General features: G+C 40.0%; 12 protein-coding genes across 22 annotated transcripts in view; 6 read left to right on the top strand and 6 right to left on the bottom strand.

Moving 5' to 3' along the window:
* Positions 1–9,918: 9,918 nt before the first annotated feature.
* fam83b (family with sequence similarity 83 member B) lies at positions 9,919–17,412 on the top strand. The gene is made up of 5 exons (XM_075478054.1): positions 9,919–10,072; positions 10,987–11,457; positions 12,467–12,631; positions 13,145–13,269; positions 13,546–17,412. Exons 1-5 carry the CDS (start codon positions 10,013–10,015, stop codon positions 15,536–15,538), a joined length of 2,814 nt encoding a protein of 937 aa, XP_075334169.1. The 5' UTR covers positions 9,919–10,012; the 3' UTR covers positions 15,539–17,412.
* A 32,774-nt stretch (positions 17,413–50,186) lies between these two features.
* hcrtr2 (hypocretin (orexin) receptor 2) lies at positions 50,187–65,389 on the top strand. The gene is made up of 6 exons (XM_075484122.1): positions 50,187–50,344; positions 59,440–59,683; positions 61,404–61,519; positions 62,354–62,574; positions 62,783–62,904; positions 63,301–65,389. Exons 1-6 carry the CDS (start codon positions 50,195–50,197, stop codon positions 63,468–63,470), a joined length of 1,023 nt encoding a protein of 340 aa, XP_075340237.1. The 5' UTR covers positions 50,187–50,194; the 3' UTR covers positions 63,471–65,389.
* Positions 65,390–68,112: 2,723 nt separating this feature from the next.
* gfral (GDNF family receptor alpha like) lies at positions 68,113–72,397 on the top strand. Of its 2 annotated transcripts, none has more exons than XM_075484109.1 (9): positions 68,113–68,221; positions 68,436–68,547; positions 68,879–69,034; positions 69,214–69,270; positions 69,356–69,671; positions 70,877–71,136; positions 71,229–71,309; positions 71,401–71,482; positions 71,602–72,397. In XM_075484109.1, exons 2-9 carry the CDS (start codon positions 68,496–68,498, stop codon positions 71,669–71,671), a joined length of 1,074 nt encoding a protein of 357 aa, XP_075340224.1. In that variant the 5' UTR covers positions 68,113–68,221; positions 68,436–68,495; the 3' UTR covers positions 71,672–72,397. The 2 variants fall into 2 exon arrangements, with proteins under 2 accessions (XP_075340224.1, XP_075340214.1); XM_075484099.1 differs by having other exon boundaries at positions 68,419–68,547.
* A 1,304-nt stretch (positions 72,398–73,701) lies between these two features.
* On the bottom strand, positions 73,702–89,767 carry hmgcll1 (3-hydroxymethyl-3-methylglutaryl-CoA lyase like 1). Of its 2 annotated transcripts, XM_075478084.1 has the most exons (9): positions 89,490–89,767; positions 85,720–85,797; positions 85,126–85,233; positions 84,646–84,741; positions 84,332–84,480; positions 83,568–83,631; positions 82,893–83,081; positions 76,218–76,343; positions 73,702–75,826 (listed from the first exon to the last, which is right to left on the bottom strand). In XM_075478084.1, the coding sequence occupies exons 1-9, from the start codon at positions 89,583–89,585 to the stop codon at positions 75,722–75,724; spliced, it is 1,011 nt and encodes a 336-aa protein (XP_075334199.1). In that variant the 5' UTR covers positions 89,586–89,767; the 3' UTR covers positions 73,702–75,721. The 2 variants fall into 2 exon arrangements, with proteins under 2 accessions (XP_075334199.1, XP_075334207.1); XM_075478092.1 differs by lacking the exon at positions 85,720–85,797.
* A 7,071-nt stretch (positions 89,768–96,838) lies between these two features.
* On the bottom strand, positions 96,839–105,755 carry bmp5 (bone morphogenetic protein 5). Its single transcript, XM_075484088.1, has 7 exons — positions 104,846–105,755; positions 102,315–102,507; positions 99,121–99,269; positions 98,556–98,753; positions 98,171–98,247; positions 97,961–98,071; positions 96,839–97,813 (listed from the first exon to the last, which is right to left on the bottom strand). The coding sequence occupies exons 1-7, from the start codon at positions 105,342–105,344 to the stop codon at positions 97,664–97,666; spliced, it is 1,377 nt and encodes a 458-aa protein (XP_075340203.1). The 5' UTR covers positions 105,345–105,755; the 3' UTR covers positions 96,839–97,663.
* Positions 105,756–106,988: 1,233 nt separating this feature from the next.
* col21a1 (collagen, type XXI, alpha 1) lies at positions 106,989–131,499 on the bottom strand. 3 transcript variants are annotated; one of them, XM_075478028.1, is made up of 29 exons: positions 131,367–131,499; positions 127,461–127,588; positions 126,716–127,276; positions 126,471–126,636; positions 126,168–126,396; positions 124,079–124,252; positions 122,654–122,731; positions 121,850–121,933; positions 120,656–120,718; positions 119,660–119,713; positions 119,495–119,548; positions 119,335–119,388; positions 117,293–117,346; positions 117,138–117,191; positions 117,003–117,056; positions 116,576–116,629; positions 112,628–112,672; positions 112,478–112,531; positions 112,318–112,371; positions 111,247–111,300; positions 111,014–111,085; positions 110,797–110,832; positions 109,600–109,644; positions 109,032–109,064; positions 108,798–108,944; positions 108,648–108,702; positions 108,367–108,558; positions 108,209–108,286; positions 106,989–108,055 (listed from the first exon to the last, which is right to left on the bottom strand). In XM_075478028.1, exons 2-29 carry the CDS (start codon positions 127,555–127,557, stop codon positions 107,868–107,870), a joined length of 2,883 nt encoding a protein of 960 aa, XP_075334143.1. In that variant the 5' UTR covers positions 127,558–127,588; positions 131,367–131,499; the 3' UTR covers positions 106,989–107,867. The 3 variants fall into 3 exon arrangements, 2 of the variants coding, with proteins under 2 accessions (XP_075334143.1, XP_075334152.1); XM_075478037.1 differs by having other exon boundaries at positions 124,079–124,249; XR_012770612.1 differs by lacking the exons at positions 106,989–108,055; positions 108,209–108,286 and having other exon boundaries at positions 108,527–108,558; positions 108,798–108,940.
* A 5,208-nt stretch (positions 131,500–136,707) lies between these two features.
* On the bottom strand, positions 136,708–151,231 carry LOC142399423 (uncharacterized). Its single transcript, XM_075484074.1, has 26 exons — positions 151,153–151,231; positions 150,131–150,254; positions 148,968–149,361; positions 148,795–148,872; positions 148,605–148,700; positions 148,470–148,523; positions 145,255–145,308; positions 145,103–145,156; positions 144,970–145,023; positions 144,776–144,829; positions 144,636–144,689; positions 144,501–144,554; positions 144,065–144,118; positions 143,921–143,965; positions 143,785–143,838; positions 143,637–143,690; positions 143,497–143,550; positions 143,281–143,352; positions 143,160–143,195; positions 141,508–141,552; positions 141,377–141,409; positions 140,486–140,632; positions 139,918–140,094; positions 139,130–139,220; positions 137,655–137,732; positions 136,708–137,361 (listed from the first exon to the last, which is right to left on the bottom strand). The coding sequence occupies exons 1-26, from the start codon at positions 151,229–151,231 to the stop codon at positions 137,159–137,161; spliced, it is 2,292 nt and encodes a 763-aa protein (XP_075340189.1). The 3' UTR covers positions 136,708–137,158.
* Positions 151,232–152,361: 1,130 nt separating this feature from the next.
* Positions 152,362–252,241, bottom strand: dst (dystonin). Of its 3 annotated transcripts, XM_075477996.1 has the most exons (104): positions 251,811–252,241; positions 251,462–251,493; positions 249,997–250,185; positions 246,442–246,655; positions 231,364–231,425; positions 228,466–228,555; positions 225,957–226,055; positions 224,768–224,845; positions 223,593–223,685; positions 217,645–217,811; positions 217,310–217,422; positions 217,014–217,120; positions 216,816–216,935; positions 216,316–216,411; positions 216,088–216,215; positions 214,676–214,769; positions 214,399–214,553; positions 213,846–214,314; positions 213,620–213,748; positions 213,392–213,469; positions 213,146–213,307; positions 212,810–212,914; positions 212,532–212,627; positions 212,322–212,447; positions 212,072–212,224; positions 211,806–211,960; positions 211,567–211,693; positions 211,231–211,414; positions 210,545–210,702; positions 210,272–210,450; positions 210,040–210,178; positions 209,759–209,952; positions 209,478–209,640; positions 209,312–209,395; positions 208,997–209,104; positions 208,790–208,888; positions 202,572–202,718; positions 201,338–201,426; positions 201,143–201,251; positions 196,440–200,537; positions 196,161–196,307; positions 195,803–196,018; positions 195,571–195,714; positions 195,241–195,477; positions 193,880–194,032; positions 193,538–193,771; positions 193,145–193,429; positions 192,189–192,737; positions 191,799–191,975; positions 190,953–191,076; positions 190,243–190,451; positions 189,819–190,136; positions 189,564–189,730; positions 189,325–189,481; positions 188,722–188,848; positions 188,489–188,539; positions 186,642–186,877; positions 186,366–186,495; positions 185,799–185,998; positions 185,201–185,699; positions 183,453–184,921; positions 176,716–176,877; positions 176,378–176,548; positions 175,976–176,142; positions 175,220–175,379; positions 174,698–175,024; positions 174,473–174,557; positions 173,201–173,442; positions 172,901–173,107; positions 172,689–172,808; positions 172,447–172,554; positions 172,144–172,362; positions 171,855–172,058; positions 170,992–171,223; positions 170,306–170,532; positions 170,094–170,216; positions 169,857–169,958; positions 169,177–169,278; positions 168,612–168,785; positions 168,159–168,314; positions 167,818–168,015; positions 167,006–167,134; positions 166,280–166,450; positions 165,180–165,335; positions 164,560–164,766; positions 164,148–164,267; positions 163,379–163,548; positions 163,083–163,242; positions 161,514–161,708; positions 161,306–161,434; positions 160,820–160,963; positions 160,376–160,564; positions 160,160–160,289; positions 159,805–159,968; positions 159,560–159,722; positions 159,318–159,472; positions 159,168–159,242; positions 158,947–158,964; positions 156,655–156,772; positions 155,966–156,031; positions 154,575–154,765; positions 154,225–154,335; positions 153,591–153,717; positions 152,362–153,490 (listed from the first exon to the last, which is right to left on the bottom strand). In XM_075477996.1, exons 1-104 carry the CDS (start codon positions 251,995–251,997, stop codon positions 153,234–153,236), a joined length of 22,035 nt encoding a protein of 7,344 aa, XP_075334111.1. In that variant the 5' UTR covers positions 251,998–252,241; the 3' UTR covers positions 152,362–153,233. The 3 variants fall into 3 exon arrangements, with proteins under 3 accessions (XP_075334111.1, XP_075334121.1, XP_075334129.1); XM_075478006.1 differs by lacking the exons at positions 195,241–195,477; positions 195,571–195,714; positions 195,803–196,018; positions 196,161–196,307; positions 196,440–200,537 and adding an exon at positions 158,034–158,150 and having other exon boundaries at positions 155,918–156,031; positions 251,811–252,232; XM_075478014.1 differs by lacking the exons at positions 155,966–156,031; positions 225,957–226,055; positions 246,442–246,655; ... (1 more) ...; positions 251,462–251,493; positions 251,811–252,241 and adding an exon at positions 245,270–245,453.
* Positions 252,242–253,681: 1,440 nt separating this feature from the next.
* Positions 253,682–261,011, top strand: znf451 (zinc finger protein 451). Of its 5 annotated transcripts, none has more exons than XM_075477915.1 (14): positions 253,682–253,769; positions 254,727–254,788; positions 255,048–255,074; positions 255,741–255,824; positions 255,922–256,035; positions 256,641–256,752; positions 256,884–257,034; positions 257,145–257,271; positions 257,392–257,551; positions 257,806–257,947; positions 258,041–259,536; positions 259,616–259,675; positions 259,819–259,884; positions 260,872–261,011. In XM_075477915.1, the coding sequence occupies exons 2-14, from the start codon at positions 254,729–254,731 to the stop codon at positions 260,910–260,912; spliced, it is 2,640 nt and encodes an 879-aa protein (XP_075334030.1). In that variant the 5' UTR covers positions 253,682–253,769; positions 254,727–254,728; the 3' UTR covers positions 260,913–261,011. The 5 variants fall into 5 exon arrangements, with proteins under 5 accessions (XP_075334030.1, XP_075334050.1, XP_075334070.1 ...); XM_075477926.1 differs by lacking the exon at positions 253,682–253,769 and adding an exon at positions 254,269–254,359; XM_075477935.1 differs by lacking the exon at positions 255,048–255,074.
* A 2,830-nt stretch (positions 261,012–263,841) lies between these two features.
* Positions 263,842–266,949, top strand: bag2 (BCL2 associated athanogene 2). Its single transcript, XM_075477983.1, has 3 exons — positions 263,842–264,123; positions 264,458–264,567; positions 265,407–266,949. Exons 1-3 carry the CDS (start codon positions 264,002–264,004, stop codon positions 265,799–265,801), a joined length of 627 nt encoding a protein of 208 aa, XP_075334098.1. The 5' UTR covers positions 263,842–264,001; the 3' UTR covers positions 265,802–266,949.
* A 397-nt stretch (positions 266,950–267,346) lies between these two features.
* Positions 267,347–273,110, bottom strand: rab23 (RAB23, member RAS oncogene family). Its single transcript, XM_075477969.1, has 7 exons — positions 272,735–273,110; positions 270,754–270,972; positions 270,458–270,543; positions 270,191–270,347; positions 269,989–270,071; positions 269,807–269,899; positions 267,347–269,720 (listed from the first exon to the last, which is right to left on the bottom strand). Exons 2-7 carry the CDS (start codon positions 270,906–270,908, stop codon positions 269,587–269,589), a joined length of 708 nt encoding a protein of 235 aa, XP_075334084.1. The 5' UTR covers positions 270,909–270,972; positions 272,735–273,110; the 3' UTR covers positions 267,347–269,586.
* Positions 273,111–275,399: 2,289 nt separating this feature from the next.
* Positions 275,400–288,358, top strand: part of prim2 (DNA primase subunit 2) — a 19,622-nt gene continuing 6,663 nt past the window's right edge. Inside the window, exons 1-10 of the mRNA XM_075484060.1 lie at positions 275,400–275,483; positions 276,145–276,294; positions 276,423–276,535; positions 277,220–277,287; positions 277,383–277,503; positions 278,189–278,284; positions 279,344–279,481; positions 282,055–282,122; positions 282,656–282,728; positions 282,914–283,099. Coding sequence (XP_075340175.1) covers positions 276,150–276,294; positions 276,423–276,535; positions 277,220–277,287; positions 277,383–277,503; positions 278,189–278,284; positions 279,344–279,481; positions 282,055–282,122; positions 282,656–282,728; positions 282,914–283,099 — 1,008 coding nt within the window. The 5' untranslated portion in view covers positions 275,400–275,483; positions 276,145–276,149. The remainder of the gene's footprint in view (positions 275,484–276,144; positions 276,295–276,422; positions 276,536–277,219; positions 277,288–277,382; positions 277,504–278,188; positions 278,285–279,343; positions 279,482–282,054; positions 282,123–282,655; positions 282,729–282,913; positions 283,100–288,358) is intronic.

The following is a 288,358-nucleotide window of genomic DNA, read 5'->3' as shown; positions in this document are numbered from 1 at the left end:
AAGTCATATTTTCCAAAACTTCAATAAACACTTGACTTGGATTTATATGTTGTCATTTTAATTACATTCTTTAGAATGAAAATTGAATGAATCTTATCAATAAGAGCTTATGTGTTTACTTATTTCATAGAATCCTGGAACAATATGAGGAAAATAAATAAATAATGGTTAAGGTGTAATATTAACTGATTGGCAAATTATGCAAAAAATAACAAAAAATTATTAAAAATTATTACAATAAATTATGCTACCGAGACAAATATACCTCAGTCCTATGGACTTTTATGGTACTTATGGACATAACGGGGGGAAATTGCAGAGTCACTTTGGTTATTTGGCAGACCAAATAACCAAAGTGACTCTGCGTTGTGTTTATTTAAGGAAGACAAGGAGTTTCTGGACGATTGGACATTTTATTTCCTGCGTGGGAACATAGCAGGTTTGCATCAGTGCAATCGGTTCAGCTTCGCACAGCACACTCTGATGCAGCTTTCACAGACTGGAAATTGCACTACCTAAAAAAAATGTCAGGAGCCGCCACCTGATGTAATTAAGACAAAAAAAAAATAGATGTAAAAAAGACACAACCTAATAAAGAAGGACCTGCTCCCTGCTGACTGAGTGTTAATGTGTGCTTTGATGTGCTGCTATCTAACAAGTGTCCCCAGCTGGAGATTTTGGTGTAATTTGTCAGAAAAGGTTAATCTTTTTTTTTTTTAAAGCATTGCTCTGACTGAGAAATAAACATAAGATGTTTTCCACCATCCCATTTTCAACCTAGAGAATACCATTACTCTGTTGCTACTAATGCAGCAGGAGGTGTGACTACCTGATTCCGAGTCACAATGCAAAACGAAATGAACAGATGTTCTACTAAATGCTTTGAATGACTGCGGTCGCCGACAGTGTTTTTTCTTTCTCTTTTTTAACTCTGTAATGTAATTTTTTTTTTTAAAGAAATGTCTCATGATGTTATTATAAACAGATCGACTATGCAAGAAGAAATGCTGGGGGGGGCATAGTTGTTGGCATTAGGGTTATCATTATCTAAGTTTAAGGTTTTACCCATACCACTCACTCCCTAAACTCAAACTAAGACGAGCCCATAAACAGAAATACCAAACTTAACATTTTTCATAGTTCTTAATGCGAAAGGGATTCATATTTCATGACACTGGTTAAAGATCAACATTTTTGCTTTCTTTTTCTCTGCCTTTTTGCAACATTTTATGTCTTTTTGAGCCCATGTCTGCTTTCTGTGTTGTTCTAACTTGCACCACTACAAAGAAAATTTGATAAGCACGTCACACCTTTCTTAAGAAGATCTTATCAAACTGCTTCTGATTTTAGTGGGGAGGACATTGTACTTACTGTAGAACTGAAACTGGCCGGATGTCTTCTCTTTTCTCTACAATAATGAAGTGCACAAATGCAGATTGTAATGACATTATGATCATGTCTTTCTTATTAAATTGTGTTTAAATAATTTCCAAATATAGAGATAAAATTGTATGGCAACCCATTAACATGCAGCAGGGTAAAAAAAAAAAAAGAAGAAAACGCTTTAAAAAATAGATTTTAGAAGACATGTGCTGCACCCGGTTCTCTCCGGGTACTCCGGCTTCCTCCCACTGTCCAAAAAACATGCATGTTAGGTTAATTGGTTTCTCTGAAATTGTCCTTAGGAGTGAGTGTGAGCATGTGTGTGGTTGTTTGTCTCGTTTGTCTCTGTGTGGCCCTGTGATGGATTGGCAACCTGTCCAGGGTGTCCAGGTTCCAGAGCCCCCGTGACCCGACCTACGGATTCAGCGGGAATAGAAAATGGATGGATGGATGGATATGCTGAACCCACTTTGTTGACGTACAAGAATCAACAGATTAAATTCTCATGATCGCTACAAATCTCTTAAAATCTCTTTAAAAAAAAAAAAAAAAAAAAGGGCCTAGGTTACAATTCTAAACATGTGTTACTCAAAGTAAAGAAAAAAGACTCAAAAGCCAGCTTTTGCATAATTTTATGCATAATTAGAAAGAGTTCTTCAAACCCATTTTATTGGATAATGTAAAAAAAACAATTCTATTTTGATGTACTGAGCAGTGTTGGGAGTAACAGCGTTTAAGTATAACGGCGTTTTTCCAGTATTAGGAGTAATCTAATTAATTACTTTTCCCATCGTTACAACGCCGTTATCGTTACTGAGAATATAAAGTGGCGCTTTACTACATTTTGGTTGTAGGCTTTCAGCTACACATCAGCTGCATGCTACCTGGAGAGAGCAGGGGTGGGGATGATGACACTGATGATGACGACTACTACTAAACACACACGAGACAGCGACAATGGCGACGAGCCAGGGAAGTTCAAAGGTAGCATTCTCTAACTGGAAGCACCGGCACTACTTCTCACTCGTGGAGATAAAAGGCAAGAACGTGTATGTAACATGCACGGTATGCCCAGGCAAAAAAACTTTATCCACGTCTGCCTCAAGTAACTCAAATCTAATGAAGCACCTCACATCAACCCATGCGAATATGAAGCACTTGTTGCTTCAGCAGCTGCTAACCCAAGCCCAAGCCCAAATGCAGTTAGCGTGAGCCCCAGCGAAGGAGACGGAGCCACTCGAAAACAAACAACACTCCATTTTTCGGGTCAGAAACAGGTGACCACCATTACCATTTTATATTCAATATTTATGTTTTCATTTCTATGCATCATATGGCAGGCTGCAATCTATTGAGTTCAAATAAATACCGAATGTTCTAAATGACTGTATATAGTGTTTTTATTCTTCAATCAGTTAATATAAACACATTTGATGTTAAAGATGTTATAGAACGTAACAGCGTTATAGAACATAAAAAATAACGCCACAGTTACTTTGCTGAGTAACTAATTACTTTTACAATGTGGTAACTGAGTTACTAACTCAATTACTTTTTGGGAGCATTAACTAGTAACTGTAACTAATTACTTTTTAAAAGTAACTTGACCAACACTGGTACAACTAGGAGACAACTCGTACGTGCCATGATTGGTTCTGTTTCTCTCAGGTCTAAAAGCACCACCTAAAGTTTTTGTAACATTGCAAATCCAGCATACATGTCACCAAATCGACCTTGAGAATGGGGAAAAAAAACTGGAATATGTATATATATGGTTTATATATTTTAATAAAGGAAGCTCTAATGATGTAACCGAAAATGACAAAAAAATATTATTTGGACAATTCAGCCTTGTTAAACATTGCTGAATCTAAGAATTTCTAATCACAGTACAAACGAGGCCTTTTTCTAAGGCTATGTACACACATAGCCGGGTATTTTTAAAACCGAATGTTTCCCCCCCTCCGTTTATAAAATAATTTGTATCCACATTACCTCGTTTTCGAAAAAAACACCTTCCACACATAACCGAACATCTGCGTTTTCACCTGTCTTGACAACCCAAATGCATTTGCTGTTTTGCGCAATCTGCCCTCGTCAGCTAAATAATAAAGTGTGCACGCAACTTTTTTGAGCACACTGACAGGTGATCGCATGACAGTGGACTGCCCCTCGATATGAGGACATAATAATTCCGACAGCGATAGGAGTAAGGACCGGGACATGCGAAATTGTCACGCCATTCCTCTGGGAGTACGACTTGGGCGTGTAAAATCAAGGCAGTAAACAGCGCCTGCACAATAATAACCACCACAGTTCTCAAGGCATCCATGCTTCTTCAGTAAACAAAGGTCGCACTTTAGACTTTAAAGCAGATTTGTTGTTGTTTTGCCGCATATTGTGACGTTCGAAAACGCAAAACTCCGGTTATTTCTGTCTACACGCAACTGCATAAACGGAGTTTTCAAAAATCTTCACTTTGCCCGGAGTTTTTAAAAACATTCGTTTACGATGCGTTTTTATGCGTTTTCATGTGGATGACAGGTCCAAAAAAATATATTCGTTTTAGCAGATACCCAGCTACGTGTGGATGGGGCCTAAGTGTAGCAGTTGCACCAAAGAAGTTTTTCTTTGCAGCATCATTCAGTTATGAATTTCTTTTTTTTATACCAAGTGACAAAATAGATGTGCTGTGAAAGTTTGTGAAAAGTGTCAACTGTGTGAGTCTCAGCTTAACATGCAAGGGTTGTTAGCCCTGATACGCACTCTGCTACAACTACACAGCAGGTCTAAAGTTCAGTTTGCAATCCGTCTGCTCACAGTTAAAGGAGATTACGGTCTAAAATTGAGTCATTACAAAATAATCCCTTTCGGTAATGGAGGAGTGATGAGAAAAATTGAGTTGAAGCTTTCTAGTGGTCAGCTCAGCACATAAGCTTGTCATCATGGGTAGCATCTTCGGTGATATATGTTAACACTATTCTCAGGTTTGACGGCATGCAATGTCACAATTTTCACTGTTGCCCCTCCTGCCTATTTCTGTAAGTGAATGTGTTCAAGTACTGTATCCTCAGGAGTCACAGTCACTCAGGACATAAGACAGAGGTGTAAACAAAATAAGACCCTGTTACTGATTGATTCACAGCGGTTACATTCCATAGCACATTGGAGAGCCATCCGCTCTTCCTTTCCTCTGTATAGCCAGCACTTCGGTGACCTTCGTAAGTTGTCATTCAGTCGTGCATGAGCAGCCCAGTCTCAACAGAAATTGTGAAATGGGAACATTTGTCCACACATCAAATATGTGAGCAGTATATATACTTTTAACTCCTAACTGTAATGGTTATGGAGCAAAGCAAAATTTGCAGAATTGCAGACGTTTAGTGGAAGAACAAAAGTGAAAGAGATTTAAAAGGTTGGCATTTGATCCAGTAATCTCATGCTTAAAGGCTCAAGGGCGTAACACCACCCACCAGGCATCATTCCATCGTAAGCATAAATGCCATCAATAGAGCAATGGGAGCTGTATCGCAGTAGAAGTTCTGATGCTGGTCTATAAAGCTCTGAATGGTCTGAATGGTCGAGGGCCATTCATGACCATTCATGACTTCCTGACCCAGTATGAACCTTCCAGAACCCTCAGGTCATCTGGATCCGTTTTTTTTATCAGTTCCCAGAGTCAGAACCAGACATGGAGAAGCTGAATTCAGCTTCTATGCCCCAAATGTCTGGAACAAACTCCCAGAAAGCCTCAGATCAGCTGAAACACTATATTTAAGTCCAGGTTGAAGACACACCTATTTTCAGCTGCATTTGAATAAAGCTCCAAATCTGAAGCTTGAGTTTCAAAACTTAATCTGATTGTATCTGTTGTTCTTTTTTCTTTCTTTTTTGTTTAAATTTTAAATAATGCTTTTTATTTCTACTGTTTTAATGTCTCTGTTAAGCACTTTGAATCACCTTGTTGTTGAATTGTGCTATACAAATATAAAGTTTTGTAACAAAATTCAAATGGCTGACATCCGTACAAACAATGTTTAGAAGTTTGAAGTAAGCTAAAGATCAACATAAACTGTAAAGTAAGCTAGCTTTAATCTCTCAGCATTCTCGGGTCAAAGTTCTCTTCTCTCATTTCAACATACAGCACATTTATCAAATGCCTTTTTTTTATTCCTTAAGGTTCAGAGCTACAAGTAGAAACGAGTAAAGCATAAGTCTAAAAGCACACGTAGGATGTTTGTCAATGCAGATTGTGTTTTTAGTAAATAGTTTATCTCTCAGGAAGTTTTTAAAGACTATGAAGTATTTACAATTTTATTGGACTGAAGAAAGCTATGGAAATTTAAAAAGTGTTTGCACTAGTTGTAGTTTGCAATATTGTAAGACATAGATCTAAAAAGGGCCACGTTGAGTCATCACAGTTACATGGACAATTGAGTCAACATACGATTACAGCTAAACTTGACCACCTTCCTCGTCCCAGGATACATGCATGGGAGGGGAATCCAGCTGTCAACCTCCCTTTCGAGCGAGTATTGATTTCTGTTACCTTTTGTTCTAGATGAATATGTAAATTCACATATATTATGGAAATGTATTTATTTTGTAATCTGCCTGAAAATAAGCTTGAAATAAACACTCAATCAAAACCTAAGTATACACAGCGGTGCTGTGCACTCCATCACTTCCAATTTTCCCTGTGGGAGATTATCGCACATTGAAGAACAGCTGAATTCACTTCTAAGATATTTTTAAGTTATTTGACAGGTGAGTTGGTCTGATGATGCTGCGGTTAGGATTTATGATGGTCAGGATTTTATTGGAGCAGACTGATAGTTTTCAAATACTTCAAGCAACCTCAAGTTGACACATATTCTTAATGGGCTGATTTAAAGGCACAATTTCTGATGCATGTAGCCTTCTCACAAAAGTAGCTCAATTGAAAATTAGATTTGCTAATATACTCTTACAGTTTACACTTTCTATTTAAAAAAAAAATAGAGAGAAAAATAGAACTTTGGAGCATTTACAGAGCTTTTTTTTTTTTTTTAATCTAATTTTACATTTTTTTTTTTTACACCTAGCTTTGTTAAGAGGTGTGTCACTGATAAGCCTGCGTGCAGACTCCGTGGCTAATGTTATGCTAGTTCTTGCTGGTCAGTAATTACCTTCAAAACAGGCTTTCTGCTTATTGAACCATATAGAGAATAGGAGTGGCAAGCAGGCAATGCAACCAGCGACTGTACCTTACCTGACCTCAATTCATATATTTCTAATAAGAATGAGTTTTTGGAGATGACAAGTACAGTTGGGCTTTGAAGTTATATTTGAAAGCTGTGGTTTTGCCACATTAACGCACCATGGTGCCCATTACCAGATTAAAAGTTCAAACAGATCACAGTGTGATCAAGCATATGTAATGAACTGGTTAAACAACTCTTCCTGTTTTTTTCATAGGTGTCTTAGCTGAAGGATATATTTGGCAGCTTGATCTCAATTACAGGTTTAGCTGTAAATGTTGCTCAAAGTACACCAGCTGATGTTGCCGTTTCTATAAGCATACAATTAAACATTGCTTAAGTTCTGACCATTATTATCATTGCAGCAGGATCTGTAATAAATGACACTAACACAATAAATGTAAGTTACTTATCTTCAGTACTTAGTTTGTTGCTGAGTCTCTGGAAGACATTTTGCAACACAGAAAACTCTGCAAAAATTTTACACTAACTGTAAACACAAAAAGAACAAAATGAGAATAAAGCTTCTGTCATGACTAATTATTGCATTAGAGATGGATCCATCCCCTTTTTGTTTTGACATGATCAGATTCACGCTGGTCTTTACCCAAATGTCAGTGCTGCAGGTTGACAGATACGAGGCATTTCATTCCACACCACTTGTTCGGACTTGTAAGTGGGAGCAATGCACAGCCTAAGGAGCTGTTGACGACAGGGATTGGGTGTCACTAAAGGTGACTCACAGGGAAAAGAAACTCTCAGTGATTTAATCTTCACACACCCAGATTCAAGACGCAAACTGAACAGTGGCGCAGATATCTAGGGATTAATGTTTTTCTCAGGAAAGCACAGTGGAACTACCAGAGGTGTTTCAATCAAGTAATAAAGGAACATTCTACAGAACAGATCTATGTCCCAATCACTCCACTGAATGATAGTTAATGAAACATTTCTCTGTCAACAAATAGTTCATCTGGAAGATGACGGGATAAAAGTGATTAGATCACAGCTTTTACTAACACAGACTCATTAGAAAAATAACCATCATTTCATGACAATGGTGATTTAATTTCCTGACTTTATCTCAGTGATACACACACACACACACACACATACGATACAACTGAAAAGACAGAACTTTCATTCAGTATACTGCTCAATTGATTTAGTTAACTTGTAAAGGCTAGGTTTAATAATTGATTAAAAAAAGAAAAAATCCAATCACAGAACAAAACGATTCAAATGAACATGAGATTTATTTATAGTCTTTTAACAAATATGATTGACAGTTTAGTTACGGAGTTCCTTGAACTTCTTAGAGCAATGTTTGCATGGATTAAAACAAATAACAGTTATATGTTGTTGGAAAATATTACCATAAATATTTTATACTCATGTCTACAGTGAGTGCTAACTCACAGCCTGCTTCTTATCCGAGAATAGATATGCAAGCATTATCATTTTGCTGTGACTGTCAGTGAGAAAGCTATCACTTTCCCCTTGAATGTCAAATAGTTCTTTTTAGATATTTGTAATCATTATACTGAACCTGAAGCTATAGACTGAAGTAGTGTCTGATTTAATCACGTGCTTTGTGTATTCAGGCATTTAATGGTGAGGTAAGAGTCTGTGTCTGTATGCTGCTGCACTATTAAGCCAGATGTTATTTAGAGTTGCTATGGAAACCTTCACCTTCTCTGGAAAAGGCTTTGGGGCTGATGACATCTAGACTGTAAAGACGGATGTCTTGCAGAGCAGCCTGGTCTATCGAGAAAAAAAAAAAAGTAACATACCGAGTCATGCTGTGTCCCTATGCATTTTTTGTATTATTTTATATGGTATACGCTTAAGGAATGACACTGGAAAGATACCATAACTCTAACCAGTTCACATTAATGAGCGACATTACATGTTCACGTGTTACATGCATTAAACAGCTATGTGCAATGCTGTGACATCACATTACAGAGAGTCTTTGTCGGTTGCCATTTAAATTTTTTATATGAAAAAAGAAACGAAGAACCTAAGCTTATAATCGACTGGTATTTAAAATTGTTGCTCTTTTTCTAATCTTTAATCAGAGCATAATTTAAGAATAAATCTATATTCAGAGATGGAAATATGAAATAGCTTTAGAGTCTCAATGCCACATTTGAATGAATATAGAGACTTCTGAACAATGTTCAAGAAACTTCTTGAAATGTGTAGATGTGCAGGGTTTTGTATTTACATTAAGCTAATTTATCAGTGGCGTAAAAAAAACAAGTTGCATGTACATTTAAAGAAATACTTTCTCAAATAAATCACACAGAAGTGGACAGAAGATAAAAAAAAGTAGGTGTTGACTCAGTAGGGATAATATGTGGAAAAAATACATCTGAAAACAGTTCAAAAGGCACTGGAAAACATTAAGTACCTTTAAACTTAGATAGGTTTGTAATTGTAATCTGATGCTTGAACTTCTTTTTTTTAAATTCACAAAAGAAAGCTGCAAAAACCATAATGCTGGAAGTGAGGCGTTTGACCTTCAAAATTTCCTGGTAAAAAACCAGACTCATATCTTGATGCATCCCCTCCAATATTTGAACAAAGCCCACCCTCATACTTCAGGGTAATTTAATCAGTAATCTTTTCTTCTTTGGTCTGAAGGAACTACAACATGGGAACAATAATTGGAATTCAAGGTAGGTATAAAAAGGCCGGCCGGCCACAGTCCAGTCAGTCAGAATTGATTATGTTGGAAGGTAATTTTCTTGAGGAGCAGCATCTACAAAGATGACCTATGATTGCGTTCAAACTGTGTCAAAGAGGCATGCCTCAGTGCCAGCAGCATAAATGAGAGAGAAATGATCCTTTGTTTTTATTTTTGAATTTTACCTTGTTGTTATGGGAATTGTCTAAGAAACCTCTACTTGCAATGCAAATATTTTAGTTGTAAAATAATCCTGCAACTACCATAGTTAAAATGTTAATAATAATAATAATAATAAAGTAAATCAATAAATACAAGATATAGCAGGAAAACACTGCACAATCATGCATTATTGATTCAGTTTGTGTGCAGTTTCTCAACACTGTAGAAAACACAGACAAGTCCAGGTCCAGTAATGCTGAAGTATTCATCAAAGCCTCTTTATGTCGTCATTATCTTGATTCTCTTCAGTGTGAACTTTGTTCCCAGGGAGGACGGGGGAGTGGCTAAAAGTCTCAAACAGGTTTATGTCTGCCTGTGAGCCAGTTTCAGGCAGGACCATTTGCATGTAAAAACTGGAATCCACACCCTCTATCTGCACACTGCTTATCATGTTGAGACACCTCCTTGTCTTTGTCTCTTCCAGCAGGCTCTCAGAGGCTATTCCAAATACTGAACATAAGCTAAGAGTACATAAATGGAAGAGGGATATTTTAGGAGTTGTCAAGAGGATTTCCACAAAGGTCACTATCTAAATGTAAGTTACTGTTGTTGAGTAGGAGATAATGGTGTTGTGACTAGCATGCTGTGCTTTTAAGTCTGGAAGAGGTATTTAACACAAAGCGGAAGCTATGTAGGGACAGCAAATGCCTCATTTACAAATTATTTCTAAGATCATTTGAGGTTTGAGACAACATGTATGAATAAATGGACTCTTTGTACATGATTATGATGAAGTGTGATGGTTATGACTAAGTATGCTACAAGAACTGCTGCAGTGTTTCTATATAGCTTGAAATATCTGTTTAGAGATGCACAGTCATATGAAAATCTCAAGAAAAACTAATTAAGTAATCAACTAACTGCTGATCTACAGGCAGTAGTACTTCAAGTATTTTACAGTGCTAGGTAATTCAGACACAATGACCACTGAAACGTTGTAAACATGTTTCACATACTGATACTGTTAATTTGTAGATTAGTTATAACCCTGTTCTCAGGTAACTTATCACATCTTATGAGTCGCTGCTGTTCAGAACATGCTGGTTAGCTATTCAATAATCATAATAATCAGCACGTAGTTAATTTATTGTCTCACAAGGGTGAGCACGTCTCATTGTCGGCTGATAACCTGATGCTGTTTGGAAACACCAGAGACCTTTATTGTGTATTCAGATACCCTCCTGTGAGTCGTAGTAGATTGTTTGACATGTCTATATTAGTGTTGCTCCTGAGATGAGCTGTTTTTGAGACAACTTTAAAGAGTTGAAATGAAAACGCTGAAGACCTAACAACTTTATAGATGATTCAAACCATGAAAACTATTGTTGTGCTTTAAAGTTTGCTTTGCTTCATCACAGTGAGTTTACCAAGAGCTGACATTTTCCATTCTGTTATGTTTGTTCTTTGATCCTCTTACACCATGTCATTGATCTCCATTATCCCTGATAGGTCCTAAAGAAGCAGTCCATAGAGATGGACTCTTCAGACTTTTCCCTGTTGTCGCTGAGAGGGGAATTTAAATCAGAGAATTACATCCAGCCCCATTATAAGGAGTCATATCGCCTGGCGGTCGATCGCCTGGTACGGGACGGCAGAGATGGTTACCATGAGTTTCTCAAGGAAGAACGAATCGGGAGCTTCCTCTCAGAGGATGAGCTTCTCTTCATCACGGGAAATGCAGAACAGCTGACACCTGAAAACCACACAGAGGAAGTCGGTGATCCACCAGACAGCCAGTCGTCCTCTGGGACGTACTGGCCCATGCACTCAGATGTGGAAACACCAAATTTGGACTTGGGATGGCCGGAGATCCTGCATGAAAACCCCCAGACAAATATAGATGTGCTCTTCCATCCACCGAGACTAAATAACCCAACCATAAAAGAGGTGATCCGGAAGCATATTCAGGATGCAAGACAGGTAATAAAAAGACCTGTCACTACGTTCTATGACAACACTACACAGACAGTAATTCTCGTGTGAGCTCACACTGTCTCAGAGCTCTTCTCCCCTAGGGTCTGTGTCATAGACACATATTGCAGTCAAGGAGTGTTTTCTGAGGTAGATTACATCAAAATCTGGTTCTGCAACTCCTCTTCCTGAGAACAACTTTTCAGAAAAATTGCAACATCTTAGAGATAAATCCCTTTACAAACTTCCAGCCTCCACTTTTCATTGTTCTTTATTTTTTAATGCAAAATGTGGTAAGTAAATGCTAATTACTCTGTCACTCTGTTATTGCTGCTATGGCTATTAATCAGACCAACTACCACAACAAAAGTCTGAAAAGGAAGAAAACCACCTTCTCCTCCTGGGAAAAATACAACCGTCCTCTCTGTCACTTGTCTGTCAAAACAGAAACATTAAAAGATTGAATAATATCCATATTAATGCTCCTAGACATTTTTAGGTATAATTAAGAGTGACTAACAATCATCATGGGTCATCTGAGGGAAAGACACTAACCTCCTGCAACACAAAGGCAGAATGACATCGCTGCTCACAACATCCATTATTACTCATCGTACGTTATTATTAAAGACATATTATGAAGAAGTGTTAGTGACTCAGCACTGAGCCTGAGGTGAAATTAAAAAGCTGAGAGAGAGGACTTTAACTTGGTCTGCCAATACACTAAAGATGATTTGAAATGGATGTGGGATCAATAAATGTTCTCATTAGAGACACATAGATGTTTGTCCCACTTTTGTTCTCCAGTTCCCAGTATCGATTCCTGTGAAAATATTGTCAGTTTTACTCACCGCTTGAGCTCATCTGCTCTTGTTTGTGAGAACACTTTTTCATGGCTAATTTGCTTAAATCTAGCTGTCAGAATAGTATTTATTAATAGATGTTTGTGTCATCCTCAAACTTCACAGGCGTAAACTGGTGTTCGTAACTATACTAACTCTGGTCTTTGTCCTCACAGGTCATTGCCATTGTGATGGATGAGTTCACAGATGTGGATATATTCAAAGAAACTGTGAATGCTGCAATGCGAGGAGTACCAGTCTATGTCCTTTTGGATGATTTCCATTTGAAAAGTTTCCTTAAAATGGCTGAAAATCAAGATGTCAAACTTCATCAACTTAGGGTAGGTTTATGGCATAAAACATACATTTGATTTTCTGCACTTATTTCTATTAATTTCAATGCAAATTTTCATCTTGATTATGCTTTGGTCAATGGAATTTTTTGATGGTGACAGAGCAAATGAGAGCATTTAAATGTGCTTTTGACCATTGTAATGATTCACATTTCATGATAAACTTCAAGCAAACGTTTATGTGCTCAGTCTTTTGTGACATAATAGAGGCTGACTGAGGGCATCAATCATTTGTAGACATGGTTCTTAATGACCATTTGGTGGAGTCACAACTTTTTTCTAAAGGAGCTAACTAGTTAAACACACCCTTGAAAAAAATGCCCTGAAATGCATTTTTCACACCAACAACAACAACAGCAACGCAGTGATTCAACAAGTCATTAGCATGATTTTGTTGCACAGCGGGTTTGCTCTTTATAAAAGTTTATCTGATGACTGACATGCTTATTACTGGCGCTTAAATTTAACAGTGACATGTCCCTTTCACTACTCTGGCAACAGAACATGAGGGTGCGCACTGTGAAAGGTCAGGATTACCTCTGTCGATCAGGAGCTAAATTTCACGGAGCAATGGAGCAGAAGTTTCTTTTAATCGACTGCTACACAGCAATTTATGGATCATACAGGTAAATATTGCTGCAGTACAATAGTGAATATGTTTGAGAACACTGAGGTATACACTAAATGCTTTGAGAAAAACATTGTATTTACTGACACTTTAAAAAAATTGCTAAAATGATTTCTTATTGACATTTTGTGATTTGCTGTTTGTGACTAAAGCTTTCAAGTATAATGGTTATTTACAAAAAAAATAAAAAATCCCAAACAATGTGAATACCAATTATAACAATTTGTTTTTCCAAATAAATTGAATACATATTTGTGTTGTCATGCGTTTACAGCTTCACTTGGTCTTTCGAGAAGATTAATCTGAGCATGGTTCAGGTCATCACTGGACATCTTGTGAAGACGTACGATGAAGAGTTTCGAACACTCTACGCCCGGTCGACCGTGCCTTGTGACCTCAGTCCTCCAGAGGGTTTATTTCAAAGCAATGGGTTTCATGGGCTACAGTTTTTGCCAAATTCTCATTCTGCTCCAAAAATTGGGAGGGGGGACCAGCTGCGGCATTCCTTAGATGTGGTCTATCAGAAAACCTGTGAGAGGAAACTTGGCACAAGAGGTCTAGAAGATAGGCTCGTTGAAGAAGGAAAAAACATGTTTAGGCCCTTAATTGGGAATGACATTGGTCTTCAGGGTCAGATAGCCCGACTTAACCAGTTTGAGTCTGCAGAGGCCATGAACTTCATGAAAAGGCACAGCTATGCTGGGGAAAGACAGGGCGAACACATCCCACATAACATCAGGCCCAGAGGGAGTAACTGGAATGTCTCTAGAGAAACAAGAAACGGACTGATGAACGACATGATGGATGATCATTTGCAAGTGCCGCAGATATACCGAGGCGAAAACATGCGTCGGTCTTACAGTGGTATTGACAAAAAAGTCCTTTCCATGCAGCAGAACATACCAACTTTAGAGAATACTTCTAAGTCATTCATGCGCACATGGAGGATAGAATCTTACCTTAAAAACCCGGATGCTCCACTCGGAGACTCATGTGACTACTTAGACCAGTTTGAACCCATGGACAAAGCTAGTTCCTTCATGCAGGGAAGAATGAGGACATCTCTTGCTTTTAGGTCCGCCATACCAGAACAAATGGAGCCGCAAAGATACGCAAACACCCCCACTGCTGCTGGACTCTCAGCAGCACCCAACCCTCTTCTGCAGTGTTCATCGATCCAGTGGAATCCTGCAGTGGCTGAAACCAGAGTAAATAACGATGAGTTTATGTTACAGAGGCAGAATATGCATATTTTGGATGGTATTCACAATAACACAGGTTATGGTCCTGGTAGTAACTCTTATCAAGCTTCGTATGCCAGCTTAGGCAGGAGTAAACGTGGACAGATAATCACAAACCCAGACATTCTGAGAGACGGTTTGCTCAAAAGGCATAGTGTGGCAGATCCACGATCAAACACTGAGCTAGGTGAATCCCTAGATCACAAGTACGGAGGTTTTGGAAGGACACAAATTAATAGAGCCACAGTGGAGATCAATGCAAAGATTGGAGGATATGGATCAAATCTGAGTGAAGATCAGCGATCTGTCTCCCATTATGATGTGAAAAAAATCTCAGACACTAACAGTGCTCACACTTGGCGGGAGCGCCCATTCAGGACTGTGTCTGCAGCAGTCCTGGATTCAAATAGCAAGGACTTGGCGAGCAAAACTAACAGCACAGGCTCTCCACGATTTCTAAAGAAGAGTTCCAAGGCAATAAAATCTTTGTTGAACATACCAGAGAAAAAAGAAAATTCCATCAGAACAACAGTGACCCCAAGTCTCACTTCAGGTGAAAGCACGGACACATTAACAGCTGAAGATGAAGAGAAAACTACATCTGGAGGGCGAAAACTTCACCAGAGCACAACCACTTCTGTCAGGTTATCATCAGAGCACCAGAAGGACAGGATTAATGATGACCATCTAAAATATTCTAAGCCACGTTTCAGAACTGAGGAACTCCAACTTTCACCTGAGAGCTTTGTTTCCAAAACCACCACACAAAAGAAGCCTTCTCTCTTTGACAGAAGCTCCAGGCCTGGTTCTGAAAATCGGCTTTACAGCAGATTTGAGCCTTTCTGCTCATTTGAAAAGAAAGCCACTGGCTCTGGACAAACACACTCTCAGGAGAAAACCAAAAGCTCTCCTAAAAGTGAGGCAGCTGTTGAACACAACTTCACCCGGGGTGCAAGAGGGCACAGTGAAAACAAGCTGGAGAGATTCATTCAAAGAGTGGGAAATCTCATACACAAGAACAAGTAGTGATCGCTGTTTCAGCAGGACGCATTCTCTACACAGGTCACTTATTACTAAAGCACATCTAACTGGTAAAGTATTTATGTACAGAGTTGATTTTTTTTGTGAACTGTACAGAGTTTACATGTTAACCTTTTAACTTTTGGTCAATCCAAAGAATGCCAGTGAAAGAGGGGTATACTTTGTGTGAATGCAGATTAGATGAGATGAGATTTAAAGATACTACTTTTAAACTGTTTTTGTGTCTGTCATTCACTGTTGTCTACCCCTACCATGTAATCGAATGCTGTCAAATAGTTTTGCAATAGCAGATGGTTGTTTCAAAACGTCATGGATGTATGCAGTTTATTGTTACATCTGTTGCTGTGTAGGTTACACATACCAAAGAGCTTTTACTATAGGATTAGTCTGCTGGAGTGTAGAGAGTGACTCAAGGTAAAGACATTGCAAATAGCGTTGGTATGCAAGCTTACCATTACAGATGATAACAAAGACATCCACTACATGCACCACTTCCTTGTCATTTATCTTTTAGACAGGTTTTTATGAAGATGCAAGTTGCAATAATTCTGCTTTCATAAGACATTTTTCACCCCTCTAAAATCCCAGTCTTCTAAGGCTTTTCTGTGCACTTTAAGCCAAATAGTAGTACATCGATGTGAAAAATGAAAATAAATAGATACAGCACATGCCCTCTGCAGCCACTCTGGGACAATTAATTGATTGCTTCTTAAAAAAAAGGATCTAAGCAGTGGACTGTTTTAAATGATCTGGGCACTTGACAATGCATTCAATATAATGGCCAGCACAGGGTGACTTCTTTGGATGCAAAAGTCCATGAGAAAAGGACTCTACTTACATGAATATTTATTACATCAGTAAATGTTTTCCTAGTGAGTCTATTGTCTCATTCACTAGTATTTTTTTTTTCCAATTGTTGGTGAAATACAGTCTAGTTATTATTCTTGTTTTTACCTCAGCTCTGCTGTATGTCTCATGCTAGAAAGCTGTCGCAATATCATAAATCTTTAACGATATATCAGGCAGTATATGCTTTGATTTCCTTTGACCCCTTCTGTTGTGGCTAAATTGTAGAAAGCTGTAGAATAATTCTTCAGTATTCATATCTTAATCTTATGTGTTGTGGTTTTTTTTTTTTTGTTTGTTCTACCTGTATTTGAATCCAGCGATTCACCGTGACATCTTACAGAATAAATGTTGTGGCAAAGGTTTTTTTAAATGCTACCGCTGACTTTAATTGATGCTCCACAGACGTCTGCCTAATTTTCCTTCTCTCATATTAAAGTCGAAACATTTCTAAACTTCTTGTCAGATATGCTGTATTTGTTTCCACCTGGCAAGCATTGAGTTTAAATAGTGTGCAGAATCTACTCTTACACTCGGCTCTCATGTTGACACAGAAATCTTGCAATGAGTCTGAGCAGGATCTACCTTTAGGCTCAGACCGTTGGCCAGTTTATGGTACACATCAATCAACCCAATTCATGTACCTATGTGATTACATCTTTGTAGTTAAAATCAGGATCCAACTCGTATCGATTAATCTTTACACCCCTAGCATCCACAGTTTCTGTTGATGATTTTAGTACAATAATAGATGTGATCCATGATGACGAATTGTGTTTAATGAGTTTTGCTCTGCCTTCAATTTAGAATAGAAAACAAAAAATTTGATAAATATTTATAATATAAAGTGGTAACACAGAAATGAACAAGATCAGGACCATGTGTTTCCCTTACAGGTTTTGATTGTGAAAGAAAGAAACTCTTGACTGAGCCAACTCACAGTTTTATTGTACCTTCCTGGACTGTGACAGGATGGAGGTGGCAGTGAGCGTTAGTCTATGCAGAAAGTCTGTTGATTTCCTCAGCCAAGATTAAACAAATATGTCTGAAGGTTTTTTGTTTTGATTGATAAACAATGTGCTGTTTTTGTACTTGTCACAAAAAAATGTACATTCACTACTTCTTGTCAGGTAGATGAGTGCAAGCTTTAGGTATTATACTTTCTTTGAATCTCAATAAGATGTAGTCAATAAGATAGTAATGAAATGTTCCAAACCTCTAATTTGTCAAGGGTTGTTCGAATCACAGTCGGAATGGAAGTCTCTTCAGGTAGAAAATTACATTGCCAAAGATGTAGAAAATTGCAGCCAGTGGAAACAATTTATAGTCTGACATAGTGGTTTGTCTTAAAAAATGGAAAAGGAAATGTCATCACACCAGAAATTAGTGAAAGAACAGCTTTGTTCAAATGAAGCTTTTAAAATCAATTTTATTTTCTTCCTGTGTCCCACAGGTTCCTGCCAATTCTGACCTCGCCCCATACCAAGTTTGGCCAATATTTGTGTCTATTTTACATTTGAGAATTTATGACATTCATTGAGGCTGAGAGATTTTTTTTTATTATTATTCAATTTAAATGGTTAATGTTTCTGTCCACCTGCATAAAACAAAAATAGATCTCCCACTTTGTTTGTGATTCATGGAAGATATATTGATAAGCAGAGGCATTCGTGTGCTTGTACTGCACATCAGCTGAAGGTGATAAACCAAAAACTGACTCACCAGTTATGCTTATATAAAGGCTATGTGTATAGTGTCGTCATATAAAATGTTCTCGGCTTCTGGTGGTCTTCAGGCAGCGAAAATGCAACTTTGCAATGGAAAAAATGGTAATCTCAAGGTTTAAGAAATAAGAACACAAAATGATGGGTGTCAGGCTGGCTATGTGTATAGTGTCATTTTAACCCCCTATCTTTTCTCATAATAATGCAGGAATTTGCAAGTTTGTCAAAAAACAGGATTTTAAGGTGAATGATCTTTTCCAAACCTTAACCAAGACCTTTTGATGATTATTCTATCCAAACAGCAAGTGAACAAAAGCGCAAAATCAAAAAACAAAACAAAACAGGTGATGTAGACATGTTTTCTGGTGGATAAAGCATTTGTTTAAAAATGAAAAAGCTGACTATGTATCCATGGGTAGATCCAATCTGGATGATAGATCACCCAAAAACATTTTACTTTTAAACTTGCCAAAAAGGAAAGTCCCCACATTTACAAATGCCTGATGTTCATACATACACACACACACACACACACACACACATAAACATATACTGTATGTATATATAGCTATATATATAAATGTACTATGCATTTTTATTTCTCATTTGTATGTATGCATCCGCTTAGAACAGTTAAAAGCTAATTCATGCTCATCCTTTCCTATCTATGATATCTGTTCTGTGTGTGAAAAATCAATTTGCTTTTCGCTAGCGAACTGACTCCTTATGAAATCCACAGATAAACATCAGTTATTCAACAGACACAATGTTTTGCTGTAGATATAATAACTGAGTTCTCTCAAGGCAAATGACCAATTTGAAATTTTCTTCTTGTGTGAATGTGTTTTAACAGTCCTCCTAGATAGAGGAAATAACAAATCCTCACTGAAATGTACAAGCTGAAAGTGCAAATTTTGGCAATGGCTTGGGAAACCCTGCATGTCCTAATGGCACTTTGAGGGGACCCTGTGTATTAAAAACTGATGCAGTAGGCTCCTCATCAAGCATCAATATGTGATGATTTGGAAGTGAGATTGGGTTGGCCTAATTGTGTTAACGTGCACTTAATAGGCATGGAAAATGTGCAGAACACATGTAATATTTCATTTATTTGGTGTAGTGCACCAGGCGCCTACATTGCTAACCTAGAAATCATTGTATAAAAAGAAATCTTGTGTTTTCACTATCATTGCTATTGAAGTTAGCTTTCTTGGCAATTGGTTATGCAGGTTATGCATTGTGGGCAGGCTCTGGGAATAAGATTAAACTACAGAGGGATTCTGGAAGTGATTGAAATAGAACAGAAAAATAAGTACAAAGCATGCAGAAAATAAGTTTTTTAATGAATGTGACAAAGGCTTAGGAATGATAAACTGAACCAAAACCAAACAACACAACAAGGCCATACCTGCACGGGAATTTTATTTTTTTTCTCTTTGTCACACAATGTGATGTGTAGTCAGCTTGAGAATTTGCAGGGGAAGAGATTTAGATAAGATAAAACTTCACATCTCAAAGAGACTCTTGAGAGGTGTGCCACATGAGATTACCAGTTGTATGACTCATAGATACTTATATCTACATCCATAGAGAAAATTCATTATATAAAGTCCTCTCTTCCCTAATCTTGTCTCAATCCAAACTGATATTGGTCAGATGTCGAGGCACGCTCATGCATGCAGTGTAAGTACTTCATTTAGAGATTTAATTAGAACCGATCAATCATGCAAGTCATACACAAGAAAAGTAAGTAAACATTATTAGAACGGAAAATGAATGAGATTTTATACTCGATGTATGAGCTCAGCTCTAATTTACATGATAAATGGAAGAAATTTATTTCAGATTATTCTATCTTTTATCATCTTGATTTTTTTCCCCCTTTTTTATCTATCTAAAGAAATATGAAATCTAAGACCAATATATTGATGTAGAACAAAAGAAGAAATCAGGTCTTTTTGTTCTAAAAAAGATTTAAAGAAGATAAGTGACTGTGGCGCCAGCCTTTTTGGCAATCCATTCATTTTACATGACAAATCTATAATGAAGAAGAAGAATCACATTTTCACAGTTGAGGCCAATCATGATTGCAAGTAATTTTCTTTCTTACATTTGATTGCTCAGGAGTTGCAATCATTTTGTCCTCAGTCTTCATGTGAGCACTCTGAGGGGATGCTTATCTGCATTGGGACTGACGTTGCTCTTTTGCTAAGGGCCTGCTAAAATAATGATTTTTGTGCCTTTTTGGTGACAATGAATTGACAATAAAGATGCCACATAAGTTATCATAATACAAAACAGACAATTCAATGGAGATTGCCCAGTGTGATAGTATTTTGTTTAGTCTTTTTTCTAATTTTGTCTCTCACTGTTACTTCTGACAATATATTTTTATATATAGTGATTGTAGAATAGAATAGAACGGAAAAATACTTTATTCATTGTGGGTGACATTTAGAAATTGCTCAAAAAAGTAATTTTTTCTGACTCAAGATTGTTTCATAGGCTTCCAGAATGCAGTTTGAGTATGAAAACACTTGCCATACCCACCTGTTTCTCCCAGCTCATCATCTCCACACAGACTATATTCTGTGCAGGTCATATGCTCATCTGTTGTAGATAAACAGGAGTTGTCATCCTCCACTGTAGTCCTGATGTGATGTGTGAGCTAATGTGCATATAGCCCGCTGGTTTGTCAAGTAAAACTGTGTAAAGCTTAGTCTTTACTGTTGCTTTTATATCACACCCATATAGTTATTATAAAAACTATGTCTTGATATACAAATGACAAAATAGGATAGTGTCTACTTCCATTCATGGCTAACAATGCTATTCTGTATATCTAATTGTATCCACATATTTGCATTTAGGTGGGAAAAAAAAAATCACAGAAATGTGATTGCAAAAAGGTGTGAAACTCATCTTTGTTTATTTAAGTAGCTGAAACGAGAGCAGTGACAGCACGCCTCTGCCAGGGTGAAATGGAAAAAAAATTATGAGACTGTCTCCATCCCCAAAATGTGCCCATGAGTTGTCTGTTCATGAATGCAGAAGCAGTTGCTTAGTTTTAAGAATATGTGACCTCTAGTGGTCATGAAAGCAACTGCATGTGACGTCTAAAAATGGCATCCATGAAGGTGACATAGTAAGAAGAAGGTATCACAGCCTTTACCACGTTAGTTTTCTAACCCTAACCTAGTGATGCTATTTCCTAATACCAATCAGGAACCGTCAACGTTTAGTCATAACATAAAGAGACGCAATCTGTGCAGCTGAAAATAATGAATAATTAGGGCCTATTCTTTTGGATAAGTTTGAAATATAATAGGGTTCTTACAAATTCTTTCAATAGACTTTTTTTTTTGCAACTAAGGCAACCAGCACAACGGTATAAAATAAATCTACTTTGTCCGCAGCTGTTTAGTCTAAATTTGGGTAAAATTTGGTTGAAAAGGGAAAGTTTTGACATGTGAAAGTAAACGTTCAATTGACAGCTAAGTTAAGCCAAAGATGTTGATCCATTGTTCGCATTTTGGAAAGATTTTTCCCCATGGCTGTCAGTATAGATATTCCTCTCTCATGTCAGACTTGAAGTCACAACCCTCAGCTCACAAGTAGTTCTTTTTACCCACTGAGGAACTGAAGCAATAAAATATAATTGATTTCAGCAGACAGCCTGTCCGTGAAATAGTTGAAATTGTTATTCCTAAATCATGTCAACCCCACTCTTTACCATTATTTATTCTGGCAAAAAGTCCAGCAGTGGAATTACTGAAGTTTCAATTCCTAAATTGTACCTGCTGACTGCCATTTCTATTTCCTTTTTTCAAATTTCTTTACAGTTTTGTATTTAACAGTTTGCTTTATAATCTCCCAGATGCATCTTGCCGCCAGCTCACAGCTACTACAGTTCCATATAATATTTCATGTGACACATTAAATACACTGAAGAAAGAGCTCTTAGATGTAACGACCGCAAATCAAACAATTTTCAATCGAAAGTCAGCGTTTAAATCCAGGTTGGTGTTCCCATATATATTAGCATGATCTACAGACTTGCATTGTGCATCTTACAAACTACTGGAGCTTGAAGCGGTCGAAGTTTAGACAGATATGTTCAGTACGAACATTGAAATCAGGTCTAGTGCTCATGTGTGCTAAAATGAATTATCATGGGAGGATGTTTTCAAAGACATTTAGAATGTACTGGACTCCAACATCCCAGCAAAACCTCTTGTACAAAATGCGGTTTGATGTTCAACTATACTTTATTCACAACGAAGTGATGGCAATATGCAGCTCAAATCCAGGTCATTCATCATCAAAAGAGACTAAATCAGGCCTTAAGTATACATACAGATACAGACCAGATATATATTATATCACTCTCAGATGTTTTGTCACACAAAAGAAAAGCAATCTGTGCAGCTGAAAATAATGAATAATTGGGCCTATCGTGCCTATTCTTTTGGATAAGTTTGAAATACAATAGAGTTGTTACAAATTCTTTTCATAGACTTTTCTGTCGTTTATACTGGATTGTTAATCATGTAAGCTTCAGCCTTCAAAGTGAAAAGGTACTCTGGGGGACAATGTGCGTCCGTCTTTTTTTTTGGTGATAATGTTACATTGTACAAGTAAGCTGAAAGAAAGGAAGACATATCCTGAGTACTGCCTTCACAGCGCCACGATGCAGAAACTACATTTGATATGGACCTCGACATGATAGAGATTTGAGGCCATGAGGGTGAAACTTCTCTCAATATAAAGCATTATCCATATAATCACATCAGCCACCCTTTTATTGATAATCTACAATTGCTGTACTTGCCAGATAATATAAGGTAAAAGCTTTATTAGTTTCTTTCTTTCTTTCTTTCTTTCTTTCTTTCTTTCTTTCTTTCTTTCTTTCTTTTTTAAAAAAATCTTTAGAAAGTCTTTATTAAAAATGGTAATACCCAGCACTGGGGTTTTAATTTTATTAAAAAATATGGAGCCAAAGGGTTTTGATCCCAGTCAGCAGTGTGTCTCTTCACCTACTCTCTAGTGATTTGTGCACACAAGTTAGCTGGTGAGCTATAGAGTCCTAGGGCCTAATGCATTAAACTTTGTGTTTCATTCTTAAAATCATGTTTAGGCACAAAGGTGAAAATGTGCGCATACACCCTTTACAAGGTTCATCAATGAGTCTCTGTTAATAAATCTCAGATAAGATGAGACTATATACATACAGCATGATCCTGATTTCCACTCCCATTTTTATCCATGACTGGATAAGTGGACCTAAATAGTTATTTGCATATAAAACCATTGTCTGCAGTGCAGCTAGATAGGGCTCCCTCAAGTTGACCTAGTACATCACAGACCAAAACAACTGATCCACAATTTATCTGGTGGCATAATCAGTGTACATAATCAGTGTTGTATATTTTTGCTGTTTTTATCAAAATATGCATTTTATCCTGTGTGGTTATTTTTTTCTGCCATTAGTTTCTTCTCCTTTAGTGTACCAGCTGCTTCAATTATTTCCGGTGAAAGCCGGAAAGAATGCAAGAACATTTTCGTATTTTTATTCTAAATTTCTCTCACTTTTTTCGTACGAAGGTCTCGTACGAACACGCCACGTCAGATTCAACAAACGCTCTTAACTCCGGAAAAAGTGTGTAAACGACCTGCGTAAATGATGAATCCCACTCGTGCGTATTTAAGGGGCACGTGCACAAGGATAGGAAATTTGCATACTCCACGCCCAAAATTATACCTTAAAAGGCTGTGCTTCCTCGTTCCTGTGCCAGGAAATGTTGAGTGTTGAGTCATGAAAACGGCATCAAGGCGCAAAAAGAACAACTTTACAGGCTCTGAGATTTAACTTCTGCTTTCAGAGATCCAAAAAGGAAAATCTGTCATTTTTAGCAGTGTCAGCAGTGGAATTACGGAACCTGCTAAACCGAAGAAATGGGAAGCAATTACGAGTGCTGTCAATACCATGTCACCTGTTCGTAATGTCAGAAAGAAAGAAATGGTTTAATATGAAAATAGCTTAAAAACAAAAAAACGTCTCGCCATGGGCAGGCGCTCGATGACTGCGACTAAAGCCGTGCAATCAGTTGTTGCCTCATCATGATGGCACTTTGATGGGGTGGTCCATGAGGCGGGTCTTCTGGCACCACACCTTCTGGTCTACCTGGGCTGGTTCAGGTAGTAACCTCAGTGCGCTCCACGACAGCACGGGAGTTTGGATGCGTATATGTCTCGTGCTCCAATTATGATTGGCAGTCCAGCCACGGCATGAAAGTCCCTCTTAATTTGCACTTGTTGGGAAACGGTGTATGGGAATTTGATGTACCATGGGTGATAAACTGATGAGAGCTTTGATGACCAAGGGGAGCGCACGACTCACAGAGGACTGGGACACCCCCGATCTGTCTCCAGTCTCGCTCTGAAAGGTTCCAGTGGCCAAAAATCTAAGGGTGGTGAGGACCTGGACGTGTGGTGGAATTGGGTTTGATCGGCGTGTTTCTCTCTGGAGTTGTGGCTCTAGCAAGCTGCATATTTGCAGCAGCACAATCCTTGGCAGTCTTAATCGCGATGTCAGCCATTCGTCTGTCTCCACGTGGGTATCTACACGGTCTCTTCCAAGAGCCTGACGCGCTAAGGCATCCAAAAGTAGCAAGTCAGCCGCTGGTTACGCTTCCCATTGACCTTGTTATATACAGAGTCAAATTAACCTTCAATTAGTGCATAATTTAAGTCAAACAGAATAATGTCAGCATCATTATGGGCTATAATGTATATATTTATTCATGTTTGCTTCAAAGTAATTAAATATACAATCCATTAGTAGAGCAAACTTGATTGGAATAACAGCGGACTATTTTACGAAACTCCTACGACAGGTCTGGATCACTCGTAAATTATGTTCGTACCTGAAAGAAAACGTAAAATACGAAAAGATTGGTGAATGCGCAAATTCTTTTAAATCACTCGTACGCACGACTTAAGAAGAAATCTGTGCGTAAGAACGGTTCTTGCATGAGGCCCATTGTCTGTAAGTGTTAGTCCAGCTTTGAGAGCATCGATTTTTTTTTTTTTTAATGATTTGAGTCAGACTAACATGTTTACATGAATTCAAAAAGTCCAGAGTTGATCTGACTAAAAAAGTAATTACTGTTTTCTGGGCGAGTGCCATGTAAATAAGCCTAATGAAAGCAACAGTAATGAAGACACAAAAAAGAAAATAAATAAAAAGTGTAAAACACTGATCAATAAAGTTGAGAAAAATAGACGCATTTTATTGGTTGGACAACAACCAGAACAAAAACTGTTGAATTGAATAAAGAAATGGCAATCAGCTCTTTTTATTTAGAGCAATGCAGAGGTTATAAAAAGGTTGAAAAAAAAAGAAGTAGTCAGATTCCAAATGAGAGGCAAAGATTAACATCTGCTTTCAAAAGGACAGCCTCATAACGGATGGAAGACCAGCAAATTTTAATTGATCTAAAACAGCAGCATGGCCCGTACAGTACTCAATGTTGCAAAGCGGTGATCAAGTGGATGACACACATGCAGAAAATGAGCATGGCATGCTGAATGTTAGCTACGGGAAATCTACTTTGTTTTCTGTTAAAATCATGTTGTCTCTTTCCATTTTAACCTCACCAAGCTTAAATTGCTCTAAGAATGTGCTCACTCAGGGTCTGAAGAATGTGCACATTTGATATGCTACTTTGTGTGTGGGAAAAGGTGCATTGATGGTTTATGTGTTTACGTGCCATTTATGTATTTGGCCCCAGGGGGTTATAATCGGATTGGCTTACATGATCATGCACATGAAAAGGTGCCACATACTCTAAAGAGGTTATTTCCCCAAACAAAATATATACCTATACATACTCATAATATGTATAATGTGTGTTCACTCATCAGCAACAACATTAAATAGGAAATGTTAAAAGGAACAGAAATTGATAATAATTTCATGCTTTATGTTCAGTCATATACAGCGTTTTTCTCAGTTTGAGTTGCTATTTGATGATATTTCCACTATAAACTGATCAGAAAAAGGGACACATTTGTGTATCAAAATTCACCAGAATGCAATAAATTAAGTTGTTTGACTTAGTTGCAGTAGTGAAGTCCCACCAGCTGCTACCAAGTAAAACCTCTACATGTACTTTGCCCTACCACTTCCACACCGCCAGGTCATGCAATCTCTCAGTAATACTGAGTTCTAGGCAATCTTTTTCCTCATCATTTCTCTTGTTTGAAAAAAATGAAAGGTATGTTTTTTTCCTTTATGAAGCAGACCTATTTGTAAGTCCTGTCATAACATTCAACCATTATCTTCCCTCATTATACTGGTCCTGATGGAAAAGTTGAACAAATTTATTCTGATGAAGTGTACCCATAGGCCAGTGACTCAGGCATTTTGATCATACAGGTTAATTGGCTGTATGGCAATATTCTCAAATGGTCTTTGTCTTGTAATGGAGCTCTGCATTGAATTTGCATCACATGAATATGCGTTAGTTCGGTCGAATATGAAATCAAAAATGAACGTTTTCTAAACTTTTTTGTACCTTTCATTTAGTATTACAAATTGGACAAATCTCTGTCCATATCAGAAACGAGCAAAAAGTTAAGTAAAATAGACTAAAACATATCCAGTGCTGGGATATGCATTTTTTTTCTTTATTTCTTTCTTCTTGCAACACTCATCTGTGTTGTGTCGACCCCATTGTGACCGTGCAGACGGAGGGGAAATTATCGTCACACTGACGAGTTTTGTGGAGCGCGTTATTATTGCTCCACGGTGCCGCGCTCTGGTCGGCAGTCAGCTCAATAGCCTGTGGTCATTGCAAAACGCTCGGTTAACGGCAGCAGTTCAGCAACCACTGTTACCTCAAAAGATGTCTGGGATCGCTGGGAATTTGGATTGCGATGACTGTTTATCACCTGCACATGTTGCCAATAGCACAGATTTGCACCCGCACTCCACCATAGATGCGGACGATGAACTTCTTAGGTACATCTGGAGAGAGTACTTACATCCCAAGCAGTATGAATGGGTTCTAATTGTGGCTTACATCATTGTATTCTTCGTCTCTCTCATTGGAAATTCGCTTGGTAAGTTGATTTTTTTTTTTTTTTTTTTTTAAACCTTTCATTTATTATATTTCCCCTGTTCTTGCGTGACGACAATTGGAAAAATCCTGAATTACACTTTCAACAACTTTTTGAGAGTGTGAGTGAATGTATAGAAAAAATAAACTCGGACCACGACTCTTAAAAATATCAAGGAATGCAATTTATTGGATGTTAGAATCGCGGCGGCGCATCTGGTGATGGAGAGGCATCCAAGAGGACTCCGCAGAACGCAACACTCAGAGCAAATCAAAAGGATGAGAACAGATGTGTTTAAAGGTTCCCTGTAAGGTACCACTGTGAGCATACACGAGCGTACTGTCACCAAGGTTTTTGCATAGTTCTTTTATTTCTGACCATGGATTCTCTCCAATGTGCTCTCCCTCTCCCTCCATATTTGTCCAGTTTCGTTGCCGTTTATAGCGTGTTTCTCAGAGATTGTGGGAAAGCCTCTGACTTTAGCCTCTGAGAATTTTACCATTCACGTGCAAGGAGAGTCAAAGTGGCCATATCATCTCTCATCTGAATAGTCAATTTTCTTGTCGGCCAGCTGATAAATATTTGAGATGCCCCCTTTTTTGTTCCTCTGAGGGAGTCCTCAGGTGTGCTCTGTTAAAGCTCTATATTGTCACAGCTACTAAGCTCTGGAGCTTGATCTATTTGAACTTTGACTTCAAAGGAGTCTTTATGCGGATTTGCATCGTTCATCTAATTTAAGATTCCTCCTAACTTTATCATCCAAGGTGTTTTTATCTTTTGTATTATTTAATAAAGAACAGGACCCTGGCATGAAGCAATGCATGGTCTTTCATGATGATCTCCGACTCTGCAGGAATGCACTGCAGAATTATTCATCTTGTACAGCTGAATGTGCAACTAATAAATCCTGAAAAAAAGATCTGATAATGCTTCTAAGAATTACATTGGTTGAAATTCACTGTTAGATTAATATCTCATCAATGTATAGTCTCTGTCAATGCCACATTTCCTGTCATGTAATCGATAACTGGCAAAGATTTTTCAATGGAGAAAACATCAATGGTTTGAATTGGTCATTATTCATAATTATTTTTTCCTAATTTTGAATGCCAAACTACTAAAGAGGAGTTTCATAATGAATCTTTTAAGAGATTTCTCCTTGTGAATGAAGGGCTACAGCTGTGAACTAAAGTCAAGGAAGAGGACTCATCCCTTTTCCATGCTCTCTATCACTTAAAAGCCTACGTATTTCAGAGAGCAATTTTTCTATCACACTGTGCAGAACCTACCTCTTTATGCTACTTTATGTCCAGCAGATTTTACAGCAAAAAACAAGTTGTGATCATAGCAATCAGACACCATCAGCCAATGAAAATCTAACCATGAATAGTTAAATATTTCTGTCAAGTTAAATAATCTGGTAAATGCCCACAGAGCATGTGGAAATGTGTTTAAGCACAGCTATTTTTTTCCATGCAAAAATTGTTTAGTATTTTTTACTTTTATACTACAATCTTTAATAATTTGGTTTTATTTTGAGCCTGTAATGGATGATTAAAAATCAGCTTCAGTAACTATGACTATGCAGATGTTATCCAGCGGACTTACTCTTTTTTCTATGAGCTGGCTGTATTTGTTTGTCGTACACATCTAGAGGACACTGGGTTTGGCAGGATATTTCATGAGGATGGCTATTATTTTCAGAGTGGACAGTTTGGCATTATAATTGTCTCCTTTCAGTGTGGAAGTAGCGGAAACAACTGAAAATGGCAAGCCAAAAGGGCTTTTAAGATAATTTTAGCTTTTCTTTATTTGTCCTTTTGTGTCCTAAATGTTGTTATATTTGCATCAGCTTTTTCCTGTTGTTAATAGCAGTATATGTATTCATACAAATCGATCACAGAAACTTCACCGCGTCTCGCATACAATCTCTTTAAGCTTTTATTAAAGGTTTTTGATACCTTGATGAAGGTGATACAAAAAAGGAAAGCTTTGCAAGTAATTCCAACCCAGTATTTCATTGAAATTCATACAAGGACGACACATCAAAGATTGAAACTAAAAAAACGTAGATATTTTTGTATATCTATATGTACACTTGTTTTTTTTTAATACCAGAAAAAACATTATTGGGAAAAGCCAAGTTTACCAATGTGCAGCATAAACATAAAACTCATCGTTCAACAACATTCTGGAAGCGTTGGGAAAGTATGGAGATCAGCTGCTGTAGTTTCAAAAGCAACACGATTTCCAGTTCTTTCTTGGTATAAGATATTAGCCGCTCCTCAGTTCTGATAATTTTTTGTCCTGAATGAAATGCATATGATTCTAAAACCTGTTTGTTGTTCAGTGGAGCACTCAAAGATGTGAAAATGAACTGCAGTATGCAAAAATGCACCTCCATAACATTATGAACGCTAGTAATGCTAGTTGTCTACTTCACCTATCATTGGAATATTAGTATTAGCAGCTCAGCAGAAGACTGTCAAGATGACATGGGTCCCTTGTCGTGATTTAAGGTTTTCATAACCCATTTGTGCCTTAGTAAGGGAACATCTGCAGAATACAGACATTAGTCCTGCTGTATCGTATTAGGGTACACGCTCCTAATCTCGAAAAACTGATTTATTTTTATATCTTGGAAAAGAACAATTGTGTAACCATTTATGTTGGTATAAAATTGTAGCCTTTAGGTGGAAAAAGCATACCCTTTAATTTACAGACCGACGACTGTTCCCTTTTCATCCATGTCTATACCCGCTTAATCCTTTTCAGGGTTGTAGGGGGAATTTGAGCCTCGCCGCAACAGATGGAGACACTGTGAAAATTAAGAAAACATTCTTGCTGTGAGGCCTCAGTGCAAACCACTTCAATCACTGTGAAGCCCACAACGATAAATAAAAAAGAGAGGAAAATAGAGAAAGAAACCCAATAATAACAATGAAACAACACCAGAATAGTGAAACACTGGCAAATAAAAAAGATAAGTGAATAAGAAATGTTGATAAATAACATATCATATGATTAAAGATCAAATTAAGGGGCGGTCGGTGGTGCAGTGGGATAAGCAGCCGCCCCATGTACAGAGGCTACAGTCCTCGCTGCAGCAGGCCCCGGTTCAACTCCCGCACCGAGCGGCCCTGTGCTGCGTGTCTTTCCCCTCTCTCTGCCCCCTGCTTCCTGGCTCTCTCCAACTGTCCTCTCATTAAAGGCATAAAAAGCCCCCCCCGCCCCCCCCCCCCCCCCCAAAAAAAAGATCAAATTAAAATTAATCAGATAACGTTACATTGAAATGAAAATTGATTAATTCATACTGCAGTGAAATGTAATATGTCATTCATTTTGATTAAATTATGGAAATACGCTCATAATGATAATTGTAAATATCTTAAGATTATCAAAAGTACAAACTAACAATGTTATGGACCTTTTCTGTATCTTACAGGGTACATTTCTGACAAACGTACCATTGCCTAAAGAAATTGAACCCGTATTTCTCTGTCATGTGTGTCAGATATCAGGATGCAGGTGAGTTTATCTCCCAAGTTTGTCGCAGTAACTAATAAACTTTCCTACTCATACATTTACAGTAGATCTTGCTGTCAGTGCCCCCATTATTAAGACTTCCTGACATGTAAACAAAGCCATCATGAACACAACCTCCAGGAACTCCTACACAAACAGCCATGAACTCTCTCTCCATCATCATTACATTCACTACAGGTGGCTTTTTCAGAATAAATGTAAAAAACTGGTGAATGTAGAAACAAAATGTAATATTTTCCCCCTCCATTTAAAAATGAATGATTAACATTGATTAATTACCCTGTTTATTTGTTTGTCATTTTGATGTTGTTAGTATATATTTTACTATGTCTCTCTGTGCAAAGCAGGACATCCTATTTGGGAAGCTTTGTGAAGTATGAATTGTGTTATACAAATGACTTTGCTATGCCTTGCTCAAGTGATTGAAATTCAGCCACTGCAGGTTTAATTATAACAAGCCAATAAGCTTTATGCTGCGAGTACTGTATTGTAAGAAACACATTGCTTAGAAGTCCTTAGACCTCCCCCACTTCATCAGCATCTTGACTGGCAGGCACAGGCAGGATTCCATAAGCGCCTACTATTATCTGCAGCCAACTCTGATACATCACCTTCCAAATGTTTAGCATGACATCGGTAATGTATAATTCTATGCCGAAATTATGTCAGAGAATTTACATTTCACTTCAAGCTCAAGACCAGGGGCCTGACGTCATGATCTGTGTCTTGGTATTTTTTTGGTGTTTATTATTCCAGTCTGTTTCTTGTCAGGGTTCTGTCACTTCTTCACTTGTTTCCTCAGTCTCCCTTCAGTCCAGTCATCAGCTCCAATCCCTTCACCTGTGCTTTCTCACAGCTGTCTTCACTCACCAATCACCCTCCTCTGTATTTAAACTCTCGGTTTCATTCACTCTTTGCCAGATCCTCACCGTTATCATCCCTTGTGCTGTTCCTAGTGTCTTGTTATTATTCAGTGTCTGCACCTGGGTCCTCCTTCCTCGCCACCACCCATACTTGACACCTGATGCTTAAAACTCTGTGTATATACGTGTGTAAAACTATACGTACATAGACGGATATGTGGATAAGCATTCATTTCACCAGATTTATATGTATGGTTCCCTTAAATAAATCTCAGTCATTGTGAAAATGTACACATATAAGAGCTTGATTTCCAGTTTCCAGCATTTTTAACCATGAATGGATATGGTCCCTAATTACTCATTTGCATAGCTTTGCACTGCAACTAAATCTTTACGACAATGAAAGCAACAGCAGTGACAAAACTCAAAATTGATTGAATGTGAAACTGAGACACTCATCAGAGAAGAGGAGGGAATTAAATCAGTTTTGTTTGTTGGGCTCAGTTGTGAACAAAACTAAACCTGCCTAAATTTCAAGAAACATAAAAACAATAACAGAAGCAAAGGATCTTGTAGAGGTAAAAGGTCAGATTACAAACCAAAGGCAAAAATGCTACACAAGTTGACTAAAGGACAACATATCAGGGCCACAGGAGGAGGACCTATGACCCTTGACTTCTCTGCAACAAATGAAAGTGCAGAGATGATCTGCAGGGAGGCACATATAGATACAGATGGATTATGGTGCTTGTTTCAGAAAAATCATAACGATGTCTGTTTTAAAAAACCTCGTTAGGAAGTTCTTCCACTGTCGTCATGACCATGGCACACAGCTTCAGTTATTTACAGCGCTCACAATTAAAGAACAGTGTGTTGTATGAATCTTTTAAAAAAGAATCACTGAAATCCGTGAAAGCTTCTCCTTTGTTTTATGTTGAATTATAATTTCTATTTCTCTTTTTCTGTCTCTACCTCATATCAGTGCATAATTGCTTTAATTGCTTTAAACGCATGTACATGTGTCTGAGGAATGCTTTAAGAGCTCATATTCTCAAAACACATATGTCCTTTGTCAATACCAGTTTGTGAGCAGGGCTGCCTTTCAGCAGCATCCTTCATTAAATTTCCCCCTCCCCCCTAATTTGTGACTATTAAAGCTGCGGTCGGCAACTTTTTTTTAGTCATATTAGCTTGAACTGTCATGGGATTCTGGAAGTAGAATATTAAATAGTCTGTTTAGGAAAAATAACGAAATCTGTAGCTCCCTCTGAAGCCTGTAATCATGCTTGCAAAAACCGAGCGCTCCCGGCTGTTTTTAACCAATCAAGTTAGGGTGGAGGAATCCTACCTGTCAATCACAGCTTGTGCACACGCTGCTGAGCGTGAGTCTGCCCCAGCTTGTGTGCGCTCACACTGGTGTGAACTCACGTGCACAACCTCGTCCACAGAGGGGGAGGGGTTTGGGGGGCGATTCGGAGCTTGTTAGAGGTTGGGGGAGGGACCTGAAAGTTGTATCAGTTCGAATTTTCCGACTTTAGACGCGGAATTTTGAAAACCTGCCGACTGCAGCTTTAAAGATGGTGAACAACTAGTAGATGAAAAAGGCAGTAAAATATTAACAATGTGCTTGGCAAATGCCCACCTTGAAAAAAGCACAAGTGACAAGTCTCACCAGAGTTAATCAGTGTAAAACGTCAGGAAAAAAATAGCATCCTGCAGGAATAAACTCTCAAGTAAAAGGGGGTAACAGTCCTCCCCCCCTTACTTGCCCCAAATAAATTCTCATTTGTTGCTTGATAAAGCTGATGTGAGGTTTATTTCCAAAAAGTAGCATGACCTAGAGGCATGTGTCAAAGAAAAAAAAAAATGTAAAAAATTGTGCAAGAGTCATGTAAATGGAAAAAAAAGACTCACTTTGCCTCCAATAAGTTACCTGAAATGTGTATTTTAGGGGGAAAAAAGCATTGCAAAGCTTCTAAGACTGTATAGACTAAGAAGTGCTATATGTGTCTATAAGTGCAAGTGGCAAACCAGACAAGAAAAGCGCTATATAGATACCATCCATTTACCATTTTCATGATCTCTCTCTTAAATGTAGAGGGGAAGATTTTCTTCAGTTTAGTGGCACAGAGATTAGCTAGTTATTTAGAAAGGAATAGCTTAATAGATACTACTGTGCAGAAGGCAGGAATACCAGGTTTCGCAGGGTGTTTAGAGCACACTAGCATGATTTGGCATCAGATTCAGACAGCCAACATTGAGAAAAAAAAGACTTGCATGTTATATTTCTGGATCTAGCAAATGCATTTGGTTTAGTGCCACATTTGGAAAGCATTTGAGTATTTTAGAGTGCCTGTAATAGTTGTTAACTTAGTAAGAGCATATTTTCAGGATATTAGACTGTGCTTAAAGGGATATGCCACCCCCAGGCCAAATTAAGTGTATCCCCGCATTCCCGAGACATAAATAAGTGTGTGGGAGCATTTTCCTGGCGACCCAGGCATTGTCCGAATCTCACAGCACTGAACACTGCTTGGTTGCGCGTAATACATACATGCTAGCGTCGCCAGCGTCGCCAATCGAAATATTTCGCCCAACGTGAATTAATTTACTTGATTTACCTTCTAATTACTGTGTGAGTGGTGTACTTTCACATCGAGTGCAAATGACTGTGTAAACAACACGCAAGGCTTGGTTTGCTCATGTCGGTTTGGGAACTAGTTTCCAGTGCGGAAAACACAGCCGAAGCACACTCCCCGCTACGTCTTTGGGAATCCCCCCCCCCGCTTTCCTCAAACAAACCAGCGTGAAGCAGCCAGGGGGGGGGGTTCCCAATGACGTAGCGGGGAGTGTGCTTCGGCTGTGTTTTCCGCACTGGAAACTAGTTCCCAAACCGACATGAGCAAACCAAGCCTTGCGTGTTGTTTACACAGTCCTTTGCACTCGATGTTAAAGTACACCACTCACACAGTAATTAGAAGGTAAATCAAGTAAATTAATTCACGTTGGGCGAAATATTTCGATTGGCGACGCTGGCGACGCTAGCATGTATGTATTACGCGCAACCAAGCAGTGGTCAGTGCTGTGAGATTCGGACAATGCCTGGGTCGCCAGGAAAACGCTCCCACACACTTATTTATGTCTCGGGAATGCGGGGATACACTTAATTTGGCCTGGGGGTGGCATATCCCTTTAAGTACAGCAGGTTTCACAACAGCTTGGCAGAAGCTAGAAATAGGCATTATGGCATGGTGTACGATTTCTCCATTAGCATTTACAATGGCCATGGAGATAATTATTAGAGCTTCCAAGAGGGTTGTAGGTGGAGAGAGACGGCAGGATGGCATGCGCCTTACACCAATTAGAGCATACATGGATGATATGACGTTAGTGACTACAACAGTGCCATGTATGAAGAGAATACTTGAGAGACTTAATAAAAATCTAAAGTGGGCTGGTATGAAAATCAAACCTACTAAGTCTAGAAGTATCTCAATAAGTAGAGGGAAATTAAGTGATAGAAAGTTTGTAATAGATGAAGAAAGCATTCCAATAAGTAGGGAAAAGGCAGTAAAGAGTTTAGGCAGGTGGTACCAGGCAGACATGAATGATGGAGAGCGGGCAGTGCTGTTTCGGAAAGATGTTGCTGAGGGACTGGATGGAATAGATAAATCGGAGCTTCCAGGAAAGTTGAAGCTGTGGTGTCTGCAGTTTGGATTATTTCCTAGGTTGATGTGGCCATTGTCTGTGTATGAGATTCCATTATCTGTTGTAGAAAAAACGGAAAGATTAGTTAGTTTTTATATTAGGAAGTGGCTAGGTGTTCCTAGATGCTTAAGTACGGTGGCACTGTATGGGAAAGGCATACTCCAGCTCCCAGTATCTAGTCTAGTAGAGGAGTTTAAAAGTACTAAAGTTAGGACAGAGCTCCTGTTAGCTGGGAGAAAAGATGTGGTAGTTAGTAAGGTGGTTCCAAACCCAACCAAGGGGAGGAAGTGGAAACCAAGAAAGGCAGCTCAGGATGCAGAAGCAACTCTTAGACATGCAGAGATTGTGGGTAATGTGCAAATAGGCCGGGGAGGCTTGGGGCTTGGCCCAGGCAAACCGGTGTGGAGTAGAGCAGGTCCCAAGGAGAAGAGAAAGCTAGTTGTTGAGCAGGTTCGTAGACAGGAGGAAATGTTAAGGGGTGCAAAGGCAGTGGCTCAGGCCAAGCAGGGACGGTGGTTGAATTGGGAAGGTGTAGAGAAGAAAAAGCTTAGTTGGAAACAACTGTGGAGTATGGAGGAAAGGAGTATTAGATTTTTGATAGGGGCAACATATGATGTATTGCCAACTCCCCAGAACCTAAAACTCTGGGTAAATGGAGACCCGTTATGTTCGTTATGTTCAGGTACTGCAACTCTAAGGCATATTTTGTCAGGTTGTAAGGTTAGTCTGTCACAAGGCCATGGCGACATGACCAAGTATTAAGAAGCTTAGCTGCAGGTATTGAAGATAAACGAAGGCAGGTAAACTTAGGAGGGTCTAAGGTGAAGAGAGTTGCAATTCAGTTTGTTCAAGAGGGGGAGAAAGTTAATAAGACGATAAGGAGGCACGGCAGCTTGGAGGATGCTTGTGATTGGGAGATGCAGGTAGATTTAGGAAATAAGCTTGTTGTTCCCCAGGAGATAGCCTCTACACATCTAAGGCCTGATATAGTCTTGTGGTCTAGGAGTAGAATGAGAGTCTATTTCATAGAGCTGACTGTTCCTTGGGAGGAATTTGTAGCAGAAGCATATGAAAGGAAAAAGCTTAGATATGTAGAGTTGGGGGCAGAAGCAGAGCAGCGAGGATGGAAGGTTGGAATCTGTCCAGTGGAAGTAGGATGTAGAGGATTTGTTACAAAGTCTGTTGTCTCATTGTTGAGAGAGCTGGGTGTAAGTGGACAGAGTGTGAGGAAAATAATGCAGAAAGTGTCAGATGAGGCAGTAAAATCCAGCCAGTGGATTTGGATTAGAAGATGCAATAGCAGCTGGGGGCCCAGCAGGGGCAGCACTTAGGGTAAACATACATTTGAAAAAGCATAGAAGAAGTTCAAGATATTTAAGTGGAGGGTTTGGCCCATGTGATCCTTTTGAAATCAGGCGTTTTTAGTGATTATAGGACTGTTTAGGTGAGTTTGTCTGCTGAATCTGCTAGTGTGTCTTGTCCTGCCTCCACCTCTGGCACCCTCTATATTTTCATTACCCCCTACCCGAACCAGGGTTTGCATCCCCACCCCACTGTGACTGGTGTGCATTTGGTGAGAGGCTGATCTTGTGGCTGTAAAAGATGGTTGTTGTGGTGTGAGGAGCAGTGTTGGCTGGCATTAGGGGGGTGACTCTGGGACGCCAGTGGTCATTGTCCAGCCTCCTGGAGGAGTCGTGGGCCCAACTAGACGAAACACTGATGAAAGGAGGTTCCCACCTGATGACCCCAATGACATGTTGGTCAGCACTGCTCACTGATCTATATTATAGGGAGTATAGGAAATTATTCACTGAGTCTGGTCCTTTTATTTTATTTATTTTTTTCTTCTTTTCTTTAGCACAAGTTTCTTGTGTTTACCTTGCATTCCTAATTACGCTTTCTTAACATTTCAAGGTTTTTTACCTTTTTTGGTAATGGGGCTAAAAAAAATCTTGTGAGAATATTACAATTGCTTATTTGCCAGTATGCCCCAAGTCCATCACACAATCAAGAGTATATCAGTGTGCGTAAACCTGCCTTTTAACTTTTATTACAAAAATGGCCTGATTATTGACCAAATTCTAATCGCTTCATCTTTAAGCTCAAATGAACCTTTCGTGGCAAATGAAGGAATTTCCCAAGGTGTTTCTAAATGACCACATCGACAAGAACAGAATAGACTCAAGACATAATGCTCCTGATCAGAAGTATCCAGGGTCAGACAATATTTCCTTGAGTGTGATGTGTTCACTGCTTAGAATATTAATCTTTTTTTTTTATTATTTTTTTGGGCTTTTTATGCCTTTATTATATAGGACAGTGAAGAGAGACAGGAAGCAGGGGGCAGAGAGAGGGGGAATAACACACAGCAAGGGAGCCGTCTGATGCGGGATTTGAACCGGGGCCAGCTGCACGAGGACTATAGCCTCTGTACATGGAGCGTCTGCTGTACCCACTACGCCACAGACCTCCCCAAGAATATTAATCTTAATTCAGTCTTCTTTGCCAGATCTGGCCCATGTAACATGGATTTAGTCTTGGGTTAGAATTAAACAGAATTCTAACCCAAGGATAACCACCCTGCACAACATATGAATGTGTACTTTTGAATGTGACTCATTTATAATAATAAGTGTTCTGCTGCTGGCAGCGGCATATTCCTACACTGGCAGGACAGCATGTCCACACTTAGATTTGTAACAATCAGTTGCTCCCTGATTGATGTCACATTTGACTGACGGGCATTGTAATGGTCTCCACTGAGGTCTATATATTACCAAGTAACACCACTTCCTCAGAAAGCTTTTAGTAGTCTGAACATATCTTTTTTTTTTCTTGTTCGTGTGAGAGTGTTTATTTATTTGTAGCCCTCCCACACAAATCTGTTTTTCTTTACCTTTCACATGAAACTCTATAGCATGGGATTTGGTTAGAGGTCTACTTAACATTAGCATGAACTAAAATTAACAGACATAAGATTCAGCCTTGGATTACGAAAGGTCTGATTCATTCATAGAATGTTGTTCTTAATTTGTTGTATGCTTAGTGTGAGCAAAACTCCCATACACATATGTCGTGACGATTTTGTCGGGAGTGATTCTATTGGTTCAGAAAGTACTCACTTGAAACACCGAGTTCTCTGGCTCCCTTCGGTTCAGAACTTTGTGGTACGGATGTTTGGGGTCATAAACCATTGGGTGCTGTTCCACGGTAAAGATCAGCTTCTCCTCCTCCATTATTCCCTGAGTGATGCTGAGCTGTTGCTAACTAGCTTGTCAACAGGAAGCAGTGTGTTCATTTCAACCAATGAGAAGTGTTTAGGGGCGGGACGCCGCCGCGAAATGTTGTCCAAATAGAGACAGAGCGGGCGATTTTATAAGGGGTCTGCGTCATCGCTGGACGAAGCGACAAATCCCTTTCCGAACACTCTACTTTCCCGTTTTAGTTAGGAAACATAACCAAACTAGCTCTTCGATTGAGCGAGAAAAGTCTTTGTTTGTTCTCAGAGTAACCGAAACGACATAACACGTAACTTCAGCGTATCTCTCCATTACCAGTCGCTCACCTCTTCCCGCTCCTCACTCACTCATCAACCCTATTCCCCATCTCAATGGTTGAAACACATCAGTGCATGATTTAGAAACCTGTCTAAACCAGACAAACTCTTATAACAGTGCATGGCAAGTTCATAGACAGCTCAAAAGTTACGGTCATTACACTTACTTCTAATTACTTTCTTATACATTAAATTATTGCAAACCATGAAAATAAAACTTAGCATAAGATACCAAATTCCCAATTCTAAGCACCCAAATACAAATACCAGATTAACAAGTTATGATAGAGGAAGATTATATGGATTATATTATATATATAGTAACATTTGCTCCCTAGTAATATTTGAGCAGCTTAAGCTCATGATAAGATAACCAAGGGACGTTTCAGGGTCACCTGCTGTATTCCTCATTATAAACTACATCAAAAAGGAAGGAGACGGTGTCTGCTTGCTGTACCCATAATGGCAGCTGGTTCCACAAGCTAAAAGCCTGATAGCTAAAGACTCTGCTTTCCATCCTTCTTTTTTTTTTTTTTTTTTAGAAATAGTAACCACAAGTAAGCTTGTAGTTTGAGAACCATGAACTGGGAAAATATCGAACTATTAGCTGTCTAGGTTACTATGTCTATCTGAAGAAATCTCAGTTTTGTTTGGTTTTAGAAGCAGATATTTCAGATATCTCAGATATTTAATTTCAGAGTTATCCAGTACTTATGTCTTGAAACCATGCAAGCTTTGAGCTTTATGGGTCTGAACAGCCTCATACACAACAATGGAGCATCAAGGGCATGTACACAGCACTCAGCACGCCGCATGGAACTACACATCAGGAGTGATTAGCCTTAAACTCAAGCTGAAGTGAAGGTGTGCCGGTGCGTGGCATATTGTGTATTGTAGTAGTCTGATATAACTGTGCGCAGCACCCAACTTGATACACACACTAGGAGCGTTGTAGAGGGAGATGGCTCAGATGCAGTTTGTATTAGTTTGTGTTAACATGTTGGCACGATTTACTGAGGCATTGCAGCTTGCATGCTTGCCAGATAAGCAAACTAATGCACGTTTTTAAGTAAACATAGTCACAGTGTATCTTATTCTGATAGAGTTGGGCTTTACTGAATTGCCAATTTGATGCACAAAATAAACCGAAGGTAGAAGTCTTGGATCGCGCTCTGGCTCTTTGTAATTTTTTTTAGTTATACTAAAAACAAACTACCAAGTTTACATGAAATTGTTTGGTAAAAGTGACGTTGCCTGACTGCATTTACCACAAGGTGATATTCGGTTAGATCAATGTTAGAAACGGTTATGAATTAAGAGGACCCAGGTGTACAGGAAGGCTGTTTTACCCACATTCACTGTATTGGAACAAAGCAGCCTTTTGACAGAATACTGCAAATTGTATGAATTGATAGAGGCCATTTAAGATTCAGTATGGTGGAAGAGATGAGACTAGAACAAAGGATCATAAATATGAGAGTAGGGAGCAGGATGAAGTGTGAGAGTAAAGGAAGAGACCAAGTTAAACAGGTGAAAGAGTTCAAATCATCCATTTTTATACAGTTCAAGTTCAGAAATGACAAAGTTCTTCATCCTGTCAGCCCCTTCATGTATGGCTGCAGATGTGCACAACAATGAATGCAACCACCTTTATAGATGTTTCTAGTTCTATTTGGGGAGGACTGTGTTCCATGATCTAAACATCAATAATGGTGCAGATGACAAGTCTAAGAGGACACAACTAATTGCTGGGTACATATTTGTCTGGAGAATCTCGCACAGCTGCAGATGCATAACGCCCCTGTCAGTTCACATGTTTTTCTCCGCTGCACTTAGAGCACTGGCTTGAAATTGCAATTTTTTGGAAAACCTCCTTGCTTATCAATGTTACTTTTCTCCTATAACAAATCAGAAGTATCAACGGTGTCAACAACTGTGGAGGACAAACTATTTCAGGAAGTCACGGGAAATGTTTTTTTTAATCATCTTAGCAACAATGAGACCTTTCCAGAAGTGCTCTGTAAATGAGTATGGCCTGTGACAAAGATCCTTTTAGACCAAATTCCTTCTTCCTTTTTAGATCAAATGGCAGATTGCCATATGCAGTGAACCCAGACATGAGCTGAGACCTCATACATTGTAATTTGTAAATCCTGTTAATAATGGATCATTATGTGATATTATGTGATGTTACCTACAAACCCTTTTAGTGTCGGTGTGTGTAATGATAATTTTTTTTAAATCAGCTGATTCAGGAAAGACTATTTGCAGTATTCAGAGCTATCAAGCTAGAACTTGTGTGGGGGAAGTTACTCAAAAAAAATAATACAGGATGCCTGTATTTGTTGAAAATCTGTCTCTTGCTCCTTTCCATCTAATTTTTGGGTCCAGTTTGAAAGAAAATGTTCCTGTTCCTTGCTACTTCCCTCACTTGAACTCCAGGAGGTAAGACAAACCTTGCCCATGATACTAAACCTTGAAGCTGTATCTAATTTGTGAGTAAATGAGTATAAATGTCATGGTAATGTCCTTTAATTCAGCGAAGAGCTGAAATAACCAATTAAGATCTGTATCCATTTTTTTGTCTGGACATGTTAAAATCAGTGCATGATGCACAAGAAGTAAGTGTAGTTCTCTCTTGTGTTGTCGACAGTAAACATGTCATACTTAAGTGTGCCCTCATGCACCACACCATGTGCACTCTGATGGAAACCACAGACCTTGCAATGATTTCAGCATCAGTCTCAGGCATCAATACCGCATATGAAACTAATGCAACTGCATTATTACACTTGCAGACTGAATCTAGTTTAGAATTCTGTGCCAGAAGACTGTCACAGCAGGGAGCACGGTAGGAACTGAGAAAAAATGGTGTGCTAAAACATAAAGAGGTTTCAGAAGAGAACTATAAAGGAGTGAAGAAAAGAGTGAAGCATACCACCTAAATGTAAGGGATTTAATCGTAGGTCTTTGCACCGCAGAGAGTAACACCTGTTATGCAAGTTTAGCTGATACAAGGGTCACTAAAATCATTTTCTCTGCCTCTGTGCTCCCACACTGGGTTTTGTCACAAAGGTACTGGTCTGTTTTCTTAGTTCCTGTTCGACTTCAGATGGTTGATATCACATATATATACATATATATCAGACATCAACATAGAGTCAATATAGTTGAAAACATTTCAGTGTTGTTTCAGTTTGGTATAACTATTTGGGAAGGTATGTGAGAATATATTTGATCTGTAGAAAGATGGAGTGATTTTTTTTTTTCCATTATATAATACTTTGGGGATTTCATATAAAAGGCAACCCAGTTCTATGTTTCCTTGTTTTCTTTGTTTTGATCTGAAAAGACAAGAAGGGTAGGTCCGCAGCATCAGTAAACAAAGGAAAATAAACTTTTTTTTTTTTTTATAAGAGCAATATGTCTCAATCTGGCCCACTTAAAGGTGCTCTGTGAAAAACCCTCTTGTTTTTTATGGCTTATTGTTTAGCAAATAATTGCCCAAATACACATGCAACAGAAACAAGTCAACATGTGCATCCAGCGGATTGTGTTTCTAGCTGCTTGCCATCAGTCTCTTCCTTTTTACATGGTTTTGCTTGCTAATTCCAAAGCACTCTGTTTGGTTAGCTAAATGGTGCATGGTTTCTTAACCACTTATGGATTTACTTGATCCTCACCATCATATAAACGGAGCACATATCAGTTACTTTATGCTTGCAAGCTGGATATGTCTGCCTGTGTTTGCAAGCCTCAACAAGGCTGATATTTTTAGTGTGACTGTCTATCTAAATATGTGTTTCGAGGAAGATACTGGTACTGTGCATTATTTTTGAAGACTTTGAGAATGTTTGTCAGTGGGCAGAATTTCTGTATATGATGTGTTGATATGATATGTTCATATGATATGAACACAGGGCTGTGGTCTAATAACTCAATACTCAAAGAGAATTGATACTGGTGTTATCCTATTGTTCTATCCAGGGTCGGACTGGGAAAAAAAATCGGCCCTGGCAATTTTCCACGTGACCAACTGGATCTGCGATGGTTAGATCCAGTTTAGATCAATCTATTTAGAGATGACTAAATAACATCACTACAATAAAATATGTATAACTGATATGGGTGATCCACGTTGGGAAATGATCTAAGGAAGCTAAATGACCATTAATTAACAGAAGAAGCCAGAGTGCAAGGAAAAGAGTTCAAAGTGGTTAACTGAAGGGCAGGCTATAGTTATGTGCAGAATCTGAGAGCAACGACACAAGTTACTGTATGTGGTAGGAAAAAAAAAAAGCCAACAATGTCTGAAATAATTATTTAAACATTTACTTTTAGTATTCAGGTATTCAGTTCACCTAAGTGAAAGTGAAAGATTCCATGTTTTCAATCCATTCATCAACCGTAACCTCATCCCTGTGTAGACTTTGTTCATCTCTATTTTGAGAATTATTTTGTCAGAACTTTTCCAACAACACAGCGACAGTGCTGCCTAGTTTTGTTTTAAAATGGCCTAAATTGTCACAAGCCATGAATCAAAACTAAGTAAGGACAAACCAGTTGCGTCCCACCCTCCAAAGACATCCAAATTAGGCAACATGTAACTATTCACCACAGCCTTAATTTCTCAGAATATTTTGCTTATAGATATAGACATTATATAGAAATCATCTGAGAGCCTTAACCCCTGCCTCTTATTATACATGGATTATAACAGTAGTCTAGTGTCAAAGCAACACATTGAGAAATGTTTTCCTTACATAACACATTATTGTACATTACTGCTCTTCACTTCATTCAGACACTCACTACAGCAACAAAGACAACCATATATTATATAATTTAATTTCAGTCAACCACACCATTATATAATTTCCCTTTGTGATGAATAAAGTATTTTTTCATTTAATTTCATACCATGGTGTGAAAATCTTTTTCCACATTTGTAAGCTTAGTTAGTGATGGAAGAACAAGAACAGTGGTTATCGGTTCAAGGATAACATGATCTTTCACACAACTAAAAACTTAGAAGAGTTTCTGTTTCCTTGTGAAAATTTATATCAGCCTCACAGGCTTGTTAAACAGCAGTGGATTTTTACATTTTCAAGCAAAGAGCGGAAGCAACAGCTCACTCTCCTCAAACCTTTACATTTTTTCTTCTTCATTTGGCTCAGAAAAATACCCATTATTGCAGCTTCCGGGAGATGGAAAGATTGGTTGGCACTGTTATTGATTTCAAGTCTTTCAGATAGCTCTGAAATACTGATTCTTACTGCTCTTTAGGTCTGCCTGCCAATATGCAGCAGTTTATACTTCGGACAGGTCAGACTGCTATCTTGAGAGTGATATGTACATGTCACTACAACCCACTGGCGGCTGCTGACTTTTAAAACAGGGGAAGCCCATATTACGCGTTCAGGGTTGTAGTGGCTCGTGCCATCCCAAAGCAGAAGATAGCAAAGTTAAAAAGAATTAGTTATAACATAGCTGTGTATCACAAGTATGCCCAGCAAATACACAGAAAGAAGGTATAGACTTTGAAAATTCACACAGCAAGGCCAAAATCAAGTATGATTGAATCTAAGGCCTGTAAATGGCTGGATCTGTGGCTGGATCAGAATCTGTGGAGCATTTTTTCTCTCTCATGATGGACAAACACTAACTCCAATCATCACGACACAGCCCCTCATATTGACACGCCCACGTCTAATCTACCCGCTGCCTAGACGCCGGGCAGCCTCGGAAGGGATGAGTTTTTGTCGATTTAGCCAATGATGACCTAGAATTGTAGAAAAAAAAACTTGACTCTCCCGCCCCCTCCTGAAGCCGGGCAGCCCTCGGCTTGGAAGCCTGGCTGTTAGTGGCGGCTTCATAACATGATTTCCTCAGTGAACGGCGGCGATTTCAGAACAAATCACTTCATTAAGCTACAGGACAACATATTGTAGTTACGAAAGTAAATGCAGTATTGGGCATATCTTGTGTTTTGTGAATAACTGTTTTATCATCAATTTAACATTGAAGATGTAGCAATTTCGCCAGATAATGGGAGAGGCTGCCCGGCTTCCCGTGTTGTCTCTGAATAGCCGCGGCTGATACAACCAACCCGGTAAGATTGGCATGGCATAACGTGTGGGGGAGAAAAGCACCACTGTGCACATTCAAACATGACATCAAGCCTTTCAGTTGAATAATGGAAAACAGTGCATGTATGAGAGAGTCTGAAAAAATTACCATCAAACACATTTACACATTGTCTGCCTCCTGACTTGTTTGGCACAACCCACTCTAATAATTTGCTGCCTCTTCACACTCTGCGAGTTTCAACCAATGATGTGACAAATCATTTTGAAACCTTAAAGAGGCAGAAGTTAGAAATGAGCATTACGAGAAAGTGACAAAAAGCTAAAGCAACTAATGTGCAATCTGAGGGAAAAAAAAATCAAAACATGTACACCTCCTCCAGTAGTAGTAGTAGTAATTTATGAAACTCTAAATGAGCATAGTGTGCTCTTTTATTTGAACTCCCAAAACACTTCCAAAGGTTTTATAGCAACGAAAAAGTGTTGAGAACATCTGTAATCCTTGCGAGTTGCCTCACGCCAACTCGAGAACAGATGATTTTTATTCTTGATGAATTAAACTTTAAAAAATAGGGAAAAGGTTGAACTTCAGCATGGATGCTCATTTAGGCAATACTGGAGGGACAACATTTGTCAGAATATGGAGCTTTTGCGGTCTGGCACAGCAGTGTAGTTGTTAACACTGGCTCCTCACAGCGAGAGGCTCTGCGTTTGAACCTGCTGATGAGTTGGTGCCTCTCTGTGTGTGGTTACCTGCGCCTGCATTGGTTTTCTCTGGATGCACTAGTTTTCTCCCACATTAGATTAAATGTTGACTCTAAATTGGCTCTCTTTGTGTTAGTCTAGTGATGAATTGCTCAGACTGCACCTAAGGTCAGCTGTGGTGTGCGCTAACCCACTGTGACCTCCTACAGGAAAACCTGAGTGTGGCTGGATACTGGATAATGGATGGATGGAGCCTTTGATCAGCTCCATGAAGAAATTGCCGTTGGCCCTTTCATGGTGCATTCTTGCAGAAAAGTTAGCAGTTTCTGAAGTCCATTTTTTTACTAAATAGAATGAAGGCATCTGCCCTGCATTATAATAGTCACATGCACAGAATCAACAGCTTTAGATACATCAAAGAGAAAATTTTTGATCACACAGAAAGTTGTATGTCAGACGTTGTCCAATCAATACACCTCTATTTGACACAGATTGAAATTTACTTTCTTAGTTTTTCATGAAGCTTGAGTTTACCTGTTTACTTTTGTAATGTATGAGCTTTCCACTTTCCCTGTCCTGGTTCTGAAGTCTGAGATTGTTTTTCCACATTTTCCACATGATTAAACATGATCTAAAAAAGGACACCAAGATAAGACTCAGCGTTTGGGGGAAATTGACTGAATGATGGCAGAGCAAAGACTAGTCATTTAAGATCACTTAACCCCTCCATCACCAGATGATATGGCAGAGGCGGAGTTGTGTGTTGTTTTCCAGACCTATGACACTTAGATACTGCCCCCACCTCTGCAACACGTTACCGTCTTTAGTTTTGTAGAGCTGCAGGTTGACCAGGGAATTACCAAATTCGACTAATATTTTGTAGGTTTTTGGCCAAAACACGATCAAGATATCATAATGGGAACAAGAAATTGAAGTAAGTGAATATGACAACCACAATAGCAATGATTACTGAAGAAACATTTCATGTAGACATGACAGGGAAAACAGAGATGGTTGGCATTACATAAGAAGTGATCAGTCAGTGAGTGCTCAACAAACACTGACTAATTGATTGGTTTGTTGTACACCAGTTGACGGGTTATGTCCAGGCATATCAACGCAAGTGCACCAATTAGTGAGGGAAATATAATGAGATAGTTTTCACTCTATTTGTATATGTGTTAATTAATGACATATATAGGATGTAACTGTACTACTAAATGCTTCAGTTGGTGAAGTCCCTTGCCCAGTTGTGTTGCTGAAATGCAAATACTTCACTGCATCTTTTGTTCACACGTTTCTAAGTGTGGAAGCTTGTTACATTTGATTACATTTCAAGGGTACTTAATGAATAGCAGAAGCTAATTAGTTAGTACTAGTTAGATGGGAAGTAAAATATTTTTTTTCATGTGATTGCTAATCATTTGTTTGAATCTGCAAAGGGCTGTTTACCAATGGTTTTAATCTTAAAAACTGCTTTGTTAAAACACGTTTAGTTATTCAAAAAATATCCATCCATTCTCTACACCCACTGAATCCAATTCAGGGCTGGAGCCAATGCCAGCTGCCATTTGGGAGAAGGCAGGACACACTCCGGACAGGTTATTCAATTAATTATTTTAATAATAATCAAAATATTCTTATAAACTGTGGCTCAGAGGTTAAAGAAGTGGCATCTTTCTCTGACTGATAGGAAAAAAAATGCAGGCTGTGGTTTGTGTTGTCCTGCACCACTACCATTGCTGAAGTGTCCTTCAGTAAGGTAGCCAAGCCCCATTTGCTCCCCCAGTGGTGCACCTGCAGCTTCCTACTGCTCTGGTGAGAGTTTATACATTATGGATGGATTGAATCCAAAGGCCTAATTCCTGCTTGGGCAAATAAAAGGTTCCCCTTCTTTCTCTTCTTCCACCGCTATTACAATAGTTCCAGACCTAAATGGAATGTCACATCATTTACAACACACATTTAAACAAAAAAAGTTTATTTCTAAACAGTATGAGGAAGAATTGTTCCAATTTGAAAGGCAGGCAACATGAACACAAGTAAATTGAGCAACTATTGAAAGCAACACCATGTATTGTTCTGGCTTTTATTTTTTTAATTGTAAGTTGCTGGGGAATTTAGAAGCTGGTACTGCTGTCGCTTGGATCAGTTCATATCCGTTCATCATTTAATATTTAATGGAATGCTTCAATACTTCCTGAGTGGTTTCGAGAGATTGTACATGTTTTATGACAGTGCCTGTAATGACTTTGATCAAGTGGTAGCATAAGGTGCTTCCATAAAAAAATAAGAAGTGTATCCATGTTTGCTTCTTTTTTTTTTAACCTTAGCTTTTAATGCAAATTGGAACTTCTCATATTCAAAACTTGATCAGATATGTGCAAAAAGATAATTCAATTTTACACCATCTTCTCTTTGATGTTGCATGCATTTTGAATAGTCTTTTTATCCTCCTTATACAATCCACTGCATCTGTCCAGTATTGCTTGGGCATTCTGACTTCATGTTACCGACCTTATACACAGGGCTTTAGGGCTTGAGAAAAAGTGAACATATCTTCACACTTCTACAATCCACAGAACACTATACTGCACAGAATACACTAGGGAGCCAATTAAAGTGCCACAACAGCCTTTCGTGAGTCAGTAAGAACAGTCACAAACTTGATCATCCAAGGTGAAGTGAGACCATCTTTTGCTTCTCTTTTTTTTCAGTGTGTAGCAAAGCCAAATAATGTTTTTCCCGTTCTTCAGGTGATACATTTAGTTGTAACCAGCACGGTTAATTTTACTAGAGTGGTTTTATTGATTGTTGTAATAGCTATGGTGGTCCATCCTCAGTGCAATCATATTACATTATGTTTTCAAACAAAATGAACTGAAACTTGGCTTAGAAGTCCTTTTAGTCCTTCTAGTGGAAGTGACAATTATTTTAATAATCCTTAGCAATGGTAAGTGGACTGCATTTATTTGGTACTTTTCTAATACTTTTGACCACTGAAATTCTTAATGGTAGAAGCCACATTTACCCATTTGCAGCATATTTTTGATTTATTCTTTATTCTATACACTGAAAACATGCACTTACTGTACATAAACCCACACACCACTGGGGGCAATGCCAAGAGGCAATTTCTCACTTTCAAGATTCTATATTTTTTCTATGTTGCATTGTGGAAAAAATAGGTCATGAGATTTGCATGTTATTACATTTTTTCTTTTCTTTTTAATATTTCACATAGCACCCAAATTTCTTTGAATTGGGGTTGTTGAAAATGTGATCAATCCCTTTTGTCAACGTTTTCTTGAACAAAATAGTAAACTACACATTTTACCCCGATACGGACGTCAGTGTGATTATGTGTATGATGGGATAAGTGCTAAATGTACGGAACGAAAGTGGTCTGATGAATAACTGGGAATGATTGAGTGTGGCTTGGTCTGTGCAGAACTTTGAGTGGTCAGAAAGACAGGCACTGTGTTAATGCAGTCTATTTACCTCTTAGGGTATAGCTAAGCTTAATGGGAATAATTGTAAGTTTAGTTGGGTTGGGCTCACTTATTAAAAAGGTAACTAAGTTCTGAATAACTTAGAGAGACACTGTGCGTAATAGGTCATGATTTGTGTCCATCTCCCACTTTCTGTCCCATATTCTTTGTCACACACTCTGTTTACACGGTACACACACACTTGGTGCTCTTTTGCACTGACTGTCAATAATCTGCAATATTGAGGAAACCATAGTCTATATCTGCCAGACATTTCTCTCATCTCTTGAGCTGTAATTCGCTCACCTGCTAGAGCTATACATAATTCAAGGTCATGCGGTCTTACTTCAAGTGACTGCTTGTGATGTGTTGTGAGAAACATGAGCAAACCCTGCCTGGATAAAGTCAGCCTTCTGAATGAAAATTCAAGTGCATCCTGTTTACCAAAAGACATCTCCCGTTGAAAGAAAATGAATACAGGGTAACTGGAAGAAACCTGAAGTGTAGAATTAGAAATCCTATAGTTATGGTAAAAATATACTACTACCAGGATTGTGGTTTAGGTTCCAGGTTTTTGACCACCAGTTTTTACCCTGTTCCTCTGTAAAATCTTTAATATTTCTGTTTTAGAAACATATTGAGAGTAGGCACGAGATTTTTCTGTGTCAACATATTTTTCAACATGGCGTGTGCCATTTTACTCAAAGACATTGTAAAGCAGAAAAGTAAACAGGGCAAAAAATGCTTTTACAAGCATCACTTTTTCTTCATCTATCGAACAACCGTATGCTGTATCTGATTAAAAGTCTTTGTAGCAAGAAACTACAACATGGATGTAAAAAGGAATGTAATCAAATTTAATCCAAACTTTATGATTGACAGAATGCCTTTAAGACACTGACGGATAGAAAATAAATCCATTCCACTGACAAATAAACTTCCCCTTTTTGTGTATCACTCTCAGTTTGTTTTGCAGTGTGGAAAAATCGTCACATGCGCACAGTGACCAACTACTTCATTGTGAATCTTTCCCTTGCTGATGTGTTGGTCACCATCATCTGCCTGCCTGCGAGTCTTGTGGTCGACATCACAGAAACATGGTTCTTCGGAAACACTCTTTGCAAAATTGTCCCTTATCTCCAGGTAAGAGACTAAAGATGATCTCTTTTCAAACAAGGCATGAGAAACCCTCTTGTAAAGAGTTTGTGAAAGAAAGGAGCCACATATATCTTTATCATCCTTACACAAAAACTCCTTTCTATCTTGATGAACACAGAAAGACCTTTTTGTATCACACAGGTTGGGCCTTGTCCTAGATCTTTGATGGTAGTCTAAGTTTAATTCAATTATGTATGGCAAAAGAAAATCCCCCATTTTATTTGATGGTGTTGCTCACATTGATGTCCATTGAGAGAACAAGATGTTATCGATACTACTATAAAAAATCTTTCAGATCAGGGGTTTATCAATGTGAATTTTATCTCAGTTGTGATATGACCAAGTAAGTTGCGATGTAAACTACAAGGATTATGGTGATAAAGGCTTTTACACACACTTGATAGTACACTTTAGGGCACCCGATTGAAGGCCTCATTGAAGGTCTACATAGTCATATTCTCCCTGTTTACTGTTGTATGCTTTGTATTATCATTGCTGCTGCTTTCATATTTGCCTCCTGCTGCTTTTAAGAACACCAGAGGGTTTAAATCCCACTTGGCAAACAGAAAGGTGACATTTGAGTAGGTTTTTCATGCTGTGCTTCTAATATATTTTGAAGGTCAGAAATACCTTGAATGGGTTAATGGCAGGGGGCAGAAAAAGCCAAACACAAAATATGTAATTTTTTTTCCGAAAGGTTACCTATACTCTATACAGTGCTGATAACAGGATGTTTCTCATTCATGATTTCTCAACATTGTACAGGCAGATGGAGACCAATTAGGAAATTCTGCATTTATGTTTGTTACACTGGCTGCAAACACGAGCTGTAATAAAATCTTTGACCACTCAGTGACTTAAAGTGTAGAAAGACATAGGAAGAACTAAGTTTTTGTACAAACATAACCCATATGCACTGTAAAAAAACATTGGTCTTTTTTACTCTGGCCAAAAAAAAAACAATAACACCAGCAACTTCTAAATTCACCATGGACGAGAGGGAGATTGTGTATGGAAACATGTCTTTTCACTATGCTGATGGATGACGACCTGTCCAGCATCTGCTTCTCGCCCAATAGCAGCTGGGATAGGCACCAGCCCACCCCTTAATTGGATTAAAACAAGTATAGAAAATGGATGGATGGATGAATATAGGCTGAGTGTTGTTCTTAAAGGGACACTCCACCCATTTGCATTAGGCTTTGCATTGTTAGAAACCCAGTCATACTTTTGAATGGTCATGCAACACTCTCTCATTTCCCCCTGAGACGGGAGAAATCCGTATTCACCTCTTTACACTTCCTCCTACAATGACGCAAAAATCGTCATTTTGCGTCATTGTAGGAGGAAGTGTAAGAGGGGTGGATTTCTGTTGAGACTACAAGCACAGCCCTTTTACAGACAGCCGTTCCACTTCCTATTCGCCCCATTATAAAAAATTTGGCTGCAGTTCAGTTGATTTTGTCTGGGGGCGCTGGCGAGCGAGTGCAGAATGATCATTGGCCATAGGGCTGGCGCTAATAACTCAAAAAATGTCCCCGCTAGCGGCTGAAACCTGAAAATATTACTCTGATTTCTGACAGAGGGATGTGGATTTATATCGAAAGTACAATAACCTGGGAGTTATAGCTTTCTGTTTTCTTACAGGTCTGGCATTTGCGAGTCAGTCTCCGCTAGCATCTAGCTAACGGAATCTGAAGAATGCACGGCTGATTACGACCGGCTGCTTTACGGCACTCGTCCACTGTGCCAGAGTGCTAACCTGGTGCTGCTAACAACAACCAAAGCTAAACCAGAGGCTAGTCAGAGAGTATGTAAAAGGGCTGTGCTGAAATCTGTAACTATTTGAGCTAACCCCTCTCTGCTAGCTCAGCGCTAGGACTGACCATGCCGTAAAGTGATGCCACATAGGTGACGTCACTCGGGATGCAATACTGACAATAAATGTGTATTTTAAACAAATCTAGTGAGTCTAAAAAATCAAACCAAGTGCCGTTTGAAAGGATAATTTATCCTGCCTTTAGGAAAATTAAAATGAAAAAATATAAAAAATTCTATCCAAAGCAATGGCTGCATCTAAGGTGGATCTCATATTATCACCAGAGAGTTCTGCCTGCTCTGCACTGCTTCGTTGGCGCCCCTAGAGTGCAGTACCACCCGGAAAAAGCCGCCAGCTTTCCCTCTCCTTTCTCTCCTTTCAGCGTTCTCAATACCAAGAATGCAAAGAACAGATTTGTGTTCTTGAGGAGAATGTTCTTGCTAGTCAACCTCGGAAGAATGAACTCGGGAGATCACAAGTACACATGCTCCGTTTTCAGTTTTGAGACGATGCGTTCTTCGTGCCCGAGGCAGCCTGCTCTGATTAAACAGCTGGGCTTTTTCATCCAAGTTTGAGGCACAGAATTCTTCCGAACAAAATTGTAAATAGCTGGTATTAAGACAAATTAACGATAAAATCGGGATCTAAAGGGCTACTTTCTCGCCTCAAAATGTTTTAAACGTGGATAAAGTGATATATTTAAAGAGTTTAGAGCTAAAATGAAATCAGCTTCAGCCTGTTGATTTCGGCTCGGGTAGGAGCGCAGTGCATTGTGGGATATTTGCGCTGACAAGTTAGCACAAGTTAGCTACCGATGCATCCTCGGTAAAATGGGCGTGTCGAGAACACATCCGGGAACTTTCCCCGTTCTCGGCGAAATGCGAACTTGTGTATTGGGACAGTACTTGGGCTGCGACTGATGACGTTTCACAAGAACACAAGTACGGACAAGAACGTATATTGAGAAACGGCCTGACTCTCTGCTACAAGCCTAGTTCCCACCCTTCAACACCGCCCATAGGGGGGTTGGACCTAATGCGCTAACAGACCTATCACAGATCAGTGCCAGTGCTTTAGACTGGCAGAGAGCTGCAGCTAACTCTATATATATATATATATATAGGTGTATATATAATTGTCATGAGATCCACACTCCTTACCAGTTGGTGGCGGTAATGCTGCTTTAAGTTGTTTGCCAACCGCCAATAAAAAAAACGAAATAGAGAGAGAGAGAGAGCTGCAGCTAACACGGAGGACTGGACTGGGATTTTGAAGAAGATATCGAGCTGGGGCGAATTGGGCCCAATCCCAATTCACCCCTTGGCCCTACCCCTTACCCCTTCCCTTCCGTTTTGCGCGTTCACGTGTAGGGGTAGGGGTGTCCCAATACCCTTCCCCTTAGCCCTACCCCTCCGTTGTAGCCCTTGAAACGGAGGGCTTCGGCCAGGCAGACTCCGTTTGAAGGGGTATGATATATTTCCCAGAGTACAACGCGACTACCGGGAGATCGCGAGTCTTTTTAAAAGTGGCAGAAGCAAGAACACCACACAAATGTAAGTTCCTCTATTGTTTTGCCATAATTTAACTGTTTTAACCGTTTTAGGTTGTGATAACTGGTGTATTGTGTGAGTTTAACATGGTGGCAATGTGTAGTTATTTTCTGTTATAAACGCACATGGGAAAAGTCACTATTAGCCTACTATGGAGTAATCGGTCAATGCATGTGCTGCGACAGTCGCAAAACAACAAAGTTGTCGTTTTTGAAATTGTAACTCGAGTATTTACAAGCAATGTAGTTGGTTAACCATAGAGAAGTTCCTTTTGAGTGACGTGAGCGTCATTTCGCTACCTATTATCACAAGTATTCATATACCTGTGATTCACAGGGACTCAAGCACAAACAATGAGCCTGATCAGGTTTAGCGCCGAAAACGAAGATCTGTTTCTAAAGTCATCCCCATCCCCAAAAGAAGTAGGAAGTCCAATCCCATAATGGATTACCTGATACAGGAGAGCCTGAAGGAGCAGAAGCGCCACGAGCAGAACACGGAGCACTTTTTAGCTCTGTTTGAGCCCATGATAGACAACTTTACTTTTTTTAATTTTTTACAATGGATGAAAGTGCATGCTATAATGTCATGTCGTGTCTTGTTCCCCCAGAACATCACTGAGCCCAGCACCTCCGATGTGCCATGCACCTCCGATGTGCCATGCACCTCCGCTGTTCCTACTCCGGTCATCTCGTTCTCGATGATTGCGCTGTTGCCCGTTTATGTTCATATTGTTTATATTCATACTGTTTATTGTCCATATTTGCACCACACACTTTACAGCAGACACTTTAAGCTGTTATTTCTGAAAATAAGCTGCCTTACCAGTCTGTAATGTGAGCCTAATAAAAGAAATTAAGGACAAAAGGTTTGTGAGCATGATTATCACATCAACATCATATGAACGACTGGAACGGATATTGGTATGAAGAGATTTATTATACAAGGGATAACAACAAAATTGGGGTACATGTTGTGGTCCAATCGGCAATAATTTGTAGGATGACCCGTCTGCTGGAAAGAAAAACATGGAAAGATCAGGCTTTCATCCTCCCAAACCAACACATTGATAGCACACACAATGCAGTGCATTTATTTATGTCATCAAATCTGAACCTGGTACAAAGAAAACCGCTTCAAAAACGCATGAGCTGCATGTTTATTCCAAACGGAACGAGGCGAGTAACAAAGGCTAAACGTTAGCTTTTGCTTTCAGCTAGGTTAGCCAGGTTAGGATACTACTCCAATCAATAAATCAGCAAATCCAACGAGACAAGCAAATTGTTTCTATATTACACGATATCACAAATGTACAGTTAGAAGCACTTTCAAACACACACACACACACAAACACATTATCATATTCACAGGCCAGCTCTGGAAGCTACCAGCTGCTCACTCACACGCGTTATTTGCATTAATTTCTCATTCTACATACCGTAACAAGATCCAGCAATGCTCCCAGATGTCGAAGACGCCTTCGCCTGATGGCACTCCGTCGATTCGACGCAGATATTTCTAAAAATATCCGAATAGCCCAGGACAGCGCGAACACCACAGCAGCAGGCATGTTTGTTTACTTCTGGCTAAAGCTGTCGCTTTTGGTTACGTAACAACTGACTTATTACGTTCGTGAGTGTGAAGTGCTGTCCCAATTCGAAGGGGTGACATCTTAGCCCTACCCTTAGGGCTAAGGGGTAGGGCTAAGGGGTAGAAAATAGAATTGGGATTGGGCCTTGGTGGCGTCCTGGAGACCTACTTTAGAATACCTAAAGTCAACTGGAAACGACAGCCAAAGCCTACAGGGCCAAATGGACGTCTTTCTGTAAAGTAAGTTTGTTTTCTTTGTTACTATGTCAAGGAGTACTCTTGCTAACACGCTAACGTGGCATGTTCATTGCACAAATAGCTTGCAGTTATGCAAGCTACTGTGGCACGCTAGGCTCAAATGCCGTCACTCACTTTGTGATCAATGTTTTGTCTAGACAATTTCGTCAAACAGCCTACCGGCACTTTCTTGAGTGGGTCCTGCAAGGAGAGAGATTGGGCAGAGGGCGTCGTGTCGTGCAGGCTATCCGCCAGAACTACCCAGCTCCAGACGGCCAGTACTGCGGGTGCTCAGGAGGACGCTCAGGAGGACGCTCAGGAGAAGCTATAGTTTCCTTGTTTTATATTCATTCAACAGTTGTATTGTTTGTATAGTTATTTAATTAAATGGTTAAAATGTACGTTGTTGTGGTTCTTTCTTAGTAATGTTGCTCCAAGTGTATTCGAGTTATTGAACGACCAACATTTCAGAACTGGAACTACCTAGCTACTGTTACCTCAGATGACAAAACGACAGAATTGTGATCATAGCCTACCCATAATTACTATAAATTATGAAGCATTACAAGTATACATTGCATTATAAGTTTGTTGCAAATCAGTTACCTCCTTCCAAGTTTATGATGCTATTCTAAACTTTGTTGAAGGCAGACAGGAGAGAAGGAGTGACATTTTGTTTTTTAATTCACAAAATAAGAATTGTCATGAACATAAAGACACACAAACAACATTATCCACACTATAAAAAAAGAGGTATTGACCCTGTGATTGAGTATACAGTAAGGTGCTCGATGGAAGTGCAAACAGGTAAGGCAGTGACATGATTTCCAGGTAGCGTAGAGTCGGGTGGAGGAGCTCGTACACTCTCGGGGGAGTGGCCTGCGGATCTTGAGCATTGCAATGCACTATGGGGATTGTTGTCTTTAATCCACAAGCACAAAAAAGTCATTTTCTGCCTTTTCTCGGTCAAGAAGGCACCAAATTAAAAATTTATGCTACTATTCTACTACATATATGGCCCACTTTCAATACATATTCATGTCTCCACTGGTGGAATGTTCCTTTAACTGAACCCATTGAAAAAAGAATTTAGCTCACTGGCTTTGTCCAGACTTGTATCAATCTGACCCCTCTTCTCCTTTAAGCCTGTGATCTTTTTCATCCCTGAATACACTTTCTTCACATTGCTCTGCTGGAGCTGGTTTTCCAGGCTTTTCCGTACACCTTCTTGCCCTCTCTTATCTTCTTTTTCAACTGTTTCTGTGCATTCCTAAAACTCCCTGCCTCCTTCGCCGAAGGCTTTCCTGTTCATGTTGACTCCAGAAGCATCTCACTGTCCTTGTAGGGATTATAGTGTCCACACAGAAGTTATAGCCTGTTACACATTAAGTCATTGCATTAATTACTTTGTCTCTGTTCCAGTCTATGGCACTAAAAGACCCCATCAGCTTCCAGACACAACCTCCTTTCTGCTGAATCATCTGATTTTTCCTTCTTCTTTGAGAAGATACATTTATTCCATCACAAAAACCAGAAGGTGTGGACTCCTGTAAGCAGCAGCCCAAACATGGAAAATCAAATTAAGTGATGCCCACAAGTTATGCTACTAATAAGCAAAATGTTTTCAGAGTGCCATTTCCTCATTTTATGATACGAAAGCATTAAGAACTGTAAGAGACAGCAGTAGACTGGAGATGATAAGATGACATAAATCTACACAGAAGGACTTCTGAAAGTTTTGGCACAGCCCTCAATCCAATTACAGATAAGCCACGCAAGCCTGCTCCAGCGGAATATCATGAAAAATGACAGGCTTTAAGGTGAAGTGGAGCCAGAACGATGTACAGAGCCAGTTCACATGTTTTTCAGTAGGTTCAGTTCAGAACAATGCTCAACATGCTCTTTCCCTAACTCAAGCTACACAGATCCTACCTAGGATGTGAGGTCTGCACGGTTTCCTTACCACCTCCATCATGCCCTCCCACACCTCAGTAAGGGACCTCAACAAGCCTTACTCACATTTCTCCACAAATCAGGACATACTAAGACCTCCTGATGTGCCTCTATCTTCAGCCTGTCTGTCTCTAGCAGTTCTGGGTCTGCCCCGATACCTGAAGCTGAGCAGCTATGTGGGATTCTACAGCACGTCTTCAACCTTAGCCTAACTGGTCCAAGTTCAACATCATGCCTTGCTCTAGTATCCAAAAAAATCTCTGTGCTCATTGTTTACAAACCAGTTGCCCTAACATCCCACATCAAGAATGTCCCGGAAAGGCTGCTATTAGCTTGCCTAAGTAAGTGTGCACTTGTGTAAGTGCAAGTTAGCACTTTTTAGGACCCACTACTAAAACTACAGTTTGTTTATCAATCTGAGGGTGATGATGAAGATGACATAATCCACCTGCTTCAGCGAGCCCCCTCTCATCTAGACAAAGCAGGCAGCACAGTAAGGATAGTATTCTTTGATTTCTCCAGTGCTTTTGACATACACTATATTGCCAAAAGTATTTGCTCATCTGCCTTTACACGCATATGAATTTAAGTGACATCCCATTCTTAATCCATAGGGATTAATATGATGTTGACCCACCCTTTGCAGCTATAACAGCTTCAACTCTTCTGAGCAAGCTTCTCCACAAGGTTTAGGAGTGTGTTTATTGGAATTTTTGACCATTCTTCCAGAAGTGCATTTGTGAGGTCAGACATTGATGTTGGTCGAGAAGGCCTGGCTCACTGTCTCCACTCTAATTAATCCCAAAGCTGTTCTATCGGGTTGAGGTCAGGACTCTGTGCAGGCCAGTCAAGTTCTTCCACACCAAACTCGTTCATCAATGTCTTTATGGACCTTGCTTTGTGCACTGGTGCACTCATGTTGGAACAGGAAGGGACCATCCCAAAACTGTTTCCACAAAGTTGGGAGCATGAAATTGTCCAAAATCTCTTGGTTCTCTTGGAGTTCCTTTTACTGGAACTAAGGGGCCGAGCCCAGCTCCTGAAAAACAACCCCACGCCATCATTTTTTTACGGGGTCTACCACTTCGTAGCTGAGTTGCTGTCATTCCCAATCACTTCCTCTTTGTTATAATACTATTGACAGTTGACTGTGGAATATTTTGTAGTGAGGATATTTCACGACTTGACTTGTTGCACAGGGGGCATCCCATCATGGTACCACGCTGGAATTCACTGAGCTCCTGAGAGCGACGCATTCTTTCACAAATGTTTGTAGAAGCAGTCTGCATGCCTAGGTGCTTGAATTTATACACCTGTGGCCATGGAAGTGATTGGAACACCTGAATTTAATTATTTGGATGGGTGAGTGAATACTTTTCGCAATATAGTGTAATTTAGCCATCACTGTCACATGAGAAGTGCCAGAAAATACAGGTGGATGAATCCACAACCGCCCGGACTACTTCACAAACACACAAACAGTTTGTGAGACTGAGGCATTGTGGCGTTATATTCCCCACCACATTGTCTGCAGCAATGCCAGTATTTATGCCAAGATTTTTTCTTTTTAATGCAGAAATATTTACTCTTCCTAGGCCTTCTAATAAATGAATAACTTCTCTTATTATATTTCTAATCTCTTTTATTTCTTGTCTTTTATCTATCTCTATCTGTCACATCAATGAAGCAACAGAGTAGTGTGCTTTTGGAACTTTATCAAAACTAACTTATAGCTAAATCTCATTACTTTCTTTTCGAGCAATGTGAAGTCTCCACCAGTATTGTTTATCATTCTCTGTAATATCTATAAATTTCGTATAATCAAATTCAAGAAAATGTTTTCTGTCCACTGTTGAAACCAAGTATGAGATTATGAAATCTACTCAATGAGAAGTACTGATTGTCTCTGTCTGCTTTGTTGTTTTACACAGACCATCTCAGTTTCTGTATCAGTCCTAACACTGAGTTGCATTGCCCAAGACCGTTGGTATGCTATCTGTCACCCGCTTATGTTCAAGAGCACTGCCAAGAGGGCCCGCAAGAGCATTGTTGCCATCTGGGTTGTGTCGTGCATAATCATGATTCCTCAAGCCATTGTAATGGAGTCCAGCAGCCTGCTGCCTGAACTCACGAACAAGACCAGCCTATTCACAGTGTGCGATGAACATTGGGGAGGTTAGTATTAAGAAGTCTCATCTAAACATGTGAAACCATTATTATATTCAGAACTATCTCTGCCAAAAGCACAGCTTAAAGTAAGACCAAACAATTCAGAAAATGACTTAAAGGGCAATTAGTTACATTTTACATGTTTTTTTTTTTTTGTCGTTTCCCAATCCTCAAGACAATGTGAATCCCTCTATTCAGTAAAATGTAAATACACACTTCATGATAGACGTTTGATGGATGATGTAGTTCATAAACAGTAATGAAGAAGGTGTTTTTGTGTTTTTCAGGTTAGCCACTCAGAATGCTACTGTAATAGAAATACCACAGTCCCATAAGAAAACTTGTAACTAAAACATTTATCCACACATCCCAAATTTTGTTGTGTCACACAAAATTAAAACAAAATATGAGTTTGCAGTGTTCTATTTTGCCTGTTGTTTTATGTAGAAAATTGTTCATGCTACGTGTGCCAAGTGGAAAGCATAAATTTACTATTTAAGCCAAAACATGTTTTTTATCCCTAAAGCTTATCATCTGTTTATCTATTTATACATTTTTAAAATCTTACTTAGTATACCTGAATTTGGGCAACAGTCATTCTGTCTACAGACTATCAACAGGCAGTTCATGGTGTGATGTCATGTGCATGTTATAGTGCAATCTCATTTTCGTAACTGTATACATGTTATAATTTCAGAAGTGCAACAGCATTTAGAGCCCACAAAATGTAGTGATTTAAAACATTTTTGAGCCTTAATTGGACACTGCTTTGTTTTGATCTGTGGAGCAGTGTGGCTATTACACATGCTGGCGTGAGACTGTGTTGTACATGCAGAAAAAGCTTTTCAAGCCAGAACCTGTCACAGTGACTGTAGGCAAACTGTTGTATTGATAGTTTTGTACCACATTGCCTCTTTATATAGAGGAGAGGAGAAATTGACAGGGCCAGCAACAGTTACCAAGGAAAGGTGTGTGCGTGTGATCTTATTTTTCCCTCTACCATTCTTTCACAGCACGCCAACATGCCAGCGGAGCCTGAGGAACATGTGGGGAACAAATCAGAAACGTGATAGTGATTGATCATTTACGAATTCAAGAAATCATGAAAGTGTTTCTAAAATACATGTTGTGGTGCTAATTTAATGATAAATGACTGTTGAAGACAGTGGTCATTTTATCATTTCACTGATATCCTATCCCAGCGCCTATCCCAGCTGTCATTGGGTGAGAGGCAGGCACCTTGGACAGATCGGCAGTCATCACAGGGTCACACAGAGACAAACGAGACAAACAACCATCCACACTCACACTCACTGGGTCAATTCGGAGACACCAATTAATCTAAATAGATGTTTTTGGGCGGTGGGAGGAAGCTGGAGTACCCTGAGAGAACCCACAGGGAGAACATGCAACCTCCGCTCAGAAAGGCCCCAGCCAGGGTTCAAACCAGGAACACAAATACTCTGAGATGACAGTGCTAAGCCCATCTGCTTTGGAAACTGTAATACTGTCTCCAAACATTATGTACTCTGTAATTCTCGGTTCAGAGTGGTGAAGGACTTAGTGATTATACTTCAGGTGGATAGATAAATACTATACTAAATAATATTGGTCCCGAAGGAAATTTGTGAGTTCGTAATCGTTAGATGGTTTCTGATTGGTTTCTCACTTGTTCCTCAGTATAAACACAATGTTTTTATAATGTAAATTCTTTTTCTTTTCACAGCTGAGATTTATCCAAAGGTGTATCACACGTGCTTCTTCATTGTCACATACTTTGCACCATTATGCCTCATGGTCCTGGCGTATATTCAGATATGCCACAAGCTGTGGTGTCAACAGGTGTGTATTTATGTTTTTTACAAGTGACTCCTCAGGGGCCTGTATGATATGAAGCAGGGCTAACATAACCAGGATGTGTTTCATTATTTAGCTTCATCGCAATCATTCACCGTGATTTCTAATTTGGTGAAAACAAACAAAGGAGTTGCACATGTGTCACACAAACAAATTTATAGCCCAAAATAAATACAGAGCATTTTAAGTTAGAATTCAGACTAAATGTAACACAGTCAGTGTGTAAAGCAACCAACATGGCTGTACAACTAATAAAGAACATGAAAATGCATGTTGCAGTTGTATTCTTATCCCATGTAATAGAATATCAGCCTGATTCTTCAGCTTTTTTTCCTAGGAGTATTAATTTGCTTTAGGAGCAGACAAGAAGAAATAAAACCAGAAAATAGGCACACTTTGAGTGACTTTCCTAGACATCCAGTCTATAAGATGTTACGCTGTCATATAAACTTTTTAACTTAACTCACAATCTTTGCAGTCGCAATAATGCTTGTCAGGGAAGGCCAAATGTTTTAGATGAAGTCTAACTCTTGACAGAGACAGAAGAAAGAAGAGACCTTTTTAGCGTCCTACACCAATGTTCTTTTTAATCTTTTAGATTAAGCGATTTTATGCCCCCGCAGTCGATACCATGGCACTCTACACCTGTAGGAATTTAAGCACCATCATGACTGTGTGAAATTGCCTCACTAAGCCTTATATCCTGCCTCATTGTACAGGTCCCTAGTCTCATAAAGCTATGTTTAAACATTAATCTCACTGTGAATTGAGGGTCATTTGGCTTATAGTGCCTAATGTATGCACACATTTAATCAACAGATTCCTGGAAATACTTCAGGGATTCAGAGGAAGTGGAGGTCTATCCAGTGCTCAGCTACAAGTACAGGACTGGGAGAGTCTGTGAGGGTTAGAACCAGCACAGTATGTGCTGAGATCAAACAAGTCAAAGCCAGACGCAAAACAGCTCGCATGCTAATGGTGGTGCTCTTTGTGTTTGCTCTGTGCTACTTACCGATCAGCGTGCTCAATGTCATGAAAAGGTAACAATTTCTCGTGATCTTCTTTTCAATGGATCAAAAGCCAATGAATGCACAATAAGCTCCGCCATAGAGGTTATTTCAGATCAGAGACCATAATATGCATGATTTTTTCACTGATGCAGTATGTTTAGATCACTGAATTGTGGCTTGTTTTTTTGACACAATGCATGCCAAAGTAATCTCTTTCCTTGTCCTATTTTATCTCCAGAGTCTTTGGCATCTTCAAGAACACAAACGACAGAGAGACAGTGTATGCATGGTTTACTTTCTCTCATTGGCTTATATATGCAAACAGTGCAGCAAATCCCATCATTTATAACTTCCTGAGCGGTGAGTTTTTAAACCTGTCGTACCTCTTAAGAGTTTATTTACAGTATAAAAAGTAAGTTCATTACTGTCCTCTTGTGGACAGTTTGACATCAACAACGTAACGCTCCGCTTTAGATTCTCCTCAACTCATTGTATGTTGATATTCTTTGATGATGTCTGATTTGTCAAAGGTCCATGGATATAATAAGAGCTGTGTGGCCCTCATACTGACATTTTCATTTCAGCTGTTCCCCTCCTTACTGTAAAAACTACAAAACACATACTTCCACGTCAAATGAGTAGATAAATTAATTTAAACCTCAAAAGCTCATAAACTAGCAGACCTTGATGTCTCTGGTCCAAGACATACATACAGTTAAAAAATAGATTATATGTATTCTTTTTGTTTTTTTCCAGGCAAGTTCCGTGAGGAGTTCAAATCAGCCTTCTCCTGCAGGTTTTGCGGCCAACAGCAAAATCAAAACGAAAGGATGAGGATCAGAGCGAGCTCAGACAGCCGAAAGTCCTTGTCAACTCAAGTTAACATTGTGGACAATCTGTCACGTATATCAGATCAGATGGTGTAGTCTTTTAACCAAAGTTGGAAGTTCTCAGAGGATACAGTGATCATTAATGGAAATGTGTGGACCTGAATTAAAAAATGAATACCTGTCATTGAAAAAGAACCACGGTGATTGTTTAGTCAGTTTTACAGGGACACTAAGAAAAATTGGAGCCCTAGAAAACTAGCCTCCAGTTTCTCTTATTAGGAACTTGGAAATTATTGAGTTTTCAATATAGTGTCTATGTATCATTATAATGACAAAGTGAAAGGTTCCTGTTTAATGTCTCATACCATCTGCATTTTATGACCTGAAGTCGAACCTCTACTGTATCACAAACTGTTTAGACTGCACGATCATCTTTTATTTCAGCATTGCCAATTTTGATTGATTGTATTTATTGGGTCTTTTTAAAATCATTTTTGTTTCCCTTTGTATTTTTACAACAGAGGAGCAGGTGCTAAAGATGATAAGGCTTAATGCAGCTGAGGCGTCCATCTTAATTTTTTTGTGTAAATGTCCATTAATGTGTGATTAGCTGCACTTTAAATATGTAAATGATGACAGGTTACACATTAAACAGCCATGGAAAAACATTAATTGCTATGACAGGTTTTCCACTCAACACGCTCCAAGTTTGTACAGCATATCACAAAGTGAACACACTGTGGCTGCATTATGCACAGCACTAAAGAAATATTCACCTTACAGGATTATAACATTAAGAAGTATTGTTCTATGAAATAGCTACATTTTTCCAACTTTGGATAAGCAGAAACAATTACCAATAGCCTTTACGCCCAGAAGATTGTGACCTGCAGTAACATTAATATTTTTTGATGCAAAACTACACAGAACTACAAAAACTAAAGTAGGCAGGAAGAAATAGACTTGATGAAAAAGGGAGGCCCAAACCAGGAGAGATGAACAGCAGGACATGTGACAGAGGGAGACTATATTTATATATTGTGCCACATTCAAATGCACTAAACCTATTCCTGCAAACACTGTATTACTGTACCTGCAATATTTGTATTCTGTCAACAGATTTAAATTGATTTTGAATCCCTGGTTTAAACATTAAACCAGGGATTCTTCCTGCAGTGGAGCTTGAATGTTGTCCGTCACTTCTAAGTCCCCTTGGAAAAACCGCATAGTAAAAGACATTGCAATTTGATATAGATGCAGTGTTAATTCATTTAATAATATGTTTGGCACATATTTGTTATCATGCAAACTTATATGATTACTTTTAATCTAATTCACCCCACAGGAAATTAATAATTCCTGTCGTTTTATACATCAGAGGGACTGAAAAGACCTCCAGCAAGCCTCATTTCTTCTCACTCTAGATACATGGGGAAAAGCTCACTGACAACATCAAGGAGGGAGAAGGAAATAACTACCGTATGCCATCAAAACTGTTTTTTAAGCTGATTGTGAGAATAATTTTCCCAAAACCACACAATCATCAGGGTAATCAGTGCCTCTGTTAACAGTCCTAAAAAACAAAGAGAAAAAAGGGATTTGGAAATCCCTCGTCAAATAAATACAATTACATTTGAAAAGAAATCAAGAGAAGAAGAATCATATAATGTAATGTCACAATGAAAGAAAACAAATGTTGTACAGGAAAATGAATCTCAATCGGCCAGCTTGATTTCTGTTCAGTGACTTGTGGCCTGACTCGTGTCTGCTTGTTAAGCTCTGCCAGTTTTTTGTTTTTTTGGGGTGGCTTTTGTGAAAGAGATTTAATTTGTTCACTGTTGGCAGCTTTAATGTCCATGTTGATGAATATGTTATACACTTAAAGCTATGATTAATCATGAATTTTAAACGTTAAACAGCACATTAGCATTTTTCTGGTCATAACTTTGGACTTGGCTGTTGGTCAGAGTGGTAAAATGTATTATTTCGTATTTGATATTTCTATGTATATTGTGACTCCATGCACTTTATGTATTTTTATCTGTTATTTATTTGAGTTTACTTGGCTAAATTGTGCTGCACTCTAGTGAATATTTGTTAATTTTTTTATGTGCTTGATGAATAAATTGGTGATGCATATTCCTTCTACACTCATTCAGTCTTGAGTTATGGAAAGGAGTCATGGAGTTCCGCAGGGTTCTCTGCTTGGACTGCTTCTTTTCACTTCATGCATGATTCTTTTGGGTAATATTATTAGACACCATGGCATAATTTTCCAGCCTTGGTGAAGTTTTTTTGACCAGGATCTGTCCTTTGACGAACAAAAACAGGTTTCTAGGACTGCCTTCTTTCTCCTTCGCAATAATGCAAAAATTAGAAACATCCTGTCTTAGAGTGATGCAGAAAAACTAGGTCATGCATTAGTTACATCAAGATTAGATTACTGTAAGTCTTTATTACTGGGCTGTCCCAAAAATTCTCTGAAAAGCCTCCTGTTGATCCAAAATACTGCGGTCAAAGTTCTGATGAGAACTAACAAGAGAGATCATATTTCTCCAGTTTTAGCTTCTCTTCATTGGCTCCCTGTTACATTCAGAAAATAATTTAAAATTATACTCCTTATGGTCTTAATGACCAAGCACCATCATATCTCAAAGATGTCATAGATCGAAATTTTACCCAAAGCACCTTGCTGTCAGACTGCAGGTTTAGTTGATGTTCCCAGAGTTTCTAAAAGCAGAAGGGGAGATGCTGCTATAGGCCTAAACTGCTGGGGAATATCCCATGTTGCACCTTTCCTCACTCTTACTCTCCATGTAGAAGTGGCATTACTTTTGTCATTAACTTATATCTCTCTTTCTCAGCAGGTAACCCTGGCTTGGTGACATAGTACTTGTTGCTCCCTCTTTTCTGTTCTTCCAACCCCCGACCAGTCGAGGTACCTTCCTGAGTCTGGTTCTGTTTTCTACCTGTTAAAAGGGAGTTTTTTTTCTCTCTCCACCGTTGCCTCGTGCATGCTCAGGATGAAGGTTTGAATCAAAGAGAAGCTTCGCTGCAATCTGTTGATTTCCGTAGCGAGGCAATTTTTTTTTCTCTTTAAATCGGCTTCAAATATCTTAAACAGAGAACACTGCCACAATCTACACTGAGGGTAAAATCAGCAACACTATTAATGCAGCTCATGAGATATGCTAAAATTTTGTTGCCGGAATGGAATAGTAACCATTTCCAATTAACATATAAACATAGCCACAGTGGTCAAAACAAGACAATGGAGCAAACCAGTAAAAATGAGTCATTTAAGAACATGGTTAGAAAGATTGGGTGTTGTTAACAAAGTGCTTGTGTGTAGTTAAAAATCAGCCACACATCATAATGCTATGTACTGCAACATATTGCTACTGTCTAATCAAGATAATTTACAGGTACAGGTTCCTCTACATCAGGGGTGGCCAACCCGCGGCTCCTGAGCCGCATGCGGCTCTTTGTCTGGTTTCATGCGGCTCTTACGTTCATATCAAAATTTGTGTTTGTGGTGTTTTTTAATGTGCGTGTTCGCATCGTTTGAGTTCAATACGGCAGCGGTCTCCAACCTTTTTTGCTCCATATGGGCCGGTTTTATGTCGGACAATGTTTTCACGGACCGGCCTTTCGGGTGTGGCGGATAAATACTACAAAATAAAACGATACGACCAACACAGACTCTGTGGTATTTAGTAAATATAATAATAAACTTGAATCCACTGTGTACTTGTATGTAACTTTATTAGCAGCGTCCTCCTGACATGACATCCTTTCTGGTCGCTATGGTAACGCTTAAACATGCCTTCAAAATGCAGCTTTCTTTTTCTTAGTGGTCACCACCTCTTCTTCCGTCTCCTCACTGGAAAGAAGCTTTCCAAACACGTCTGTTTTTGACTCATTTTGCTCGGTTCATGGGTTTAATATCAACGTTGATGCTGAGCGAGTCAAGAACAGACGGATGGAACGGAGAGAATTCGGTCATTTTTCAAAATAATGTGCTCTTTGTGGAAACACAGTAAAAAATGCGGCTCTTAGTCTCTGACCGGTTGGCCACCCCTGTGCGAGGCGAACATGTAGCGCCTATAATTGTGCTTCAGTTGGGCCCAAAATCAATCAAAGAAAGAAATATGCTTTGATTTATTCTTCTAAATGATGAATGATAAGCAGAATCTTCAGCACAGTACTTTTCAATCAGTACGAGTGTTATAAAGAGAAATTTCAGTGATTCTTCTTTGAGTAAACAACAAAACTCCAGGAAAATAAACCTCCATAGAATCGGGGCAAAGTGTCAGCAATCTGGCTCGACACGGGGAACAAGCAAACAACAAACAATATAACAATAAACAGCAGGCAGGATGGTTGGACCATTAAAGCGGATCAGACGCTTCGATCTGTGAAGACTCACAATGTTTGGAGAAAGAAAGACAGGAGAGAAGGAGAGAGGAGCTCAGTGCATCAGTAATGCAAACATTCTTATTTAAAAACTCACTGGCACAAATTCAGTTAAACTATTATTAGTAGATAGTAATACGCATTCAACTGGCTTTTATCTGACGTCTCACAGTCACTCTATGACTTCACCAGAATAAAAGATTTGTCTATATTGTTCCTTTGTGTCTGTTTTATTGGAGGGTGTAATTTTATTACAGAGTGCAGGGTACAGCCTCCAAGATATGTGTTACATCCTGTTGACTGCAGGTGGTGTATCACAGCTGAAGTTGTGACACAACAGAGAGGGACAGATCAGGTGCATAAGAGCTTCAGTTGTCAACTGACAGCAGGTAACATGCCACAGATACATCTGGTAGCTGCAGTCATTCTGGGTAAGTAAGCTTTCACCAACTGTGTATAGAAATATTCATTATGTGCTGTGTATTCAACTTCAACTGAATGTAGTCTGTAATGCAGCCAACCAAATCGGCACCAATGAGTTCACACGTCTTCTAAATAAGCTTAAGAGAATTACAACAAATATACAAATGAAATATGAATAGATAAATGATTGCAATGTGTACTTCAGGGATTCTTATTCCTCAGATATCCAGTGTCAGCTTTTCATCTCCAGCATCTGATCATTTGGCTGAGGTAGACACCTGTATGTCAGATTTATGCAAGTGTGAACGCGCGTTCTACTCTGGCAACTGTGAAGGTAAGCGCAAACTGAAACGTATTGTCATTCTTTAGAAATTTGAAGTGGCAGTGAATGAGTGATTGCCTTTTCCTGGGTGGCTCAGCACTTGAGAAAATTAAATTGAACTACACTTGGTGGAGCAATAGCTGAGGCAATAGCCTGTGGTAGATTGCATGTAACGAAATGACTAGAAAACTATTGGTGCTTTGAAATTAGAATCTTGCACCCTCACAGGTGAAAACCATCAGATCTCATAACACTTGGAGGCACCTGTTGTACAAACAAAACTGTGCCAGCTTATGGAAAATCCTGTTTTTCTGCCTCCCTATGTGTGTTTGTGATATTCAAGATGAAGGGTGCCAAATAAAGGGCTCAGTGGTGTGTAACATAACCATCCAGACCGCACTCGACCAATTTCCTTCACTGCGAGGGTGTGTGTGTGCCTGGGAGGAGGAGCTATGTGACTCTATACAAGTGTTGGCCTCACAATGCCCCCGAAAGCCAGGTGCAGATCCTCACTTGTGTCTGTGTTATGCATTTATCCGTGAAATTACATGTTTGTTTACCAAAGGTGATCTTATGAACAAAGACTGGCGTGCTACTGAATGAGTGTCATGAACAACAAACAGTTTTACTGAACAATTGTCGCTAAAGACCTAATCCTGTTTCCTATTATTTGAACAGCAATTCAACAGCAGAGAAGCACAGTTATGGACTGGAAGTCGAGCAGTTTAAACATTGGTAGTAATTACTTCACTATAACAGTTTCATCTGAGAGATGATGAGTCTCTTATTAGAAATTAAATGAATACCTTTCTTCTTGCAGCGTATCGGGGTTCTGGATCCTGCGTGCATCGAATAGGTATCTGTGTCAGTGATTCAGTTTGCAACAGACACCTTGCACCTGTTCTTCAAGCATGTATGGCAGAGCAGTGCGAGAGTGACCTCTGTGAGAAAGAAACTCAACAGTTCTACGGCAACATGCCACAAAATGCTGCAGAGATGCTGGTGATGTGTGAGTGTGAGGCGTCGGATCAGAGTTGTCTGCTAATGAAAACTGGTCTGCAGACTGGCAGATGTGGTGACGAGACCAGGATCTGCCAGGAGAGACTGGACCAGTGTGTAGAGGACAGTAACTGCAGGTATGTTGTTCTCCAGTGGTATACTATGACCCAAAAAAATACTTTTCTAAAAAGACAAGTTACGACAAACAGCAGGGACGATACCCCCCAATGACTACAAATGAATTGGTTCATGCGCATCATCTGGTGGATACAACCAGAGGGAACTAAAGAAGCAGGCAGCAACATTGCCTTTGGTAATCAGGCGAAAAGAGGAAATGGTGTCTTCAGCACTGATTATGAAGCAGAAATGGAAAATAAATAAAGATGCAAAGAAGGATGTTAGCAGCTCATTTAGAGTGACCCGGTGGAATTATTGTCAGCCCTGAATTTCGAGTGAATTATTCATACAATTATTCTACATATTATGCGTGTGTGACAATGATTTGGAAAGACTGAATGTATTTTTGACACATTTAACTGAGAATAATGTAGTATGGTGCAGGGACAAAACACTCCTGTGAGCTCTATATCCTGGATCCAGTTAAAGATACTGTTGACGGGGAGATTGTTGAAATGGTGAGAACCGTCGGTTCATTCACCTTTATGAATTGAAATTGAAATTTTAGCTGAATGGGTTTTGAAGATACCATCTTAAAATGTTAGCCATTACAGAACTGTTATATGCCTGCTAGGATGAGACCGAAGGGGTTTGTGAAGAAGCTTTTAAAGTGGGGAACAGGTAAGTCAGAGGATGATCAGTGAGGTTGGTTAGAAGGGTCTATTTGGAAAGTGTTTGTCATAAATGGAAGTTGAAGGATATTTTTTTTATCTGCAAGTGAGTAGTGAATGAGAGCTGGTGTTAAGACAATCTAGTAAAAAAATATTGCTGCATTTGTGTAACACCTTTATCCAAAGCTTTTTCAATTTGCTGTCTTTTCCCCCTTTTACACATAGATGGCAGCGAACTTCCATGCAAAATGCAAGGTGCTGTCCCAACTTTCATTAGCAATTTGGTTTGAAATGTCTAGACACCACACTGAAATGCCCCAAATGTCAAGGATCCTGACAGCAATAATATTCCCTTCTAGATATGTTGCATCGGTGCACATTAGTGTCAGATGCATTTTAGTACAGTCAGCTAAGAAAAGGCGATGCCAAGCATTTCAGTTTGCACTTACCCCAAGTCATTTTTATTTATAATCAAGATTTAAAAACAAATTGGAAGTGGATTTGTCATTGGATATGGCTGCATATAACACACTTTTTTTTCTATGATTTATTAGAGACCTGTTAAAAACTCTCCAAGCCAAATGCTGGAGCCGTGAAGAGGCACAATGCAGTGACAAAAACCTTCAAAGAGACGGATGTTTCACCCTGAGGGATCCGGCTCTCATCCTCGGCACATGTTCTGAATGTAGAAGGGCCTTCTTGGCCACTTTAGGCACAGTGCTTCACCATCCTTGTACTTGCAAAGGAGTGCACAGTGATCATCTACTGACATGCCGTATGATTCAGGATGTATTTCATAATAGATCACACTTCAGTAAGAAGGATTTAGATTTCTAAAACAAACACTTTGATTATAGAATTAGTTATTGTTGGAAGAACTAAACCAAACTGTTATGCTTATTTCAGTAACATTTAGGGAACGCAGTGATGGTGCTTCTAAACCCCATGAAATCAATGGATCTGAGCATGGTTACACATGGTCACATGGTAATTTTCCACTGATTTGATTATATTCATATTGATACAGATCATCAGTTTTTTTTTTACCATTTTGATGCACTGTGTTTTATCTTTTCAGATCACCTGTTGTATGCTTTTGCAGCTTTGATATTTGCAGGAGTTATTATAATTATATCTCTGGCCGCTGTCTGTAAATTTTGGTGAGTACATCAACCCCAATTCCCCAATTTAATGGAAAATGTCCGAAAATATTTAGATAAATGATATCTAATCTTATTTAAACATTTTTTTTTTTTAAATTCTATTTTTCGGCGTGTAGGTTGTTGAGAAGCAGAGATCAAACCAATCTTTGCCATCCCCGGAGGAGGAATTGTGTTGTTGTTCTCTAGAATTGATTCATTTTGACATTTGCCATTGATATTTTTTTCTTTTTTTAATTGTCAAATGTATGCAAAGGTTGTTTTGTTTGTCGTATATAACACCTTTTTTGCAATGTTGAATAGAACACAACGTTTGTAGAAAAAAAGAAGATAAAGGCGAGAATGCCTTTAAAAAGTGCCACGAGTAAAAACAAAGTGCATCAGACAAGAATAAACTACATCAAATCAATATTCTTTGCCTATCGAATCCCACCGGTGGTGTGTTTTTTAGGATTTTTGACAGGTTTCAGGGCTTTGTAGAGGCTGTATTTTCTTAAAGATCAATGTCTCTGGCTTCTTATTTGATGTTGTTACACTACAGAATTAATTTCAGACTAAAAAGATTCCCCCTGGTAGAAACAGCCATTGCCAAAAGTTTTTCACAGTAATGTGTAGCAGCAATTCTCCTCTACAGCGCCATTTTGAGATATGATACAATTATACTGGACTTCAAACTAGATGACAATGCCACAGAGAGTAAAGACTGATTGTGTGACGGTTGTTAAAACTTTTAAATGTACAGTTGATAACAGTGATGTACATCTGAGACTTTAAAAACAGATGCTTGTGTGTGAGCTCACAAGATTTAAATTGGGATCCTCAAATAAAATGTTTTTCTCTGTGATAATAATAAAAGTGAGGAATAATAACATTTTGACCATTAGTCATTAAAAAAAACTACACATCTGCAACAAGTCAGATATCTGTTGTCTTTTTGTGATGATTTCTCTGTTCACACTTTTTTTTCATCACCTGTTACTGATAAGATACTTCACTCTAGACAACTTGAAGCCCTGTACTTTGATCAAAATGCCGTATGTTTCAGTGATGACATGTTGCATTTCTATTCCACTTAGAAAAAGATTGGATTTTAAAGGAAAGCCTCAAACAGTAGTTTATCAGAAACTAAGCCAACATCAGACTTAAATCTTCTGCACTTTATTAAAGATTTGAGGAAACCAACTCTAAATACTCAAAAACGCTCTCTCTGTTTATCAGAATAAGCATCTTCTATTACATTGGCAGCTTAGCCAGTTGTGACAGGAACAATATTTATTTATTTTTAAATCTTTTTAATAATGATTTCTGGATAATAGTTTTTATTCCTTTTTATTTCCCCTGAAAATTGACATTTCTGGCTGAGTGCATCTCCAGCACAAAAAGAAACTGCATCTAACATGTTGTAAAACACCCATCTATCTTTGCAAAAATATTAAGCTTTATAGCTTAGAATAAGGTTTGGTTTTATCATCTAATTTTTTTTTTTCCAACTCAAATAAGGTTGTTTTCATATCTTTGACATTGTGAAAAAGTTCAATTGAACATAATGTAGGGCAAAATCAATCAGTGGGTACGAGGCAAAATAGCAATATGTTACCCTGTTAAATCTCTTTTGACCTTGTTAAGACACATGTTTTAGCAATGTGAATTAATCTGAAATGAGGTGATGACGTCTGAGTGATTATTAAGAGTTGTAGTAATCAGAATGAGAGGATATGAAGACCAGAATGACTTTCTCAAAGTCAAATACAAAGCACTGTTGTTAAGTTTGGAGCTGATTTATACCTAACACAGCTGTCTGTTATTTCCTTGTCAAGATATAGTTGGAATCAAAATTTTTCTTCATATCGTGCCAAAGAAAGAGTTCCTCCTTCCTGGCTCATGGAGCCAGTTATATGCCCGCTAGTTTAGATGTAAAAAAATATATATATATATATACATGCATTCTTTTATTTTTTATTTATAGCCTTAAATTATAGTTATTTCTTTCATGGTGTTGGCACAGCAAGCTTTACTATGGTATGTGATGGTGCACTGTGTCACGGGTCAAACTAATGAAGAAAAAAAGGACAGAATCAGTGAGAACAATTCAAAAGAACGATTCAGAGGCAAATAATCAGCATCAGATGGTATCAGCTGCTGTGACTGCAGACTCAAAGGAGCTGGTAGCATCTGTTTCAGATAAATGATGATCTGACAATTTTCAGTTAAAGGTTGGATTTACATTTTTTATTTCCTCTTAATGCAAGCTCATATGAGGGATGAGAATTCAAGCTGAACAGGTTTAACAGTGATGGGATGTCTGAATTAATTGTTCCATGCCCTCAACATGTTTGGACATGTGGAAGTGCTGTGTTTCAGCATGAAAAATCAGTAAATATTGTGCCTATGTGCACAAATCAATAGATAGATGACTATATCACGTTTTGCCTTGAGACATCGGAGAGAATGAAAGTAAACACACAACCACAGGCAAATTCAAGCCAGAGTGTAGGCACTGTAGACAGTTCATTAGCTGCCATTGCTTGAACCCCTGTTGGTAATCACTAACCTCAATGTACCAGAAAAACCCTGCAAAGGTTCTTTTCTGGGAAGCTCTGATCCAGTGTCTCACACATCCTGACACTTCCATCTTTTCCAGCCTCCAACATCAAGAATGTAAAAGTCAATTACTGCCACATATATCCCACCTCTTGACAGGTGTTATTTCCTTCACTTGTCAGTGATTTTACTGTTGTGGCTGATTGGTCATCTATTTCTTATTTCCACCCAAGTCTTAATCAGATCCCACTGTTAGGGGGAAAAAAATCAATGCTTACTACCTAGTTGTACATCAATTAAAAGAAAGAAAAACAACAATATATGTGATCAAATGAAGAGACTGAACACCACTGAGTGATTGTGACAACTCTTTACTGTTTTGCCCTCCATCCATCTATTCCCTCCTGTCACTTCAAATCAGATTATTTATGTGAGTCAGCCTTTTGGATGTTTATGTCATCTTTCAAAATTGAATACATAACTTTACACAACACAACAAAACAATTTACTAATGTACCTGTAGAGGGAAAGGAATGAGTTAACAATCTTATTCCTTTCCCTCTACAGGTATATTAGAAAAGAAAGTAATTAAAACCTTCCTCAATATCTCTGAATGTGACACATAAATGCCTAATTTGATTTTCAGTGGATAGCTATTTGAATGTGGGATGAGAATGTACCACCCTGTGTAGACAATTACCATATGTTAATACATTTATTCAAATATTGTTGCGCTCCCCCTTGCCTATTCATTAGAGTTGAGTGTTTTTTTATATCCAGTTCATTGTTATCTTCAACTTGGGTGAAGCGCTTGCCTGATTGTTGTTTTCACATTAACCAAACATGATATATACTTACCTTTCCTAATTTACTTTGAATAACATCTGATTAATATTATCAGTCTGGTGCAGACAGTGCAGGCTTTAAAAATTAAATTGCATTTACCTTTAAATTCTCAGGCAACCGTCCCTGATCGTAATAAGTTAGGGTTTTTTTAAGAAAAAAAGAGATTAAAAAGAAAAGACAAAAAAATAAAAGTTCTCGTCTTCAGTGATCTTTGGCAAATCCTCCCAGGCTTTTTGCAAATGGCAAAAACTCCCCAGAGTCTGAATTGTTTGAATTGTTTTCACAGTGCCTCCCTGCCAGCTTCTGTTCACACAGGATTAGGTATAAATAGTTGTCTGGGATTTAATGAGCACAAGGAAGCACTCAAATTTAATTAAGTTCACTAAGCAGCTGAAGTAGACTAGTTTACTAGTGGACTAGTCTACCTTTATAGGGTATTTTTGTGAAAGCCAAATAAATATGAAATGGTTGTAAATTGGATCGCACATGATTTCCAGAAGTCAGTACTGTATATGCTAATGCCTAATTGAGACACCAACCTAAACTTCTAACAACTAAAATCTATAGCAATCCAGCGTGACCTGTCTTGTTTTTTTTGTTTAATATCAAGCTGTCCAAAGCCTAAACTAAGTACATTACAATGAAAATATAACTTCGTATGCTGTTTGATTAAATTATAAACTGTAGACATGAATAGAAATGTAAGAAAACAGAAAATGAGACTATGAGATAAGACAATAGGAAGATGGTACTTCCAATACAGAAGCACAATCAACAAATCTGAAGGCAGCAAAAGAACTTTAAAAAGAACAGAATAAAAAATGAGTCAAGATTTTCCTCGACAGAGGCACATTACGGCATCCTGCTTCTTGCCTTGGCCACCTTGGAGTTTGTCTTGCGACATAAGGCATTGCAGATGAAATCACCCACCTCTACGACTTTGGCAAGGTTTACACCCTGGGGAGGAAAACAAAATGCAGCATCAGTTACATATAAGGAATGCCAGGTGAGTTTGTCTTTACAGCAATCAGAACCAGACAAATAATGATTGTTGCTCATGAATGTAAATGCATATTAGCAACAGGTGTGTAAAAACTAAACTGCAGTAAAATTATTCCACCAGCAGGGGTAGGAATTGTTAAATTGTTCATGAGACCAGGCATGTGTGAAGCGCCAAGTTGTGTAAGCCACTGATATTATAAAATATACATATACAGAGTGGTTTGTTTGCACAGTGATCTGTTTATGTAAATTAGGCCTGAAAGATTGTATAAATTTGGTTTTCTTGGGATTACAGACACATAAAACACAGAAGGTCTGTCAAAGTGAACTGTGAAGACATACTTACTGTTTCAATGCCCATGCCATGGAGCATGTAAAGAACATCCTCTGTTGAAACATTGCCAGATGAACCCTGTGCATAGGGGCAACCTCCCAGGCCTGCTACTGCAGAATCCACCACAGAGACCCCCATCTGCAGAGGACAGACAACAGAGACATTCAGCACCTCCATGCAGGCTTCACCTCAGGTAAAATCCAGTAACAAGGATCCTTGTTCTGTTTAATTGTTCTGTCTGGTGCAGTGCACCTTGCCAGGCCTGCGGTCATGTTTTACAGCTGTTCCAGAGAACTGTGGGCTGTAGTCCTGAAGATGAGTGGGCATTGAATGTCCTACAGTACGCCTTAGTCATCCTCTCTGTCAGCTTAAACCACCAGCACCGCATAATTAAGGACTTGTTCCTATGAGAGGAGTGTTATGAATGCTGAACGGAACGTTTCATATGTTTCTGATTCTCCTGGTTGCTTGTGTTTTCACAGCCCTACTCTTTCCCTTAACCATGAGGATTCACTTTTTTCGCTACTCTGAGAGGACTTTTCTTCTACTTAGACCATCGCAACAAACTTGTAACATTACTTTAAAAATGATCGTTTGCAACAAAAAATTGGATTGATTTCATGTTTGTTCACTTTGCTGTGCGTTTAGCTCACCGGCTTCTTATAATCAATGTCAAGGTTTTCATGATTGTGAAAATTTTTTTTTTTTGCACAGCCCATAAAAGCAAGTATTTGGCCTTCATATGAAAACTGATTTCAGTTGTTCTTATAAGTTGATTGCTTTTCTTTTTTTAGAGGGAGGGGGGGGATGCTTTTCAAACATCTTAAAACTCTGCTCAGGAAATATTATTTAACTGCTTTTGCTTGATGTTTCAGACACCAAAATATATACAGATACATTATACATTCCCTGAATGTACATATTCTAAACAAATGCACACATCTGAAGTGTTTGCCCCATAAATATTTGAGCAAACCAAAAGTATGTCTGAGGATGTTTTCCACATGTCCCTGGGATTGTCATGAGAATGTTAAAGTTGTTTTCCAGCTTCCGTGGCAGGGCCAGATGTCAGAGGATCCTACAGTGAGACAAAATTAACACTCCTCTCAGTGGCATCGGGTCATAAGGGACTTCCATCCCATAGAGCAGGACCTGAAAGGCTAAATTAAAAGAACTTTTTCGGAACAATGCTGCTAATTGGTGGCTTTTCCTCCAGACAAGAACCTACTTCTTGCAGGGGCTGTCTGAGCCAGCTGTAATTGCTGTTTGTGTTGGCAGAGGAAGAGGTGGAGGTGTATGCTGCTCTGGTGTGCGCAGTGCACGAGATTTCCAGACCTTGGCCAAAGCCAGAGCAGGATATTGTACTGGGCAGAATTTTTCGTAATACAAACATAGAGTTGTAATCTACCATGCCAATCCTCTCGCTTCCAGCTGCTTCCACTGTAAGTCTTAAGCATACACACACTCGTCAGCAGTGTGCCCTGTACCTCTGGACACTAATCATGCAGGAATCGGTGGTCAGCAGCTTAAGCTTGCCAACGCTCAGTTAGGTTCACACTGCCCAGAAACCAGATGTGCGCTTGACGTTAAAAAACATATTCAGTGAGCTGTGGCCATATGAAAACAATGCATTCCTGGCTAAAGACACGGTGCATTTTAAAACTCGCATGATTTGGAATAAGCTTGTTGACATTCTACACTCTGAGTGGATGAGGATGAAGATGGACATGTTCCCATTTTGGTTTTACAACTGCGTCAAAGAAGAGAGTGTGTATTCAGAGCGGGATACGAACCAGTGATGCTTTACCCCCTACTCCATAAACTGAGAGGCTGAAAGAAACTGTCAGAGATCCATTGCTGACACATATATCACCTCCTTCCAGGAACGCATAAATATACTTGCAATGAGAAAGCAAACCCCCAACGTTGGACGGCAACAAGGAAATACGCCAAACAAACCTACTGTATAGAGGATAAATAAATAAAAATTTTACTTTGTGATTTCTTTATGCGTAAAAATCCCGAACTGTATAATAAAGTCAGTCCCTTTCCACCTAAACTTTTTTCTTGGATCACTGACTTTCATGAATGTCCAACAACGAACAATGATAGGAATACAAATAATCTGAGGCTGATATAAAATCCTTGTGCTCTAAAGCATATTTGATTTTCTTTTTTTATATTCTGGTAAAATACTCTAGTTATTAAAGAGCAGAGAATACTGTCATGGCAAAGTATTTTTTAATTCAACTAAAAAAGAGAACATTTATTTGGTTGAAGCTGGAAAAACTACAGGTAAAGATAAATCTACAGAAGCAATTCATTTAAGAAAATAGTTCAAAAACTACCAATCGGCAGGATCAGACAATTCCTAATGCATCTGTCTAATTGTATTAATTTCTTTACAAAGTCAGAGTAAAAATAGTAGAAACATTTCAAAAGGATTATCAAGCTGAAATGAAAAGTTTGGGTAACACCTACAAAAATGACTTTCATCAGCTGTTCTTGTTGTTTTTCAAAACATGATTCTTTCCAATTTTAAGTTATTTTATGTACAATATTGACTTGAAGAAAGAACTGCAAATGAAAAGTAGCCTATGTATGATTCTGAAGCATGAAGTATGTCATTTCTGTGTTAATTAAATTATTATGTCTTTGATGAATAAGTCAATGAAGGAAAGTAAAATGGAGAGTAACCATGAAATGTAGAGGAACTCCACAGATGTGCATACTGTCAATCAAAGTCATATAAAATAAAGTCTTCTTTATCTAAAAAACATAAATAAATACATTTTTGAACATTTGTCAGTGTTTCGTGGTTTAGTAAACCTTGATTCTATAATTTTTTACCTAAGTCACCAAGTGTATGATTATTATACCCCATGGTTTTCTACTCTGAAAAATGGTACTTCACAACTTCACTGTCAAGAGGCAATGATGAACATTGTGAAAGCCATAATAAAAAAAAATGTTACAAGCCATAACCATAAAAACCATGAACCATAAAAAACTAGTCAACACAAATACAAAGCATCACTGACTATGTGTAAAACAAAGTTATTGACCCTGCACAGTCCATCCTGGTTGAACAGTGTCTCATGAATGGAGAGAAAATAAATAGTTCAGATGAATGTTACTGTTACCAGAGTCCAAACAGGTTATACTGTATGCCCCCGCTACAGTGGTACACAACACACTGAAATTGTGACCAAGAATAAATAATTTTCCTTGCCAAGCCTGTGAAATCCAAGTACATTGATTGTCATTGTGTGACCTGCCAGTATAGCTTTCTAACGAAGCCCCCCCAGACCTCCTGCAAAAAAAAAAGTTACAAAGACTGAGGAATGTCTTTATCAGGAACAAAAGAGGTGACTCAGGGCTGACAGCACGGGGGGAATTCATTTCTCTCCCAGTTGGTGGTGTGGAGTTCTGGCACAGAGTAATGAAAAACTATGATAAAATCTTTCATTTCCTTCTTGTTTATGGATGAGCAAATGGTAAGCTAAATATCCCCAGCTCCCATTATTTTTTGTGGTTATAGGGCAGCTGTGATGAATCATTCTTTACTGTCTATCTGTGTTTTTATACACCGCTGTCCAAAATCAAAGCAAACTTTGAAAATATCTGCTACTTTTACCTTGTTCGGCTTTTCTTCAGCGCAGTGTTGCTGGGTTGTTTGTGCTAGAGAGTAATTGAGTCCATTAAGTTTTGTCAAATTCAGTGAAATGTCAAAACAGATATGATTGATGAAGGTGCTTTGTCTTTGGTGGGTGGAACTCATGTTAATTACTCATAAATTCTGTCTCTATCTTGGGTCATTCCTGGCATTGAATTAAAGCACGACATTATGACATTATGCAGCCAGCATTAGGGTTATCGTCTGCACACTATTCAGGTTGAGTCCTATAAAAAAAAGAAGATTGTTCCAAAGTTTCTGGGGTTGGGTCTGCGGCTGCAGCGCTATTCATCACATGCACTGCATCGAGCAAATGAAAGGATCATTTTCCACTGGCTTTTAAGCGCAGCATTGTCAGAGAGTTCAACAGCCAAGCGTCAGACGAGTTGGGAGCCCCCTCGGGCCCTGCTATCCACCTTGCTCTCAGTTGCTTTGTCCAACAGACACTGAATAGGTGAGCCTTTGTGCTGACCCCCTCACATCTGTTGACCCACCCAGCCCCCAATGGGCTTCCTCCTTTGCAGTGACAATGTGCTCCAGAGAACTGATACAGCCGTATCTGCGTTACCTCTGTTTTATGTCTGGATATCTGTCAGGTTTACACTCGCTGCAGGCAAAGTGGTGAAAAACACCTCAAACGCCGCTCTTCCACATAGTTCTACAACTCAGTTACACTTTTGTGAGTTGTCTAGAAGCCAAGCATATCACTGTCATTGTTCTTTTATGTAATTCTTTGTTTTTTAAGAATCTGTTTTTTTTTATTTCTTATTTTGTGGAGTTTCTAAATCGTCTGGCTTTGTGGGGGAGCTTAGATCATGTTTCTTAATTCACTTCATCATTGTTGACTGATTGTTTCTGGTTTTCAGTGTGCCCCATTGTTGCCTACACACACATAACAAAGGACACATTCATAATATCATAAAATGACACAATGTCCTTAAAGCTTAGGGAAATTCAGGTTTGAAGTGAATTCCATAAGCACCTGAACAGCAATGCTCCTCCTTACTTACAATTACATTTTTAAAAAGAAAAATATTGACATTTCTGATATAAGCCAAACACTTATTTTATGTTTTTGTATGTTGAATAATACTCAGATTTTACATGATTTCAAATGGCCTTAAATGACTAAAGTGAATGCCCTACAGTTCATGTGAATTGCTGTCTGATTCCAGAGACTTTGTAAAAATCAAGAAAAGATGATGCTTTTAAATGAAAAAGATGGATTGGGTGAAGCTCAACATATGATTATCCCGCGCATGAAAATGATTTAAAATCTTAAAAAAAAAAAAAAGCAGTTGTGATCTTTATAATCTTGGCAGTTACTTGAGAAAGTTAAAAGGTATCCTGCTTCGACATCTGGTTGCTCCTCTTCATGTCATCGTGAGTAACTGCACTGATTTACACAGGGCTGGGTATTTATCCATAATTGGCCTGCGGTTCTCCACTAGAATATTCATATTCATCATTGGTAAAAGGATGTGTGTTTGAAGGCAAATATACCACAAAATCCTTGCCAAGTCACTGGGAAAGCAGAGAGTAAAGCTGTCAAACATTTTAAGATGACGATCAAGATGAAGATGTATTGTTGTCTTCTGGTCGCCCAAAGGAGCTTCCTCTTCTAATCACACCAGCATGTGTAACCATCTACAAACCTCTGTAAGAGAAAGTGCTGGCCCCTATCACATTCCTCAAACAAGGATTAGACTGCCTTCTGTCCTCCTAGAGTTATTAGACCTCATGCCCTCCTTTTCCCCTACCAGACTTCAACCAGACCTTTTTTTTTCAGTCTTGCTTCCTTTTTCAGAAACCCCCACCCATGACTCCAACAAAGTCACAGAGAGGTCAGGTCTCTATTTTCAAAGATGGATGTTTGATGCCTGCTAGGTTTTGAGAATTTTCAATCTTTCTCCTTCTTGTTTCCCAAAATTTAAAAGTCCCCTTACCAGGCCAACTTGCAGCAGCAAAGACCCTTAAACTAGAATTCCTCAAAGTTATGAAAGAGTTCAACAAGATGTGGTCTGTAATTCTAAACGTGCTGTGTGAATAGACTATTGATACAAGCACAGAAATGGCAATGTGTGGTGATGCAGTCTACTGTGACAAGCAAACTTTTTCGGACTTTTCCAAACAGATTGTCGGTGTCATCTACTAAACAACACTGACTATTTTTTGGGCATCTTTCCATAAGTTGGTCACTAGCAGCAATAGCAAGTTGTCTTATCTGACACAGAAAAGGATTCATTCTATTAAACTTAAAAATATTGTTTACTCTGAACCCATCATTAAGAAGTTCTTCTGTTAATTAGATTTATGATCAACATCTTTGAATGTGTTTGTTTTACTTTTAACATTTACTGTGAAATCTCTGGCAAATAAAATAGACTAGCTCAGAGTCCTGATAAGGATGCAAAAGTAATATCAGGAAGGAAATAATACCTTTTTTATTGAGACATGGCTGTAGGAACAGTTATCACACCTCTGTACACAGCTTTATGACCATATAAGCAGACAGAGACTGCAGACAGAGAGGTAACAGTAAAGAAGAAGAGAGTACAGTGCTTTATATAAACAGATAGCATAATCCTGGACATGTTACTGAGAAGCAGCATCTCTGCACCCCAGACGTTGAATTGCTGTGTGTGAGTTTCGCTCACACACAGCAATTATCTACTGAGAGAGTTTGCCTGTGTTACCTGCTGATGCTGTGTGTGACATCATCAGCTAAGATGTTGCAAAGCTGCAAAATCTCTGAAGATTTCTACCACACCTCTCTGATCCACCTCAACTTTCCAAATGTTTGTCGGCTGATTTTTATTTTTATTCCATTTTGTTATCTACCTATAACAACAGTACATCTAAATCACCATTTTAACTGCAGTAATATAATTTCCATTCTGGGATTAATAAAGTATTTTTTAATTGAATTATACCAATGTAAATCTAATGATTACGGTAATCAAAAGAAGTCCTGGGGATTACTTGTTAGGCCACATATCAAATTATCTTACCTGAAGTGCAGTAAGAATGTTGGGAAGTGCTTGTCCATAAGTGTCATGACAGTGAACTGCAAGAGCATCGATGGGCACGTCCTTCACCACCCTCTGCAGCATCTCAAACATGGAACCTGGAGTCCCAATACCAATGGTATCCCCCAAGGAAATCTCATAACAGCCCATATCATATAATCTCTTTGCCACCTAAAGAATTGTGAAGCAATGACAAAATGTGCTCATTAGTGAAAAAATTCAACTGTAAAACAAGTGCTCACAGAAATTAAAAGCATGATATCATGTTTGGTTAAGTTAATGTAGAGAAAGGAAATTTAGATAACCTTTAAACTTGATAATTTTTCATTCTTTAATTCAATCTTTGGTCACATAAAGAATATGAAGAAATCAGCCAATGGTAATACCAAAGAAGCACTTCATATTTGGAAATTCAAAATTGACATAGGACCAACAATAAACAACAAAACACACAAATAAATATGAAAAAAATAACTCACACAAACACAAGATCACATACAGTATTGTATCTGAGGACAGTTGTAAACACTGGTGAGATTTTATTCAATAAGCATTATCACAGAAACTAATATCAGGTGTAAAAGATTCCACTGTGGCAGAGCATGAGGAGGAGGCATGTTAGAAAAAAAAAAAGAAGTAAAAGGAAAAAGGTTTTACCTCAGCAACCTTTGAAGGTTCGATGTGTCCCTCGTGGGGGCACCCGAGGGCGCAAGAAACATACCTGATAGAAGACAAAGTTTACCGAATGTTTATTTACTTCAACTGTCATCATTCAGCTTATGAAACCTCTGTAAGGTAAACAGCAATATAATGTAACCACAGAGAACCTCAGAAGCTGTTGCTGTGTCTGCTATCATGGGCTCTGTGGTAATTCCAATGAATTTCCTATAATATATAGGGCAAATTTACTGAAATAAACATCTAAATTGCTGCTGATTCTGATGAGTCAAGTGATATTTCAAAGAAATGCAAAAACATTTTTCAGCGAATTTGATCAACAGGTGTGTGATTTCTTCTGCTTGTGATCCATATCTCAACCCTATGCTGTTGAGATTCGTATAATGTGCTGATATACTGTTGTTCTGCAACAACAGATTAATGAAATTCATAGAAGCCATTGAAATGGCTTGCTTATGGTAAAAGACCAGCTATATTCAGTAATTTGCTTTGTTCAAGTTTCTTAAGTGTCTATCTGGGCTTGTGGCTTCCTGATTCTTACATATAATTTTGTAAACATCTGGAACTTTGCGATAAATGTATCAGTACTGACGTGTCTTTTCTCCTTCATTGAAACTGTAGCATGTTCAATTGCTTGGTTTACCTTCATAGAAAAACTGATATTTAGCATGAAATCTGAGAGTTTATGAAATGTTTGATTTGTCCTCATTGCAAGTTTTTTACCCAGCCTCCAAAATACTAACCCGCGGACTGGAATTTGTCGCTCTTTGGCATTTTTAATGACTTCCTCAAACCTCAGCATACTTTCATCAATGGAGCAGTTGATATTTTTTCTGCAAAAGGTTTCAGATGCTGACCCAAACACCGCCACTTCAGTAGCACCAGCTGCAACCTTGAAGCAGCAAAGAAAATTAATTTATATCACCGTGCTTGGAGTCACACTTAAAAACAATGTGGTGCCAGCAAATAAAATGAAAGGATTAACTACATTTAGTAAATCCTAAGAATAATCATGTGAAGCACGAGTCAGTACATTAAAGGGATAAATTAAGCTTACGGCATCCTGAAAACCTTGCATGTTTGGTGTCAAAACAGGATACTGAACATGCGGTGCTCTCTGGATTCCTCGGAGTACATCACTGTGGTCTGCCATCTAAATCAAAGCAGTAAAACATTCGATGTAGTAAAATAAACCATTAAGATAATCTAAGCCAGTTCCTCATGAAGAAGTTCCAGGAAATTCTCAAGCATTGATGTTTTCATGTACTATAAGATCCAGACAATCTATAAAGGATGGAATTATTTTCGTGTCAGATTTCTTATAATATATTTAAAAAAAATTATATAATATATTTTTTAAGGGAATTGAATAGGTTACTATCAATGGCAGGGAGTAGATGAGAAGCTCTACAAAGAACTGAATAATATACTTACCAAAATCTTCTGTGGGCCAACAGGCATGCAAAGGAAAATGTATCCCTCCCTAATAAATCACTCAGCACTCTGTTGCTGTGCACAACAAAGAGTTATTTATTACCTGCGGAACCCACTTTGATGAGACAAAGCTGGTGGCCTCAATCACAGAAAGGCCTGTTCCTGAGAGCATGTCAATCAGCTGGATTTTCACCCTAGTCGGAACAAGTTCCTGGGGAACAATGAAACCAAAATAGTTCTTAGTATAATAAGAAGATTTAAGGCCTTTCTTGTTGTTTTTGTTTGTTTTGTTATGATGTATGCTACTCGTAATAAAATTTATATTTGACACGCAGAACCTTACAAAGGCTGAATATTTTGAAACCTTTCAAAATATACCACATTTATTGTAATCACAGGTTGTGGAACAAAAATTACATCCACATCATGCTCAGTCTTTACAGCTAGAGTGCAAAACAGCGAAGGTTAACCTGCAACACGCTAAATGAAGCAAACTCAGTCAGGAGCTGTGCCATCCTTTTCAGTCTCTAAAGAAAATGAGAAACATATGCTTCCCACAATTCTGACAACCCCAATGTTCGGCATTGTTACTTAAATGTATGAAAGGGGAAAAAATGGGAGTTTCCAGGGATGATCGTGTATAGTAACAGAAAACAAATGTGCACATAAATATAAACAAGATTCATGACTGAGATACCTTCTCGTTTTGAAGTCCATCTCTTGGCCCAACTTCAACAATTTTAACAAACGCTGGATATTTATGTTCGGTAATGATCTGGTGAAATATCAAAGAGGAACAGAAAAGAGAATGAAGAAATAAATGCCACTCAACAGGATGCTGAACATTGTAAAGTCAGCAACCCTTTTAGGGTGGGATGCCCCGGGACATGTTATTTCGAACATGAATAACTTTATATCTCAAAGCCACATGAAACCTGAGAGCCTAAACATAAGCCTGTCATGTCATTATGATGCAAACTTAGGAGATGTGTCATACAGAAAAGGCTGGGAAAGAGCGATAGGGTAACTCCACTCAAACCACAAAGGATATTCTAAGTATCAGGGTATTTTTCTGGTTTGAACCTCATTATTTTGAATAGAGAGCCTATGTTGAATATGAATGTAAAACCTTGACGGAGATTAAAGATTACAGTATTTGAACAGCTAACATTTCTAACTGTGACAAAGAGATTTTAGACCACCTAGCTCAAGAGCTAATCTATTAAGACTGGTTTTATTTTAAGCAGGTGACGTCAAAGGTTGAGTGTAATCATGATTTGGTACAAAATCAGCTTTCATGAATGGCCTTTGAGATCCAACAATTGACGAAGGATCTCCTGTTTGTCAACCAGCATGTGAGAAATCATTTAACTGTTTTAAAAGCATTTCTTGAGGAAAAATTGGACGGAATTTTCATATTTCTCCTTCTGCAGTGCAGAATACAATTAAACCATTCAAGTTATAAGGAGAAATATTCAGTGGTCAACAGAAATGTTAACCTTATGTTAACCTTGTACCGAGGGTAGAGGCAGTGTCACCTTCTCCGGGCTTGAAGGCATTTGGGATGGACCATCACACAATGGAAAGTTCTGTTGTGGTTAGAAAATCACTATTTCACTTTTTGGTTGTTGTTGTTTGTTTAAGTAATGGACACCATGTCCTCTTGGCCAAAGCTCTTTGTGATGCTCATTTGCAGTCCTATGATGGAAGCTTTTAATGCAGAAAAGTTCATTGAGATTTTAGAGTAACATATTCTGACCTCAGGATGACATTTTTTCTAGGGAAGTCCAACCATTGCAAGATCACATTCTGAACACATGACAAAGACATGGCTGACGGACATGGTGGGGTACTGGACTGGCCTGCCTGCCTGCAGACATGAGAATGTGTGGACAATTTACAGGAAATAAATGCAATGTCAACCCCTCACTGTTGCAAACCTTAAGATGGGTTTGCTTGAAAGGATTGACAAAATAAGATCTTAAGTGTTTCATCACTCAGAGCCAGAACATCTTCTAAATGTTGTGAGAAGAATTGACAACATTACAAAGGTAAAAGCTGTACAATAAGCTTGGAAAAATTAAATGAAATATTTGAGACAAAACGTGAAATATTATTTGTTCATTTTGTCTGCAATAAAATAGAAGTCAAAGTTAATGTATGAATCACTGCATCAAGTTATTAGCATTTTCCATGTCGTCCAACTGTTTTCTGAGTTAGGGTTGTACTTATATTTAGGTAATCAGCAACTACTCCACATAATAAATGTCTTGGGATACGCATGCTTCAACTGAAAAGTCCAATTTTATGCTTATTTGTACATATTATTAAATATGCTAAAAACAACCCGCGGCTCTTACGTTCATATCAACATTTGTGTTTGTGGGTTTTTTTTAATGTGCGTGTTCGCTTCGTTTGAGTTCAATACGGCAGCGGTCTCCAACCTTTTTTGCCTCATGGACCGGTTTAAATGTCGGACAATATTTTCACGGTGTGGCGGATAAATACTACAAAATAAAACGATACGACCAACACAGATACTGTGGTACTTAGTAAATATAATAATAAACTTGAATCCACTGTGTACTTGTATGTAACTTTATTAGCAGCGTCCTCCTGACGTAACATCCTCTCTGCCACCTAACGCTCTCTAATCGCTATGGTAACACTTAAACATGCCTTCAAAATGCAGCTTTCTTTTTCTTGGTGGTCACAGCCTCTTCTTCTGTCTCCTCACTGGGAAGAAGCTTTCCAAACACGCCTGTTTTTGACTCATTTTGCTCGGTTCGTGGGTTTAATATCAGCGTTGATGGGTCACGTGACCGAGACGAGAGTTAAGAGTCAAGAACAGACGGATGGAACGGAGAGAATTCGGTCATTTTTCAAAAATAATGTGGCTCTTTGTGGTCACACAGTAAAAAATGCGGCTCTTAGTCTCTGACTGGTTGGCCACCGCTGGACTAAAAGATTTAGTTTTTTTTTCCAAACATTCTATTTTAGTGGGTGCAATGGGGTCGTGAGGAGGTTTTCAGACAATATGATAAAAAATGCTCCAGAAAACATCACAGACCCCACCTTTTCTGAGATGTTTTCTAGAGCATTTTTTATCATATTGTCTGAAAACCTCCTCACGACCCCATTGCACCCACTAAAATAGAATGTTTGGAAAAAGACGAAATCTTTTAGTCCATTGTAGAGGGTGTAGTAAGAGGAAATGTCTGACCAATAGAAGTAATGATGAGAGTTACTTCTATTGGATTCTGACACGCCAATCAACCGTCAGCCCCCCCCCCCCTGCGCATTCACAGACTCGTGATTCGTTCATGTGTTTTGAAGGCGTGGTTTCTAGGGGTGGGCTGAAGGGAGAGGCAAGGTTGTGTATTTTCAAAAATATAGCTTGCAGGAACCGTTTTTCCAAGATCTCATACCCCACCTTTAAAGACATGCTATGCAACTTTTTCATGGTCATAAAATTGCTTGGCAATCATCAGTTTGCTTGGCTGACCCGTTCCGATGAAAACGGTGACATTTCCATCTCCATCTGGTGGCCCTAGCCCGAAACAGCGCTTGCAACTTTGCCTGTGGCGCCGCGTGCTTTGTTTACCTCTGGAAGTCTCGCGACACACGAGAGCCGAGAACTACTGCTTCACGGCAGGTCGTAAAGGGCTCTGAGCCGAGCCAGGTAGCCTGATAGACACACCCCCTCTCCATTAGCTGTCGACGGTGCTTTTATACTGCTTTGATAATCACTTTTACTACATACCTTTGAAGACATCGCGAACCTCCGTCGTCTTCTCCAACTCTCTACCAGTGTCTTGAAAAATAAACCGTAAATTGCCTCTGGTGGGTTTACGACAGTCTGGCTAGACTGTCGCCTATTTTCTACGGAGCTCCCCCTACAGCTTTGGGGTGTGTATTGCATGGTAAACAAACCCCGTATTACTGAGCCCTGCTTTAAGATTTTAAACGTATACTTTTAATGCATTTTCACTTCTTGCTATTTTGAAAAGGAAGCCTCAAACCGCTAAAATTCAACCATTCAAGAGCTGTGCTACATATCATAGATGCCTTTTGTGTGGCTTTACTAAGACTAATCTTCTGCTAATGCAAACTCAATATGTGAACAGTTAATTTGAATATAAAATTATGTGGTCGCTATAATAAACTAATGCTATTTTTATTTTTTATTATAATCCACTCAAAAACTGAAAAAAACAGGGCCATCTACACTGAATCGCTTGCCATATACAGTCATGATAAAAATCCAGAATTCTTATTTGGACAAAGTGCTCTAATATTTTAAAATTGCAACAAGCTACAATAGATTTGCATTTCATTTGAAGATGGACATTGTGTAAGCAGCATCAGCAATGTCATCCATGGCTGGCTGCTGCAGCATCTCTGTCATGAGATAGTCATGTGGTAGAGCATGTGCTGCAGATTAAAAACAAGGAAAACAACGCCCACCTTCTCTTGCACCAGCCAGCGTCTCAGCCAGGGGTAGTCCTCGATAAGTTGCTCATAGCTCAGGCAGTGCTTCACTGTCGTGGGTACGTTACCCATCTGAATGGCTGTGGCTCAGCCCGCTGTACCGCGTCCTCTGAGAATAACCAGCCCAGAATGCTGTAACTAACTGAGCAAATCTAAGTGACAGATCATTACGCAGGCCTGAATGATAGAGATCCTTGCTGTATGAGGAGATTTTATTAGAAGACGACTGCAGACTATGGACGATGATTCAGCAGTTGCTATGGTTACCATATCTCTGGAAGGGAGGGGTGGGGAATCAACACAGAGGAATGGTGTGGGGGTGGGTGGAGACTGGGAGTGAGGATATTGTGTCAAGCAAAGTGGCAAAATGGAGCAATTTGGGAAATTCTTGCTACGTGTTCAAGGAAAACGTTTAGGTTGAAGAAAATATATGCAGCCAACAGAAGGAAATATAAGGAACAGAAAAAAAAACCTCAAAAGTAAATCTGTTGATTATTATGAGCTAACTATGTTCTTCATTTTTAAAGCATTCAAAACCATGTGATCTACAGCTGATACATGTTGATCTTGATTCAACAAGATTAAATGCACGTTCTTCTCTCTGTTCTGCTGAAAACTGAAGACTTCAGGGAAACAGCCTGCTTAGATTGATCTCCTGTGACCTAAGCCGTTGAGGGGTTTCCATTGCCAGACGTGCCACTGCTGCCAATGTCAACTGCATGGTGTAATAAAATCCCTTGTTAAGGCAGAGCAACATTTACCAGAGAAAGAGACATTCTGAACCCAGATGTTAACAATAGAGGGGGCCTAATGAAGTCCTCGCATTCAACCAGCTCGCCACACTAAACTACACTGTGATGAGAGACCTCTACCTCTCTCTCAGGGGAGGAGGGCAACTCATATGATCAGCCTTGAAAAAGCCTTTTTTTTTGTCGGTGACTTCAAGGTTGATGTCTATCAGTTGCCACCCCTAAATTTTAGAATCCCTTTTGTCGTATTGCCTCTGGTCACTTATTCGTGCTCCTCAGGTGCGGAAAAATAATGTGCTACATCACCGAATGACTTCAGTCCAGAGTATGTCCATAAAATAAAAGCGCATTTAGTTTTCTCTTGACATTACACAGGCTTCCAAAGGTTTATTGAATCTCATGACATAGTTTAAGGTTTGTAACCCTTTAAATTATTTTCACATAAGTGCAGACTTGTTGTTCACATAAACTGGAGGTTTAAAATAACAAAAACAGGACTTACTTAGTGGAAATTATTTTCATCATAGGTTTTCTACCAAAGCACATAGAATGTAAACTGTAGAATATCTATAAATAAATAACTTTTCTTCAAAAGATCTCTAATTAATGTAGATAAGTCTGTTGTTATTACTAAGTCCATCATTTGTTTATGTTATAACTCTTAGGGGAAAGAGTAGTTGGACTCATCAAGAAAAAGTCACTCTCTCGGTGTCTCTTTGCAGTCTGTGGTAACTATATTTGTCACTGAAACCTAACTGACATTTTACGTTTTCTTCTTTCAAGGAAACTCAGAAACTGTGGTTTATCTTGACAGAAAACATCTGCAGAGGGTCATGTAAAAGAACTGCCCTTTAGGGCTTTTCTTCCTTTAAGGAATCAATGTGATGCAGGTGTGTAGAGTCTTTAAAGTTTAAGATGGTATGTAAGTATGGGAAGACATTGACATTTTACAAAGCCTACTATTAGAACAGTTCACCTGACATCTGCAAGAAACAGGGGGGGGACGCTAAATAACATAAGATTACACTTCAGCTAATTCCCTCTTGCTTTTTTCAAGGGTTCAAGGGAAACTTTGGGAATCTCTGAGCCAGAGCTAAGCATTTGACAACCAATTAAAATTTTGTATCAGTATTAATCAGCATGAATCAGTTTGCCTCATTCCAAACCTTGAATTTCATTGCCCAGAAATCCAGTTTCTTCAGTTATCCAAAGAGAAGTTGAATAAAAGACAATGGAAATTCAGTCTAATCCCTGGGTCACTAACATAAAGAAGCAAATATACGACCTGATGATTAAACTCTAAAGGAACATGTAGATTAAACAACCAGGCATGGCCTGACAGGAAAAGGGATGTGTTGGTTCAGAAGCACCTCCTCAGAACAGTATATTTTAAACAAATGTTGTCGACCAAGCAAGAGATGATTGTCTCAAAATACAAAAACTCCAGCATTGCAAATATCTCATATGTTTCTAAACTTGAAAAAGGTTGCACATGACATGAGTGGCTGTTTTCCTTTTTGTACTAAGAAAGAAACAGATGTGAAAAACAGTACTTTATAAATTACAGGTTTCGGCATGGCTTGAAAGAGGATGTAAGCGCTCAGATATATAAAGAAAACGAAGGGGAAAAAATGAAAACAGGAACCAGATTAAATCAGTTTTCATCCTTCATCCGTCTTCAATTTCAACATCATGGATTTAACTGGGCTGTAGCAACACAAGACTCCCGGTGCTGAGAGAATTGCACATTATTATCACCTTGAAAGTAATAATCATGACATTGTCCTCAGGGAAGACAGGGCATACTGTTAAAATTATCTCGGTCCTACAATAACAGACCATGTAACAATATATAACTGAAACAAGATTATTTATGTGTCGCTGCTCTGTTTCATCATGATCATTCTAGATATGAACCACAAAAAAAAAGACTTAAAAAAAAATGTATAGTCGTTATCAAAATGGAAACCTATCCTACAGTATCTCCAGGAAGGCCAGCAACTGAGCCAGCTTTCCACAGCTCCCCTTAGAGACAGCATGTGTGTTAAAGATTATCTCTACAGTCATCACAGCACTGAGCTCCCCATGGCTCAAAACCTTCTGATCGATGTGTTAAGTTAGAGTCCAAACATGATCATATTGAGGACTGTTGATCATCATTCTGTTTCATAAAACACGCTTTCTTCTCCTCTGCAAATGCACCCTAAAGTAAAAGGGTTCCCCTGGGCATAACAGTGAACAATAGTCCTTGTTAAATAGGGTGTGTGGTCAAATGCACGGTAATCTCAACCAGTTGATTATCGATTTGCTCTTAAATAATCACATCATCCATACTTCAGAAAGGAACCAGTTAACAACACTTTGTCACAGATGTATTCGAGCAGATGTTTTCAGGCAGCCAGATATTTGCCGTGCAGATTTCAACATTGTACCACGGAGGACTTCATGGCTGGATTATGGCTCCACCTGGATCATAAAGTACAGAGATTTCCTTCAGTGTATTATTATCCGTGGTGGAAGAAATTGAATTTCACCGTGAAATTTACAGCTGCCAGAATACACATGAACCAGGTTAAGTCGTAGCTGTTGACATCTTTGTGTGCCTTCAACGATAAATCGATACCAGTAGCAAGATCAGCACAGAAAAACAGTAACCTGGTAAAGTCAAACTTATTTTTCCTCCAAAAATGGAATAACTGGGGTTTATGAAAGACAGAATTTCTTTACATCCTTCTTTAGGAAATAGATTGTGTATTTAATCTAATGAGAAATATAACGGTGAAAAGGTTTAACCCAAAAACATGACAGATGTACTACTTGAGAACATATTTGAGTGGCATCTAAATAATAAAAGTAAAGAGTAATTGCTCTCAATGTTTAAATAGTTGGACACACATTAAGTTTTCAAATACTAAGAAAAATTTATTGAATCAAGAGGTTCCTTCAAGAAAACGTATACCTGTGCTACTGTCTTATGTTTGATTGTTTAACTTTGAGCATCCAGCATCTTAATTAAGGTCTTAAATGTGTTTTAAATGTGTCTTTGCTGCCTTATTAAATTTTTTTTTTGCAATCTTGCTATCTTTTGTTCATAATTGTGCCCAGATTTGTCCTTTACCATTGATAAACTGTGGTACCACGTTTTCAGAAGCATATAAAACACTGGTTTTAAAGCTTGGTGATACAGTAATTGAGCATGACTACAGTATAGATGCATCTTTGGCTTCAGAAACATTAATATCCTGGGTATCCTCTCTGGTTTGTATTTTACCTTTGAACCTCTTTCTTAATTTTTTGTGTTCTTTGATGTAAATTGCTCTGTAGATGTGCAACAAAAGATCAGGCATTGTCAGCATTTCATGTAAGAAACTTTTATTGCGTAGACAAAAAAGACTATAAAAGAATCATAAAAGGCTCATGCTTTATGGATTGTCATGGAAAATATGTTTCACAAAAGCTGGATGTATGAGAAAATAAGACGGCGGATAAACAACAACTGTGTGTACATTCATTTGGTAGAGTTAAACAAAGTAAGCTGATGAAATTAAATTATTTTTATAAGATTGACTGAGGAATGCATGTCTGACTTAATATATTTTAAAGCAACATTAGTGACAAATTAAAAGAACACTGTTGAAGACACAGGTACCAACTCTAATGTTAATGTGAAGTGACAGTTGAGTTCACAAACAGTCTGTTGTAACTCTGAGAACCCCAAACTCTCTCTTCTCTTGCTCGGGAAGCTAATGTGCATATGTGAATAACAAGCAAACATAACAGCGTTTCTGTGTCGCCCCTCTGTGAGGACACATTCCTCACTAGTCTTGCTGCAGCCTTGTCATACCAAACAACATGTAAAAATGTGACCCATATGGTCTCCTTTTCAAGAGGGACTGATTGAGCTGTATGGAAGTCATAGCCCACCCACAGAATCGGAATAAGGAGAACCATATGTGGGGAGATGAATTAGGTAAACTGCACAACATTTTTATTAGATACAATTTCACTTGCCTTGTGGATGGACTGCAAGGTGACACTTTGAAAATAAACTCCAAGCCACGGAAAGAAAAGGACTCCTGGTTAACACAGGAAAAATCGATGAAACATGGACCGACTAAACTAAATGAACAATAACTGATATTTAGAGAAACCATATTTGTCTGTGCAAAATATTATCAGAAATGGCATCTCGTCAATAATCTAAGCTGCCTGTATCACGGCTGACAGTACATGTTGGTTGACCAAATTTGTTGATATTCAGTTAGAATTATCATTAGTCATCGAACCAAGAAAAATTACTCTGCTAAGACTGTGGGCAAATGTTGAGTTTCACAGCTAATGGATATATTCATGTAAAATACGACATTTCTTTTATAGACTGCCAACTATATTTAATTTTCATTACAAATGTTTTGATTCGGAACACTTGTTTGCAAAATGAACATCTTAAAATAATTCAAAACACGCTACAAATAAGTGTTAGAAATCAAAGGAAGTGTTTAAGAAGTCTTAAAGAGATTTAATGGTGAAGCAAAATATATATCTGTGTAGTCTTGAAATAAATTCCTCTTCAATCCTCCTACACCCTTATAATCTTTCTTCTTTATAAATCATGAAAATTCTGCTTATAGTCTTGCGTCCAGAGCTGGATTTTGATATGGATGACTAAGGCATTTTTTCTGATAGTGATTTTTATTTTTATTTTTTTTAAGCCAGAACTAAATACAAATAAACGTATCTTGTTGGATTTAATCTGTGATTCTCATATTGTTCAGGACATCTCTGAGTGGCCCCAGGCACAGACACCATCTCCATCGGTGTTCTGATGAGATCAGTGGCGTGTTATATCTGTGTTTTGTTTTTCCTTTGCAGTATTTCTCAATGTGCTACCTGTTAGCCGTGTTTAGATGACAATAAAATTACCGGAATTGTCAACGTTTATGACTTTTGACACACAGCCAGATCCAGTCTGGTAAGAGCTTCAGGACAATCTATCCTTAATGAATATATCGCATTTGCTGAATAAAAGCACATGTTCTTAGCAGATGCTGACAGGGACATGTCTGGTTTTCCAATCAAGGAAAGAGAACAACGCGTTTGTTGAAAAAAAAGGAGGGGGAAACTTGATATAAGCACCTGGAAACACATCCTGACATTACACAACTGTATTTACGTGAAGTCAACAGTGTGTTGTGACATATAGTATACACCAAAGGGCACGGTGCATGAATAATTCACAAGAAACCCTTTAAAAAAAAGTAAACAATCGGGGGTTGTGACCTTTTTCCAGCATATTTCAGAAGTGGCGACTAGATGTGCTCTTCAGATGAATGTCAAGGCACCTCTGACTCATTGCAGGCTTTTTTTTTACCACAGGGGTCTCAGAGGAGTAGGGGCCACTATATTAATCTCCCTGAGTATGGCATTTGTGACTCTTTCTCTCTCTTTTTCATGTGGTCAGGAGGTTGCTGTCGAGAGGGTTGTGTCGTTTTGGTGAACTTAAATAGAAGCTCATTCATTGCGGCTCCTGCGTTTTTGACGAGGTAGAAATGTAGCTGAATTGGAAAGAATCCATAATATTAAACAGTAGATGGGATTGTTAAGTGTGAGGAGTAATCATGCCAGGCAACAGGCCACAGGAATGCAAATCACCCCTCAAGCCAAGAGTTAAGTTAGCAGGTGGCCTCTTCTATTCACCGAATGTCAACACTCCTTTCGATGGAGCCCACATAACATCTGGGCTGGCCAGCCACTGCTTTTAATTAAGTGAAATACAGTCACTCAATGTTCTGCCATGTCAGAAAAAAAAAGTTAAAAAATTGGGAAGGAGGGGGTAGAAAAAGGTGTAACAGTACATATCCTGTGTTCACTGAAGGTCAACACAGTTGTGTAAATAAAAATGTATCCTTAACCTAATCCCTACATTTCCAAGACCATTGAAATCCCTCTGTAATCAGAGTACTCTTCTGGATATAGGACATCTTTTGCACTCCTTTGGGGGTTGTGCTTATGCTGAATGAGATGGAAGCAACAACTCTCCCTCTGTTTTGTTCAGGGCCACTGTTTCATTCTCAAGGGTGATTTTTTTAGCTTAAACAGATGGCAAAATAAAAAATTTGATCTTACAGAATGCAAGTAAGCAGAACTGAACCGTGATCATCAAACTCTGGGGTTTGGTATGGAGGTCACAGCATTGCTTTACTGTTTGCACTGTACCACTAGTATTACCACTCCCTGGGAGCACGTCAACAGTTTATATCACGCTTGCTAAACATTTATAAATCTGAGACCGTAGTCCGGCAACAGAATGCAAAACATCCGCAGAGCTCCAAACAGAAATACAAAAGGACAAGATGTATTTGAAAAGGCTGGAGGACTTACATGGTGGAGGGGGGTTCAAACATACGTATAGTTTAGGTTTAAAAATGGAACAAGAAAAACTCTGAAATCATATTATATCAAAGCAACGGGTAAGAGCTGTCAAAAGGTACATTTATTGAAATACACAACACTCTACATTAAGATATGCTTCCCAAACATCAGCTAGATTTACTGTGGAGCAAAGATGTCTGTAGCTATGATAAGGAGAAATGATGAACAGTGCTAATGGAAGAGACTTACACAAACATTGTTAGACAGTTCATAATTTATAGAGCTTTCATAAACGAACACTCAACATTATACATATTTTACTGCAAAATTACACACACTCAAATATGAGAAATATTAAAAAAAAAAAAAAAAACTTGTGAAGACGCTGATGGATTGAAAATAGTTCCAGGCAGTTTGGTCTAAAATAGAGAACACACACATCCTTTTTTTCTCCGCAGTGATTCAGTTCAACTTCCAATGCTTCTAAAACTTCAACTTGCGATGTTCATTCTAACAGCATCACACTGAGGACTCCCTTGTTGATAAAGTTAACGTGTGGTCCTGTATTTCATGACATTATTCTGCATGTGTTAATCATCTATGAATGATCCAATATGGGTATGAACTAATACAAAACTCAGCAAAGAAGTAAAGCACATTACATACTCACCAACAAGTATAATTCCTTAAGTATATACAACACAGTTTAACAATGGAGAGAAAGATAAACAAGCAAAAGGGGAAGCAGTCATTATATCTCCAGTGAACAGTTTACTCATAAAAGTCATCATACAAACCAGAGTATATGCCAAAGGACACAGAAATAAAATGATAACTAATATAAAGTAAAATCAAAATTTCGTCCTAAACATTTAAATATCAAAATATTCAGTGCTATTTTAAAAAAGGAGAATAAATTAAGTAATAAAACGATATATATACATAATACTGTACATCACATCACACCTGCAGCAGATGTGTTTTCCAGCGATTCCCATATCAGATTGCATAAATTAACCTGCCTCCCAACTAATGGCACCCACAAGATCTGACTACCATATTTCTGTATTTTTTCAGGATGACGTTTGAGCTGTCATCAAAGTAAAGTACTGATATTGCATTGAGCTTGGTTGGGGCGCAGCAGGGCTTTGGCACATTGTCAGGAAACATTAAATGGACCTATAAATGAGAGCATACGCATAGTAGGTTTAAGAGAGGTGCAACAGCATTAAGTTTCAAATGAATTTGAAATGGTAAGGACATTATTAGCCAATAATATGATTTCACTGCCACGTGCATGCGCAATACAATCTAAAGAGCACTCACCAGGGTTTGCACAATTGCATGGTTTGTTGCATTCATGTGTGCATTGAGTGGAAACGAGCATTCACCATCACAGTAAAACGCTGCATAGCCCTCTGGTGCAATGATCCAATCCTTAAGAAAAAGGACAACAGTTAGCTAACGCCAGCCTGACCACCAAGTGTTAGTTCTATAAACTTTTTTCGTAAGAAATGTCAAATAATTGTGTGTTACCTGCCAGCCTAAGTCTCGGAAGCTGACATAAAGCTCATGCTTCTTGCAGGCTTGCTTCTGTTCACTGGTGTTATATTCTGAAAAATAAGCTAATTCATTAAAACAGAAATGACACATTACACAATTACATTGTACAATAATTCACCAATGAATGGGCTCGAGTGTCAATTGTTTTTTTAAATAACCATGTGATGTGGTCTCTCAGTCATTTTGAGTATTGAAATACACTACTCACACAAATGTTATTTCAATTCAATACACTTAATGTATGGATTGGAATGAATACATACAAAACTGTGAACGATGTGGGCTCATATACGTGGTAAAAGAAATATTAATAATCTAAATATGATTAACATCTGAACTGCATCATAAGTGCACAAACCTCCAGTTTTCGGTGGCCTTGATGATTCTTGTTGATTGTTAGATTTATTGCGGTTGTGGTTCTTCTTTTTCCCACCAGCAGCTCTGACAGAGCGAAGCAACACCCCACTAGCCTTAAAGAAAGCAACCAGGAACGGCTGTTTGGACTGGGGCCCGTTCCTCCCGATTATTCCAGCAGATTTCATGTTGATACTTCGTCCTTTAAGAAAACACAAAGTAAATAAAGCCTTCACAACAACGAGAAAACGGCTGATTCGGTAATATTTATGGCCAGTTTCATTGTGAGTCTCACCTCAAAATACAAAAACTACATAAAACCATTAACCTTACTTTGTGAATTTAAATCTATTCATTGGTGGGATCATTTGTCTGAAAAAATTAATTTAAGCAATTTTCTAAAAACGTTTATTTTGATCTCAAATGCAGTCACTGTGGATTGTCTTGAAATATGAACTTTTTAAAAACTTTTTTACTAACTTATTGTTTACACAGTGAAAGAGTCTGAAATAAACCTGGGGACAGTTCAAATGAAGAACACAGTTCATCGAAAGGAAAACTTCACTTGCCATCAATAGTTTCCACACAGAGCTGCAGGCCCAGGTTCTGCTGTGGGTTCATCACCCAGTGGTTACTGGTGGCTGTTATGTCAAATACTAGCCAGCCCCCATCGGATGCCTGGACCTTTTTGGAGTCAAGTAAGAATGTTTCTGCATCTCTGAAAGTAAGAGAAAAGAGAAAAACTAAATCTGTGTTAAATACACAAAGAAAACTTAATCAGTTAGACTGAATAAATAAGGATGATTATGGTAGTTTCATCACCTCACCATCGTTATCGATTTGAAACGAAATATATCCTGAAGTATGTCAAGTAAGACTTATCAAACTATTTTTGTTTGCTGGACCTGAAAAGACAGCATTTCAGCTATTATAAGTCTGTGACTTATGACAAACTGCATAGTTTCGTGGTAAAAAATAGGAGCCAAGACTTCAGCTTTTTGATGGACAAAATTTGACAAGACTTATGAATCATGTACATCAGATTTTGTGTATTTTTAGCGTAAGCTTGACACAAGGCATCAATCAACCCTAGCTTGAAAAAGCTCTGCTTTGCAATTTGCGTTGGATTCCTTTCAAGTGGTAGATCGGATATAAGGCAGCAGCTGTTAGGTTTTTGTGGTTACATGGTGCTGGTTGTAGACAACTGAGGTTTTCCATGTGGCCCCAATAGTTCAGGAACTGTTCGTGTGTTTATTATGGGTAAAATAAATCTCCAGATTAATAATTATGAGGGATACACAGCTGAGCTTAATTTTGGAGAGACAGTTTATAACTTAGTTTGTGTTGTAATTTGATTTGTTTCAATGAAAGATCACTAATTCTATGGCCATATTTAGGAGGAAAAATGTTTATCCCACACCTTAATCTGCGGTTCAGAGGTACGTTTCCAAAGAGTGAGAGTGAGAGCTAGTTCTTATGAAAAGATAGAGATGACAATACACTTCTTTGGCAAATATGTTGTAAATTGGGTTTATATATCACTTATCTGTACAAGCAATTTTCTTCCTTTTTCAGTTGCAAAGTTCAGTACCTGTTTAGGATTAAGAGTGAGTCTAATGTTGTTAAGTGAGATCAGGTTAACATCAGACAGAATTTAAAAGTTTAAAACAATATAATTTCACATTTTTGCCTACACGTGTGCACAAGAATGACAGTTTGCAATGTGCCAGTAAAGTCAGTAAAAAACACAACCGTTGGCAAACAATGCAGGTTTCTAAAAAATAAAACAAAATAAATGAAATCATTATGTTTTTTTACAAGAGAAAATAATATTCAAAAGGGCTTAGTATTTAAGCTAAAGCTAAAGTACTCTAGCTCTTGCAGGATTATATGGCGCACAAAGAACAAATGGGAAAGAATCCTATGTTTTGAAATCCTATGTAGTGCACAATAGGACGCTGAAAGAGCTGAACTGTTTTCCCTGGGGTTATAAGTGATAAATGTGTGCTCATAGAGGACTGAGGTGGCGTAGATAGGACCCTGGTAAGATGGATCCAAATTTGTTTAAATAAACTCTCCAATTTCACAGTCATATAACTGTGCAGTAAGTTTCTTCTTTAACAATGACTGCAACCTCGACTTAACCCTGACAAAGTCAGGGTTAAGTCTTTTAAAGTCATGACGTGGGGGGAGAGAGGTGCAGCCAGAGTTTTTTGCTTGGCTTGACTTAGCAAGATTGCTATTAAAAACTTTGTCAGAATCTTAAACCCCATCTGATATCCCTACAAAATGGCAACAATTTTCTTATCCATGAGTGAGTTTACATATGGATTTTGTAGAGTAAGCCAGCTGAAAATCATTGGCAGTGGTGAATTTGCATTTGCAGTTTTTGTATAGGCAGCATTCAGTCTGATAAGGTCGAAGGAAGCACAGAAGCGTACGGCTTGGCAAAGGAATAGCACTCAGTTAAGATGACGTTAAGATGACTTGTTCCTTTTTGTGAACACTAATTCAAATGCCTTGTTCTTGGTGAAAACATGTGTGAAAACATGAACTGAGCACACTCCCCCTTTAAGATGGCAGAGTCCATTGACTTAGACCTTTTCAAAGCCCAAGAGGGCCATATCTTTCCTTCAATCACCCACACACATTTTTGGCAAGCTAATGTGGGCCCACTTTTAAGTACACCCCTGTGTATTCAGCTATGTCATGCTTTAAACTTCCGGAATATTGTTAAGGCAGGCAGGTGGTCAGTGATCATGGGAGCACCCAAGGGAGCCCCTTTGCCCCTAATATGGGCCCTCGTAGTTTCAGCTGGGACACAGCCAGCTTGGCAGGCAACACAAGACGAGTGATAACTGATGGACCTTCCAGGCAACATAAGTGGCCAACTTGCTAATGGAGTTCTCTTTATCCGAGAACTATATTTGTAAGGCAGACATGGTGACAATGAAGGAGAGCAGAGTTTCAGATAGAAGGACGTTTGTTAGAAGTGGAGAGTCTTAACAATGAAAGGACAATGACTGATGGGAGTACTTGCCATTCTTTAATACTTAATAAGACTGAACACACCAAGGCAGTCTTGCTATTATCACAGTGAGGTACTGACTACTTTTTATGAATATACGCCAGTTTGCACTTTCAAACAGAAAAAAAGACTTGTCATCACTGTGTTTCTCACACTATCAAATAGTGGAGAGCTGACTTGATGGAGATCCTTTGCTACATTTCTTTTATTTAAAATGTCTATAAGAGTCATTATTCAATGCCGAATTCATTTTCTCTCAAATGTCAAGGATCAGCCGGGTCAACTTTAAATTACAAGTTCTTTTTGAAAATGTATAACCTCTAAAGTCTGTGAAATATCCTTTAATCAGTGGTAGTGGCACTATCAAGCATCAATATATATATTCAAATCATCAAGTATAAGTGTCTTATTTGGCCCCTGCCAAAAGGTTATGTTAAGTCGCTGAACTATAATTACTGATTTGTTGCAGAGACATAAGCGGCATTTGTAGGTTTAGGTCGGTTGATAAAATGCTGGGAAATGTTTATTTTTTTTCTATACGTCGCCTCGAGTTTAAAATGTCAAAAAATTACAATATTCTTAGCTGAAATTATTTAGTGTGAAAGCACAAAGCAGCAGAAAACTTAAAAAATCTTTTGTAAATAGAACAGTACTTGTAAAAAAAAAAAAAAAAAAGCAGCTATTTACAATCCACCACTGTCTAAAATGTGGGATTTTGGTTGATTTGCCACTTACTTGTTTTGATATTCCCTGATGACTTGATATATCGTAACCTTCAGAGTGATATTATTGTAGCGCACATGACTGCGGTCCTTATAGATCCGAAACTCTGCGGCAGTCACCGCCTCTCCATCTGGGATCTGAGTCAGATCAAAACGGAACTCCTTGTAGTGTCTTCTTTGGTGAGAAAAATCTTTATCTTTCTCCACTGGGAAAAGAAAATATTTTACGATTAACTTAATTTTCTACCGGCAACAAATCTATACATATGAAATATGAGTTCAAAAGAGAAAGCCAGCACAGAAAAGGAATCATCTATCACATCTTCTTTTACATTCAGGTTCCAATCCAAACATTTTGACTACCAACAAAAGCACTTTCCAGTTCATTAAATCAGTCAGCTGAATACAGGTAGCAGTTCCCAGACAGGCCCTCTACTGTGTGCAGTACTGCATTCTCTGGCCATGATGAATGGGCTGTCAGTTAAGAAAAACAGGCTGATTTCAATTAAAGACACTTTCGTCTGCTCCTCAAGTGAGAGAAAAGACCAGACAGGATTCTCCAACACCATGTGAGCGTCTACCATGACCTCATTTCTGACCTCCTACTGACCTCTGGTAAAGTCCCTACAGAGTATTTAAATTATGTTAGATATTTGCATGTAATTTTCCCTAATAAAATAGATAAAGCATCTTTTTTTCAGGGGGGGTTGAATTTATTTATTTATTTTTCATCAAAGATGATGAGCACGCAAAAATGAGTGATGTGAACCGTCTCACACCCTACCTTGGTAGCAGAAAAGAAGCATGCGGCTGAGGTCAACGGATGCTCTGCGATTGGTGGTGATATCACGCAGTGCATTTCCCTGATATTTTATCGAGAGAGAACGCCTGTGGTTACTTAGCACAAACAGGTCAGAGGTCAGGGCTGTCTTCTACCCACTGAGTGTGTTCCATTAAGTTAGCCACAGGCTGTAATCTGAAGCAGAAGTGCCACTGAGAGCAAAGAGCTTTTAACTTTCAAATTGCTAAAGATTCAATAATACTGACTTTTACTCCCCACCAAGAGTCGCATGCATTCTTGTTCTGTTGCGCATTAATTAAATTCAGCCTGTTTTACCAGGACTGTGTTATAATTGTCAAATAACTGGTGCTTTAATGCCATGTCTTCAGTCCTATTTGTGAAAGTTACTGGCGTTTTAAGCGACTGACTTCTTATCAATATTTTGAAAGTTCAAATGGTTACAGTAAACACATCAAACTGCATAATGAAAGGTCACATAGACGTTTCTAAAACAGTTGAGGCCAGTCGCTATATTTGAGTGTACTGTAATAAAGACAGAGCCCCATTGAGCCCTTCGCTGACAGTCCCCAGAAGTGGAACAGAGCTTTCAAGGCTGACAGTGTACATGCTCTGGTATAGTTGTAATTGGAAACAGATGGGCTCAGACCAAGGTGAGGGTTTATCGTTTCGACCAACGTTACACAAATTTACTTTCACATGCTTTAGTCAATATTTTAGAGAATAACATCCTCAAAAACACACAATACACACAACACTGTGTTAGAGTATGTTGGTTATGAAGTATGTTTTGAATATTTTCAATCATCCATTTTCCACGTTTTGGTATCTTGCCATGTGACTAATATTTTGCTCTCCTCATAGAACATTAAATGCTTGAAATAACAGAAGTTGACAAACGAGGCGGCTGCTTTCTTTAAGCGACAGAGACTCACATATAGGCATCCATCAATATCACTCCCCTTTTAACAACAGGAAATAATTGAGACCAATTTTCTCAAGGTCAGACAGTCATCTGATAAGCTGCTCTGAACTGCTGGGTTAAGGGGTCGCAGCTACCGAACAAATGCAATCATTATACAGATCGGCAGCTATTTTAATGGAAAGCAGCACAAATTGTTCAGATCACAATGTTGGGCTTGATTCGGGAGAATACAAAAGCATTTCACACACAAGGCTAGAGTTACCCCTTAGTGCGCTGATAGTGATGGATGTGTGAAAATATCCCATTATTTACATTTTATGTATACTTTTCTGAGACATTAGTCAAGGAGGGAGTTAATGCAAAACTAAAGCATGATTCTTTTTTCTTTTTTTATGGGACCCGTTTTAGTTCTAGTTGTTTAATAATAATCTACATGTGTAAAATCCTACTGTTAGCCTATCATGGCTGTGTAATTTCAGCAATACAACAAGCAGACCAAGTAATGTATTTATACATCTATAGCTGGCTATGGAGCTGGAATGTCTTCTTGAATGTAATCTAACTTAATAGATCAAATCTTTTTTCTTTCTTTTTTTTTCTCCAAGCAAAATAATAAAGTCAATCCATTTGAAACCCATGACTTCAATGTCCATGGATGTAATAGAAATTAAGAGAAAACTAGTTCATTAATTTGAGATGTAGATGTCAAAACAACCCTGCTTGGCCTAACTATTGATGGGAATCACCAGCATCTCATTTCCGTTGATTCGTTCATTTATTCATTTTGATTGGCAAATCTGCCCACATTAATAACACTCACCTAAATTGACAAAACTCATGACCATATCTGCATCATTGAGAAAGTTGGTGTCGTGCGCCGTGGTGAGAGCTGGACTGTGGCCCAACAGTGGGGCCGCTCTGTAGGGCTGCGCTACGCGGGAGTAGCCGGCATGTTGGGGGTTGTAGTAACTTCTCCTGGAGTGCCCCTGAGTCTTGGCACTGAGGCTCTTCCCTGCACCCCGGTGCAACCCCTCCTCCTCCTCCTCTTCCACGGCCATGGCGTTGTAAAGGTCGAGCATGAACAGCGGCGCGGAGAACGCCTGCTTCCCGGGAGAGAAGGGCCTCGGACGGTGAGGCAAACCCAGGATGGAGAGGATCTCTCTCTGGATCTCCTTGCGTTCGTGATTGCGCAACCTCCTGTAAATAAAACTGGAGTGCACATGGTTGTCACTCAAACCGCATTGAGCGCAGGAGAGAAAACTCAAACAGCTCCACGCAAGTCCAAGAAGTGCACGGTTCATAGGTGTAAGCGCTGTCATCGTGACAAATAGCTCACTTCAAGATGCGAAGGTGAACTACATTGCAAACTGTGAGGATAATTATTTAAAAGTCTGCAAATAAGGAGTCATAGACTTTCCATATTAACAGGTTAAACGGTGGTAACTTGGCTTTTGAGCGCTCTGTCTGTCTGTAAAGGGGGTACCAGCTTGTAGGACAATCGCCGCTCCTCTTCTATGTGCGAGGTTTCTTCGGCCGTTTTTACTCCTCCAAGAGTCCATCCAGAGTCCCCGCCACACCAAGTATTTATGGAGCTGTGACCCCTTCCCTCACCTTACTCCTCTGTCATGAAAAAATACGTAGGTACGCCCAGGACGTTGAGGGATTACTCGGAGTTTCCAAGTGGATGAAATGTGGTGAACTGTCAAAAGTGAGGAGAGAGAAGGACTCGACTCATGCCCCGGCTCGTTTTCTTTTTCTTTTTTTTTCTTCTTTTTTGTCTCAGAGAATGTGTATTGGGACTAGTTGCCCTTTGGGTCCATCCCACACTCAACTTTTATTTTTGCATCCTCCTCTAGCGGTCGCAATAAAACTTCAGCCCGGTCCCATGATGAATGCGGCTGCCCAGGAGTGTAAAAGGAGACACTTGAAATCCGAGAGCCGGTCTTAACGAGTGAAAGAATAATGACAGAGCCTTTTAATCACCTCAAGTTATTGAAGTCCGCGTGTTTACAGGAGAGGGCTCCAGCTGCATTTGCAGACAACAACGAGGATCCTGCTTTCATCTTTGTGTAATTTTACTTATATATGGATGGCGTTACAGAGACAAACGCAAAAGCTAGAAATGTGCAACACATGAAAGGAGACTATATCAGTCTGTGTTCATAATTCCAATACAGTTACAGACACGAGGACATTAAAATGGCATAAAGATAATCAAACATTACAAACTGTAGGCTACTCGCATTGCAGATCTGTATACTAATTTAATCTAATTTAATAAATTAGGAAAAAGAGAAAGAAATCAGTTTTATTTTAGAACATTCAATTTGAAGCAAATAACCCTAAATCAGAAAAATCCCCTCTCAGAGGAGCGTCATATAATTAATATGTTTGAAAGCCCCCCCCCCCCAAAAAAAAAAGAAAAAGAAAAAGAAAAGAAAAAGGAGGAAGAACAGTTCCTTAAAAACTGAGTTTTTCATGCGATTGGGATGGATGGCTACTATCCCAAATGGGGAAACAGTATTGGTCTGTCTGAGAGATCCTTCAGCCGAGACGTTACCGCCATCTAGCGTACAGTCTACACACTTGCATTGTTATTTAAGTCCCTCCTCCTGATAATTACACGCACCGCCTACAGAGGAGGGTCTTTAACTGGAGCTGCACTTAAAAAAAAAAAAAAAAAAAAAAAAACTGGAGCTGCACTCATCCAAGTTTCCTAAAGGGGCGTCCTCGTCGAAAGAGCCAGGTGATGAGCGTTTGCTTTTCTTTTCTTTTCTTCCACAGCAGTCACACTTAAGGGCCGCGTATACCCCCGCCGTGTATCCTTTCAAACGCACAAGTATAAATAGAAACTATGACAGTGCAGCTCAGACGCAGTTTCCTCGGACACAGTTGAGTAATGGGAGTTAAGCCTCCAACTTCCAAGCGCAACTCCGGGAAAGTAAGTGAAAAACAAACTAAGGTCACAAATCAATAAGATATTTTAATTCTAGTTTTAAAAAAAAAAACGGGAAAACAAATCATACAAAAGTCACAAAATAATAACATTACAAAAGCTGTTTAAGACCTGTCACTGCTGAAATACACAGTTTTGACTCTTTTATAAATAACAATAAAATACCTGCTACAGTAATAAAAAAGTAAGCCTGTGGAACGTAAATGACATAAAATGTCAGCAGATTCATACACGATGAAAATTCAAACATTTTACATCCTAAATATATATACATACATATAAAAAGAAAAAGACGTTTGATTGAATGTAGTTCGACGATAAGCATTAATTTATCTCAGGCAATAGACAATAAAAATATTTCATGCTCAGCGGTGAAAACTAAGAGCTTTAGGAACACAGGCTTACAGGAGCTCATATTCAGCACGAGGAAATCCAACTCACAGGTTTATGATGAAACATACCATTTTCAAAGATCATTTTTGGTTAAAAAAAAAAAAAAAGAGCTAACTTGTCATTTATGTACGTTTTTTTTTTTTTTTTTGCTTTGTTTTGTTTTTCAAATAAAAGATACTGTGGTAGCACCCACTGACTGATCAGTGAAAATGAAGAGCGCAACGTGCAGTAAAGAAACACCAGGGGGCAATGTGGGAAAGTGTACCAGCCACACTCACAACAACAGTTCAAGGTGCTCAGATGAGCATGAATAATCTTACAAAACACCATAAGAGAAACTAAAATGCTGACTGAAATCACATAAAAAAAAGTGTCAGAAGAGGTATGCTGAGTTTCCGTGACAGAGAAAAACTGTAAAGATGAGATCTTCCTGAGAATGGCTGTTTGTTCCGCATCAGCTTTGGACTGGTGCCTGCAGTGATGCTGTACTACGTCAATAGTTTGGGCCTTTGCTGTAGGGATCCCTCCTCATCATACTACCATAGCAGAGGGATGGGTCACATACACCAGGCTGGCCAGGAACACCAGGATGACCACTTTTACCCTCTGCTCCATTTAGGCCAGGTGGTCCAGGCTTACCTGGAGGGCCTGGTTTGCTGTACCCCTGGGGACCCATAGGACCTGTGGACGTAACAGTAGTAAGAATGATCGGCTCAGAACAATGGCACACAGGACTCAAATGTTCAAAATTTAAGTGTTGCAGAGAAATAGCTTCGATGTGATTCTGCAAATAAAAATAATTTGGGATATTGATTAATTAGTCATGTTGTTCACCTGGGGGTCCGGGTGGCCCTTGAGCTCCAATCGTGACTCGACCAGGGCTCCCCTTCTCACCTGTGCTACCTGGTTCTCCTGCAAACACACGTTTCCTTGTTAGAGCAATCCTGAAAAGCAGTTGGAATGAAACACTGCTGATCTGATGCTGCTTTCACCTTTGAGTCCATTAACGCCAGGATGCCCTGGCCGACCAGGGTGGCCTGGCTGACCCCAGGAACCACTAAGTCCGGGAAGACCTCGGATTCCCTGGGGCCCGGTTGGACCCGGTGGACCAGGAGATCCAGGCCGGCTTTGGCATCTGGTACAGCTACTCTGCTGGTTGCTCAGCAACAACAAAGGCAGCTCAGCTAGGAGCATTAACAGTGAAAAGATTTCAGAGTGCAATTGTGCAAAAAAAAAAAAAACAGCTCATCAGTCAGTTTGAAATGCTACTCACTCTGTAGTATGTCTCTGCAGATTTGCCGAATGTGACTCTCGGACATTTCGTTCACCTTTAAGACAAAACGATACAGCGTGATTGGTCGTCACTCTGTAGCACAACATCTTGATAAAAAGCTTTCGTTGGCAAAAAGTGTGTCACACATACAGATCTTCCTTCCGGTCCAGGTGGGCCAGGAGGGCCAGAGTCTCCCTGTAGCCCTTGGGGGCCAGGTGGGCCTGACCGACCTGACTGTCCAGGCCGCCCCACTTGACCTTCCAGCCCTCTCTGCCCCGGATCCCCTGCTGTCCCTTTCTGGCAAGAACACCCTCGTGTTAGAAATACAAACACTCATACAGATTGCATGAATGTGAACCAATCACTTAATGGGGTTTTACATACCTCTCCTTTCAATCCATTTGGACCAGACGACCCCTATCAATCAAAATAAGGATAAATAATCAAAGACAACATTAGAGAATGCTCAGAAAGGTTGATAATCTTCAAAATATCTTATTATCTGACAGAAATCTAAACTTAATCAAATTTTGTGAGAAGTAAGTTAAGTTTATGCAGAAGTAATTTTTAAAAATCCAAAAGAATTTAAATAACTGATATATTATTGATGTACCAAGAAATGCAGGGAAACAACCTTGACTCAATACCTCACTGCTTGAAAGTTTTATTTGAAAGACTAATTTCTCTCCTTTCAACAGAGTACCTCATGAATATGTTACCCAGGCTTTATTGGTCCACTCTGATGAAGCTGAAATATATTATGTTTTATAGTAATTATACTGCCCAAGCCGACTTAAATGTTGGTAGAACACGGCTTTCATTTCAAACAGACAATTAACAATTTTTATTTCAAGATTTATTCATTTCAGTTTTGTGGATGTATAGAAGTTTTGTCCATAAGTGCGTGTGTTGATCCATCATCATATTAGAGAGTCGATCAAAAGAAACTCACCTGAACCCCTGGCCGACCATGCTCTCCTTGTTCACCTTTAATACCCTGTTGAGGAAATCATTAGGTTACCGCTATAAAAGCAGGTGAAATAAGGGTTTCAGACTCCAGTCAACGCTGCATATGGATTGCATAGTGGTACTTTAAATGATAGCACCTTTAAAAGCATGACATGTAATGTGTAGTTTAGTGGAATGAGTTTTAAAGTGGTTATTATACAAACCCCATTTGTAAGCTTTCAAAAATGCAACAAAAGTTTAATTCTGTGATTTCGTCACTGACCACCTATACTCTCCTTAGAAAATATAAATGCATTTCAGCCGGCAACAATTGGAAGAGGGGCAAGAGAGACAGGAAAAGGAAAATACTAGTGAAGTTTGTTAAGTAGCTCCAAGATGAAGGTCAGGGGAAGCTAAGAGGTTTTGTAGGCAGCTTGAGGATTCGACGGAGTAATGAGATTAAATCAAACGCTTCTTGTCATACGTTTCATTGGGTTGTCATTTATGGAACCACAGGCAGATGCAAAGTGTGGCCAGTTTTATTGGTTTATGAAAAAAAAAAGATGATATATGGAGTAGCTAGGTTTAAGCCTGAGAGCAACGAAGTAAATGAAGTGTTGAAAATCTTAAATTTGAAGCTCATGTCACTGATGAACTGAAGTTCCACCAATGACAGTTCTGTCAGACCCACTCTCGTCAAAACGAGACGAGAACAGAGATGAATTTCAGAAGCTTATTCTGAATGCATACAATTTATGTTTGGCGGTATGGCTCTGTTCGGAGGAAGTTCCCGACTTTCCCATGAGCTCCATGGAAGCCAAGACAGGGAACAGCAGCATCCTCAGGTGGAGTGCCTTCCATTTGCTGTAAAGGCAACAAACCCCCTAGAACAGAGCAAGCAACAATGAACAACAGTATGACATTGTTTGGCAATGAGAGTCGGTGGAGCAGGGGAGGTGGTGGGTGCAAGCAGAGAGCAAAAAAAAGCAGTGACAGCAAACCAAGTTTAAATGAAGTGCCCCAAATGCTAGCATCCAATTGCGAGCATCAGTTGATTACCCATTGAGCGCAGCTGGCCATAAGGGTTGGGTCGGCGTCAGCCAGTAGGCAAAGGGCGCGTTGACTACGTGGTCTGCCAGAACTAACGCGATGCTCCATTTATGTTGTGCTCTCAACCCTATCATTTAATTGGGAATCTTACCATCTCTCCTCTTTCACCTGGATTTCCTCTTTGTCCCTGAAGACAGTAAAGACACAGATCATCATTTTATTAGTTATTTGTATGATATATTTTGTGGCATTTCAATACTTGATCAGGTGGGTTAATCCTTAAAGTAAGCAAATACAAATTTGAATATTATAACGGACAAAAGTTCAAGAGATGCCATTGTGACAACAGTAAAAATAGTTAGAAATACCTTGCTTCCTTTCAGGCCTGGCATGCCCGGGTGCCCTGGCTGACCTGCTCTTCCTGGTTCCCCTGAACTCCCCTTTAAATGTGTTCAGTAAAACCACCACAAACAAGGAAAAAAATCTGTTTACACACTGTGGAATGCGACACTTCTGATTAATAATAAGCAAATGTATTACTTTTTTAATCATCGATTCAGAGACAAAGCCACATACATAAGATATATAAATAGAAACATACCGGAAGTCCTGGTGTTCCTTTTATCCCTGGACTTCCACTTTCACCCTTATTCCCCTTGGTTAAGAAATCAAACATTTTATCTTGCAGATAATATTCAATGAATTCAATAAGATACATGTCATATCCTTCTATAAACTAGAATACAACTGGCATTTTCACCTTATCATTATTCTTTTTCACTGATGCATGTGATGCTTTCATGAGACTCAGGGATTTCGAAGCTTGAAGTTTATCGTGTCTTGTCGAATGCTTTCTTTTCCAGTTGAACAAGCCTCAGTAACTGCACTCAACTCAACAATAAAATCTAAGAATTATCTCCTTGTTAAAAAACTAGGTTAGATATGTGTGCCATTTACGATACACGACAGCTTTTTAAAAGCAGACCGGCTAATGAAAAAGGATTAGGACACAGTGTCCAGAGCAAAAAAACTCAAGACTACTTACATTTCCACTAAAATTCCGCTGGCGAAAGCAGTAAAGCGGGATCATTGTTTAATTTAGCTCCACTTTTGTTGCCAAGACATCTTTACTTGCTCGTCTATTTTAGCAAAACAGTGACCAAACGAAACATATAATACTGCTGAACCAAGCAAATTTACCCCTTTTTTCTTTTTTTCAAGTCTGTTCCGTGCCTAGAAAGCTTCAAATATACCCAAACTTTGGGCATTTTGCACTTTTTGTATAGACTTGGCAACATTAGGAGCTTGGGAATGCAAAGCCACACAGAACTTTGTTGCTCTGTACTTGTAGGCAGATGTGCTACACTTTATTTGAAGTCAGTTCAAATTAAAACACGGCGCTGTCTTGCAGCTCACTTGTTGCTAATGCTAGCCCGTGAAGATTTATCTGTAGTTGCTGACTCTTCTGGGGTGCATTATCACAATTAAAGTCTTTACATCCTCAAAGGTGTAAAGGTAGATAACCTCTCATTACATTTAGTTTATCCTTTTTTAAAAATCTGTTCAATCTTCTCACTGTCTGTTGGTCAAAGTCAGTCTCTATTGCTGTTAGGTTTTTGTAGCTAGACTAATATTTTGAAGAAGCTCGACTATTACTTTCATAATTGATTACCTTGGGTCCAGTTGTTCCTTTTAAACCAGGTCCACCAGTCAAACCCATTTCACCCTGCAAAAGAGTGAGAAAATTGTTTAGGCACTCTTTTTTGATGGAATTAAATGTCTTTGATGAGCACTGGATCTAGTTACAAATAGTCCAACTGCTATGAGCTCACAGGTGGTCCAGTTGATCCTTTGAAGCCCCGTGATCCCGGCTCCCCAGCTTCCCCCTTGAATAGGAATCATATTAGTCAAACAGAATCAAAATGAATGTTGCTAAACTATTGTTAAGTTTATTTTAGACTGACACATCAGGAACTTATTACCTTTTGTCCACTCAGGCCTGCAATTCCTGTTAATCCAGGCATACCCTGGGAGTAATGAAACAGATTTTACCATATTTCGCAAGAACATCGTACATTTAATTGTTTGTTTCAATAAAATATGTTTTGACCTGCCAAAATAAGATCAGATAAGATACTTTATCACCATTGCATGTTTCTGTCTAGTGAAATTCAGTTTAAACAGGCCATATCTTTGTGTTTTTCCCTTCGTCACTCGATATGTTTACATGTGTAAAAAAGTGGAATAACTCTGCGGGTCTGACTAAACTAGACTTTCAAAATACAAATTTTTTAATGCTGAACTAAAGCCCACGGATAATATTGTTTATCTGTCTTATATATAAATTCAATTGGACCACAACCAGTCCAGGCCCTGTGGTTCACAGTTCCAGTCCCGGGCTTTGACTGAAGAAGCTGGTGCACAGAAGTTGATTCTCCCCCCTACGTTCTCATACTGGGCAAGTTATAGCTCTAAATTGATTCAACTGTATATGGAAACATACCGAGTGTGTTCTTTAGCTTTTTTGTGGGAAGTTTAGTCAGTAGTCTTGCCATGATGAAAGGATGATATTTTCGTCATTGAGAACACAAATTTAGCTTTTTATGGACGTCTAAAGAAGGACAAGATTAAGAACCAACTGTCCCTCTGCAGTACAGGTCTAGCCTCTTGAAGGTTGCAATCCGAGCCAGGCGAGGTCAAGACTTTTGCGCAGCAGACAATTTGACTAGACTGTAAACCATTTTGCACAAAAGCTGTACTTCTCTTATTGCCATTGTTAATACATGTCACTGCTCAAAATGAATAGCGCATGAGCAAGTGCTTTGATGATGGCGTGAAAAGGGGTAAGGAGGAGGACTGCGTCTCCTTCCGACGTGTGTTTGTTTCACTTGTCATGGATAATGCGTGTGAAATGACCACAACAAAATGAGGCTAATAATACAAAAGAAAAGCAAGTTAGGTCAGTCTTCTTGATACGAAGTCACTTTTGTGAAGGACTTTAAATGAACCACTTTGCATGCTCTCATACACTGCTACCCATTGTGTCAATGCCAATGTTTGCTAAATATGACTCTGAAGTCTTCTACTTGACAGTTTGTCCAAATCATAGACAACAGTATTACTGTCAAGCTATTAGTTTGTTTGCCTGTTTGCTCATTTTTTTATCCAACATTCTGGCATACAGCAGGGTTGCTCTGAAATCCACCAAAAGATCTTAACGCTCTTGGAGCAAACTTTGAAGTAGAATTGAAAAAAAGATTTGCACACCTCTCAGAGATTATAAGAATTCCAATCGAAATGAATGCATTGCTGGTTGTCTACAAGCACGTCTTTGTTAAAATTAGGCATCATTTTGTTATGGTGTGTATGAGACTTGACATCTGAGGCTACGTGCCCACGACAACACTCTGAAGCATAAACGCAGATGTCCGTTTTTTTCCTCCACAATTTATCTGCGTTCTCACGAGCGTCTTGGGGGTGGATAGCTGTCTATCCATGGGAACAGGGAAAACGTTTAAAACTCATAAAACTCGCAGTTTGCCGTTGTAGTATGCACGCCCCGGACGTAGGTGGCAGTAGCAACAATACCAAATGCCTGTTTTGTGGCTACTTCCTCCGCGTCAAATTTGGTTGGCGGTAGAACGTCAGTAGGCTACTTCCAGATACGTGTGCAAAAAACGCACTTCTGCGTTTTGAACTGTTCCTACGGCGACGAGAGGTTGGAAAGTTTTCAAGATCTCCACTCTGGGGGGCGTTTGTGTTTTCTCCGTTTTGAACTCCTAAAAACGCCGTCGCCGTGTGCAAGATAGGCACATCTGTCGAAATGTTCTATGTTTATCTGTCGTTACCATTGTCGTGAGCACGCAGCCTAAGTATTTAATGCAGAAGTCACATCTGGCTGCAACTCACACTGGGTAGTGACATCTTTGCTTCATCTGATATAGGACATCCTGTGAAAAAAGATATTTGCTTTGATACTCACAAGCTACTAATTTTGTATTTTTTGTCCTTTAAAGAATGATTGATCATAGAATAAAAGAAATACAAAATGACTGTTGTCAGTACTGTTGTGTAACGTTTGTACCAAAACAGCCTCATGTCACATGACACAGCTGGTCCTAACCCTAATCCTAACCCTCTTCTAACCTTAAGAGGTAGTTTTTATTTTCAACTCTAACCGAGTGATGTAATTGTCTAAAGACAACCATAAAATTGAATTGTAACTTGCTATGATTACATGTAACCAAGGTAAGTTGCATGATGGCGTGAGGGTGACAGCTGGGTTGAAATGGAATGTATTCTAGACCAAACCATCATAGGTTTCTAAGCCTTATCAAGTATCGTTTTTTGCAAAAACCCAACATGTAAGCAACAAAAGTGTTTTAGTGAAGCGCTGTCATGTTATTAATGGAACGTATGGTTGAAAGCACTGAGCTGCTCCGTCCACTCCCCCCTTCTTTCTCCTTATGAGGGCTTTGTGGCTTCTTAAATGAAAGTCATAAGAATGACATCTGCTCTGATGTGGAAACGCACATATGAGCTGCATTTCCCTTCTGGCACTTGTAAGGGTGGTACTTAACTGGATGCAGTTATGAAGGGTATCAACAAACGACCTACACGACTGTTTCAGTTGGACGATTTGTTCTGCTCAAACATAATGCACTGTTTCATAATTTGCTATTCAGATAGGATTGTGCTATTATAAAACCTTTTTTTCATTTTGTTTTAGAAATAGGCCAATATGTGTCTTTTTTTTTTTTTTTTTAAATCGTCTTCATTTTGAAAAAGAAAACAACCTCACACCCCATAAAAAAGGTTTCATATGAAAGCATGTAAGCCTTTTCAAGTAGACAACCTCTTCTAAATGTACAAACCGGTAGCTTAATATGGACAGTTTGATGGTTCTGAGCTTCACTAACATTGTACAGTCGTGAACTGTGATTACATATTCATGGTCCATCAAAACAAGGATACTGAAATACCAACATGTATGAACTGATTATATAGAGGTAATTTAATGCCCTAAATGTTGATTCAGTTTCAAGACCTCACTGGAAAGTCTCTTTAGTTTTCTCTTTCAGCTACTTTTTTCGTGAGATAAACACTTGTGGGTGCTTCGTTGTTGCACAGATTTGAGTAGTGTGTGAATAGAAAACGAGCAAGGTAGACAGACAGTATTTAAATTCCAGTCACATATGGGGTCACGATGTGTGCAAAACGTCCTCAAACAGGGGACCTACAGTGAAGCACTGCATCTCATTTTAACTTGAGGAAGTACAGCACTACTCCTGTCTCCTTGGATACATGGCTAACTCTTGCTCTGGTGGGGGGAAAATGGCCTCCAGCCTTCTGGAATGACTGACTCATCTTTTGTAGACCCATCACAAACAAAATTATGATCAGTGGGATGGCTGCCCAGTTGAAACATTTTCCTCCTAAAACAGATTTGCCAGAGCACCACAGCATTCCCTCGACGCGTTACTTTCTCTGCCTTAGATTATAGCCTGAGCTTGCTTATTACATAACAGGGTTATCCTAAGATGAACTACAAGGGAAATACCCCTAATTTACTATCTGTCAGGGGTAGTCTCTGCACTGCTGACAGTTAACACAGTACAGCCTTAATACAATAAAATTTTTATGCATGCAACTCTTTATGATCCATAAAGTCCATAACTATGTTTGCCCATTTTACTACTCTCTTACTGAGACTATTGCTTCATGTCCACTATTTTGTAAAAGTTAGTATAGCGATCAGTTTAGTTGATGTTTAAACCATATGACCGTGTAATTCATATTTTTCATTATGCACAATTTGAAAATAAAATCTTCAATGTCTATGAGTTCAAAGAAAAGTTGTAAGACAATAGTATAAGTTAAAGCAATCTACAAAATGACAAACATGTATAATGTGCATGTTAAAAACTTACAGGGTGGCCTTGCCTTCCATCAGTACCAGGAATACCTCTGACTCCAGCTTCACCCTTAATGTATTGAAAAAGCATGGACATATCTATTTTAAATTCAAGTCATACACTCTGTAAATTGACTCCTACACCCCTCTGCCACTGATTCTACCTGTCATGTTGAATTAATCAAATAGACAACTTTTAAAATGTTAAGGAACAACTCTGATGTTCACAGTAGTTGTCATGCGGGGGCTGGAAAAAGACAAGGGAAACACCAAAGAGAGACACTTTGTGATTCAATTTCCATGGCTGCTAAACATCAACAGCGCACTTTTGGGAACAGTTAATTCTTCTAAGAATGTGAGCACTTATCCAACTTCATGCCTCTTTTATTCCCCTAATGCCTGACTGAGCTATGTAACATGTAACACACTCAAAATAAGCAGACCTTTTGACCAGTTATCCCTGGAATTCCATCCTTTCCATCTCTCCCAAGTGCACCCTGAAATTACAAGAAATAATTTCATATACAATATTAAAGACACACAAGCTCCGGATTAATTCTGACTTGTTGTGAACGTACAGGCTCTCCTGGAAAGCCAGGTGGTCCAGGAGGTCCCATGCTTCCTTTTTCTCCCTAGAAGATTCACACCATCCAGTTACAGTTGTTGTATTGTATGTCATGTTGAACAATTGAGCTGTTTTTTTTAGCCGTTAGGATGTTGTGTGCATGCTTACCACTTCACCGACTTTCCCCAGTAACCCTGTTATTCCAGGTGGTCCCATCGAACCCTGAAAAAAGCCCAAAGATTCCACATAATCACTGAATGCATTCCAAAGATAGGTCCTGCTTTCCATCCTCTAAGCTTGCTTGGCTCATTTCAACATTCAAGCAGTGATTAATCGAGGTCAGTTTGACAGCTCTTTGTCAGTCTGATCAGGAGGGACTCATTGTAAGTCTGCACACAGTCACAAATTTTCAGCCAGTGTTTGACATTAGGGATGTAAACAGTGAGTCAAATAATCTTGTTGAACTGAAACTTCAGGTTGCAACGTGTTTTATGGCAGCACTCTGGTATTTTGGTTGATCTAAAACAAGTTGGGGGACACAATGGCCTATTTGATTGATGAACGACCACATTGAACATAAAAAAAAAAGATTTACAGAATCGCAGGTAGGACAAGCAACAATTTATAGAATAACACAACTCTAACATACAGAACAACCTGCTTTCAGAAAGAAAAGGTTATGAGGAGCTTTTAGTTACAGGACTCTTTATCAGATGGACTGCGTTTTTTATTGATTTCTGTCTAGATGAATGCTACCATTGTAGCTACTGTGTTAATGAACAATGGGGATCAACATTTTAGGCTGGATGCCGACAAATTGTTTATTCAAAGGTGATAAATTGATTTGGTCATGAGAAAGTATCACATTCTGTAATTACACCAACATAATATGCTTGATTTAGCTTAATTTGGCAAACATCTCATATTTTCATCCTCTAAATTCTATCCCAAGAAAGTGAGACTACACCCCTGGGGGATCTAAAAATATGGACAATATGGGAACAACATAGACGGTGACAAACTCAAGAGTATGGTTGGGTATTTTTTGTATCTTTGCAATTCAGATTCCAATGTTGATTCTCCTTCCTAATCAATTTGTCAGATATTCCCTATTGGCAAATTATTAAAAAAAAAAAAAAAAGATAAATCCATCTAATCTTACATAGCACAGGCCCACATTGTGCTAATTTTTAGTGGGAGTAAGCCAGAGTACTCAGAAGTGCTCTGGGAAGACCGCATGTAAGCTCTTTTGGATTGTTTGACTACCAAAATTAACTATGTGTGAGATGTAGATGATACAGACTTATACTTATGTTCTACTGTGAATTAAACCCTTAGATACTACTATTCCAAGCCTTCCTTAAATCAATCAATCAATCAATCAAACAGGTTTACTCCAATAACACTTGGAGCAGTTGAGGCAGCATCAGCGTCACATTTCTTTTCACATAAGAATTCGCCTTTGCAGTTTATATATTTTTGCCTACCTATTCTACTCTACTGTTATATGGTGTAGACCAGCTTGCAGTGCAGCCATGACTGAACAAAAATCTAATAGGTCGCTTTGAGTCACGATATTAATTGACCCAAACATTTATCTACTCTGCATGTCTTCAAATCTGTAACTTGCCTCCCTGTATGACAAAATTCCTATGAATGGGGTGCTGTGAGGAACAAAAGAGACAAAACTAAATAAGAAAGGGTGTTCCTTTATGGTTGTCTAAAAATAGTGGGGGAAAAAAAGTGCAACTCTTGTAGGTCTCTACGGAAGAGGAAGCGTAGAAGTCAGGAAATATGAACACACTGAAATGGTCTCTGATGACCCTTGTGGTCTTGCAGCAAAGAGCTCCTGTCCCCCAGTGAAGAGGCTGTAATTTTTGCTCTCCCAAGAGATCTGGCTTTATATTCATAACATATGCTTTCTAGTGTGATTGATGTAACCATGTTCAAATCTGAAGATGATGTGTCTAGCAGGGACTTCCTGGCCATCCTACTTTTGATCTCATAAAAAAAATCTTGACAGTTAAATGTGTTTTTGTACTTTTGAACTATCACTTGTGTTTTTTCTACAGATATCAGTGTCTTACAGCTTTTGCCGGCTAGGGCCTTCAGAAATGCACAAGTTGAATTCTAGATGAATGTTGCTGAGCCGCAAAGAGACTACATATAAATGAGTAGAAATTAAGTTGTTAAGCAATCAACATCAGCACCTTCTCTCCTGGTTTCCCGGTCAGTCCTGGTAATCCAGGTATACCCCTCTCTCCCTGAAAGAGCATACTTGTATTAGAAAATACTTACATATTTTAGAAAGTGTTGCCATAGTGCTGTGAAATCAATTATGCCACAAACTGTGGTTGTTGACCTTCCTACCGAAATGCCAGGCCTCCCTTGCTCGCCTTTGTACCCGTCTGGTCCTCGTGGCCCCTGACAAAAGGAAAAAAAAAGAAAAACGGCTTGAAATTTTCTGCTCTTGATGATCACTAATGACGATCATAGAATTAGACATTGAGGCAGATCGGTTGATAATTGCTATACCTCTATTCCTGGTGGACCTGACAGCCCTGGATTTCCTCTAATCCCAGGGATACCCTTCAGATTGATAAAAAACAAAAGAAAAACAAAAATAACTAGTTAAACTTTTAAATCCCCTAAACTGTATGCACATTCATAGGGCGATTACAGCCTGTGAGTGGTTTCTTTCTCTGAGGTTTTAGTTTTATACTTTGTAATGCTTTTCATCAGAGTGGATCTCTACATTGCTGCCAATATTAATAAAATATGGGACATTTTTTTAAATTACCCTCTGAAACAGTCCTGACCACATGAAGTCAAAAAATTGAATCTGGCGTGACCAAATGGATACATTCAAGAAAACATAATATGAAAAGTCCCCTTTTTTCTGTACTCGAGACCATATATTTGGGTGTGTGAAGTCACATCAAGTTGAAAATTCTAAAAAGGAAAAGAAAAACATAAACCTGTCACTTTTTTTTGTCCCCCTAGTTCTTAAAATGTGCTCCTCAGAGATCTGTTTAGATTTGCTGCAAAAGGGTAAGTTAAAACCCACAGCCCAGAGGATTGGCAACCAGCTTCCTTCAAGTTCAAATTATGCTGAATTTGCTATATCTCAGAAAAGGAAATGCTCTTGCTTTTTGTGTAGCTACTAACAACAAACGTTCATCAGCAGCAAGTTGTTATGTTACATTAAAAAATAAATTAGTGGGTAGAAGTGTAAGTTTGGTTTTCTCTTTGTGCTTTATTAGCTCTCTGGCTAAGTATTATATGCTTGAGTTGCTCATCCCATGCCCTAAGACGAGTTGCAAGGCAAATATCTGCAAAAAGAGCAGCTGTAATGCCACTTGGTCCTGTTTTGACCAAAGTATGTCAAAGACATGTCATTAAGACCTCAGGAAAGTGTTAGCTTTAGAAAAATGGGCATAATGTGTCTTCTTACATGCAAATGGTGGCTGTGGATGCCACTGCTGCCAGTTATGTGCTGTATATTTGTATATTGAACTATATAGTACTCACAGGCTTACCATCAGCACCTGCAGGTCCAGGCTGACCAAGCAACCCAGTGCTTCCTTGTTCTCCCTAAAGAAAGAGCAAAGACATGAATCAGTTTGTGACGAAAATCTTTTTTGGCACGAAGTCTCAAGGCTGTGAAAGGAATCCATCTAAAAGATCCATGGTAACAACAGACTTTCCCCAAGATGGAATTAATTAATCTCTAAACTATGCTGAGGGAGCTAGTTGATCTAATATAAGATTAACTGTGTGTGACCATATGGAACATCTGCATACCAGGAATGCTCCCAGCATTTTGGATCTAATAGTAATTGTTGTAAAGACATGCTGGTGACCTTATAAACACAAACATGCTTGAAACCATGTAGGTTTCATAAACAGGTTTTAATTCTTTTTTTTTTTTTTTGCCAAGCCAATATCTCTCTGAAGTTTCACAAGGTTTTTATATGAGAAGGGCTGCTGTCACGTGTGCTGGGATCAACAAAGACAAACATGTAGGTTCTATTTCCTAGTTTCGAAATTTTCCATACCAACCTGTGTTTATCTTCGGAAGTGGTCTGGTTTGCCTCAGTCTACTGGTACACGTCAACAGTATCTCACAATAATAACTCTAAGTAGATCAAGTAAGTACACTAGCAAGTCTCAGTTTGTCTAACTGGTGAAACAAGGTCACATAATGCTTTTCAGTTTTTCCCTGGTGTATTGTGGGGTGGTTCTGAAGAGACTGAAGCACCATGACAGAAATGCTTCTAAAACAAAGAAATCTGTGTTTACAGGCTTCAATGACGGTAGTTGGATTGGAACTATTTTTAAGCCTCATGAGCTCATCACATGATTATCTGCAGCATTTAGACAGCTCTTGGCAATTCAGCACACATTTCACAAAGGCTTTGGTATAAGAAACAGGAAGGCATTTATCGTCTTCATTCCAGAGTTCACACATAACCTTACAGTGTTAAAGATTAAATCCTTTTTCTCTTATTTAGCCCCACAAGACCAGCACGGTTTGAAGTAAATAATTAACCAGCTGTCTGAGCACTGACGAGCCAGACAAGGCGTTGCTCTGTTTCCCAAGCAGGAAAAATCATGATTGTCTAATATGCAAGTTAGGTAAGTACATTTTTGTGCTGTCGTCATCTGTTAATCAATTACTTAAAATATACATTACAAAAAAAACGGGAGAAGGGAGAAACTGACCTTCATTCCGGGAAGTCCAGGAGGTCCGGCAGGACAAACACACGGTTCTTGAGTTGGTTCAGTGTAATCAGGGCTGTTGGAGCACTGTAATGAACAAGCATTACTTCACCGCATGTCTACATAGTGTGAATACACTGTAGTGAACTTTACTGTGCAGCTATCAAATTTATCTTTGTGTTATATGTAGCGGGTCATATATACTGTACATGAATTCTATATTCCTTTCGGCTCCTAAATCAAATGATGTGGGATTTAAGCATCTGAATCTCCATTTAAAAGCAAACTGAAACTACATTTTGAGATTATACCTAGAAAGCACAGAGAGAGGAGAGAAGCAATAATAATCAGAAGCATTTGTAATTCCAGGCCTCTCATCTCATCACTTTTGATATTTCTATTCAGCAGCTTCATATCAAAAGCAGTAATTTGGCACCGACTTTGCAGTTACAGCAATATTCAAGCCAACATCATGACAAGCCACAGATTCACAAGCACAGTTAGAAACAGATGGCAAAAAAACACACATTTACTTTCTGAAAACAATTTCATGCGTAAACAGATGTGACTTAAAATTAATCAGCTGCATTTACAACTTCACTCAAAGATGCTTTAGTTCCCTGCATACATGAATATAAATCAAGAAGGCATAATTTTGTTTGATGCATAAGAGGGTGTGGCGTTAACGGAAGGCTGAAATGTGGGGGAGAATCTGATGTAGTTGGACATGGTGAGAAGTAGGCGAAAAAGTGGTTACTTTAAGATGAAGAGAAACAGATGCAGAGCCAAGTAGACTCGTATACTTACAACTCCAGGTATTTCGCACGCAGTCTCTCGGTTGTTCTGCTCAGGGTCACAGTAAATGCGGAGTTTCTGAATTTCAAACTAAAGGGGAAAATCAAATGAAGAATTCCTATCAAAACACATCTGTTTGAGAGTCTGACTCCGACACATGCATGCAAAATAAAAATAAAGGGATTGATTGTGCAACCTTAAGCTGTTTATCCGTGCTTTGCCCCTAATAAATTGAAATTGGCATTGTATATAACTGCTAAAAGAAAAGATAAGTGCCCTCCCTGGGCATTGAGCAGCTATATCTTGCCAGATCTCCCTCAATGTTTAGAAGCAACAACATTACACTATTCTTCCATGATTTGGTGCTTTATCGATGCTGGTGGTCAAATAGCTCCAGAGCATCTCATGGATTGTTTCACTTTAGTCCTCATCTGAGCAGAAAACGTGATTCTCACACATGATTTAGATTATTTCTTGCCTCATGAGAACATCAGAAGGACTGCACAACTGGCGGCATAGATCAACCTTCAGTAAAAACAATATAGCTGTGTAACAGATGACATGAACTGATTAGGTTTAAATGCAAGCAAAGTTCTAAACATGATAAGGATATGTGCATTTGAAGGTTTTTGGGGGTTTTTTTGGTAACGTTATTCAGCATGAGAAGGTTTGTCATGAAATGCTTTTAGTGGCTCAGTTACAAAAATCTGTTCCCAGTTAGAGGAATGATCCTTACATAAGAACATTCATAATGTGAAATGGCTAGAAACTCTGCGATCCAATAGAACCGCACAAAGTCACTTTAATTGTCAATAAATTTACAGCTGAAAAGATGTGGTTGTGCAAGTCACGAATGTTGTTGTGTTGTTCTATTGAACAATTGACATGTACTTGTTGTGAAGGTTTTAGTATAAGAACGATACATTTGATTTTCTCAGACCAACATTCATGGCACTGCAACATGCCAAGCCAACATAACAGCTTCCATATGGGCCTGAGTGAACTAGCCAATTTGCACCATTGGTTTATAATAAAGTATTGCATCATGTTGACTATATAACATATTAGGCATAAAGCAGCTTTTCTTTCCATACAATTATCTTTGTGTTAAATTTTTTTTACTGTGATTGCAAGGATGTATTTGCCTCAGTGTTAAATGATCTGCTTACCTGGTAATCATAATTTACAACACAGCACAATTATGATTTAGTACAAATGCAAAAACTGTGCCAGTTGAGACAAATAAAACCGCCGTTAACAAGGTCTTTTGGATGAAGGCGCTAATTTTTGCCAGGGACTTAATATCCACAAGTTAAACATGTCTCTCAGGAGGCAGCAATAAACTGCACGCTACTGTGGGATTCAGTTTAAAACATGTATCTGGGAATGAATCAACATGAATTTAATGAAATTTGGGTTGCTGAGGCTGAGACTTACTGGCACTGTTGTGTCCTTTTGGACATATTTTCCAACTTGGGTTTTTCCATTGATGAAAATGCCAACAGAGGGCTCCAGTGATAATGATTCAATTTCCAGGTCATCGACATAAAGAGTAACGTCGTCTTCGGTGACCAGCAGCCGCAGCTGGTGCCATTTCTCATCGAACAGCTTCTTTTTTTTTATAGAAAAAGAATGAGAAGTAGTTATTAACATATTGGCACCTTCTGGTGACCTGATAGTGCATGAATAATTCCTCCCTACACACTGTTGTAAATGTCATGCAGAGGAGGAAACAAGAGGAATTCAGTAGCTGGAATATTTGACCCTCCTCCAAACGAGAAACAAACAGATGGACATCATGATTTAGATGTTGAACTTATCTTATGTTTATACTTACCCCTGGATCGCTTAAATAAGGTAACAGAAAGCAGTTACCACCCAATGTTTTCAGCCCATGATATCTGGTAAACTCGTGCTGAAGAGACCCTCTGATTCAGATATCAGAAACTTTTGATACAGCATAATTGAGGAGATCAGAGATTACCGTACTCTGAACTGGACATATAGTATATATACGTATTTTAACAATCTTCTCAGTTAGGGTGTTTAAAGGAATGCTGGTCATACATTCAAAGACAAAATACATTTTCCCTCAGATCAGAATAAGAGAACCTTTTTGGTCTTTGGTCCACTGGTTAGATGCTGAGTCACTTATTTCTGCCAAGTGTCACCAATACGATGACCCCTGAGATCTTTGTCATCAAAAGGAAGAGCTGGCTGAGGACCGCAAAAACAAAAATGACCCCACGCCTATTTAGTAATATTTTGTATGCCCACATTAATTCTTACGGGGCCCTGCTTGTGACAGTGGTGAGTCTATAAGGTTTGAGAACACGATAACTAAACTGTAGCTTTAATAACATGTGACCACGATATAGATTAATACACAAATACTATGACTGACACATATATTCTATTTCTATTTTATTCTAAGCTGTGTGGTTAACCATAGTTAACCAATGGCTGCTTGAAATGCGAGACTTGAAATGCAAACAATTTATGGACAAAAGGCAAAAAAGACAAAACTGGAGCTGGAAAGGCATGAGAGATGACATGAGTACCAGTAGATCAATAACAAATGACTCAAGAATGGAGCCATTGTGACAAAGTATACTTTTTATACTTGGAGGCCTCCCAAGTCTGTCCAGCTCCAACCTGATGAAGTCAGTGATTTACCTGTGTCTGTATACTATTTGTATAAAAAAAAAACTTGGAAATATCAATGTCCAACAATGAAATGGACAACCGGCTCGCTGTTTTTTCAAGCGGGTTGTGGCTATATAAAAAGACCATCTTTCCACTACATACCTCTAAAAGGAAACACACAATATTACAGGTCAGTAAGGAAGCCTGTGACTTAGTCCAACATGTCATTTTGTGGCCACGAATTTGAGATATAGTTACTAAGGCTATACATAATGCATGGACATGAAATATTTCTGTGTCCAATGTCTCTAAAGAGGCTTTGAAAAGTCTATGGAGCTGTATTGTACATAAATAACTGGTGTGTTCTCATGACCTGTATGAGATGTCATGAGTCTTAAGAGTCTTTTGCGCCCCTGATAAAGAACACTTCCTGTGCATTCTGCATGTTAGCTTAGATGAACTAGAAAATGTTTCAGAGAGATCTGCTTGACAATCCTATAAGCGGCTGAAAGGAAGTGTCTAATGAATACTCAAAGAAAAATAACTTACAAGAAACAAATTTAATATGAATGTCCCAAATCAGAGGTGCACGTATCTGATGTTTTAGTCTCTCGTGCTTAAAGAATGATGGATCCTACATTTCCCACAATGCAATGCAGTAGTGTCTCTCTTTGCTAAAAGTCCGACATTTCTAAAACCGAAGCAAAGATAACCCTGATTTGATCACAAAGATTTTCGTCTCAGACTTGACAAAGCTCCTAAAGAACCTCAGAACATACAACATCCATCTGTTTTCAAAGGCTCTGATGTAGTGGTGTTGAAAAGTAAATTGCATAGCCCTTTTAGCACTTTATAGCAAAGAAATGTGGTTTTTACTCACCCTAGCGGTCTGTTGTGAAAATTTAACAGTTTGAATTTCAGTTGGTGAGTTGCTGGTTGTGGTGAACATGACGGTACGCTCCAGGCCATTAAGAGTCACCGCCATCTGTGGTTTCCCATCACGGGTCTGTATCCTCCACAGGTCCCACTCCTCTATAGCCACTGATCCTTTATACCTCAGTGTGGCCACAAAAACATACGATGGAGGCAGACCATCAGGAAAAAGGGTCCTGAATGACCAAACAGAAAAGGCAGTCAACTTATGACCAAAAGATGAGGAAAAATGAAAAGTATATGTGGTTACCTTGTCGCTTCACTCAAGTCGACACGAGACGTCACTTCATATGCCTTAGTGCCGTAAAAAGCCCCTTGTGTCCTCTTGGCTTTTTTAGCCAAATTTAAATGTAACAGAATGTCAAAGCCCTTCTCATCGCGAGAATCTACAGGAATTCTGACTGGACAAACAGTCTCTGCAAGAAACAAAAACAGTGAAAAACCAGAGAATAATGGAGACAAAAGACAAGAGGCTGGGAATCAGTGGTTGCTTACCTTCACACAGTTTCTGTCGTATGATCTGTATAATCCTGGAAATACCTTTGTAGTCCTCAACAGAGAAGACATAGGTTGAGGATGGCTTGTTTGCAATGTCCCTCAACTCTGCCTCCTCTGTCTCTGACCCAACACCAATTGCGAACATAATTACTCCCTTTTTCCTCGCTGCCTCGGCCGCTTTCAGGACCTCATCTTGAGACTTGCCATCTGTGAGGACAACAGCAATTCTAGAAATGCCTGCTGGGCCTCGCTCAGAGAGCCCAAATAGTTTGTCTGTGGCAAACTTAATGGCTGTCCCTGTCCTTGTGTTTCCTCCCATATACTCAATAGACTCCATTACTTTGATGAGGTCTTTGTTTGAGTAGAACTTCCCCAGAGGTATTTCTAAAACAGGGTCATCACTGTACTGGACCACTCCAACCTGGGTAAACTTCTGTCCAATGTTGAAGCTTGTTGTTATGTTGACAAGCCACCGCTTTACTATTTCAAAATTCACATCTTCAACACTCCATGAGCCATCTAGAATAAAGACTAAATCACATGGTGCAGTCCTGCAACCTGAAGCAGACAGGAAATAGACAATTACTAGTAGAACATAACAATTCATTTTGTCATACAGTTGTTTAAAATCCATTCACGGGGACTAAAATCAGGAACATTTAACTGTTCCTGATGTACCTCATGTACAAAAAACAAACAAGTGTGAGAAAACAAAGACCCAGGCACTCCATTTTGAACTTACTTCTTAAGTCTTCATCTTGAGCTGCACTAAAGAAATAGAGGAGCATGAAGCAAAGCCATCTTAAGACACAAGACATGGATGTTGCTTTGTAACCCATTATGCAGCAGTGCAGATTTCCAACTGTGCACCTGGAGGGAAAGGGAAAACATGCTTGGTTTTGCATAAAAAAGAAAAGCGCACTACACACATTTGCAACATATAGTTTCTTTGTGATTCTTGCCTCCACATAATTTATTATTAGTCATAACTTTGAGGTCAAAACCACATGTACAGTAATTAGAACGCTCTCTAAGATTGGCATTAGTACAGAGGAATTTAGACATGCAGTACAAGCCGTCTTGAAGTCTCAAAGCACACCTGACAATTTATTCAGGCTGGAGCCAATCCCAGCTTGGTTCAAATTTTGTCCTGCACAATCCTCTCTACAGTCCTTTTACTTTTCTATTTCCACCCTCTCCCCCCTGTTTATGGTTGCAGTTGGAATATAAACGTTGGTTAGAGTTAGAATTACTTTATATGACTACTTTTAGACGTTCAAACATACATGGTTAGATCTTAACTTATCTTAACCATCAGAAATGTTTCATCCTATGATAAAAGTAACCATTCAGAGCAACGTTGTATTGATCTGCGCTAGATGGCATGTCGACTCAATCCATGCCAGCAAAATTCCCCCCACAGTATCAAAGAACACACTGTAAGGGTCGAGGGTTCAAGTTTTTCCTTTAATTTGTTAAATTTGTTTCCGTCTATATATAATTCCCATTTTAAGACATGCCTGAATCTCACTGGGGCTATCAAGTGCAAATCCCATCAGCCCTTGTTTGCTCATATTAACTTTCTTCCTCTCTGCTGCCACAAATCCTACGCGACTCTCCAGAAATCCCTAATTCAATTACTTAAAGCACCTATACTTTCCCAGCACTCAGCCATCCATCCTTGAGGAGGTGCACTCCATCTTCCCAGTCCCTTTTTTTCAGCCTCAACCTCCTCAGCACTCTTCAGCATTTTCCTCTCAAGTTTCATCCACCACATCCTGACATGGCACTTTCAGCTTTACTAAATAAACAGCTCACTAAACCCGCGAACACAACTGCTCTAAAACCAGCGCTCACTCTTTCCTGTGGGATTATCAGCTGTTTCTGTTTCCTCAAATTTCTGCCCACCCTTGGCTGGAATACAATACGCCCAGAAAAGGCTTCACTCCCACACTTTTCCTCCCTTGTGGATAAGTACAATTGTAATACTTTCCTTCCCCTCAGAACATGAAGTAATTTACCTGCTGTGTGCTGCTGAAGCACTTAAATAGTTATGCCATCGGCTCTACCATTTTACCAAAGCTGTACGAAAGCGGTGGGTTGTCAAGGCTGACATTTTTTAAACATGTCAACTAAACAATTTGTACATAAGATGAAGAGCTTTTAATTTACTTTCATACTCTTAAACTCCCTCCAGCTCTGCTGCTTATTTACATCATTCATCAAATCTTGTGCATTGGTTGTTTGCCCTTCAACTATTTTTTATACCTGACTGCCCAGCACTCCCAACTCTACACCTGCACAAGAAAACATCACTACTAAGTGCTGCCTGTCAAATTGTGAAAATGAGAATTTTATTAGGCAGGGTCCTTAAACAAGGCCTCTCACACACATTAAGGCATGTGTTATATGTAATTCTTTCAGTATTTCAATTGCAAGTGAGAGCTGATATTGCCTGCCTGTTCTGCAAATAGCACAGCACTTCTTTTTTTTTGTGGAGCACATTATTTCTTAGAGTTATTTGTTAGCAGAAAGCTATTCTCTAAAATATGTTGTTTTTGTGGCTCTATCATTTTTCAGTAATTTCCATCAGTTGAAACCGCTGACATCGCTGAGAGGAAGCGGTTGTAAATGAGGAACAGATATGCTGCACAGTATAAAACGCACAGCTTGTGGAAGGAATTCGATAGGGGAGAGTTGACCATACACCTTTCAGCTGCTTAAGGTTGTGACACGTGTAGGTCACCGAAACAGTGGCCAGGATATAACCCTTGGCCTCCCAGATGCTTTTATTCCAGTGCAGCCAAAGAGAGGTCAGACACTTCAACATGACTGCATTTTTCCACCATGTAAACTCAGCGTGGAAGTAACACTGTCGGAGGGGGTGTTAAAGTGCCATAGTTGTGTAAATCGTTTTCTTCAGAATTTTTCCCCACTGGAGAGCTGGAGGAGTTTGTTGGAAAACCCCCTCATTGGCAACGTCCAGCTGTGAGGATGACTTTCCCCTCGACTGACTTTCCCCAAACTGCGTATTTATGCCCCTCTGCTCACGCCACATGGAACTGATTTGTGCCGTCAGACGGTGAAATTCCTGCTGTGGACAGTGACCAAACACATGTAGCGATGATGGGGGGAATGAGACCTCATCCAAGAATAAAAATGCAACATTGCAGGTGCGCTGCTTTAATACACAGGGATAGAACGCATACAAAATATAGCAGAATTAACAGGTGCATTTGTGTGTCAGGTTAAAACTCAGCTCCAGCCGTCTCTGATTTTATGGAGGCAGCACAGACACTTTCTCGCTCCAGCTTTTGGTTCTGGTGACTGTATTGCAGAATTGTAATGCTGGCATGTTTAAACAAAACTAAGATGGGGGATGCTCTGAAAATAACTTCCACATGACATTCTTTCTGTACTACGCCTGTCGTAAGTTGCTGAATTTAATCAGATTTATGTGAGAATTAGTTTAGTAGCAGTTCAGTTCCAGCTGGAGATGCTGTTCAGGAAGCTGCTGAACAAAGGATTTCTCACATTTCCCCATATAACATTTCACTTGTTCATGGTGTGCAACAGAGTCCGAAAATTTTTTTAATGGAACTATTAGACACAAATATAGACTTCACTTGAAATTTGACTTGTGTCATCTTGAACAAAAACAGAATCGCAGCTTGTTAATTATGGCACTCAAAAACAAAAGAAAATAAAAATTTCCCTTTGTAATTTCCCTTTTATGCAACTGCAGACTTTAACTCCTCTTGAACTGTTGGAGTTAAACATATCTGCTGTAAATTTGGCAGGGGGAAATTGTTCCATTCCAGAAACAACAACTGCTGTTCAGCATGTGCAGCAGTTGCCAAGACCAAGGCGATTTATTGCTGCCAAATTCTTCAAGCAACAAGGGAGAGCCAAGCCCTATCAGTTGTTCTTCATAGAAATCTGTACAACTCATCCAAACAGTTAAATAACGTCTTGTAAGACATCAGCTCGCTGAGGTCAAGTTTTTCAGCCAACATGTTCATTGTCGGATGAGTGCTTATATTTTCTTCTCTAGTCACAAACATCATTGGCCTTGCTGCACATGCAGTTCTTACATCTGGAAAAAACGTATCAATGCAACACATGAAATGCTGTGGTGCAATATCATGCAAGCACACATTCAGCTTTTAAGAGATAAAAAAAAAATCCTCTTTTGGGAAATGAAATAGAGCGGAAAAGTCTTCAGATGATTCCAATCATTTTTGTGAAAATAACTGCATAAACGGGGGACTGATAACTTAGGATATGTTAATGTCTTCAATCTGTATCTGCTGCATATTGCAATTGATTTACGGATTCTAAGAAGCTAAACCAGGCACTGACATAAGTCATGTACCGTTTTGGATCTTAGCAATGTTTCCACGTTCTAATGCACAGCACACTTAAAAAATGAATCAAATATGCTAAAATCAGCCCAAAATGTCCACTTCAATTGTCAAAACCTGCCCTCTCAGAGTGCAACATTTTGAAGTTTGCTGTCGAATATTGAAATGTAATACATATTTTATCATACTTGCATCATTCAATATGGAAAAAGAAACTGACAAATACCAAACAAACTCTCAAAGTCAGTAATGACAAAAATGACAGAAGTTTAGTTCAAAGTTACCGGAAAGCGTCCAAGCCTTTGTGCGAATTCCCATTAATCCTCTCATTGAGAGCCAGGGATCAATACTGCTCACAGCCCTTGGTTTACAGAAACTGGGCTTGGGGAGAAGCGCACATGTTTCTCAGCTGAATGAAAGCCTGCCCTTTCTTGCTGCTCTCTCTTTCTCCTCTGTCTCTGTCCTTCTTCCTCTCCACCCTCCTATCCCCCTCACTCCGGACTTTTACTGGCCCACAGCCACCCTCAATTACCATGGGTGGAAAGAGAAGCAGATAAGGGGAGCATGAAATAGTGAAGACCAAAAGGAAAATAGTAGTAATGAACATAACCTCCTTCCAAGTGTTGGGGGTTTGGATCATGAGTGGGTTGATTGAGGCACAACCAGAGAACATGGAGTTTTCTGGATGCAGGACAAACACGGGATCAGCAGGCAACCTTCTCTATACCACGACAGACTGCTACACTGTATTATTTCATGGTGCTTTCAGTAGGAATTTGAATGATCAGCAATGCAGTGGATCAATCCGATTTGAATTCCACTTCACCATTCAAAGGGATTGCATTTTGTGTTCTACACCTTAGCAAATGAACAAGGTGTGAAGAGCTACTGTGCTGCTATTTCTGCACATACAGCTGGAAGTCATTAGAAATGCAGCCCTGCAGCTGCTATCTGTGGAGCAGGCATACTTTAGTTCGATCCTTTCTAACAAATTTTATTGTGTTTGTATTCAGAGGCAGCCCGCTCTGCATCATCTGAAAACAGCCTCAGTGTTTGCAGGCTCTCTTTTAGACTCTGAAAAAGCCCCACAGTGTTTTGAACGCGGTAGTGTGCGACATAACTTATTAACTTTACAATGGAAACAGAATAACACAGAACAATATGACTTAAGCAAGCTGTGTGGATTGTATACAGAGAAGCTCCTCCTAAAACCTGTGTACGTGCACGGACGAAGCAAATCCTCCCCCTGAAAACCCCTACTAGTGTCACACTGCCTGTATACATAGGATAGTATGCATTCTGCTTTGCCCACACTCTTTACAATGACAGGAACTATCCATACATACAGTGATTTAACATTCTTTGAGAACCAAATGATCAACTGGCAGACATGCTCTCGTGCTTAGCTTCACTGGCATGAAAGTTAAGAGGTTGCCAGTTTGAGGCCAGGGCCTGGCAACTGCACTTTCATTTCTAAGAGTATGACATGCCGAGGGGAAACAGCAAAAGAGATTCTGAGATCAGAAAGCAAACACAATTGGAGGTTAACAAAGCAAAAGTGAAATAGCAAATGCAGTTGACAAATGAAAGAAAAAACATTGGATGGCAAAATCAACTGAGGAAAAACAAAAAAAGACAAGACAATGCTCCACAGAATAAAGAAAGATGAAAGGATACTGATAGATTAATTAAATCATGATAAAAAAAAATATATATATATATTTCCACATTTATCTACTCATGTATTCACTTCTCTTCGATTTAACTCTTTTTCCCCTGTGGCACCCCGATCATTACATTCTGATCATTACATTGCATTTTCATTGCGCTTATGCAACAACTAGTTATGATATTTTTTTAAACACTCCATCGTTTCAAAAGATTAGCCATTGTCAGCTGATGGAATCTGCATTCTTTTTACAGAACAGTGTGAAAAGGGAAAGACAAACAATATTTTGTTGCCATCAATTCTGTGTACAGGGTTGAACAAAATCAGCCTGTGGTGAATTTCAGTCATGGATCAATAGGGTTAGAAAGGTCCCTTTATTCTGAGAGCAGCAGCTTTTTCCTGGTGATGGCCTTGATGACCCTGAGCCCGAGCACACTCTGGTGGTCACACACAGGCAAATACTGGGCTGGTTTTCCTAATCCTGGGAGTGGCCGGCCTGCTGCTGACACTAGACTTTCCAGGGCTGTCTCTGTTATCCAGTTTGTAAGCAACAGGAGGTGCACAAGAAGGAAATCAAAGAGCAGAAAATCTTTGTTTATTTCTGCAAGAACCCAAGACTTTGATCGCTCCAATTATGTGGTTGTGTCTGGAAATTTGACTGATATTGTGCAATTCAAATAAATGACCACAGCTATAATCAAGCTGAACCATTTTATAATTGGTTGACATCTGTTTGCAACTTATCTGTCAAAACTACTTAATTTAGTTGTGGGAATGAATCATGATCCATTGACATGAATTATGTATTAATTTATGTATATATTAAAGTAATATTAAAGTGAAACCACAACAAAAGAGCTGTAATCATCTTGTGCATGGCGAACATGAGCTATGCTGAATTTGCACAAAACATTATCTCAAGCTTCAAAATATGTTTCCTATCTCCCCAACAAAGTAATAGAGGCAGTACTTCCCAATCTTTTCATCCATGACCACTTATGACAAAGCAATGTGATATAAACAATCGTCAGTGCAGCAGAAGTTAGTTTTTTTCTTACCTGGATATCATTACACTACTCCTCAGGTTCACCTATTGACTCCCTTTGTGCATTTCATAGCTTTTTAAAAGATGCCCTCCTATGGCATACAAATCATCAAATGAACACCAATCACCCTATTATAGTTTAGACCCCCCTTTTTTATGAGATGTTGTGGCAACACATCAGGATGTTCTCACCAGATCCTGTAGGTTCCACGTTGGGGTCACTGTGGATCAGGATTGTTCGAGCACTTCTTGCACAGAAGAGACAGTAAATGTTAATAAATTCGCTACAACAGTAAGTGGTTTCAGTGACATGGCAGGACAGTGTGTGTACATGTCAGCAAATGCTAACTGAGACCTGTTCAAATGTATGTTGTGATATAATGTTAAGAGGCTTTGAGTGCGTGCTGAAATACACATATGTGATGGGTTCTGTTTGGAACTGAGCACCTTCATTATATTAGCAACTTTGCCTTTAGACAACCATGTGGTCACACAGAAATTAAAGCTTATCCTGTGATCTAGTCTCACAGCTTAAAAGATTTTTGCTGTTTTTCTGCTTATGATCGTCAGAGGACTGATTATGTGCAAAAGCAAACTCCATAATCTGAACCAACTTTAAACCATTGAGAATTCAGAAAAAAAATGTAGTGTGTGGTTTCTCTGGAAAAGAAATGAATCAGCTTGAGGTCTGTAATAAATTTAGAGAAATCAAATTGTGGAAAAAAAATCAAATTGGTTTGCACAAGAGAAAATTTGTTCTTATAAATAAAATAAGAAAGTTTGCCAACATGGGAACCTAGCAGTGACTCATTCTGCCATTGCATTTACCTGTGAATGTTGTATAAATTGTGTGAGAATGATTAATTAAATATACAGTTGTGCCTAACAACCTTAGCACTCTTCTCACGTTCTACTTCATTTAAACCTAATGACAAATTTGGCTTAATGCTTATATTAGCTTCCATCTACAGCGTTGGCAGTTGCATTTTAAACTTTAAAATAACCGCCTGGATAGGGGACAACTTAAAAACCTCTAATAACTTCTGATTTACTGCCATCACTTTGAAGCTCAACTGCACTGGGACATTTTAATCAGCACATCTGCATTAAGCCGTATTTATCATGATGACTTCTCTGGTTTACCACAGAGATAAATTGTGAGCATGTCTTAAGCAAGCTATTGAACCTAAAAAGCAAATTCAGGATATTCACAGATGAGTAATAGTTTCCATGACAGAGGTGGCCACTTTGGTGGAACAAAACAGAGCGGGATGGTACATGTGATGCTGCAGTCACACAGAGAGAATGACGAACTACTGACGATGGGCTTCTCTAGAAACCAACGTGAGCCAGGAGTTTCCTAAATGTTTCTTCTTGTAGAGGTGTTCCTCCATCAGATTATGGAATAAAAAAGTATTTTTCTCAACATGACTGTACAAACTGTCTGAGCTGCAGACAGAGGCCTTTTTCAGCATACACTGATCACAAAGCAGGCAAGTGTCCCAGACAGCTCAATACAGACAGACAGGTGTGGGACTTCAAATTCTCAAGCAATGTAGACTTTCCTTTCCACTTGACCAACAAGTTTTTCAGCTGGAAAGTTCACACAGGCCAGGAACTAAACCTGCTGCTGTGATGCAGCAGCAGAGGCACCATGTGGGAACCATCACTCCTGGTCTCACTATTTCTCCTTGCTAAAACAATATTTTGAGAGAAATTAAACAACGGTTGTTGCTAAATTGATTCAGAATCATCGTGGTCCCAATTGAGATTTTTAAGAGCTTGAATTATATCAATTTCAAACCTTTCACTTTTTGAAATGGAGGGTAGGGGGGGCTTATAGGTATCATAAATCCTAAGACTATTATAGCACACCACTACTGCATCCACAATAAAAAGTCACAAAGTCATCATAGTCAGTAATGAACTCCTTCAGTTGAAAGCTGCTCACTGGGTGCATACATCAACAACGTTTACATCATTGGCAATACCAGCATTACCAAACCAGCTGGCATATTTCAGCTCACTGCACACAAGAATAGTGAGAAAAATATATAAACACTATTTTTCTTAACTGTAAATGTTTTAATTGAATTCAGATAATGCAAGAAAAACTGAAAGGTAAAGCTGAATTTGAACCCTAATCGAACAGCTTCTTCCTTCCTCTTGTTCTCCACCTCTCTTTTAAGTTCTCTTGAAATTCGGCTTAATTTCTTTCTGTAGTATTCAGCCGACAAAGTATCAAACCAACTGACAGCTGGCACCTGTCCCATACCTTGCCGCAACTGCACCTCTGCATCACCTCGAAGGGAGAGGAAATTAAGGAGCAGGTCGGGCATCTTTTTTTGCACAGAAAAACGTATTGTTTGACAGGCTTTTCAGTGCTAACGAATGGAATCGTGTTATTTGGCCACTTCACTGAAATCACCTCATAGTCCAGATGTGGTCTTGGGGGTTTGGGGAAAATCAGTATGCATTGCTGTCTGACACAATGCCTTCTTAAGTTTCAACTAGGGGGCTCTGAGGCTGGAAGTTTGCTGCATTTAGTGGCTTACACAATAATATTCACAGACAATATCCACACTGTGTAACACACCTTGTTTACTCATGACTCATTTACTCATTTTTGTGTCTTCTCCTTCTTCTTCACAGAAGTGCTACAGGCAGTTTACCTTGTCAGACAGTTTTATTCCGTTTGCAGTTGTGGTAGAATCCACCTTGCCATGTTTCAAGCTCTGCATTCATGGTTAACACAGTAGTTTAGGTGCGATGAGAGTTAATAACATCAACTTATTAACAAAACCAAAGAGTATTTCCTTTGTCAGACAGGAGCAAAGAACAACACTCAAGGTTTCTCTTGAAGGAAAACACATTTTCAGCCTGACCGACTTGTGCACTGGCTTCACTGGTATTAGTTTGCTGATGTGATTGGTTAAAGTTTAGTGGTGCAACGTGTCTGCTGTGTTTCTAACTGTTTCCTGTGACTTTGTTCTGAGATGCACTTCTCGATAGTTTCTATTTGTTCAAGATTCATAAAAGGAATGTTAAATAAATCACATTCATAGTCTTATATTATTTTTGTATTTTATTATAAAGCACTGATATTTAAAGACACGTTAGACTTGGGTGAATCAGTTTAAATATAAACTACCAACAATGAAGATGATCTTTTTATACAAATACTTTTTTTTTTTTAAACTATCCTCCAAACCATGTCAGTGTTGTTTTTTGGTCATTTTTGTCCTCAAGTCTAATTTTGCATATTTACATGAAAATTTCTATTTGTTAGAACAAACGCATATAAACAAAAACAGTTTTTTTACTCCTTTAAGCCCAGTATTCAGTTCATTGTCCACATTCTTCTAAGAACGATTCCTCAGCCTCCTTGGTGCTGGCTGAGGTGTCCCGCTGGTGACATTCTGCTGAGCGCACCCAGAGGTGACACAGACACCTGGGGGTCCTCTGAGACCTGCATGGCCCCTGAGTCCAGGTCGGCCAACGTGTCCCCTCTCACCCTGCTTCCCGGGCTGGCCGTTAAAGGCTCTGCCAGGACGTCCACGCTGACCTGTGATTGAGCAAGAAAATGTTGTTTAGTCTTCGGGCGTCACAGTCTGCTCAGTTAGCTGAGTAAGGCTGTTGTCACAGATTCCAAGGAGAGAATACTTCCAGGGAAAAACGATTTCGTTTTTGGCAAATTACACAGTCATCTGGCTGTAACAATTCCCTGATATCACACCCCACCCCGTTTTCTGATATCTAAATCAGAGAGTGTAATACAGTTTGCAAAGTAGAACAAAGCGCAAGCACAGATGTGCACATCCAAATGATGCCATATTTTATTCAGAAAGATTAAATTACCTTGTGGTCCTTGATCTCCGGTGTAGCCAGGAAGGCCATGACCCTTGGCTCCTTTATCACCTCGCTCTCCACCGTCACCTACAATACACACACAAACACACACATATACAAGCACACGTCTTTCAGCAGGAACGGCAGCAACCACAATGAAAGCTGTTCTTAGGAAGGTCAGCTTGATTCAAACTGTTCATTTTGATTAACGATCACAAAGTGTTTCTGCGATCAGTCTTAAATGAACAGTTGGAAAATCTTGGAATTACTCTAATTTATTTTTCCTGGCATTGCAATTTAATACGTCTGCAACATCATTATAGGGGTTTAATTAGAGCAGTGAACATAGTCGTTAGCCTACAAGATGTCCAACACTGCACAGTCTGGGATTCAGCACTTTCATTTAGCGCAGCCCTTCTTCAAAGGCAGTCGACATGGTTTTTTTTAAGTCTTATGAAAGTTTCTTAAGTACATGTTTATGCTTTTTTGTTACCCTGCAACCCTTGATTACTTTTTATTCGCAATAGTGATTCCTTTTACTCAGTGGCTTTGTCAAAAATGCAGATAAATAGAAAAACAATGAACATCAAATGATCACTTTGGATTTGACATCCCTGGGATTCGAGTGAGACAGAAAATACTTTGAAATCCATTTTGAGCATTCACACCAACATGCATCTGTACAAAACACCTCCAAATGTTTTTAGCAATCTGATTTTATCGGTTTCCTCTGTGTAAACGTTCTAAAATAAAATAACTAAAAGTTTGCATTAACATGACATTAAATAAGTGAATTTTCTCAGATGTCGCACAGAGTTACAGAGGGCCTCAGCACATGAAAGCACGTAAGCTGATTGTGATGTGCAAAGTCAGTACTGTGTCCCTTTGATTAGAATTTTGAATCCTGGAGGTCAAGCTCACCCCACAAAATTTTAAGCCTGACTTTCACATCACAGACAAATGTTTAAGTCCCAAAACTGAGGTAAATCGGTGTCTTAACTGCCAATCAATTGCTGTGTGTAGAAGTTACAGAAACACGATTGGTGATATGCTAAAGCAGTTGGTGAATCAATAGCTACATGTCTCTGATAGTTAAAGCATGAAATGTCATGACAGACACAAGAGACAGAAGGTAGAGAGAGAAATCGCCACTTTCGCTTCATCATCCAAGTGGGAAAAACAGATTGATTCACCGGGAGCTATTGAGCTCATATGGTAGTGTTGTTGACAAGAAAGATTGCCGACAAGACAGCCGAAGCTCGTTGACAAAGATCCTATTGCAGATCAACCATGAAGCATGCTGTGTACTGTGAACAATACATTTTGGATTGACATTAAATCAACAAAAGCGTCTATTAGATGTGGAATATAAAATAAAATCACGGATCTTATTGATTTTTTTCCAGTTTCTGCCTAGAACAAGCTTTACAGACTTATAGTTAAGATATTTATCATACTGTGTTTAAATTCTTTGATTTTCACACCTCTTTCTCCTTGTCGCCCTGGGTCTCCAGCTTCTCCGTAGAATCCCACCAGGCCCATTTCTCCAATAGCGCCATCATTACCAGGGTCCCCCTGACAACATTATCAACAGGAGAATATATGATGAATTATTTGTGTTTTCACTATTATTCTTAAAGGAATTTATTTCCTGTCAGGTACTCTTTTAGGTAATGCAGTGGATTACGTTAAACCCGGACCAGTTCTTTACATAAAAAAAGAAGAAAAAATTTTAAAGGAAAACATTGTTTGGTACTGCTGCATTACTAGTTTTGGCACGAAACGCCACAATATCAGGCTTACTGACCATAATCTAATATAGTGGAATATTTTTTATATAGCCATGGCTTCAAGAACATTTATCAGCCCGAGAGTCCCTGTGATTAGGAGTTGTGGAACATGAATTGATTCGACATTGTATAATAATGTGGAAAAGGCTTTCCAATCCAAGGACAGCCAAGAATCATTCAGCACAGACCAAGTGTCTAGTCTGTGACTCCCTATTTGTCCTCATAGAGACGTGGAAAATCGTAATGTTTTCATTCCAAGCTTTTCTGCCAAATACTTCAGCTCTCTTTGGCCTGTCCAGACCCTCGCAATGTGTTTGCATTTTGCTCCGCCAGAGAGTTCAAAATGAACAATGTATGTATGTACTGCACTCTGACATTGATTTGATGCCAAAGCTATACAGGAGGTGAAGTGAAAGGAAAAGGTCCCTCGAATATAGCCTTGTACATTAATATCAAATTAATATCAAGACTGTAAAACTCACAGGAAGTCCCGGTGGTCCTTTCTGTCCAGGGGGACCGGGGGCACCCATGGGAACGTCCCCATAGAGAGGACAAACAGCAGCACATGTCCTCTTTACTGAGTTGGCAAAGGTTGACATCTGTTCCAGGACCACTTTTTTACAGACCTCAATCACATGTTCGGCAGGGAGCGTAGGGCCCTGTGTAAGAAATCAGTACCACATCCATCACTGGTGGTGACCCAGCTGTGGGACAGAGCATGTAGAAGCGATGGCCTCATCTCTGAGGAGGTATCGTGAAGAAAGCTAGTTGTATTTCCTGACTCATTGTGGGATCGCAGCCACACTTAATCAAATGCTTGCTGTGAGTCAGTACTACATGTAGTAACTGATTAAATGTGTTCTTGACACCAAAAGTGTTACTGAATAATGTATGTGCGCCTTAGTGTTACAAGTGTTAGAGTAAATGGTGACTCTGCTGTTTCTGTGTCTTTATTCAGAGACAAATGAAAGGCCATTCACATTGGGGACTAAGGACACTACACATAAGCATGTGTGTCAGACATAGTCAATGACTTTTTTGTTAACTTACTGGTGGGCCTGGGAGCCCCTGAAAGCCATCTGGTCCTCCCTCGCCTCGAACCCCCTTGACTCCCAATGGGCCTGAACGACCGGGTGGGCCGCCAGGGCCACGCTTCCCCCGTCCTCCCTGTGGGCCTTGCTCACCTCTGTCTCCAACCTACAGAGCCCACCAACAGCATCAGCAGGGCAGGGTCCAGGACAAAGCATCAGAACAGTCAAAAAGAACACAAAATTTGTTGCTGGGCTTAAGATGCAAATCGGTTAAAAGAACATTACACAATATCTTACAGAGTTGCACAAAAAGTGAGTTACATAGAATTAGCTAATAGAAAAAATGTGTCTCTTCTCTGGAAGTAAGGCAAATGTAAAACAAACTGGAATTTTTCATGTCAGTTTCAATACAAAAACCAAATCTGGCAGAGAGCATCGGAGAAATGTGCAGGATTCATTTTGGTGCAGTTGTGGGCGTTACTGTTCTTATCTCATCTGCAGATGCTTTGAATATGTGAGGAATGTTATTTGATGGATTCATATTGGATTTTTCCAACTATTAACTTTGCAAACACAATGGGATGAATGGAGGATATTCCAACCAATATGAGGGCAGAAATCTAACATTTGGAAACACTACACCTGCACCACTGCTGTCCTCAGTGACAGACTTCACCACAAACCAACATGTTTTGTTTCAGTGTCGCTAACTTCAAGAGTTGAAAATCAACACTGGTCTATTTGTCTACGCTCATTACTTGACTGACACTTAATCATTTATCCATACCTGCCCTTGTAGTGAAGTTAATAGAATTTACCAAGTCTTCTGAGTGGTGGCCGGTGTTTTACTTTCATGATAAAATCGTAGTTTTATAACATCACCGAATCAATCAGCTACATCCCAACTCACCTTTCCTTTTGGGCCTTTAATTCCCTTTTCCGCCTGTAAAAACATGAAAATCGATGTGAGGAAAAGCAGATGAAGAGGACAAGCAGAAAGATGATATATTGTTGGTATTTGACATTGCAGATATGCAGTACCTGTGCGCCTTTTACTCCTTTGATCCCCTGGATTCCCGTGTCACCCTGTACGAGGCAAATGAAATGTAAGTAGTGTATAGAAGTTTCCGATTAGCTGATAGATCAGACGTTAGCAGATGTGCTGCTCATTCTCTGGTGAGCATCAGTCCAACGAACCATGTGACTTCTAACAAAATTAGCTTAGTCAAAGGGTGTATTTTAACCCAAACCATCAAAGTCTTTTCACCTCACCAAAACATTCTGATGTCTAAACATAACTAAACATAGATGAAAATGATAAATGTAAACAGAAAGTGTTACTATCACAGTAACGCTTTTCCTTTTCTTCTTTCCTTTATTTAAAAATTTTTTTTTTAGCTTCATTGAGACATTTAAGTAGGCTATATTTATATTCCTATGGTACATCATCATCATTTCTTTAATAACATCATCATCATATCATATTTACGTATCATATAGGAATCAAACCCTCTGCTATCAATAGTTTGACACTTTTTAGCTGTGAGTATGGGTCGAATTTTTCGTAATAACCTCAACACTTATGTGGCTGCATTCCTTTTCAGAACCACTATTTAAGCCCACAGCAGGTAGATTGTAATACTTTAATAACACTTGACAGATGTTTTTCTTCACTGGGGCTGGCCTGTGTGGGACCCGTAAGGTAAACCTGTTGAAGTGGGAGATGTCAAAGCAGTGGGCCTGTTGTCACACTATCTTTGCTGTGTTTAAAGTCAAGGGACAGGGTGCTATTTGACAATTTGACTTTGACCCTAATATTCATTCCATATTCACATCCATAATTCAGTGAGTAAACATTAAACATGATCTTTTATTTGTGCATTTTTTCGGTTATGTTCACGATCTCCCTTTTTCTGTCTGATCATTGTAGCAGGTTTGCGTTTAAACTGTCAGCTAGAGGAGAATGCACGAGTAAATCTATCATTCTTGACTAGGTATGACTTTCCATCCTGGAAAGATAGAAACCCGGCATATTCTGATAAATTACATGTTTAATTGCTTAGACTCTCTCTGTAATGTTTTCATTCCCTTCTGAACATATCACCTTCATTTTAAATGACTTGTAATGGATCTATCTAGTGCAAGCTTACTGCTCCAAATGGTGGTTCTTTCTTATCAGCTTTGTTTGCTCTTATGCACGCCACAGAAACACAAACAGCTGAAAAGTGGTTTCTGCAGGATTATCTTCATTTTTCATTGACTTGGCTCGTTCTGCAAACATCAAGAACAGATCCTGAAGGGATGTTTAGCACTCGTTGTGGGGAATATGACACACTGAGTCAACATGCCTGTTTAATGCACATCCTCATTATGTACTTGCTGCATGACAACATGGGTATAGAGCCTCGCCAACTTCTATGCTCCATTTGTGTGTAGAACATTAAAGAAAATGTATTAAGAAGTCTGTGTAGTACTTCAGGGGACTTTTCGTTAAATTCCTACAAATGTAAGGCTTCCTTCCAAACCGGGAAAAAGTCTTGGTTTGGAAAGAGAATACATCTGCAAATCTTAAACTCTGTGTGGCTCAATGACCCAGTAAATATGTTCTGAATAGTCAGAGAAATTGTGCCATTAAACAATCCTTTTGCCCTCATTTTATATCTCTAATGGGTAATGGATGGAGGATGTATTACCTTGGGCCCTGGTTTTCCAGGCACACCCACGTGACCCTGTAAAGAGATGACATGCTTTAATGGCTTGAGGAAAATGAACTAGTGTTTGGAAGAGTTAAGAAAATTCATCTGGACCACTTACAGTAGGTCCAGGTGGGCCAATAAATCCGGGTCTTCCTGGCTTCCCTGCAGAACCCTTGTAACCTCTTGGGCCCTTGAGAATAAAACATTTATTAACCAACTCGAAGGGGCTGCTTTGTTCTTTGTTGTTTCCCTTTAAGATGGCAAACTACTTTATGAACAAAATGTATTATGTGCTTGTCTTCAGTAAATGAAAAGCCTGAAAAACTTGACTTACAGTTTGGCCTTGGGGACCCATTTCTCCTGCAGGCCCCAGGGTGCCTTTCTCCCCCTTGTAAAAGACACAAATGGCAATGAATAAATCTGCCAAAAACAGCTCCATTTCACATGTATTTACAGAACCAAACAAGAGCAGACCTTTGCTCCACTACGTCCAAGTTTTCCGCTGGGGCCTTGTGGTCCTTGATACGCCTGTCAGAAAAAGATTACATTTACAGAATATTAAAAGAAGGGCACCACTTCCAAAACTCAACATAAAGTTGTCACTATGAGCAGAATACATTACCTCTATTCCAGGATCGCCATCTCTACCAGATAAACCCGGATCTCCAATAATACCCTATGGAGTTTCAGTCATTATTATGAGAGAATACGTGAGAGTACAACTACATGTGAGGCTATGAGTGTCAGCAGTAAATTACTTTTGGTCCAAGTGTGCCAGCTCTGCCCACAGGTCCTGGGATACCCTAGTTTTCACGTTTTGATGACAAAAAAAAGAAATCTTAATTAGACCTTGTTAAGAACTAACATTTTGTATACCCTTGTAAATAAAATGAAACACTTACAGGCCTCCCCTTCTCTCCAGGGGCTCCCATTTCTCCAGGATCCCCAACAATAGCCTGCCAATTAATCGTTTAAAACAATATGGATTAGGAATGAACTCCATGTGCAGTGTCCAACAAGCAGCAGGGAACCAGGAGGCCGTCCCCCCATTTAAAATGTAAAAGTAGGTTATCGCCGCGGCTCAGGCTCTTGTTTTAGTGACTCACCAGCTTATGTTCAACCCCTCAGATCTCAGCCAAAAATCCAGCCACATTGAACTAATGTTGTTTATGGAGACGGCACATAAGCCAAAAACATACTTCAATTCCAGTGTTTTACCACGTCAAAAATGATTTACTTGCTCTTTACGGTCAAATGAAGGTATTTGGAAAGTAGTGGACAAAGTATAAAAAGTCTCCTGGTATGGAATATGGCGTGGGGAATCCCAAAAGAACCCACCTGCTTTCCTCTGGGTCCCAACTTCCCTGTGGTACCAGTATTCCCTTTTTGGCCCTAAAAAATAGCAGCATGATGTGTTCAGATGATTTAAAAACAGATAAAAAGATTATACCATTTGGAAGGAAACACAAATACCTTAACTCCTTGAAATCCAGGAATCCCCACATATCCCTTGAGGCCTTTAGCGCCCTTTAAGGAGGCCAAACTGTTAGCAATACAGTAATTACAAAATGGCTTGCAAAAGGGCTTACCACTGTGTCTGAAAGGCTACTTACAAGTTCTCCTGGTTTCCCAGTCTCACCAATGCCTCCAGGAGCTCCTCGAACTCCCTTTAATTACAGACAAAAGGTCAAAATTAAAGTTATTTATTTGGCTATACAACCGTAGCAACAAGCCTGTAATTTCATTTCTAGCTGCCATATAAAGGAATCCAATCTAAGTCTGAATTAAAGCCAGCGGAGGAGTTTACCTTGAAACCTGCTGCCCCTTTTAATCCTTTTAGCCCTTTAGACCCTCTGTCGCCCTGTGAATACAACATCTCATTCATACACATTTATAACTTTTCATCGCAAAGAAAATGTTCAATCTGAGCTATAGATTACCACTTGGCCCCAGGGTCCTCTCATTCCCTTTTCGCCTTTGATTCCCTCTTCACCCTGAGGATATGTGCGTCAGGTTTCATTCATGCAGTTTACGAATGAGCCAAACAGAATCTTATAAAACACTGATGAGAGTACATAAAGGCAGAGCTCACCTTGGGGCCTGTCTCGCCAATGTTGCCATAGTCTCCAGTGTTTCCGCGAATTCCCTACAAGACAGGTTTAACTTGATAACAAGCATACTGTTTTGAACTGTAGCAATTTGTTTGTGAATGACCAACATGAGGCAGTGTAAAATCTGAATGTTAGTGACTGTTTCCACTGAGAGAAATGTAAGAGTATCTGGGTTTGAAAATGGCAGACAGACAGACAGCCTGTCCAACCTGTGTTTTTTAAATTAAACACCATGAAAATATGTACACTGTACAGTGTGTACGGAGAAAAAAACATTTGAGAATTTATTAACCTTTTCAGGCTATAAGCTTAGTCACACTCTTGGCTAGAGTTACATGCAATTCCATTTCTCAGACCAATGACAGGTACACTTAGCATTAAAACTCAAGGCAAAGAGAATTTCTTTTTGCAGATTATCTTAGTTACTTGAACAAAATGAACAAATAGAATATTTTTAGAGCCTTGGAGAAGCTGAGAAGCTTTACGTTTCGTCATGTACATTATGACTATAACGGTTGGCACAACACAGGGAGAAAAAAAACACCCTGTACTGTGCCAGCTCCATACAATGTGTTGTAGACATACAACACATTAAACAAGAATCCCCTATACCCCCTCGCACACAAAGAAAAGCTATATTGAGTTACCTTTAGGGAGAAGATGGTTAAAATACAATTTTTTCTTTTCCAATCGTTGTGAAAAGCTTATCTAACCCGCAACTGACTCTAGATTAAAAGATCTGACTGATATAAATCTTTTTAATCTAACTTGCTGTAAAAAAAAAAGAAGAAATTTAAAACTGCAGACAGCAAGCCTCTAAAAATCTAACTTTAAAAGAAATAGCCCAAGCCAGGAGACTGGAAACTTCTCAAATTATCAGAAAGGGAGAGAGAGAAAGCAGCTAGTTTACCAGTAGTCTATTAGCCCCTCTAAAACTACCTAATTAATATATAAATTGTGTTTGTTTAATAGATACAAAAAAAACGCTACTAATTTGGGATTTACACATCCTGTAATTCTTTTTCTAATATCACTACTTTTATCTTTGTTTTGACTATGCCCGCCAATCCTAAGCTAACAATGTCATAATTGTAACTTTTTCCAATTTGACTGTGGTGCCACCAAGGCATTTCAAACACCTGTCGTGGTTTTCCCATTCCTGTGTGACGTGTTTCTGCGGCTCAACAGTTCAAGGCCTCCTTTTTTTTCAGTTTTTGTCTATCAAAGTGGTAAATGTTTGAGGTGGTTTGGCTGGTCTGGACAGCAAACAGGACAGTTTACCACTCTTTTACTCTGGACATGCGCTGTAGTAAAATGCGCCGAATTTGTTTAAGCATTTTCCTTCCAAGATAAGGAAAATTCCCTGAGAAAATTAAATCAACCTCGTAACAAATAATTAAAAAAGACTCTAATGACCAGCTTGTTGTTCTTGCACTAAAATTTGTGCAACATGCTTCTGGCATCACGTTAAAAATGAACCTAAGAAACTATAAAATTCCTCACTTCCTAAATCTGTCACGTTGTCTTTGAACTATTCTCAGGAAAACAAGTTTTAAATTAGCAGATCATTCACAACATTTTATATAGCATCCCAACTTCTTGAGAAAAAGGGTTGTATTAGTCACAATACTGGAAAATATACACAAGTAGGTCTAAGGAAACATTAGTCATAAATACAACAGCTTGGATCAGTATTGTTTGCACAGATGCCGACTTCCTTAGTAGTAGATGGAAAAGTGTTTTCCATTTGGCTGCATTGGATTGAGTCAACAAACACGTTAAACACAGCCAGGGAGGGCGCCTTTGTGTTGTGAGTTTATTTGTCCATCACACCTAACAGTGTGTGTTAAGCAGAGTCAGCTGGACAGAAGTTAACCTCAGAGATGGCCGACAGTATGGCGAGAGGCACGACCGTGAACTTTACGACATTTCCGAGGCAGGACGGCTTAAGGACCACCCACCACCTGAGATGGGCAGTCCATATATCGGTGCCAGGAAATGCCCTCCTTGGATGCCAGCAGGGAAGGAGATAAACAAGTTGGGGCTCCGTGATTCACAAGCTGGCAGGAGGTCAAAACTCTAACCAGTTACTCAAGACAGATGTTTGCTCCCAGATGAGCTGCAGCTGCAATTCAAGACAAGAACATGTAGCATGTACAGCTCTGGAAATGTACTCTGGGTGTACGCTGGTCTTTAGGCCTACATGTGTTTCCTCAGGCAGCATGGGGGATTTCTTTGAGTGCAAAGGGCAAGTTAAACGCCAAACCATCACATATGAATTTTAAGAAAAAAAATCTCCCTTTAAACACATGTTTTCCTGAACGTTTTTAGGACTCCCAGATCTGTGCCAACAACAGTGACTGCTTAGCATCAAAGAGATTAACAAGTCATAAATTCAAAGTGGAAATAATCACGTCTGCTCCTCTCTGAAGGATATAAGGATGTGTAACTGGCTCCTATAGCTGAGTCCTTTGGGTTTTTTTTAAATTTCACAAATTTTCCTAACTTCTCTCTGAGGTAGATTTAGGTGGCTTATTCACACAAATATAGAGAATATTAACAAGGTTAAACATCTGACAAATTTCACACAACATCAAGAATTCTAAAGCCACTAACACTTGAAGGGTATGGTTATTGCTCAACTGCCTGGTTTTCCTGTGTGTGGGATTCATTACATCTGGCTCTGTTCCCTCCAAATGGAAAAGCAAAACCTTAAGAAATCTTGTGATCTTGGGCCAGTTTGAGTTAAAACCTATATTCTAAACCATCAGAGCCTGTGTTTTAAGATACAAATTGCTATTTCAGGACTACAAAAACAAATTTATTGTCACATCCGTGTTGGTTTAAATTTGTCCTGGATTCTTCCAAAATCTTCAGCAAAGCGGACATGAGCTTTCAAAGTATGAAAAAAGCCAGTGTTTACTATTGCTAAGCTGTTCTGCTTCCAGATTTGTTTCCATCCTGTCCTGCCTCAGTTGTGCCTCTGTTGCCATTTTCCATAGCTTTGCCGCTGTCTCACAAATGCAAGTTTTACAATGTCACTCACCCAGTCAGCTTAACTCCTTAGGGTGAAGCAAAAGGAAGTGGATGTTACTCGTGCTTAGAAGGCATCGCTTAAACATTAGAACATGAATTCAACTCGCGAGATACTAGGTTTGATGCTTGCATGAATGAGAGGCAGAATGCATTTATTTACCCAGTTGCCTCGTCTTCCTGAGTCTGCGGGTTTTCCTGGAAGACCCCTGTGACCCTGTCAAAGAAAAAGCATATATGTGTCAACAGTTGTAACTTGAATACTCCCTCAGCCAGTTCTCTGCACAGGTGCACTCACTTTTGGTCCTGGAGGGCCCTGAATGCCAGGTTGTCCGTGCATACATTTGCAAGACGCTCTTCCAGCTGTGAGGCCAATCTCTGCGTACCCTCCACACTGTGATGACGAGATTGGTGACAGAATGGTTTTAAAATTCCACACCTATCTTTAAGAGGAGGAATGCTATGATGCTGGAGTACAGCTGACTCACCACATTGGAAAGCTCACAGCAGCCCTCTGAATAAGCCTTCTCTGGGTCACATGACACTTCCATCTGCTGGAGGTCCACCTAGATGGAAGCAAGAGATAGTATGATGAATAAAAGTTGAATCAAAACTATGAAAAACTTAAGATATTACCCATAAAATCAAGTTTTCCACATACCGGCACTGAGCGGTCTCCCACAGCTCGTTTGACGATGGAGGTGTATCCTTGGCGAATGACTGGCCTTGGCTCATCAATAGCCTCCACTCTGACCTCTTCACAGTCTATCAGCAGCTTCACCTGGCTGCCCTTCACACTCAGTGCCAACTTGTGCCATTCTCCATCAAATAACTTTTGCACACCGTGGAAGGTCCTCAGCATCTGGCTCCCATGGGGGCTGGTGTAGAAAAAGTCTAGCGAGCGTGCATCAGCATGGAAGCGCAGACCAACCTGCTCTCGTCCCTCGGGGTCACTGACCTGCCACAGGTTCCAGGACGTCTGGGCAGCGCCCTTGGTCAACTTAAACGTTGCAATGATGGAGTATTCGGAGGGAAGTCCATCTGGATACACATCACTGAGGCACGAGACTGAAGTTCAGGAAGCTGGATAACTAAACAAAGTCTCCTTTTCATCACAAAACAGTTGTGAGCTTTTGTGGAAACAGAAAGGTTCATTCATCAGAAATTAAATAAAAGCCTCTTGAATTTCTATACTCAACTCATAGTTCAACATATGCATTGGCCAGACAGCTTGTTTTTGTGAGATTGTTTATGATTTCAGTACTTGAGTAACTACAATGATACAACAGCTAAAAAACAAGACCTAAAGAAAACCTTTCAGCACAGCGAGTGGTGATGACACTGCGGGAATTTGAACTAAATACTTATATCAGCATGTTAACAAAATCTATCTAATGTCTGTTGAGATGGTGAGAACCAAATTGGACAGACAGCTATTGCAATTTTAGGGCCAGGCAGCAAGCATGGGTAAAATGAGGCTGGTTACTTAAGAGAGAACTAATATAAAGAGGCATTTTCCCATCTAAATCGGAACCATATAAATGTATCATTATCTAAACACATTCAAAATATCAGTCACACTATTTTGATGATTGTAGGTACATGCATACCATCCATTCCCTGTACACAATAGATGGTCTGCAAAAAATAAAATTCAAATTTATTTGAATATTGAAGCATTTAAGCACATAGCAGACTATATGGACCTGTAAATGAGTATTATATAGGCTCAGTACATTCAAGTATGAAATTGTGTGTCATGTTAAGTGTCTGATAAATTCTCTGCTTCACTAAGACAGGCTTGGCACCACTCTGGAACTGTACCTGATGGCCCTCCGTAGATGGATGGCGGGGTTGACACGGTACGCCACTGTCTCAGGCTGAGATCCATCCACTCTCTTCACACCTCTGGACTCAGGCACACGAAACTCCTCCAGAAGATCAAAACCTCACAGGACAAACACTTAGCTAAGTTTGACGTCACACAGATTTAACATCAAAGGGGTTAGACTACTTCTGAATCTTATGTCAGCGCTGATGTCCCTGATTTTTGTTTAAAAGCTGTGTGGCTCACTGTTGTTAATAATGCCATTTCTTCACAGGTACAATGAGGTAATCTATTAAATCCATTAGCATGACGAGGCTGTTTATTTTCTCTCACCGGTGGATTAAGCTCCTGAATTCTAAACACTGGGTGCTTTGTGCTGCATTTTGGATAAGATCGGTATGGCTGCAGTGTTTCCTGTGAGGTTAGAAATTGAGGATGAAAGCTGGATAAGGATTCAAATTACAGACATCATAACTCCAGCAGAGGTAAAGTCTTTTTTTCTTTCATTTCATAGTACATTCAGTAAGCTTTACTGCCATGCAGCACAGTCAATGGACTATTGTGTTATCTGGTTAATTTATGGTGACAGGGAGCCACAGTTGCAGGACCTCAACGGTGCGTGTGCTCAGGTTCACCCCGGGATGACTTCAGAACAGCCACACCGGCACTGGGTGCAGAAAATACGATGCTGTCAACAGCACAGCAATGAAAAATTAACTGACAAACACTGACATCTGCTGGTCATAACTTTAACACTACAGTATTATCACTGGAAAACGAAACTTGTCTAATGGCACACCATTAATCCCCACAAATATGGCTTTATATGATCGTCCCTTCAAACAGAAAATGCCTCTCTGAGTTGATAAATCCTCTTTAGAGGAGTGTTCCGGCAAAGATGGCTGCATGTCAGTCCTACCTCGTGCAACCACACAACACCAGTCTATTTTAATTTTAAATTTTTATGCACTGAAAATATGTTGTAGACTTCAATCAGTATTTTGAAATTTAAACTTACTTGTCAACGTCTGACACTGGGCCAGTCCTAAGATGGAAAAGAATGCTGCAAAGACCAGCATATCATTGAAGGCTGGCATTTTTGATGTTTTGAAGTCAGGGGCTATAAGTGCCTGTGGTACAGCGGGTTAACACACAAGTCATTTAGATAGATCCACAATGATATCAGATCAGTGATTCATGAAATATATCATAGACTGTCAAAAAAGAAACCAGTACGTTAGTATAAAGGATCCCTCAAAAGTAGTGGGAAGAGGGAAAAGAGCATACTTATAGGGCTAAGTCTCTTATCCTAAACTAGTGACATTTTCTCAGAAATTTTGAATATCAAATATTTAAATTTTTCAAATACAAAATGGACAATGTTTTGCACAATACATAGATACATTGTCTTCAGTATTAAAAGCAACATCCACTGGTTAATCTTACAGCTCTTATTACATCATTCAATAATCACCATACACTGAACAAATTTCATTATCTGCTGTGTAACAAGCTGGCATTACACTGAATTTGAATTCATATGATTTCCTTCCTACCTTCACAAAATGTATTCCGGAATGAATGCAACAATTACTCACATATTCCTGAAAAAGCCCCAGAGCTCCTGCTGATGGATCTATTGCAGTTCCTGGTGTGAGAATAGATCCCACTTTAAAGTGCCATCCCAGGGCCAGTGTTTGAGCTGAACAGGAGGACCATTCACACTAGAAGCTCTGGGTCTCAGAGGACCCTCACCCCTGAGCTCCACTCCACCTGTGGTACCCAGGGGATCTGTCTCTTCTCATAGGCCAATCGAGCTGACAGCCACAACAGTGTAGCTCAGTGTGGCACACTGAGTCAACACATCGAAGACAGGCAGTTGAACTTAATGCAGGCTGAAGCTTCTTGGAGGTGAAAACAACAGCAAGGCTTAAGAATAGGATGAATGTGCAGTGTTTCGGTAAATCTTTTTTTTTTTTTTTTTTTTAAATAATAATGTTCCACTGAAACTTTACTTTATAAAAACAGTGTATGTTTTCAGTGTATGTTAATTGAAGATAGTGTTGTACCACTCTCTCACTGGGAGGATGATGTAGTATTTCACAGCCAAACACAAGAAGCTCTGCAAACATTCCACCCAGACTAGATCACTGCACTGTTACTTAAAAAATTGGCTGCGGGGGGAAAAAAAGACTTTTGAGCAACATGGTACATAGAAGATAACAGCTGCCACACATGTATGCGTTTAATAAATCCAAATGCATTTGCAGTGAGAAAAGCCGAGACGGTTCTGTGGTGCCCACCAGTCTCTGGTGGCTTTCTGCAAGCAGGTTTATTACAAAGTAATGTTACAGTAACAATTTCAGCTCTACCGAAATTAACCATACATCGACATGAATGCACAGAAAATGGCGACACAGAGTGGCACCTCTTCAAGGCCAATGCAAAGACTGCTGTGGAACAACAAAAAGAGGGGCTGCAGCGGCTGACAAACAAACAGGAATTGAAAGCTTCATGATTACAAGTTTTCTGCGACTTCTCGTAAATAGGGATTTTGAAGGTTTCTGCAGTGCTTAGTGGGGTTTATTGTCGTATATTGCATTGCCCTCTGAATGCAAGTTGGCAGTATAACATAGCACTTAAATAGATAATTGCAGTGTCTCAAACGGCACCATCTAATCCAAACATCAGCATACATAAATTACAGTACATTCAGTAACTCTCAGAGCGCTATCCTGCATTTGCCCTTCATTAGTGTGAAGAAATGTTAATTAACAGTTCAACAGGGTTATTCCCAGATTTTTCTAGTGTCCATCAAACCTCGCCAGGATTTGCATAAATAAAATAAAGTACAATAAAAAAAAAACAATTTGACATTTTCACAAAAATAAAATACATTAATAACGAATACACAAGGCCATTAACATTCCGTCCACACATAATATTAAACCATATTGCCTCTTAACAGAATATTTTACATCTTGCAACGATTTAAATAACACTCAACACATTTGCAGTCTCTTAAGTTAGACATCTCCAGTGTCCATGATGTGTTTAGGGGTGCAACGAGCTTCTGGGTTGTTTGTTGTCAGCCACTGACTATCGCTTGGATCCCTTGGCCAGTTTGCTTGTTGGAGTGGCTCTTCTTTGAGGAGTGGGGATCTTGGATGGTTTTCCTCCGTGCTGGCGGGACGCAGAGCGCGGCGTCGCTCGAGTGGACTCACCAACCGTCTCAGAGACATCTGAGCAGACAGATTGGATGTCTGAGATATCAAAGTCAGACGCATCGCTTCCTCTGCGACTGCTTCCTCTGCTCCCGGCTTTACTTCCCGGTCGGCTGGAATTTTTCCTCGACTCTGGAAACGTGAAATTCAAAGAACCATCATTAATCGGTTGGTTTCAGCTTAACTCACCGTGAGACAGATACCGACAAACATTCACAAAAGTTGTACTCACCACCTATCATTTGTGTTCGAGCTTTTAGTACAGCAGCGTTGATCAAGGTTCCCTCCTCACCCGACTGAAATCCTTTGCCGGATAAGTAGCCGGGAAGGCGCAGTTTACTGCCTTGCACTGCTGTGCCCTGTAAAAGACAGTACTTTATTTGTTTTCATTTGCATTCCTTTTTTTTTAATGAAAAGCTGAAGTACACAACAAGCCGTACCAGAAAAACACTACAAATGTTAATGAGTTAGTTTTATAATTTCATGAAAAATCCTTTCAAAATCATTGCTTTTGCCAGAACTGTGACGTTTAGGTGAGCAACAGTTAGTATGAGAACTCTATTAGTTGTCAAACAAGCGCACACAAATAAAAACATACGTAACATCTCAAAATTAAGCAGACAGTTTTCAGGCAAGCATAAAATATTAAGCCCAAAAAAGTTCACAGACCCAGCTGAAATTGGCCTCTGCTGAACATTTGCGTTCACTGTTGTCATTTCAAATTCAAAATAAAATGAGAGATAAGCTAAATCTCACACATGCAGTTTTTTTTTCCTCTGCTAATATTGATTCAGCATCTATATTTTGCAGTAGATTTCAGTTGGGTCACATGACTGTTCTGCATCTTGTTCTAAATATGACTATACCTCTGAGGATGAACCTTGGCTCTCAAAGGAGTCTGATGATTTAAGAGGAGTGGAGGGTTTGCTGTTTGCAAGCCATGGCTTATCATAATTGCGGGTTATGTGTTGGGGAGTCTAGGGAACAACGGCAAATAAAAAAACAAAACAAAAACAAAACATGGATTCACAAATCAAAAAAAACTACAAAGTACACTAGATGGAAGAGGCTGAGAAAACAATCCACAAAATGATCAAATAAAGAAAAGCAGGTAAATGACAGGAATATCAAGGTGTGGAGTGATTGTTGCCATCAAGGAGGGAGGGGGCAGAGAACTACGGAGGAACGGGCTCTCATAGCAGGTGGATTCTCTCACCTTTGGTGTGCTGGTTGCTGTCGGGTTTGATGGAACAGGGCAGCTCTGACTGGAGGTGGATCTGTTGGGAGAGGCTCCTCTTGATGACGGGCGAGACCTCCGACCTCTGTATCGGAAGCTGGCCATCACCTGCGTGGTTCCCTCTGGGAGGATGAACTTCTCCCGCAGCTCCATATTGGTTCTGCCTTTAGCTAAGAAATCACACTCCAAATAAGCCATGATCCACAAACAGGTCTGTGATTATAATTCTTCATTCATATCTCTGCGTTGATGATTATGATGATGAATTTACACTTTATTTTCCCCTTTAGAGCCTGAATTTCCACATAATTTCTCAAACTTTTGAGAGAAAATTTCCTAGACACAGGGACAATTTGGTACAAATAAAAGAAAAATGGATTTTCCCTCATAGGATATATGAATTGATTATAAATTTATTTCTAGAACCTTTATTTTTCAGAACCGCAAATGTTTTAATTTAGCAGTTTCTCTTTTTTCTAAGTAGTTAGCACCAAATGTCAGGAAGCTTCAAACTAAACACCTGAGAAATTATTGGGAAACTGCAGACTTGTAAAATAAAGTGTTAGCGTGATATGGCTGTCTTCTTTCAGATGAAACTGAGTATTTCAAAAGCAAGACTCGTGCATATTCAGACCTCATCCATACTGTCAAACAGAAGTCAAAATACTGTTAGAACAGTAGTGGAATAATCAGTTTTGTATCTCAACCAGCATTATCTGACAGTGGGTCAATCATTAAAGTGAGTCTAAACAGTTTTACAACAAAATCCGCCAAAATTAGAATTACAAAAACTAAAATACTAACTGCATAGTGGATATGTTGAAAACAAAGTTTCATGCAGATTAAAGTACAAAGCCATACTGTTAAAGTAAAGTGTGCAATGAAAACACTTTCACTTTTGTGTGGTGTGCGTAAAGAAAACGCATTGTTCCCCAGCAATGATACTGGAGTATTTTCTATGTAAATAGTCAGATTAATACCTCTTTTTTTTTTACCTTTAATTTGGTTTTCAAATACTTTTTACCTGTAAACAGCAAAAGACGTTTAGCCCCTCATTACATGCTGAGAGAAAAAAAAGAGCTGATTTCGCTACGCAAAGTCCCAAAAATAATCTGATGCCTCAGAGAAAGTGACAGCTGGTGATGTGAACAACTGCATGCATGAAAACCAGCCACAGCTGAGCGACGGCTGACAGTGGGTGCAGCTGGTTTCTGAGAGTGCCATTCATTCACAATGAGCGCTCACACGAAGCTACACTACAGAAGTGGTACACACCGGGACCAACACAAGCAGCACACACTCGGATGTGCAGACACACATACCACTGGTGGGTTCATGGAGCAAGGTGAGAAAGTGTGAGATTTGCCAACCTATAGGAGACTGAGTAATTGAAGAGTTTGATTCCGAGCGCAACATTTTGCTCCCGTGGTGATGAACTAGAAGAAATGATATCATGTTCAGCAGGAGGAAGGTTTGGCAGGAAACACAGAGATCGATCATTAATACAGATGACAGCAGAGACAGGCAGAGAAGGGAAGTTTTCACAGCAGATGTGGGCACAGAAAGGACATTTTCACACATAGGTCCGGCGGCCAGTTGGTAATGAGTAACGGTCTATCTGCTTGTAAAGACACATTTTCAGGGGATCATTCAAATCTTGCTTTCTGTCTCTCGGGTTTTGGGGATTTGGGTTTTTTAGGAAAGCGAGATCATTAAGTCACCATAGAAACAAATCCAAAACACAGTATACATCATCATACCACATTCAGGAGTCACCATACAGTGTTTTCATTGTGTTTCTGTAAGAGTCTGTAAGAGTTTTCAGAACGTACGCAGTAAATTCTAAGAATGCTTGCAAAAAAATTAAATATCCACACCGAGTTGGAAATGTTTCTGGATCGTCTAAAAAAATCAGATAAACAACCCAAACTGCAATCTACTACACAACTGAGACTTTCTCGAGTGCCAAAGAGTTTACCACGAACTAACAAATATGAATAAATACACAAACAGACCTTTGAGAACACTGGTTGAGCTGTGCTTTGTGACATAAACTCACCTCGACAGGGGTCGTTCTTCACCAGGAACTCATCCAAAGCCATCCAGCCTCCTCCCACCCGCACCATCACCGTGCTGCGTAAAATTCGCACAAGACGCAGCTGCTGAGAGTCTCCGAACTACGGCGGAGGAAGGAAGAAAGAGATGGGACATGTGAGAAACACTGAGCTTCCCATGAGCGCACTCTCACTCCAGACAAGAGGCTGTGCAACACTGGAAACTAGACTGCTTTGGAGAACCACATTTATTCCAGTTACTTTAATTAGCATCATATTGTATAGAACAATATTTCTTTAATGACAAATGTTCAGCTTTATGGTCTAGTTTCCTTTCCATGTTGCACAGGTTTACAAATAAACACAGAGTTTGAGACAAGAACATCAATTTTCACTTTTCATTCTTAAAAAGACACAACGTACACAACAATCAATCCAACTGGTTTTCTTCTTCTAGTGAGAGCTGGTGAGTTTGATTAAGATTCATCTTTCCTTTAATCACACTCTGAGCTCATGTCACAGTGAAGTGACTCTGTCTGGATATTGAGCCTGACAGAAATATTGTAAGGACAGAACAATGTCTTCATCATAATTTTTGTGAAGTTCCATGGTTGATTTCCACACTTTGATTAATTTTACGAATACTCAACACAATCAACCCCAAAATTACATCATAAGTCAGGCTGTAATGTATTCACTATGTTTGTGTTGTAGTAATCTGGCTTCAGGTGGCCTCAGCCAGTGCACATACAAAAGAAACATGGTTGAAGACCAATGATTATGCCACCAGGGGGCACTAGTGCATAATAATTTGCCTTCACCTTTCCAATCACACATACCAAACACAAAAACACTGAGCATGTTATGGATACAAATGATTCAAGCTTTTTTGACAGGGACGAGACAGATGTCAGTCAGTTGGATGTGACCATGAGTTTTGGCACGGAATCATCATTTGTACACAACAATCACAGGTGCATGCTTTCGGTCAGAAACAGGCTCACATCATGATCAAGCGGACAAACAGCAATCTCCTGCAAAATTTGTTGCACTTTCTACAGCTACGACTCAAATACTCGGGATGCGTTGACACTGATGCAGATCAAATGCAGCTAGCTCCAACGACACACTGAAAACAACATGAGGAATGGTCCTAGTCATTTCTGTCTAAACCACCACAGTGCGATACGCAGACATGACCAAACACTGATGACCCTCAGCTAAATTCTTATTGTCTTATCTCAAACTGCTCTAACTCTTGCATTTTTATGATTATCTGAATGATTTAATGCAACTGGTGATTCTAGTGATCAGATACATTTAAGGTGATGATGATCTGGAGGAAAAAAAAGGCACAAGAAACAGCTTAAGAGTAGCCATTTACCAGAATACAGCTTTCCAAAACTGCAACGTGTAGGTGGGGCGTAAGATTTTGATTTTCCCTGTTTGCTATTGTCTCATCGCCGATTAAGGAGTCATGTAAGCAGTGAACCAGACCAAACTGTCAAAAGAGTTATTTTAAATTCATTGTTGTGTGATACATCAATACAAACTAGTACACAAACCACCACTGATACCCCTATCCCCCTCTCACTAAGCCTTATCAGAAATGAACAATTAGCAACATGCAACATGTTTAGGGAACGTTAATTCACTCAATGAAAAGCAACATATTAATATAGATCATAAAGGCTGCACAACTTTAAAAATTAATTAACAATGTGATTCGGGCGACAGTGTGTGAGCCACTGTCGAGGTAAATCATTCCCATGATGCTGAAGCACCAAAAGCCAAGCACACAAAAAGCATTATTAAATGCCCAGCAGATGAATTTATGCCCGTGAACCAATAAAAAATGGGCTGAAATGGTGCTGGCAAGCCATTATTGGATTTTCTGAAACTCAAAAGTAGATTTATATAAACAATTACGAGAGATTTTTTGACTGATTTCCAACAAAATAAAGATGTGCCAACAGAATAATCGTAGAGCAGTGATGTAAAATTTGAACACATTGGGCTTTTTAATGGATGATTCATTTAATCATTTTCAGCCAAATTTCCGATCATTTTCAGCAAGCATAAAGAACTGTTGGCTTGAAAAAAAAACATCTTGCACCTAGTAGATTAAATCAGATTGCCATAGAGTTTCTTTTTTTCTACTTCTGAGTTCCAGCCTGAAATCATCAGCCAGGAATCTGGGCAGAAAGTGTTAATTTGACATCAAACATGGTAAATGCAGAAGACTCAAAAGGCACAGCACAAAAAGATAAAAACACGAGGGTGACATTCACATGTACCTGATTTCCAAGGTAGAACTGGTGATGCATTGAACAATAAGAAAAATATAGAAAAGTTAGCGCACAATTACACTTTTCTCAACACAATTAACACCTACCTTCACTAATATTTTCCATAAGAAAAGGCACATTAGTATATAAAGCATCTCATTATCATGACATAAGTCTTTTTTTTTTTTTTAAAGTACTTGAATAAGCCAAGCATGTAAAAATCTGCTTACCCTATATTTGTTTGCTCCAATTTGCTCCACTTGGAACCGTTTTGGACATTTGCATTTTGCCACTTGACGTGTAACCTGCAAACAGACAACTTTATTAAACCTTGTTACATAGTGACAATTTACAACTCAGGGCATTAGAGTTTGAATGACCTCATCTTCAATCTTGTCAGCATCTGTAAGAGGTTTGTAGGCATCTTTGTTGGGATGGAGAGCTGCCACAAACTCATAGTAGTCAATGTAGCCGTCACCATCTCTGTCGAATATGTCTGCTACTGCGCTCATTTCCAGGCGGCTGGTAGGAAACTCTGAGGAGGACCCATCATGTGGTAGAATTAGCATTTTGCAGGTTGATTACATGCTGTTCAGATGTCACTTGTGTGCTGGACACTCACTGGAGGAGAGAATTCCCTCAATGAACTCCTGTCGGGTCACCTTGCCATCTTGATCTTTATCAATACGGCGGAAGAAGTCCATGACGCGAGACTTTTTGTGGTTCATCCAGCGCATGTAGCGCTTCCGCCACACGTCAAAGTCAAAGTGGGCAAACTCCTTCAACTAAATTGGAAAAAAAAGAGAATGGGTGATGTAATCTTTGCAGAAAAGGTGTGCTTGTGATAATATTATGGGCTGGATTTACCTCCTCTAGTCTGTCCAAAGCATCATTGAGTTTCCTCCTTCTGTCCAAAGCCAACAGCCACACATGCTGCCACTTGGTAACCAGTAGGTTAACACGGGGGTTCTTAGTTTCAATAGGAGCTTGTGTTGATGAGCCATACATCGTTTGTGTGGGAGAACGTTTTCCTGTAAGTGAAAGACAAAATCTTTCCCAGTGACTGTGTTTTCACCGTGTTATTGGGGGATTTCACAATGACATCATTACAGGTGTTAAACAGGGCTATATATATGAGGATGTCGCGTCACCCTGCAGTGACTCAACACTTGGCCAGATGGCTCAGGTCACGCTCTGTGATTGATATTTGTTGGATACATACTTCCAGCTCTTCCTTTGCCCAGAACAGGGATCTGAGACTGGATTTGGGGCTCCACAGCAGGCTTCCTTTTGTGTGTTTTTGTGATTGTGTCAACATCAGGTTGCTTCCTGGTCATTTCTTCCATGAACGCCTGCAGGAAAAAGAACTGCTGTCATCTGAACAGCCGCAAGACCAGTGCAGTCTAGATGAAAATAATCGTCCTCAGTTTGAATGTACCTGATGTTCTGCTATGAGGCTTTTGATGTCCTCGATCTCTTGAGGCAGTGGCTCTCTGTCCTTTTCGTTGAGGTTGCTCTCCGCCCACTGTAGCCAGGTCAGAAGATTCTCCAGCAAATCCCGAGTGGCTAACAGCTCGATGAGGGCCGTGGCCAGTCGCTGTTGGTGCTGCTTGGCCCAAGCCTGCACCTGTAACGTCATACACACCGACTCGTTTATTTTTGAAAACATAAAATCATGTTATTGTCTGTTTGTGGAGCACAGCATCACCATAATAATAAAAAAAAGAAAAAGAAAACAAACAAAAAAAACTTTGATTCCATTTATGCAGGAATCTACAGTAACCTGAAGTAGATCTTTTTTGTAGCTCTGGGCAGGCATAGTGCATTAATGTGCAATAGTGTGTTCTGAGGCATGTATGCCAGCATGCAGCTATGTACTGACCTCATCGAACCGGGCTTTAATGATGGTGTTCCAGTGCTTGATGGTTGTGATGGAGTCCGGATGGCAGATGCTGAGAATGGCCTCCCCCTTGCTGGTGGCTTTATTCAGAGCCACTCGTTTCTCCTCCAGCTTTTTCATGAACTCCTTAAAAATAGCAAACGGAAAAGAGTTTAGCTTTGGGATTGGGTAATCTTCAGCAATGAAACATTGCTCATGCTTGTTTTAAAATTGGAGCAACGCTGAGCTCTTTCAATCAGATGAAATCATAGTTCAGAAAAATATCTACAGCATTGCATTTTTGGCATGAAAGATGACAGGGCAGACAGGTTCCAATTACAGAGCCACGATTGTTTATCCAAGCAAAAGACTTCATCAAAAAAGAACGCTGGCATGCTTTATTTCATTGTTAAACAACTAAAGACTGCCAAGATATGCAATTTACGTGAAAAGTTTTAGATTTGAAAAAAATATTAAAACATTGCTTGCCGTGTGTTGTTCGATAAGTGCCCGCAGAGCCTCCTCATCATCTGGCAGGCTGCCATGAAAACGCAAACTCTGCTCAGCCTCAGCTAGCCACTCCAGCAGGATGTGAACGGTCGAGTGGAACTCCTCAGCCTGCAGCAAGATGACACAGATCAGTCAGACTCAGAGTGAGTTTATCTTCCATCTGAAGACTGTAGGTGCTCTGCAGTACCTGACACAGGGCCTGCTCCAGCCGGGCCTGCTTTGATACCGAAAGGTTGCACACCGTCTCCCAGCGAGTGCCTAGCTCCTGCATCTGGACTTTGACCCATGAGGAGTCATCGTGACTACTCTCGATCAGCTCCTTTGCCGAACGTTTGAGAGCCTGAACACTCACGGTCTTCTTTCCCAGCTCCTTCTGGAAAACCTGCAGAAACAAGTCAGCGGAGGACACAATAAGACCATGTCAAGACTCACCTATTTAATTTGGCTTTTAACTAATGTCGTAAATATACATTAATTTAATTATTTTAGCCAATTTATATTTTTAGCCCTTTTATTATTTTATTCTTTTATTCTTTTTACTTTTAACCATAGAGTTCATTTTAGCTATTTCCTATTATTATTTAATTTAATTAATTTATTTATTTTATGGTCTTAGCCTTTGTAGTTTTATGTTCTTATTCCATATTCCCAGTGTTTCCTCGGTGGGGGCTGTGATCGACTCTGGCTGGGATGTCTCTGACTCGTGGTGAACATCGGCTTGGCCAGTTGGGGGGTCTGCGGCAGTGCTCCACTGCTGTGAGCCCCTCGCTGGCCTGTAGCTTGGTGTTCACTCGGGTGGAGGCGTCCCGGTCGTGGGTTGTGAGCAGCACCCAGTGCAGATGGCCTCTTGTGATGGCGTTTCCTGACCGGGCTCCTCTGTATTCAGCCACACGTTTCTAAGTTTATCTTCTTTAGTTTTTTATTTATTTATTTATATATATATAAAATAATAAAAATAAAATAATATGTATACATATACATATACATATTATTATTATTATTTATTTATTTTATTGTGCATGCGTCTCTGCGTGTGTGTAAATATGTCTGTTTGTGTGTGTATGTGCTGGGGTGGGGCGGGGTGTGGATGGGGACTGCTTTTAAACATGTATAGCACTTAGTGCTACATTTTATGTATGAAAAGTGCTTTATAAATAAAGTTTGATGTGTCCCAGCAAACAACACTACAAACTCCCTCCACTGATTAAAACCAAAGTGTTTTAAGTTGCTTGGAAAACTGAAGCAAAAATCAGCTTTTTGCCAATTTTCTCTAATTGTACTGATGACAAGGATAGAAAAAAATGTTACTTTCAAAATTTCATTGTGATTTAGTTATATATTTGGTCACTAAAATGTATATATTTTGAGCAAATCAGCACTCTATGTAATGTAATGACAAATATTATATGTGAACTGTTTTTAATCATCTTTCATCTTTGGAAATGAGCGAACACAACAGCATTGGTTTTACAGACATCTTTACAGGACAAAAAAATATCAAAGAGCCAACAGTCAATGAACATCAATGCCATCCCTTTTGTTGCTTGAATTTAAAGCCCAACCCTGGTGTGGTTTAAGCACCTTTGTGACTAGAACAGACCAATAAAAGGATCAAAGGAAAAGGCCATGGTGCAGAAGCGAAAACCTTTGCCTGTTTTTTTAGGTAAATTCAGATGTTGCTACGAATGTCTGTGATCAACTGTCTGATCAACAAAACTGTGACATACTGTGTCTTTGGTGTGGTGGTGCTTTATACCTTGTGGTTATCTATCAGGTTGAGAACCAGGTCTATGTCTCCGTGGACAGGCTGGTCCTCAGCCAGCTGAGGTTCCACTCTGTACAGCCAGTCAATGAGAGCCTGGAGGGCGTCTGTAAACTGTCCGGAGAACAGCAGGGCCTCTTCCAGCTTGTTTTGTCTGCAGGAGAGAACGAATGACTCACAGTAAAAGTCCCAGTCCCAGTCACTGTTTTCTATCCCGCCATCCTGTCGTCAGATGGTTTGGAGACAGGAGGATAAAACACACAAGCAAATGGAGGTAGAGGTTTTCTAACCTTTCTATCGACTTGCCACAAATGGTGTCCCATTTGTCCCTCAGTTCGCTCAGCATGTCATCCAGCTTCTGATTATCATCCCGCAGCGAGGTTTTATCTTTCAGGGCCCTCCCTGTTCGAGAAGTGGTGTCATAAACGGAGTGCTTGCTGCCCAGGGCTTTCTGAAACTCCTGCATGCGAAAGCGAATGTCATCAGTCATAAACATGTTCACAATAGTCAGGATTGGTGGACTTCTGCAACTCTGTATCTTAAGATGGATATGTAAACATAGATGTTCTTCTTTCTTCTGCTGGCATGTCAAGTAGTACTCTAATCTTTGCGTGTGTATATGTGTGTGTGTGTGTGTTTTGGGATTAAGAAGACAGTCTTCTTTGAGGGAGACAAAAAAAAGGGGGTCAAAACTCAACAGCCACAGCTCCGTAGAGATTAAAAGTATCCAATCCTGAATATATTTGGTTCTTCCCAGGATTATGATAGGATTAGCCCGATCTCCCTACATAAAACTGCAAACAGAGTAAGAGGGAACTGTAACAAAAGCGACTGCATGATTAATGCATTCTGTGGATACTGTTATTTCCATAAATACCTTTGACCGTTGGGTTTCCAACTCTCATACATAACACTTGTAACATGAACAAGCTGTCTGATTATTTGGACTTGTAAACAGTCGGTTCAGATGCAGACGTCTCTGCTGTTAAAAGGTTCCTAATTTCTTTTTTTTTTAATTGAATAAACCTTTACAAAAAAAAACCAGAAACAATCCATCACCTTGTGCTGCACCAGCTGCGACTTGATTTTGTCTGGATCATTGGCAATTTCCACTTCAGAGTCCAGACTCTTCTCAGATTCATCCAACCACTCCATCAGTTTATTGAACGTTTCATGGAACTAATGAAAAAAAATAAGGCAAAAAAAACCAGCTTAACATATTTAGAAAAATGTATGATTTCACTTCACTTATCACAGAGTCCTGCTTTATGTTCACATGATTAAGCTTTCTGGCCCAAATAATAGAACAGAAGAGGCCCACGACTAATGAAAATACTGTAATAGCCTGCGGACAAAATATCAAACAGGTTTAATATACCATTTGCACAACTTTCCAATGATAATAAAAAGCTCTGATTGCAGAGAAACTATGGCTGTGCCAGACTCAGCATAAATATGCAGAGAGCAGTACCTGCTTGGCCCTCTTTCTGGCGTCATCCAGCAGACGGCCTCGCTCCACAGACCTCTGCACGAGCTTCTCCCAGCGGCCCTGAACGCTGAGCAGCAGGTTCTTGATCAGCACCACATCCTGTTTCTGGCTGAAATACTTCAGATGTGTCCCGGTCTTGTCCAGTTCGATAATGTGCTCCCTGTGGGAGTTCACCTCTGTCACAAACATCTGCACAAATATAGAACATCACAGAGAGGAGAGACATCTAGGTCATGTGTTATAATATCAAAAGGGAATAAAGGGTTTTGGCTCAAGAGTAGAGGTAATGTAATCCTTGGTATTAAAGTGCTAATGAGCTGCAATCTGAATTACAAAACAGATGCCATTAAGTCATTCGTGGCTTGATGTCAGAATGGTGATGCAGTTAACATGACCTACTACTAATAATTGCCTTTCACGGACAGGACAAAATTAGACACTACCTTAGCATTCGGGAAAAAAAGTTGGATTTGAGTCACAAAAATAGTTTAATTCCAAAAGTACGTGAACAAATCATGCAGAATTCTAAAATACATTTCTTTTCATCAGCACCTAATATCATTACAGAGTCTGTGCAGCCGTCCGCTTTGTACAAACATTACCTTATGTTCATCAATCTGAAACATGATGGTCTCCAGTATGAGGGAAGCAGGGGAGACCATGTTCAGCGTCTGCTCTGCTTGGGTTAGCCAGACGATGAAGTCCTGCAGAGAGTTGTGGAAATCTGTGGCCAGTGTTAAAGCTTCTTCTAGTTTCGCCTGTGGACAAAAAAGCACGAGAAAGTGTTGATTTTTTTTGTCCGAGACACATATCAAAGATCAGTAGCCTGTATAGCCTGCACAAAGGTTGTCTGGTAACTTCAGTTATGTCTGTTTCAACAGCGGAAAAATTGACATCTTTGATCGGGCTGATGGTGAAAGGGAATGATGAGTTTTTAATTGAGGAAGAGAAACATCCACGGTGGCTTCATCACTGATTGGGATCTGTTCAACACAGCGGAAGCAAGGGGCTCATCACATGACAGTAAACTCTGTGTTAATAATATTACAAGCCTGATGAGCTTTTTTTGCCAGATACATTGAGCCATGCATGTCTTGCTAAATAAGGAACTGTTCAATCGTTAGGTGATACTACAGAAAATCTTTTCAATCTGTAAATTGTGTTCAGCATTCTGGACAATAGAAGTGTTGCTGCACAGTTTGGCTGACAACTCTAGTCAGCTCGACATTTCAGGGAACAAAAATTAGATAAAAATATCTTAGTAAAGAGTGATATGACCACTACAATGGGCTCCATATCTGGAGTGAGAGATGATTAAGACAGAGAGAGTTCATTTCTTTGTCATGTTAAATGATTATGTGCATTTACTATGGCAAGAAATTGAGAAAATGTTCATTGAAAAGACTTTATTTTGGCTCAAATATCTATTTAGCTCCTCTATTTATTTTATCAGCTCTTCCCTAAGTGAACATTTAAGAACATTGTTGCCCCACTCAGACAGCAGCTCCATGGCTGTGATCTACAGAGAAACCACATCCTGTATGTACGTGCCAGCACTTACACCATTCATTATCGGCACTGGGATTAAAGGCTTTCCAGCTGCAGAGTCATGGCTCAAGTGTATGTCAGTGATCCCTCACTGGGATCTGAAGTGGTGAATCATCGAGCTGCGAGCAGTGAAAGCCTTGCACTGACTCCCTACCTTTCTTTCAGTGACCTTCGCCTGCACCGCTTCCCATTTCTCCTTCAGGTTGGCCAGGTCCTGCTCCGTGTTGCTGTCCGGGCCCTCCGGCGTCATCGCGAGCAGCTGGCGACCCTTGTTCAGCAGTTCCTCATATAGCTCCTCCTTGGCCTCAAACGCAGAACACAGCTCCTATAAGAGAAAAAAAAAAAAAAAACAGACGCACACAATGGCATGAGGAAAGTGAATCTTTCATCAACAAAACAAGATTACAGTTCAAGACAGTTCGTCTGTCAGTGGTTAGTCCAAGTTTAGCCCAAAAATGGAGAAAGAATGAGCGCACCAAGGCACGCTGCGGCCCTAAGGAGCATGTTTCCCACAAACATTTAAACAGTATTATGTTACTAATTTGATAAAAGTTAGTGCTTCAAAATAATTCTTCTGTTTTTAGTTCCATTAAATGTCAACGCTGATGCTCCTTGAGGGAACCTTCGCTGTTAAAGTGTCTCCATTACAGAGGGCTAGAACAAACAAACTAAAACGTTCCTAAATTCAGTTTGGTCAGACATGGCTGAATCAATTTGAAACACTTAAAAGGCTTTTTGTCATCTTCTGCAGGGCGATGCAAGTAGTGTATTTTGCAGTGTCATTTAATTTTCACACTTCAGATAAAACACAGAAAAGACACAGTCACCTCCTTGCCAGCCTGCCATCTGTATGCGGCCTTTCATATTGTTAAACACATACCAGATGGGCGTTAAGCTGCTCCCGGGCCGTGTCTGGTAAGCCTCCCACAGCCTTTGATGCCAACAGCTGACGTTCTGTGTCTTTCAACCATTGCTGCATATCTTCTATCTCACCATGGAAACCTTGGGCCTACAACACAATACAACCTGAGTCAGGACAAAAGGTGGGTCTCACACATGCTCATTGTTAGAAACCTGAGGCTCAGAGAAGAGGACGTCTGAGTTATTAATTCCTTGGATTAATTCACTACCAAAACTGGATGCAGCATAAAAAGCCGCATACCTAATGAATTGAAGCCTTTGAGTAAAAACAATAGAGTGATTTGTGTTTTTTATCTATCTTTTTTTAACCTATCTTTTAAAAATTTGAACTTCTTAAATTTACTTGATACAAAGAAAAACCTTTGATGGATGTATCCTTTCGCACTTAAATTATTATTTTCAAAAGGACTCCTAACAAAAACCAAAAAATCCCTCTAAACCTGGAAGAAACCTTTTAGACATTTCATTGATAACATTTAATTCAGGAGATATTTCAGTTTTCGTTCCCTTCCTCTTATCAAAGCACCCCTCCCCCAAAATGTCCAAGTCATGAATAAGACTCTACAGGATGCAAAACAAATGAGGGTGTGGGGGGGGGGAGGTGGGGTGGAGTGGGTGGTTGTCTGGGGGTTGTAATCAGTTCTCCCAAAAGAACTTCATGACTTCAACATGACATACTTGCTCCCAGGGGAGAAAAGAATGACTCACACTTTATTAAACAAGAACTAACAACACAAGGTCATCGACTCGCTGTGAGAGTAATTCTGACACCTGAAGCAGTGAAGCCTCCAGCTGTTGCTTCCTCTGTCCTGTCTTCTCCAGGATGCCTTTCCACCTCTGATTTAGATTCTCCAATTTGCTCTGCAGGCTAGAAGCCTCCTCTCCAGCACTTGACTCCACCAGTTCATTACCAGCTTTGTTTACGGTCTCCATTGTCGACTTGTGGGCCAACACATCTATCTGGAGGACCTGTAAAAACAAAGCAGCCAAAGACAGGAAGAAGGTGTGTGAATCGAATTTAAGCAAGAAGGATACCACTAAATCCACGTGGATGAGTTTAAAAAAAAAAAAACAGCACAAAGAAACAGAAGGCGAGAGTTGATTTTTCGTACGTGGTGTTTGGCGAGTTCTATCTCGATGGCTTTGGGGTCTCCTGCAGCTTTTCTCTGCTCATCAAGCAGCTCCTCAGTGTGGCTCATCCAGGCCAGCAGCTCATCCAAAGCATGCTGGAATTGGCCCAGAGCCAGAAGGCCTCCCTCCAGTTTGTGCTGGATTAATGAGAGATTGTAACATTAGATACTGTAAGTGTGAAAGCACTTTACATACATACAGCACACCAGCCTGTTGAAGATATAGCTGGGTCTGGTTTCTAGTCCTCCAAAAAACAACCAAAGAGATCCTTCGTTTCAGGGTTTTTTTAATGAAAAAAAATCCTATGAATTTATTACATTAATATCTATTAAATATACAACATTTTGTACTTTAATTTAAGCAATTAAGGCCAACAATTGATGGTTTTTTTTTTTCAAAATATGCTTTCCCCTTTCTCGTTTCCCTGCTCTGACCTGTCGGCCGATGATCTTCTCGTCCAGATTGCCCCAGAGCATCTTGAGCTCAGACATCGGCTCTTGGATGGTGCAGCGATCGCTGTCCTCCGTCACTTTCTTCAGCAGGAGGCTGGCCTGGTGGTTCAGCCGTTCCATCTCAATCTGCAGCTGGTACGATTCTCCTTTGAACTCCTGACAAAGCAGCACGTGTAGTGGCGCGCCCAAACAGTAAACACAGGTACAACGTTATACAGACAATGCCAGCTTTGTCCTCTCAGGACAGAAATGGTCTTATTGTACATTAAAGTACAAGTGGCTACTCGGTGAAGCTATTCTTGTAGAGCTTTTGAACCTGTGCAAAAAAGACCAACTAGCACAGGTTATGATTCAAACGGTCAATATGAACACAGCTGACATAAACACAGCTGGTGTTTGATATATCTGATCTGTCAGAAAACTGTCAGTGAAGGTAAAGAAAAGAATGAATAAGCCAGAGCAGAAGAGAATAACTATGCTTCCAGCATGACAAATAGCAGCAGTAATTTGCTGTTATGTACTTAAAGACAAATACGATAGACTGTACCTTGAGCTCCACAATCTGCTGCTTGACAGTCTCCAGGTCTGTGCCTACAGGGGACATTGAATCCAGTTTGCTCTCCAGAATATCCACCCAGTCGAACATGCCCTGCGTGCAAAATGGGAAACTATTGTTACTGAAAGAAAGGAAAGGTTAGTACACAGGGAGTCGTATTTCACATTTCATCTCATGTTATGGACAGCTGGTCTAGTATAGTTTACAAATTATGAAGACATATAGAATGAAAAAAAAAAGCCCCAAACATAAGTACTGTTCTTGACTGAACGAAAATTAAAGCAGCTGTTTAGAAGATTCCTTTCCCACCATAAAAAGATCTTACGTTGAAGTTAAAACTTGAGCCAAATATAGCACAAGACTGTGGTAAGTGTTTATTGTTTCTAAATGAACAGGGCTCTCGTAAAATGTTCAACGACTGCACTGTAATCTGCTGTTTTATCTCGAGGCCTTAAAATGTTCTGGCTTACTGTCATATATAGACATACTGATGCCTTCAGAGACATAAAAATGTCTTATTGAAAAAGTAAGTGCTTATTCTATTACTGGATATGCTATAAAAAGCAGCAAAAATGCAGTTAACTAAAGTTTTATAGATCAGTTTACGTTTGAGTTTTGGAGGAACTTAGCCAATTAACTCCTTCACATGTCTCAGTGTGTGAACCAAGTACCTGCAGGCCATCTTGAAACTGCACAGCAGCCTGCATAGCTTCTTCCAGCCTCTCTACTCTCTCCTTCCAAGTCTTATCGAGATTCTCCCATGCTGAATTCACCTGGAAACACAACATCATCCACAAACTGAACTGCATGAAGACTCCAAAGCTTCCGCAAAGTGGAAATCGTTGAGTGAATATTACATGAAGATAAATAACATTGCCTTATAAAGATGTTTCAATGTAATCTGTTACCTCATCGAGACTCTTCTTTATCACAGGTTTATCAGGCTCCCCACAGGCAGTCATAAGCTCTGCACCCTGGTTTCGAACCACATCGAGCTCCTCCTGCAGCCCCTCAATCTCCTCCTTGAATCCCTGTAAAAATCAAAAGCATCATTTAAAATCAAAGATACGCTCCATCACTTTTAATCACCCATTTGTTGATTCAGTAAATTCATTTCCACCTCCGCAAATTCCTGCTGCTGCTTGACGACAGAGGGATCTACTCCGGGCTCCTCCAGCTCCTTCAGCAGGTCCTGGCTGTCTTTGATGGTGACAATGAGAGCGCAGTGGTCACACCAGAACTTGTCTGCCAAGTCCATCACATCCAGCAGCTTTGCCTCCCGCTCCTCCAGCAAGGCCTGGATGTCGTTCCACAGGAACACCATGTGGTCCAGCTTGTCTTGTACAGCTGGAAACGAGAACAGAAGGTAAACAATAGGGTACATTGGATACATAAGAACAGCATAAAATTGTTTTTTTTAAAAACCCCAACAAATGAATAAGAGCTTGTACAATCCAGCGCGTGTAAACTAAACTTCAAATCCAAACTAAAATTAAGATCTCGGGCCATGTGTTTGCGTAATGCTGCTTGCTTTGATAAATGGATAAAATTCTTGTTTCTATTACACGCCTTTGTTTGATTTGATACTGTTGTCCTTTTTTGGGGGGTTTTTTCTTTGAATTCAGACTAACTTATTTCCATTTTTGGAGAAATCACTACAACTGCCAAACGCCTTTGAATGTTTTGATGGACTTCCAAAACAACAAGAATAAAAAACGACTGCTTTGTTACAGACAAACAGAAAACAAAAGGAAATCCAAAATAAACTAAGATAAAACAATTATGAGGATACGATGGGATCCCTACCTTTGGCAGATATGTCCTTGTCTGCTCCTTCTGATCGCGCGATCATCTCATCACCTCGTTGCTTCAGCATCTCGTAGGAGGGCTGCAGCTTCTCCAAATCCACAGAGACGATCTTGTTTTCAGTGATCTGCTCCTTGATCTTTTCCACCTCTACCGAGATGGACGGAGGCTGACGAAGGCGTTCAGCGATCCGTTCCAGGGACTCCAGCATGGGGTCAATTTTATCATGGAACTGAGAGGAGGAGGAAGAGGCAACACCTGAGTTACACATATCAGATAGTTGTATCTATAAAAACAGTGTGAACGGCTCCTGTGCTACACAAAGACACTGTATCAAGAAACAAGAAACCATTCTATATATTGCAATGCTGCAATTCATTTCAGCATGACCCTCAAATACATGTGTTTATAAGCAAAGTAGAGCCTGAACAATTAGTCCATTGAATAAAACACATTTGATTCATTGTAATTATTAATGTTCAAGAAATTTATCTTATTTAGTTTATTTTGTTAGTGCTTTTCACAAATATGCAGCTTTTTTTCTGTTTCTTGAAAAGCTTCTGATATTTCAAAGATAACGCATTAAAAAAGAGAGAATCATTTGTAACAACTGGACGAGATAAGTCAATACGATAAATGATTTGTTTAATTTTGATACAGAATTATCATGTGAATGTCATGACATAGTTTCAGAGTCAAACAAAGTCATCATGGAAAAGCACCTGTCCGTTTGAACCATAAAATATAGTTTTATATTTTATAATGCAAAACTGTGCCATTATATCAGAGAAGTTTGTCTTCATAACAGATGTTTTTATTAGAAAGATTTCCTTGGACAGGTTTTATAACCAACTGCTCCTCACCTGTGTGGATTTGGAGATGGCTTCATCCAAAGTGGCGGCTCTCTGTGTGACATCAGCCTTGAGTTTGGTGTACAGCTGGTCAGAAACTGTGTATTTCTCTCTGATGGGCACTCCCTCCACTGAGCTGAGTTCAAGAAGCTGAGGCCCTGTCTTATTCATCTTGTCAATGTGGGGCTTGTGCTCGGCAATAAGTTCTCGCATTTGCTGTAGGGGACATCACACATTCAGTTTGATGAATCATTATTTGAATAAGAGTCTCATTGATCATCGTTCCATGCTGGCTTCTTACCCTGAGCTCCTCTTGCTGCTGCCTGAGCGTGTCGTACTCGATGGCAGGAGGGGGCAGCTGGCTGAAGGTGCTTAAGGTTTCCTGAAGCCATGGCCACATCTCCTCATAGGTCTCCCAGAACTGCATGGCCAGAGATTGAGCTCGCTCCAGCTGGAGACAGCGCTCTGAATTCAGCTGACTGACGGTGCCATACTTTTCCAAGAGAGCATGGGTCTTGGCCTGATTTAAAAACAAAAAGATCTTTTAGCTCTTGCCCATTTTCAAATGAATAATAGTCTAAAATTTGACACAAATTAATTTCACCTTCAAGACTTCTTTCTCCTCTGTGGTTTTGCTGCTCATGATGGCCTTTCCTGTTTTCACAATGTCATCCACAGCGTCTTTGTGCCTCATGATGTCCATGGAGAAACTCTGTAAAACCAGTGGAGTGAGTTTGGCTGGATGTCACAAAACAAACCACCATGTTTACTGTACTTTGTTAAAATGATGACATCTGTCTATCCCCACACATACAGACAGACAAACACAGGGCATTATGGGCTAACCTTCTGTGCTTGGAGCTGGGCTATGGTTTGGTCCTGCTCCAGCCTGATCTCACCCATCGACAGCAACTTCCTCTCAGCCTCAGTCAGCCAGGAGAGCTCAATGTCTGCGGCCTCCTCGAACTGGGAAAAGAAAATAAAGAGGAGGAATTATATGACAAGAAAGAGACAGTCAAATGAGGGAAAAAGCGGGTTTAGTAAATTCAGTGGTTTACCTGCTGGGACTTGAGGATGTTAGCGTTGATCTGGTCGACCTGCTGGGTGATGGTGTCACAGACGGCTCTGTACCGCTCATTATCCTCAGTCACCAGCTTTTCCAAACCCTCTCGAGTGTGCCAAGGGATCAGGTCCAGTAGTGAACTGCTAAGCTCATTCAGCTTGTCCAACACAGGCTTTTGCTCTTTGGTCTCTTTTAGCAAGGCCTGAACGAGATTAAAAACAGAAAATTCTAACAAACACAAACAAGTGCTATTTCTTTCCATTTATTTCTTTATTGGAAAAAAAGAAAAACTTACCTTCTGCCTGTTTTGTGAATGAGCCTGCTGCTCACCCACCGGCACCTGATCAGCAAATATATTCATCTCAGCCTCTGAATTCTCCAACCAGGCACTCAGGTCCTCATGGGTATGCTGGAGCTTTGTGGACAGACTCAAAACCCGTTCCAAGGTCTTGAGAACACTGTCACTCATAGAATTGATCTCAGCATACTTTGTTTTTATTCCGTCCAGTTTGCCCTGGATAACGACCACCTCGTCACCTATAAATAGGAAGTAAATGATGGAATAAGAGTTTGTGTTGAGTGTAGGATAGGGAGGTTGAGCCTGTTGCTAGCTGGGTTGAACTTGGCTGAACCTAACATCATCAGTAAAATAGAAACACTGCATTTTTCAACACACAAAGCTCAGTACTATACAGCTCATAGTTTATCTTGGCGAGTTGCCGCAGCCAAACAGTGATGATGAGCTGGTGCTAGACGAGATCAGGTGGAAGGATATATTCTTTTGTGATTGGTTGCTTTGTCCAACTTTTGACACTTCATCCTTAAACTCCACCACATTCCTGAGGATCTAAAGTCTTTGATACCAATTACTTTTTCATTTTGACATACGAAATGTATGAAGAGTTTTTGAAATGCTGTGTTATATTCCGTCAAAGTAAAACTGTCCATGGAATTACAGTTGCAAAAAAAAAAGAGGAAAAATGTTCCAACTTTTTTTTTTTTAATTGTCATTAGGTATTTAAAACTGATCTAGGCTTCCAGTCAGTATCAAAGTAAATATCATATTACAAACAAGCCTACAACTACAGCCAATAAAGCTGGTTTGCTACATTTTTTAGTGTCTAGTTTGCCTGGGATAACACCCACCAAATCACCTAGAAATAGTAAGTAAATTATGAAATACAGTTTATCATCAGTTATCTGATTGCAAAGTAACCAGTCACAAAGGAGTTTATTGAGATTCACAGGTGCTAGTAATGCGGCAGTGACAATCCCTACAGAGTCACAACAACATTTTTCTGTTTATGAGGTAAGCTATACCAAACTCACTTGCTACTGGTGGTAAATGAATACAGTATTTTATCACACAGACTTAATAGTGCAGGTCTTAAAATGTAACTTTAAGCAAGTAAGCAAAAAAGCATGAGACAAACAATTTCTTTGAATAAATTGGTAGGAGGGGAACAACCAGATTTTGTACAAGTACAAGATTTTTTCCCCTGTTGAGTTGTTCCTAAAGAAAGTGAAATTTCCCATTGCTGTCAGACAGTAATGAATCAAAACATGCCTGTTGTTTGCTTCAGAAGCTCCATCCCATTAGAGATGGCTTGGTCAACATTCTTCTTCTGCAACTCAATATCACTTTGAAGTTTCTGAAGAGAAAAACTTGAGAGTCACTGAGAGGGACAAGATATTCTCCAGTGCACAAGACACAAATAATTACATAAACTGAAAGATGATCGATGCAACTTAAAAGAAAAGCATAATGGCTGGCCTGAGGAGGAGTGTATACCCGTTGTTCTGCCCGCTGTTTTTCAAGAACATCTACTTTGTAGTCCTCCACGGACACTTCGCTCAGCCTGGGGTGCATCTCGTTGAGCCAGTTCATGAGGGCCACTTCATCCTCTCCAAACAGCTGAGCGTTTGCCAGAGCTTGCTGCAGCATGTCAGCTTTCCTCCTGCATCGCTCCTGGAGCTCTATGTAATTGGCCTGTGTGGTGTCCAGTTTGGACTGGACAAACTCCTTCTCGTCCACCGAGCTCACAGATTTGAGCGTTTGACCCAGATTGACGGCCTGAAACAGGTCTTTACTGTGATTCATAACTCCCTCCTCTAAGGCCTGACCACGGATGATGGGAAACGGACCAAGAACATACGACACAAACGGGAAAACATACACAAAAAACACAAAAAATGAAACTGAAATTGAACAAAAAAGTGAAATGGGAGATGATGAAAAGCTCAAACTTAAAGTGGCAAGCAAAATGAATAAAACTGAAATCAGCAGACCAGAAGTGATTGTGATGGATATTACCTTATGCTGAGAGATTTGATCCTCGAGCTTAGACGTCTCAGTGCCAATTGGCTCAGAGTTGGCTAGGTGTTTCTCTGTGGCTGCAAGCCATTCGCTCAGTGGCTCCAGAGTCTCATGGAACTGTTGTGTGACCACTAAGATGCTCTCTAGTTGCTTGTGCCTGCGATAAGATATCGACATGAGAGGATCAGGAACACGGTACACACATCCTTATTAAACAGACAGAACGAGGGAAAAAGCTCTGGCAATCGTGTTTAATTACCATGTATAAGTAACATTCATTGGATTTAGGTCAAAAACAAAAACTGATAACGTAAAATAATGTGAAAAAATTTGTGTCTATTATTTTTGCAGGAATGCACGAGTATTTGATCAAAAGACTGGCCACTGTACATTTTAGTCAGTACATGTTGGCTCACTTAACCTACTTGGTTAAAGGCGTTTTCTTAAAAATCCTCAGGGGTAAACTCATGGGTACGTCAATTGGAGCTGTAAGGTGCCAGCGAGCTAAACAGTCAACAATTCAGCTAAAAAGTTTGCTTACAAATATATAATGTTAACCATCTTTTTTTTTTTTTTTTTTGGTTAGTTCAAAGACAAGCCTTTTTTTACAAGAAAGCACATACCAATAATCCTATTTCAATCTCTTTAAGCTTTAAGAAGAGGAAGGTAACTTCAGGAGTATAGCATTCTTTAGAAATTTGAAACTTTCTCAAATGATGCATGCTTTACATTACGGCCAACGTATATACGGACCTGTTTTCAGCTTTCTTAAGCAGAGCGTCCCACCTCTGCCCCAGGCATTCAATCTCTTTTGCAACCTTCTCCTTATCCACAGACTCTGCCAGTTCTGCAACCTTCCCTCCCTCCTTTTTTATCAGCTCCACAGTCGGCTTTCGGTCATCCAGCAGCCTCTGTAAGAGCTGTCAAAGGCAAACAAAGCAGAAGATTTATTGAGCACCATTACATTTGTTCATTAAGAGAAACAGTAAATCTAACAGGCACAAATTGGGTGACCATCAAACAAAAGGTTTTTTATACCACACTTATCTTCAACAATGGATGTCAATTAAGTAAGATTAATGTTAACGTAATTTTGAGGTGTGAGGAGTAAAAGAAGACAACTGACGTATATTGTGCCACATGATAAAGGCTTACTTTTTGCTCTTGTATCTGTGCTTTCACCACTTTGAATTCTGCAGAAGGAGGCTTTTGACTGGCCACAAGCTCCTCTGTGTCAGTCAACCAGCTGAGCAGGGACTCCAGCGCATCGTGGAACCTCCCACAGTGCAACAAGGCTTCATGCAGCTGCGCTGAACGTTCGGCAATCTGCAGACCACATGGTAAAAATAGATGCCACCAAGTTAAACTGCTCCTATCACACTGCAGCAACTGGTAAGAAAGAGTGACTCATTATGCTGTAAATATCTCTTTTTATATCCAAATAAATTAACACAATACATAAGTAAACATAAACCAGTCAGACTGGTAATTACCTTCTTATTGAGGGTATTCCACTTTGAGTTGACGCCCTCCAGGTCATCCTCAAGCTTCTTGGTGTTGGTGCCTTTAGCAGCATTCTGGATAAGGCCCTGCCCGACCAAGTTGATGTCTTGAAGCTGTGTCTGCAGTGGATCAATGTCCTCTTTCTGGAAAGCCTGAGGACAAAGGAAACAAATCAGAGCAAATGCTTTATACATTCTTTCACAAAGTAATCAGTCTTATTAGGGGAAACGTGTTTTTTGATCTGAAAATATTTGTCTGGTCTAATTAACATAATCCTACAACATGCTGTTGTAGGATTGTTTACATACGTAAAGAATAGAATCCAAGAATTGTTTTTGAAACAAAAATTGAAAGCTTTTGATTCATCCAGTACATTTGCAACAAATAAAAGCCTGAACTAATGCCATGAGGCTACTCTGTTCCATCCCATGTCCAGAGATATGTTGCCACCTCATCACCTCACGCTAAGTGTTAAAAATCCAGCTGACACAAAGAACCACTGAGCTGCTGACTCAACCAGTCAGCAGCTCCTTGAGGAGCAGATTTCACAGTTAAAAGTACCGTTGTGACAGGCTGAACTGGTGAGCAAAATCTAAATCACCCATCATGTAATCAGATATGTAAGACTCCAACAGCTGGGAAACAACTAATTGATTATACACGTATATCATAAAAAAGAAAAGAAAAATGTGTGAAAAGCAGAAATTGACGGAGAGGCTATTTTTGGGCACCTGTGGGGAGAAATAACTCATGGGGTCCATTTCAGGGCATGCGGCAATGGCATTCAGTAAGGCCTCGATCTCGTGCTCCCCTGCATGCTGGAATGTCTGTAAACTTTTGGGCAGACAGGCCTCCAGTGATTGCAGGAACTCTTCCAACTCCTCCATGTTGTATTTGGACGCTCCGGGCGGCATCGTACTAGGATTTGTTTGCTGGCAGCTCTCCGTGGGTAGAGTTTCAGAGTTTCCGTATGTCTCAGGCTGTGTCACCACCACACTAACCAACTCGCAATCATCTTGAGATGAAACATCCTCCAACAGCTCAGCGGTGGACAGCTCATCGTAGTCTGTTACAGTCCGGGAACGCCAGCCCGAGCTGTCGTTTTGCGTTCTGGAAGCTGACCCCAAGGATGACCTCCCAGTGGAGTATTTATATTCTCCGTTGTTCAGCGTACCCTTTTCATTAAGTCTCGCCACGCCAGATTCTCTCTGTCGTGGCTCTTGAACCAAGCTGCTACTGTGGTGAAGAGACGGCCTGTTCCTTACAGGAGAGAATGGAAAATCCTCCTGTCCTGAGCTGAGCGATCGTCCCGTTTTCAGGTCCCCGGACATATGCATAGCCTCGGAGGATGAGAGGCTCCTTGTGCCAGGCTCTGTTCTTTTGTGGGATCTGTGTGCATGTCGCTCCCTCTCCACAGTGGGGCTGTAAAGGCCTGAGTCTTCTTCAGATGTCAGTGAGCTAGTCATACTCTGTCCTCTCCTGCCATTGATCAAGCCATGCCTCTCTACGCTCCCCGAGCATAGAGTCCCACTGCGGCTGGCATACTCGCCCAAGTTCGTGGGGGCAAAAGTCCGCCACGACCGCCGATGGTGAGGATGGTCCTTCTTCTCTCCTCCCTGCAGACGTGACTTAGGCAGCACTGTATCGCTGACCCTCATTATGTTGCCATTGAGTTTAAGCCCATCAAACACCGCACGCTCATCCAGCACTGCAGGCTTTCTTGTTCGGAGCTCAAACGAACTAGAAGCAGAGAGACCTCCATTCCCGCACAGGCTGCTGAGGTCTAACGTACGGTGTGTGTAGGGTAAAGTGCCCGTGAAGTGTCGGGAAGAAAGGCTGCCCTTAGAGCCCGAGTCTATCTGCTCATTGAGCCGGACGGTGTCATAAATGGATCTCTGGGGCACGTAGCAATCATCAATGTTCAGGTCCTCCTCCTCCCCCTTCCCCACACAGGAAGGGTTTTGTCTGAGGCAATCTGGTCTGCTCAGCGGTTTGCCCATGCTAAAACAATTGTCACTTCTGACCACAAAGAAAAGATTAAGGATTTAGTGAAATCCTTTGAGTTACAGTATGAGTTGCTTTAGTGCATCCTGAGCAATTTGAAAAGGAGCACGTGGTCAACGTACATAAGCAGCAACTGTGAGTAAAATAAGGTTTCCCCTCCCTTAAATAAGTTAATAAATGAGTTCTGAACATTGCTTTCAGTTTTTTAAGGTTAAATCAACAAATGCTCATGAAGAGGTTCTTTAGAAAAAATGCAGCCACCATTGAGTTGATGAGAATGATAAAAAAAGACTTTAAAAACAACAAAGTATCAAACACACACAAAAAATTCAAATAAATGCTCGAACATTATAGCAGCTTTATACTCCAAATATGGAATAAAAGTCCTGTCTTTCAAGAGAGTCACCAATTCCAAAAATATTCCTCAAGGCTTTTGTAAAAACTTAATGCCTATTCCTCTGGTACAAAGTGCCTCTGTGTCCCTATAAGTCCCTCAGCATCCATGTGAGCTAAAGGAAAGTCCTCAGTGCAAAATGAAAATATCCGCAGACAAATCCAGCAGGCTCTACTGAAAACTGCGGGCAGTTCTCAGAAGAGCTGGTACTCCTACATAAACAAAAAAGCCTGCCCTTCCTCTCTCATCGCTCCCCTTGCACTGACAGACAGCCTCCTGGCAGAAGGTTTCATGCCCCGCCCCCGCTCATTATTCAGACAACATCTGCCACAACTCCATTTGTGTTCGGAGCCGCTACGGCACATGTTGATTGGTGGACATATGACCCTTTTTTCCCTTCTAATTCCCCCTTACTTCTTCTCAGCCTATATGACTTCACTTCTAAGCCATCCTCTGCATCCTGACACAGTCACTCACTTTCCTTTTCTTTCACCGACTGACGGAATGGGGAGGGTAAACACTAGCACACGAGCTTCTCTAATTCACAGACAAAAAAAAACGACCAGCAGGCAGCAGCAGCTCTCACTGATGACATCACAGTATGCTGAAACAGATACACATTTTTCCATTTTTTTCTCTCATTGCCCTCTGCTTTCGTCTCGCGAACAGTTGCTGTGGAACCCGCAGATATTCTTAATTACTGTGGAATGCTGAGGGAGGCACAGGTCTCAGGTAATTTAACACCGATGGCTTTGCTAAGTGCACGATATGCTTTTTACGTCCAAAGACCGGAGTAGTAGAAGAATAAAGGAGGACAGAAAAGATAATGAATTGAATTTATTATTGCTTCCTGAATGTCTGCACTACCGTGGCTTGGTAGCTGAGCTATCCCAACTTCTTTGTTCGGCAGTGCACGCATGAGAGATGATGCAAAGAGGATGCTGGCAGTGACAAATGAGCAATTGGACCTGATTTGAAAAAAAGGATGCCAAACCACTGAAATCTGCATTAATATTCTATACATTCTTTTAAATAGATGAATACAAAGTACTTCCCTCGACTTTCTGACCGCTGCAAGTCCCGTTGTCCCCACCGCAACACTTTACACTTTACTTCAACTCTTTGCAAACTGTTTAGAAACTGGGAATGCTGCATTTCATTTAAGCACAAAGCCAAAAGCTGATGAGTCCAAAGGTGAAAGAGTCAGAGGACATTTATTTAGTCAAATGAAAGAATAAAGATCTTTCAGCAGCAGCACTTATCAGCCTCTCAAAACAATCAGATTTAGAGACAGTGAGAGCCAAATTTCAGTGAGAAAGGAGGGAAAAGTGCGCTTTCAATGAGCATTAACAAATCTCACCAGTGAGGAGTAATCTTTTGTTTAAATCCTCTTGTTTTATCAGCTTGTAAATTTCAGATTATTTACTGTCTTGATATCATAGTAACAAAAACACAGCCCTGATTGTTGCCATATGCAATGTGGAATGTTCTTATTATCAGTTAATCTGAGAAAAGTGCAAAATGCCGCCACCATTTCTCAAAGCTAAAGCTGACAGGTGGATCCAAACCAAAAATCATTTTACACATCATACGTGGCAATTTTCTTAAAGCTAATGCCACAGAACATTTGGCTTTTTAATATGACCTCACGTTTAAATAAATCAAAAATCTGCGGCGAATTCATTTTCTATTATTTGATTTAATTTCTCTCTCAAAAAAAAAAAACTGACACTTTTTAGAAGATGGCTGAATACTCAAAGTGTTTTTATGTTACCCGTCACAAATTTGTACATAGTTGTGTTTTAAACTAGTCATCTGTCATGCAGGGATTCAGGTCTGCACTGGAAACAAGACTAAAAACCTTTGATGAGTGGAAAACTCAACACAAACGCCTTACAGCAAGATGATGTATCGACTTGTACAGCAACTGGCCAGTAGAAGTTTCACGTTTCACTTAAACAAGAATGCGTCATGAAGCACAGGGTGAGCAACAATACATAGTTTTGGTGACATTTATCATCACCATCAATGAGCTGGATTAGTTGTAGTATGAATCAGAGGGTAGAAATTCTTTTAGAATTGCATGAGACACTGATGTAACGTCTGAGCAGTGAGAGAAGACGCCCACGCTGACCCCCAATAGTGTTGAGTCACTAAAACTAACCTTTATGGTATACATCAAGACATACATACGCTAGTACTTCTCCAGCAAAACTCATGTGAGAAACAGGATAAACACAAGAAGTCTCTTTCAAAACTTCACCTAAAATGGTAACAGAGCACATGAAAGGGACGAATCCAGGCACTGTCTTTCTCTGTTTATTTCTTTCTCACTGGCTGCCATTGAAGCCCACTTATCTACCGCACAAATAGTCTGATACTCGGAACATAAAGCTGAGGATGTCCAAGTCGTGTAATGTTTTCACACTGCAGCTGAAAAAAGGAAAGAAATAAACCAGCAATACTGACATGCTGCTTGTCGCAGTTGTCGCCCTGGTCAAGCATTGTCACAAAGAGGACTTTCCACTAGCAGCTGAGGCTGAATATGCCCTCTCAACCCAGAGTGGTGACAAGACAAAGACTTGGTCTGCACCATGACAACACTGCTGCCTAGCAACAATTTGAATCAATCACTTCCTTAATAGTTACCCTACAACCAAAACTAACAACACTCCGGCACCTCCAACCCCCCTCTACACCAATGATATTTTAATCCATGCATGTGACATGGAGGTCAGGATGCAGCCCTCCTACATGATCACAGAACCCCCATTGATTGACAAAAAAAAAAATCCCTTGACCCATATTTTAAGATAGTCATCTGCCTATACACAGATGTTTACATTGTTTCATTGTAATACGATCTAATTCTACAAATGAAGAAGCATTCCATAATTTCACCTCCCAATATATAGGCTAATCCTCTTGTTGAGAACTCCACAGGAATTTATGAGCTTTTAAAACATTTGGCATCTGTTAACCTTGCTAATGGCAAACCGCTGTTTTATCCCAAACTGATATCAACAAAAGCATCCCTGACTTGATAAACAATATGGGGAGGAACGGTAATTACACAGTTGGGAGGATGTGAGGCATTATATGGAAAAAAAGACTTTTCACATTTAACACAAATGTTCCTAAATGCCTAACATAAAAGTCTAAAGGAATAATGCACAACTTTTTAGATTATGTTTATTGGCATTTATATTGGCGTCTATAAATTCTATTAGTCATATCTACTGAAGTCCTTTTCATAAACGTATTTCTGTCATATTCAAAACCCTATACTGAAGCACATGCAGTATGAAAAATAGGAGAGTGGTTACATAAAAACTATTTTCTGTGAATAATCGGATTTAACTCTTTTACCATTAAATCAACTATAATCAAACAGTTTATTCACTAGTGTCCAAGTAAAAAAAAAAGAAAGAAAGAAAAATCAGACAGACAAAATAACGTAGTTAAAGAACAACTACGTGGGTGTTAAGAGATCAGGATGCAGCCTCAGCTTCATTACTGAATCAAGTGACGCCCTGCTGGGAACCACCTGGCTTTGCCTCTCTGTCCCAGTTGCCCCATCACTGCACATGGACCCCGGTTCTTTTGTTAACACCAGATGCCCTAAATGAATCCACAGTCCCCAGAGGATTGCAATGTATGTAATAAGAGTGCTCAGTAAAGAGCCTGATAGCAGCCAGCCACTGTCCGGTATCTAAAATGTTATTTGGAGGTTTGCAAAGGTATGGAAAAATGTTTACAGATGACAGATTTTAGGCTGGGATGATTTACGTGAAAACAAAAAGAGCTTTTTACAGTAACTGTCCATTTGAAAAGCAAAGGTGGGACTTGATCCACGAGTGGGATTTTAAGGCTGGGAATATTTAAATTTAAAATCTGAAACAGAATGGTACGTGTGCATTGGCCTTTTTTAGTTTTTAATTCAACAAAAAAGAAAAACCTCCCCGGAATCAGTTTTAAAGTTGCTAATAACTGAGATGATCAATTATTTCAATACTGTGTAAAATATGTGCATAGAGAGCCAAAACTGGCAAATACAAAAGGAAGCACAGCCAACACTGGTACAGATTACTATAAAACACGGTTATATGAAATATTCACATTAATTCCACAATAAAAGGTCATTTGTGTTGACGCTTCAAACAGTGATTTAAAGAGTTAATACAGTAAGCACTATTTTCATTGCCGATGTCTGAAGTGCTCAATGGAACTCGTACTGAGACCTTGAAAAGCACAATCCAGGTGTCACAACAGGCATAAATCCATTTTAGCCACAAAATTAAAATAATTTTCAGACTGTAATCAGCATACCTTAAAGGCCTCAAGCTGTTGGTTGATCACATCTGTCTCCATGCCGACTGCCTCCTGGGATGCTTCCTTGTCCACAGCGCTGCAGAGTTTATCTTCCGCTTGATGCAGTTTGCCATAAAGCTCCTCCAGCTTGGTGAGAGTACTCTGCACCTGAACCTCTCTTCCTTTGGCTCGGTCTAAGAGTTTGCCACACTGCTTACTCAGAGCATCCAGATCTCTCTTCAGGCCCATGAGGTCAGGTGACGATTCAGACTCCATCATCTTCTTACAGCTGTCTCCAGCATTGGCCGTGTTAGCCATCAGTTCTCGCAGCTTAGCGACAAAACACTGAATGCTGTCCTGTTGGTCTTTAAGCGTGGCCAAGTCCAGATCCACAGGAGACATGCTGTCCAGTTCATCATCCAGCTCCGTGAAATGGGCAAACATCTCACGGATACTGTTTTGGAACTGTCCAATCCCCTGCAGTTTACTCTCCAATACTTGGCATGTTTCCTCTAGTTTCTTGTTAAGGTTGCTGTAGTCTTTTTCTATGCAGTCCGACTGCAGCAAGAGGTCTGTCACTCCCTCGGCATCTGGAACATCTACAACAAGGTCCTTAGCCAAGGCCTTCATGTGCTCCACTTGGTTCTGCACACCTTCTAAACTCTTATGCTGGGCTTTGATGTTGGTTAAGTTCTTGTTGCTATGTGCCTGCACTCCCTGTGATTCATAGGAATCCACCTGCTTCTTAGCTCCTTCAAGCTGACTCTTCGCCTCTTTGTAGGAATCGTTAAATTCTTTAACAGTGTGTGAGATCTTTTCGAGGGATTCCCTTTTGCTTTGCAGACCGTCCGCTAACTTTTCCACTCTTTTACCAATGGCATCTTTCTCTTCTTTTATGGCTTCAGTGTCTGTGTTGGCCACCTCGACAAGGTTTTCTGCAGCTGTGTTGAGCTGCTCCACCAGACCTCTGTGTTTGTCGACATCCTTCTGGAGTGCTTTCACTTGAGATATAGAGCTCTCTACAGCAGCAGGATCAATGGCGAGTTTAACTTGGCCCTCACTGGCTTCACAATCCTGAATCCAAGAGCTCAGCTTCTCAGCATGCTCCTGATACTTCTGAGATCTCAGCAGAGCAGCCTGAAGTTTGCCAGTCTGCTCTGCAGAGCTCCTCTTCACTTCATCCCAGTTGGAAGAGAGGGTAGTGAGCTGTCCCTGTAGAGCCAACTTTTCTGCACCATCAGTGCTGTGCAGAAGCATCTCTCCTTCTCCAGTGATTGTATTGTAAACGTCCTCTTGTTCCTTGAGAGCCCTTGAGAGTTGACTGTTCTCCTCTATGGTTTGCTGCAGAACGTCAACTTTGGCAGAGATGGACAGGGGCTTAGACTGATCCTGGAGCTTCTCACCCAACCACGACTGGAAGTCTTTGGAGGTTTGATTGAACTGCTGAGAGCTGGCAAAGGTTGAGTTCAACTGCTCGATCCGTTTTGCTAAAACAGAAAAACACGGGAATTAGTAAGTGAATTGCTCGAACACCTTTGAGCGCCAAGTGGAACCAAAAGGAAAATGGGATCAAGTTACAGATCACTCTTCTGATGCACATCTCTAATCAGCTATTCTTGATGATTGTTATGTGTGACAGCTCTTAAAAGAACTTGAGAGTTACATGGAAGTAATTGTAATTGCAGCAGTTTAGACGCTGGCACTGCAGTGACTCAGCACAATTTTTTTTTAAAAAAAACATTATTAGATAATACTAAAAGGCCAACCTGCTTTATCTTCCAGCTGTTTGAAAGGCCTGCTGACACTCTCCAGCTGCCTGGCTAGATCTGCTTTAAGATAGTCCTCAGTCACCATCGCTGAGAGCTCTGCATTGATGGCTTCAGCCTGCTTCAGCTTCTTCTTCTCCTCTCTCAGCTGAGCTGAAATATTCTGAACGTCCTCTAACTGCTTCTTCACAGCATCAGGCTGAGTGCTGTATGTGTGATGGTTAGTGAGCTGATTCTCCAGCTGAGTGGCAGTGTGACTGAGGCTCCTCAGTAACTCCTGGAACTGCCCAGTCTTCACCGCCGCCTGGTCAATGAGGCTGTCTCGCTGGTCCAGCTGTCCTGTGAGACCTTGCCACTTCTGGGTGACTGCAGCGAGCTGCTCCTTCACCAGCTTCCCACTTGAAGGCTCCTGGTTGGCTGATGAGCTTAGGAGGGCGGAGGCTGCTTCCTCAAGTTGCTCATATTGTGGTTTGCGGCTCTTGAACTCATTCTGGAGTATCTGGAGTATAAGAAAAGAGAAAAGTTGAAGATGAACATTGCTTAGAAACACTGAATGTAAAAATGCAAAATTGTTTCCAACATCTTGCGTCCTGCTAACCTGAACTTGTTGCTTTTGCATTTTAAGCATATTTGGGTCTATAGAGAGGGGTCCGAGGACACTCATCATCATCTCCTTCTCTGAGAGCCACTGGCCGAGCTGCAGCTCATTTGTTTGGAAGATGTCCAGATTCTTGTTGGACTGTTCCAGGTGCTGCTTCCTCTCCTCTACAGAGCCACTGATTTCTCCCCAGGCATCATCTGAACAGGACAACAAAGCAATCACACCGGTCTGCATTAGTCAGCACAAAGACCTTTTTGACCTCTGTCCCACTGTTCTTCTCCCACTGTGCAGGACTTGGAACCACAAATGTGCTAATTTGGTGGAGCAGAGAGCCAGTAAAGAGACAGGCTCACATTCTGTTAACATGTATGTATGTATGTATGCATTGTAATTTTAGACAAGATAGACATCAGGATTGCATCATGTCTAATATTTAAATAAACCTTCAGTCAAAGATCATTGCCATATGATACATAACTATGATGGGTGAGCTTTAGGAACTTCTATCAGTGACGGTGACATAAATTTTCCACGGCCATCTGGAGTCAACACTTTTGCACGTACCTATCTCTGCCAGCATCTGCTTCCATTTCGCTGCCTCAGGGGAGTTTGGATGGGTTGCAATCAAGCCCAGGAGCTTCTCTCTGAGCTTCTGGAGCTGCTCCTGCCTCTGCTTCATGCCATCTTCAAATGCCTGAGAGTACCACACACATAATAAATGCAGAGGACAATCACATGACCATCTCATTCACAGTAGTGCAAAGTCAGCATGGACTGAGTACATTTTTGGCACAAAATCTAACGTAACAATTCATTTAATGAGAAAAAACACATCTGTACCTTCTGCTGTTCAAGCTGTGTTTTCACAGAATCTTTCTCGGTGGCTGCATTGTTCCAGGAAGCGGCAGTCTTTTTCATGTCCCTCAGCCATGACATCATGTCTTCCGTCTCCTTTTGGGCCTCTTTCACCTTCTGCAGCAAGCTACTAAACTGCTCTTCTCGACTCTTGAGTGTTTCGCCGAGGTTTGTGTATTCTTCACTGATGAACGACATGTTCTGCTGGATCCCCATCAGCTCTGAGGACATCAAAAATAAATCCATCCAGTTTTCTTAGCAGGACTTTGGAATCAGACTCGAGTAATAACGTTATCATTACAATGAGTCACTGTTAATATATTAGCCTTATGGCACAGTATGTTCAGAATACGAATGACTAAATTATCATCAACGAATGTTACTGAAGTTAATATAAAAAAGAAACGACCCTGGTGTAAACGCTTTTAATGACCAAATTCTTTCTGAAGTGGCATAAACAAGCATTTGAAAGGGAACTCGTGCATGCCACAGAAATCAACAAGGAAGGAATATAGAGAATACATCCTTCACGAAAGCCAATTCTACAATTCACAGTATAAAGAAAGGGTTCATTTTCTCTTGCGTTTCCTATGTTCCAGCTCTAAACTGTGTTTCATGAAATGCCACTTTGTAGAGTTGCATGAGATGCTTTTTTATTTTCTAACATCATGTCAAACCGTGTCTTATTCATGGACAGGTGTCTGTCATCATACTGAAGTGGGTTATTGGTGTTTTTGCAGTTAAAGGAGAAGTTGTTTTTTTTTTTAAACCTGGACCTTATTTCTGGCATAACCGATAACAGTTTGGTGAAAGTCGGCGTCCTTCGGACGATATTTAGATCCGTGTATATCCATATATACGGGCATCGGCCGATGCCCCCGTTCACTCCTGTTATATGCATATACGCGGATGTAAACAGCATCCGAAGGACGCCGACTTTCACCAAACTGTTATCGGTGAGTAGATGAACGAACTTCTCAATTAAAGAGAGTTTGAGGAATATGACTTGAAACAAGCATCACCAGAGGAACATTATGAAACAATTCTTTGTTTAGGCCAAGCAAACATACTGATCTCAACCATAGTGGCCTATAATATTGATACCCTCATGTACAAACATATTCCCTTGGTATAGTGTCATAAAGAAACAGCACATTTTACAGAAACTAAAAATAATTAATTTAAGTACAGGCTTTTATCCAGGGTCAAGCCCTTTTTATCTCTTAATGATACGAGAAGGACCTAACTGGACCACTAATGCCCTGTATGTTGGTGTAAGCCAGTTGTCTTATGGAACAACACAGGAGCTTGTCTTTTGAGAAAAACACAAAAGTTTTTTTGATATTTGTTTAAATGTTCAGGCTCTCTGTCTCTATCGTCTTATATTTCTGAACTCTAACAATCTTACATTGTTGCTGAAACTAAATGTTGGAACCAGTTGTTCAATGTTGGGCAGATAGACACTTCCTGTTTCAACACCTTAGCTTTTGTCTTTTTTTTTGCTTATTCCATTTTGTTTTCATAAAATGTTGGTGTTCTATATATTCTTCAAGGATTTTCTTTTTTTTTTCATTTTGGTCAACTTCAATTGTTTTGACTTGCTTTACAAGTGATTATTACTTGAGTTGACTTGACATTTGGAATATTAAAAACAACTAAAAACTCACAGTGTCTTCTTATATTTGTTCCTGTAATTCAAACATTCATATTCTGAACATAGGGATTTTTCAAAAACAGTCATTTAAGAGGCACAAAGCCACCACACCACACCATTACTGTGCACCACAAACTGAGTTTTTACAAAGCAGCATCCACATCCACACTTTGGTTACCTTTACTGGTTAGGTAGGCATGGCTTGCTGGACCACCACCATTAGTAAGAGCTAATGCAAAGACATAAGACAAAACGTCAAGAGCAGGGACACTGACAAGCTTTACTGGCAGCAGAACTTTCCATGATCTCTAATGGTTAGTAATAATACGGAACTAAAAGTGAGCCCAAACAACATGCTTCCAATTCCACCAAACGATTCTGTTTCATGGCATAAAGTCTGCTGATGTTTACCTGACTTGTTAGAGGTCTTAGCCTTGGCAGGGGATGTAAGAAAAGTGATCAGGCTGCACAGTGCTGATCCTTTACTGTCCAGGTCCCGAACAGCTGGGCCTTTGGATGTCCATTCATCTAGTAACCCCTGATGAAAGATTAATCAGACACATACATTGTAGATAGGAGGAAAGATATGGCAGCTGGTATTTATAGCACATGAAATCAAAAGATGACTTCTTGAACTTTATATTGGAACTTTGCTTTTAACATGTTAGCATTTATTTATGTGATGCTTTCTGTAACATACTTTGATGAGAAGAGTCTCTTTGTTAGACATAGTGTTTCTCTTCTAGACCTGTCCTATATCAACACTAACCACTCATCTGTCATTAGCTGGCAAAGAAAGCACGTAGGGATAGAGGGGAGTTAAGGGAGGACAGGACTACTATCTTTTAAATAACACTTTCTTCTATCTCTTGCAACACACACACACAAGCGTCTGCGTCAGATATGAAGCATCATCTGTGACTTCTGTTCCAGCATTTTAAGTAGAGTTAAATAAAACATATGTAGAAATAACACTGTCTCTGTAATATGCTATTTATTTATCCAAAGACTCACGGTGACTATCTGCAGGTCCTTCTCCAAATGTTCCTCACTGCTGCTCTGCTGAGCTGCAGGTACTTTGTCATTGGTCTCCTCCAGCCACTTGGTGAGCGAGCTGGCTGCAGATCTGAACTCGCCCAGCTGGTCCTGACAGGATGATAGCTCTTCTTCCCTAAAGTAGGCAAGAAAATCAGTCACAGCATACATCCAGTGTTACATCACCAAGCCAATGCAAACACCGATGCTAGACTTACTTTTCTTTGACTGTATCTTTGAATGTGCTGAAAATATTTAAGATGTTGTCCATCTTGCTCTGAAGCTGAGCTTTGTTTCCATCAGGGCTTATTTCAGATAGCTCCTTGGACAGAGTCTGCAGCTTCTCTATATCACTGGCATTTTCAGCCATCTCTGCTTTAGTGTTCTACAGTGAAATTAAAACAGAATGTAAATTTACAAAGACAAAACACACTGAAAATATAGAGCTGATTGTGTTAATTCTATACACTCACCTGCATTAGCTGAGACAGCTCATCGAAAGTTTTCCCAGGTCCATCTTTTTCATGCAGATCCTGCGAACGCTTCCCGATAAACTGCTGGACTTTATCTGCAATGTTCTCAAACTGTTCGACTTTTTCTTTCAGCTGCTCCAGTTGAGAGACTTTCTGCTTATGCTTATCACAGGCATCAGTGAAACGCTGGGAGAGAGTGTCCATCTTAGACTGCAGAAGCGTGGCTGCGGAGGGATCTGCTGTCTCCACAAACTTCACAACCTTTGCCTTCATGGCTGAGATGCTGCTCTGTCGACCAGCGATGTCCTGCTCTAATGCCTAAAAAAAAAAGGCAAATAGCAAACTTTTAACATATATACTCAAAGGTATTACAGAGTCGGTTTGAAAGCAATCAGACTGCAGAGATGATGACAAGGAAACCTACTGCTTCCTTGCTGAGAATATCTCCGATAGATGCAGAGTCCAACGGTATTTGCTCTTTCTCCTTCACACTGGCCTCCACTCCCTCCATCCATGTCATCATCTCATCTAGACCATCCTGGACACTCATAGAGCGTGTCAGTGTGATCTGAAGTTTCTCATTTCGATCACTCACAGACTTGGAAAGGTTGTCGTAGCGCTCCACAACGTCATCTGCAATACAGAGACAAATTAGGGTCTGTTAAAAGTAGAATCACTTCTTGCAGTGTGGTAAACAGGTAAGCATTACGAAGTTCTGTATTAACCTGAATTGGTAATTATGAGTTTGTTGATGATGATAATGTTGGGTAGGATAGGTAAAGTCAGTTAGTTTTTGGTTAAATGAAAAACATGTAAGTGTTTAGACTAGAAGTAATTAAACATGAATAAGGCCCTCTAAAACATCGATCACTTATTAGGATGTTGACACAATATGCTTAGTTATAAACTACGCACTGGAGTAACGAGTTGCTTAGCTTGTAATCTGTAAGACTACTGCATGAAGTTTGCAAACAGCAAACTGCACTCGAAGATAACTTGATTTGACCGTATGCTATCTTTTAGATTCTTTATTTGAACTAGCAACATCGTAATACCAGTAACTGAGTGTCACTTCAGTGCTGAGATATTATGTACACAAAACACGGTGTTCATCCCACTCTGATCTTTCCTCACCTACTGTCTCCTGGATCTCATCTGGGTTGCACAGCAGGTTTCCCTCAGATGTTACCAACGACTCAGCTGTTTTACGTAACGTGTCAACGGCAGTCTGATGTCCCACCATCTGACCTTGTAAAGCCTGCAGTTTAGTAAAAACAAGTGTAAAAAAAACCTCAAACCTTAACTTCATATGCAGACAGTAAAATTCACTTGTGTCATTCCATAGATAAAACTATCTGCACTGACCTGCAGAAAATGCTAAGAGTTTCTGCACTGTTTTTTTAATTTAAGGCCAAAATGTTGTGTTCCCTGGAAGGCTCAAGGGCGCCTCTTATCTTCACATATCTATGCTGTAAGTCACTACCTCCTTACAGAGAAATGCTTGAGCTAACTGCAGCCAAAAACCCTGATGGACAATTCCATCAGCCTGTTCTCGTATCCTTTTGGAGGAGTATGTAAGCTACAAATAACCAGAGTCAAACTATTCACATGTGGGTTTAAATTTGAATCACAGAGCCAAAAATAGCTTGGCTGTACTTTAGTCAGTGGAAACACTGTATAAGGTAAGACAGGTCTATTGTGCCATGACCTTACAACCCAGTCAATGCTCAAACTTCCACATGTGTTACCTCTAAATACAGCTGTTCTTGATGTATTCACTTCAAGAATTCATAGCTCGACACCCAGTGAAGTGTACACAATGTTGATGGTCATTATTCTACGAACAACATCAGTCAGGCTCAGAAGAGAATGATCAAATATCACCCTGTAGAATTTGAATAATGTTCAACATAAACCTGAGCTTTTCAACACACAATTCTTAGGTTGGATTCTAAGGCTGGCCCTGGTCATATTTCTTGCCTTGGTCTCCTCGAGCTGTTTCTGTAGTGTTTTTGGGTCAGCTGCTATGGCCTCTGATTGCTGCTTTCTTGCCTCCTCCTCGGAGCCGTTGAGCCACTTCAAAAGACCACTGCTCGAGTCGTCATACTTTTTGTATTTGTCAACCACTTCTCTGAGGTTGTTGCCAAGCACATTGCACTGAAACAAAGAAAATTACATTTGTTTGAGCATTCAGCAACATTATAACTAAATACACAAGCTCAAACAATAACAAAGATAGTCAAATGTAGAAGTGTCACTTTACCGATAGTGGATGCTTTAATGAGGTATTACATAGACAAATGCCACCACCTAGAGGCTAAACTTAGCAACTGCAACCAGCTTCCATCTGTTCTACAGAAGATTAAATACCTGTGAATGCAGTGTTTTGTATCGACTGGCTGCTGAATCCAATTTATCCTTGACAGCAGAGCAGGTCCCTGAAGTATCCACATGCAGCTGAGCATTCTTAGCCAAAGGATCAGCCAAACCACATGCTTTAGCAACATCCAGAACTTTCTGTCCTGAAATGGTGATAAAGCGCAGGTCCCCTTTGTGGGAAATCACATCCTCTGAGAAGCTTTTCTGTCGCAGAAGCTTATCCCTCAGGATATTGAGGGAGCCTGCAGGAGCACCCAGCACCTCGATCTCCCCTTCAGCCTGCCCTAACCAGGCTTCAAACTCTTCACAGTCATCCTGGAACTTCTTCAGCTCCTCCTGGACACACTGCACCTGCTTCATTTGCTGTTCAGCCTGAGTCAGCGAGGCCTCATAGCGCTCCTTCAGGTCTTGGATGTTTTTCTGAAGTGCCTCCTTCTCCTCAGGAGACAGCACATTAGCTTGTTTTTCAAGAAGAGCCTGAGCAGACTGAGTGGCCGTGGTCAGATCCTGCTGCTGGGACAGAATCTCCTGATGATGGGCCTGTGGAAATTTTCAGCGTTACTCTTCAAACATTTACGAATCAATTCCTCTTTACCTATGTTGTCTATTCGATACTAATAAACTACAGTATAACCGTTTCTATTTTTTACATTTTGCATGACCTGTACCTACACTTCACATGTGTGTTTCAAGTATTTTTGCCCTTTCGCAGTTGTTGACATTTTCTCTCTAGAAACTGAATGTGGAATATATTGATTTTTATCAATCAATATCTGTATTTCATCTCTACTTGTGTCTTTAAGCTTTGTATTACATCACAAGGACTTAGTAGAGGTAATGTCCTGTGTTTAATATAAATGTGTGACCTGTTCAGTTTGTATGTAAAGTATGAAGTAGTTCGACAAAAGTATGACAAATGGGCCTTTTTAGTGACAAACCAACTATACCTTGACCCTGTCATACTGCTTATCAAGGTCCAGTGAAATGCTGTTCTCGCCTCTGGCCTCTCTGCCAAGATCATTTTCAGAGGCCTGTAAAGCGTTTCCATTGGCATCATCAGCCTCGCCTGTCAGTCCTTTGGCTGAGGTTTCCTCTGGCAGGTTTCCATTTTCTTTACTTATATGGTCGGTTTGATCCAGACAGCTTTTGTTTTCATTCCCTACGTTGGATATCCAGTCCAGAAGTCCTTCAATTTTGTTCTTGCTCTCTTCAAGCCGCTCAACAGCTGCTGCCTGCACGAACAGACCACATATTAGAAATATTGATTCACTTTGACACATACTTTAAACTGTCATGCATAGCATGTTTTTACAGACAGCACACATGGAGGTAGTATGAACCTTTTCACTCTCTTGTTTTATGGCTGTTGTAACAACCTTCTCCAAATCTTTCCTGGACTCTTCTGCCCGCTGGTTGATGAGCGTAGCTTTGCTTTTAGCCTCCTCCAACTTGCTCTCAATCATGGCAATCTGATCTGGTGTCAGCTTGCTGCGGTTCTCCTCCAGAAACGTTTTGGTGCTGGTGATCACCTCATTCAAAGCACTGGCATTGGTCAGTACATCTTTTTGCAGAGCCTTGTGTTCACACAGGGATCAAATCAGTTAATTAATTTAAGGACATATTTGAACTATATATATAGCAGATATTTTTAATTTTGTAAGGCAAAGGAAACAATATCAAACCTGATGCTCCTGCTGGTACTGTTGCAGGCCTGTGACACTCTCAGCGCTCTCAGCATGCTCCTGATGACCAATCAGTCGATTCTCAGTCAGGGTGAGACTGTCGCACACTTCCTCCAGTTTCTCGGTAAATTCCTTGTGTCTCGCCAATAAAGACTGACCAAAACAAGAAAAAAGTTTGAGCTGATTTTACCATTAACAACAATATACCTGTGAGTGATCACATTTGCATCCAAAATCGGTTAAAACTCGCACAGAACAAACATACATAAAAGAAAACATACAACAGTGCTTACACATAAAAAATGTCTTATTGTCTCGGAAGCAGTAATATCAAAGTAACATGCAAAATCTGACACAGACACATTTCTCTTCACCAAAGTATTGTACAAATCCAGTATGCTGTAAACATGCTTTTTTTGCATTTGCCAGTTTGCGGTATCGAGCACAAGAGGACTTTTTTTTGCATGTGTTAGTGGGTTTGTTGTGTGTGGAAATGTTGAAACACGGGAGGTGAATTTTGTTCACTGGAGTCTTGAGGTCTGTAGAATACAACAGGCACAAAGGTTAGTCTGCAGCAGTGGTCAAGCACTTGATCATGCAATGCTGTTATTTCCCTGAACATTAAGGATTTTACAGAAGAATGAGCCAAACTCAACCCGAGTATGGAAACCATCAAATCTGAGTAGAATTCAGTGAATAAAAGAAACTTAAAACACGAAAAAAAAATTGTGTTTCTGAAGAGTTGGAAAGAAAAAATTACAATTTCAATTCAAGTCTGCAAAATATGTCAATAAGATTTTCTTCAATGGAAATTTTTAAATTACTATATCATTTTCATAGAAGTTAATCTAGGTTCTGAATTTGAAAAATGCACAGGTCTATGGTAATGTTGAATATACTGTATAAAATACATAATATATAATATGTTAACATATGTATAGGGTGTGTGTATATGTACACAATTTTAAAACAAACCTCAGAGGTATGCAAACTTATTTCTAAAAAAATAAATGTATAAACAAAAGAAAATGTAAATAACTGAATATTATTTGAACAATATATTTGATAATAGTGAAAGACAAGATAGATCATATTTGCATATTTGAGATTTCTGAAGAATCTCTCTCATGATATAATTTACAAAAGAAACGCTGAAAACGCCAAACTCTTAGCCAGTGTAAATTCAGAATATTGAAATTGTTGAAGCATTTGCTCATTCTGTGTGTCACTGCTGTGTTGTGTTATGTTGTCCTTACTCATTTCTATGAAACAAATAGTTCAAATTCTTTGCAAATCACAGCATCTTTTTTTTGTTTTTTTTTGGTACCGGGGTTTTGTTTATAACATATCCACAGACAGACCTTCTCCTGGTTTTCTCTCTCTGTGGTGTCCAGGAGGACATCTAAAGCACTCCTGTGCACAATGAGCCTTTCTGTGTGGTCTCTGAATGCTCGCTGCGTGGTGGTGAGGAACTTGAGGAGGTAGCTGCTCTGAGCTGGACTCAGAAACTGAGTGTGCTCAGAAATGAAGCACTGGACATCAAATGTGACATCCTCTAACTTGAGCCTGGCTTCTTTTAGCAGACTGTTCTCAGTGTCCTGGAATGAGAAAATATGTAAATATGCTTTGAAATATTTTTCTCTACTTGATCACTGTATCTCTGCTCATTTTTTCTTTTACTTTAAAGATACCTTGTTGTGTTGACTCAAATGCTTCAGTCTGTCCACGTTACATGTGTTCAAATCCACATCCAACATCTTAGAGTTATCTTGTATCAGGCCTGAAAGTTCATTAAGATCACTGAGATGTTTCTGGTATGCTGACTCCAAGTGTGCCTGAAATCACAGTTCGAGTTGTTAAAGAGGTTGATGTAGCTGCTGCATCATTCTTTGTTATTATCTTATCAATTATTGGAACACAAACCTTTCCCACATCCATTGCTTGGATCAGGGAGCTACTCCTTTCTGCACACATCTGGGAGACAGCAGTAAAATTTGGCTCCAACTGCAGATATGTGGAGGCTAAATCTTGTTGGATTTGTACAGGAATGTGCTCATCGGGAGAGTTTAAGAGCTGTTTGGCTTTCTCCATATCTGAAGTTAGAACACCCTCCAGTCTAGAAAGTTCAGACTCTAAAGACTGAATAAAAGATAAATTTGGTCAGAAATGACAGAGTATATTAGAAAAATAAAAATAAAGGAAACGAGGAATACGTCAAAAGCTGAGAACATACATTATAGTTTAATTTTACCCCAATTGATTTCAGGTGTTTATATCTAACCTGGCATTCCTCTGTTTGCATCTGCAGTTCTTCCATGTTGTTGCCCACAGGTGTTTGCATTAAAATATCTTTTCTGACATCTTCTAAAACATCAGCATGATCTTGCAGTCTCCCAACATACTCCAAGTAATCCTGGATGGTGAAAATCTGTGGGAAAATAAAACACGGTCCAAAAGTGGAACAGACGTTATGCATGTCATAAATTGTGCAATAAGGATGACTTAAAACTGATTTAAAAAAATCTTTGACTCTGTCTTCTTTGCAGGCATTATCAGACACCTGTCTCGATGGTTGGCGAGGCAAAGCAGCATCTTCTGCCGCCTCGTCATCTTCTCCCTCTGAGCTCTCCTCCTTTATGCTTTCCAGCGTGTGCCGTCGATCCTCCTGGGAGTCAGCCCCCAGAGCAGTGCTCAGAGTGTCCATCATTTCCTGAAGCACTGAAAAGTCTTGGCTTGAGGAAACAGCCTTAAAAAGCTGCTGGAGTTGCAGCTGGATATTTGGAGCATCAGCCTCCACTGTATTTTCACTGACTTTTTCCTCTTGGCATTTCACCTCTGACTTTGCTGTGTTTGTACTATTTGCAGTGAGGGTGTTTCGCTTCAGCATATCCATCAGTGGACCTATGGGACTGCTCTCCATAAGTCCATGAGGTGTGTTACTCTCATGAAAACTTTCTCCATCTAAAGCCTGAGGATCAGTACTCTCAGTATCTTGGCTTTGTTCCTTTTGCAAATCAATGACATTAGCATTCTTTGTGATAATTTCCTCCTGGTCATCAACAAGAGTCTTTACAGCATAAGAAAACATGGATGGAGGTGAAGATGGAATAGTAGATGCAACGTCTGACAGGAAATCAGTGACTACACAGTAATGCTCAGTAACACACTCATCTAATCTCTTTCCCTCTGGTTGACCATGAGATCCAAAGTTTTCTCCCATTCTAGTTTCAGGTTGCCCCAAGTTACTGTCTGAAGATGAAAAGGGTGGATTTAGATCTGACGCATTTCCTTTAACATAGTCTTTCTCTAGTTTTGGCACACAGATCTGCTCAGCATCATTTTTGACTTTAAAAGTATGATCATGTTGCCTCTCTGGGGAAAGTCTCTCAGTGTGTAACTCACCATCACCTCCACAACTATTGTTTGAGTTTATCAAATCTTTATTTGTCAGTTCTGAATCTATATCAAATTCTGCATCGCAGCTCCCGTGACCAACAGTATTTGTTGCATTCATGTCACTAGAAACAGCAGCAGGTGAGTGAGAGGAGGAGTCAATTTGTTGTGGAAGTCTTTCACAAACTGATGCACTCTGAGCATTTTTACAGCAGCTGAGCTCAGACTCAGTAATGAAATCACTTTGGGAATCATGCGCTGCTTGCAGAGGTGATGCATTTCTGCTGCCATCTTCTGCATTGTTTATGCTAATACAACCATTAAATCTAGAAACAGAGATGAGGGAACTTTCAACTAAATCCTTGGGTGATGAGTAAGCTTCACTCTGAGCTGGCTCGCTGTCCAAATGTGAGTCAACAGCACTTGCGTCATTCTCCAATTTAGTTTCCCCACACAAATCACTGTGCAATGATAAAGATGTGCCTGATTCACTCTCACCAACTGCATAAAACCCCTTTTGATAATCATATCTCGTACTGAAAAGACCATCAGTGGGTTGGCTGTTAGATTTACAAGAGTGAGACGCAAATGCAATATGTTGAGACTCGCTTTTTGGCTCGGTATTGATGCTGGAAGCTCCGTCGCTCAGACTAGATGAACCTGACTCTGTGGTTTCAGCTGTGTTTTCTATCACATTACTGCATACATCAGCTCCACCTGTCAGCTGTCCATTGATTAAGACATGTGAGTAACCGTCTTCGCCTGAAGGAGGAGCACACTCTGCTGTAACCTGACTCCGGGAGAAGGGTGAGATCATTGTAAGCTCATGAACACTATCTGAGGGGACAGAATGATGCACACAATTACTCAATATTTCCACATTAACACCCTCATCTTCATATTCTATGCCTTTGTTATTAGGCTCATCACCGACTAAATCAAGAACCATGACAGCAACCCTCCTTTCAGTCGGCTGCTGCATGTCTCCAGCTCCACGCTTACCAATTAAACCCACACTGGGATCTTCAAATGTGCAACAAATGGAGCCTTCTTTTTGATAAATGCTGGTTTGGGGATCAAAGTTAATATGTTTATCTAATCCAGTCTGCAATGACTCACTGATAATAATATTGCAATCAGACCTCAAAAAGCTGTGCTCTGTCTGTTTTAGACCAAACTTAGTGTCCTCCTCCTCTCCTAAGATACTTATTTTTTCATCTGACTGTAGGTCATGCAACTCCAGTACTGTCTGTTCATCTATTAGCCCCTTATTAAGAGCTTCCTCCAGGTCATAGTGCCTGCCAGAGGTGACATCTAAAATGCCCCCTTCCTCCATTTGGGCTTTCAGATGTTGAATAGCATGTTCATGCTCATTTTCACACTCCATCCCACCAACGGAGCGTAAAAGCTCAGCTTTAATGTCTACATTTTTGGATTCTTTGCGCAGTGACTCAGCATTAGGGTTTGGTGGAACACGATCACAAGAATTCACTGAGGATTCAGAATCAATCGTAGTCAATGGTGAGCCAATGCTTCTGCTTTTAACAGACCATGTTGTGGAAAGGTCTGAAATCTCTAAAGATGCTGGAATGTCAAGGTGTTCACTGACATCATCTCTAGCCTCAAGTTGTAAACTATTTGCACATGTTTTTTCTTCATCTTCATCTGACTTTGTCCAGTTGCTGCTGGTTTCGTCCACTACAACAGGCTCTATGGTACTCAAATCAATGCCATCGCCCACAAAAAGCTCCTTGACAGGATCTTGTTTTACAGCCTCCACATTTATGAGGTTTTTTTCAGTGAAGGTCTTTTTTCTATCATCCAAAGAAGGACAATGAAGAGGCCCGAGTGTATGCTGTGAGCTTTCAGCAAAGGTAAATCCGCCGCTGATAATGGAAACAAAATCATGGGAATCAGAGGTGTGCTGCGTGTTTTTCACGATGTCCTCTGTTTCCTCATTAATATGCAATGATATCGTTACATCTCCGTGCTCTGAAGAATTACTGGGATTGAGAGTGGAGTGAGGGAAATTTTGAGAAAACATTGGGTCTTCAAAAAAAGCTTGAGTCATTTCAGTTAACTGACTGTCGAGTATCAAAACCCTCTGAGCTGATTTTGGATCAATGTAACTGTTGATCATCAGGTACGATATGAATAACTGCCCTGCCTCTGCGGGAGTGGGGAGGTTCACTTCTGAATCACCTGTCGCATGCCATCCATCAACTGCCCTTTTTTTATATGTGAGCCAAGATGAGAACATTTCACTGAGGCGATCAACATCAGGAATCACATCAGGAATTTCTACAGATTTCAGAAGCTCAGCTGTGTAAGTGTCAATCAGACCATTTTCAACAGCAGTAGTGATATCTACAACTTCAGAACTTTCTGGAATGTAAAATGCTGCTATTTTTCCTTTATTACTCAACAGTCTGCTGATAAACTCACTGGTTATTTGTTGATCATACTGGAATGAGGTGGACACAGTTTCCCCAGAATGAGGCAACACAATCCCCATAAACTGCTGCTGAAGTCCCAGCACAATAAGTGAGCTGCTGGAGCTCATCAAATCACACTGAACAGCTGCATCCATCCTCAGCCCATCCTCACCTGGAATATCCCCAACACACGCTACAATTTTTTCATCTTCTTTGGCGTCACCGACACCCATCTGACCACCTAACAGCCTTGACGTGGTCTCCTGATCACCTAAACCATCACACACAGACCTCAGAGTGTTAACATTCCTCTCTGATGTCAGTGATTTATTTCTACTGAGGCACTTTAATATCAGGGTATTAACCTCATAAGGTTCAACCTGCTCTGTAGGCTCTGAGGGTGACAAACATTCCATAGTGCTCGGATTCATCACATCCTGATAGCACTTTTGCCTCTGTAGAATCTGTACATAGACAGAAGCAGGAATTAAACCACACTGAAATGCCTTCTCCAGGGTCAATGTGTCTCCTGTGTAGCACACATTCACTCCATCTCTGACTTGATTGGCCTCTATCATCTTGATGACCAGATCCTCACAAGTGGATGCTTCCCTAGCTGCTGCCATATCGGACAGGGACACAGAGGAGATATGTGAAGTTTGTATGCATTTGCTTGCTTCATAATCTGGAAACTGGTTCAGTTTGGATGTGTGCATGTGATTTTGTTTTAGAGCATCATCCCAGTCTGGATGGACATGAGGCTCAGACAGAGAGAGGGCCTCTGGGAGACTGACCCAAGTGGTTTCAGTCCCATGACTGGTTTTGAAATCCTGCAGAAAAACAAAAGCAGAATAAGTTACTTCACTGGCTTGGACTACAAAAGATGTATTCTTAATGTTGAATTTGCAATCAAAATATTCAAAAGTGAGACAAAATCTGTACTCACCACTACACAAACAGGGGTATGTTAAAAACACTGTGTGCAGAAGAGCAAGACTGCAACAGGGTTGCAACGGGAGAGCAAAACAACACATTTAAAGCTATCATGCATCTGGGACTGCAGTGTCCAGCATCTTGCAGAAAGAGTGTAGTTAGTCACGTTGCACACTGTAAGGTTATACATCACATCTGCTGTCGTGTGGAACTCTAAGAGAGCTTGGGCACATTGATGAAGATTGACTTTCAGACTAAAGCTAGCAAAGTTCAGCATGTTTACAGCATACTTGAGTTTTCTGGGGTTCAGCTGCACAAGTCACTAACGATCACATATCAGGGAGTAAATATGAGAGATGCAAGAGAAAACTGCTCACACTGTTCTCGAGAAAAGAGGGTAATGGTTAGTCATGCATTTGAACATCAGGTGGCACTGTTATCCAATGCATTATAAGACACAAATGCAATACACTGGGTAAAACCAAATCGCCTGGAGTCCAACCTCGTCTGCAGAGGTTGTCTGATCTGAGCACTGCTGGGAGAGTTCGCTGTAAGCCTGACTGAGAGCCTTCAGCTGCTCCTGGATCTTCTCTTTGTCCTCTTCTGTCATCCTGTGAGACACGATACAAAGAATGCAGCTCTGAGTTTGAACAGTGGACTAGATATTTTGCATGCAGCCCAGAGGAGTGACACTTACTTGTCACTGTGTTTGTTGAGCATCATTTGTGTGGACCTGAGTGCTTCTGCAATTTGCTCCTTTTTCGTGACCATTTCCTCAACCGACACCTATAACACCAACCGGTGACATGATAATAGTTTATAAGAGCTGAGATGATTCTGGCTTCATACGACCAGTTTGTGTAGTCTGATTATAGTAAACAGGCACATAAAACCCACAAATACACATGCACGCAAAAGAGTTATTCAAAAAAAATGAACCAAATACGTATTTCATCTGATTTATTTCTAAAAAAAAAAGTAAAAAACAAATATAGGCTATATACTCCAAACATCACTGACTGAATTAAAATACAAAGCTCTAACCAATATTATGCAATCCAACAAAGATGCTATGCAATAAACATAAGCTTTGGTTTGTGTTCACAATGTGTCAAACAGGACTTGATTCATTGCTAGGGTTCTTTTTCCAGCAAGTAATTAATGGCATTGTTATATTGGAGAAATCTGTGCCTACATATACTTTTTAACTCCTTTACATACACCTCAGAAACACTTTTTAGAGATTATTTCTCGATTTGACTGAATCTAGGCCGCCATAATTAAGCCGTAATCGTTGAATAAGACTTTCATTGTGTGCTAAACGTGTAACAAAAGCTAGTTACACAATGATATATATTTTTGTTATTTTATTAGTGACAAAAATGAAACTAAATGACTCTTATGATGCTCTTGGTGTTGATTTATTTGAAATGGACTATAATAAATGTATGAAGATAATATTTCACTGCTTCAAGGAACTCATCTCTTTTCTATTTTAATACATTGGTTCGACTGAATTGTGACACCCATAATAATCAAACTACCAGCTTTATTCTCCAACAGATTTTTTAAATACTATTCAAATTCCAGTTCAATATTTTTCTTTAGGCCACCTGATTTCTCAGTCGGACATATGTTTTAATATTTCAGTTCGCTGTGATTTGAGGGGAAGTGTTTGTGCAACTTATAGATCTGTTGTGTCAGCGAGTGGTGATGGTGATAAAACACATAAACAAATCCATATTAGTAAACAATATCATTCATTTGTAAGCCTAGTAAGCTATTTGCAACCCCCTGCATATAATTAACCATATAGGGATAAACTGAATCATGAAGTAAAGAGTATGTTTTTATTAGAAATGATACACCATAAACTCATACTATTAAAGTTGTCTCAGCAAAGACATATTGAATACACACACATGCATTACCTGGGGCTTATTTGAAGCATCTGTGTTGGCATTACTATCTTTCAGAGCATTCCCATCATTGCTCACGGTCCGTTTCACATCGGACATCCAGTGCAACAATTTGCTAACTTTATCACCATGCTCTCTCTTCTCCTCATCAATTGATCTCTAGAATTGAAACAGGCGGGTTTTTGAACAAGATTATTAACGTTGCTGCAAGAGTAGGAGGAAAGAACAGTATTAAAGTACGTTATTTATAATCAGGCAAAGAAAAAAAGAGAAAGACAATAAACAAAACTCGTGAAGAAAAACGAGCCGCATCGACTGCAGTTTTGAAATATGTGAATAAAAAACAATTAACAGTGAAGTTAGAGTAACATCAACAGGCAAACAGCCATTTTTTTCTGCAGGCTGTAGATAGACATATATTCATATATACATACAGACAGATGTTTATTTATATGCCCAAACATAATGAAATGTTGATTTGGCTCCAAAGCCGTGACTTTTTGTGGCCTCCAGTAACCTCAATCCAGTGTGACAGTCGAACACGCTTCTTTCGAGTGCTTCTTTGAATGTGATTCTTCTCTTGGTCTTTGGACAGGTAAGGCTCTTGGTGTGTAACTGCTCATCTTTGAGTACAGTAGCAGTAACTTTGTCAACGAGGCCACTCTGAATGACGTCTTCAAGTGAGACTCGGTCGTGAGTGACAGGATTTATCAGTCCTCCAGTCAGGAGCTGGAACTCAAGACAGCGCCAGCCGGCGTCCTTTGGGAGGAGATTTTCCTGAACAGCCTGGGGAATTGCCAAAGTCTTCCCAGTCTTAGGGTGAATGATGCCATTGAACGCCTGCTCAAACTGTTGGAGCTGTTGATTCAGTGCTTCGTCTACAAGACCTCTTTGGAGAGCCTCAGCGAGGGGAACTTTCTCCCCGGTGGAGGGGTCACAAAATCCTCCAGTGCAGGCCTGGGACTCTAACAATCGTAAGGTCGTGGCTCTATCAGTAAAGCCTTGCTGGAAGCCCTGAAGAACTGAAAGCCTCATTCTTCGAGTGACGTCCCAGAGGCCGGCAATGGTGCCGTTAACATCCTCAACTACAACCATCCTTGAAAATATGATGTCTGCAATTTCATAGATATTTAAAAGACCGCTGCGATAGCTTTTGAGCTCAGATGCTTCAAGAAACCTCTGACTCAGGGCAGACTCAAGACAAAGCTGTCGGCCACTTCTGGCATCGGTCATGACGTGACGTGCGCTTCCATCAGGGTCAACTATGGATTTTTCCTGCCATTCATTCTCCTGCTGTGACAGAAACAGATACGTCCTCTTGTCGATGTGTTTCCCCTTGAAGGCTTCGTATGCTGACATTTCAGATCCACAGCTGCTGTTTACAACTGACACTCTGTGAGGACTCATGGGAGATGTGTTTGTTAGGTGTCGGTCACCGAATGGGAAGAGAAACACACCGCCATCTATGTCATACAAGCACATCTTGAGTATTTCGGAGTAGTATGCCTTCTGTCCGCTGTCAGGGTTGTGGAAACCTTTGGGGTTACTCACTGGATCATACAGACTCTGCAAAGTCTCTTTGTTCAAAAGACCCTGATCTAAAGCAAGGTAAGCCGATACTCTGACACCGGTCTCTGGGTTTATTAGCCCTCCAGTAGCAACCTGGACCTCAAGGATCTTCTTGCCTTTGTATCTATCTAAAATCCTGTCCTCCATTGCCTGAAACAGGGAGAGTTTCTTGCCCTTAAAGATGTAGCCACTAACAGCTTTCTCGGCCTCCATCAGTTTATCTTTCAGACCTGCATCTATAATTCCCCTTTCCAGAGCCTCAGCAACTGGGTGCTTTTGTCCTGTGGCCAGATCTGTAAGAGTACCTGTTGCGGCCTGAGCCTCGAGAAACTCGAGAGCATAGGTCTTTGCAAGGAAGCCCTTTTCCGCAGCTTCTAGGAAGGACATCTTTTTCTTGCTGGAGTCCGCATAAACTCCAGCAACAGCAGTTGGTTTGTCATTGTGTTGAGCAAGCGAGGCGTGCACCTGCTCCATTGTGATGAGGCCCATTTCCAACTTTCGCAAAACCTCTCCATCCAAGAGCTTAAATTTGATCAAATATTGAATATTTGTACTCCTTTTAAATTCTGTGAGCTTTTGGGAAGTTGTCATGCTTAGTTTTCTGTCACATTCTGATGTATTGTTCTCTGATGTGTTTACAATTTCATGAACTTCTCTGATTTGATACGTTCTTGTTTTACTGAGGTTAGATTGATGTGACTGTTGGCCTGTTAGTCCACTTGGAGCCATGTATCCATGTGTTGTAACAGAAACGGGAAAATCAGATGACATTTTGTCCTTGTAAATCACATGCTGCTTGTCCTTCTGTTGGAGGGTGAGAGATTTAGAATAAGAGTCGCCGTCTTTGACTTGTTTAATTCCTTCACGAACGTTTCCTCTTTCCACTGATGCCATCTGTGAATATGACATTGGAAGAACTTTTAAGTTCAACATCTTTAGTGAGAAAATATAAAAGAATGCATCATATTCAAATATACTTTGTGAGTTAACAAGTTGAAATTGTGCTGTGGAAAACCTTAACTAACTTAATGCATACCTCTTTCATTTTGGGAATTTCTTCTTCCATGCTGAACTTTGCACCATTATTGACGGACGCCATTTTCTTCACCATGGGGACGTCTGCCTTGCTGTTTGTCACATACTGATGACTGGTTTTCATCTCTTTGACAGTGAATGTCGTAAGTGATTCCTGAAGGCTTTTCACCTCTCTGGCGTACAACTCTATTTGTTCCCGAAGAGCTTTTGCTTCATTTTCTTTCAGTGCCAGTTTGCGCTCACTATCTGCCAGCAGCTTTTCAAACTTTGTAGTCTCAATTGTTTGCTGATTGCAAAGGCTTTGCAGAGTGCTGATTTTTGAGGTGAGTGTGAGTTTAACTGTCTCAAGCTGTGCTATTTCTGACTTTGCTTTTGACAGCTCCTGCCCAAGTTTTGCTCTGTCTTCATGCAGTCCGTCCATTTTGATTTGAAGCTCTTGGTCCTTTTGTTGCTTCGATTCCACCGTGGTGTGATGCACTGTTTTTATCACTTTTGTGTCATCTTTGAAATACTTGTTGAGCATCTCAGCTAATTGAGCACCATGTGACTGCTGGCTTTCTTTTGTAATTTCAGACTGCAGCAAAATAATTTTTTTCTCTATTTCAGTTTGCACAAGTGACAGCTGCCTCTCATAGCCCTCTTTCTGGAGTTCCAGTTTACTCTTTAACTCCTCCAGCATCTTCTTGCACTTCTCTAGTTGTTCTTCCCTCTGCTGGGACCTCAGCTGAAGAGCAGAGTTTTCCTTTTGCTTTTGCTCTGTGTCTGTTTGTACCCTTTGCAGCTTATCTTTCAGCAGTCTGACTTCAGATCCCAGTGTGATGGTTTTCTCCAGAGCCTCAGATTTTTCCCTCTTCAGGATCGTGTTCTCATGTTGGAGATTTGATCTGGATCTGTCAGAACTGGACATCATTTCTTTGATGGTGAGATTATTTTTCTGAAGCTCAGTCTCAAGCTGTACGATTTTGGATTCTTTTGATTTTCTGTCTTTGGTCTCCTGAGTCAATTCGTCCTTGGTTCTTTGAAGAGAAGAACTTATCTCGGAAAGTTTTAGATTCAAGCTCTCTACTTTTCTTTCTGCTGCGGTCTTGTCACTCTGAAGAGTGAATATTTCCTGCTTTAACATTTCTGTCTGTTTGTCTGAGCTGCTTGTTAAACCTTTAAAACTGTGCTTGTGTTTAAAAAGCTCTTCTTCTAATGCTTTGACTTGTCTGAGATGTTTCTGACTCTCATCAGATTCTTTTTGCAGCTCTGCCTTTTTTTTCTTTAGCATCTCGTTCAAATCGTTGATTTCAGCTTTTTGCATGTGGATCTTCTGATTTGATACGTTCTTCTCTGTGAAAAGTGACTTCAGTTCAGATTTTAGACTTGTTATTTCTTCCTCGTAATGTGTGCTGTTTGAATTGAGGGTTTTAATCTTTTGCTCCAGGTCAGTCATTTTCTTTGCCTCTTCGTTGTAATCTTGCAGCTTCATTTGAAGCTCATAGGTGGTTTGGGATTTCTTATTTAGTTCTTCCTCGATAATTCTGATTTGTGATTTGGTACTCTCTACCTGAGACTTGAAGATTTTGATTTGCTGATCCTTGCTCTCAATTTCCATTGTCACCTGATCCAGTTTAGCTTTTACGTTCTTCAGATTCTGCTCCATCTTTAAATTGATCTGTTTCTGATCATCTATCTTTCTCTGCAACTGAGAAGCAACTATCTCACTTTTTTGGAGTTCTGCCTCGAGCTTTTTACATTTGAGCTCCAGCGTATGTTCAGATCTTTTCACAACAAGGTTTTCTTCCTTAGATGTTTGTAAATGTTGTTTCCAGCTCCCTACCTCTCTCTTTAATGACTTGATCTTTTGTTCATAAAGTGATCTCTCTTTTTCCAGTGACTCCATTTGGATCTGAAAACCCCTAATATCACTGTCAGATGAGACATTCATCCTAGTCAGCTCATTGCATTTAAACATCAGCTGATCTATCGCTGACTGTTTGGTAGCCAACTCTTCCTCTAAGTTGTTAATCTTGTAGCTGTTTTCCTGCTCAATAGAGATCTTCTTCTGCAGCTCGCCTTGGGTGATCTTCAACTGCTCTTTAAGACCCTCGACTTCAGTGCTCTGGAAAAAGGCACTTTGCTCCAATGAGGACTTTGCTCTTTGGAGAGATCTGATTTCTTCCTGAAGATCACTGATGGATTTCTTCAAGTTCCCAGTTTCCTGCTGGAGGTCCTCTGATTTCTGCCTCATGTGGATCCTTTCACTCTCCATGTCCATCTGAAGTTTCTTCAGTCTATTATTGCTGTCATCTAACAGCTTTTTATAACTCTGAGCTTTGTCCTCGGCCATTTCTGCTTTTTTCTGGATCAGGACCAGTTCCTCCAGTTTCTGCTGCAGGACATCGTGCAGTCTGACTGCAGATGACTCAAGCTGAATCTCCACTGCTGGCTGGCTGTCAAACTCCGAAGGTTGCCGAGCCAGATCATTGCCCTTAGCCTGGACTTGACTGTGTAACTTCTCCTCAGTTGCAATGTCAGCTTCCTCCCCATTTGTTTTTCTTTGGAGTTTGGGACTTTGTGTGTTCAGATCTTGGCCGTTGTTTTCTTTCTGTAAGAGGTCCTCGAGTTTCCTCTGGGTCTGGGAACATGTGGCCTCTGACTGCTCAATCAAGAGTTTTGAGTGCTTTAATTCCTGCTCACAAGCAGCTTTATCTTTAACTGCTATCTCAAATTTGGTGTGGTACTGATTAACGTCATGCTCAAGCTGGGACTTCTGAAAGTTAAGGTCGTCTATAGTCTTTCTTTGTGTTTCTAGTTCTCCTTCCAACATTTCCACCTGTGCTTGCCTTTCAGCAAGCAAAGCCTCCTGCTCCTGGACCCGTTGCTTAAGTTGTCTAATCTCTACTTCCCCTTTGGCATTTTGGAGCTCCATGCTCTCTGTCCTTTTTGCATTGTCTGCTCTTTCATAAGCCTTTCTGTTCTATAATACAAAAAAATAAGTCATCCACTGATTCACATGATGTAATCATAAAAAATATTTGCACTGATCCTTTAAAGCAATCTCTCCAAGAGTTTGGAATTGCAACGCTTTCAAAAAAGGAGAGCAGTAATATTGTGAATGATTAAAAATGGTAAGAACGTTTAGGAGCACTATGTTTAATTTCAAATAGCACCTTTTCTGTCTTGTTAGACGGTAAACAGTTTTGATAATATGTCAATGTCAACGATCACAACTATGCAAACTCTTGGAGATTCTTGCTTTCAGCAGAAAGAACAAAATGAGTCGTATCCACCCAACAAGTCACCATCACCAGCAAGGAGTGACTGGACACGCAGACGTGAACTGCTTTTCTGCAGTTTCCTTTGCTTCCTTTGTGCAATGAAGCAAATGTTCTTCACCCGTGATGAGCCGACGAGTCAAGAATTCAAGGTGGATAAAGAGTGAAAAACCAGTGAATACCAGTAAAGCATGCTGATGTTGATGCGACAGACAGGACTTAAAAATCGTGCAATTATTGGAAGGTAAAAGTTTGCATCATAGCTGTAGATGACTGAAAACCCCTAAAAGTTGCACAAACCACTGTGAATGAAGAAAGCCAAGAAGGTATCAAAAGATTAATACTGTAATATTCAAGGCAGCTCACCTCCTCGTCTTCAGTTCTCCTCAGCGTTTCACTGGCAAACTTCACGTACTGTGTCATTAGAGTCACTAGAGCAGTGTAGCGCGTTCGAAGATCCATAAACTGTAAGAAATAAACCAGATGTAGCCATATGTGTCACTGAGCAGGGACTATTCAAACAAAGCTAACTTCTTCTGCTGACAAGTTGAGAATAGAGCTAGTTAGAATTACCTCCTGCTGAATGGCATCAGAAGAGCTCTGCATTCTCCGCTTTTTGAGAGGAGATTTATGTTGGGAGTCGACCATCGCTCTGAATGTCATCAGCTGAAGCTCATAATCCTAAAAGCAAAAATGTGCAATGTTAACTATTTTTAACTAAAAACATTATCTTTCTTAATTTCAATCACTGGCTAGTTGTCTTCCATCGAACAGGGTATCACACCTCATGGAAATGAATAAGTGGTTGTCTTGTGAAAGATATACGTGGGGCCTAAGCAAAACAAAAAAAAGAAAAGAAAAATCAAATATAAAGTTTGAGTAAATTACCTTAATTGTAGATGAGTAGTGCTCCGAGTACTTTTGACACTCATCAATTCTGCTCTGTTTTTGTTCAATTTCAGCAACAAGGACCTGAAAAGCACATATTTTTAAGACATATTTGCACATATAAGTTTTTGTCGTTTAAATGTGGACAAGTTCAGTCCCTTCTTACCTTCTGTTTGTTTAACAGCTCAGCAAGTGCCTTGCTATCATCAGGTTTGTTTTCTTGGGCTTTCATTTGCACTGCTTCAAGTTCTCCAACCCATTCATCAAGGCTACTGTAGGAGTCTCTGTAGTGTTTCAGAGATTTGCAGATACCATCCAAGTCTCGCAGCCTAAAATTGATGGAGAAATCTTCATGAGCAATGCATAAATTGATATAATGTTTGCACAAAGTTGCCTAAATGAATATAATGCCTAAAGAACAAGTAAACAAATAAAAAATGCACTAACCTGCTATCTATCTGTGAGTGAATGTTCTGCCACCTCTCACTCAGCTGATCGGCCTTCTCCTTGTGCCAGTCCAGATCAAAGTCCCGCTCGTTGTGGGCCTTAAACATGCGATCACTGATGACACGAGCTTTCTGCAGCTCATCCTCCATGTCATGAAACACCTCCTGCCTTTCATCAATTTCTGTCCGCCATTGCTATGAACAGAAGGAGAGGGATGATTCCTTGCTGAACTACAAACACTCACAATGCTGGTCACATGTTCCATCCAAGCAGCGTGTTACCTTAAGGGTGGAAATGACACTTTCGATGGATTTGATGTCGGAGTTCGTGGCATCTTCTTCGTAGAGTTTGGACTCGTAGGCCTTTACAAGACCCTCTGCGCTCTGACTGTGCTTCACCACTAAACTCACTGTTTTCAGTCTGCAAGCAATAATAAACCCTCTTTAATTTCAGTACTTTTTCTTTTACAAATACCTGTCTTTATTTCTTTGAGCAAACGAAGGACAGACTCACTTGTCCATGTAAATGAAAGACATGGAGGACACTTGGCTCATGCTCTGAATGACAACAGAGAGTTCAGAGGAGAGTGTCGGGACAAATGGGGAACCTGCAGCCTGCCTGAGGAACAGCTCACACTTTTCCTTCATGACATCCAGATCCTCTTTCAACCTCTCCAGCTCAGCTGTCTTCATCTGCAAAGGGGCGTGCAGAAAATGATGATTAAAACGGCAACACCAGTTAACTTCCTGAATGTGTGAAACAACTCAACAATACTCTGATGTGCACCTCCTGCTCCGTAATGCGCTGCAGACTCTGCTCCACGTCGTCTCTTTCCAGCGGTGTGCGGATTTGCCTGATCAGGTGTTCCTCGTGGGCCTCCAGATGCATACGGAAGTTGCGTATTTCTGAGATGTAATGATTGTACACCGACTCCTCGTGTTCCTCTGTTTACAGGAGAAAAAAAAGGGTTGAATAAAAAGGAAAGCAGGAAACATGTTTTGCTGCAGTTTTTTTAGAAAGCAGCACATGTACAACTTTGCTTTCATTTGAAAATCACAACAGCTTATGATAAAACAAAGAACACCTCTAGGTGGCATCAGCAGCACATTGTAAGGTGCAAAAAACCCATGGATATTTGTACAGTCATATACAAATATGGAAAATAACAATAAAATAAAATCCTGTTTAAATGTCACAGAGCTATGGAAACAACATAACTGACAAATTCTCTATTTTATCTTTCAAATTTTCCATATAAAACACATCCCATTAACATACCAGCACTTTGCTTTAAATTTGCAGTCAAGCCAACCATGTCTTTAGAACCTGCTCTTAATTCAGACAAAAAAGACAGAATTCCCAAAGGTTTTAGCATAAAGCTTTAAAGGCTTAAAGACCCATGTGTTTTCCTTGCTTTGTGGCGTTTCAGCTGCTCTTTGTTGGGAAGGAGGGGAAGGGAATTTGAGACTTGCCTCTCTCTGCGGATCTGAGCAGTTCCTGGTAGTACTCTTTGCAGGCTGCCACATCCCTCTCTAACTGCTCGCCGTCAGCCACTGTGAACACCTCTGACTCCTCGCTGTCCTCCCGGAACTCATCAAAGTGGGACTGCAGGTTGCTCAAGACCTGCTGATGCTCACCTGGCAACATTGTCTTTATCTGAAGTTGTAAACAGAAAAACAGAAAGAGGAAATGAAACACCGTGCTCTGAGGATTCTAATAAGTCATCAGAGTCGAGCATGACCATCACAAATGATCATCCGTGAGTGACTGAGTACTGCCAAAAGAGAGAGCAAAACGAATAAACATACCGAGGCCACATTCCAGTTGCGGATGGCACGTATGTCGGCCATAAGATAATGCCAGGACACCACACTTTTCATGTTGATGTGGGAGTGATGCCACAGTGCCAGGACGTTCTGGTACAACTGCTCAGTTCTGCAGAAAAAGAAGGAAGCATTCATGAAGCAATACTGAAGAAGACATTCAAACTTGGTGCGGTGTCGGTAACTTCAGACACAAAGTGAATCCTAGCATCTGAATATCTCACCTTGTAGCCATGTCAACAGCCTCTTTGTTGGGTGGAGGCACAGTGAAGCAAACTGAGGGCACCATAGCTTCATTTCCTGCCGGGTTGACGACTTTCCACTTGGCCCGGTGAGAGTTATTGGCCAACACGCACTCATCATCTTTATAAATGGTAATCTTAAAAGGGATGTGACACAACCACATCACAGATTTACAACCAAATCTTCGAAATAAATGTGGAAAAGAAAAATGTGGTGTTACATGTTATTATGGCACGGATGACAATACCTCGATCTGACGATAATCACAGATTGCTTTAACAGGGATGGAGGATCTAAGGTGAGTTTCAGGATTTCTGGGCTTGAGTTGCGCAATGTTTTTGGCCCTGCCCACCAAGCCAGCCACAGTGCTGCGGTACTGAAGAAGCTGCTCCTTCTCATCCTGAGAACACACCCAAAAATCATTGTTCTCTTTATCCGGTTTCACAACAACCTCCACATATGCACACAATTCTTACTGCATCTCTCTGTCAGTTTACCATGGACTCCTGAATGAGATCCTCCAGCCTGTGTAGGCTGCTTGATCGATCACAGCTGTATTTTCTCTTAACGGAATCTTGCAGGCTCTTAAGGTAGTCCATGGACTCTTTGGCATCACTGAAAAACTACACAGGGGATAATCATGCGAAATTAGATGTGACAAGTGCACTTTGTCGCATTTACTGTAACAGTCCCAAGTGACAACTCACTTCTAAGTAAACAGCATTCTCCTTTAGATGCTGTTCAACGCAGGAGCAGAGCTGTAAAATCCAGCTCCACTGTGTCTGCATCGCAGCTTTGTATGCCTGAAAGAGAAGCCACATAGGTGTAATAGCTTGAAAATCACAAGCTGAAACAGGACTTCACAATCTTTTAATCATTGTGGGAGTTGTATGCAGGGTGGAGACACTCTTGGTCCAAAATGTAAGAACTAATTATCATACTAACTGAAGAGCAGAGTAATAGAGACAAAGCACTTGGGGATTACCTCGATAGTTAGCCTGGCTGGGTGGTTCTTGAGCATGAGTCGCTCTGCCTTGTCCTGCACAGACTTGATGGATTCCTCCTTTTCATCCAGTTCCCTCATCAGGTCCTGTGTAAAGACAATAAGCTCAGTATTCCCGGCATTAAGCTGTGGCACAGGATACTTCATCATCTCACGATCTCATTCTCAGTGGAATATGGAGTTAATCATTTAAGGAAACTTTCATGTGCAAATCCCCTCACTAAGATTGTTCTTTTGTAAATAATAAACACAACTGAAACACAGACAAAAACATGTTAGGCAAACTAACTGCAAGACACACAGAAACTCCTGACTTACAGCATGGTAGTCTCTCTTCTTAGAGATGTTGCTGTTGCGATCACTCCAGTCAAAGGCAACCTCCTCCTCCTCCTTCTCATTTAGCCAGATGAGCTCCTGTGTAGCCTGTGACACAAAGTCATGCAGGCTTTCCAGTTGGCTCTGACGCTCCCTTGAACAGCTCTGTAAGAAACCAGCATTCCTACTGTCAAACAGCAAAAAGCATCATTTCTAAGTTGAGAGAGCTGGGCTCATGCACTAACTTACCAACAGTCTTTCGTACTGCTTTTCCAGTTTGTTCAGTTTGTCTGAATAAGTCAGCTTCAGGGGTATTGTCATCTGAATCTGAAAAAAAGAAAAATTGGTTTTGTTTCATTTCAAGTTTTCTGCATTCACTAAAATTTTATTCAGCGAGAGGAGTAGCCAGTTAAAATTTAGGTTGAGCTATAGCACCAACGGCGGAAAAACACAAAAAAAACTCTGAATCAAACTTACTTCACTTAGTTTGGCGTCTTTAAGACTCATCTGAAATTCCTCAATGGCTCTATGTACACTTTTGTGGTTCTCCAAATGCAATTCCACACTTGGTAAATCAGATCCCCACTCTGAGCGCTCTAGCTGAACCTTTAAACACAGAAGAGAAAATAAATACAAATACTCAGAAATTCATCTACACCTGCATCTATAGTACATTCTAAACAAACAGATGAAGAGAGCTCACCTGCATCTCTTCCACCCAGTTCAGGAGGTCCTGCACATATTTCATGTTGACCTCCTCCTCTGTCATGTTGGGGTCCGCCAGTGAGGACTTTAGTAACGGCTTGCGGATTTGCATGTGTTTCAAATGCATGAGGCTTCCCGGCTCCATGCTGCCACCACTCCCCATGTAGCTCTGGACAGAAGCAGGCTGCAGACCGGGGGTCAAGGCTGTGGGCAAGGATGGGGTCAGGCTCGGTGTAAGGCTAGAGGTGAATGTGGACCCAGGGGTACCTAACCCCCCTGAGCTGAGTGCAGGACTAAGGGCTGGTGTCAGGCTTGTGTTAATGTTCTGGGAGAAGCCAGAGTTCAGGCTCTGTGTGATGCCTGAGATCATCATTTTGGTTTGCTCTGATGTCAGGGTGCGACCTTTGCTGTACACAGAGGAACACTCGGCTCTCAGGGCCAGAAGATCATCCCGGAGTTTTGACACCCTGTAATGAGGGGGACGGCAATATGAGATGTCTTCATTTAGGAAAAGAATATGTTTAATTTCTGTATGAGGACCTAATTTGTACCTTTGAACAAGCTGATCTGCAAATGGAAATTTCCCATCCAGAAGAATTTGGATGTCCACTACTTGTTGTCGGAGGATATTCTCACACTCCAACAGATAGCTGGCTATCTCAGCCTCATTCAGGAACTGAATACCGGACTCGAGACGTTTTGCATCCTTCAAACAGAAAAAAAAAACAAAGCTTAAAAACTTCAAGACACAAAATGTGCTGTCAGTGCTATTTTATTTTCATATTTCACAGTTTTCATTACGCCATACAGATCTTGCAAACAACTTACAGACTGTAGGGCTGTCCGTGCCAGTGCCAGCTTGTCCTCACCGTTAACACAGTCCCGCTGGACTCTGTTGGCAATCTGTTGCAACATTTCAAGCCTGCAAAAGAAAGAAAAACACACTCACATTATTAAGAATATCAAAAAAAGAAACAAAATCACAAAAGCCAAGCACACAAACAGTAACCTCACCTGGATCCATAGGCAATGTTGTTATTGAGAAAGACAGAGCTATTAATTTGCAAAGGCTCAGCGAGGATGCTGTCACTGGAGCCAAAGCTGGTGTTAAAGCTGCTGTTGCTAACAGTCGAGGTCCTGCTCAAATATGCCATCTTATTTTACATGTTAAACAACTATTGTTCTTCCCAGCCAGTCACAAACCAACTCTCATCCCGAGAAGCCCGGTCTAAAACCTTCATAGACCCAAATGATGAAACAGCCTTCAACTTGCTCTTATTTATAGTATCACAGCCAGGTGAGGGGCGTGTAAAAAAAATCCTGTCTGAAGCACTACTCCTTCCCTTAGGGGATGAAAATTAAATAGCAGGTTGTGACAGAGCACCTTTACAAGAAGTGAGAGTGTAAAAAGTGAATTCCTAACAATAAGTCAGAAAAACATTGATGGAAACAAAAGTATCAGACATAACTTGTTGCCAGAAAGCAGGCACTCTGTAATGATTTAAAACTATGCTGGTGCATATTGAATATACATGTATTTAATTACAGTTTACAGAGCTTTTTAGGAGCACTAAAAGCTAGATCAGACATGATTTTGTTGATAATCTTCAGAACCACATCCTTCCCAACATCCCGACAAAGGATTTGTTTTATTTGCTGCGAGCGTTGCTCATCAATCCATCAGCCACTGAAGCAGAAACAAAACTCCACCTTATCATATGCAAACGGTGCACATTGGCTGCAGGAAAAATCTGACTGAGAAATACTGACTATAACGACTTAAAAATATAGCCCATTCATATGAATCACATCATAGACACAGTAGTTCAGTAAAGTGCTGCACACGCCCCGACATACAGTGCTGACCCATCAGTATCTGGTTTCAGATCGGACATTAGCAGGCTTGTAATACGATACTGGAGCACTCTGCCAGCAGTGAAAGCTTCATAGAGTTTCATGCTGACTCATGTAGTGTGCTTGCACCTTAATCTCTATTCATCTCACTGTGAAAAATAGCAAAACATTGTATGGTTTTCATCCATGTGTGTGGCCTCAAACAGTCACATTTTGTCATTTTTAAGACCTACCACAGTTGCCTTTTTGTCTATAAACAGTGATTTTGGCTTCTGTATAACCCATGAAGTTAAACTTCTTTAAAGAGACTATAAAGACTAGACTTTCAATAAATTATGATAGACAAGGTCAGAAAAAGTACGAAAGCATTAAGTGCCTCCACATACCTTTCCACCTCTGGCCGCAGGCTCTTCTCTCTCTCCAGCATGGCAATAATCAATTTACCCCATTCCTTCTCCACATCATTCGGATGATGGCCCAGGGGTAACTGAATACGTCCAAACTCTATCCACATCTGTCATACACACAGATGTCATTACAGTATGTGTTGTCATTACGGTATGTGAGACAAGTACAGTAGAATGTGATGTGACAAAGTCGTCTGTTTTGCATACCTCAAGCATCTTGTAGACATTTTTGATTTTTGTTTTGTCGTTTTCTTTAACCGGGATTTCATGCTCTTTAAACTGTAGATACTGTGTATAAAGTGCCTGTAAAAGAGAGCAGAAATTCAAAAGAAATGTCGATTATTTTATTATATTTCAACAATACAAATGGCATCAGCTTGCATTTGGCAATACTCTCCCCTTAAAAAAAGGAATGAATGAAAGTACCTTCACTGTTACAAGATGTCAGCATTTTACAGCTAACGGATGTTCCTGCACTCTAAAATCCATTAATTAGACTTCAAGTCTCAGTTTCAGTAGATAGACATTACATTTGAGCTATCCAAAGCAGGCAATTATCCTTTACTAGTTAGAACTTATAATGTAAGCCGGCTACAAGAACTCCATATAAAGATAGAGCTGAAGCTCACATTAAGCAACATAGAATAAAAGCTACAAATAATGATGAAGTTCTACAAAATGATGTTTTATTTGTGGTGGTATTGTACCTTAAGTTCTGCAGGATTGTTGGGGAAAGATCTATCTGACATTATGGCCACGTTGTGTTTGATCCACTGGCTGAGGTATTTGATCATGTTCTCGTACTCCACCCATTTGATATCAACATCCTGTTCAGAGAGAAAGAAATGTCAGCAGATTCACTTGTACTGAGTAAAGTCGCTTGTGTACAAAGGAAATTGACTTACATTTGGATTTATTCCCTCAACACCATCGGGTACTTTGGGGAAGGCATCATACAGTGTTGAGACGTATGTGATGACAGATTTTTCATCAGGAGACTGAACATCAACGTCTGATGAGGGGAAAAAAAAACAATACAAGATGTCATAAAAGCAACACATGACACTGTGAAGCACTCTGAAGACTTACTCCTCAAGCCAAATTCCAAGCTTCACTGCGTGTGATTTATAGCACAAAGGTGATCAAGCCCCCACAGTGTTTTCAGAGCCAAACCAAACAGGACATTGTGTACGGATCTCACCCTCGGGGTCCAGCAGTCTGGCCACCCCCAACTGTTCGGCTACATAAAATGCTTGCTCCAGGTTAGAGCGGTTGGTCTGCGTCGACACACGGCTCATGTCAACCAGATCTGGTCTGCAGCAGAAAATGACAGAGAAAGAAAAGAGATGAGTGAGGCATGCACAATCTGTCAAGATGAGTCAATTCAGAAAATACTGATACGATACTGGAGAAACAAGATGGAGGGGAGGGGGGGTTGATTTAGAATTCAGATAAGATACCAAAATATGAATTGTTAAATAAAAAGCAAAGATGTAAGTGTTCTTCAAAACACTATAATAATCTACATGTGTGTACCTGTATTTGTGTATGATGGCATTAAATAGCCTCCCATCTCTCCAGGAAGTTGTAAAGTTGTCACATCGTACGCCTACGTAGCCGTCTGTTATCTGCTTGGACCAGAGCAGCAGTCTTTCCTTGGCTGTCATGTCCTCGGACTCTCCTGTCACATGGATCTCCGAGATCTGCCACAGAGAGCGAGAAAAAGGTGTTTCGCAACGCACCGACTATATGAATCCAATATAACCCCAATGGATCCACAGGTAATCTTACTGTTACCCCCTCAGTTTACCTAATCTGTGACATTCCAGCTCAATTCTTACCGATTTCACAGATCTATGATATAATGAGCAAGATATGCCAGGGGGATGAATTTCCAGTACCAATCATTAAGAACATTTTCACAGACAAATACATGACAATTATCTGATTTTGTATGATGATCAAAACTGAGATAAAGTGCCCAAAATGACAGATCAGAATGCAGACAAAACAAAAAGCTGCACAGCAGCAAACACACAATGTAATCCAGACAAAATTATTTTAACCTTTCAATAACATTTAGAAGCTACATCTTCTTCCACCTCTCTGCTGGTAATTTCTGCCACATGGATTTGCACTGACTGTTTGCTCTGAAATGTCTGGCTAATCTTTTGATTTCTTCATTCAATCAAGCTGCAAAAGAAGCAAAGCAGCCCCACGGCACGACAGAGCCTCCAACATGTTTTATTTTAAGTAAAGTTCTTCTTTGAACACACCCTATTGTGTTCAATGTGTGGTGCAGGCTGAAACATAAACTTTAACGTGCTTGCATGGAAAATATCAGCAACACATCAGAAATGTAAGATAAACTTACATAATGTATTACCCAACAGTTTCACAATATGAGCAAGATGATGTAAAGAAACAGCGCCACTTCACAGGCTCAGCTCCACAGTGTTTTTGGTGCACCAGTTTAAACCACATTTATGATAGCTCCATGTCTGTAAAGTTGACTGTAGATTTTGCAGACATGCCAAGTATCCAAAACGATGGGTTAATCGTAGAAAGCATGTTGAAATTCATGGGGTCATGGAATATGTCTTGATTCATTTCTCGCTTTCCGTCTCCACTTCACAGAAAATGTCAATTCATAAAACAGATTGAACAAAATTCAAGAAGCCTGGAAACACAGAAAGTAAACTTTGCCAAATGAACTTCAGTGAGTCCATCCATGTAGATTATCTGATATGCAAAATGTGAAATCAGGTACTAAAAAAAAAAGAAAACACAAAGTCCAGCCATAAAAACACACAAAATATAGCTCAAACAAGATCCACACAAGCACAAGAACAGAGGAAGAAACAGCCAATACACTAATCAATCCAAATCCTCTAACGTTGATGGTACACAGATGTTCACAAGGTGTACAGCTATAAACATAAGGTTGATTTAGTCCCTTTAGTCTGTCCAACTGGAGCCTCATAATGAGGATGAACTCAAACGTCCTGAAAAAAGGGACAGCCTGGATCCTTTGGATTGGACTGAACGGTAGCCTCAGAAAACGTGATTAGTATGAATGCACAAGAACTGAACCTGACTTACTCCTGTAATTGCACGAAATACTTTTAGTAACAGCATGATTTCCATCAATATCACACTACAATCAATCAAAGAAACACCATGGGAAGAGCAAAGCATTTACTTTTGCATATCCAAACCTCCTAACGATGCATTGTAGCCACTTTAACATTGAAACATAACTTTCAACATAATAATACTTTTTAAGACTAAGACTGACAAACAAAAAGATTCTTCATGTACACAACATAACATGCTGTCACCTCAGAATTGACAGACAGAATGCACTTGAAGTTAAGTGACTATTTTTCTGATGTTGCATATTGTATTTTGTCCACTACTATCAATTAATACCATCAACATATTCATTTTCCTTTCTGTTTAGGTCTTTTTTGTTTTGTTTTGTTTAATACTCTGAGGAGGAATGGCTTTTCAAAGACCATAAAAATGTCCTCCAACTATAAAGCATGTTCCTGGGCCAAAAAAAAAATCTATAATAAGAAAGTGAACACAGTAAAAAAAAAACGTCCAGTCTTAGCATTTGTAATTGTAGGGCTTTATCATGCATTGATATGTTACATTGCAATGTTCAGCTTAAATGACAGTTAAGACCTCTTTTTACTCTATCATGATGCACCCCCATTAGGGCTAAAAATAGAATGTTCTGTTTTACCTTGTGTTGGGTGGAATCACACACGTGAGGAGTTGGAATATGCTCGATGTAACCAGAGCAGGTGTAGGTCCTCCGTCTCCTCCTTCTGTGTGCTTGAGACCCACATATAATCTTGGCAAACACCTCCTCACTCCCAGGTCTGTCATTGCCTCTCAGGGTTCTTAACGTGTGCTCCACTGCTCCGAAGCTGACAGCTCTCTTTAGCTGACGTTGTAGCAGCTTCTTCACAAGCAGGCCATCCTTAGCCGAGACACCCCGGGAAGTTGTGCTAATACCATGGAGTTTTCCTTCTACAGCAGACCTGCTGCTGTCACTATCTTCCTCCTCTGTACTTCCCAACCTGTATGCAAACCTTGTGCTAAGAGGTTGATTATCAGCATCTCTGAGGACTACAACCGGTACCTCTCCAACATATACACCTTTGCTGATGCTGCCTTGCCTGGATAGATGGTTCTCCACCTGTGGGGTTTTATCAAGACCTTCTTGATTTTGCTCTGTGTTCCTTTCCGGGTGATAAGGAAGCTCATCAGTAGTGTAGATGGCCATGCTTGTAGTGGTGTCACTTTCAGAATCTCTGAGGGATCCAACAGGCTTTAAATCCGCTGATTTCCTCTTCTTTCTTTGAAAATAGCGACGACCTTTTAGATCTTTGGATTCAGGTCTCAGTGGAGCTTTCTTGGGGTCAACATAGCATTCCTCTTTAGGACCTCGAACGCAGCCAGAGATGTTTCCCATGGCTGTCAGACATAAGACATCCTATCCGTCGAACTCTCAACAGCAAATTGTGTTCAGGCAAAGTATCCAGTGAGCTCCATTCGATCTTTCTGAAGAATCATCATCCCATTAATAGAAAGCCATTATAACCCAGTCCAAGAGGCACATAATAAGCAGTGGCAGCGTGGCAGCCAGACTGCACTCACAGCAGAGTCGACTTTGTCCTTTAGACTCTCTTCTGAGAAGTGGTCAGCCTCTCTCACGCTGTGTTTCTCTCTTGCTCTCTCGTGGGTCTCTCCTCTGACACTGGAATCTTTCCTGACCTTTGAAACATTTCTCTGCCTTTGCTAATCCAGCGCAAACACCATAAATGAACACACAGACGTGGCCCACGTGCTTGTAGCTCTCAGCTGAATGGAAAGGACTTGTGGACAGACCTGTTTCAGGCTGACTGGTCTGTCAGTAAACACACACGTCACACGCCTCTTCCCTTTTCTTTACTAATATTTGTGTCATGAGGGTTTAGGGTAGGTGGCTGCCAGCTGACGGCCACCTATTATACTGTGAGCTCAGCAAATTTGGCTGCATGAACCGGGTAGCGTCCCAGCTGGCTGAGAGGCTTTGAAAAACAGAACATTATAGGCCAACGCGAGCAGCAGAAGCTGAGGCAAATCCCGGCTGGACAGCATAGCTTTGTCTATCAATCAAGCTGCATACAATAGCCGAGCCAGAGGTGGGGCTTAAATCTGATGGTTTAGTCAAACACTATTATCAGAGAAAATCACCACCACTGCAGTTCGCAAGGGGTCAAATGCTCCGATCATATTCATAGAATAAAACCATTACAAGTGTGTAATGAGCAAACGTGCAGGGGAATCAATAGTTACTTTATTGAGAAGTCAAAAACGTGAATAAGTGGAGTGTGAAAGTGTGAATATAATTCCACCACACAGCTCAACTAAAAATAACCGTGTGCCTCTGTGAGGTATAATATTAAAGTTTCCCTAGAGGTCGCAGTCACCCGACAGCAAGCACCGTTGAAACTACAGAGCTCTGATTTCTGCTGTTGCAATGCGCTAACACTATTTTTCTAACAGTGTTAGTGAATCTTTGTGCATAATTCAGTTCAATTCTGGTGAAAAATATTCAGCACGACATGCTGCCTCAGAGGTTACATTTACGTTTCAATGATAAGCGTTCAATAACGGTGAACAATTGACATGAGTATGAGTCATGACGTTATGTGTTTGCGTTATGTGACCGAATAATAAAAAACACACGTGTGAACAAGTGACTCAATCAGGGCTAAACAAACAGACCAGTCAGACAAGCATCAAAACACCTGACATAGTGAAGTGTCATGATGGTGAAACTGTGCCAGCCATGCTCAGACAAACATCACTCTTCAGTTGGTCAACATAATATTTGGGATGAAAATAAGGCATGGTTATAAATGCAGTAGGTGCTGCTTTGTGTAATATGATCTACCTGCTACCTGTACGGGCAAGATAATAAATTTAGTATTAACTTCAACAGTGAAAAAGTCAGTCTAGTATGGAGGTAGAATTTTTCATATTAGACATTTATCTAAGCTCAAAAAAATGAGCCCGCAGCAGTAAGAAAAGCACGAACATAATGTCCAAAAAAACAACCCTCGTCCTTAAAACAGCAATTAATCCTGGACACGCCTGGCATAGATAGTCATGGAGAAGAATTCCAAATAAACACAGTGTCACGTTCATGCATGTCAGTTTTCTGTCAGCTGGGCTTTTTCAAGAAAGCCAAAGCTGAACACTGTGACCGAGGTTTAATATTTTCTCCTGCAGTACCCTGGTGCCCTTCCAAAGCAAGAAGAAACAGGCCCTCTGCTGCTCCATGGAGCGCTCAGGGGCTTGCGTGAGACTGACAGCAGCAGGTGTTGGCATCCAACCCGGACGCTACCTGTCAGCATGCTTGAGTCCAGGCAAAGTTATATCAACTGCTTTTTCTCCGTCGATTCATTAGGACCTTTAGTCAGATGAATGTAAGCTTGTTTTCTATACAGTGATTCACTACCATCAAAATCACAAGTCTTAACTCTAATTTCAAAGATACCTCTCTTTGACTAAGAAGTGGCATATGCTAAAGATATTAAAGTTCCATTGGAGACAGAAGATGAAGAGAAGTGGTTGTAGAAAAAAGGAAAGGGAAGGCATTAGTGAGAGCAAGAATTGATTAGTATTTTAAGGCGAGTTGAATACCTCGGTGGACACCTGGATGTTCCTGGTATGCATGTACAGGCTAAACGACTTGACATGATTTGTGTAACAGCAATAAAGTTAGACTTATTCCCAGAGGGAACATTTTTAAGGACATTCAGGAGAATTTATAAACTCAGTTAAGAGCACAAAACATCTAAAAAAAAAAATCCAAACGTGCATCCCAATGCAAAGTAATGTCACTTGTCTTTTTTCCTAAAAAAAACTGCAGATATATTCTGGAAAATAATAAACGTCACAGTTTTCAATATTTCTATATTGTTTACATTTGATGGAGAAAACAAGAACTATTCAAGCAATTTTCCTCTGTACTTCATCAAGAAACCTATCAAAATAATTTTTTTAGAAGTTTAAAACCACCGAACAGCCCGCCTACTCTGTCTGCTACACTTTTGCTAAAAGATGAAGAAGAAAACACACCATTCAGCACTGATGCACAGTATGCTGCACAACTTTGACATCTTGTGGTCAAAGGCAGAACATCCATTTAAAAAGCACTGACCAAAGGGTCAAAGCAAACTGCTGCTTGTGGAAAATCAGCTGCACTTAGATATCTGAAATTTGTAACATATTAACATTAACTAGGATGTAAGGATAGATACACACAAACTGAGGTGTTAATGGAGTACCAACTGAGCTCACAGGTCATATGTGTAAGAAAAAGGAAAATGAAGGCAAGCAGTCCAGGAAACAAATCCTCCTCATTACTTGGCAATTGAAAGCATGAGAAGGAAATCAAACTCTAAGATTGTAAAACTGACCTGAAAGTGCAAAATGATGGTCCAGATCAATCCCAGGGTCAGTTTTGGGTTGCCGTCTGTGATGTCGTCATTCCTGATATTTACAAGTTTGACCTGATGATAGAAAAGGCACAATGAATACAGGCAAATTTACAATTTCCACAACTGTGTTCAGACACCGCTCCAGAGGTTTTTACATTATTCCAAACACAACATTTGCGTTATATGAGTGTAACCATCTATTATCTACTTTGGCTCATATCTGTTATTTTATAAACACCACAAGGTGGCACAGTAGTCCTTATATTTTGTTGGGACACACTGAGGGACTTAAATGAACTCCAAGCATTAATGTTCTCAAGAAATGAAATGCCATAAACCTGTAAGGACATTCCCACATATCAGAGTTTAAATTTATGTGCATTTATAGACATTCATCACATAAAGAATGAAACAGAAAGCATGGCCTGAACAAAGTCTTGGTTTAACAGAGCAGTCAGTCGTTTCTTAAAGCCAAATCACCTGGAATAACTCATCAATCAGCTCCTGTGGAGGTTTAGAGAAGTCTGAACCATTAGATCAGTTTACATTAAATGATAAAGGAGTGTGCATGGATATGTCTGAAATGTACTGTAGTCTAAACAATACAACAGCTCATTTGTGACCATCTATGCATCCTTTGTCTAAAGCTTTACGTCACATCTGGCTATAGCTCAACGAGGCTGTGTTCCTCTCCATAGTCTGAGCACAGCGGGGGAGGGGATGGAAATCAGAGCACCGCAAAAGCCCTCTGATGGGATTTGTAGTCACTGCTTCACGAAAGCTGCAATTATTTTTAGTGGTAGCTTTTAATTGTAATCTTTGTAAGAAAAGACAAAAACATAATAAGTCCGAGTTGTATGATGCTGGACGGCTTGCAGAGTCTATAATGAGTACTTACAAAGCGTGGCACAACGGTTATGTGAGAACAAATTGATAATTAAAACAGCTGCACACATGAACCCATTCGTCCTTGTAAACAATATAGTTGCAAACTTTTTTTCATTCAACTGTTATGAATCCACATTGGATGTATTGTGTTCCAGCTTTGACCTCAACCTGACATTGCAGGAGCTTAATGGGCTCAAATTTGCTCTACTCCCAGATCAAAAAGGTGACACAGCAAATCTGAAACAGCTTTTGAACGGATTCCTTACCTGCCGCCTCTTTAAATAATCCAGTGCTATTTGAACGTTTTGGAGTCTGTGGAAGCGCATCCTCCCTCTTTCCCGAGGCTGTGGGAATAAACATGGAAGAGCAGCCTTTTATGCTAATCAGAGATACTTCTGAATATCAGGAAAAAAATTAAGAAATGCTTAGTAGCATGTAGGACAGGGAACATGCTTCTTACCCGCTGACCTAGTGGGGTAAAGACATAAAAACACACACACACACACAAAAAAAAACTCTACCTACGACAAAAGTAGTCATTTCAAGTCCACTTAAACTCATACTGTGAATATAGTGTATTGAAGTGCCTGACTTTTTCCGTCATTTCCACCTCTATAGGTTATCTCTGAGCATGTCAAAGTAAAACAAGTCTCCTACTCTTCAAGAAAAGCAACACTGGAGGCCAAAAGGCCAACTGAGAGAAATGAACATCATTCAGCACTCTGTGTCATGAATAATCATACAGTGCTGTATTATATGATCTCTTGTGGCAAATGCCTGTGAACGGTCGGGGGGCCACAGCATGAGGTAATGGAATGGAAAACGCATTCAAGTCAGGATGCAACAGCAGCAGCAGAAGACTTGAACTGCTCTCAGGCATCCTGTTCATCTCAGTAGTGAAGCAGCGGCATCCCATAAACTCAGCTCTTCCATTTAGTGAATGTCATTTACTCATGAAGCCTTTCGGGGGTCTTCAGTAGCAAATCATACAAAATGATAATGATAAAGCAGATGAAAAATGTCTGAATCTCCTTGTAGGTTCAGGAAGATTTAACTATATGACTTCATGGTGTGCAAAGCTTGTGAAATGGACATAAATACCCAAGCTATTATAATTTTTTCCATCTTTTTAAGCTCTTGAAACACCAGTTTGGCGGACCTCCTCTCATCTCATTGTGTAGAATATATCTTACAAAGGAAAATATGTGAATAAGTCAAGTATGTAATGTATTTTCCTGCATTATAATAATAAAACAAAATTCTTGTTGTATCTGCATCAAAGAGCCACAATAGAGCACAGCTTTGCTGTGGGCAGTATCTGCTGCGGTAGTTATAGCTACACCACTATAAGGATGATATGGTGGGATTGTTTCAACTCCTCTATTGAGTGGCCCCAGCACGCTAGGAATTAGTCTGTTACAAGGGGGATGGGGGGGGGGGGTATGCCACACGTACCCCCTTATCATCATCCACCGTGTCTCCATGCTGCTCAACTGCACATGCTTCTGTCCCACTCACCAACCGCAAAGTCTTCAGAAAATCACGCTCCCTTCGCTTTATCGCCGAAAAGGCAACACATGGGGAGAAAAGAAGGACATGGACACACACACACACACACACACAGCAGCCAAATGATAAAGAAGTTAGACAATGGAAAGAAACCAGTCAAAGGTTGGAGAGTAGAAGAGGAGGAAAGTGGGATGTGAACTGAAAACAGACTAATACTCAAAGGATGAAAGTTAATCACACTGGAGATGGGGGGGAATGCGGAAATTTTGTGACCTCTTACAAAATTCCCCACATTTGTCTTAACATTTTGGGTTGAAAAAACAACTAGAACAATAGGACACAGAGATCAAGTCCACAGTGATCTAACAGTTCTTTTTCTGGTTTTGACTGTCAACAAAATCATTATACAACCAGTTTTCATGATCACTCGAGCTGTGTATTAATCACCACAGCAGCTTCCTCCAAGACTGTAATATTACTGAGGCTTATTGCACTATCATGCAACATGTTTTCACGAGAGCCGAGATACCATGCAAAATGCAAATAGGAATAGAAAACAATCATTTGCAAATCAATGTCTTGTACAGGAATTGCACTATACAAATAAACCTGCCTCGCCTTGCCTTATTGCATCCTGTAACTTTTCAGTCTCTGTAAAAACTTTCTCTTTCAGTGTCGCTTGCATTAAATTTACAGTAAGCACATATTAGAAAAATAAAAACCAGTAAAAGTCTATTTCAACATCTGTTGTGTTGGCTTTGTACACATTTTATTACAAATCCCATAAAATATGATTGTTAAAACTATGTGAAAAATGCAGACGGAAGTTGTCACCACACCAACAACGGCTGATATGACTGATAAACATTTTTTTTCTTCTTCTGTGCTTTGAGAGTAAAAGTATTTATGAGACTGTTAGAAAAAAAAACTTTCAAGATGACCATGACCATCACCAGGATAACCTCAGATGAGGAACAGCCTATGACATATTACACAGTGTCATAATTAACTTAATAAAGACAAAGCCAAAATCAAGACACAATATATGAATAACTAAGTAAACCCCACAATAATAGCTTGTAGAACCCCAAGTAATCATTTTCTATATATGATAATATCGGTCTCACACATTATTTTGGTCTACTTTTCTTTCCAACATTCATTGAGGTTTGAGAACATTAGATTATGCACAGCTCTTTTAAGGTCCTACCAAAGTATTTCAATTGGCTTGAGGTCTGAACTTTGACTGGGCCACTGCAAAGTCTTGATTCTTTTGCTTTCTCCAAACATAGCCCTATGGATTATGGCCAAACATGTCCACATTGGTCATCTGTCCAAAGTACATTGATCCAGAAGTCTTTGCTGTTGTCTTTCTCCTGTTTAGTCTTTTTCTAATTGCACTGTCATGATCTTTAACATTTAACATGACAACTGAGGCCTAGAGTTTGAGATAAAGCTCTTGGGCTTTTTTGCTTTTTTGCTATTTCTCTGAGCATTGCATGCTCTGATGCTGAGGTGAACTTGCAGGAACGTGCACTTTTGGCAAGTCTTCGACTTGTGAATAATCTTTCTCTCCATAGAATGATGGACTCTAACACGCATTGTGTTAACACACACCTGAATGCTCCAGACTGTCAAAATGCCCAAAGTTCTGCTTTTACAAAGGTGCTCACATTTAACCATTATCAAATAATCACGTGCATTTGATTAGCAGCGACTGGATGCTAATTTCCCTCTTAATTTCTATGAAAGCAGTAAGAGTGTACTTAATTTTTAATCACATAAAAAAATCCCACTGTGTAATGTTTCACTTCTTGTTACTCATCTGAAGTTGTATTTACCTCATTTTAATTCCTGGTGAAGACATCAATAGGATATATCTTCTATTTCTATGACTGTATTTCATGCTTGGACTTTTGGTACTTGTTTCAAAAGCAGCCTTGGGTAGGTAGTGGGTTTTAAAGCTTGTTCGCAACTTTGTTACTGACTTATTACTGACAACCAAGAACTTGCCAGAAACATCAGTGGGTAAACACTAAGAAAATTTCCCGACTTGCTAGTTTCGTCTTAAGTGTTTACATTTCATTGACTTAAAGATAATATCATTTTGGTAAGCCAAGATTACTCTGATGCTCGTCCACAATTCTCAAACGTTATTACTTCCTTGGTTTTCATGGATGCCAAAACACAGATATGATCAGAGACGGTAAAATCCCAGGTTTCCTCCTCACCTCCCACCGTCAGTTACATAAGAGTCAAGAGGGAATGCATCTATCATGAAAACATACAAGATGAGGAAGTAATTCTCTCACTTTCATCTCACTGATCTCACTATTAACAGATCTAGCTCAGACCTCAATGAGAAGTTCCACATGAATCTTTTAATGTATATTCTTGTCTGTCTCTGAAACACTGAACACAAAGAGTAAAATAACAAAAAAAAACATGAACTCACCAGTGTATCTCCAGACAAAACCTCCAACAGTGAGATCAGGTTATGTCCATCTCTTAAGTCTTCGTATAAGTCATTTATATGTTTTCGCACCTGCAGACATAAGAGGCAAAATGTCACCTAACTGCAAACATTATATTGCCACTGTACAGATGTTCACTGACAGATGTAGCCAAGTTACAAAGTTAAACAGAGAGGGCAGCTCAAGATTCAATGAATCAATCCATATTTATTGCTACCTGGCATTTCCTTATTGCAAATATTCTTCTAATCTTTATATCATTTATCATATTTTTATAATGCCATAAAAGTTTCTAAGTCCTTGTATTTACCTCTTCGTTTTCATACTTTTACATTCAAAGGTTTTTGTTTTTATCTCCCTCTAAAATGAAATGTAGGATTAAGCACTTCAATGTTATCACCGTGACACCTAATCGAAACACTTGAGCAAGGCACTTAACATCTGCAGTCGCTCCTTCCAGCAGGCCCTCTCTCCTTCCTGTCCTAAATACCGCGACTCAGAAGTCACCCTGCTGCCCGTTGACCTGCTTTCACACAGGCCTTTCAGCACTGTAATCCCAGATAACGGCCACAGCTGGGAAGCCAAAATAGACTTGCACCTTCATGTTACTGGGTCAGCAAAGCGGGTCTCCGAGTATTACTCAGCACCTCTGGTTTCTCATGGACCACATGTGGGGCCCGATGAAACACGCATAACAAGAAGCTAAGGAGGCCTGGTATCAGTCTGATATCAATGGAATTACTCCATTTAAACCTTTAACTCTGGTTCAATCAGACAGAGGTTTTTCTATCTTCTATGTACTCATTCGTGTTCCCGTCTGAAGTTTGATTCCATTTGTCATTCTGTATTCCTGTAATTAAAAAAATAACTCCCCGCTTTCTCCCGCTACAAAGTTTATTTGTGTGTTTCAGTGCAAGTTGTAGCAAGCATGTCCTGAAAAAAGTACTGAGACCAGAAGCTTCTCAGGACCTTGTGCACCTTCCTCACAGTTTTCTCACTGAAAATGTTTGAAAATGTGTTTTTTCTATTCAACATCCTATTGAACCAGTCATAAGCACCGATTAAACAAATGCTCCATTCCTATCAATTAAGGATTAATTGCTGTCCCTGCTGGCCTTCAGTCTAGCAGGGATAACGTTTTTATATACCAACCAAATGTATGTATCAAATACAAAGTATTACTGAAATTGATGCGAATATTGTTTAATTTGCGTCCATTGAGTGACAAGTCAAGGTGCTTTACCCTGTCAAGATGGAAACAGCAAGAGCTTAAAAGTTCAAAATTAGGATGACTATTGACATGATGTCTGAATCACATTTCTTGCCGAGTCATTTCCCTTTGAACATTTCACAGTCTGAGGGTGGAGCTGGGCAGAAAGTCCCAGGATCACCAATATCAGCAAGATTTGTCCCACGGATATTGTGAATGTTACCAACTGCTACATGGGCCAATCCATCCGGTGGCGTTTGAAAGGATTAGTACAAACTCCTGAATAAAAAGTCCAGGCATCATCTGAGTCGATGTATGTCATCCTTTGGAGGTTATGAATATTTGTACAAAGAAAAATCATGGCAATCCATCCTACAGTAGTTGGGATATTTCAGTCCAGAGCAAAATGGCACTCTTTTTGACTCACACTGCTACTAGGGCTAAAAACTGCATGTTTCACACTTCTGGTTACACATTTTCATTTTTTTTCAATGTTTCTGTGCAACAGGCCCTATTTGCTGCAATTTGTTTTATCTGGCTATACTCACCACATCCATGCTAGTCTAAGTCATGAAATAAAAACTAAAGCTCATTTGTAAAAGCCTACACAGCCACGTTCCCTCTCTGCTAAATTAATTTATTTCGGGGCACGAGCATTCCAGTACAGTGAGCTCACAGGACCTAAGCGAACGGTAACGGTGGCATTAAAATGCAGAAAAAAATAAATTAGCATTATGTTAAAGGAGCGAAACTTTTCTAATGTCTTCAGAGGGGGGATGAATGAAAAAGTATTTGGATTACAGGTATTGTAAAATTTGTGATTTCTTACAAAAATAAAACATAGTCATCCTGCTGCTTGTGCGTTATCATATTTTACGGCATCATTTTGTTATGCCCTTGTCATATTAACAAACTAAGCTAAATGTCAAGTCCTCCAACATTAAAAAACACCTAAAAAGTTATTGACTTACAGTTTAAACCCGAGTCAAAGTGCCGCTTTTCTTTTAATGGATGTGAAATGAATGTGTGCATGAATTTTGCGTCATTTACTTATCATATACAACATAAATAAAAAATGTATATAAATAAATAGATAATTTCCATGATTCGTGTACCTCTGATCCATGAGATGAGTAAAAAATACACTTCCACCTATGATTCCCACATTCATTTTTACAAAGGTATATCATTATGAGACGTGCCCCAGCCTGTAAGTCTGCTTAAGTGTTCCATTAAATTCCGCACACAGATGAAACACCAAAGTAAGCATTTCAGATTCCCACCTCAACAAAAGGAAACCTGTTGCCGCAACTGTGAGGCTTCACGTGTCATGCTAAATTACTTTGAACAAGCTTTAATAGTGTCCGGGGAGGAATGTTAACATGTTGGGACCTTCTAAGGAAAGTGGTAATAAATTACAGATTTTTCACGTTGCACGAAAAGGGCTTTGATAGTTGTGGCAGACAAAAAAAAAAGTTAGTTTTTAACAATTACACAGGTTCCCTCCTCCATTTTAATGCGCGTGCTATACTGTAGGGTGATATAGTATAAGCAGCTGGGACACCCATGAGTTCGATTTTATAGGTGTGGTCAAACGCTACATTTAGAGTTTGTTGTGTCAGACAAAAAAAAGCAATCTAGCAAGCGACCATCAGATATTAGATCTTACCTTTACCAGATGCTGGTTTATCCATTTTGTAAAGGTCTTCTTCTGCACTCTGTCTCTTTCATCTGGAGGCAAAAAAAAGAAAACACGTCCAGTGAGTGTTAGGACAGATCTCATTTTGAGAAGGCTGCCAATAAAGAAACTTAATTATGTTCCCCATATCATGTTACCTGCTGGAGTTTAATGGTATGACTAAGCTGAAGAAACTGCTGGGTAAATTACTCTCTGCTACAAAAGAGTAATGTTGTTTTTTCATGAATGAGCTCCGAAACTTTGCTCGAAGGATTTGTAGCATTTCTTTTCTAAAAGATAAATCTTCTCTTGTAAACTGATGTGGTCAGTTCATTATTTTTTGGATTTTCTGAGAATATATTGAAAGCAGTCCTAAATGCAGGAATACAAAATCTCAGAACAACATTACAATGGAAGACAGGACAAAAACACAAGTACAGACAGCTTGCTCTTATCCACACCACAAACCTCAGGTATGAATGCAAAAGAAAAAAAAAATACATAGATTGCATCAGCATGAAGAACAGTATACAATATTACGAACACAACTTAAAAAATATATTTAATGACATTATTTTAAAGTGAGAAAATAAATACAATCCGAAGCAGCGAAAAGACCGAATAGATTTCAGTTTTTTATTGAAATAACTTGTGCTTCTTTGATAATAAATCTCAGGGCAAAGAAAAATGTGGCAGGGGCGCTTTGATGTGTTTTTAATAGAAATCTTAAGCATTATGAATAATAAGAAGTATAAACTGAGGATTCATTATTTTTTTTACTTGGAGGGTAAAAGTATTCGAATGAATTTACGCAGTGTCCCGGCGGCTCAAAGGAAGGCTGTAATTTCCCAGAGTCTGAGATGACATCACCCTCTGCGACATGTTGTCAAAGGTTGCTCACCACGTTTTTTTTTTATTTGTTTTTTTTAAATCACCATAGCAACCAGACTTTCATCAGCTTTTAACACGAAACAAACCGGGATTTTGTTCCAATAATCCCTGCACAGAGAAAAATAAATAAATTCTTATGTTTTCTGGGTGATGAACACTTCAGTATTTTTCATCGCAGTGTGTTTCTTTAAAATTGTCAGAGCAGAGCAGGATTGAGGCCAGTCCCCACAGCTGTGACTCATTTCACCGCTTCCATGCATCCCAGTCTGCCAGACACAGCTCCTCTAAGTAACCTTTAATGAACACAAAAATCTCTCATGAGCAGTCGATAATATCGACGGGAACATCTGTCAGCCAGCTCACGTTTATCCAACAGCTGATGCCATCAGCACTGGTGGACTCGTACTTCCAGAACTCTGACGGCAGGACTAAGAACACAGATAACCTCCTGCCTTTACTAATCGTCAGTGCAGATTACACAATAAGTTTTGCTGAAGGATATGTGACCTGCTAATGAGAACGAGCAAGCACAGGCGTGACTAATCTGTTAAGGAAGCTGTAAGATAAATACTAACCCATGCAGCACATTAGAGTTACCAGATGTGCTCTGTAATCCTTCTCGGTCTCAAGCAGGTACTTCATCCCGTGTGGCACCTCCTGAGGGCTACCAAGAGGACGGTGCTTCAGGTAGACGGATGCCATGTGGATAAGCGACTGAGGAAGCTGGAACAGCCTCCCTTTTCTTACTTCTCTGCCTACCAGCCTCTGAGGCAACCGTAACTCCCTCTCTCATCATGCATCCAGAGCGAGTCCTGTCAGGTTTTCCATGGCTACTTGCTAATTTGAGTTTCCAAGTGGTTTGGTGTTTATCTAGCTGCAGATCTCCAAGCCACAGAAAAAAAAAAGAAAAAAAAAATCTGTTCCTTATTACAAAAAAAAAGTTTCTTTATATGATTACAAAGAGACAGTTTTGTTAAGCTGAAATGTAGGAGCAGCATTCAGTCCTTTTTTTATGACTGCAAATACCAAATATATATGTTCCAGTATGAACGTTCATTTTCAGGAGAGCAAAAGTTTCAACATAATCATCTTTCTGACTTGCAATTGCCATGACTTCCAACATTCTGGATATGTTGTCAACAAATGTATCTGAGAAGACATCAGTTTTTCCATGATTTTGATGTTTTTATCATATTTAATATATCAGTTCACCTGTTGGAAAGCATATTCTCAGAGGCTTATAACAGGCTAACTGTTCTCAGAAAGAGCAACAAAGTTGAACATTCAACGAGCTTGGCTTCCAATAAAATCACAGAATTTGCATTTGAAGTGCATTTGAAGGCTTATGGTGGCTTCTATCATACAACATATCATTTTGAATAATTATGAATCCTGAAACATGACAAAAGGGGGGTACCCTCTGCAGACTATCCAATTTAGTTCATCTAAAAATAGCCCACGAGTAAATGCAGCTGAGATTTGAAAAGTGGGTTGATCTGATGGATGGATCACTTTGGTCTATCACATCCAAAATTAAAGCAAACAATTATTAAGGAAGCAAAAATGAAAGTAGACAGTTTTTAAACTGAAATGTATGATGCAAAGAGAAACCTCTCCCAGCAGCACTGCTGATGCATCTGCCCCTGACTTTACTGTGCAGCTGTATAATCACAGCAGCAATAAAGCAGCATGGCTCGCATCAGGACACCAATTTGGTGTTTAATGCCAATATCTAAGCCTATTTCTGCATCATACATAAACCCTTCCTGTAAAACTGTTTAATATAGACAGTCTGGGCAAGTATTCCAGGAAATTCTGCTGCTCAGAGCAAAGATCACCCGCGAAAAAGAGAGAATCATCACCCAGCTGCCAAACAGTGTCAGTAATGCATACCATGCTTCACATAAGACAATATAAGATACTCATACCGGATACTCCTAGCAGACTCACATCCACATCGGCCAGTATGAGGAAAGTGTAACAGTCAGTTTTATATTATCTATTCTATCAACATCTGAATGCAGTATAATAAGAACCAGAATAAAGGACCACAGGAAGTGTGCTTAGAAAAGTCACTTCTTTACCTGTGCTTCTCAAAAACCTTCAAAGTAAGTTTAATAGTCTGGTGCCCTCTTCAGGATCTTCTCGGGAAAAAAAAGCAAGCATGAACTCTGGTCATTCTGCTAATGTTGAAATAATGGCAGTTTAATATTTGATCATGACATGGAAGAAGTAAGAATCGGCTATAAAACAGCAACAAAAAAAAAGCTCCGATCCGTGTCAGAACTAATGTGACCATCCACATAATCTCCTGTTGTTACACAACCTTAATCATTAGCATTCTACTTATCAAATCTAAGAAATTCTGTGATTTCACCATTTGGACTTTTAACTCTGTTCACTTATTTCTCCTCTTATTCAATTACCTAAAGTAAATAAGACTGCAACAATCCAATATTTTGGCTGATCATGTGACACTGAAGACGTTCGGGCAGTGAAACTCTTCGTTGTTCTTTTTTTTTTCACCTAACAATGTGCTTTTCGAATACAATCCCATCAAAATCTCGATTCAGTTTCACCATTAACCAAAACCTCCTTTTGAGGCTCATTCTAGCTGTTACTGGCAAGTCCAGAAAACTGGAAACTAGAATTAAACTTAAAACCTGAACTAAATGCTCAACAGGAAAATGAGGATTTTAAAATGCACCTTCGTATCTATAAGGTTTGAGAGGAAATCGCAAGATAATCTCAAGACTCTAAAGAAATCTCTGCTAAAGCCCTGCGCAAACAGAGGAACACTAAACTGCAAGCTGCCGGTCACTCATTCACAATAAACAGTGAATGAGTGACAAAGCTTTGGTATGATATCCATAAAAAATGTTAGAAAAAAAGTAATCCTCCTTTACAATCAGGCGTTTGGGTGACTCACCTTCCCCAAAGGTCTGTACACTGCCTTAAAAAATGTGTAAACTAACAGCGTATAACCTCTGACTTTAACATGATCTTTGAAAGATCACAGAGAGAACCTCACTAATCAGCATTAACTGTCACCCCATTCTTAGTTATCAAATCCTTCTGAATGTACGCTAATATATGAAGTTAAAATATTTGTGAAAGTGCAGAAGATATGAATACATTCAAGGGAATGGTTTCTATGAGCAACGCTGGCCAACCACAGAGAAAATCACCGGAGCCAGCCCTGTAAGCTAAACGTTTTGCAGCATGTCTGTCGTTCTAAAGAGTCCACCACAGCACTGAGACAGGCTGCCTCAGACGCTTATTTGTAGACCTCAGCAGAGCACATGTGCATGGCTATAAATAGCTACAACCCTAAACCATGCTACCCCTGCAACTCCAGGCCACATAATTTGTGCCACTCAGGTGACATCCTCCATTTCCTAACAGTCAACAGAGACAAGTGAACTTTTTGATGTTATATTTTGCCTGGATTTAATTTCTAAACTAAAAACTAGGGATTCGCAGTCTGTTAATTGCTTTCAACAAACTTCCAAATTAGCGCCAGGGTCTACTGCACTTAAACCTGCCATTCATTGCTACACTTTCAAAAGCTTGCTTAGATAAATTGCCATTTTCCTGATAGCATTTGGCATCTTGGCATGAAAATTCCTCACATTCTCAGCAGAGCAGAGTCAAAAAGTCCTGCAATCAAAAATCCAAGCCTGCGTAATCCTCTTGACCTCGTATGAGAGGGAAATAAAAACAGACATACAGACTAAACTGAAAAGCCCTCAACCTTCCAGCCAATGACAAGGACGCTGTGAACATTCCTTATACACAGCTCTCGTGCCACATCTCTCGTGTCCCAACCAGATCTGTAAGCAAAGGTGTGTGGACCAGCTTTGTTTTGAGTTTAAGGCAGTGTGTTGCATAGTAGCTGCAAATATTTAAAATAAAAATGCAGCCCATGGTCTATGTGTAGTATAATCTAATGTCTTGCACTTCTGATTAAATAGCTTGATAAGACAACAATTTCCAAAATGTGCACTTTAAAAAACAACAACGACAGGACATGAGTCATGTCTGATTTTGGTCACAGGTATGGAAAAAAAAAGAGATAAAGGTTTACAATTTTTATGGTTTACCACAAAGTTTACTAAAACTAAGTTTACCTTCAAATGCTTCATTAGGATGAACAGGAAACATCTGCAATTCCAGTGTTTGTTTTGCTCTAATGTATTTACATCTACAGTAAGATTTAGTCTTTAAAGCCGCTGTGTGGGGCTACACGTTGGTGAAATGGCCCTTTGAGCAAAAAGACAAATATGCCTAAAATGATGATGCTGAAATGACTGGAATTAACAAGGATCGTGTTTACCTCATGCCCTGTATTTGTACTTTGAGCTTGTCAGAATGCAAACACTGGATAATTAGTGGTAAAAACGTGCTTATTTGGTCAATGTTTCTGAGGGTTTTTGGCGATAATCCAAAAACAATCAAGAGATGTCCAACTCCATATTCTAACCAGGTAACAGCACTTATATGGAATGTGAAGGGACGTGTGAGCACCATGCACAGTTAACTCTTCATTAACATACATACCAACAAAAAAATGAAAAAGAATATCGACCAGGATGGAAAAGACCATGAAAATGACTGAAACACTTGAGTTTAGATCCAATAGATAGAACAACTGACAGTGTTGCCCCTTAAACATCTGGAGCCAGATGCACAAACGATGTGTACCAACAAAAACCATGTGTGCACCTTTTCCTGTTATTTATAAAAGAATGTAAAGTGAAAATGTGCGCACCTCACACATTCTTCAGACCAAGTTTAAGCAAATTTTCCCAGCAAGGTGACTCTAATATAAGGTGAAAAGTGAAAAAGAGGCCGCATATACTTACAATAAAACAAGACAGACAATTTCAAAGAGAAGTTCGAGTGTGATAATTTTTATGATTTTGTTTCTTATCATCAATTTTTTACGATGGAGCAATTATTGACAGTGACTGTGGGTGCTATAAATAGCTGCAGCCAGAGGTCCGTTTCACGAAGCAGGTTTAGTGAAAACTCTGAGTTGATTAACCCTGAAATGAGGGAAACCCTGAGTTTTCCGTTTCACAAAGGGAGGTAACTCAACCCCGAGAAAGAGGGGTAACTCTAGCCTGTTTCACAAAGAGAGGTAACTTAACCTCACGGTCAGTTACCGGAGTAACAGACTCTCTGAACCTAACCTGGTCGGGACCAGGTTTTCCTCAAGAAACCTCGAGTTTCTCTCTGTCTCCGCCCTCTTTCAGCCACACACGATATTTGATTTCCTCATTCATTCAGTCAGCAGAGCGAGTTCTTCTACTTCTAGAAGTAGAATTAGGCACAGTAGGAGATGACTTTTTTCACGAACATGGCATGTCCTTTTGACAACGATCCCGTGGATGAAGGTGCAGCATTATTGCGCAGAGAAATAAATATTCGTCGGAGATGGTTATCAGACCGCGCATAGATTTTTGCATTTACAGACAATTATCTTTTTGAGCGGCACCATCAGAATTTTGTTGGGACAAAAGAAAAAAAAGACATAAAAGACAAATAAATATTTGTATGAATAGGCTTAAAAAAGATATATATAGGCCTATTATATTTTATAAAGGCACTTGTTTCTTGGGGGTGGACTCCCTCCAGGGATTCCCTCAGCCACTGGACTCCCGTTAGAAGTGGCGGTGCTGGGCACCACCCGTTTTACGGGCATCTGCCTTCTTTCTGTTGGCTCAGTAGAAGTCTGTGTTAGTGTAAATAGGCTTAATTATTTAACAGAACATGATATAGATGAGAAGACAGTTTATGTTTGTGAAAACAGCATTATGTTGGGGATTAAATAACTGCACAGTCAAATAGCCACTTAATATTTATTTTACAGTGTAAAACATGATCAAAATGAGGTACCTCCATGCCGAGGTCTCACCTGTTTGAACAATGTTTTTATATTTCATCTTAAACTGGTGAAATGCTTCTCCCCCGCGAGATTGCACCTAAATGAAATAAATGAATGGGCTACCATTCAAGCAGTTTCCCTGTAATATTATTGTGATTGCAAAGGACTACATTTAAACTTACACTTTTGCTGCTGCAGCGGTGTTGCACTTATTTCTAAAAACGTATTGAAACTCGCCGTATGAGCGCATTAAGATTTCCAATTCGAGGTTGGTGAAAAACGTAGCCCCTCCTCGTCCCCGTTGCCATGGTGACTCGTCGAATCGGGGCTCCATTGATGCTGGCTTTTTAAAGTTGTGGCGCACACGCAAAACTAAAGGTGAACCTACTCAGAGTTGATTAAACTCACTCAAATCAGCGTTTCTGGAACCGAAAACTCAGAGTTTTCTATCTCAGAGTAGATCAACTCAGAGGTCAGGAATAGACTCAGAGTTGGTTGAACCTGCTTTGTGAAACGGACCCCAGGTGTAATGGCCCCCCAAGCCCTCACTGATGAGACTATAAAAAGATAACAAATAATTTGAGATCTTTCTGATTTCCTGGCAGAAGATTTTCTCAACTCTCTCAAATAAAAGCTAAAATAAAACCTTTTGATCCTTTTTCTCTGCTTCACTGATGAGTGCCTCAGGTTTTTATTCAGTAAAGCTGCCTACTCTGCTGAGACGCAAACAATGTCCTAATATGCAAATGACAAATTAAGGGAGCATCCGCATCCCCTCATGGCTAAAAGATGGAGGTTAAACCAGCTTTGTGCACGTGCATGTAGTTTCTTGATGACCGAGACTTATAAAAGTCAACCATACATACACACAGCTTAATAGATCTGGCAAAAATAATTTGTACACACATTTCTGCCTTTGTGCGCGAGCACAGTTTCAGTCATGAATCTACACAAGGTATCATGTATCTGACCCCAGATGGGGACAGCCATGGGTGCCAAATACAGCTAAAAAGCTAGTATGGCTATGCTTGCCATACAACACAGCACTTTGACATTAGTGGACATTAGTCCCTCTTATGACCCTGTTCGATATGTTCAATATATTGTTCAATAACATCTTTATCCTTTGCATCTTAACAGCCACATTGTGACGTTGTTAGGGTAGGTTGTAAACACAACTACGAGAACGATAATGATGGAAAGACACTTAAAGACACATTTATGTCATTCTTTGCAAGTGAGAAAGCTGCAGTCAGTCTTCTCAGAAGGGGGTAGGGCAGCATCGAAAGTATGTGACTGGAACCGCTCAGAAACTGAAACCGGTTCTGAGCAAATGTGTCTTGTATGCAGCTCCTTTCTTGAATGTGGCGCTTCGGCACTGCAGGCAGACTTTATGGTGCTAAAACCTCGTGCTAAATTAGAACACATTGAATAAAAAAAAATAAAAAAAGCAAACTGCATTAACTGAATATCCTGACTGGCTGCAAGAATGCTCAGTATTGTGCAATGAAGAGGCTGAAATATCGCATGACCCTTGATGAAAAGCAAATGGAGACTGAAGGTGCCCACGGGCCTGAGTTAGAACTGCAGTGGCACTCAGCAAAGTCAAGCAGGCAAAAGAGGACGCACTAATAACAGCTAATGGAACATATTTACACACTTGTGCTATGAACACAATCACACACAAAGGTGCTATATGTCCAACACTAGCCTCCATGTGTGCAACAGCTGAAGCTGCTATGCCGAGGAGACTTTCATTGAAATCATTGAGGATATTGAATTACACTTAACTCATTTCAAACAATGTTACTAGCATGGACGAACGTATCACAAATGTGATTCAACAGCTAATGTCTTGTACAAAAAAATAATAAAATAAAGACAACGAAGTATGTTTAGGTCATCTCAAAACCAACACCCAGATGTGTGTTTTTTCTTTATCCTCTAACTAAACTCATTGTGTATCTTACCAACCTGGCGGAGCAGCTTCAGTCTTCCACGATGTTGGTGTGACTGAGTGTTTCTTTTTATTTATTTTCCCCCTGATTTGGTGTTTTAATGATGGTCGTGCTGCTGTCGAACATCTGCCAAAAACTGCAGCTGGAGCTAAACTGGGACAGAGCGAGTCATTTTCACCGATATGTATCTTGCAAAAAAAAAAAACACACCAATGCAAATAAAAACATCACTAGATTAAAAAAAGTCATGCAATTCCACACAACACAACAACAAAAGAAATTACATCCGACAGAATGCTTCTACTTTTCATAAAACTCAACGAATTTCATGATGATTTCTAAAAAAAAAAAATGTCATATTTATTTGTTGTCCATTGAGCATTTATTTTTGTCATTCACGAGGACACAAAAACTCAACACCAACAGACTTCTATTGACAAAAAATGGACCTGCTTAGTGTTTGTCCATCTATCGAATAGCGAAGAAAGGAAATCGGTTTCCCACTTGTCATGTGGGGCAGCTTCCCAGCATCTGCTGCGCTCGACAGAGAAGGGTGGTACTGCCGGAGTGGGAGTGGAAAGGCCTCAGAGCATGAGTCAGGGGAGGGACTGAGACTCAAAGAATGATCTCATGTAAGAGGAGCTAAGCAGAGCTGTGGTATGAGCTTCAGTCATACTGGTCTTCCCATCACCATGACAGCATATAAATACAACAGTGAGCATGCATCACACTCTGATATAATGCAATTGCAAGGGACTGCAGTAAAGGCACAATTCATGTAACTTCCTGAATGATTTGTAATGAATATTGTTCCGATTTACAGTATTCATGAAGACCAGAGTATGGTTACCTTTTAATTTAAGAATAATAACTAAGTAAGACAGGCACTGATAGTAAAAAGCTCTCTGATACTTCTGGTTTGGATTACACTGCTAAAATACTTTTCTAAAAAAAAGTCAAAAATTAGGTTTTTAACCACAGACAACAAGCAGACTAATCTTAGATCAGTTAGATTTTATCCTGAGATCACAGAGATAGAATTAGAAACCGATCCGCGCATCTGATGTCCGTAATCAGCCTTGAAATTTTAGATTATTTCATGGCGATATGATTATAATTGTTTAGATTTCTATGAACTTATTCACTCATCATTTTTAAACCAATTAGTTCCAATCGTGCAGCTGTCCTTCATGGCATGAAAAGGAAATAATAAATAACTGTAACTAAATAAGAGCAGTGCAGTTGGGGTTGTTCAAATCAGGGGTGCACTCATTTTGGGGGTGAAAATTAAACGCAAATTGCCCTTGTTGCTAGGCAACATTATCTGTGACCTCCCACGAGACTTTACCAGCTCATATAACATTCCTGTGACAGCGAGCTCATGCACATGTTTCAAATGATATGCTCCATTCTTTTAACCTTCAATAGCCAATCTGCAAAGTCTGGCTTTGTTTAAACCTGGGAGACCATAACCATGGGTTAGTGGGTGAGCGCTCAGTTTTTGGAAGCAATAGTGGCCAGGTGTGCTTGCATAGAATTCAGTTCAGAACACTGGAGGCTGTAGATTAGGTGGGGAGAGACATACTTAAAAAATCTGGCTTCTTGGTGTTCAAATCACAATGAAAAGCCCGAAAAAGGAGTGTCTTTACAATCAACACAATGCTTGAACAAGTCTCTGAAACTTGGACGCTGCCCCCATAAAAACAAAGTATCTTTTGTCCAGTAGCAGACAGTCTCCACAGAGGCAGCCTGCTGTGTGTGTGTGGCCCACTAGGCCATTTCAATGTGATGAGTGGGCTGTCGACATAGAGCAGAGGGGCAGGGCTGAGCCCAGAAGGGTGGACAAAGGCAATGACTGTGCAAAAGAAAAAATACAATGCTATCTACCAGCCACTTTGTTCCATAATGCAATTTTTAAAAGGCTTATTTTAGGAAAATATAGAGCTATTCTTTAAGTATAGCTCTCCTGTAAGTCCTAATGCAGACTGCAGTGATTCTCAGACTGTAATGCTGAAGAGACGCTGGCAGACCACACCCTATTACAAAGCAGAACCTACAGACTCTGCATCCGAAAGGCTGGTTTGTGCTGTCAATGGCTGTCTTAGATGTCTAAATAATATTTTACAACGGAGGAAATTAGATTTATGATTGTGCTAATGAGCTCAGAACATGAATTCAAACTGTAGTTTCAAACTGAAGGTTTTTGCTGGTTCAGCTTAAGGTTTCAATTTCACATTCAGCTTTTAAGAAACTCCCTAAATAAACACAAATAGCCTAACAATTTCATCTCAGAATCTCTAATAAAAATAGCACACAAAAATGCCTTTGATTTCAGCGGATGAGAACAGAGAAGCAGTTCAACAGATTGGAAAGCAAATTGTTTGTGCTGGTTAAATTGAAATTTTCTGGGGGTTTTGCAAACCTCAAAGCTCTCTTTTTTTTACGAATAACATGCTTATTTTGGTTCTGCTTTAGAAATGTACAATAATTCCGAATGCAAGGAAACTTTTCATGCAGTTCAGCACCTTAAGAACAAAATGAACTACAGGAAAGGTTCACTGAAGCGCTAAAATTCTAATCCATTTAATCTTCCTTGATGACAGAGGATGATCAACTGTTGAGAAACTCTAATGGCCCCTTCATGCTAACAGCTTACCAAGCAGGCTCTGCTGGAACAGCGTGATCCCGTTCAAACCACTTCCCAGTGCAACCGGCTGTTGTATGTGTCTGGGAAACCATGTCTTTAACTCATTCCTCAAGTTTTCTGTCTTTTGTCTGCAGAACCTGCATTGAATTTCAGCTTTGTTAAGTGTGTAATTAATGCACAATACCCAATCAGTGTGTGTCATTCTAACACCTGAAGCATAAAGGGCTACTTTGTGCATGCATGCCAGCAAAAAGCGTCAACTGGACAGATAAATCCCAAACTCGTATTTCTTTAGAACCACAGTTTAGAACCTTGAGATTTTGAACTCTGTGAACTTATATTCGGCTGTTATGCTAAAGGTGACAGTGGACGTGGACAGCGCCTCATATACCACATGAAACTCACTCCATACAATAAGCCATTGACATCTTTTTCTCTGCTTGTTCTCTTTTCACCCAGCCTGACAGATGACATTATCTACCAAGCGCCACATATGATTCACATGAATTACTGTGTGATTGCCTGAGCTTCCACCTTTAAACATGAATATGACCAAATTGTATTTTGAGGGAGCTGCCCCCTATCTTATAAGTGGCCCACTAAATGCTTTGTTTACTGGTATGTTTGCTTGGTTACTGCAGATGATTCTACTGTGAAAATGTGTCCCATTGATTCTCTATGCATCACATGGAGAAAAGCTTGGGGCTATGGGTGATCAGATCAAGGGCTGGTACATCTTAAGTAACGTTAAAACAACAATTTATTCCAGCACTTAGCCAGCTCCCTACTGAAAAAAAAATTATCTAATTGTTTCCAAAAACAACAAATACCATGAGCCCTTTTCACGACTTTAGAGACAAACACTGACTGTGGTGTGGAGATACATCTTTGGGCCCATAGATCCCTTCTTACTATGTTACTAAACACAGCAACTTCTGCAAATAATAACCTCTAAATGTGAAACTTTTCTCAAAACGGCTATCTACGGTTCTCAAGCACAAGCAGTCCACTGTTCCGCTTGACATGGTCTGTTCTCTGTCACCTTAACTGACCCATGGTGAATAAATCTTGAGCAAGTAATTCAGTTCAGTGATCATAAACTAAAACTTTTTTTTTTCTTCTACGTGAAGCTGGTTGTAAACAAAGCTGGTGGTACGAAGACATGTTGCAAAGAGGAATCGTAGATCTCTGGTTTCTAACACAATCAGTCAGTTTAACCAAATCATTTGGTTTACAATAATGCAGAACAGTATTGACGACAATGCAAAAAACACTGAATTTAGTCAATAATTTTAGTTTCTTGACTACAAAAAAAAGGGAAATGTGAAGAAAATAGACAACGGCATGAAACTAGATTTACTGCGAGATTGCAGAGCCTAAATAAACTGACTGATTATCACGAATTTAAAAAGAAATGTCTTACCCTTCTTTGATAAATTCATTGTTCACACAACAGCCGCTGGTGAGTAAAATATTCCCTAAATCAATAGAGTACATGTAAAACCTGGTCGCGGACCAGCTGTGATGGCTAATAACACAGTAAATAACTAAGCTTGTTGTTTGTCACAGTTCATCTGCCTGAAGACAACAGTTACAGATTCCTAATGATGCTGGATCATATGATCCCATTAGAGTCCAGTCAGGGCGTTTAAGCTTTATACCACAGCTGACTGGCCCTGCTGGCTAAAGGACTCAACAGCTGAGTATTCAGATGGTGCACAGCATTTGTTAGTTATTGTTCTGTTGCTGTACTCTGTGGGCCACAGTGGAGAGGAGACACAAAGAGTTAAAACTGCTGCTGTCAGTTTGAATTCAGCCCTGCTGGGTGTCCACAGGCCTGGTCCGAGGAGAAATGTATATGATTCTGTAAAGCTCTGGACACAGAGTGAAGGAGACCTCTTGCGTGTGATGGATTTAGTCTAATTAATGCAATAAACCAAGAGGAGCAGCTACATTAAGTGACATATACCACTGATATGAGCTGACACTTTATCCTGCCATGTCATTGTCCTGCCTTCCTGGAGACACCACACAAGTCAGCTCAGCACTATGCCATGAATTGTATTCTTACATGTGAGCTTTTCTTACTGAAACAAGAAATTTAAAAAAAAAATGACCTTTGACATTGTGAAAGTATGATTTACACAGTTCATTAACAGATAAAATCAGTAAATCTGACACAGGAACCTGTTTTTTTATAACTGATTTCTGGGCATCTAAACTCGAAAGAGGACAAATAATCATCCAATTAAATTAGAAACCACAATTCTAATAAGTATGAAGCAATCATAAAGTCTTTGTTACAGACACTTAAATTCAGCCTAATGTGATGTCATGCAGGAAATATTCCCATTTTTCCACAGCCGGGATAGATACACTGAAACCAGCCCTGAAAGTCACCACAGAAGAAGAGGGAGCCGGCTGACATTTATTGAACTGTCAAGTGGCAACCGGACAAGTTCTTCATCGTCTAAAAAGCGTAAACGCATATCCGCCCAGCACTGCTCCTACCTTTATATTTTTCCAATACATCCTCATAAGCTTGGAGGTATTCCTGCTCGTCCGAGAGCACATAAGCCTGCGGTGCGTACTGAGCCATAACCCGGGCTCCACAAACTGGACATTCACCAGCGACGGACAGGGACACAGCACGCGTGTGTGTACATGTGTGTGCGTGCGTTTGTGTTCATGTGTATGTGCTGAGGAATCGGGAGTGAGCGGCGCTGTTGTCGTATGAAAGGAAACGCCCTACATCCCTCCCTTGTCTGCGTTCTGACCAATAGGCGGCACTTCCTCTCAAGATTGATAGGAAAGACAGCCGGACGTGCTGCACTGCAATAACAAAAATGTCCCTCTTATCACGCCAAAAAGCACAATATTGACACTACAAACTACATTTAAGATAGGTTTACATTTCCCACACCAAAATATCTTCCTAAAGCAATACGAATTCGCCTGAGTGTGTGAAAAACACAATGCGACCAATCCTTTAACCACTCTGACTTCAAGTAGCCTAACACTGGCAGATTTACCAGAAAACTATTCAAATCATGTAAATTCAAATAGTGTGTCTTTATATCAGCTGTCACTTTGTTGCCATGGGGATTATCGCGAGCTTTCATTGGAAACTTCACTCACACTGATCAAGGATTTTACGACATCCAACAGTGTCAAAGTATCATTATAAAACACTTAAGTGCAATAAAACAGCCATTTTCCCAGCACGTGATGAAGTTTCTAATAAACAAACGTATATGTTAGCTTACTTTAATCTGTCAACCTGACTTTCATTACTTTCATTCATCATATATTTATTATTTTCTGGGCAAATTAAACGCATCCTCATTTTCTTGATATATTGTGTCAAAAATCCAAATGGCCCACTCTAAGAGGAATAAGGAAAAACGTAGCTCAGTGGAAATAATAAAATATAGTTTCACGGGGTTTTTTTTAATGATTTTTTTAATTTTTCCATCGCATCCAGAATAAGTGCAAACCAAAATACCATCACACGTGCCACAAATAGGCTACGAGTCATTCCCGCTTTAAGCTTAATATCCAAATAGAAATTCGAATAAGGTGATCGTGTAATCCCCACAAGCATCGCGTCTTTCAGCACATTGTCATACAATCCCTGTTTTTCCTCTTCATTCTAACTTAACAACAAGGTGAGTGTCCCTCACCTGCGATCCTGAGCACAGCTCTCTCCGCCGGATCCAGCACGGACCCTCCCTGGATCTTCCTCTTGGACCGCTCATGTCTGGGCAGGTTCCAGGGTAAAGTATCCCCGGGTGCCGGCGATGCCGATCCGGATTTAACACTGTAATCATCCTCGTCCGAGATATCCGCCGAGGAAGACATAGAGCAGTGCAGGGAAGGGTTCCCCGAGCTGGAGCTCTGTGAGACAAAAGAAAACGAACAATGTCTTGATCACACGCAGAATAGAGACGCGAGATGAATGAGAGCGCAGCGCAGCTGTAATCATTTTTCTTCTCACCGTGACTGGTCAAGGTGCGTAATATGAGCGCATATCAGGTGTGAGCTAACAGTGACCCAAAAACAATAAAAGAATGAGTCAAATAAAAGCAATGTGAGAGCAATAGTGTCTGGCTCCCCCGCCAGGTCAGGAAAAAGACTTACCACTGTATACATGGAGACCTGTCAGCTGGAAGAATATATACACAAATCCAATATGGGTGTTATTAGCTTTCACCCTTTAGTCACATATTTGAAGAGGTGCCACGCCCTTTCAGGGATGCTCCGATCGCGCGTTCCTCCCTTATGGGATCATTAAAGCCGCGAGGTGATGTCAGAATCTCCAGAGATGTGGAAGGATGGTGCGCTGTGTGTTGTCGAGGCAGAGCTGGACCGTGATGGGAGAGAGCAGTGTGCATGTGTCTCCGCGTCATACGCAGCAGCAGCAGCTCCAACAGTGACGATGGTGTTAGAGCGCCATCCCTACACAAAGGTAGCGGCTGGCTACTAATAACAGAGCAGGAGCTCCCGGTCTGTCATAATAAGAAGTGCAAATGAGGTGCACATTACAGACTCACTGGATCCACGACGGTAAGACAGACGATGTTCAACACAGAAAATACAGTCAAACCCTCTATATGGGGTGCATTGTGTCATTTATCCGAGAGTGCAGAGCAAGACTGAATTTTCATTTTAAGATTTTTCCCTGAAATTACTCATGGGAAGGATAATCTCATGAATGGTTTTATGTTGCAATTTCCTGCTGCACCCTGACACTCCTGGGATTGAGCAACAGAGCAAATACAGGCAAACACATCTTAATGGAAAAGGGTGGGGTGCAAAATACCTGTACAGGAACGTCCTGTTCATATTTATGCAACCTGGAGACTTTTGTGGCCCTGGTGATCATACTGTGACCATAAGCAGAGGATTCTGCACTCTACTTAGTCTTAATGATAAATAAGCTGCTGCATGAAATGCGGAGAATATTATTTCTACAGGGCCACAGTGAAGGATTTCTGGTTTAAAATAGAAGCTACAAAGCTGATAAAGGCGGCACGCTTGTAATTTTAGCATCCGTTTGATCGTTGCATCACTTTTCATCAGGATGAATCTCAGGCTTTAAAAGGCGGCTTAATGTTGCAATATTTATTTTTTAAATCGGATTTATTCATTACTAATCCATTAAAGGGGGGGGGGGTAGTTGCTTTCTATCAATGACTTTAGTTGGGAATAGATGTACATTCTAATGAGTTTGTGTTTCATTTCACAAATAAGCAAACTTTGCAGGGATAAGATGTACTAAAGTTCAGCAGACCTCTTCTATCAGGTAAAAAAGAGCCCCATCCTCTCTATCAGGAAGTGTCAGGTAAGGTAAAAGATAAAGAGGAGTGCATATGTTCAGATGTATTTAATATCATGACCTGATTCATTAAGGCATTAAACTTAAAAAGTTGAAGCTCTTTTACATTTCTGTTTTGGCGCTCCACGCTGTGTTTCGGTGATGAAAACAAAGTAACTACACATCATCTGCACGATCTCTTGTCAGTAGTAGACAGTGTCAGGATCACACTGTTCTGGGTCAATGAAAAACGTTACCTGATTAAAAACAAATGGTAAATATGGTCTCATGAAAGAGCCATTGTAAATAATTTATTATGCATAGTCTGATGTAGGCTCCACATGTAAATATATCATAAATGATGCATGGTGGTCTGATCCACGCCAGCACTAGTTCATGCTAAACACTGACACATTCAAATCTGCTCGCTTATATTGAAACTCCTGCAATGTCAGAAGTTTCAAAATTGTTATTCCCCTTGAGACTCATTGTAATTTGTCAAAGTCTTTTTTGTGTCAATAACAGTTCTAGTGCCTTATTTGATTTATTTTCTTGTTTTATCACTGAAAAGACCATATTTGATTTGAAGTATAAAAAGTGTAGGAAAAAAGTGGGATCACTCTATGATGAATTTTGTTCGCTGACCATTGCAATAATAAAAAAGCACTGATCTGTCTGTTATCTACAGCTAGCACGTGGCTAACAAACACGAATCCACAGATCAATAGGTTCCTTTGAGCAGTTTGTAAGTTCCAACATCACACAGGTCTTGACAGTCCGTTATCACGCTGAAGAAGAATGCTATCCAGAAACCGCTGAAGATCTTTGCAGTATGAATAAATGTTGGATGGTAAGTTTAATGTTCCGGGTAAGATGTACAGGATAACATTTAAATCCCTGATACATAAAATAGAAAATAAAAAAATGCACAGATCGTTGGTGGTTTTGTGAATTTGAGATCCAAAATTTCCTCTTATGAGGTGGAAAGAACCATTCTCAGGTTAGAGTAGCTGAACATAAATAAAGTCGAACAAACCAAACAACCTCATTGTAGTCATATAAACATATAATGTTCCTGTAAATAATCTATGCTCAAAGGAGACCCTAAGCTTCTCAATGTTTCCACACACGTCCTTCCAGGAAGAGAAAGGTTATTAATCTTTGCAAGTCTTGGTCTCTCTCTTCCCTCTGTTTATTTTTTAGTACACAGTCTGAAAAGATAAGGGTATTGAAGAAAGGCAGCACGCTCTTCTTTGGAAGTCGTGCACAAAGTTCATGAGGTAACCCAGTAATGATGTGGAAATGAAAAGCTGAAGCATTAAAACAGGAGGGAGTTAACAAAGACCTGAATCCGAGCCGAGGACATGTAGCAGCATGAACAGGATGACTGAGACAAAGTGAACAGATATCAAAGAGGCTCTAAAAACGATCATTATCATTTGAAATTCAAGATGGAAACCTGGGAAATTAACGGTAATGACTGTCATTAAAAGGGAAAAAAAATCAGTTTAGATGTGTGGTTTGTGGGATACGTCAGTTCTACTAAAGTCTGTATGATCCTTAGTTAAAGGTGCCATAAAATGACTCAGTGACCTTAATTTTCGGCTTAAATAAACTGGCACGTTTTATGTTTGAAAAAAAAAGCCACCCTTTTTGATATGCATGTGTCATGTAATGATCAGCAACTAAAGAAAACATTTAGAGCACGGCAACTTTTCCTTTCACATGACCTATAGAGAAGCATCCTTTAAAAGCACACCCAAGCTTAAGCCCTTTAAACAAACACCTGCTCCGTGTCCTTGAGCCCGTTAATCCTAACCAGCTCCAAACACACACGGATGTCCCTGTGGAGGGTAAAAAGGCACAAACAGTATCACTTTATCACCAGTACTGAAAGTTACAGTTAAAGGGGGATACCTACAGCTTTACGAGTAGGGGTGACTTGCACAGACTGGTAAAACTCTGGCAGCACTCTCTTCTTCACTTTGCGTTTTCTAAGAGTCGATGATGAGTCGGGTTCACTCTCGGGAACCTCGATCAGACTGGGCTTTTCTTCTGTCACACGAGCATGTATGCTCCTCCTTAAGTGACGTGGACTGTGTCTGAAACCCTGGGAAATATGAGCACACGTCAAGTCAAGCTGGTAGTCTTAAACTATTCCATTAACACACTGCAAGACGAGTGAATGTCATGCTCACAGAATTTAAACATGCACCAACCTAACTGAGTCAGAATGAATTTATTCCATAACTAAACAATAGGTGAGGAACAAAAAGAGGCAAAAATTAAACCGCACAACTGCTAATAACACTTTGTTCTATTATAATAAGTAGTTATCCTTTTTATTGTGGAACAAAATTGTCTAAAACTCTTTTGTGCACATATAATGTACATATAAACAACATTTTGACATTTGTATCCACTTCCCTTTTCTTAAGATGCTTAAGAGGTTTTTTTTTTTTTTTATAAAGAGACATAAATGGTGGAAATTATTGCTTATGGGTAATAATCAAGAATACTGATTCTGTTTTACATCATAACAGCTCTACAACAGGCCTGCTGTAGTGTCCTTGGATATGAAACCGAATCCCTTGCTGTGACAGTACTGAGTCAGTGGGGATTCAGTATCCTGTGGTTCAATAACATGACCTACGAAGTGGGAGCAGCTGTTACTTTTGTAAAGTCAAAACTAGGCAAAATCACAAAAACTAAGTGTATTTAATAAGGACATCTACAGAAATGAAACTGACAGACTCTTTTGTAACTTTCAATAAATAATAGATTTACTAATTCCCAGCCCCTTTTCAAATAACAGCACAATCCTTTCAAGCAGGAAGTTCCATTAAGCTACATGAATATGGCCTGATGACAGCGTATTAAATCTACATTTAGATGTGAGATATATCCACGTATTTGGAAAAGGGTTACCCACATGGGTGATAGGGATGGTCACAATAAAAAATGTCCACATTTTATTTTGAAACGAAGTTGAGCAAAACGGAAACAGATGGAACAAAGCTAAATTTGCTGCATTCACACGTCACCAAATATGATGTTTTTAATTCCAACTGGATCACAAAACTGAGAGGATTTCTGCTGATTCATTCGTTCGAGATAAACCAACGCGTCTCTGAGAACGTTGTGGAAGTGTTTTTAACCCACCTTAAAGGATGAAACTGCAAAATCACCAACATTATTTATTGATAACACATGCGCATTGCGCACATCATAGTTCCTAAAATAGTCATGCAGTCCTGGATAAAAGTCCAAGGAAGCAGACTTTGGGGTGAAGCCCTTGTTCAATTTTGCTAGACAGATATTATACATCAACAGATTCAACTTTCCAATGTCAATGACAAAACCTTAACGTGCAAAGTTCATCCTACCTCTGATCGAAAGTGATGCGATCGCAGACCAACTACAGGACAGATAACAGATGTTAGAATGGGACACTGATCAAACATTTAACATTAAGTATCACATGTTAAATCTCACAATGCAGGATCAGAATATCCATAATTCTAAGGTATTTCAGAGTAATCTAACTGCGTTGACGCACAGTAACCCGATTAAAGTAACGTTTGCTTCCCCCGATAGCCCGAACTGCAGATTCTAAGGGCTTTGGACTGCTTCTAGCTGGTTCAGGTAACAAACAGACTAATAATAACACATCCATTAATGCAGCCGTAAGCTGTCAGGATGGGGAGATGCGGCTGGCCTGCATGCCCTACTCACCGCGGCTCTTGGAGCGTCCTCCGGAGAGAACAGATTTTATTGGATGCTTTCCATTACGAAGTCTGCGATGCCAGCAGCAGAAAAACAAAATTGTCGCAATAGTCCCCAGCAAAAGCAGCAATAATAGCAGCACGCATTGAATACTGTACGGCCTAAGTAGGACCAGAAACGCCGCAGCGATCATCATAAAGCGAGAAATAGGACAGATCCTGCTGCCTCAGACAGATGGCTCCTCTCCTGCAGTTCCACCGCCGAAAGCTCGAAATGAGGATAAAGACACTCGCTGACATACGTGAAGCATCACACAGCAAAACGTGGGAAGCCTATAGGATCAGAAAGGACAGCCCAGACTACTGATACCATTATTCTGAAGTACAACGCATGACTCAGCAGAGGCGCACGTTTATATATTTTTTTTTACAAGGGGTAGCAGGGGGAGTCAGCAGATTTATCCAAGGCAGCATCGCAGTAATGTGCTGCAAAGAGGCCTGCCAGACAGGATAATGCTGCAATAGTAGTCACTAACACACACGCTCATGACGACTGTGGATGTCTGTGTCAGTCCACTGAGGTAGTTTAATGGGAAAATGTTGAACACAATATGCCTCCATCCTCAATAGATAAGCTCTGAATCTCTAAGTGACTCGTACAGTAAGATGAGAAGGGGTCTGTGCAAAGAACATTTCAGGATTAGGGAGAAAAACAAAAACGACAATAAAACCACAGAAAATATTTCTGGTTATAATCCAATATGGGTTATATTATTTTTCTTCTGTCAGATGAACTTATCAGACAAGCTATGCAGTGGGAGGTTAACTAAAAATGGACCAAAAATCTGTGATTAGGTGACAACATAAGCAACTACATTGTGTGCATATAAAGATGCATCTATATAAACTGTACCACCATAACACAAAATATTGATATAGGCTATGTTTAAAGGACACACTGTGTATAGTAACAATGGAAAAAAAATATTTGCTTAGTTGTACGCCTTGTTTGCCATCTGTATCACTTGTATACACTTTATTCAGTGATCCTGAAAAATATATTCCAATTGAATACTACAGCTTAGTCCTCAATCTTAGCTCTACAAACATAATGATACGCAGTTATTTAGTTATAATAGAGACATATATGTTTCATGTTAATGAACAGTATAGTGTATTCATAGTTATTTCCATATAAGTGCACCCTCATATCATTTCTGTATTTGTATTTTCATCAGCTATCAGGGTTCCAGGATTTGGCTAAACCTTGCTTACTTAGTGGATGCCAGCTTCTCTATGTAGAAGACAACTGACATATAGTTGAATGTGACACAGCAAAACAGTCTCAACAGAAATATTATGTTCAAATGGTCACATTCTTGTCATATTCAATCATTTTGAAACTTTCCTCCCAAAACTATAGAACATACTCCTTAATGGCTGACAAGTTAAACAACGTATAAAGTACATATATTATAGACTACGTGATTGGTGGGCCAATAAATGCCATAGTAATCTAAGTATTGCATGAAATACTAAGAAATATTGTATTTCTATACTATGAATTACTAAGAAATTTACAAAGCTGCAATTTGTTTGTCACACTATGTGTTTAAAGACGACGAGTCTGTGAATTTACAGTATTTCTTACGTAAATCAGTAAACGGTAAATAGTAACAGACTAGTCTATATAAAGCAATTCCAAAGACTGTGAATATCCTAGGAGTTCGCTACACACTCCCTCTTGTCCGAATTAGATGTGAACAGACAGGCGGAGATTGCGCCTGAGTTTGTTATGCTGCAAAAGCCAAGAACTCCGTCTTTGCGGCACACTCCAAAGTAGAAAAGGAGCGCGCCGGCTACAAATGACGTTGCACATCAGACTGGCTGCGTTCACGTCGATTTTAGATGTTGTACTAGCGGCTATCAGCAACACTATCAACGGAAGAGTCAACAGATGAAACATTAGGTAAAGATATTCTTTGCTTAATGTATCCGTTCGTCGAAATATCATATCTTGGTGTGTCTATTATGAGGACTTTACAACCGCAAATGCCAGACAGGTAACCTAATGTTAGCTTACTCCAACGTTTGGCAATCTTCCTGGATTGCTGATCGATATCGCTACTAAAATCTCGTGAACCAAATCATTAATAATTACACAATCGTATAAATAGACATCTTGATGAACATTAAATATATTCCACGTCGAAACCAAGTATGTGCAAGGTAAACTTGTGTCGACGGGCTACAGCAAAGTTAGTGCACTGATCATTTAAATTTGATGCAGTCCTCGGACGTAACACCTTGGCGGGTAACTTCTTCTTCGCGCGACTGAAGATGTCTACTGTTCAACAGTTCCGTGCTCAGTGCTGCCGGTAGTGGTGTAGAAGTGTATTACAACAACACTGATTTAAAATAGCTCGGATACGGCTCCCGCCTCAGTGGCAGCACACGGTAGAAGCACTCTTTAAACTTAACGAAGAAGAAATACTGCTCCATGTTGATTTTACAGGGGTTATATTTGTCTTTAATATTAGTTGCTTGCAGTACACTGGAGTAAGTTTTTTTGTTTGAAACACAAGCCTAATACGAAGTCGCCTACTTAGCTGCTAACTATTTTCTCCGGCATAGCTAGCTGTGTTCTCAAAGCAGAAAATCTCGTGCGGTTATTACTTTAATTACTTTTCTGCTCTGTTATTCGTCGTAAGCTTCGCCGTAAGTGTACAGTTAAGAAGCGTACTGACTGATCTGTGCCGAAATTTGATCAGTTGGGCCATATGCTAAACTCTTGGCGATCGGACACGAATGCCTGTCATGCTCATTAACGAATTCACACATACCACCTTAATCACATTTTGTTACACACATGCTCATAGTAAGGAACACAGCTCCAAAATATTCAGTTGCTTTTGATTTTCCTCAGAGATGTCCTCTCCAAGCCAAGCTGACGACGATGAGGTGGAAGAAGAAGTGGAGTTTGTATCAGTAAGTAACGTGTTCACTTTATCTTTTAAAAGTGCAATAGTTACAAAAGATAGCACAATCAGTTGTAATCAATTTCTGTTTCTTGACACTGATTGAAACAATTACACACCACTACTTATTTTGGTCTTATTTGTGTATGCGTCATTAATCTATAAGCTGTACGACTGTATACAATTTTGATAACTTGTGTTTTTCAAAGTCATATTTAAACAAGGGAACTGTCTTTTTTTTTTTTTTTTTTTTTTTTCCATTCGTATAGTTTGCAGACTTCTATGAGTCCGATAAGGTAATAGGGCAGACCAATTATAACATCTGGAAAATTTCACACATTTCTGCTCTGCACATTCATTTTGACTAATAATAAATAGCGATTACATTATTACCATATATCATTTGATATGATATAATATAATAGAAAAAGCTTTGAATATACAAGGTTACAATGAAGGTTACAAAAGAAATGTTCTATTCATTCGTGGCTTTAAAGCTAGTCAGTTAGCCAAAATCACCATTTTGGTAGAATATCCTTGTATGTGAGGGTGATGGTGGTGGTATTATAACCAGGGAAGATACAGAATATCACTGCTGAATTTGCTTGATTTTATGTACCTCACATCTTTTTGTTACCCCCTAAACTTTGAGCCCTATGTGTCTATTTAAGGGATATTTCGCCTCTTTTGACATGAAGCTGTATGACATCCCATATTAGCAATATCATTTATGAATATCAGGACGCAGTGGGGGGTAAGAAAATGTTCATAAATGATATTGCTAGTATGGGATGTCATACAGCTTCATGTCAAAAGAGGCGAACTATCACTTTAAAGCTTCAGTAGCCCTTCAACATGGTATCTATTATTTTATTGAAATAAAATTAACTGAACCACAAAGGAAAACTCAAAATATGGATTGTAGGTGTTTTCTGAAGCTAGCATGGTGTTTTGTTCTTCAGGAGGGTCCTCTTCGACCGGTTTTGGAATGTATTGACTTGCTGAGTGACAGTGAGGATGAAGGATGTTCATCGTTGTCAGTTATGGTTAGTGGCTGAACAGATCATCTTTTTTTTACGAGGTACACCGGTGTTAATCCTGGTCTAGAGTCTTTTCAAAGAGTTACTTTTCTTTCCACCGCAGTTTGAAGACAAAATCACGCGACACAAAGCGCGCGTTACGTCTACACTGGACAGGCTGGCGCACCAGGTGGCTCAAGAGAAAAAGGAAAGAGCCGCTAAGTGTCGAGCATTCAAGGTCAGGCTTCCTCTTGACTGAATAAGTTCATCTGTCGCTTGTTAGTTTCTCAAACTTATCATTACCCTCATGTCATGTCATCCCCAAAATCCCTTTTTTTTTAAACATAAAAAAAAAAAAACCTCATGCTTAATGTATGCATCATGTTACTGGTTCTAATATAGAATTCTAAGAGAGATGGTCTCCTTCATTTAGCATAAATCCTATAGCCCCTTTTGGCATTTTATAGGCTCAAAATTTATATCAAAATGATCTGATCTGATCCCGGGTTTAAAGGTTAAGACTTGTAGTCTTTTGTTAAAGTTGTTGTCACGTGTCTTGTCATGCAAAAAATGCATTAAACTAAATACCCAGTATTATTTTTTCTTTCATTGTTGTGTTGTATGAGGTCAGATGACAACAGTGCCACCCTGTGGACAGAAAAGATACAACATGAATAGCTGCGGCGAATGCTGTCTTCACTGTATACAATAGTGTTTGATACTTATTGTACTAACATTAAACATTTGAAGTTGATTCTTCCTGAAGCATGTCTTTAGTTTTGTTATGTAAAAAAAAGAAAAGCAGGATATGCTTTGCTGATATGTCTCTTGCCTCCGTTTCAGGAAAAGCAAATCTTACAAAGAGCTCACGGGCAGCAGGAGTTGGCCGTTAGCTCTACAAATGGGACTAATCAGGAGGCAAAGCGCTGTGTGGACATGTGGCTGAAGATGCCAGGTAGATTTTAAAGCGTTGCTGTTCTCTTTGTATTTTGACACGGCAGTGAGAACACACTGTGTTTACTGTGCCACTGCACCAAGAGGAGTTGTGTCACTACACTGATTCATCAAAATATTGCTTTAATTTAGGTGTTAAACCTGGAGTGATCAGTGCGGGTTCAGGAAGAAGACACATACCTGCTTCTTTCCCCAGAAATAGTTCAACTATGCACACATGTCCAGTAATTAACTGCGGTCGTATTTATGACAACACTTCCCTCCTTGATGGACACTTAAAAAGGTAATCCCATCTCAGTTGTGCTGTTCACAACAGCACGCTCGGACCGCTTTCACTTTGTACCAGATTGGGGATGTTTTGCACTTGTTTTGAGTACAGCGCCTTGTGTGCAGGTTTGATCACTCTCCCTGTGACCCAGCGATCAATATCAGAGGAAGCCCGCCTGAACTCTTTGCCTGCGTTGCCTGCGGTCACCATTTTCAGACCAAAGAATCTTGGAGGAGACATGTTGAGTCAAAGGTTGGTCCACTTTTTTTCTCACTGCGCCTTGAGAATAAACTTACCTTTGAACAATTGTGATTAAGAGCAATTGCCCCTGCAGTGGTAAAAATTCTTAATTCTGTTTGTTTTGATCACTAGGTGTCCTCCCAGAACCCTGATGGTCACAGCAGGGAGCAGACCTATCAGCGGATCATGTGTTTTGCCTGCCCTGCCTGCTACCTCCTCTTCAACCTCCGAGACGAGTGTCTTCAGCACATGTCAGCCAAAAACCACTTCACAGAGTCATCCACCATGAGTGGTAAAGTCTACTGAACTTTGTTCCCCGCTCTACGTTGTCATTAAAACTTGACATATTTCAAATTCAAATTGTTGAAACGGCAATTATTAACCAAGAGATATTGATTCATTTTAATCATACACTTTGTGCACTACCTATTCCCAAAGGATTTACATGTGCAAGTGTCAGGTGTAAGAAAATGAGGCAAGTTAAATACAACGAGCAGGTATGATCAAACCAACCTTTACCGTCTACTTTGATTTTTCTTGTTAAAGAAAGCAGAGCCCTTCCAGTTCCTGTCCCACAGCGCGTTAAGAATCATCTCATAGCTTTGTGCAAGGATGTAGCCTTCACTGTCCGGTGCTCTTTATGCCACAAAGTACTGATCTCGCATCAGGCAGCTCAAGCCCACTTCAAGTAGGTGTCGTGGTGATTTAGTCATCGGTAATGTACATCCATGTCTTGTCCAACAGATTTGTAGTGATCCGTTCACTCATTTTTCTCTTTCAGCGTGCACTGCAGACATGGCTGTGCTGTGGCCAGCGCTGACAAAACTATAGCGGAAGTCCTGAAACCGATGCGAGTGAAAGGGCAGTGCTCTCTCTGCTCCAAGTTCTTTTTCAGCCAGGCTGAAGTCGAGAGACACAAAGAATCAATGCAGCACGATGTCGAGGTCAATCAAACCATGGCAAAGGCACTTCTTCAGTACTGCAGATTTAGTGACCTCGAGCACACCCAGAGGACAGCAGAGGCACAGGAGAGAAGACAGTCCGCTGGCCTGGAAACACATTTTCAAAAGCGAAACAAGAAGAAGAGCGATTGTGACGGATTTCCAGCTAAACGGCGGAAGCTAAGTCCGAGTGCGAATGCCAGCAGGAGCAGGACCTCTGCATTGGCTTGGTTCTGCGAGTGTGGCTTACAGTTCTCAGAAGAGAGTGCAGCCAGTAAGCATCTCCTCGCTGTGAACCAGATTTTCAATCAGTGTGGTGTGTGCGGCAAACACATGGGAGAGACTTCAATTACCCGCCTCCATATGAGCCGTTTCCATGGGGGGGCACATCTCTCGAACTTCCTGTTCTACTGTCGAAAGTGCAAAGTGGAAATGCCCCGATATGAAGATATCTTGCTGCACGTGTCAGAAGCTCACAGCGGGCACACCTTCTTCACCGAGCATGAAGTGCCTGATGATGTCGCCACGGTTCTTGATGCCAAGCCTTCCACCAGCGGCGAGGCCACTGCGCTATCGTACTCCGTGTCCAAACTCCAGCAGAACCCCGTGGAGACGTCTTCCTCAGCGGCGGGGCACACGTGGATGTGCAGGATGTGCGAAGACGTCTTTGACTCGGAGACGGCTGTCCTCGAACACTGCGGTGACGTGAGCAGTCACAGCTTTCAGAGATACATCTGTGGACACTGTCCTCAGAAGTTCTTCAAAGAGTCCACCGTGCGGAGACACTGTGCGAATGAGCACGAGGGGCAGATAAAGAGTTTCCATTTCTGCGGCTTTTGCGACAGCATGCAGTTTGAATCGGAGGTTGAGTTCGCGGAGCACTACAAGAGTCTTCACAGTAAGGATTACTACTGTATGGATGATGCCCAAGTTGTGCAGCGTCCTGCTGCCGAAAGGACCGCTCGGCTTACATGCCCATGCATGGGCTCCGAAGAGGGCAAAAGGGACGTGAAAGCTACTTACACGCAATGCATGAGAAATCTAGCTGCCGAGGGAAAATGTCAGTATGCGTGTGCTCCTTGCAGTGTATCTGCGCCTTCCTATGCGGAGATGAAGACTCATGTCCACACTAAGCACGCAGCCTTGAACTTGGACATGTCCTTTGATGTAGAATGCAAAGTGTGCCAGGAGAGTTTCAATGGTGTACCAAGTTTCCATAAACACTATCACACCCGGCACTGCACACTGGAACCCTGCACGAGTTCCAGGACCCGTGGGAAAGAACCGATGTCTGTAAAGATAATAAGTGCTGTGGAGATCAAACCAGACCACGATGGTAAATCATTTGAGACAGTCGGCATTTGTTGTTGGGCCACGCTTGTGTACGGCTTTTGATTCTGGTTCTATTTCTGCAGAAATTGAAGACGAAATGCTGGCAAAGTTTTTGGACAACAATGAGAAAGAAACACGTGAATGTAAGCAAACTCTTAGCAGTTAAGCTCACTACCACAGAGAAAAAGGGATAAAAAGATACACAGGTTTCCTGAATTACTTATGTATATATGGGGTGAGAATGTACAGATCTGATTAAGCTTACTGCTTTCATGTTCTATTACAGATGAATCGGATCAAGAAATGAACCGTGCGCTGTCTTTGAGTGAAGAAGAAGCGAGAGAGTCAGCAGGTTTGTGTTTGAGGCTGAGCATGTGAAATCTACAGCTTGATTCCGTATGCCACATGCTAGATTTGGATGGATTCTCATTAAATACTCAATATTTCACAAAGAATCGGTTCATTTCAAATAACCACAGTGTTGTTGATGACTGAGGTAGGAGCTAGCTAATGAAAAGAGGGATTCCTCTCCTGGAAGGTAAAAGGTTTTTTTGACCACCGTGCTGCGCCACACTTCTTGCTGCAGGAAGTAAAAATACCTGCTATTTGAAGGCTCGGTTGAATCCTCGCTGAAATATTGTTGAAGTGAATTGAAGTGAAGAATAAGTGGACAAAGTGAGCGGAGGAAGATGTTAATGTTGGAAATGCTCATCCTCAAGACCAACAAGGCTCCAGCTGTCTTCAGAAAGCTGCTGTTGCAGTGATGATGAGTTTCAGAAGATTATCTCATTAGATGCAGACACAAACTTAATCTACAGAGTAACCCATTTAACACAGCTTTGAACAAGTAGTTTCTACGAGTGACTACATCACTTTAACATTTGAGAGAGTGTTTTCAGCGTCTTCCTCTGCATACGTAATTTGTGTTTGTAATTTATTGCCCTCATTAATCAGCTGTATATCGGTTCTTTTATTCTTTTAAAAAGTCAGTCTGATGAGATGCTTTCAAGGTGTCCAAACGTCCTTGGCGTCAGAGCACAGAAGGACTTGGTCGCGGCAACATGACGTGGCAAAGCCAAAAGCTTTATATGCCATTGTGAAGTTGTTTAAAAGGCGACGTGCAGGGGAGTGTTGACTAATGAGGTTTAAGACCTCATTAAAACCGCTGTTATTCATTGTGAAAGAATGTGGGATCTCCAGCGTGTATACATCTGTAAGTTCAACATGTTGATGTCGCTGCATGTTGGCGTCGCTGCTGAAAGTGAACGCAGGTTAAAAGAACATTGATTCAGACACTGTTGTACATGTCCTCATCTTGTGCTTCTGTTTATTTCTGCAGAGTTGGAAGAAGTTCTCAAAAGAAGTCTTCTGGAGTTCTAAGCTCCTAGAACAATCTATTTTTGTCACATGCAGTTTATTGTAATGTTTTGCACTGCGCCGCTGTATCCACACACGTTGAATAAATGTTAGTAATTATTATTTTGTTTTGCTCCTTTCTTCTGCTCTCGCTGCACGAGACACATGCGGCAGGCTGACTCCATGTTTCAGAAGGCTAGTTTGTGGCTGTTTTCGAAGACTCTTAAGAGTGTCGACACGAGTGCTATAGATGGCATCGGTGACACTGCGAGATGCCTCCGCTGACCTCGTGACCAATGTGTTGACTGGGTATCCAATTCAGGTCTCTGGTTTCTTTTGTAGATTTGGAAGTATTATTGCTCTCAGTTTTGAAGCGACTAGAATTAAAAGGGGAAAGAAAGAAAAAAAAAAGTCTGCCATGATTCATGCTCCAGAGATGTTACAATGAAGCAACATAATGTAGAAGGCAGATTTTAAAAGTGCACTAGAATAAAACTTACACACTTATCTGGAGTGTGTTTATAAGCTCACGGGATATGTTAGTTGGTTGCTTTTGAATTCAGTTGCCAGCAACTCGCTACATTGACAGATGAGGTTGCCTTTAGGAATTTGAAAAGCTTGCCTGGGTCACCCTTTGGATCACTGGTTCCGTGGCTATAGTTTCAAATAGAGTCACAGAATCGTGTACTAGCTTTGTAATACTGTCTCCATCAAAATCAAATCAAATCAAATTTATTTGTATAGCACATTTCATGTACAAAATAATTCAAAGTGCTTCACATAAAATAAAAGCATTGCAGCAGGGAGTGGAAGAAGCATTAAAAATACATAAAAGAATATAAAGAGAAACAAATAAAATAATTTAAATTAATTTAAAAACAAGCAACAGTCTAGATAAATTAAAAGATATTGGGCAGAATTCATGCATAGACACATGAGAACAGAAATGTCTTTAACCTGGATTTAAAAATGTCTCCATTTGGTGAAAGCTTAATCTCCACTGGCAGTTTGTTCCACTTGTTTGCAGCATAACAGCTAAATGCTGCTTCTCCATGTTTAGTCTGGACTCTGGACTGGACCAGCTGACCTGAGTCCTTGGATCTAAGAGCTCTGCTGGGTTTATATTCTCTGAACATATCACAGATGTATTTTGGGCCTAAACCGTTCTGGGATTTGTAAACCATCAGCAGACTTTTAAAATCTATTCTGTGACTGACTGGAAGCCAGTGTAAAGATTTTAAAACTGGTGTGATGTGTTCAGATCTCTTAGTCCGGGTTAAAACTCCAGCAGCAGCGTTCTGGATGAGCTGCAGATGTTTGATGCTCTTTTTGGGAAGTCCAGTTAAAAGAGCGTTACAGTAATCGAGTCTGCTGGAGATGAATGCATGGATGAGTTTCTCCTGGTCTTTTTGGGAGAGGAAACCTTTAATTCTGTTGATGTTTCTGAGGTGGTAAAAAGCTGCCTTGGTGACAGCTTTGATGTGGCTGCTGAAAGTCAGATCTGAGTCTATCAACACTCCGAGGTTACCAACTTGGTCCGTGATTGTAAGGTCCCGAGTCTCAAGATATTTACCAACGCTGACCCTCTTCTCTTTGCTACCAAACAGAATGATCTCAGTTTGGTCTTCATTTAATTGTAGAAAATTCTTTCTCAATTAATAGAAAAGCCGGAAAAGGGTGGAATGCTCTCTTCGGGTCGGGAATGAGATCCTTCCCCAAGTGGAGGAGTTCAAGTATCTCGGGGTCTTGTTCACGAGTGAGGGACGAATGGAACAGGAGATTGACAGACGGATTGGTGCGGCGTCTGCAGTGATGCGGGCTCTGCACCGGCCCGTCGTGGTGAAGAAGGAGCTGAGCCAGAAGGCGAAGCTCTCGATTTACCGGTCAATCTATGTTCCTACCCTCACCTATGGTCACGAGCTGTGGGTAGTGACCGAAAGAACGAGATCGCGAATACAAGCGGCCGAAATGAGTTTCCTCCGCAGGGTGTCTGGGCTCTCCCTTAGAGATAGGGTGAGAAGCTCGGTCATCCGGGAGGGGCTCGGAGTAGAACCGCTGCTCCTCCGCATCGAGAGGAGTCAGATGAGGTGGCTCGGGCATCTGGTGAGAATGCCTCCTGGACGCCTCCCCGGTGAGGTGTTCCGGGCCCGTCCCACTGGGAGGAGGCCCCGGGGAAGACCCAGGACACGTTGGAGAGACTATGTCTCTCGGCTGGCCTGGGAACGCCTCGGGGTCCCCCCAGAAGAGCTGGAGGAAGTGGCCGGGGACAGGGACGTCTGGGTCTCTTTGCTCAAGCTGCTGCCCCCGCGACCCGATCCCCGGACCAGCGGAAGATAATGGATGGATGGATGGATGGAATTAATAGAAACTTTATCGTCAATAGTTTAGACAGAGGGGGATAAAAGCTGAAAACTTCAATGACAGTTTGTTTTAGAGCCACTGAGAACAGGAGCACCGTAAAGCTTCACACTTGCTTTTCTTATTCTTGAGAAAATGAAAAGCTGAACTCCACTCTGAGATATTCCAGATTTGATACATTTTTTATTTATTTGTTTATTTTGCCATTTAGTCATTTATTATTATTTAGTTAGTAGTAGTATTATTGTTGTTGTTTTATTGTTGTTAATTCAATCATTGTAAATATTAAAAAAAAATGTTGAGCTACTTGACGAATTTGAATTTCCCCCATTGGGGGATAAATAAAGTATTTTTCTATTCTATTTCTATTCTACTCTTCTTTTGGTCATTTCTAAATAAATAAAAAATAAAAAAAAAGAGAAGATATTTACCTCTGAAAATGTTCTGTTAAGATGACAACACAGCCGCAGTGCTTCTGTGGACCCGTGTCCCATTCTCGCGGACCTCGAAGGGTCCACCGGCCCCACGTTGGGACCCACAGCTCTCTGGGCTCCTCGGGAAACTTCTACGAGAATCGAGCGAAGGAAGTTGCAGCCCATGTTAGGAAATGTTCTCACTGGGGCGCTGCTGCAGCCGGAGGAACTACAGTCAGCTGGACAGCTGAGAGTGCTGGTCGCACTTTGGATTAAGTCTCTGGGTCGGATTGTGATAGGACAAAAAAAAAAAAAGAAACAAACAAACAAACAGTCACCATCATGGCTCAAGCGAAAATACAAGCGAAGATGAACGAGGCTGTCTGTAGCAAGTTCAGCAGGACTCTGTCCATGGCAGATCGCTCGGGACGACTCTTGGAAAGTTTGGATCAGCTGGAAATAAGGTACAGTTAAGTAACAGGCCCTGACCATGTGCGATATGTACACTGGAGGGTCTGCGGAAGCTTTGCCATTTGGGGGCTGTAATATGTGGCTGCTCGTATCTTGAACTGAGGTTAACATCACTCTGTTAATGTCAAATAAAACTTATTCAAAGTGGAAAGGGAGAGTCGTGACAATTTAAAAAAATAAAATAAAAAGCAGGAGCATCACTTTTTTTCTAGCACCGTATCCGCGCATTTATCCAAAAGGTGACGGCGTGGAACTTAGCACGTTTGCTGTCAGATGGTTTGATTTCAGTGCGCACAGTGGTGACGATTCTTTGTCTGTCTTTATCAGGGTGGAGGCTTTACGGGAAGCGGCATCTGCCATGGAGCAGGAAAGGGAGTGCATCGTGGAAATGATCCAGTCCATCCAGAGCAGTCAAGAAATGCGTAACATCTGTGCGGGTGAGGCTGCTAATTCTCACAACTTACATAAGAGCAAAAGTCATCCTCTGCTTAATGCCTGTGGAAATCAATATGGACATCTGAAATCTTGTATTTTCCGGCTGCTCTGATGATGTCACTTTGATCCTGTGAGGTCATGCTCTTTGTTACTTTGTGCATAGGCGGTCAGGAAGCTGAGTGGATTTGAAAAGAACAAGGCAGTTAGTTTTAGTGCCTCACCCAGAATGACTTTATATGAAACAGGCCGACTTGGTTTTTTTCCCCCTTATGAATTATCTACTATATCAAAATATACACACAAGGCAACAGTGCACCGTCTACAGCTGCCATCTGATTATATTTACACCAGTTATAGTTTCCTGAGTGAGTCTCCCACACATCAGCATAGTACACGCTGTGCATATTTATGCACATACAGCACAGTCTCACAAGTGTGGCTATGTTGGGCCAGTCTTGTGTCATGCTGGATTCCACTGCAACACATTTAACCTCGATCTACCATACATTAGTGTGGTCACATGCACGGAAGCATGTCTGCGACTTGGTGGAGGCTCCACTCACTAAGGTCGGATATTTGTAACGAGACTCTTCCCCTAAAAAAAGAGAGAAGTTAGGTTTGATTTTACATTACAGCTATTTAGCAGACGCTTTCATTTGAAACAATTAACCATGAAAAATAAATTCAGGGGCTATGTGGGGTTCAGAACTTTGCCTCAGGTCATCAAGCTGTAACTGTAGTACCTGCGTGTTAGGCAGGTACTGCGTCAGGCACTACATGGGTAATAAAAGATTTGAATGAAAGGTTCAGTAGTATTATTATTATTGTTTGTATCCTCTAGGGGAGAAAGAGGAGTTGACTTTAACTGCAGAGCGTCTGATGGGCCGGGCACTGTCTGTGGAGATCTCTGTTGGCACAATCAGAAACTCCCAGCAGGAGGAGGCGCTGCGCAAGGCCACCGCTATGATAGATGAAATAGTGAAGAAGTTGCTGGACGACATGGAAGTCGGTCGGCTGCAGCTGCTGGCGCTACACGCGGCCTGCGTGACGGAAGCGCCGGCCGTCCCCATCGACCAGAAGTTTCAGGCCATTGTGATCAGCTGCGCTCTGGAGGACCAGAAGAAGATCAAGCGGAGGCTGGAGACTCTGTTGAGGAACGTTGAAAATGCTGAGAAGAACATCAAGATCCTGGACCACCAAAAAGCCGACGACAAAGAAGCCAACGGGAGTCAATAAGACATCGTCACCCAAACAATAACGTGTGTCTTTAATACCACTAACCTCACGTAGAACCGTGGTAACACATTCACTTTTTGAAAGACATTATCGAGCACCAAGAATCACTCTCCTACAATCTTAAAGCAACTGAAACTACTAACTTTTACCTTCAGATTGTTGTCATTTTCCTTGCCCTACTTAATATTGATTGGGTGATGTGTAATGTATACACTGTACACAATGCATGCGTACTTGTGCACTTAATTAAGACAAAAAAAAAAAGATACAACGTTCCATTTCAGGTTTGGGTGCAGTTGAGAGGAAAATCCTGTTCTGAATCTTTAAACATTCAAGATTTAAAGAGTCAGAGGTACCAAACATTTAATGATGCAACAGTGTCGAGCCAGTTTTTTTAATCCAGTGGTTCACCCACAGCGTTTTATCCAAGTTGACAAAGAATGATTTCAGTAACAGAGTGTCTGTCTCTATTTCTTCGCCTGGTCTTCTAAGTTGAGCTGTTGTGAGTATTATTATGGATGTGCATACACTACCTCTTTGTGTGAACACAAGTCACGTAAAGCTGTGCATCATGTTTTTTTCAAAGCAGTTTCTATGTGTTAATAGAAAAAAAGAAAACACTGTATAAATCATGCTAACTTGAGAAGACTGAGTATGTCATGTGTGAGCTTATTGCTGTAACAGAAAAATCACACAAGCCGTTGCTACATATCATCAGCGGTCAAGCTGTTAGGTAGTTGGTTTTCACAGGACCTTTTTCTACAAGAACCGAGAAGAATGTTCGGGCTAAAACGTACAACTAAGCCCAGTATTTATTAAGGAACTGTACAGAGATAACATCGAATTCTGAAACATGTCTCGGCATTGGAAATAACTGCGTGAACTCAGCAACCCTCCTGAGTCTCTGTGATGGTTTGAGGATGTATTAACACACACTTCTGGGGTAATGACATGCACTTAAGGTAAGACTCTCCTTATGGCAATACAGCATGAAAGCCCTTTTACCACAGAGCAGTGCTGTAAGCATGCATTACAGCAGCAATACAGCCTCCTGTCACCAGTTGAACATGTTCAGCACCATGTGAAATGGAAAATGATCAAAGGAGACCCTGAACTACTGAGCCGCTGAAAAAAAAAAATAAATAAATGAAAAAAAACAAAGCTTAATCCATTTGAAGATCATTGGATTCTTTAATTAGATTTCACACAGGGTGACAAAAGTCTTTGGAGAATTTGTAGACCATCCTGCCGGGTAAGGTGTTCAATGTCCACTTCAAAGTCTAAACTAAATCTGAGAAGATTTCCATCTGCTAAAGAAGGCCGTATCGCTTGGTTGGTAGAAACTACCGTTTCTGAGAGCAAGACTGATCCCTAACCCAAACTGGTTACTAGCTGACTTAAAAAAACAAAAAAACAAAACACTGGGATCAGAAGAGGCCATCACTCAGTTACATTAAACTATCTTAAGTAAAGTGATGATGAGTTGAAGTTTGAGTTAAAAGGAAGCATCAGCATAGGAGTAAAGTCACAAAATCACACCACGGATGCCAACGAAAGACATTGTTTTATTTTCTGACTGCCATCGAACACCACCTCCCAAATATACAAGGTGCACACGTGAGACGTGCGCCTCAGGCTGCGATACATCTGCCATTTTCACAACCAAAAGTGTCCAGTCAGTCAGAATGAAAGCATACGTTTAAGTGAGTTAAACCAGTTTGTGAGCGAATATGTGAGGAAGCAAGAAAAAAAGAAAAAAAAAAAAAAAAAAAAAAGGTCAAACAAAGAAAATTGCACCTGAGCAAAAACACACAAGTATGGTTAATTTCAATTTAGCATTTTTTATTTTTTTAAAGAATAAATGCTATCTTTTTGATAAAGTGCGCTTAAATCCATTCAGTCAAAAATGATAACGTAAACAAACGGGAGAGAGCTTGAGACATCATTATTTACAGATTTACTGTGCAAGGCCATTCAGAACAAACCGTTAAAACGCTTTCTACTTGTCAATGTAAACATAAGGCCAAGTATCTCAACCACGGTCGAACATTCACGTATGTGGAACAGAAAGGTTGCGAGCACTGGTTAAAACAGCACAGCTTACACAGAACCTAAAGGGGGCCTGAAATGGGACACGGTCTTCGTACCAATGGTGTAACTTCGGACTGCATTTTAAGCACCTTTTTGGAAAGTGGAAAATACCAAAATAATAACAAAAAATAGTTCTTTTTCCTTTTTCATCAGGACAGAAACAGGCATGCACACGTACTCCCACACGTCTTATGTGTTCTTCTTCCGTAAAAGGTACTTAAATGTTCGTATTTTCAGACAGAAGTTTGGGACTTTTCCACATAATCATGCAATTCTCTGTGCTCGGTCAACTTAAAGAGACAAACAAAAACAAAAAAAAAAGGCTCAAGGCGAATAAGGCATACAACAGAAAATTCACAGCTAATGTGGAAGAGTAAGAATAAGTTTGGGAGATATTTGTGGAAGTGCCCCTCATGCGATTAGAAGAAATGTAAATTTCTTGCATATGCAGGCGCAGGTCCGGTCCCGATGGTCAGCATCTGTAACCCCCCCTTCAGATAGGCCTGGTTTAAATTCTGCACTGGAGCTTCCTTCCACAGGCACAGATGCAACCGAGCAGAAAAGCATTGATTGTTTTAGGTTTTTTGTTTTTTTTTCAAGTTGTCTGGGCCCACGCTTTTTTTACGAGAACAAACAAACAAACAAAAAAAGAATGATAATCACGAAGAAGCAATCCATACTGTGCTAAATAGGCCGCATTAAAAAAAAGAAAAAGGAAAAAAAAGCCTTGTAACCAACTATGCTGGGTGTCCAAAGGAAATGCAGTGCGATATCACAGGCTGAACAATGAGCTTTAACAGCTGTAATGAAGTAAACAAAAGCACGGTTCAATGGATAAAAGATGAAAAATGTAAACAAATGCAAAGGAAATATTGTTTTATGACTGCATGTAACTTGCTGATTGGTTTCAGGACTCAAAGAGTAGAGTATCATTCACTCAGTATATGAATTTGGTTGACAAATCTCCCATCTAAGGGAGCATAAGTGGAAGTATAAAGGACTAGCTTCGTGTAAGTGGTGACCGATGGAGGAGCGCATCCTATAGATTTCCTTAATACATCCAAATCACTGCAGTTTAAATATTCGACCACAGATCAAATAGAAGAAATTTGGCACAAAAGATTACTCAACACAATTGTGCTTCGTACAAAAATACCTATGCAGAGAGTTTCACCTCCGCCTCCGTTAGGGATAAACAGCGTAGTTTGAACCATATTCTGTTGAATGTTTGAAAAAAAAAAGAGAAAAAAAAAATAATGGTACAAAACAGTCTGTATATCTCTTACAATACATGCAAACATATTGCACAGGTGAAATGTCCCGCGGGACAATGAGTGAGAAAAGAAAAAAAAGAGAGGAAACGTTTTCAGAGTCAGAGTGCAACCTTTTGATTTTAGAAAACCTCAGAAATGAGGGGAGACTCCACCAGAACTCATTGTGCGCACATCATAGAGGGCGGACTGAGGCCGAGTCAGTGAAAAATACATTTGTCAATGTGAGGGGAGAATTTAAGCTAAAGATTCAGATAAAGATCAGGTTATCAACATAGTATTATTAATATTTTCCCCAGTCTGTGTGGACTTTGGTCTCTAACTGTGGCTACCTCCATAGAATACGACAATGACCGATCTAGTCTTAAACATGAAAAGGTAAGTCACTAAAATGAAATGATTGATTTTGTTTTGTTTCTTTCCTTAGAGCAGACTGCAGCCTCCAAATGGATTTTTACTCTTCTTGGTCCTCTGTTTATTAGGTCGCAACGAGATGACCTCTCTGCCGTTGCTGGAGCTCTGGTTGCAGACATTACTACTAGTGGTATTAAAGACACCTTTGAGGGGAAAAAAACAAGCAGAAATGGTCAGTGGTGCAGCTCAACTGAAGGGGAAAACAATCCAAACAAGCAAAAACTCAAACCTATTTTATTGCTTGTTGTATGGACCACCTCTGTCTCCTCTGCCGTTTGCTGTTTGAGTCTCTGAAGATACTTGTCGGCCAAGTACTTGAAAACTGAAAAGACAAGAAATGTTATGACAAGTTTAATCCAGAGTGCCATTTCACTTGCATTAAACCAGCTGTCCACATTTACCATCACCCACCCTCGTTGACGTTAAGGTCCTCTTTCACTGAAGCGCGATAGAACCTCAGCTTGAGTCTCTTAGCCAAAGCTTCTGCCTCCTCGCTGCAACCCAAATGCAAAAAGGAGCAACAATTTTTTACATTTCTCTGAGTATCCCACTGCCACCATCACATGTCCTCCACGTGCACTTGCTTTCCTGCGGCAGGGAATCCGTTACTTACTTCTTTATCAAAGTCTCGTCCAGGAGATCGATTTTGTTTTGCACCAGAACGGTGGGAATATCTCCAACCTCTGCTTCCACCTTCTCCCTCCAGCTGTCGATGGCCTGAAATGACTCCCTGTCTGTGGTTGAAAAGACCAGCACGCATGCCTGGGCGCCTGGAATGCAAGGACACTTTTAATGCGAAGAGTATCAAAAAAAAGAAACACCTTTCAGGCAGATGTCAGGGAAGCAATCAGTGTCGTGTTTGTTGCAGCGGGAATCTTACCGCGATAGTAGGCCTTGGTGATGGCATCAAACTCCTCCTGCCCAGCTGTGTCCCACAGCATGAGCCGGACCTCCTCATCATTCACACTACAGCAGTGAGCAAGCAATGAGGCAGGATTATGTAACCGTGAATTCAGGAGACACCATCAAAACTAAATAACCATTTACCAGTCAAGTTAAAAATGGCTACTCAACAACTTTTGCACAAGCCAGGAAAAGACAAAAAACACCAAAACACAGACGCGCTTTAAATACAAATGAATTCTTATGAAATCTCCTGGGAAACAAGTTGCTTACACAATCTGCCTCTCCAGAAAGTCCACCCCGATTGTCTTTTTGTAGTCCTTCGTGAAAATGCCTTTGCAGTAACGCTGGATCATGCTGGACTTGCCGACAGCTCCGTTGCCGACCACGACCACTTTGATGGCCACTTCCATGTCCTCTTCCAACATGGTGGCGGTGTCAGACTGGCTTTCTCAGTTGCACTCCGGGATGTTACTCAGACACATATACCGGCTGAAACGGGTCAGATACACAAAACACTGACGTGTGATGCAACGGGAGTTTAACAAATACTAAAGATTCGGTTAGATCACTGGTTTAGATGGAAATGCCAGGATGCGAGTGCTTCTTTCCCCCTCTCTTTCTATTTTACTCTTTCTATATTACTAATATGACAAAAAGCACTGAAACCGATTCTGGTCTCGGGTCACCATCTCACAGTAACGTGCAAAAAAAAAACTAAATGAATGAAACATAATCGAGTAAGTTGACGTTACTGGAACTGCAACAAATTAAATCCAGGTTTTATAGCTTGACACCCCCCCAAAATCACTCATTTCAGTAGGAAACTTCATTACAGCAATTTCAGGACACACACAATCTAAATGGCTTCCCAACCACTGAGGCTGTAATTATCTTCTAAACTATTGTGTACACACGCTTAAGCTGTTGTAAATATCACAGGAAACCTGACTGAAGCTGCCGTGAAGCATGTTTGTTCTTCCATTAGTGTCGAAAAGAGCAGACTCCGCATGGCAACTGGGTCCTCCACAGCTACATGGGTGCAGTGACTGAGTGCAATGCTAAACAACATATTGAGGCAAAGCTGTTCTCAGTGGACACTGGCAACCTGCTGCGTGACTACGCAGTCCGACAGCCTGTCTGAGTGTGAGTCGCAATATGTGTGCCAGGAGAGGATATCACTATTCATCAACTATGAATGAGCTGCATGATGAATCAGTCATCATAACCATGCAGGCAGCAAAAAATAAATAAATCAATGACTTAATATACAACAGCTTGCTCTTCTTTGGGCGTTGTTTAAAACAAACTGTGCCTTAGATTCAGATTTCTCCTCAGGGTTTTTCTTTTTGAAGTGATAGTGTTCAGTCAAGACTCAAAACCCTCTTCTCACTTTCCTTGACTTGGATTCACAGGCAAAGTGACACATTTCCAGTCTCGCATCTCGGTGTAAAGTTGTTGTTTTTTTTTTTAGAAATGGAGTTGGTTTATTTTAAGGTTAGGCTACAGGGAGTGAGTTAAAGTGGGGAGTGTTGAACACGTTCCTTGAACTCCAATCATTATTTTATCGTACATCACGCATATAACGCCTAATAGCTCACACTCTGAACACAGACAGTGGAACAATCAACCGATTGTGCATCACAAGTCAAGAGTTCTCCCACAAGCAGTTCTATATACTTGAAAATGGCAAGAGAAAATGACAGCTTCCATGACAGGCGTCATAGTTATTTTACATAACTACAAAGTAGGGTCGTGCACTTTAATACTTTCCCACCTACAATCCCATTATTTGTTCATACAGTTTTAAAGGCTAAGGGAATAATCAGAAAAATGGCAGCCGACCTTTGTCATCGTGAACGATTTACCGTTACATCGTCCAGGCCTCAGGGCGGGGTACTGTTACAGACAATGTTTTTAGACAAAACACACTAAATAAAAGTAACAGGATTCCACCACACGTGACTTAGCTATTCCCATCAGTCAATGCAAACTATCGTTTCTATGGAACATTTCAAAAGCTTGGCAGAAAACAAAAAGAAAAAGAGTTGTAACCCTACTCTTCATTCGTGTTTCTTGATCCAAATCTTACTCCCTATCCATGGTCAAGATTCGACCTGTTGAATGGCTGACAGGAGGGTCTGCAAGCACCGAGCAGATGACGGTAATGTCCGTCAAAGCTAACTGACGTAAACGCTTTCTGATCGGGATGGATGACAAACAAGCAAACCCACAGAAGTGGGTTGCATCTTACCTGTAAAACCACGTTACAATCCATGCGCCAATATTAGATCAGCTCAACCAGCCGGCTAACCTTCAATCCCGTATCTACATCCCCGCCTCTGCTTCTCTTCTTGGCCGGCTGAGACGCCAGCTACTCTGGTGCTAAGGTTATCTAGCTAAGGTTAGCCACTTTCCCCAGAAAAAAAGGAAAAAAAACTTTAACTTAGCACGTTACTGATTTATATCTGATCAGCTCACGGACTTAATGATTTCTGACTTATAATGACGGACACAAATGTATCTAACGTCTAGAACTTAGGATAATTGTAAAGCAACTAGTAGGATGCAAATGCCATGCTAGCTAGCTTTTTTTGAGGGGGAATGAGTCGCCCACTAGCTCGCTAATGTTTGTTGCTAAGCAGCAGAGCCAACGAGTGCACAAGGCAAGAGAGTCAACGTGAAGCCAACGTCTCGCCAGGGGAGCCTTGGGATTATTTGTAGTTCTCACGACTGTAAACGGCTCCTTTCTAATATTAATGTTTTAATGTCATACCTCGGTGGCTGAATGTCCACACCATATCAACATAAACACAGGACTTAACATAGATTAAAAACGCTCATTAACTCACTGGCTGTTATACACCATGCATATTGATGGTGTTTTTACTGTTGAGTTGTTGTGACTGTTATGGATGTGTTAATGTTTGAATATAACCATCAAAGTGATGAGCTGGAGGTATTAGACACACAACAGAAAGCACAAATTGATTTTTACACGTTTCCAACAAAGTCTTAAATAGGGCTCGGGCACACGCGTTGCATTCTGGGATATGGTCGCCATATTGGAGGCACAATCTCGTAAACAAACCCTGAGGCAAGACGGAGATCAAGGACCAAACAGTGAGAGAAAAGTGAGAGAAAAGCATGTTAAAATCGAAGAAAGGATGTGGGATATATTACAGAAGGAAGCCAGAGATCGGTACATACAGAAGATTGGCGTTATAAACGGACTGGACCCTTATGAAATACCGAGCAAGGAATGGATTGTCGACGAAGATTTACTGCCTAAGTTCACCCTTTCGGACATAATTGCGTATATAGTATGTGGTGTCAGTGCTTATACTTTGCAACAGTTTCAATTCTAATGACACTTTTGTCATGTTATTCTACTTGTAAATAAATAATGAAACACACACACTTGGCTGTATCTCAAAGCATATTTATTTCAGACGACTTCAACTTTGCACATCACTCCTGCTCATGGTGGTCAGAGTACAACATACAGACACAATCTTGTCAAAGAATGTTTTGTCTTCACCTTCGCATGGCAAAACTATGTTGATAGGTACTTTTGCTGACAAAAAGGTGTATTGTTTCTCACAGTTCCAATCGCCCTTTCCACGTGAATTCGGAGATGGGCAATTTTCCTTGTATTTTCCACATTAAATTAAGATCAGATTTATTGTCATGTATACATGCATACACAAGAAATTTGTCCTCCGCTTTTAACCCATTGAGACATCCCTTGCTTCCAACTGACAGTGTCCTCTTGTGAAGGTGGGGATCTTTACCTCAACACACAAAAGTCTGTAACTTACCAGAATGAAAATGCAGAGAACACACTCTCATCGACACCGGGATTGAGTGGAAAGTTATGCTTGGTCGTGTTACAGCAGCGATCCATGCTAGTCGACAACGCTTTGTTATCTCGGACACTTGGTCTCCGTGGGTGCGCCTCCAAGCAGGAAACCGGTAAAAAGATAAACCATTTACGATTTCCCCCCCATTCCTGTCACGGCTTACGCTATTGCACCCCACGACACAGCAACGTGCGACCATAGTGGCAAAGACAATAAGTAAAATAGATAAACCAACGAAGAAAGTTCCGAGACCAGGCGGGAGTACGTCTGCGCGCAGTGGAAAACAATGTAAACAAAACAGTTCTGAGCCTCCAGTATGGCCGCCGCTCACGTAGTGACGTCACGTGCCCGAGCCCTATTTGTTGGTTTGGGTCCGACTTTGACAATTACGAGTAAATCGTTCCTTTCTGTTTTGCATAGGATTCCTTTAGCTTGAACTAATTTTCACGGCTGTACCTGTTCATTTTATTGTAGAAGCTCTATGTGTTTTCGTACTGAAATTTAAAAATGAAATGTAGCAGTATATTATGTAACAATACAATATTAAATGTAACTGACTCGGCATTATTGTAGACTTTACACAGCAGACTACTGTGAAATACAAAAAAAAAAATACTATAATACTGAAAATACTTATATAGTTAACGTGTCATCGTTCAAAATAATGACGTGCATAATTTATTTAAATGAACAAAGTTAATAGTCAGTTCGAGAAGAAGTAAAGAGTAATGCACCTTTTTCTGAAAATACATTTTCCTGTCTTCAGGCAGGAGTGCGTTTGATATGTAGTAAAGATGCTAACAGATGTTCGTGTGACTTGGATTGGTGTAGTTTGCCTGCTAAGAAAAGTGCCATAAATGTGCCACAGCGTGTTGCTCCTACTGGGACTTTAACAAAAGCAAGTGTTCTTGACATTTTCAAAGCGAAAATTGGGATTTTTATTCCTGTTTATACCATAAGATAATCATTAAAGGGACAGCAGGCCGGGTCGATGGAAAGAACTAATCGAGTGCTCCCTACATTACGTCAGCCTTTTACTTCCGGAATTGGAATCATCCTCAACATTTACCCGCGTTTGTTGAACAGTCCACTTTGTTTGGCGCGCTTGAGCCCAGAGGACTTTACTTCGCCGTTTAATCGGTAATGTCAAGACAAAATTGTAGTTGAAGTTTTGTTACGGCAGTTCGTGTTAGTTTGAACTCGGTCATCTTTTTCTCCGTTGATTACTGCACGTTAGCCAGCTACTCCATCAACGTAGAGATTTCTGACCTGAGTCTGTGTTTGTGTTCCCTTCTGAGGACACTTGTTACTTTTAGCAGGACAGTTTCTGTCAAAGGCTAAAGTAACTTCTTCGAACTTGTAGCTGGTTTATTGGTGCCGAGAGCATGTATATTGTAGGAGCTGCTTTACCTTCTATTATCCTTAGATTCTAGGTGCCACGATCATAGTTGTACAGTGAAAATTCTTTCTACTTGTTTTCTCTCTGTATTCTGTAGCAGTGGGACTAGCATCAGCTGTGGTGTGTGAACAAAACAAATGGGCAATAAATGAGTCAAGGCACTATTTTTTTTGTTCTTTTTACGTTATACTGAGTGCCTCATTGGCATAGTATGCTGGAGGCTGTGTGCAGCAAAAAGTAAATAGTTTTTGTGATGGAGTTCACAAGAAGTTCAAGTTAGTTTATGTCTCTTGTGTGTGGTTCTCAGAATCAACAGATATTTTGTGACACTGGATGGGGTTGAAGGTGGGTTGGAGGCTGATTTAGAATGTCATAGTAAACATCCTCGTTTTCTCCATGCAGGAACCATGCAGTTTACCAGCAGAGGAAGGAAGTTTGTTCCTAACCCTAAGGCCGAGCTCTACAGGCAGCCTCTGCAGTTTTACGGAGAGCCTCCTCTGGAAAACATCTCTCTCTCTGAATTTGAGACATTTGCTGTGGAAAGACTGAAACGTAAGGCTTTAAACATGGTCTTATCGGCTCCTTTGACACGGATTTCAGCATGCAAAGATTTTCATTTTAAGGGCTTGTGTTTTTAGTTGTGTTTCTTTAATGATGTCCCCCTCCTAATGCCGCTGCAGTGTTGAAGACCATTGAGAATTTGGGAGTGAGCTGTGTGAAACAGTCGGATCAGTACTCGAGGAAACTCGACAATGAGTTGAAAAACCTGAACTTTCCGTACAGATCAGACACTGTAAGTATGCTGGCGTTGAATTAAAACCACGTTAAAACCTAGCCATGAAACATTTATCACATTACAGAAATGACTGTCTCCTTAAAGGTGGAGTAAAGGTTCATTTTTCATGACTGTTTGCAAGTATAACACACCACCCCTTTATCACAGACAGATTCATTTCTTCATGACCAAAAACCAGCTTTTTGGGTTTTTATAGGAACCATGCAGACACTAAAGATAGATGCTAAGAAGCCTCTCCCAAGCAAAAATGTAGCAGGCTTTAATTTGGCCAGGTTTGCTCATTGTGTAAACGGTACGTAGCCAGAATGCTTTTTCTTGTCTTCAAATAGCGTATAGACTCGGACCGTTCAGCAGTTTTGCTGCTGCTGCTGCCGCAGTTATTTAGGGAAAAGCAACTGTTGTTCAGCAGAAATTCCGGAAGCTGAAGTTCCAGTACCCTCGGTACCCTTGAAACTCTGCTGCCAACTAGGTCTAGTGCAGACAGACACACTTATAAGTGCTCTCTGATTGATGGGTTACTTATATAAGCTTTGTACAACAATCTGATGAAGAACTATTAATCAAGCTTAAGGGATTCAGTTACTTGGCCTCTCTTTTAAAGAAACACCGTTTAATCTTACGTGTGTGTCTTTTTTCCTCTGTGTGATTTATCTTTTTTTTTTTTTTGTGCTTTCCATTAAGGATGACATTGAGAAACAAAGAAAAGACCACATCTCCCACTTCATTCTCCGACTGGCCTATTGCCAAACGTGAGTCTGCGGTTTCTGTTGCATTTCGCTGGCGAATGTTGTTAAATGCAAGCAGTTTAGATTCCACTGATGATCGTTTTTATTTCCATCTGCAGGGAAGATCTGAGGCGCTGGTTCATACAACAGGAGGTCGATCTGTTCCGCTACCGCTTTAATCAACTGGAATCAAACCAAAAGCTGGAATTGCTTCACAAAAACAATCTACAGTATGAAGCGGTAAGGTTTTCAACTATCTTTTTTTTTTTTTTTAACAAAACTTTCATCCAGCCGTCTAAGCTGAAAATCTCTTAACTCAAAAGATAAATTCTTTCTATGACACTAGAATTTATTTCTGTGTTTCTGCTGAGGTTTACTCACACATTTGGCATTCTTGCTGCTTTAGCCTCCTCCGCTTTGAGGAAGGCGAAGGCTTATGGACTTATCTGAACTGAAGAATCTCCTGCCAAAAGCTGCGAGAAGAGATTGGGTTTAACATCAGCCGAGTTATGAATGTCAAAAACTGCACAATGCTTGTTTTCTGGCCTTCTGGAGCACTTGTAGCAAATTTAGGATTACGTAGTTTTACAAAGGAGCTGAGCATAAAATGAGGGAAAAGGTAAAAAGTGACGGTAACGCCTCTGACATCTTTCAGTTGAAAGAGAGTAGAGTTTAGTAGAATTTGCACTAGATGGAGCTGTTTGATCACATTAGCGGGACCTATGAATCTGTGATTTCTCAGAATATTGATTCAAAATACTGCCGTGATGTTTTTTCATTACATAAGTTTTGTCTGCTCTACGTTAAGTTGACTATAAACGGGGGGGCGGCTCGGAGGCTCAGATTCCTTGGTCCTCAGGTTGTTAACAGTGACAGCAGTTCAGCCTTTGACGTTTTGCACTAAAAGTCATCAATACCCTTTCAGATTGGCAGCAAAGAGAAGACGGACCTGCAACACAAACTTATCAACTCCAGTTATACCTTCAATGGAGTCACGGTGGAGAAACAGGACTTCTACAAAGTGAGTTTCTCACCTCTGTCCATTGAGACGAATGTCCAGTCCTGAAGCTGAGACATTTGCTGGTATACATGATATCAATCTGCAGTTTTTTTATAGATGTTGTGAATTCATGTTGCCAAAGCGAGGCATGCAGATGTAGTGTAACGAGTGATGAATGTTTTATGTGATGCTAAGCTAACAGACCAGGATGATGATGATTGCTCGATCCCTTCTTGGATACGGTATTATATAAATGAGCGAATATTCCTCTGTCCCCAGTTTAAATAAAAGATAATTCAATCAAAATTTAAATTTAATGTGGGCGAGATATATATATATATATATATATATATATATATTTATTTTATTTATAATTTTTTTTTTAAAGTTGGGAAAATTTCTGTTTATAACTGCTGCATCAGCTCTTCTTTGATCAACACTAAGCATTTTGGAACTGAAAAGATCTGACGCAGTAGCTCCAGCCTTGTCCCCTGTGTACAGAGATTTCCCAGTATTCTCCCAGTTACCGAATATGATTAAAGAAAGACTTTGAAAGTCTCACAAGTTTTCCGTTGAGACAGTTTTACTCTTAGATAGTTTTTGCCAATGCTGTTTTACACAGAATGGTGGATCCCTTACCATCGTTCATCTCCTCAAACACTCAGCCTGTCTGGGATACTTTTATTTGTCTCTATCCAATCTTGTTACTGCCTTGTTTCTAGTTAACCTAATTAGCCTCATTACACTAATTGTGTATTACTTTATGTTTGTTCGGTATTCGATCTTTGTGTCTTTGTGCTATTTAGTGGTTTAAAAAAAACCAAAAAAAAAACGAGATGGCCTGTTGAGGAAATACAGTTTTCTTTTTTTTTTTAAATGTGCACATCAGTCAGCACAGTGTAAAGCATTCTCCTCAACGTCGCCAGTGTAATGTGTTCAAATCCGGGGAATCAAACGGTAGAAGATCGGCCTTTTTTTATCCCAACACACCCTGCATGCATACCGTTTGAATTATTTAATTATTTAACTTCCCTCTGAACTGTTTTCTTTCTTTTCCTTTTTTTTTTTTTTTTTTTTAAGGTTCCATTCCAAGATGCCCTTGATCTAGTACGAACAAGGAAAGTGTACCTCAAAGCAGGCTATGCTTACATCCCTCAACAGGATATTGTCACCATTGTTCTCAATGACTTCCGCACGAGGCTATCGAAAGCTCTCGCAGTGAGTGTTTACGCCGTGCTTGCTATTTTAGAAATGGACGAATGATGGAGATTTTGCTATAGCAGAAATGAGTCAAGGGGACGTGACAATTTCATGTAGGCTTTGTATTTCGCAGGAAGCCTGGTTTCACAATGCAGAATCTTAAATTGCAGCAGTTGCCCTTAGAGCCCTGAGGGCAACTGGAGAAATGCAGGCTTCATATGAGCAGAATAAGTGTCCAAACATGACATAAAATGTCTGGAGGGAAAATTGGCGACAACTAGTATGGAAGCGCTTACTGTCCCCACAGGCATTATGTATTTTTTAAAGCTGTGGCAGGGGGGGTCTGTGACGGCACAGCATAAGAAGGCTCGAGTATTGCATTGAATGCCCCGAGGAGCATGAAATGCACTGTTTCTGGAACCGGGGGCCATTAATATTATATATGTGAGGAGACAACTACGGTTGGTTCTGTCGTAGCAATAAGTCGAGAATGCGGAACGGGCAAGAGCACAATCAACAGCCAAAGCCAGGAGCACTGTACGACGAATGGGTGGGCTCGTTCTGATGATTGGATGCCATACAGTCCACGTTACGGAGAGCTTCAAGTGGGGAGTTTGTGACAGAATTATTAACCAGTATAAAATATTAAAAACCATTAATGTTCGGATTGAAATCACAATCTCTCTTGTTAGATTTTTTTTTTTTGCGGAGATTAAAACTTCCAGCAAATAACAGTTGGCGATGATCTAGTGGTAGAAATGGTGTATGATGTTCATAGCTGCGTCATTGTAAAGATGTGTTTTCATGATCTTTGGAACATCTAGGCTTTTTTTAAATTTTTTTTTAATTTTTTATTTATTTATTTTTTTGTCACAAAAGAGAAAAACCAATCCATGGCTTGATAGCACACATTTGGCCTTATTCACAGCCAATGTAGTCTTTTGGGTAATTAGGAATGATTCACTTTGCTGCAGTTTCCAATTGTTGTCACTAGATTTCACTGCATTCTATGTGAAGGACTTCTGAGCGTGTAAAAAGCCAAAGATTTGCATTTATTTTGTGAGTGAATCACTTTGAGCGAGTGTTTTCATACCAGTCCACCTTTATTGAAACTCAAAACCGTCTGTATTTAGCCTACTTCTTGTTGGTTTTGTTTACATTCCCGTAAAAGTATTCATCTAATATTTTGTGATGAAGCCCCGGAACAATCGAGTAGTGCACTGTGCTAGTGGAATGTAAAGGCCAAACAAAACAGCGCCGAGTCGACGGCGAACAACAGATGCTTATGTTTTTAGTTCAGGTTGGAACGTTCAGTTAATTTCCATGTGCATATAAAAAAAAAAGTCGTTTTTGTTCAGACGTGGTATGTTGTGTTCTCTCTTTCAACCACAGTATGTTCAAATGACGCCTGCGTCCATGACAAACAAATGGCTCCACTCAGCCTGCCATCTAAAATGCTTCTTGGATATTTGAACGCCTCCATTTAAAACTCACTCCTGGCAAATTGAATTGCATGATTACCAGAATCACAGGAGTGTGATTACTGAGAGTAGCTGATATGTAGCTTCTAAACTCAGAATGCACGCAGAGTAACTTGGCACCAAGCCTTTACCTGCTGTTCTGATTGTGTGCCTTTTATTTCAAAGGAAATGGGTTTGCCATTTAGGTGACAAACGCCCTCAGGACTCTTCTCTAAAATATATATATATATATTTCTACACTGGCTGTAGAATCCATTTTAGGCTCCAGCCATAATTTGACACACTGTTGTGTAGGGGTATAATTGCATCTGTACAAATGTTGGCATAGTGAGCCCAATGCTTTTCATTTGCTTTAGTCCTCCATCATGGGACTGGCAGGGCTAGCTTTTTCAAATTAGGAGACAATATAAAACATAAAGAATTAAAAAAAAAAAAAAAAAAGCCACATGGTCTAGTTGTGCCATCCTCACATTCCCAGCTAATTATCCGGGCCACTAACTGTTGGAATGGAACGATTTTCTCAAACTAATTTTCTTCTAACTGTACCATTGTGTCACTGTAATGATTATTTTCCTTCACTAAAAAAAAACAATAACGGGGCGTCACAGAAAATGAATCAATAAAAAGAAAAAAAAGAAAAAGTGTGAAATTGGATGAGCCTTTTTCAGCCCTAAAAGAAAAACAAAGCCAGGAGCAGACGGTGGCTGGAAGGTGATGCCTGACAGTTTGCTACGGATGCTTTAGGATGGTGCCAGTTGTGCATGCAGATGTCTGAACAGTTGCCCTTTTAAAGGCTTCCACACATCAGGCTGTTCGGTCTGTGTTTCTAAGTGTCGTAAATTTGAACACTTGCAGCTGTTGCAGGAGTTGGAACGCTACACATTAAATGAATTCATCAGAAAATACCTGTTTGATTAAATGTTTCTCGTCAATTCGGATGAAGTTATCTCAAAATGCAATGTAGTTATAATTAAGATTGTTTGTATTAGTGTGTGCTAATGCACTTTCTTTAAATCAGTTCGCTTACACTTGACCTGCAGTATTAAGTTGCTCTAATCTTTTGTCCAAGACTGTGTGCCATTACTCATGTGATGCCCATCTTCTCCGCAGCTGACAGCTCGCTCGCTGCCGGCGGTGCATTCTGATGAACGGCTCCAGCCGCTCCTTAACCACCTCAGGTGAGCAGCAGGATTAAGAATTTTGCTTATGTCGTGGCTTTGTTGGAAGTGAAAGACGTTGGCTGCTCCGAATCCACCCGACCACTGGTGGCGCGTTCCAAGGTGGTGTTTTAATAGGTTTCAGCAAAGTGTTGAAGGTCATTCATTCAGTTTGGTAAATTTACTGACTTCAGTAACAACATGCATATGGTGTTCTTGAACGGTCCAATATATAAGTTTGTTGACATGTCACCAATCTTTATGGTGGGCGGGGGGGTGCAGGGGGGGGGGGGGGGGGGGGGTGCAATGAGTCACCAAAGTCTTCATCTCAAAGATCCCCTGATAGCGGCTTATTGGTCTGAAACGACTTTGACTGGAGATCAGAGGCTGTACTGTGATGTATGTTTTACTTTATTATTATATTTAAGTGAAATAACCGCAGAGCACCGTCTCAACCTTATTTTAGGTTCGACATTTAACCAGTTTTAATGGCAATCCTGGTTGCATCTAAAACTGAAAACCTTGGAACTTGTGTTTCTCATATCTGCTTTCAGCCATGCGTATGTGGGACAGGATTATAGCACCCAGAAGAATGTTGGAAAAATCTCCCTGGAACAAATCGAATCGGTAAGTTGCACCGATCATCTGCCGTTGATATGCCAACTTCAGGGTTTCCTTTTTTTAAATTTATTTATTTTTACTTTTTGAGGCGTAAAAGCAGAGTAGTTAGATTTACCACTAATTCTAGTCCCTCAGTGATAGCATGAACTATCTGTATATGTATTTAGTCATTAACCGCTGACTGTTTCTAGCTTTCGGGGAAGTCTTTCCCACTCTGCATGAGGCAGCTCCACCAATCCCTCAAAGAGAACCACCACCTCCGCCATGGCGGTCGGATGCAGTACGGTCTCTTCCTCAAAGGTATCGGCCTCTCTCTGGAACAGGCGCTGCAGTTCTGGAGGTTGGAGTTCATAAGAGGCAAAGTGGACGCAGACAAGGTAACGTTGCCTTTGAAAAGCTTCACAGTTGAACGTTGAGTTGATCGGTCCTGCTCACACAAACACCCCTGCAACACTAAAAACAGAAAGGGGCTCAAGTTTAGATTCACGGGGATACATTTTCACGTGGCTGATATTAAAGAGATGGGAATTATGTAATAACTGAGTTCATACATGTGAGAAATGGCACTAGCAGATGGAAATGTCTATATCTTCTTGTTTTTACACCGACTATTGCAGGGGTGGCCAACCCGCTGCTCCCGAGCCGCATGCGGCTCTTAAGTTCATACCAAAATTTGTGTTTGTGTTGGGTTTTTTTTATGTTCGTGTTCGCTTCATTTGAGTTCAATACGGTAGCGGTCGCCAACCTTTTTTGCTCCATGGACCGGTTTAATGTCAGACAATGTTTTCACGGACCGGCCTTTCAGGTGTGGTGGATAAATACTACAAAATAAAATAATACGACCAACACAGACTCTGTGGTATTTAGTAAATATAATAATAAACTTGAATCCACTGTGTACTTGTATGTAACTTTATTAGCAGCGTCCTCCTGACATGACATCCTTTCTGGTCGCTATGGTAACGCTTAAACATGTCTTCAAAATGCAGCTTTCTTTTTCTTGGTGGTCACAGCCTCTTCTTCTGTCTCCTCACTGGGAAGAAGCTTTCCAAACACGCCTGTTTTTGACTCATTTTGCTCGGTTCGTGGGTTTAATATCAGCGTTGATGCGTCACGTGACCGAGACGAGAGTTAAGAGTCAAGAACAGACGGATGTAACGGAGAGAATTCGGTCATTTTTCTAAATAATGTGGCTCTTTGTGGTAACACAGTAAAAAATGCGGCTCTTAGTCTCTGACCGGTTGGCCACCACTGGACTATTGTTTGACGTCTCATCATTTTCAATGAAGGTGACAGCCTTTGACATAGAGGCGTTATGCTGTCTTTAACTGCACGTACAAAATGGCTTACAGCTTTTACCGGGTTTATTTATGTCTGAATAAGTCAAATTCAGCGTCTCTTAAGTGCTGTTCAGCTCTTGATTGGATGATGTTTTATTGTTGATGAGCTTTCTTTCCATCTATGCTTCAAGTTCACCGGTGTCATTGCGTGCACACAGTTCTGTGCGAGGCTCATAAAGACCTAAGTGGTTATGAGTTGAGTGATTATGTTTTTCAATGGGAGGTAGAGCCACAGTAAAGACGGTGAAATAATTCTGCCGGAGGAAAACCACCGCTCTTCATGTGAAACTGAGACGGCGGTGACAGACGACTCGATGTAATGGAAAAGTTCAGAGGGAACAAATAGAATGTCGTGCCGTGCGAGTCAGTAGAAATGAATCACGTCTTTTAGTCTCAAAGTACTTTTTAAAATATAGTTATTAGAAAGGAGCTTGGACTTGTTTTGAAGATGTCGGCCGTCACTTCATTGTTTTGTTTGCATTTCTCACCTCAGCGATGTTTCCGTAGTTCGGTCATTTAATAGCCACACGTGGGTCTGACTTAGTTCGGCTTGTGTACATGGATCAGAGGTCTGGGCTTATAAATGTCAGTGCATTTCTTTATTGATTTGAAGAAAACAACTGCCTTTTTAAATGGGTAATTGCTTTGCTCGCATTGACTTTTCTTTTACAAATATGTCCATACACTGTTGGGACGATCCTGCCCGCTTCGCCTTGTCTGGCTTATCTTCAATGTGAGATATTGCTGATTCAGACTTAACTGTTTTTTTATGCTCCTTTCCCCGTGCAGCCACTTCGGAATTGCTTGCAGAGACCAATCTTTCCAGATGCACTGTTAAAAGTTGCCTGTGCACGAGGGGGAACTTTCAATTCGAGTGACTCAATTATTTTTTTTCTTTCTGTAAGATGGAAGCAAAACATGTGGTGCACCATGAAAGCTTTAGAAATACGATAAAGAAGGCTCGGGACTATTAAACGGCTAGAATCCTATATCAGATGAGAACGGTACAACTTTCCTCCACCAAAAAGTCCAGCAACTGATCTCTTCAGCAGCCGTGCATTTACAGACTGCTGTCCAAAGAAGAGGCGGTGCTACACAGTGGTAAACATGACCCCGTCCCCACTTTTGAGATTGCGTTGCCATCAAATTTGAAGTGAGCTGATATTTGTCATGAAATATTACTTACTTTAAACATTGGATGCATTTTTCTCGGGCTGCGCGGTGGTGTGTGGTGGTTCGCTGGTCACTGTTGCCTTAAACGTTCCCATCGGTTAAACTCATTCAAAGTTACCTTTTAAGATGATTAAAACATTGACATATGAACTTCACTATTTTTCATCATACTCCAGGAGCCGTCCCAAAATGCAATCAAAGCTGTCCATGCTGACTTCAAAGATTAACAAAATATCATTCAAATTATAGGAGGATCAATCTAACTTTTTAATAAAGCTGAGAAGACTTGATTAGCTGCAGCCTGGGTTATTTGAATTATATTCTTTAGTTATTGTGTGATCACTCATCAGCGTCACAATCCAGACCGAGTCACATCTTTAAAAAGTATTTTAGGGGAGGAGGGTCATCTGACTCTGGGAAATGAACCTGCACTGACCGCTCTGCTCTCAGGTGCCTCAACAATGCAGTTAGAAGTATTGGAACTTCATATGACCCTGCTTTTAAACTATTGGGGGAACATACAAAGGCTGAATAAACTGCCCTCTGAATGACATTTTAAGGTATCTTCACTAATGGATGCAGGGTTATGAAAAATATGACTGTAGTGGGGAGAGAGAGAGAGAAGATTATATGATATGTTTTCCCTGTGTGGAACAACAGGCAGCTGTCTGCGGGTCCCATTATTATTTTTTTTTTTCTACCCAACTCTTCTTTTTTTTTTTTTTTTTTTTTTTTTTTTTTAGAGAACTGGCTGAAATGCTGCTTCAATTTAAAATCCTCTCATTACTAGTTGGACATGTAGCAGCTGTGCCATCAGTCAACATAAGGCGCCACCTTTCAGGATATTTGAAATAACATTTCAACTCATTTGATCCTTTTCACACAGCCGTGCCGCTTATGGAAATGTGGGCGTCTGGGCTGTCAGTGGTACAAGATTGTTAGCTTCAGCTCAGAACTAAAGAACTTTTAGAGTGCTCTTTTTATTTCAACTGCAAGAATAGTGGTTTGATCCCTTGTCTTAGCTTCTCCAGACAGAAATTGTTTTCACATGAAACATTTATTGTTGGATTTAAATAAAAAGTGTGTGCTGCGCTTACTGCTACCTGTGCAAAGAAACGAAAAAAGAAAGAAGGCTAAAGTGCCCGCTTGGTAATTGAATTGACAACTCCTTTAGATCGGTGTGAATATCGACCTACTTCCTGAGCCACAGCCGCTGGGAGGAGAAGATAATATAGACATTGTTAATGGTGTTTGATCTGTTTAAGCAGCATCGAGATCATCAACAAAAAATGAATATTGCCACCGTAGACTTGACCGATGACTACAGCATTTAGCAGTGTTACCCTGTTATGACCCAACTCAGCCAGGGGGAGGTAACATAAAGATGTGTCAGGTCTTGTATTTGGAGTTAAAAAGGGTTTTTATTATTCAACTAAAGCAGCCAACAAAGAAGTCAAACAAAATAAATCATTTTCAAAGGACAACCACCACCAGATTTAAACTAAATTCAAGAGACAAACTTTTATAGTTAGGTCCACAAAGACTCACAAAATCACAACACTCAAGACTCTCAGTCGGAACAAAGGGGGTGAGCTGTACGTCAGTCCAAAGCTTCCCCCGGTGAATGAGTCCTCCTCAAGGCTTTTTGAAGCAACATCAGCCGTCTTGATTGATCCAGTGTCTCCAAGGCCGGTGCAATGGATTTTCCACAGGAGGGAGGCAGGCCAAAGGCTCCAAGCAGCCGATCCTCGGTGTGTGTTGCCACGCTGAAATCTGCATAGAGGGAGGCTGAACCACTTCTTCCAAGGCCAAGGGCTGTAACAGACCCTATAAGTGAGCCTGTCTGGAAAAGAGTTGGGCTGGACAGTGAAAACGGAACCATCTCCATGTGATTATGGATTTATTTTCAGAGAGGCCACAAATGAATGGACACAAGGGAGAAAAAAAAAGAAGAAGAAAAGTATTATTTTTGAATTTTTATTGAAGCTGCTGATCTTTTAAAGTCATCCTCTCAACTCATTCATTTGCAGCCGATTCTCACTGGTGCTTTTAAGCCCCAAAAATGTTAATGGCCTGATTGAATGCAAAGTTACTCGGCAGCGAGCTAGTTTGACATGCCGTCGAATCGAAATAACTTACTTTTTGACCGTTAATACTTAAGATGCAGACATTGCTGTTGCTGTTCTGAAAGCTCATCAGAAGTTCCAGTATAGGCGCAAAGACGTTAGAATTCATAGGTATGCATGGAGGAGCCTTGATTTCTCAGCACAGTCATCTGAATATTTTTGTGATATATGGGGTGGTGCATAACATGCTCGCAATCGTCGCTCAAGGTCGCCGTGTTGTGATGTTTTGCATTAGCCAACATGGCCAGAAATATGGAAACGAAGAGAAGCATTTCAGAATGCCCACCGGATGAAGATGGCAGTAAATCAGGTTATAGCCATTCGGGGGGGATTAAGAAATGCTTTATGCTCTTCTTTTTTGTTTTTGGTGCGTGTGTTGTCATCAAGAAAAACGTTGTCGGCCACCCAAAGATGTCAGATGATCTTTTGCCCTTTTACAAGGACACAGTAACTGTCTTAGATATTAAAGGAAACAAACAAAACTGTTCCCGTCACATTACCCGTTTACATCAGTAGAAACCACACGAACACGGGGTGTACGGGACTGATGTGGCGACCCTTTTCGGTGGCCCAGTCTCAGGGGTGTCTTAGTTCACACATACGAGCTCCCAGAAAGAGTGCGACGGGTTCTACACAAAGCCGTGCTGTTGTTCCACAGCAGCAGCAGCAGAATGGTGCTGACCAGCTTTCAGCTCTCTCGGTGATGTATGTGTTGTGTCAGGGACTGCACTCGGTGGCAGGCTGCACAAAGCTAGCTCATTAGTATGCGGCAGGCAAAAGAGGAAGAAGAAGATGGGAGGCAGCGGTGCCGAAAGGGAGGCCCGAAGGAAGAGGCGATGTAATGTTAGACTAGAGGGGAGGGGAGAAAATTGATGAAATCGACTTGATCTGTTCATTCGTCTTGCCGTAGAAGTAAGCCCATTCATTTGGTGGAGAGTATTTGTCCCACATGGTTGGAGTGTGTTTTTGCCTTGGGGTGGGACTGCTGCTGAACTGC

The sequence above is a fragment of the Odontesthes bonariensis genome, chromosome 2 (assembly GCF_027942865.1).
Source record: "Odontesthes bonariensis isolate fOdoBon6 chromosome 2, fOdoBon6.hap1, whole genome shotgun sequence".
Taxonomy (NCBI): Eukaryota; Metazoa; Chordata; class Actinopteri; order Atheriniformes; family Atherinopsidae; genus Odontesthes; species Odontesthes bonariensis.
Note: the sequence above shows the minus strand (reverse complement) of the source record. Positions and strands in the feature narration are given on the sequence as shown.

Excerpts from the sequence above, each read along its gene's own strand:
- hcrtr2 (XM_075484122.1), top strand. The coding sequence starts at position 50,195 with ATGCGCACAGTGACCAACTACTTCATTGTGAATCTTTCCCTTGCTGAT. Across the intron at positions 59,684-61,403 it reads GTGCGATGAACATTGGGGAG|CTGAGATTTATCCAAAGGTG; the intron begins GTTAGTATTAAG and ends TTCTTTTCACAG. Across the intron at positions 61,520-62,353 it reads ACAAGCTGTGGTGTCAACAG|ATTCCTGGAAATACTTCAGG; the intron begins GTGTGTATTTAT and ends TTTAATCAACAG.
- fam83b (XM_075478054.1), top strand. The coding sequence starts at position 10,013 with ATGGAAGAGGGATATTTTAGGAGTTGTCAAGAGGATTTCCACAAAGGT. Across the intron at positions 10,073-10,986 it reads ACAAAGGTCACTATCTAAAT|GTCCTAAAGAAGCAGTCCAT; the intron begins GTAAGTTACTGT and ends TATCCCTGATAG. Across the intron at positions 13,270-13,545 it reads GCAATTTATGGATCATACAG|CTTCACTTGGTCTTTCGAGA; the intron begins GTAAATATTGCT and ends ATGCGTTTACAG.
- bag2 (XM_075477983.1), top strand. The coding sequence starts at position 264,002 with ATGGCTCAAGCGAAAATACAAGCGAAGATGAACGAGGCTGTCTGTAGC. Across the intron at positions 264,124-264,457 it reads TTGGATCAGCTGGAAATAAG|GGTGGAGGCTTTACGGGAAG; the intron begins GTACAGTTAAGT and ends TGTCTTTATCAG. Across the intron at positions 264,568-265,406 it reads AATGCGTAACATCTGTGCGG|GGGAGAAAGAGGAGTTGACT; the intron begins GTGAGGCTGCTA and ends TGTATCCTCTAG.
- bmp5 (XM_075484088.1), bottom strand. The coding sequence starts at position 105,344 with ATGACAGCGCTTACACCTATGAACCGTGCACTTCTTGGACTTGCGTGG. Across the intron at positions 99,270-102,314 it reads ATCAGGGAATATCAAAACAA|AGATGCAGAAACATTCTTAC; the intron begins GTAAGTGGCAAA and ends TCTTACTTTCAG. Across the intron at positions 97,814-97,960 it reads ATGCAATTGTGCAAACCCTG|GTCCATTTAATGTTTCCTGA; the intron begins GTGAGTGCTCTT and ends TCTCATTTATAG.
- LOC142399423 (XM_075484074.1), bottom strand. The coding sequence starts at position 151,231 with ATGCCAGCCTTCAATGATATGCTGGTCTTTGCAGCATTCTTTTCCATC. Across the intron at positions 145,309-148,469 it reads CAGGAAGACGAGGCAACTGG|GGAATTCGCGGAAACACTGG; the intron begins GTAAATAAATGC and ends CCTGTCTTGTAG. Across the intron at positions 143,691-143,784 it reads ATGGCGATCCTGGAATAGAG|GCGTATCAAGGACCACAAGG; the intron begins GTAATGTATTCT and ends TTTTTCTGACAG.
- col21a1 (XM_075478028.1), bottom strand. The coding sequence starts at position 127,557 with ATGGGTTACAAAGCAACATCCATGTCTTGTGTCTTAAGATGGCTTTGC. Across the intron at positions 127,277-127,460 it reads TCAAGATGAAGACTTAAGAA|GTTGCAGGACTGCACCATGT; the intron begins GTAAGTTCAAAA and ends TGTCTGCTTCAG. Across the intron at positions 116,630-117,002 it reads CAGGGATAACTGGTCAAAAG|GGTGAAGCTGGAGTCAGAGG; the intron begins GTCTGCTTATTT and ends CAATACATTAAG.
- rab23 (XM_075477969.1), bottom strand. The coding sequence starts at position 270,908 with ATGTTGGAAGAGGACATGGAAGTGGCCATCAAAGTGGTCGTGGTCGGC. Across the intron at positions 270,348-270,457 it reads CACCAAGGCCTACTATCGCG|GCGCCCAGGCATGCGTGCTG; the intron begins GTAAGATTCCCG and ends CTTGCATTCCAG. Across the intron at positions 269,900-269,988 it reads GGACCTTAACGTCAACGAGG|TTTTCAAGTACTTGGCCGAC; the intron begins GTGGGTGATGGT and ends TTGTCTTTTCAG.
- gfral (XM_075484099.1), top strand. The coding sequence starts at position 68,185 with ATGCCACAGATACATCTGGTAGCTGCAGTCATTCTGG. Across the intron at positions 69,035-69,213 it reads ACAATGCCCCCGAAAGCCAG|CAATTCAACAGCAGAGAAGC; the intron begins GTGCAGATCCTC and ends TTATTTGAACAG. Across the intron at positions 71,137-71,228 it reads TCATAATAGATCACACTTCA|TAACATTTAGGGAACGCAGT; the intron begins GTAAGAAGGATT and ends TGCTTATTTCAG.
- hmgcll1 (XM_075478084.1), bottom strand. The coding sequence starts at position 89,585 with ATGGGTAACGTACCCACGACAGTGAAGCACTGCCTGAGCTATGAGCAA. Across the intron at positions 84,742-85,125 it reads CATCAAAGTGGGTTCCGCAG|ATGGCAGACCACAGTGATGT; the intron begins GTAATAAATAAC and ends GCTTTGATTTAG. Across the intron at positions 83,082-83,567 it reads AACCTTCAAAGGTTGCTGAG|GTGGCAAAGAGATTATATGA; the intron begins GTAAAACCTTTT and ends ACAATTCTTTAG.
- znf451 (XM_075477915.1), top strand. The coding sequence starts at position 254,729 with ATGTCCTCTCCAAGCCAAGCTGACGACGATGAGGTGGAAGAAGAAGTG. Across the intron at positions 257,552-257,805 it reads AGAGTCATCCACCATGAGTG|AAAGCAGAGCCCTTCCAGTT; the intron begins GTAAAGTCTACT and ends TTCTTGTTAAAG. Across the intron at positions 259,676-259,818 it reads TGAGAAAGAAACACGTGAAT|ATGAATCGGATCAAGAAATG; the intron begins GTAAGCAAACTC and ends GTTCTATTACAG.
- dst (XM_075477996.1), bottom strand. The coding sequence starts at position 251,997 with ATGATGATCGCTGCGGCGTTTCTGGTCCTACTTAGGCCGTACAGTATT. Across the intron at positions 170,533-170,991 it reads CAAGGACATATCTGCCAAAG|CTGTACAAGACAAGCTGGAC; the intron begins GTAGGGATCCCA and ends TCTCGTTTCCAG. Across the intron at positions 159,969-160,159 it reads GGGCAAAGGAAGAGCTGGAA|GAAAACGTTCTCCCACACAA; the intron begins GTATGTATCCAA and ends TTTCACTTACAG.